The sequence below is a fragment of the Perna viridis genome, chromosome 8 (genome assembly GCF_037379345.1).
Source record: "Perna viridis isolate PV_CMFRI_1.1 ecotype Kerala chromosome 8, ASM3737934v1, whole genome shotgun sequence".
Classification (NCBI taxonomy): Eukaryota; Metazoa; Mollusca; class Bivalvia; order Mytilida; family Mytilidae; genus Perna; species Perna viridis.
Window position 1 is genome coordinate 26187930 of NC_142452.1, and position 281011 is coordinate 26468940.

A 281011-nucleotide genomic window follows, 5' to 3' on the forward strand; every position below is an offset into this window, starting at 1 on the left:
TCAAATTATAATATTCATTTCGATGACACCATCTTTAGTGAATTAAACTGTTTGAAGAACCTATGAGTATTTTTTGATAAAACTCTAAATATGGAACAACAAGTCAGAGCCGTTTTAGAAGATACGGAATATCGGGCGCATCAGACATCTACAATGTATATATTTCGTCCTTTTGATATTTTCCCGTATGTGTTGTATTGTTCATCAACACATCGAAATTGCAGTATATATGCTTGGTACTTTAGTATTTATTTTTAAATTTAAAATATATTGCATCATGATTTGTTGTTCACAGATAAAACAACCTGTCAATGCAACTGTTCCAAACTGCTTCTGTCTTGGGAAGATAATCCTTCTCTTTAATTTTTTATATATGCTTATTTTGTTTTTATATACCTACACCACCAAACGGATTTTTTTTTATATTTCAGTGTCAATACTTTTACAAGTGTCTCCTTTTCTTCGAAAAGTTTTCTACTTCCAAATGTTCCCTAATGTTTTTTTTTTTTCACCACGGTTGCATTTATTTTGATGTTCTTTATATATTTTATGTTCTTCTTTCAAGAAATTCCTTTCCTGTTACAATGTATTCAATGTCATAAATGCAGTTGATCTACAAAAGTATGATTAAATTAATTCAATTTACATATTTAATAGATATCAACACAGGCTTTACAATTATCTGAATGCTATTGTAATGAAGTTACTTTGGTTTTTTACACATATTCGTGAAGAACAAAGTGAATTATGTCTTTTGACATATTTTGATGTTCTTTATATATTTTATGTTCTTCTTTCAAGAAATTCCTTTCCTGTTACAATGTATTCAATGTCATAAATGCAGTTGATCTACAAAAGTATGATTAAATTAATTCAATTTACATATTTAATAGATATCAACACAGGCTTTACAATTATCTGAATGCTATTGTTATGAAGTTACTTTGGTTTTTTACACATATTCGTGAAGAACAAAGTGAATTATGTCTTTTGAAGTTTTGAGGTAAAACATAAACAAAACTAACAACCAAATAGGAAAAAAATAGGTTTGCGCACCACATTACATCGTTTTCAGAAACTATCGTAGTTGATAATATCATGATCTTTATCAACCTATTGAATCATTAACGAATAAATGATTTTCTCTACTAAATTAAATTTGAACACAAAATGTTGATGACAAGTTGAAGACGATTTATTTGCAAAACCTTTTCTTTTTTTGTGTACATGTTGTAACATGTATAGGCCAATGTTTTATAAAATTTGAATGCAACATTTTAAATCATACTCATGACATATAAGATGGGGACCATTTGGGATACATACAGTATCTGTATATTTGATGTAAAAGTAGTAATTAAAATCAAATTTAAAAAAAAATACTCATTATGTATAGATTTTGTGTAAATCCAGTGCAATTAGTCGGCACCAGTTTTAAAGAGATTCGCCGTTTTATTTTTATTACAACCGCCAAAGGACAAATTGATTCAGACGTTAAATTATATCTTCTTACCACTGAAGACGAAAGAACCACCACTACTTTTAATGCTTCCGTTCTCTGCATCGTCATGTGACAGTTTTTTTAAGTCATAAAATTACATTTCATTCACTTTGTTCTAAGCGACATGATTTGAACATTCTCCCTATGAAACGTCAGGTTAGATAAGGAATGTCGGGAAAATATGTGTTTAACTCTCATTTTCACAGAGTGTTGTATTGTACATGAAAACCAGGAAAACTGTCTCTATTTAATAATATCTAGACAGCGAACACGAAGTCTCTGAGGACGAACACGAAGTCTCTGAGGACACTCACGAGCTGACCAATATCCCCAAAATACCTCTTGAAGGTAAGTTTGTTTCATGTGGCAGTTACTATCATAATAAATGTTCTTAACTATTTTTCATTCTTAAAATTATGTTTTCAATGTTTGTCAATTGCAATAATTATTTATGTTACCTTTTTGTGAATTTAACAGATGTTTTATCGATCATTAAGAACATTTAATTTTCAACAAATAACTAAAATTTGCATTGGTATGAGTTTTTTTCTGTTGTAAGCCTCAAGTCTTTCAACGAACATTAATCCTATCGATTTTTTTTGGTCCAAACTGCCTGTTGTGATATCTATTTCGTATAATTTAGATGGTTTCTCCCCTTTCCACGTTTTAATTATTTAATTGTATTGTCACGTCATAAAACCGGCACCTGTACGTATTTCATCTTTAAATCACTTATTTGGCCAGGAGTATTTGATTTTTTTCGGATTTCACCTCAGCGCCAAATATTCTACAAAGACAAGGTTTCTTGGTGTTTCACGGGAAAATGTACTATATAAATGAATTAGTTATTCTGTTACATTACTAAAATATAAACTTTCAGGCAATCGCTTTTTAATCGGCAAGCTACATCTATCACCCCGCTAATTCGTACTCTGATCAAACAATTAATTTACGTTTAAAATTTGATGGGATTGACAGTTATTTTGAGAATATTGAAAATATTTTGAGATATTACAATATTTATTTCGACTAATTTGAGGAAAAAAATGTTAATTTGGCAAAGTAAATATGGGAGGTATTCTGAATTTTCTAACGACTAGTACTTTGGTTAAAGTCTTAAACGGCCATTTCGGTCTGAACAAGTCTGACCTGTCTGAAGTAATTTTTGTAAGACTAGTTCAGTCGTTCAGAAGCTGTTAATTAGTTTGCTCTAAAAAATACGGAGTTTCATCGCCTGGCTGATTACCAAACAAAATATTTGTTAAGGTTATTTTACTTAACTATGATACAGCAAATAGTTAAAGTCATACTAGAAGGCTGCACATATACAACAGTAACGTGTAGAACATTTGTCAGATTAAAAAAAATAGAAATTGTTAGAACAGTGCTAACAAATAGTATTCAATGGAGGCTTATATGAAGCTAAAATTTGCGAGAAAAGGAGAAGAAGACAAGTTTAGAAAATATGGAGAAAATATTTAAATGATATGGAGAACTTGGGTTATCACAATGACCAGTAACTGGACAGCAGAGTTAATTCAACTAAGTTGACTGAGAATCAAGCACTGAGAGGTAACTTATTTACTAAACTGAATCAAGATAATTTCATGAAACATATAGAACAAACCTAACGATACAAGTATTAAGATAAATGGATGATGAAAAGGAAGATTTATCTTTACGTGAACATGTATCATATCTTTTGTTTTGATATTTGTACATGGTCAGCTTTTATATTTAAGAACTGTAGTTAACCTATAGAAACCATTTTGAAACCAGACAGAAGTGGGATTTTGTGATATTACAAACATCTACTCATTTTAAAACTGATTGATACATAAAAAATAAGGAAACCAAAGACAAATCACAAAGTTTTACAAGTCGATCCATTTACATGTACATGTTCAAGAGTTGTATGATTAATAAAGGACATGCCATTCGCTTATAACACGTATTCATTGTTGCTTCAAATGACTTCTACATTGAACAAGTATGCAAATAAATTAATTAATACAAAATTTATGCATGACTTAGGTAAAATAAATACAATTTAAAGTTTACTATGTTAAATGTTGAATATCTATTTTAGAACATTTTGTTGCCCAAAACATTTCATCAAATGTGAAAATATCAAAATATGACAATCCCATCCATGTCGGTCTGCGCTGATGGAAGTATGCAATGCATAGATTATGCCAAACAGAAACTTTGCCCTGATTATTCCTCGCCAGTGAGGTTTTGTTGTTTTTTTTAAACATGCCCAACTGTTATGTTAATCAGGTAGGCATATGTAATTGAATATCAATTGCAGAAAAGTTGTAAAATGCTTAAATACAATCAATTTTGAAACATATTTTTAGACGTGGGATTTTTTTCTTTTATTGAAAGTTCATCACTACATGTACATGTATTTGTATTTTAAACTGTGTCCAGGAACACAGACGTTTAACATTATCTACAACAAATGAAAAAAACATGGAATGGAGCTAAAAGCTAAAAGCGTTATTGAAATGTTTTTACTGAAATGTTGAAATGTTTTTGCAATTATTATATGCGCAAGTCGCATAAATAGACAACGGAAAATTTGCATATTGTAACACACACACGCATATATACGTTTTCCAAAGAATTTCTAGAGTATTTGGGTGTATTGTCTTGTTTTCGTTTTTGATAATAATCGAGGATTTACTTGTATATCTATTACTTATCCTCCTTACTGTGTAAATAATTAAATACAATTTCTCACTTACTTTTGTACATTGTTAATTCGGTATAGGAGTTAAACTTATCAAGTAGAAAGGCATATTCATGTTTTGAGTGTAAGGTCCGATTCCGGTACAGCATATGCAGAATACTTATCAACTGCATATTTTTATTTCATTGACTACTGATATTTTTTAGAAAGTAGATATTATATGTTTTCAGGTTATGTGGCGTTTTCTTTGCCAGAAAACTTACCAAGATGCAGGATAATATGTGACTGTTACTTCAGGAATACCCAAAATAAACAATGGATAAATATCCTGTTAAATTCCAAAAATAATCGAAATAAAGCAGTTGTAAAACACTTCCTACATAACACCAAGTTCGAGGTTATACGAAATCTCCTGTGACTGTGTTTGTTAGACAGTAAGGTGATTCTGTGGAGAGTTTCAAAGTTTTTACCTAAGGCAGTTATAGACTCGTCCTTTCTATTCTAGCTGCCGAGGCAAAAGTAAAAAGCAATAATCGCTGAAACTATAAAAAAAAAAAGTGTAACCTCTTTTTTAAAATGTCAAGGGAACTCATGCATAACACAGACTTTTTTAGAAATTGCTATTGTTTTGCTCATTTGCTTTTGTTACTTTGTATGTATGATTTTAATTACTTTATGTTCTTTGTTGTATTTGTCTGTTTTCCATGTCTGATCTTTGTCCCTGGATTACATTCTTTTGATTACCGCTATAACCTTGGTTCCCTTGATTACTCTTTGCATTACGACAATCCAGGAAATGCAGTAACTACATTAGACAGGGCAAGAAAAAGAGCAATAGCAGAAAAATCCTTTGAATGAAAATGCTAACACAATATGAGATGAACAAATGACAATGATTCTGTGGAGTAAAAAGATATATTTCTTTCGTTGTTATTTTTGTAAATCTTAATTCTAATGTAAATCGATTGATGGAGGCAAAACATAATATTTTTTTTTTGTAATTTACTATTGGTTTCAAAGCAACTATAATCAAACCATCAAATAAAGGGACCTAGGAAGGCATCGATAATTACTTCTGTTCATAATAAAATTAAACAGTAAACAGAGTTGCTGTAAAATTTGTTACACAATTGAAGCTACAAAATACAGAAAGAATGAACTGGAAAAAGCATAAGTGTGATCTTGCCCCAATGTCATCTATAAGCATGAAAATCCCAGTGGTGATCACGTCCTAAAAGTTACCTTATCAAGGGTTTTTAAAAGGAAACATTGACACCAGTAGAAAATTGAATATGACTGCAGCAGAATGTTCGAATATTAACTTACTTATGTTCAATATTCACTTTTTTAAAGAAATGGAAGAGGTACCCGATCGAATTGAACGCAAATGCGACTTATGTCATGAAAGCATAACACCTCATGTATCGTTACTCTCTTCAGGAAAACCATAACCTTAATGATCAGTAGATGATATGGAAGGTGTGATTTCCACATGATAGGCGAATGGATATACTACCTTATGCTTGTATAAATAAAATCCACGTTTTGAAGTTTGAATTTAACGAAATTTCAAAATACATGTATAACATAAAATGGGCAAAAACATTTAACCTAAGTTTCATGAACATTACATTGAAGTGTTTGTGAATTATTGTGAACAATATGAAAGGTTAAAACAAAGCTTAAATGTTCGTGAAAATTGAGAGAAGCATTCTTCAGTTGTTGCAAAAAAAGCTAAACAACGGAGGAATGGAAAAACAATCCCTTAATGCGACCTGTCTTGCAAAACGTGCGTATACAACGGAAATTTAAGTAAATGAACATTGTTTTGTATGCTGTCATCTGCTTATTTCAGTGGTGTATAGGTGTGCAATTAAAAGACAAAACAAATTTATTTTGTATTAAAATTGAATATTGCGTTGAAGTTTTATTCAACAATTGAAGTGAGCTAAAATGCCAAAATTAAATCAAATTTGTCGTTTATGTTTTTTTATTTATATATACCTCAAAAACAAAGCTTAAGATTGTGTGATTTAATTGCATTTTTATATTATAAGTATTTATAATATTATATATATTTGTAATTTTTTTAGAAAGAGTCGTTCCTGAAAATGGTCAAAGTGCCGTAAATCATCTACGTAAGTTTTGTAATACTATGTATGGAATTATTATTTAACTTTGTAGCATTGCCTTTAATAAAATTAAATTGCATTTACAATATCAAAACGTAAAGCCTACCAATTAATACAAAACAAACATGTTAAAAAATTACTTTTCAATTCTTGTAAGATCGGACCCCGGTCCAGATAGAAAACATTTTCATTGGTTGGGTTGACGATTTTGTATTATGAAATAAAGCAATCTAAAAAATAAATAATGTATTGGTCGAATTGCAAACTGTCGTTCGTCAAAAGAACTGTGATCAAAGTCGTTAAGGTTTGATTTATAACAGTAATATGTATTAACAGGTGCAATCAACACACAGTTCTTCTATTTAAGAAAATAATGTACAGTTAGTCGGAATGAAACGTACGTCACAATTATTGCATATACATAAACAGCAATGGCATCTTGATATGACCCTTGTGTATGTTACCCTCATTGTTATTTGTATTTTGTGTATGATTTTAGCTTCTTTTTTTTCATTTAGTTTTATCCGATGACCAAAGAACAAATTGAAGGACCTTCTTAAATAACAAGGTATTCCTGAGCATGAAAAGTAATAGAAACGAACAAGTTGTTAGATAATATGTTTACCCCGTATATTTGTGTAATTTTTATAACCATTGCAAGAATTAATTGATTTGGTATGTATTGTTTGAATAAAGATTTTCATCAAGAATATATGAAACAAATAACGAACCAAAAAGCCAAAGTAAGTCATTCGTTTAATGGCAGTTTTGTTTCAATTTTGAACAGCTGTAGCAGGCGAAGTGTTTATGGGAGGAACGGATTTAACAGTTTCAGTCAGAATGTAGTTGTTATATGTACTTTTTGAAATATAGACATGTGTAAATGAACGGACAAAGCTACTAATAAAAGAGAAAATGCTTGATAATACTGTTTGCTAATATATAATTTTGAATGAAAGCAGAAGTAAATAAAAAGCATGAGCTCTTTGCTCATGTTGCTGGTTGGCTTTGTTGTACCTACATAAATTTGTATAAATGCAAAACCGTTGTACTATAGGAACATTGTACTTAATAAATGTAAGACATACATTCACAATTAAAAGTTCAAAGTGACAAGTGCCTTTTATGGCCCATATCTTCATGTAATAAAACCTGAGTCGCGTCAGACATATTTTACTATAAAAGTCATCTGAATTGTTATGATTAGTACGGACATTGTACGACGATTTATTGACTAAAGTTCGATGATTAACCGAAATATGATCAAATCTGCCAATGTCATACAAACATAAAAGTGTGCCAATACGGTCCTTAGCCGTCTAATATGGCTTTATTTTCGTCCAATACGTCATATTGACCTGGTTCAAATCTATAGTGGCATAGGCCAATATGACCCTTATCAGCTAGTTAGAAAAAGCTTCTACCGAGTTGTCACATCCGAAGTAGACGAATGATAAAACTATGACACGGGGAACAAAGAGATGTTTCTCCATAATGATTCAAAAAGTCATGATAACGCCCATAAAACTTTTAGAATGACAATAATCTTTAAACAACATTCACTCTTGTTCCAGAAGCCTATATGTAGTCTAGAGCGGTACAAAAATTCCGTTTGGTTTCGGGAAGTTCTGGCAAAACCTATGAGTTGTGATACAAAAATTAAAAAATTCGGGTGCTAAAGGCTTGATAAGTTTAATGAAAGACTGTCGATCGCGATACTATACGACAAGTCGTGAATTATCTTTGTCCGTTGTTCTCGAAAAGTAGATAAGAAGCTAACTTTGTAGTGTTTGTTGTATCCTTATCCCAGTATTACTTCATGTAATGTGAAAACCCACCGAATCTAGGAATATTAAAAGACAAAATGTCTTCTATATAAGAACGAAATGTAGCAATGTACGATACGACCGGATTTTCACATATTACAGAGATAACGAGGACGTGTAGGGCGCATGTCCCGGCTTAAAATCGATGCAAATGTTTCGTATTTAACTTAAAACTTATGTAAACAAATTATTAACAAATGAATTTCCCTCCTTTAATTAAAATCTTGGATCCGTTCTTTGATACGGACAACTCTGCAAGTATTCAATGTCGATTGAACTCCTTGGATTACCACTTTATAGTGGATTGTTTGACAATTTATCCCTGAAAGTGGATAACTGCTAAAATATATCATTATTTAGTAAGTTAATGTTCCAGAAAAATATTTCCGTTATACAGCATTTTTAAATTCTTATATAAGGTAGGTGAAATCTGTAAAGAACATCGAATGCTAGATTGGCTTGATCGATGGAAATGTCATTAAGTAGCAGTAAACATAAAAATCATGCAAAATGTGATTCATGGGTGGAAAGCCTACATATTTGTATTTTCGATATTTTGTTTAAAATGCCATAGTAAGCAGAAAGCAACGTGTGGTTTTTCTCAACCTATGTTTATAGGAGATCAACATTATATAGAATGTGCTGTAGAATTCACAATTTAGGGGGTAAATGAGATCTAAATACAAAAGAAACTATTTGATTGTCCATGTTGAATATCCGGTAAGAGCAAACAGATTGGAATGAATAATTATACATTTTATCAGGCACTCAGTGAAATACGTAAAGATTACCGTTGATATACTTCGTCCTCAATAAAAATAACTGGTGACGGTTGTGCAAATACCTTCCTTACGAAAGATACAATTTAGTCCTAGTATGAAGGTTCTGAACAAAACTTGCATCCTTTTTCCTCTTGGTTTTTTTTAATTGTATCCCATGATATCATACAAACCAAATCATCCCCTTCCATTTATTGAATATGCTATTAGTTCTCTAGAACACAAAAATGCGTTTTGCTAGTGTTTTAAATACAAGCCAAACTGAAGGAACAGATTAGTGGATCGGGTTAGGTTCCTCTCAAGGCTTATGTGATTAACTATTACAGATGTTTCAAGTAAAAAAAAAACTTCTGTGATAAATCTAATGTTTCATCGCGATCTACCGATCAATTACGAATTTCCAACGCCAGTTAAGATAAAGAAAAAAGGGTATCAGAGGCAAACATATAATTGCATTGTGATGCATTTAAGGTATTAACAAATAACCGAACACTAATCCGATCCATAATCAAGTAACGCCCAAATTAAATCTGACAAAATAGATATTACACCATTGGAGTAGCTGCCATAGGCATTGAAACGAAATGGTGGGTTAAATCAAGTTTTAAAGCGTGCCAAAACTCCCTCTTCAATTGCGGCATCAGTAGTCCAGTGGTAATTAACTAGCTTTTGCATGCTTGTGTCCAAATCGATAAATCAGTGGTCACATTATTTTGACAAAAAGCAACATTACTTGTTGATTTAGAAGAAACTGAATATTTTTCAACCGATAACTGATATCTGACGAAGAAACGTAAAAGGAGAGACCTTTTTCGCAGATTTTAATGGCGTTAAAGGAAATCGTAGTAGTTTGTACTTGCTCTGTCGTAGTGAATCAATTGTAAAATATAAACATTAAAGCATAATATGGAGAAAGGGTATATATTTGCACATGTTAGGACAAGTTATTATTCAAGAACTGAAGTGGTATCTTTATTATAAGTCTTAACACTTAGATGACCAATATTGTCAATTTTGGGATATAGACACATATATGTAAAATATTCTAGAGTCGCGTCTCTTTTGGGCACGTGAAAGAATTCCGCTCGCTTCGATTATAAATCATTCAATTAATCATTTGTCTCACCTTGATACGAGGATATTTACGTCTTGCATACGAAAAACATTGTCAACAATGTGTCAAAAGCCACGATGAAATCATAAAAAAATTTAAGCAATAAAAGGAAGAGTTGGTGTGAAAGTATACTTCTTCCAAAGCTTTCAGCTTTTGTGGTTTTCTTGTGTATTGTAAACCACAAAATTGGTTACCAACAAAAAGGAAATTTCCAATCAGTGTGTTAATCAGAAATTATATCAGAAACATTAATATTAAATGCGTCTAGTAACATGGAGCTGTCACATTCAAGAATTATAGAATCAACGAACTGATAATTTTTTACGTAAACTACAAAAACTGGTTCCAAGGAATAAAAGTACTTTCACAGTACAAAATATTACCCGTACAACATTCCAAATGTTTTGGATCACGAAGTTAAATATCTTTATATGTAAGAATCAAGACAAAATATAAAAAAAAAAAACGTAATGAAGAATATTATGACACAATAAGAGTATTTGTGTTGAATTCTAGCACGATATGTATCTAGAACACTAGTTCTGAAAGATGAAGTTTGGTCATTTGTCCAGTGTAGCGGTCAGCATTCCAATGGGGACATATTGTGGTCCTCTATTCGCTGACATATTCCTTCACGTTTTTGAGGTTGGTTTTATACCTGATCTGATCCAAAAGAGGGAACATCGTTTATTCAGATCCTTTTGACCTCAGTTTCTGCCATATCTATGATGTTAAAAAATATTAATTTCGCATCTACATTTTCACCGAACAATGTGAGGTAAAACATGCTACAGACACTCTGAAGTCAGCCTTATAGTTTGACCTACAGGAGATCAATGAAAAAGGAAGACTTTTTACCAAATTATACGACAATCGCGATGATTTGTATTTCGGATTGTCAACTTTCCTTTTATCTATTGAAGCATCCCTTCAGCACCTGCGTATGCAGTTTTGATATTGCATATCATACTTTAAGCTAGATCTTGCCGTAACTTCGCAGATGTTTTATATCGCGCAAAACTTCTTTCAGTTAGGCTTAAAGAACAAGGTTCTGTTGCTACAATATTGAAGTCATGACAACATAAGTTTTATGAACTCGTATATCATCACGGTATATACATCTGCACCACGGATTGTTTGTGTGTTTGTTTGTTTGTTTGTTTGTTGTTGTTGTTGTTGTATTTTGTTGTTGTTTGGGTTGTTTCATGTTTCTGTGTTTTATTTCTATTATACTTGGGTAGTCTTTGTCCCAGGGATGTATTCTTTAGGTTTACTATCGAATACTTGAGCACACTATTATAACAATAACGGAAACGGAATAAAGGCAAATTCGAAGTTCCATAATACAGAGACACTTGTTTCCCATGATTTTGAAAATTGTTTTCAAATATGATGACTTGATAAATGATTGGTATTTTTTCTTTTGTTCAAAAAAGAAATGTTTTTTCATGTCCTAAGAAAACATCCCTGCTCGAAGATAGCACACAAATAGACATGACAGAGAGGAGTCAAACAGTTATTTCTGTAAAAAGTAAACGTTTATGCACAAGCAATTAAGAAATCATCATTTTCCCTTTTAGCTTGATTTTTATTTAAATCTATTTCCTATGATTTGCTTATAGATATTTTGTTCTGGTTAACATTAACAAACACTTATAGGAAAACAATAAACTAAATCAAAATCAAAACAAAAGTAGACAAAGACTAAAAATAGGAGACTAATTAAATGAATGAATATAAAAAAGAAAAAAATGTGATATAATAATGTGAATGAACGAAAGGAATAATTGTCAGAATGTAATAGCATTAAAACCTATTTCTCAACACTGTATAATTCTATTTCCCGTACTTAGATAAAATCCCGACTCAAAATCATTATATATCGTTGTTTCTCAAAAAAAGATGGTACACCCAGAGACAGATGTATAGTTCTTGGTAGATTCCTCATACTTTTTAAAAACATAGTTCCAAATCACCTTCCAAATATACAAAAGAAGATGTTTTCAAAATGCTGGAACTTTTGATCGACCACATATTTGTCCAATGTGGTGGACGCGTTTTTCAACAAACGGTCTGCATTCCAATGGGAACAGTTGTGCTTCTCTACTTGCTGACCTATTTCGTTACTATTATGAGGCTGACTTTATGGCTGATCAAATCGGGAAGAAAAAAACATCCTTTAGCTAGATCTTAATCTCAGTTTCCGTAATATTGATAAACAATCCTAGTTTCGGGAATTTGATAAATTGCATCTTCCAAAAAGAACTTGAAATAAAGGATACTACAGACACTGTGAAGTCAGCCTCATATTTTTGCCTACACTTAGAGATCGATGCCAAACTTTACTACAAAACGTGATGACTTTTCATTCAGAATTTTCAACTTTCCTTTCATCTGTGGCAACATCCCTTCGGGAACTGCGTATGCAGTTTTCATATCACAACTCATATGTTATGGCAGAGCTTGCTGTAACTACACAGACTTTTTGTATTGCGGTGAAAACAATGATTTGAATTCAATTGAGGCTCAAAAGCAAAGTTCAGATCAATTCTACCTTTTTAACGTAAAACTTCACTAAAGAATTCAGGATGAATGTCATTTCCTTCTCAAGCTGAATCAAGACATTTTTTGTAAGAAACAGTGAAATATGTGTCCCAAATGAAAGCGTTTGATATAGCCAGGAACATCGAGTACTAACTTAATTTTCGAGCCACAAGCAAAGTATCCATACCTATCTCCTACGATTCACCCTAGAATTAAAGAAAAGAAGCAACCATTTTTTATTAGAAGAGGGTTTGAAATATTTTATCCTGCTTTCTTTCGAATTTGTTTTGAGGGAAAAAGATACTACATTATTGGTTGTTTTGATACATTATTAATAATATATTAGCACAAAACAAAACGATCCTGTATTTTTTCTTATAATCCTTGCAGCCTGCTTTCTTCTAACCAAATGTAGATTATATCTCTGAATTTCAACTGTTACCCTAGCATATGTATAAAACGACTTTCTATAAATTTATTCAGAATCCTAAATCAAGTTAACGTGGCAGCCTTTTTTCCATTTTTATCTAATATTTCAATTAATTTTCATGCAAATTATGGATAGTCTCCATTTCAGTTATTTATTTTACGGCTGATTCTTCATTTAGCAATTGGCTTTTGAGAATTCTTTTAATAGTTCAGTTCAAAATCCTTTTATGTCATATTAGAACATGAATTAATTCAATAGTAATGTATTATTTTGATCAAATCAGCGATAGAACACGAGCCGAAACAACGTCGACCATTTTTGGATATCCCAAATAGAGGTATAGTAATCACATTCACAATCAACCCCTTTATTATTGTCTTTAAAAGGACGACATGCACGCAAGGTACATACCTTGTAAACAAGCGATTTAGTCTAACGATTTAACTTTTAATACAAGACAAAACAAATATTTGTACAATATTAATAGTGGTTTAGGTTAAACCTAAAATTGTACAATAATTAAACCGTGAAATGTTGTTGTCAATATTTGAATTACTAAGTGTTTAATGGTGCAATTGAAATTTTGATATGGGAAAAGTATTCAAACTTCATTATTAGGCATTACAAGATATTTTTGATTGAAATCCTTTAAATAATGAGGTCCTTAGTACAGATTTAAGTCTGCCAAAAATACCTTTACTTCAATATTGAAATTGATATGAAAACATATACAACGAGGTCAACAAATTTTATAACATAAGATCTAGAAAATTTAAGATAACGAAACAAAAGTGAATTATTAAAAAAATGACACATTTGCGTGGTCGGAGAATGCATCCCGGATTTTTCAGGATATCAAATATGAACAGAATGTGTGTAAACGTGCGTAATTATAAAATAAATATTAAAACAATTACAACCTTTTTTTCTAAAACTGTAACTTCCACACCTTCCACTTCTCGATTAGGTCCATGCTGACATGTCCATTGTGCATATATATACGATCGTTATTTTTGCTTCTGATAGAATATTTTGTTTTCTTTGTACAGATGTTTTAGAAAAGTGATCCATTTTTGACAGAATGTCTGGTATTTGTCAATCCCAGTGTGATAGGAGAAAGACATATAGTTTGTACAGTTCTGTTTTAATCAGAAAACATAATATTTCAAAGCTACAGTTTGTTTTCCATATGTATGTTAATCTTGTAGGTGAAACCTCCAGTTCATACACAAAATGAAGCTGCAAATTTCGCTAACTGAAAATAATAACAAATACCGCAGTATTTGGAGCGTTCTTCTATTGACTTGCATTGAACAAACATGTTTTTTTTTTCTATTTTGGTATTCAGGCAGAAAAACACAAATGGCCTAGATAATTTAGTTACTCTATATTAAGCCAATATATAAAATTTTAAAACTAAAACAAACAACAGAACCATTCGCAAACAAAACAAAAATCATCGGATTCAGTAATCTGATTATTGAAAAATATCACTATTTCTTGATTTTGTTTACCACTAAGGTTATAGTAGAAATGATAATTAAAACAAGTGCTTTTGCATTCGTACTCTTTCCTTTTCACACTTTCGAGATTTCTCTGCATTTGGGATCAATATGTACGATAATGTTACGCTTACATAATATGAATTTAAGAAATTAAAACATTGACTTTGATTGTTTACACTATACTATTTACCGTTATGTAATTCGCTTATAAGCATATACATTAATTTAGTCTTGAAACGATGAAAATAAAGCATGCACTAACATAAAATTCTGTAGCCAAAAAAATGACAAAACAAATTTCTCCATTTTTATATATTACTAAAATAAGCCCCCAAGGCGTTCGCAGATTACCAAGAAATTACACATCTTGGTTCTCTTGATTATTCTTAAATTGTTGTAGAAGGGTAAATCAAAAGACAGAGGAAATAGACGCATACAACAAAAACATGAACATAACAAACCACAAGTACCTAGACATAAAAGCTAATGAGCATACCGAACTCCATTAAAACATGGAGCATGCCCCAAATGCCCCAGTAGGGTCAGCATTATCTGAATTATCTGCTATTCTAGAAACATCCACTGAGTTGCTCATATTATGTCACGTCCGGGACAGACATGAGAGAAAATGTAGCAATAAAACACTTTACGAATCTGCTCTCATGGAGCAGATGGTTACACCATAACCATCCTCGGGTTCATTATGAAGACCAACATTTTTTTTTCTGCCAAAAACCTAATCATTACAAAGTCTAGTGCGATACAATAAGTCCGGGTAGGTTCGGCAAGCTCTGGCATAACGTATGAGTTATGATATGACAACTTGCTAATCGAATGTTGAATGGATGTTGCCCAAGATAAAATGAAAGTTAAGGAAAAGCAAGGAGAAATGATTGCATCTGTAGTGTATTAAAGACCCTGTGCGGGTCCGGGTGTCAAACGAATAGGCCGCAGCATCGCTAAGCTTGTCGTAGAAGCAAACAAATAGTGGAACCCTAGAGAGGCTAGGACGCTCTTAAAACTGAGCAAGTGAGTTATGTGTCCCAGGTGGTTTGATGGGGGTAATCCTGGCATACTACATGATGGAGTCATCAGGCCATAATATAGATAACCTGACTACAAAAGATGCACGTTCCTCGCACGTTTAAGAACCCTGCTATGCATTTGCACTCAGCCACATGAGGCTACATTGCCAAACCTTACCTACCTCTCCATATTTCTAGTGACAATCAAAATATGTCGACCTAATTATGCTTGTTCCCATCCCGTTAACATTTCATTTAATGTTCATCTCATCTTCCACAACACATTCACCGCCTGAATATAGCTGAAATATAACTGCTTTGGCATTAAACACCAACAATCAATCAATGGTATATTTTGTCGATTGTTTTCCCTTTTTATTGACCTCTTAGAGTAGGTCAAGATATGATAAAAGATTCATTTCATAGTGTCCGTAGTGTCCTCTTTCTAAGTTCTTCTGGAAACATGGTATACGTATAATCCCCACATCTGTGATTACTTGGAGACCAAAAACTATATATATATATATATATATACAGAAAGGTCTGAAAAATTCCCAACGATGTTAAAACTGTCAAATTTGCGATGCAAATTTTTTGTCTTTCCCTCCGCGGGACTCGAACTCGAACTTGTACTGCTGTGACGTCTATGGCAACACCGCCTGCACAAAGTCCATCGCCCTAGACCACTCGGCCAGCTAGGCTATATTAAAATATAGCTTTCGCTGGCCGGGTCATTCCTCCTCGTAGGATTAATCTAGGGCTGTAACTTAGTACACGATGTATGGTGGTACGGGACAATTCATTTAGATGTTAATATGTAGGATAGAGGATCAAATTAATGATGCATGTCACAACAAATCAGTATTATACAACGTCTCAGAATGTGACGACTCTATTTGCTACACAGCTCCATCGGATCAAATTGATACAGGGAAGATATATAGAAAGGTCTGAAAAATTCCCAACGATGTAAGAACTGTCAAATTTGCGATGCAAATTTTTTGTCGTTCCCTCCGCGGGACTCGGAACTTGTACTGCTGTGACATCTATGGCAACACCGCCTGCACAAAGTCCAGCGCCCTAGACTACATTCTGAGACGTTATATACATATATATATAGCCAGCGAATCTGAGATCAATGAATCTGGCTAAACAATGTAATGTGTTTAGCATGAATCAGCTATACAATAAGCTTCATAAGAGTGACGGGATATATCAGCAAGTAGCGGAACACAGTTAGTTTCCATTTCTGTTGCGAAAAGGTTTTTTTTTCTAGTATCTTTTGCGATTTCTTAGATATGAGAAATGATAATCAAGCTAATACTAAACTGAAATCAGATCGCAAATGATTGAAGCAATGTCATTTAAAGTTATTCTATATATTACATTTATTTATTATTCATAACTATCATATTTCTGACGGTCTTGCGTTCACGGTTGAATCTTCTCGAAAATTGTAATCCGTAAATGAAATCAGTGTCATTTTACATGTTGATTCCTCATGAGAGGAGACCAATTTGAAAAATGGGTGATGCGGTTACTCATCATTTTGAGGGCAATCCATACTGCTCAAAGCACGCCGTATTAATATAACTGACGACTAAATTGTTTCGACAACATGTCGAATTTCAATTGATCTCTAAGAGCTTCCAGTTCTTGAGTGGTGTGTTGAGTCATTTTCAAATTGAGGTTGTATTACAAAAAAGAAAATAACGCAATAAACATAGTTCACGTAAGATTTAATGAAATAATAATGCAAAAGTGAAAATATCTAAGGCATTTTATTTAACTATTGGGTAATTCAAACTGCTTGATCAGACGGCTTTAAACGTTCTTCCACCGGCGGCTGAAGCTTCCATTAATACCAATCGGCCATTTCAAGACAAAACAATATTGTCTACATACATTGTGTGGAAAAAAATATTTGTATAACTATCGAACTATAATTTTTAAAGTCTTTGCTTCAAGTTCTTAAAACATTTTAAAAATGTATTTGAGGGTAAATGTCCGTAAAAATTGCGCATGCTTTTTAACATATTTAAATGCATGATTGAACTTAATCATTTACGCAGAAAATACATTTGGAAAAAGTAAGTACTGATTCGATATGATTATCAAATCAATAATGGCTTACGCGCTTTGGTATGTCATCATCACTGTTTTAGTACAAAACAAACTTACGATGATTATATTTATTATCTATAAAAAGACTACATGTACTACAGTAAATGTCGTTCAAATACCGGGAAAAAGCAGCACTACATAATTCTTTAAAAATTCGTTATATCAGATTAACTACTTTTCATATATAGAGGTATGATTTTTTTGTTTTTGTTTTTTTTTTTGTTTTATAGGTATTTATATATGTTGGATATATTATTATTATGATTATTATTTATTAAAAGAAGTTTGCAGTTGTCTACTATATCGAAACCCAATACACCTGACCATGGCATCGCGATACTATATTAAACTTTGTTAATATTATGTATTTTTGTAAAAATATTTCATTAGTTAAGTCAGCATAAATTCACACAGTTTTTACGACTCAAGCACCGGTTAAGGTATTAAGCTTTTCTTTCGAACTTTGCACTCTTCCATTTCCCAATTGATCAATATCGCACATCCAATTTTTTCGTTCCCAATCTCTCATGTTCTATTTTCAGGTCTGTCTATATTATGTGTGTTTTGTTTTATTATCAATTTCATCTTCAACAAAATATAGAAATCTTAGTTCATGGATAATTCCTTCTTAAATTTCGTGTCCACTTTACCAATGTCCATTCCTTATTGCCCTAAACCTCAATTGGAAGGGATGGCTACCTCACTGAAGTACTCTACAATGCCATAATGACTTGTACTAATCATTGATTTATTAGAGAGTCATTGTAACATATTTCATAGGCGTTGTATTATTGGTTAAATATTATTTTAACATTGTTTTCCTAATGTTTACTGAACACATTTGAAAAATGCAAATTGTAAGTTTTGAATGTAAATCAAAAACAGTCATCCTGATTTAAGTATGACTTGTAGGAATAGAAATAATGTTTATGTGAAAAATGCTCTCTGTCTTACTTAGGATTCTACATTATACAATATATCTATTTATTATTTACTTTATATGGACTATTGTTAATTGTTTATTTGCAGTTTCAGAAATGGCATTCTTTCTGTTATTCCTGGTGTATTTGTCGGCTCAAGTGCATGAAATTACTGGATTAAATGGTGATTATGGCTTTTTTAGTAAAATATAACAGCAAGCATTACACTTGATAGAGGGGGTAATAGTTTCACAATGTGGATAACTTTTTAAATTTGACTAAACTAGCCATGTGTAACTCAATGAACTGGCAAATATATCTATTGTACTAGTTTTTTGTTAATTATTGTCTAATTGTACCACCCTGTGAACACATTGAAAAGTGCAATGCAATATCTTTAAAGAAGTTTAGATATTTTGATTGAGAATGCGATAATGAATTGTAACAAACATGTGTATGTGTAAAACAAAATAAAAGTAGAAGCCGTAATAACGCATTTATTAAATATTTTGTAGATGTAAAGAATGACTTTAATAACTGCATGACATGGTGGGATGATTCTCGTCTTTTAACAATAGCATGCCGTGTACCAAATCTCTCCCTTCCTGTGATCTTTACTCACAACGATACAAAAACACATGTAACATGTTTGATGCAAAACAATACGTTTTACTGTACTATCAAAGAAGAAAGAGTTACTTTTACCAAGACACAACAAACAGTTACTATAACCTTAGTGGTAGACAAAAATGATACCAATTTTGGTGGACTTTGGTCCTGCATGCAAGGCCAAAGCATACGGTCAACAAATGTATCCATTACAGAAGGTATAATCTTTTTTTGTTTATAAGTTAATGTGGGTTGTACAGCGTTTTAGAATTATAATCAAGTATCAACAGCAAGTTTTTAATTCTAAAGTGACAATTAACAAGTAATGATAAGAACGTGTTGTCATAATTTGATTTTGTGCCCTATTACTACAACTATGTAGCGACTGACTTCTTAAAACTTCTATTTTATTTTCGGATTACGTCATCGGTAATTCATAAGTTCTAAATGACAATATGGACAAATTAAGGTACTATCGTGCATTGTTTTATTTAAGATTTCTTTCCTTTTCTTTCAAATCATATATTTTTATTTTGATTATTTTTATTTATAGAAACGAAATAAATTGTGCGATTACAAATATAACATGTAAAGTGTTGATCATATTTGATAAATTTATCAATGATCATCACAAAACTAACAGATTGTGAACAAATCAATTGTTTTTTTTTCTTTCTTAAGGAATTATTTAACCAACTGAGGACGCAATTTTACTATGTTTAATGAAGTCTAAAAGAAGTTACACTATTACTTCCCAGGAATACGTTTATAAATATAAATAAACAATCTAAGTTGATTTACATTATCATTAGAAAAAAATCGCACTTTTAAATATAATTGTGATTTTAATATTACATATCCATGCTTCATTAGAAAGAAATTAACTGAAATACATATTTTTAGAAGTTTTGATACAATTGCAATAATCTTTAACAAACATGTTGCTTTGGAGAACGGAAATGTCATTGAGAAATTCTAGTGTCTTTGAATTGATCTGTAGAAAAGAGATTTTAAGAAAAATGTTTACACGTTTTATTGTATATTTTGTCCGATTGAAATGATTTTGCACATTGAGTCTGTAGTATGAAGGACACCTATAACTACACTATCAAAGCAATATTATCAACTCGGTGTAGCTTAAAGTTTGACACAATTTCTTGTCCTTCGTCTTAACGAAAATTATATTGGCTTCTCAAACTGGACATGGTAAATTCGCTGCCGAAACCGGTTTTCAATGAAGATCTACTTTTTACATACTTTACGTAAAAGATAAAAGTTACTTTCAATTTTGATACTGACAATATCAAGGGGAATATCCTGACGAGCGCATGAGCACGAGTTCCAAATTGAAAGTGTCACTGTGTTAATCGGTTATCAAATTTTTGCATTTTTTATCATCTTATTGTACATTAAGCTATTGGACAACTCTTGTCTCGTGAAAAATGTGTTGCTGCCTGGCGTCGATTCGGTCCATTATACTTCGATATAAACAAATATTTCGCGTTGGATTATAAAATATGCGTAACGCCTTTTACGTTACAAAGGTTTGAATTGAATAAGAAAGCATTATATTTAAAGCAAACTTATAATTCTACATCTCCATGAATGATTACTTGTTGTTGTTGTTGGTTTTTTTTTTAATCATTTAGCGATATTACCAGCATTCAAATTTTGCATATTTCAGGAATTAGGGCAGACTCTGTATTAAAAATACAAGGCAAACTCGGTTCATACAACAACAGTTCAAGTTACATTGATGTTCAATGCAGTTCGTGTAGAGCATCATATCGATCATTTGCAGAATTTTTCATCAACCGGAAAAAAGTAGCCAGCGTTCGGCAAGACAATAGCGGCAATTGCCTTCATAATAGTATAATTTGTACGGATAAAATTTGCAACTGTACAGCAGAAAAGAATTCGTTTGCTTTGCGCCTACAAGTACACGATTTCAGTAAAGTGAATGAAATTGGTTGTGAAATGCAGTTTTTTGACAGTTTTAGAAAAAGAAAGCATGCTGTTTTCACATATATGGACTACAATAAAAGTGGTAAATATACATCTTAAAAGTGTACTGACAATTTAACAAAAAATATTTGTTATTTCATATGATCTGATTAGGCAATATGGTAAAAAAAGCAACAAAGAAACAAAGAGAAAAACAAACAAACAAAAACAAAGAAAACAATACAAAATTTAAAAAACTCGAAAAAAAATTGAGATTTAATTGGCTAGACATAAACTGTACTTAACATTACTTTAATATATATTGGTAAAAAGTAGCAAAGCAAGAAAAATAGAACGATTCATCTCCATATTTTTAATGTTAAAAATGTAGACGGAGACAATGGACATACACTATGTGGACAACAGAATAATATATATTTAATGACCAATTTGATAAGATTTGCACAAAGCAACATACAATAAAAAAATTCATTTACAATAAGATCTACAACGAATCCTTGAGTGACACCGGGGTTTTTCCTTATAATCAGAAACAGACATCACAATCGCTATTAGTCGAACATACTAGGCATTGAACATCCTCTACTGTCATACCTGATACCATCAGAGCTTGACCTATCGAAAATGTTATTCAGGTACAACAGGTCTTTATGTTCACTCTCTACATTTTATGAAAGGAACGTAGCAATAGGTTCGTAAAAAGCTATATTTTATATCCTTTTGGCCGCGGGGTCTAGAGTGTTAGACTTTTCTGAGATTTTACAGCAAAGAAGGCATTGGCATCGCAATTTTGCAGTTTGGCATCGATTGATACCACACTTAAGAGGTAGCTTAAAGCTGATAATTACGTATGTGCATTATTACATCAATATTCTATGTTGACCTTATTCGTGTGTTCTATATGTAAATAGATAAGCAAATTATTAGGGAGATGGTAGAATTCCCTCATCCCATTAGACTTTTTATGCGTATATATTTGCGACATTTGGTCCAAGCGAGCTAATGAATTTCTATTTAAGGAAAGACTTTTTGAATTGATATAAGTATTTTGTATGAGGAATATATGACATTACATGGTGATAAATAGTACGAAAATGATTCAACTTATTATGTCGGTATTGATCAACGACAATATCATTTGCAGGTTTTCAAGAAAAGCGAACCGTTATAAATGTCATTAAGGACAATGAACCAGTCTGATCTAGTTAGTATCAATTACATTTGATATTCGGTCAATTGAGACCAAACACGTATTTATTGTAAATGTTTCCCATAAGCACGAAACATGTAATTCAATACAGGCAGTTCATATCCGATTAAATACAATTAAATAATCACGCTAACACTGTGTACAATATGGATCGAAATATTGAGAAGTCACACGAAGGTTTAGAATGGCCAGACCTATACCCTACAAGCAACTTGCATGTGTGACCTTAAACCTTATTTTTGTCTATCCTTAGTCATACATAAATGTATTATTTTTCGCAGAACCTACGTATGGAGTTTTCATTTCACCACTCATACGTTTTTCCAAACGTTACAGAAACTAGGCGTACTTTGCATGTCGGAATTGACTTCTTAAAATTATACTTCTGGAGCAGAGTAATGCTGCGACTAGATAAAATTCATATCTGTAATTTGTTTACTTTCATCATACTGAATGTGTAGAACGTGATGATGTATCCATCTGCCCCACGATAACCGATTTGTTCACTCTATCATAGTTTATTATTTTTCTTTAGTCTTCCCCAGTCGTGATATTTTGTACGAGTGTTTCTTGAAGAGCGGAGGACTCTTATCCTACCGATGTATATAATCTATGCTCCCATGTTTTATGGAGTCCGGCTTGCTCCTTTACTTGTTTTTTTTATTCTGTGCATGTGAAAATTTGCTTTTTTGACGCTATTTGTTGTGTGTATAATATCCGTGGATCATATGCTTTTAATTACCGTTAGGATCCCGGTTTACATGATTTCCAAATCATATGCATAATTAATATATTGAGTAAGAATGAAACAAGTTTTTAATTCCCTCCACTATTTTTGGCAGATATTTCATGCATCTTGTAACTGTACAGAATGTCGATTGGAATGTTATATCTTAATTTTTATTCATATTAAATGATCGTGATTTTTATGAATGATGTAAAACATCATATTTAAATCGGATGTTATTTGCAGGAACATATACCTTTGATAACAAAGTAAACACAACAGATATACACACAACACAGCAAACCCCACTTGTGGAAAACGGTAAGAAAAGCCGTCTACAATTGTATTTGTTATATTTGTATACAATATTTGAATTTTTGTATGAGTTTACACAGTCCTCTCTTCTTCTTGTTGAAATGCTTCCATGGTGTTTTTTCATCATGACATACAGTGAGAAATTGTTATCATCGTTTATGCTCGTCGTGGTAAAGTTGTACAACTTTCATGAATCATCTTTACAAATTCTAAATAGAATTTGCAATTTTGAATTCATTCAATTCTAAAGTTTCTAGATAAGAAATGTTGTTCTTTTCATATCATTCAATTTACAAAAAGACAAATTCTGCTATTTTTAATACACTGGAATCATAAAGTTTTGTTTCATTTCACTAAAAGAACAGTCATAAAATTTCAACGAGATAAAGTAGGGCAATAGCTAAATTTTATTGCTAATTCAGATTATGATTGATTTCGTCGATTTACAAAGACACTGAATACTGAATAGCATTTTGTTTAAATAATTCTGAAAACGATTTTTTTAAATTCAAGATTATGAGGCACTCTTTAACGATGCTTATGCTTTTGCAGGGTTTCGTAAAGCTTTATACATGTACTAGTATCAGATTACAATACCCTTTAAGTGGTCCTTATGACAAAAGGTTCTAATGACACAGTTGATGTGTAAGTGATTTGTGACTTTTGTTACCTTGTATGTATTATTCTGGTTATTTTATATTCTTCTTATATGTGTCTGTTTTCCATGTCTGGTCTTTGTTCCTGGATTACATCATTTGGTTACTGCTAGAATATTGGTCCCTAGATAACTCTTTCAAAAGAGTTAATATTATTGTACTTTATACATGACTTTTTACATAAAGGATGAGTTACCACGTATGTCCAAGGTATGTTATAATGGCCAAAGAAAGACCGCAATAGTTCAATGCAATACCAAAAACTATTACAGTCTTTCAAGAATATATTTCATATAAAAACTGTACTAGCCAGCTTTTTTTAATTCCTACATTAATATGTGTTTGAATTCTATCAACAATTACATTTGCTGGATACTCAGTTCAAATTCAAATGAAAAATTTTCGTTCATTGCTTTACCATTTAACAGGAAATTGCAAATTGGTACTGACAACCACCGCTTGTACCTGTTTTTATTTACCTATAATGAGACTTTTTTTTCTGTTTTAAAAAGGCATTATTTACCTGTCCAAAATAATAACTGGTCCTTTTATAAGTCATAATGAACCGATAGACCCTATAATGGACAGGTAAAACAATAATTCTCTGTTTATTGTAATGTAAGTCAGGCAAATGTTTTCATGATATAAACAACTGGTTGGTTAAAAAAATGTAATCTAAAATTTAAGTTGGTTGAAGTGAAGGGTTAATGCTCACTGAAGGTGCCAAAATTCAGGCCAAATAGCTTTTTTGCAGTAGTTACATGTAACAATTATGTTTTGTTTTGAATCCTCAGTTTTTGCAATTCGACAATGTTCAGGAAAACAAAAAGGTATCGTTGAAGATGCCTAAATTTTATTGCATTGACAAACACCAGATTTTGAGATTTCAAAAGTATAATTTCCCAGTATACATTGAAAACTGCCATCATATTGAGATAAGCTGAAAAGGAAATATTTCGATTAGTACCAAAAATAATGTAATTTGAATAAAACATGATGCATGTTATGCAATCATAGGTTGTATCGTTATCTGTAAACACAATTTAAATCAGAGTAAAAGCCTTTAAATTACCAAGGTAGCTGAAGCTGCATTATTTACACAAAAGAGTAGAACATAGTTGTGTCATTCTAATTGGTTTATTCACACAATGTATTGTAGGCTACAGTGAACTCAAACTATTTTCAACGGTTGTAGCTGCATGTCTCACATTTACAATAGTCATCATTGTTATACTCTGCAAAACTCGGAAAAGAGAAACGGTAAAGTTCTCCTTTATTAAACTTAAATTACATTTTTAATACAAATGGCTAAAATGTGAATTCCTTTACTTCATTTCCATTAAAGAATTTATTAACAAAAGTAAGCAAATGATTTTAACTGTAAGAAAGGTTTGGACATTTCTTTTGAAACGTAATGTGTTAAACTTCTCATGTTTCTCTTTCTTTGTAATAGCGATATATAAACATTTTGCACTTGATCCGTGACCACTTAAAAATGTAAATAAATTGATTACCTCGAAAATGGTGAGCAAACGTACAAGGAGCCTGTCAAACCACCTTGAATTAAGTTGAACGAATAAACATGAATTATTTAATTAAAAACAAAAGCCGTTATTAAATTGCAAACTTAAACAATGAAACATCTGGACACAGTAATGGCAGTAGACCGGCGAACATAGCCAAAATAAACCTGTCAAAACTGATTACAGGCGGACTTACCAATATTTTTCTTTTTTGTAGGTTCAAATATAAACCTAGATAAACACCAACCGTTGGTAAGTGTTTATGAAAGCGAAACCATTTTAAGTAACAAATATATTTTATGACCAACGATTTGAAACTCCCTTTAAGGTAAGAAGAATATTGTATATTTTGTATTTGAAGTCAAACAGAGACCATAACTAAGAATGTACATAATTAAACTAAATTTTTTATGTAGCAATTGCATTATCAAGTTAAAAAGAAATTATGACTAATCATACACTTTTGTGAGTTTTCCACAACAGAGGAAACGTACCTTAACACCTCCCCCCCCCCCAAAAAAAAAACAAACAAACAAACAAACAAACAAACAAAAACAAAAATTTCCCACGACAGAAGTTTTAAGAAGAAATAAAAGGTCCTTGGGGATAGGTGAAAAAATGTAGAAATGAATTAAGAATTTTAAATATTCACACTAACATTGCATTAAAACAAAATCGTTTTTGCATAAATCAAATGATTTGGTGAACATTGCAGCTTGTTGTTTTGTGATAAATACACACGTATTCTCCAAGGGGCCTTAAAGATTTATAGAGCCATTTGAAACGGCTGCTCACAACTTGCCATGTGTTCAATACATTTTGATTTCTTATCATGATATTTACCCTCCCAATGCGCCTGGTCCGTGCTCCCTGTTTCTAGTAGAGTCCGAGTTGCTCATTTACTTTTGTTTTGTATCAATTTGATTATATATGTTCTGTGTTGTGTGTGTCTGTTTTCCATGTCTTTTTTTACCTAATTTTTCAATCTTTTGACTTCCGCTAGAATCTTGGTTGCCTTGATTGCTCTCTTACATCATAAATATCTTTACAAAACAAAGATTTAAAAAACCATCTGGAATGTTGGTGATTACAACTGTCGTATCAAAACAAACAGAGACGACAAAAGCCAAACCCTTCAAATCATAAACTAAACCTGGTATGTAAAAGAACAATAAAAAACTTTAACCTTACAACTTTTTGTGGAAAGTGTTGAAGTGGTCAGTTTATTGCCTTGCATGTTATTCTGTGTACCTCAAAAACTAGACCAGATGTATAGAATCTATTAAGTCATACATAGTAAACAATGTTAAGAGTTTCCAATTTGATATAACTAGACTTCATTTTGAAATACTGTATAATGATTGTTTTAAATGATTGTCTTATTACATGTCAATTGAAAATCATAAATAAACAACCTACAAAACACAAAGCAAAACAAACACAAACATAAACATAAACAAAAACAAAGCAGAGCAAAACAACAATAACAAAACACGGTCTTTCTGTATTTGATTTACAATAGAAAACTTTAACCTCACAACTTTCTATGGAAAGTATTGTAGTGGACGGTTTATCGCCTTGCATGCTACAATACTCCATTTGCAAATGTTGCATAGGCAAACAGAACATATTATCACACAATCATTACGAGCATAAGTTTCTTATTTTGTTTCTTTTTTTTTCTTGGAATTCAATATTTTAATTCTATTATGAATTGTTTTACAGGGTATAAGTTGCCTGCAGGTTAAAGATAACTCACAAGACATGTGTTTTTATTAGTCTCTTTGGTGAACAATGCAACATATTTATATCACAATCTAAACAAGGAAGAGAACGATCACATGACTAGGAATATATAATTATGTTTGAATGAATGTAATAACTATAAGATTGTTTATTCTGATCTGTTTGATCTTTATTGCTAAAAATAGAAATGACACATTTTAAACATGTTATTTCAATTATAGAAATTTTCTAGAATTTGTTAACAAACAAGTATTCATTATCTGACTCAATAATGATAAATTGAATACATTCATTCTTTAATAATGGAGTTCTGAGGACACCTTTGCAGCTTGAAATTACTGGGCTAATACTATTTAAATTACTTTAGGGATTTCTGCTATATAAAACAATTCAAAAGTGGACATCAAAAATCGTAACACAATTTATCTAGTTGAATTAAAATTATTGACATTGTAATTTATCTATTGTTTGCTGAATTTTTCTAAGAGGTTATTTCATACCTTGAGGTTTTTGTTGGTACAATTAGTACAATGTTTTCTGTGTCAGTTACCCAATTGTATGTTTAAAAGACGATCGAAGAACTGTTATGTCAAAATTCTAGGTCTAGCGTACATAATTTTTGTAACACAAAAATGAAAAGGACGGTTTTATCCTTCGACGTAGGTTTGGTGACAAATGAACATTATTTATATCTAAATATTTAATTTTTTTTTAATTCTGAATATTTTAGCGTTATTGAGCAATATTGTTCATTTCGAATATCCAAACTTGGTATTTAAGCTGCGCCCCTAACTACGGAAATATTTCAATGAGGGTATCTCAATACACTAAAAGCATACATGTAAACTACAAATGCCCAATCGATTGGCAGTCGATAGTATTAATCTGCATTAAATAAATGTTGATTTCATATTTAAAAATATATATATATATATATTGTGAATTTATTATTGTTTTCTGATCATTTTGAATTAAAATAAAAAAAATGTTTTCAATTGCTGGTTCGATTATGGGACATAAACGACTTTGAACTGGTTACGTTGTAACATAAACCGCTTTGCAGTTTATTAAGCATAAATCGACCCTAAGTCGTTTATATTTTAATCCAACCAGCAATTGAAAACATTACTTTAATGACATGGAGGAAAATGTAATATCGTTTAAAAATGAAGTTTGCCGGTCTTGTTTGTTTATAAAAACGCATTCTCGAAATATTCAAAATCTGATAAAATCGTTAGAACTGCGATTTCATGTGCATGTAAATGAAATCGAAAAAAAAACGAAGTACTTTCTAGAAGTAATAAAATTATATTAATGTTGAAAAGATCAAACTTTTTAAAAGCCCATAATTCAGTTTCAGCTTTCCTAATTAATTGCCAAACAGACTGAAAACTCAACAAAACAAATTCTGATTTCGTGTCAGCCTATGGTCATATCCATTATAAAGGCTTAAATTATAACAATTAAATCAATTGATAACAAAATACATGTAATGATAACAGTGGTCAATGATCAAACTCAATTAATCAATGGTTTCGACAATTTACTTTAGACAACAACACGAATATCGTTGTTATAAAAAATGGCTAACTGGAGGAAAAATCTTTGCAATCGTCTTCAAAGGTGTCAAATATATCAAGATATGCTTGAGTTCCATGGATAGACGATGTAACTCCGACAGCATTGAAAACATTTTATATGTCAACAACTTGTTCGCTCAAGAAATTTTTAAATGGGTGAAAATTCATGATCTCTAATATCCTTATTTTAGGGACAAATTTAAAAAAATGTCCGTACCTATTGATTTTGCTCATTATACGTTGAGTAGAATTCATACAGAAAATATGGTGTATCCATAGATTACACATTTCTTATTTGCACAAATATTTAGTCATTCATTTTTTAATTAGAACAAAAAATAATTCAGAAGTGTACATATTTCTGGATCTGAATGTTCTAGTTTACCTGATTTCAGTAGCTTTTTCATTGTTTTCCAATGTGTTTAAGGGTTTCCTGCATTTTCCAAATTAAAATTGTCAATATCACTTTCGAATTGCTCTGTACGTATTTTCTTCATATTATTAATTGTATGTCGCTCTCGCCTATAATTCATTACATCTTTCTCCACTTTTGATTTAATCGCATTTCTTTGTAAACGGTCGCGTACACGTGTTCTCTTCTTAAGTTATTTTTAAGACAAAGTTTGTCATTTTTCCGAACTGTTACAACTTTTGTTGGAATACACTCCTGTGAAATAATCAGTAAATATGCGACACATTTTATCAACATCTACTTCGTCTTGGATGAGTGCAGTCTAATCTAAAGCCTCCATTTTATATCAAAGGTTCTCTTCGTCCGCTTTGTTATATAACCATACAGTTCTCTCCTTTAATGGACATTCTCTAAAAACAACGCTGTGGTCACTAATATCGTGAGGTATATCTATAAACTATAAAAATCATTGTATCGCTCATTATAATCGGGTCAAGTAAAATGTGTGCTACTTGCTTCCGTTACACGCGTTGCTTTATTGATAATATTCTTAAAATTAAATGTATTGATTGTATCAATAAGCTTGTAATAATTAGACACTAGTAAGTCAGAATTCAAACCTCAAATCGCCCGTGATTACATTGTATTTCATTCAACCGATAATTCGTACCTAACGCATGATTTTACCGTGTCCAGAAATCAGACAACGTTCCAGGTGTAGAGCAGAAATGGTGTATCCATATGCACCATGAAAACCGATGTGTACGGTGTCATTGTTTTTTTTTCCTTTTTCGTCTACAGAGTAAACCACTTTGCCCAATTATTCACAAATAGTCCACCTAGATATTTCAAGACCAAAATGCTGCAGTCCATACAGCAAGAGTCGCAACTGAATTAATGACAGAAACGGGTATCAAACGTATGAGTCGGCCTGCACAGTGCAGTTCCCAGACATGAAAATATTGACAACGTACAGTTATTTAATCAAAGAAAACTTCGCATAAATACACTCGAACAATATTTTGTCCCGAGAAGTAGTGGCAATATGGGCGGAGATTACGCTGGCTTAATTACATTCAAAATCTGTTTAAATCAATTTAAAAGAAGAACCAAAGTATCCTACGATTGCTTTTGCATACTTTTTGCAAGTACTGTACAAATGTACATCCCAGAAATCACTTTTGTTTAATGAAAAATACACGTATGTTGCATGTAGATGGATTAGTTTCGTCATAAAAAAAAGTAATCCTCAATTGAAAAGCTATCCGTATTTAAGTGTATACAAACCCATGTCACTTTTATCCTTGCCAATATTCTAATAGATATAATTTAATAGATCAATCAATACTCAAATAGATGTGAATTTAATAGATCTAGATCACTAACTTTTGATGTTTGTTGTTTGTTGGGGTTTAACGTCCGAGCAGCAATATTTCAGCTATAATCAGACGATGAACATGAAATTGATGATAAAATGAAAATGAAATGATGATGAAATGAAAAAGGGATGGGACACAAGGACAATGGGGTCGACAAATTTTGATTGCCACTGGAAATAGGGAGAGGTGGGTAGGGTCGGGCAATTTAGCCTCCTGTGGCGGAGCCCTATGATTCCGGGAGAATATCACAGTAGGGTTCTTTAATGTGCGAGGAACGTGGAATCTTTCCCAATACGGTGCACCACTATGGTTTGCGGTCAGGTTTTCCGTATTATAGCCTGACAACCCCAGCATGTAACACACCAGGGGTACCCCATTCCACCACCTGGGGCACACATCCTAGTTGCTCTATGGGCAGAGCGCCCTAGCCCCGGCTAAGGTTCTGAGCACTATTAAGTCGCATTTTACGGCAAGCTTAGCGCTGTTGCAGGCCTATTCTTTCAACACCCGGACCTGCACGGGGCACTAACTTTTGAGAAGCAAATTCCAGATGTCTACAAAAAATACAAACAAATCAAACCAACGAACAAAAAGCAGTGGTAACATGCTTCGTTATGAATATTTGGATGCAGGTCTGAGTTAATGTAATGTACATTGTACTTCCTAACAAGTATAGCCAGTTTTGTTTCCATGGCTTTTATAGAAAAAAAATATCTACTTCGAAGAAACTTTTAAATTTTTAACTTAGTCATAGTTGTGATGATCAGCCGAATCACATGTTTTTATGATCGTGTTTTTAACGAAACAGTCAATGTTCAAGCTTAATATGACAACATTTAAAAGGAAATTATATATAATCGTATCTTTTTATTCAATTGTACTTATATATCAAAGACAATCATAACGAGAAATGTGGACGGACGAACCGACAGGAAGACATTTTGGGAAAATTGGGTGATATAGTACATATACACTATAAGAATTTTAAAATCCATTGCATTTAATAAAACAGAGTACGATGTACCTACCTTCATTCCAATTTATGGAGGCAAACATACTCAGGGACAATACATGTTTCAGAATTTGAAATCAGTACTTTAAATTGTTTAATGATTAAATTAATCTAAAGATAAGTCGGAAGCTGTTTCTGTATTGGATTGTACATGTACCAAAACAAAAATAAAATGTACAGAGCAGTGGCGGATCCAGAGAGGGAACAGGGGATTAGCATCCTCTTTTTTCTAGGAAAATGTGTCATTTTCATATGTAAAATTGACAAAAAATGGGAAATAATGTCCTTGCACCCCTCTTTTTAGATACATCGATATATTATTGCCCTGATGTTTACCAATCGTCATGTACATGTATATTGTCATAAAATAGAAATAATTTTAATATAAAAAAGTTTTGATTTGTGTCAATGTAATGGTGATGCAATTAAATGCATATTCTCCTGGCTTGTATCTGTATAATCAGACGGAAAATCCCGTAATAAATCATAAAAAAAACACCCTTCAATTACTTAGCCATTTAGATTGCATATAGATGTTTGGGTAACACCCCGGGCCCTGTCCTCGTTCAACAAAGCAGAGAAGCAAACCAGTTTTGCTACACATGCACTGGCTCCATTGGTCCCACTAACTACCAAATTAATTACTTACATTTGTAACACCTTCACAGACGAGTGGGTATATTTTTACATGTATGTTTACATCTTTTGAATTACTTAAATTTAGTACACAACTTGGAAAACCCACCCATAAATCAAAACCATCGTTTTATCAATTCCCCGTGAAAGTCACAGCCCAAGATGATCGTAATACATTATTATAATACACTATAAACACTTTGTACAGGGTAGTTTGACTTGTAACCAATGATGTTTACATTTTACTTGGTAGTTACTGTTTGTTTTGTTTATAGTGCTTATTCTGATGAAGGTAAGATTGAAAGTATAATAATACTTCTATTATTGTAGAGTTGTGCATTTTTTTTTAACTCAAATGAGAAACTTATTCATTTTGTCTATCTATTTCAATCTGACCTGAAGGGTACAAATGATGCATAATATCATACACATTTGTGTACATTTGAATTTGAAAAATGTTACTTAAGAAACTTACATAATCACCCCAATACTACTATATCTTTCAAGTACGTTCTATCGACTTAATGCAGATAATTATGAGCGTATTTGATTACTGATTAGCGTAGCAGGATATCTGTTTATTGCAATCACTGTAATTTGTACCTATTCTAACTAGTAACGAAGTACAAATAGCTTTTAGTAAATAGCAAAAATATCACTCAGATTATCTTATTTTACGATACGCATGTACATATACTTGTATACATGTACATGCACTATCTATAAGTCCGTTAACAATTTCTTTTCGAACTACATTCAGTTGTCATTTATCTTACATGCTTATAACGAAAATGGCAATGGTGAATATGTCATAGAGACAACAACACCACCGGGATGAAAAAAAGAAAATAAAATGTTAGCTCAGGGCCAACCATAGGTCTTAAATGAACGACTAGAAAACCTTCACATCATAGGTCATGCTGCAGCTTAGTTTGAATTCAAAATAAAATTACGAATGGAAAGTAATGTGAATATGTTTTTTTTTTTCTTTTTGACATTCGACTTTTTGCTTCTTGAAATGCCATGGATTTGTGTATGCCTCCTATGGTACCTCTTATTTGCACATCTGTTTATTTCCGTTTTAGGGTTTTTTGGCATATCACTGATTTTCATTGGGATTATACGTATATGGGACAAGAGTTCTCCTGTGTCGAGGCAATTGAACAATATGGAATGTTTGGAAGCCAATGGTGCGATTCCCCATGGAGTTTGGTCAACGATACTGTTCAAGCAATGGGGCGACTGAAGCCTGATGCCGATTTTATAATATGGACAGGGTAAGCCGGGGTGGTTTAAACTTAATTTCTTTCTGTTTCTAGATTTACTGTACTATCCCAATATATGAGCGTGTCTTGCATATACAGTGGTGTTAGCCTTCAACAATTCTACAGCGGAAGATCTCCCTCTCAAACTTTTCTCAAAGCGGGAGATTTTCCGAGGTTTTGTTTTTGCAACATGTTTAATGTGTTAGCAAAAGAACTTATTTGAACTTAAATCCAATTTCACTGCGACAATATTCCGTGACATTTTCCTCCCCTGAAACACATGTATGACATTCAATGCTTCCTTATTTTACAATAATAGCTTTTATCAGAGGTTCGAGATCAATTTGTTTCGTCACAAAATTGAGATAATTTATTAAAAATTCTTATAAAAGGGGGGAAATTTTCGAATGTGGTTAATATACATATATATATATATATCTGACACGACAGTAGCTATCGACCAGGTCACAACAAACAGCTTTATGCTTGAGAATAATTCATAATGCATGCAATGATGAACTAATTACCTAAACAGAGATAAAGTTTAATATCGTACAGAGCTAATGATAAATTATTATGTTACGTACTTTTTATCAACAAACTTTTTGACACTGCTTTGTGCTGAGCTTGTCGTAAAAGGCGACTAAACAGTACTCAGGAACCTAGCCGGGGGCTAGGTGCTCTGCCCACAGAACAACTGGGATGTGTGTTCCAGGTGGTGGAATGGGGTACCCCTGGCATGTTACATGCTGGGGTTGTCAGGCTATAATACGGAAAACCTGACCGCAAACCATAGTGAAGCATATATTTATAAAAGGGTCTGAAAAATTCCCAACGATGTTAGAACTGTCAAATTTGCGAAGCAAATTTTTTGGTCGTTCCCTCCGCGGGACTCGAACTCGTACCGCTGTGACATCTATGGCAACACCGCCTGCACTAAGTCCTAGTGGTCTAGGGCGCTGGACTTAATGCAGGCGGTGTTGCCATATCTTCTCTGTATCAATTTGATCCGATGGAGCAGTGTAGCGAATAGACTCGTCACATTCTGAGACGTTGTATAATATTGTTGCGACATGCATCATTAATTTGATCATCTATCCTACATAATAACACCTAGATGAACTGTCCCGTACTACCATACATCGTGTACTAAGTTACAGCCCTAGATTAATCCTACGAGGAGAAATGACCCGGCCAGCGAAAGCTATATTTTATATAGCGTAGCTGGCCGAGTGGTCTAGGGCGCTGGACTTAGTGCTGGCGGTGTTGCCATAGATGTCACAGCGGTACAAGTTCAAGTCCCGCGGAGGGAACGACCAAAACATTTGCTTCGCAAATTTGACAGTTCTAACATCGTTGGGAATTTTTCAGACCCTTCTATAAGTTAACGTTATCTTCCCTGTATCAATTTGATCTGATGGAGCAGTGTAGCGAATAGAGTCGTCACATTCTGAGACGTTGTATATATATATATATATACTCACGCTGTAACCCTTATTTATCAATATTACAGAGACAGCACTCCACACACCAGTGACAAAAATGTAAATCTCAAAAATGTAAATCTCGAAATTCATGATGCCTTAATCGGTAATTGTACAAACTTGATTAAGGATGTTTTTCCCAATACTCCTGTATACCCGACACTTGGAAACCATGACAACTATCCCCATAACCAATATCCACCTAACGGGAATCTCTTGTACAACAAGACATTTGAAAAGTGGCGAGAATGGATTGGTGACGAGACAGCCGAGTCATTTCTGAAAGGTAAATAAACAAATCGGAACTAATCGGTTATTTCCGCTACAGATTTCATACCACTATTTCTGGTCTCCATTACTTTATGTTAAATTCAGCTTTTTATAAGGCTCAGATTTTGTTTTACATCAGTACAGATTGTGCTAGAGGAGTATCATTATGATGGTCACCCTTCACCTTAACTCTCATAAAATATCAACATACCTTATCAGCCTTCTAGGAAAGAACGATAAAGTGAAAGAAGACAGGTGCAGATATCACTACTTTCGTTTTGAAATTTAGCCATATCAAGGGGCCAAGAGTTTTTTGTTCAGAATTGTTTTACCCTACACTGAATAAAGAAAATGAGAGTATTGCTGATTCATTCAGCTTCCAGATACCATCAAGTTTGTATACCTTTACTAAACAAGGAGAATGATACGGTGCAATATGTGACTTCTTCGTGTCATTACGAACTACTTTCTTGTATGTGCAGGCGACTGGTTTCCGAAATAGTGGTATTACACCTACAATAGGTACGAATACAAATAATCAATACTACTGAAATTCCAAATAAGGTAACAATCCAGGGTCATATCCATGAACTTAGGTCATATACTTAATTAAATATAAAAATATAAACACAAGGTAACTCGCTGATTTTATTTCTGAATGAGTTCTGTTTGTTCAATAATTAAAAAGATCAAGTCAAATTATGATTTTCAAATAATATTTTATTAATAAATCTCATCTTAAATCATGGAGATTCTGAAAATAAAATTATATGTATATTCAATATAAAATTCACTTTTCCACATATAGTTCCTATAATAATATGGGACTTTTTTAGAAACACTTTCTTTCAGAATTTCTCCTACTTTTTGTGCTCAAATGGAAGGGGAATAATGAAATTATTTTAATAAATATGTTGAAATGAGAAATTTTATATTGAGGTTGTGATTTGGTGAGGTCAAATAAGGTCAAGTTTTTAACATCCGGAGGCCATTTTGGGTCATTTTTAGGTATCTCTGTGTTTATGCATTTAAATTGAAAAAATAATTAACATCCCTGAAAATGTGAATTGAATTACGGTGGTGAAACTATTATTAAATTACAGAAAGGCTATAAAGAAGATAGTGGAAAAATAATTGTGGTTTCGTGCCTACACTAAAACATAACCTCTGATGCAGAAAGGAGAATTTCTTCTTGAAAATAAATGCCGGAATAGTAGTCAATTGCGAATCAAAGTAGTTCTATTCGTCAGGGATCGCTAAAAATCATTAGAAATAGAGCATAACTCTGTCAAGAATCCACCCCCGGTATAAAACAAGGGAAAATATCGTCATTGCTATTTGTACAAATGTAAAAGTATGACTATTTTACAAGAATAATATAAAAAATGCTATTGCTACATGTACATGTATAAATGAATAAAAATATGTTTATAATTAATTTGACCTATTCATAATCAGTCAGGTGTAATTTTGGAAAATCCACAAAACTAGCTAAGGTTGAACGCACGCTTTTTCATAAATTTAAGATGTTAACTATGATAAAGCAACTGCATTTAATAATTTAAACGATTTCTACTTACTGAATATGAGATTGGATGTTAATTTTCAGTAGAAACGAAATATAATATCGAATACAAAATAGAAATTCCACATATTGTTACTCTTCGGGTTTAAGAAAACGAGTTGATCAGTGTTACATGTATGATAACATTTTAATATCAAATGTGTGTGGGACAGTTGTAAGATTTAACATCATCGTATAGCTGCTGTTGAATATAAAAAAAGCGCCATGCATTCATGAATCTCAGCAACAGTTTTACATGTTTTAAATACATGTAGCAGACTTGCCATGGATATATTTGAACATGTACGCACATCTTTAGTGTAAAAGCTTGAATCTTGCAAAATTTGCCAAGATTCTTTATGAAAATTATATTTCACTCACAATACATTCAACCTATCATTTATCGGCTAGAATACCAAAGCGTCAGGAAGGGTATGGAAGCAATTAACGGTAGATACATCAACATCAGAGTACATAGCCTAAACGTGAAAACAGGAAACACAGATGATCAAAATAATCGTATTTACTTTACTTGTACATGTACCAGTCTCACTTAGAACTAGAACCACTAATAATACGAGTAGCAATTGAGGACTTTGTGTACTCAAAATCAAGACAAAGTATTTTACTCTACTGTCTAGGTGGATACTACTCTTTAAAGACTAAAACTGGAATGAGAGTCATTGGACTGAACACGAATTTGTATTATACAACTAACAAACAAGTGGGAAATCCCCCTTATCCAGATCCAGCTGACCAGTTTGTATGGCTAGAACAAACTTTACAGTCTGCCAGAACAAATAAGGAAAAGGTATACGAAGATAGACTCGTTGCTGTGTTGTTATTCGCTTGTAAATGTACGCTCACTTTATTAACTTAACTTGCTTGTCGCTTGATCTTACAACATAGATAAGGCGTCTGAATTATTGTTTTCATTAAGATAAAAGCAGATAAAGAAATAAAAGTATGCACTCAAAGTCTAGAATAGTTTGTTCTTGTATACAAACAAATTGTCTTCCCAGTTTCCAAAGTTCAATGGGTATAACTCTCACATGATTCAGGGGATCAGATCATGAATTTGTATTAATATGTACAATAACATATCATGTCCTAACTACCTTCAAAGTTTCATAAAAGTTGAGCAGCAGTTTTCGAGAAGCTGCACTTATAAAAGTATGACAAGCAGACAGACAGACGGACAGGACAAAACAATATGTTCCCCCACCAAAGTGAACATCCATTCCATGTACGGGAAGTATTATACATGTATATTTGTCGGTCTTATTAGATATCTTAGCAACTAATTGTCCTACTTGTTTTCTCTTGGCCTCATGGTTTTCTATACAGCACTTGTTTTTTTATTCAATCCAATTATAAATTATTTTAGCGCTTAAGAATAATATATATTTGTAGTATTATGATAACTTAGGATATGAACATGAGGAGAATTGTGATCATTTTTGTCAGGTATTAGTAACCGCTCATATCCCTCCAGGGGTTACGCCTACGAATGGTATAACTTGGTTCTACAATCAGTACAACAAGAGAATGAACTCAATCATCATGAACTTCGCTGACGTCATTGTTGGATTGCATTGCGCACACGAACATACAAACAACTTTAGAGTTCATCACACTGACTCAGGTAAATGGAAAGTTTGATAAAGCGAGAATGCAGATATTTTTTTTTTTTTTTTTTGGGGGGGGGGTGTCTAGGGAAATTTCCGCGATTCATAGAAGACTTGATTCAGATCTTACCCCTTAACCATATGTATACATACTTGATTCATTTAACAATAAATAAGGAATGTAGGAATGCGAGGTTAAAATTGTTCAATGACTATGTTTGGAATTCTAAGCGTTGGTAATTTCTACTAGCTCATAAGACTGTCAGTACAAAATCTGGTAGAATCTGATAAGATTGAAAAATAATTTATCATGCTAAGAAACAAACACAATGTTGATACATAGTTTAAGGTCTATTGATGGCTATTTGACAGTTCGTTAGTCCTAGAAGTGTCAAAGTGTTCAAAGGGTGCAGAGTTCAAAGTTACAGTAAAATGATTGGGGTACATTAGTTATTTCCTTTTTGCGATGAAATTGCAATGCACTTCATATAATTTATACTTCGACATGCTGATACTAAAGGAGGTAGACCTAGGGTAAGGGACATAACTCTTGAAATCAGTGATATGTTTCTATCATATTCAAGTGCACCAAAGCCTATCAAGCTTTCATTTCAAACTGAATGTAATCAGTCCAAGTTACTTTGATGCTGAAACGAAATTGATGTAAAATGTTGAGTACAAACGTTCCAGTGATTTGTAAGAGTTACCATAGGTTTACCTCCTTAAAACAATGAATGGCATTTCTGGAATGCAGATAACATATTAGAATATTTGATTGTCCATACTTTAAAATAAGATTTATGTGAAGTACACAACATGTATCACTTTTCATTTTAGGCCAGGGGGCTGTCCTTCAGCTATGCGCGCCATCCGTTACTCCTTGGAGGTACAAAGTTCCAACAATAGGAACAGGGCCAGCCCACAACCCAAGCGTTCCGTTATTGAAATACGACAGAACTAGTGGGGCACTCTTAGACTATACACAGTACTACATGGACTTCCATCAAGCTAACCGAAATAATGTCTCTGAGTGGAAGATAGAATATAACGCCACTGTAGCCTTTAATATTCCGGATCTCTTTCCATCTTCTGTTGCTGAACTTATCAAGCGGATGAAAAGACGTGAAAGCACTGAATTTAAATATTTCCATAGGTTTTGGACCACAAGTATAGGCGAGACTTTCCAAGAAGATTGTGACATCGCTTGCCATATAAGGTTTTATTGTAATTTTAAGCATGTTGACCATGCCGATTTCCATAGGTGTGTTAAGGAATTTTCTGTTTCTTCGGCATATACATGTGCGCAACAAACAGGGTTACATGCTGTGTATTTTATTCTTCTTTGTTTATATCTGATAAAGATCTTTGTCATTTAGGATGATACAATGTATAAGTTGGTACATGAGACATAATTTTTCAGTAGTTTCTACATAAATATATCGCTAGTACAGCCATGTTATTGTCTGTATCTTTTATCATTATAAATAACATAGATGTTTTAATCCTAAACTCGGCGTACAATGCAGTAATTATGTAAACTTGGCTGCAAAATTAAACCAAATATGTATTTTATTATTAAAATTGAGCACAAAAGTTCGTGCCAACAGGGGTTGGAGTAAGGGGGATGGGCACTTCTAATATTAATTTATTAACTACGGAGTGACTGTGTTACCTGTCAACGATCTACGATGGTCGAACTGAGTTGTTTGTTCTCAAATTTGGGCAGTTTTTAGTAATGCATTATTTAATAAGCTTATAGAGGGTGAAAACATGTGTTGAGAAAAAAAACACGAAAAACAAAAAAACACATAACTTTATTTACAATAAAACCGGAAGTTTGCCCCACTTTTGATACCATTAAGTCACTTGGGGGTATATAATTCTACCATTTTGGTTGTTGTTTTTTTTATTGACAGACAGGTGCACGCGACCGTGTCTGCCTATAGCCAATCGCGACACGCAAAGTAAAAGTAGTCCAGTAAAGTTCAGAGGGTCAATGAATAAATTAATCCAACTTTTGTGTGCAGGTCCTTATCTTTGTATGACTATGTAAGTTATTACACTCAAATTATACAAAAACTAAAGAATTAATTACTATATTACGAAATTTTCTGGCGTTTATTCTACATTGCGCGTGGTTAATCGGCGTCCTGCAATACGGTACGTATATTATGCAAATTATTCGATGACCTTTATTGTAATTCCACAGCTTTTAGCTGTAAAACGGAAGAAATAGTTTCATACACTCGCCATCTATTAAATATCTAGAATTTCTTCCACTCGTGTGAGGAATTCTTCGTCTTTAAACTTGTTGCACTGCGTTCCACTCGTGAAAAGACGGAAATTCTCACGCTCGTGTAAAAAATCCCAGTTCTTCAATTGAGACTCGTGTAAGAACCTATTAAGGTTTCATGGCGGTATTTTCGCCCTGTAATATTTCCGTTAGATTGAAGGAAGAAAACATAAAGCTTCGAAAAAATGTCACTCTACGTGAAGAATCAAAGACAGGCGGTGTGTTACTATAAGGATTGTTAGAGTTATCTTAAGAATTCATTGGTGGTTTTATTGCAAATACACCCACCTCCAGGATTCCACCCCTATGATTTAGGTTGCATATTCTTCCGATTAAGAGAGTAATATTATTTGTTGATTCTTTTATGAAATTAATATTTTGAAGTGAGAAAGCTCCCTTGGATGACATATACTGTAATGTTATATTGATAGCGACACTACCGTAAGGTATTGTTGAAGTCCGAAGTTAGGTTTTAAAGCAAGTCGCTGTTTATTAAGTTACCCAAAATGCTACAGTTGTATTTAAAGAATATTTCTAGAGAACTCCAGGTATGTTTCGACAATTATTCGCTATCTTAACTCAATTATAATAATTAATATTGTTTCTTTTTTCCAAACTGTAATAGTAATTTTTGATTCCTTCCAGTTAAAATGAGTGAGACTTTAGAACTGTGATACAGAAATTTGCATGTGCGACAGTGCAATATATGAAAATTACAGAGAAATAGTATTCATGACTTAGCAGCCTGTATATGTCTGGGTTCAGTCATACTTCTAACAAAAAAAACTGTGTCGTTGGTTACTAAACTTGTTTTCCCCGACTCAACCATTTCTGTCTTAAAAAGGAAGACATCTAGGCAACAAGTCATAATGCAAAATCAATATACCGAATAACCAATCATACCTTCTGATAAAAATTACCTTAACACTCACTTAGTCGACAAGTGAAAGGACGGTAGATCAGTGAGAAATCTAAAAACCGGGTGGGGACATTAGAATCATGCAAACAATATATGAAATATCTAAGCATTCCGTCTGACTGAAGCTGACATTTCTGCTAAAGAAAGGTGAAACGGACGGACGGACAACGAGATTAAAGAATACACGCGAACACTGGTCTCAAACAGAACCGTTAGCAATATAAAGGATGGTCGTCGTTTCGTCCGGTGCATGACGTGTGTAAACCGTTAGTCATGTCATTTGCAAACTTCTACCGCCTGTGTACGCTTTAAACGGTGCGATACTACATAGCGGTATGCAAGACAATCAAAATCAGTAAAACTGATTTTAGTGACTTGTATCAGTTATAAAATGTGATATTTTTAAGCAAGTTGATGCTGGCTGACAACTTGTTGCAAAACTGTACAACTCAAAAGGTTAAACATTAGACCGAACACACAGATCTGAACAAACAGAGAGTTAGATTGGCTATATCAAAATATGCCCGTCTAGCAAATCAACCTCCATGTGAAGCGGCATTAACATGTGTTGATATCTGTTCTACAAACTTATATACACACATACACCCCAGCCTCCATCTAACTTCTAAGTCACGAAATCTATTTTGATGGGAGGGACAGAAAAGCGTTGTCACTTATTGTGTTTGAGGGACATATCTAATCAGATTTTCTTCAAGACCTAGTTTGCACGTGTAAAGGAAAATCTGTTTATGCGAGGAACTGTGTTTGTTTGGAACAAAACCTGGTGTGCAATGATCTATGTCCACGTCAAACTACTAATATATGTCAGAACATAAACACAAACTTCAAGGAAACTGACACTCGGGCAAACAAAGATAATATAAGAGTTGTAACATTCAGCAAAGCGTTTTCATTTGGTTTCGTCTATTAAAGGTCAATCGCATTATGAAGATCTTTTCAATGCCTTACTAAATTATTAAAGCTTTTTTGCTATGAATATGGAATATTAAAATACTCTTACTCCTCTAAATCTTTGAGGGTATTCTACTTCGCCGGTAAAAAATTATATATAAGGTAATGTTGAGACTATGTCGGTAATCAAAGAAATCAATGATGTGTTTGAATAGTTTTTAGGGTAGGAAGTTATGCTTCATCTTATAAGGTTAGATACCCGAAAATAACGTCAAATCATGTATATTCAGATTCAAATTATAAATACTACAGAGTAGTACAATTTTGTGATTGATTGATTGATTGTTAGGGTTTAACGTCCGAGCAGCAATATTTCAGCTATATTCAGACGATGAACATGAAATGAAAAATGGAATGGAACACAAGGACAGTAGGGTCGACAAATTTTGATTGCCACTAGAAAAAGGAAGGGGTGGGTAAGGTCGGGCAATATAGCCTCCTGTGGCGGAGCAGTGGTTCCTACTCCTATCGAATACCACAGCAGGGTTCTTTAACGTGCGAGGAATGCGGCATCTTTCCCAACACGGTACCCCACTATGGTTTGCGTATTATAGCCGGACAACCCCAGCATGTAACATGCCAGGGGTACCCCATTCCACCACCTGGGGCACACATCCCAATTTTTCCATGCAAAAAGTAAATTGAACTTGTTGACAAATAATATCAGTTTACGACAAAATATATTTGCTGAACTAAAACATGTATGAATCACTTTATACATAGATGCATACCAATTAAGACAATGCCCAAAAATATATCTATCTTTAAAAGAGAAGGGGATAAGTAAAACAAAAAATATATAACTAATTTCAATGATTTTACGGATTGAACTTTGACCCCATTTATTTCGATTCATGACCACGATCGATGTGTACGACATCGATAAATCAATAGAAATTGAAATAAACTTTCCATCAATATAAAATTTAGCCGTATGATACTCCGGCGAAATCGATAGCCTGCTATCCTACTATTAAAATATATATGTTGAAGAAACTACCACTTTTGTACAATCGACCATTCAAGAGGCAGCTGGTATCCGTGGAATTAATCTGATGTTTCATAGCGTCTAATTTTGGAAAGTATAATTATAAAAAAATACTATGTTACTATATAATTGTAATTTGTTCATCGTAAATATATGATGTATTTAAAGGAGAAGACTTCACTAAGTTAAGAACTAATAGATCGAAAAGGGATGTACAGGAAGCGTCAGGAGAAAAACGATTTGAAACAGCTTGTCTAACGGGCAACATCAGAGATGAGATAAGGAAAACAAGACGAGCAGAAAGAAAATATAAGGAAAACTGACATAAAGGAGGCTTAGAATTTGTTTAAGATCCTTACAAATTTATGAAGTAGGTTTAAATCAGGACAACTGCATTGTACTAAACAGAAAGTATAACAACATCTTGAAGACACACATTCAGATGCAGACAGAGGTATCCCATAAGGCCCTTGTCCATGAATGGAGAAAGTTGGTCAGCGTACTATTAGTTTCAACTGTAGCGAAAAAGATCAATGATGTTGGAACTCAAACATGCACAACATCTTGGTTAACGAGGCTGAGGGTGTGTTACACCTTAGGGTTAGGTTACACTTGTGTCGGTAGACAAGTTTAGGAACAGCTATGGAGAGACAGACAATGTCACAGACGGGAGTGAGATAGTCAATAGAAAAACAAAATTTGTAGATCTAAGCAAACAAAGAGAGTTGAAATAGTAGAATCTATCAGAGAAACTTTTACTTTGAAAGAGCTATGGAGAACGAAACCAATCAGGATCTTCTTCGTGGTACAGTCAGTCTACGACAAATTTTCATCTTGCTGGTTATGGAATCACGAAGAAGATTAAATTGGACGCCAGGGACAGATGAGTCTACTGACGAACCAACTGGATGATATACGGTTGAAAGTTTGAATCACTTTATACATAGATGCATACCAATTAAGACAATGCCCAAAAATATATCTATCTTTAAAAGAGAAGGGGATAAGTAAAACAAAAAATATATAACTAATTTCAATGATTTTACGGATTGAACTTTGACCCCATTTATTTCGATTCATGACCACGATCGATGTGTACGACATCGATAAATCAATAGAAATTGAAATAAACTTTCCATCAATATAAAATTTAGCCGTATGATACTCCGGCGAAATCGATAGCCTGCTATCCTACTATTAAAATATATATGTTGAAGAAACTACTACTTTTATACAATCGACCATTCAAGAGGCAGCTGGTATCCGTGGAATTAATCTGGTGTTTCATAGCGTCTAATTTGGGAAATTATAATTATAAAAAAGTACTATGTTACTATATAATTGTAATTTGTTCATGGTATATATGATGTATTTAAAGGAGAAGACTTCACTAAGTTAAAAACTAATAGATCTAAAGGGAATGTACAGGGAGCGTCAGGAGAAAAACGATTTGAAACAGCTTGTCTAACGGGCAACATCAGAGATGAGATAAGGAAAACAAGACGAGCAGAAAGAAAATATAAGGAAAACTGACATAAAGGAGGCTTAGAATTTGTTTAAGATCCTTACAAATTTATGAAGTAGGTTTAAATCAGGACAACTGCATTGTACTAAACAGAAAGTATAACAACATCTTGAAGACACACATTCAGATGCAGACAGAGGTATCCCATAAGGCCCTTGTCCATGAATGGAGAAAGTTGGTCAGCGTACTATTAGTTTCAACTGTAGCGAAAAAGATCAATGATGTTGGAACTCAAACATGCACAACATCTTGGTTAACGAGGCTGAGGGTGTGTTACACCTTAGGGTTAGGTTACACTTGTGTCGGTAGACAAGTTTAGGAACAGCTATGGAGAGACAGACAATGTCACAGACGGGAGTGAGATAGTCAATAGAAAAACAAAATTTGTAGATCTAAGCAAACAAAGAGAGTTGAAATAGTAGAATCTATCAGAGAAACTTTTACTTTGAAAGAGCTATGGAGAACGAAACCAATCAGGATCTTCTTCGTGGTACAGTCAGTCTACGACAAATTTTCATCTTGCTGGTTATGGAATCACGAAGAAGATTAAATTGGACGCCAGGGACAGATGAGTCTACTGACGAACCAACTGGATGATATACGGTTGAAAGTTGAAACATCCAGAGAATGTTGGGAGCATCTAAAAGACATCTTGATATTGGTTGTGAGACAGATGAAATAGCAGTCAATGAGATGACAGATTAAGCAGAATGACGTCCTCTGTAAATGTCTTTAAATATGTTTAGGTTAAGTAGACTAAGTAATTATGTAAACCAATTGAATTTATAATACAGCTCTTGTATGATATGAACTTCCCAATAATACTATATACCACCACTCCATTCCCCAAAGTCCCCACCCCCATTCCCAATTGATAATTCCTTATTTCCCATAGAAAAATCCCCACTCCCCCATACAATCCCCATTGCATATTTTTTATCAGATATCTAAAATATCAAATGGAATTCTATATTTTTAAATTCTTCAACTTTTTGTCTGTTATTAATATTTTTACACATTTTTTTCATGTCAATAAATATTTGAAGACTAATTTCCCCATCCTCAACATTCAAAATCCATAATAACATACACCATCCCTAATCCCCATTCCAATTATAAGAACTATAATTAAAGCAGTCAAATGCATTTTAACGATGTTTTTGTTGCCTTTTATGAGTTTTTAATTTATCAATGCAAAAAGCGGAAAATAATAATAAAAAAATCAAATTTTTAAATTGAACTAACAAAAGCAGAGGACCTAGATTTAAGATTATTTTAAATATCTTGAGATTGTTTAGTTTTGTTTTGTTTTGTTTTGTTTTGAGAATTTACATGTGAATAATACGTAATAAAACGGATTTACCACCTTTTGAATTACCCCAACAGATCTAGAAAACTTATCGTTGAACAAGTACATGTAAATGATCCTGCCATGTAATTTTGTTTGTGTAGATTTTAATATCATTTGGAAACCTAATACAAAGTGGTCCTTAGACTTGAGACAGGCTATTCAACAAGACCATTCAAGACTTGCTGTTAGCTAATTTGATGATGTAATTATTGTTGGATTTGATTGGTGTGAATGTATGATTACCCGAATTTTTTTTCCTTTTTTTTAATATTCGTCGTAAGGCGCTTTTCATACAAACAACAATGTCTTTGTCAGCAGAGGGCAGCAACTTAATTCTTATGAGAGAGGTGAGATATTTTTGCCTCTTTGCACCAAGACCAAGTTGTTCTGGTTCTTGCACCTTTTCTTTCTTCCCATGCTTCATAATCTTCACCCGCGTCCATTGTTATTTTAAAACTATGGTTCACTATTTACTAGCTTACTTATTGGGGATTTGCAAACATAAGAATGCAGATATATTGGTACGAAATTTTATGTAATCCAAGTGATCATCAAAATTGTCTTACAATGATCATTGCGTCGTTGATGTCGTGTTTGGCAAAGACGATGCTTAATCCTGAGATGGGAGTTAAGAAGACCCATACCATTAAATTAATTGTATTTGACATTTGCGAAATTGCATGAACTTTGATATCATTGTGCGAATAAATATGATGGATGATGGATGTTGGAGGCCAAACAGCCTTCTATTTAACCCATTAGTCTTTTCTGACAGGACAATCTACATTTTACAAATGGCAACAATGACTTCGATGACAATAAAGAAACCGAAATCTTTATCTGAGGAAAGTATGGTTGCAAACCGTCAAGGGGTAAATATATAATTATTTCTTATGCATGAGTTGTAATTGTAATGGTCCAAATGACTCATTTATTGTTTCAGAAGTATTTAATTTACTAGTTTATAAGAAGTTCAATCGTTTTCTGTTTACACAGAGAATCAATTTGCTTATCACAAATTTCAATTTTCAAACACTAGTACTGTTTTCAGGACTCCTTTTGTACTCAGAAATCCTGCTTACTGTAAAACCTTTTTCTGTCGTATTTTTTTTTCAAATAAATGATGAATGTCACAACGAATCAACATGCATCATTAATTTGATCCTCTATCCTACATGATAACATCTAAATGAACTGTCCCATACTACCATACAACGTGTACTAAGTTACAGCCCTAGATTAATCCTACGAGGAGGAATGACCCGTCCAGCGAAAGCTATATTTATATTTAGCCTATCTGGCCGAGTGGTCTAGGGCGCTGGACTTTATGCAGGCGGTGTTGCCATAGATATCACAGCGGTACGAGTTCGGGTCCCGCAGAGGGAACGACCGAAAAGGGTTATAGAATGGCTATTTTAGTATTAGCCTTTATTATGGGTTTCAACTTGTCCAAGCCATTTCACCTACATTGCCATTGCTTAGAGTGGTGTTGCCTTAATATATATATATTGATTAAACAAGTTTGGAATGAGACTTGAAATTGAAGTAAGCCACCTGTTTTGGGTACTATCCTTCATATGGTTGTTTATTTCACCCATTATAATTTTATAAAGTTTTGAAAATGTCATACATGTCATATTTTATTAAGGAATATTTAATTGTTGTCTTTGAAGTATAGATCTTCTTAAGATACTTCACTTTTAAATTTATTATTGATTAAATATCCAAAACGTCACCGACCTTGAAATGTTGTATTTTACTTGTGTCTATGTCTTTAAAATAGCACAAACTATACTTCTTTTGCAAAAACATAATTGTTACAAATTAAAAAATAAGATTTATGGCAATTAAGGAGATTTGGTAGGCAAACAGCAGCAGCCAGCCAACTTGTTTTGAGAAGACAATCCAGATTCTATATTATGTTCGCAAACAGTTTATTGGGTTAGGGTCTTTGGGATGTTTAACTTAGGCTCTCAGTAATATTTTTATGATTCATTTCAGAAAGTAATTCTGCTAATGGACAAGGGAAAGGCAGAAAACGTTTAGATATTAACATACCAGAGGTTGACAGACTTCAGAAGTTAGAATTTCCGGTCAAGAACAATGCTAAAGATTGTCTTCTTGGAAGCGTTGCTCACCTAACACAATATACCTGAGACTGAAAGATAATGGCCTTCCTGCTTCTGCAATAACTGATGAAGAACTGACTACCATTATTAGAAATAACAATATTTATCACCCCAATCATGTATGTGTTTCATTTTATTACCACCCCTATTCAATCCCAAACAGTTAGACCAATAATAACCTTTTCACAGGTTCTCAATTGTGAGGAAAAATTGTAGAAGTTAAACATCATACATGTATGTAAGAGGCACTTACATTATGAGAAAGATTTCACTCACCAGAATAAAAAAAAAAGAAAGCTTTCATAGTACTGCGAACAAATTACATGCCTAAGTAAAAAAGGAATATTATCAAGTACACGTACAATGTAGATACCCAACACATACATGTACATGTTACTAGTATTAAACACAGATTATTCAAAAACTTCAAGCTGTTTGAAGTCAGATAAGATTTTTGAAAGCTATTTACAGTGACGTATTCTCCTTAAGATTTACAGATAGCATCCTTATGACCCCCGTATTTCAATATACATGTAGCATCTAGCATCTAAAGATTATATTAATTTCTTTTGGATCAGATCAGCTGTAAAATCAGACTCATAAAAATGCTTGAAGAACAAAAAATGCCTTATTTCCATTGGAAATATTTGTGACCCCAGGAACATGAAAGAAATGATTTATTTTCAAATTGTTTTTTATTTTGCAATGAAACGGTTTAGTTTCTTTGTTTTGCCGCCAAAAGTGAACATTTTGTATAACAACGATCATAAAATACAAAATGAACTACAACCATGTATGATATCACATTGTATATTCTATTAGTCATTTGTTTAATGAATAAATTATGTCTTTGACAAAACACGATTGATTATAACAAATTTAAACGTAGAAGTAATCAAACTCCTTTATTATTGTTTTTGCATATTTTAAAAATCAGTTAATTTATATTTACCAAAAAATCCTCAAACTAGAATTTCTTCGTTGGTTAACATACTTTAAAGCAAAACTTGAGCAAGCATACTTCACAATCAAAAGGTTCCAATCAAAGGGAACTGCAATAGATACTGAATATCTGTGAAAGTGTTAATCCAAACGACGCATATGAGAATGGGGAACTTATGACAAACACACTTAATTAGTGAAAATGTTGTTTTGTATCCAACTGTTAAAACTATATGAAGTATGTTAATCTTTAAAAAAAAATACCACATACCACTCAAACCTTTTTCTTTGGACACGAGTATTTCCTTTTATTCCTAATTTATTTTTCATGTGACATATCTAAAAGGTATCCAAGAAATGAATATTTTTTTCTTACTGAAACTCTTTGAATTACTGTTTAAATGTTCAAAACAAAACGAGAAGTACACAACTTTAGTTTTAATTTAGCTACACTGAGAAATGATTCATGAATCATTAGTGGCCAATCCGTGTGCATGAAACTCATCGTGGCTTTTTTTCCACGATGCCAATTTTTTATGATTATATAATCCTCTAACAGTAAGATATTCGAAAAACTACCATAAAACAGATTAAGATATTAGTTATTAAGCAAACAAAGTTCATGTTTTTGGGCCTCAGGAAAGATAACTGTATTTACTAACTGTGTTACCCTTTTGAAATTTATTATTATTATTACTATTTTTATTATTATAATAATCCGTTTTAGAAACAAAGCTTTGTAGCGGGTTTGTGTAGGGTTCTATATGTATCAAATGATCAAATAAAGCTCAGCTAATTGAAAATTTTAATTATGACCCAAGACTAGCAGACAACAAGGTTGAGCAATACTTATTAATGGAATATCTTGATCTGGCAGTTTATCGGGGCATCATTCAGTACAAACTAAAAATTGTGTAGGCATTGAATTGCATTTAACAATAACACAATGAAAACCAATAGATCAATTATATGTATTGAACTGAAAAATGTCAAAGAAATATTTCTTTGAACATACATGTGACATTTTATTTTAGTTGCTTAGTTTCAAATGATTAAGATAAAGTTACATCAAAGTGGATCTTTCTTCAAGTAAGGTCTAAAGTGTTAAAAAAAATACATTCACTTGTCTCGTTTTTACGATCAGAAATCGATTTGAAATGTCTCATTACAACCAAAACTTAGTATATTTTTGGAGATGAATGTCATAACTGCTTCACTTTTGTGCTGACAGAACTTGACTAAACTTAATAATGTTTAAAAGTACGAATCTGAAATGTCCCTTCAAATGAAATTTTATATTTCATTAACTTTACAATTGTAATTTCATAACAAGTATATCCTTTTTATTGTTGTTTCTTGGGAAATGCTATTACGTGAAAAATGGAAGGGGTCATGTCCGTATACATTTCTAGCATTACAGTCTTATCATGATATACATAGCAAATATTGTCAATTACTTTCATATATGCGGCCTGAATAAGCAGTGTCATCCATACAACCCTTTATTTAGGTATATTTTAATAAACACGTAGGATTTTGTAACATTAAAACCGGGCTTTAAAAATGAATATTTGCATAAAGTATTTTAATGGATTGCCAGTCTTTACTGTCGCGTGCTGATATCCAAAGTCGAGGATTTTTTTTAATGAAACATGTTTGTGGAAGAGGCGTAATTTATACTTTTTGGCTAAAACTGTATGATTAAATAAAATATGAACCATAAACTCACTCAAAAGTTTTAAAACTGAACTTTAAATGGTAATAACTATCTTTTTTAACATCAGATCTTTATTGGAATATTAAATTTTATCCAATTTCGTTATGTTCACGTCACGGCGTTTCCATGTTCCTTTATTCTCAACTAGAGCTTACTTATTTCTTTACAAACGGTTCAGAAATTTGTTTCAAATACATCAATAATGAATGCTGTATAGGTATATTTTGGGGAAAGCAGGGTTAAAAGAGACATGACACAAAAAATTATTTTTTCAAGTTTTGGTTTATTTGATTTATTTATCATAAAAACACCCCCTGTAGTCACTTAGTTTCGTTTAATTGAAAATAAATTGATTCAAAATCGACGATGACCCTAGCCGTACGAATTTTAATAAACCATGTGGTCACATGACCGTGCTACGTCATTGGTTCCAAATCCATAGATCGAGTGGTTGATATGCGTGGGGCTTCTGCACGTTTTACATGATTTCTACAAATGAGAGTGAAAATATTGAAAGTTTTGGTTTACCAGTGAATATGTATGTACAGTTGTATCGATTTAAACAACTTCAAGAAGATAATGATGAACAATGACGGAAATATTGAACTTTGACATGTGTGAAGACTAGATTCCACAGAGGGACGACACCACTTCTCTTCGAAGATTACATAGAAATATTTCATTATTTTTCTGTCAAGTTCGATTGAACTTTTTACATAACGTAAATTAAATTCACATTCTAAGATTTAAACTGTTCCGATCTCGATCTTAAATGGAATATTGATTTCAGCCCTTTTTACGGAACGTTACTCCTGACAAGTGTACATCAGTACCCCGCAAGTACAGCTATATGATAATACGAACATGTTTATTTTTTATTGGTTTTTGATAATTTTATTTTAGAACCCTGAAAAGGTTATGTGCTGAAGCTTCCTCCTGTTGAAAATCCTTTTTTCTAAAATGAAATATTTTAACTGACCTATAAATATAGTATTCGTACTAGAAAAGCTCCCTTAAACTCATCTAGGGTCGACTAATATAAATTGTGTATTGTATCAATTTCTACATAAATTGTTTTATTTCAAATTCGTAAGACAAAAGATTTGCAATTATATTTCAATTATCGAAATCATACACCTGCGTCGCCGGATCCAATACATTACAATTTCTTCACAATAACTTGTAGGTTTTATCTCGTCATGCAACCATTGAATTTCTGTGCTAACATCTGGTGGCTCTTCGACCTCTGCAGCTGATTAAATTCAAAAGAAAGACATAAAAACTATATACAATAGTAATTGGTACATATTAACACAGTTAGTAACAGTAGCATAAATTTATTTTTGACATATAAGAAAATAGACCTTAGTGTATATGTTGTGTAACTGGAGAGTATGATTTGACTCACAAAATTATACTCCGCCACCGAGCATCGAACCCTAGACCGCGCGGTGACAAGCCAGCAACAAACCGATTCGGCTAAAGAATTAATATTTTAGCTAAGTCAATTAACTGGCTATTTAAATCTCACTACTTACTACAACGCAGGTAGGCCGTCCTGCCACAGTTAGTTTTCTGTATTTAATCGTCTTTGTGGCATGACGGCTTACCTACGTTCGAATTTAGTAGATTTAAATGCCAGTCAATTCTTTAGCCGTATCGGCTTGCTTTTGGCTTGTCATCGAGTGGTCTAGGAGTCAATATTTGGTGGCGACGATGTAATTGTACAATTCAAAATCATGTTTTCCCGTTACATCTGTACGAGTTCAGTGTAAAGACCGCTCAAACATTCGTTTTGAAAATAAGTTGCTAATCAGATATAACAAAGTTTGGATGTATTAGTTGCAGGTATGTAAAGGCATATAATTACTCTTGCATCTTCAGCTTTTTGTGCATTTTTTGTCAGAATAAAGACAAATTATTCTAACAGTAGATTTATATTTATACCTAAAGTCAAGGATATTTCACTCGTGACTCTTGTTGATATATAATCTATTTTTAGTTCTGCATGAGACACACACATTTAATTAAGGATAACATCAATCGAACATTGACTCATTTTTTTCAAAATTTGACCGTGTGTTTGTGTTATATATGTATTTTTTTTTCAGATAATTTTTTTTTTTATTATTTAATATAATTTATACTTGTAATAAATCAACCTGGTTTCAAATAAAATTTCTATGATATAAAGAAAACTAAAAATTACTGTTAAGGACGACTGTTTTGCAAATGTAGATGATTTATGAGAGGTTGACGATATATTATGATATGATATAAGTATGATATCGTTCTGGTGTTTTTTTGTTTTTGTTTTGTTTTGTTTTGTTTTTTGATAGTTGTCCTTTATTACTGTGATGTAGCAAACATTAAATTGTATTTCAATAAACCAGTCGTTGCGTGTAGAAATTTTTATTGGCAACCATAAAAGTATACGTCACAATTTCTCACCGCTTTTACATCATTCAAGTTCAGAATAAGATCATGTACATTAAATTATTGTCAAGTATGCAAAGTGTTACTGGCATTTACATATATTATGCACACATGGTTCAGATTTTCAATTTTAGTTCAGTGCTAAGCTATTTCTTTATTTGAAATTAGGTTGATTCCATAAAGGAAGTACAGTGCAGTAACTAGTAGCTTTTATTATTAAATTTCCTTTACAAAGTAATTCTGTAACGTGATGGTTTTAAACAACAAAATACCGAATGCTATATAAGCCAAATTGTAAAATAGTGATGATGAATATTGAAACTACCTTTCTTTGATTTATTCTGTCTTTCTGCAACTCCTGAATCCCCAATTTTTCCATGTCGGCATTTCCAAACCCCAGCTATGTACTCTGGATTTATGCTAGACAACTGATAAATAAAATGAAGGGTGTCATCACTGCGGTGTATAATTCCATTGTCTATATGAGAGCTACATCTTGCTGGGTTGGAAGGAATACAGTCACCTAATGGCCGCCCTGTTGGATCACCGAAGAATACCCAATCATAAACGTTATTTATCTTGCAGGTAAGAGTTAATGTATTTCCGTAGAGGTTCAAAGTAAGACAAACTTTAGTGTTGCAGACTGCTGCAAAATACCCGTAAACATATTTTGTGAGGTACACGTTTTGATTGATATCAAAAAATGACACTGCCGAGCCAATTAACAAAGAATTGGTAATAAACTAATCACTCGGGGTCTCTAACAAATTTTGACAGCACTAGTACATGCTAATTTTGATATTAGACCATTATTTATGAATATTATTATATATAGATATTCACACATCTGGAGACTCCAGTGATTTTAAAGGAAGACTAATGGGCAACCATGGAAAGAATGATGACAACAACAAAAAAAAAGACCGTTACAAAGGCATACAATTTTTTTGCAGGCCTAAGTATAACTCCAGCAATGGAGAATCCATGACATTCCTGTGTACTGATCATATATGTGATGAGATACCCCCATGGTCGTGTGAGAGCGGGCCTGGAGGAGGATGAGTGACCATTATGTGGATCAATGGAATCAACATTGACCGAAAAACGGACTACGAGACAAAACTAAACACATCTATGGACTCAACATTCCCAAGAGTTAAAGACCATCAGCAGCGGGTAAGAAAGATTTAGCACAGTTTGATAAAGACGCGCCATAAGTGTTTCTTCCAAAAGTAGCAGGAGACATAGATACAACGATGAACGCAATAAGTACGATCATTTATGGAATAAGGAAGACAGGTTTGGAATAGAAGAAAACGTAACAGGTAAATCAAACAACAAAAGAGAACAGAATAATGACAGAAAAAATCCAATTAAGGAAAGAACAATACAAATTACCTAAGTGCTACAAGAAGGCAGAGGTGCAAGAACAGGAGGCATTAAAGAACTTTAAGATGTCTTCAGGGAAAGGATAAGAACACTGAGAAAAGCAGAAAATTTCAGAAAGAGTGTAGAAAGGGCGAGAAAAATATCTCAATTCACACTTAACTCATTCAACATTGTTAGAAAAAAATGCTTAAATGCTCAGGTCGCTTAGATTGCCCATAACCAGAAGTCGAGCAGAATTTGATGGAAATTAATATTGACCGCAAAAGAGATACGGATCACAGAATAATAAGCCCAGAAGAGCCAACAACAGTATTTCATATATCAGAATCAAAGCAGCTGCATGGAGTAATATCAACTTTAAAGAAAATGAGACCAGCTTCAGCCCCAGGCCCAAATAGCATTACACATAGAATACATAGGAACTGTTAAACCTTGAAAAACGTCTATGGAGACTCATTACAGTGGTTTGGAGTAGAACGCGGTTACCAGTAGACTGGCTAAAATCTGAAGGATGGAGATTCTAAAGAGCTGAATCAGTTCAGAACTTTTTAATTGCTAAATTTTTATGGACAGTTTTGTCAAGCAACCTTGTCAAAATATGTCATATCAAATTTACTCAAGAAAAAATATATTGACATCTAAGATCAAAAAAGAGTACCAGGAGCACCAGAACACCTAGAACACATAGGTGCTTTTACAAAGATCATTCAAGGAGAACAAAGGCGGTCTGGCTGTGATATGGCTATCTGGCCAAAGCTTGTGGAAGTATACAACACTAACTAGTAGACCTGACCTGAGACAAATATCATGTACATGTACCAGCAGAAAGAGTCAACGAAATGATGCAACACTATTTTAGAAACTTTGTAGTGTGGTTCACTGTTGCAGACTATAATCAACATGGCAAAGGCTAGAAGTAGACATTTTTATAGGATCCACTTTATCATTAGTAATTTTCTCAAAAGCAATGAACTTACTTGTAAAATAAACAGGGAATGTTAATAGAGGACCTGTACTGTCATCGGGGATCATTTAACCACCAACAAGAGCATTCATGGATATCATGACGATAAAAGTCGTCAGTTCTTGAAGGCAAGTGGGTGTTACAAGACATGGGGGAGTTTATAGACTGAGCCAGCATGATGTTCAAGCCGGCAAGTAAATGAGTCTGATATTGAAGAAAGGGATTGTGCAGGGCAGAACGTTCACAATCGGAGGCGAGACAATTCCAACAATCATGGAAAAAGCCGTTTAAAGCTTGAGTAAGTAGTTTAAAGATCTTTTGAACAACATAAAAAGTGTGAAAGAAATTTTATCATATGCTGGCAAGTGGTTTGTGATCATTTACAAGTCTGGCTTACCGGGAAAGTACAAGGCATGGTGCTATCATCATAGTATATAACGAAGAATTGTATGGGCACTATTGATGTGTTAAGTACCTTTGACCAGAGTTGAAAGTCTAGAAATGATGTTCAACAGATACTTACGCATGTGAGTTTTGCTCCAAAGTGTTTTAGCAGCGTTGGAGTGTGCATCACCAGTTCAAAACTACCTCTATCTTTTATTACAGAGGGAGTTAAAGTTACCCGAACCAAAAGTAATGATGTTAAGGGAGAGTAAAGATAACAAAATGAAAAAATGTCGAAGTTAGGACAGGACGAGAATGGGTAGCCAAGAATGCAGTAGATATGCATAGAGCCTATTTAGACATAGACATAGTTGGTTTTAGAAACATCTAGCAACCGTAATGGCAGTCAGTCAGAAGTTTGATTGGAAGAGTGAAGAAGCAAGCAGAAGAAGCTTCTGGTTAGATGATATGAAGGGAGAGAGAGGAACAATGCTAGAGGTAGCTGATTCCCAGCTGAGCCTGATCAACTCAGTCGGCGCACCCCCCCCCCCCCAGATTGTCGTGGACAACGCGAAAACTGTCGAGGAGGGGTTTGTCCACCTGATGATGGACCTATTTGAACACAAGAAGCACTGTTTTATGATATTTGTCTCACTATTTTCATTTGATAACATGCAAGCAATAGCACTACTGATGTGTCACTTATATATCTATTCTTTTCCTATTACACATTACAGAATCAAAGCACGTACATAATGGGCCTGTAAACAAATGATTTTCATTATCATATCCCTTATAAAAAAACTTAGTTCGTGGTACTATAACTGTGCTGTTTATGGGAAAACAGATGCCGGCAAGAGGATGAAATTTGACATTTTTGATGATATAGACAAGAGATTAGCAAACTCTTCATGAGCTTATCCAAACAGCCATCAGTTATTGCCACGATAAGTTTTTTTTTTGGTTTTTTTTGTAATATATGTTATTGATAAATTGTATGAAACATAATTATCAGTTAGTATATTTTTGAATTACCTCCCCTTAAATAGTATACAAGTTTTGAATCATTATTTTTAATCTTACCTAGCTTTTTAAAAAAAAATTATCCAGTACAAATGAATATATCTTCTCTATTTTTGTGGAATGTTATAAGCACGTATTCATTAACATGGACAAAAATTAAATTTTGTTTCATTTCATATGTTAAGTTCTATTGCAATCAAATGGTATTCAGCAATATATTGCATAAAGAGATACTGTTAGTTCATTTATGAAGTAACCTCTCTTTAAAAAAAATAGAAATCTATTGATTAATGGATTAATCAAATATGTGAATACTTTATCAAGCACTTCAATGTTCTTTGAAGTTCCCCTCCAAACTTTATTTGAATTAGTTTGAATTACCTCCCTTTACCCCAGAAATGCCCTCCCTAAAAGAAAATATTCAACCTAAAATAAGTTAATAAATTTCGGTGTCAAAACCTTAATTTCAATTTATATGATTGTGTCCTATCTTGAGAAGTGTGTGTGTAAATTTTGTATGTGTGTTACTTTAATTTTTTATGTACTGTACTTTTACTTAATCTTATTTTATTTAGACTTGTTCAGTATATATGAGTTTACAAATCATATAACATGATGGATAATGATGTATGTATTTTATCTTTAAATGTTAGGGGTCTTGCATCAAGCAATAAAAAACGATTAGATGTGTTTAATTGGGCTAGAACTAAAAAAACCATCCATTGTCTATATTCAAGAAACCCACGGTACCCCACAAGTAAAAAAAAGATGGCAAGATGACTAGGGTCATCAATGTTTCTTTAGTCATGGTGATAGTAGAAGTGCTGGAGTATGTGTCATGATTTCACCAAAATTACAACGTACTATTCATGATTCTATTTTCGACCCTAATGGGAGATATGTTATATTAGATATTACTCTATATGACCAGCGTGTAACATTTGTTTGTGTATATGGTCATAATTCTGATGAGCCACGCTTTGTTATAAGATTTTGCAGATTGTATGCAGGTTGAAAAGTTCAAGTTATGTGTTTTGTGGTGCAAGAAGGGTATCAAGATACCTGTAATGTGCTGCATGACAGGAACCCTAAAGCTCACGAGAAAATTGAGGACATAAAAAAATTATTTGCATTGTTGGACCCATGGCGAATATGTTATCCTGACGAGAAAAAAATTACATGGCGTCAGCCAATTCCTCTTAAACATGGCAGAATTGATTATTACCTTGTATCTGAGGATATTTTTTCATTGATGAAATCAGTAAAAATTCTCCCTGGATATAGATCTGATCATTCAGCAATTACATTTAAATTTACAGCATCTCTATCCAAACGTGGTAGGGGATACTGGAAGTTTAATGCTTTACTACTGAAAGATATCGAATATATTGAGATGTTGAAAACCATAATAAAAAACACTATATCTGAATATTGTGGTGATGGGGACATGAATGATTACTTCATGTTGAATTCTCTATTAATGATCAACTATTTTTTTTAATTACTCAAGATAAGAATCAGGAGTGAAACCACTAACTATGGTATTCAGAAGTCTAAACAAGACAAAGAAACTTTCAGTAAGTTAGAGGATGACATACAGTCATTAGAAAATATCATTTGTCATAGTCCGAATGACGATCTGATAATGTCCTTAAATGAAAAGAAGTCTGAGCTAGAAAACAAAAGATTGATGGCCTTATTTTCGGCTCTCGAGCCAACTGGCACGAGAATGAACAGAAGTGTAGTGAATATTTCTGTAAGTTAGAAAAGAAATCATACATTCATAAAACCATGGCTGAGGTAATTGATGACAATGGCAATCATACATCAGACCAATCCAGCATATTATTTCAACAATAGAGGTTCTTAGAAAGTCTGTATTCATCAAAAGGTGACAGTGGTCAAATGTTAACAGTTTTTTTTTAACATGATAGCAAGTTAAATGATGGAGAAAAATCTTCATGTGAAGGGGAACTTACTTTCAAAGAATGCGCTGAAGCTTTGAAACAGATGCAAAATGGAAAGAGCCCAGGCTCTGATGGTTTTACTGTTGATTTTTTTAAATTGTTTTGGAAAGATATAGGACCCTTCTTATTTAGATCTTTATCTTATAGGTACCCTTCTGGACGTTTTTCTGATTTTTCAATGCCAAAGCATTATCACCTATATAAGACAGGCGGTACATTAAAAACTGGAGGCCAATAAGTTTAATTCTATCTGCTATTGCATTTAGGCTCAAAAGGGTTCTTTCTTCTATTATTAGTGACTCTCAGAAAGGTTTTATGCCTAATCGTTTTATTGGTGAAAATACTCGCCTTCTCTATGACTTGATGCATTATCTGGAGGAAAATAATGAGGAGGGTTTATTATAACTTATTGATTTTGAGAAGGTTTTTGATTCTATTGAATGGGAGTTTCTAGAATCTGCTTAACAGTGTTTTAACTTTGGAGACTCTATTTGTCGATGGTTTGATACATTGTATAATAGATCTAAGAGCTGTGTCATAAACAATGGACACTTATCTTCTTTTTTTCAATTTAAGTAGAGGCTGTCGCCAAAGTGATCCACTGTCTACTTATTTTTTTTATATTGGGAGTAGAATTACTTGCTATTAAGCTTAAAAATAGCCCTCATATCAAATGGGTTAGCTTTAAAAGGGGGGGGGCCTATTGTAAGTCAATATGCAGATGTGGCAGAGTGAAATTTTGATAGTTTATTGTGTTTTATATATTCATAACTGTTTTATATCTTTATTAATTATTTAACTGTTTTCTCTAATAAAAATCCTTAAAACAATCAATGTTTACTTAGTCTCTATCTCTAGTATTTTCTATATATTACTATATGGTGTCTTCTAGCTATTCCAACATTTTGAAATTACATATTCTACCTATTCCAACATGCAGAGAACAATAGATGTTGTTATAGCCTAATATGTTGTTACAATAATTAGTAATTAATTAGTTTTACAGGTAAAATTTACCTGAGAATTAAATATGAAAAATTACTGTTTATAAATTTTCCTACAAAATAAATTTTGAGTGAAAATGAATTAAATTCTAATAATATAAGAAAATGAGGAATATGTTTTATTAAAATAAAAATAAAAATTATATTAAACTTTTTAAAACCATTTTACCTTTCTACCATTTAACATGCCAATAATTGACAATGCCAAGCTGGTTTTGGTTAAAAATAGTACAGTTTACTACCCGGTAAAGAACAACCAATGTATATTCGACTACTCAGTATACTCAAAGATCTATGTAACACCAACAACACTTCTCTTCACCCGACAACCATGTTTACAATATTTGATTGATTGATTGATTGGTGTGTAAAATGTGTGTGATCCTGTGAATGAATGATAAAACCTTATAAACAGATATAGATAAAATATGAATAACAAATAATCGATAACAGTAATATTTACGTAATAATAATATTATATTTTTGTAAATAAAATAATAAAATGGTTAAAATCCAAACTTGTGTACTTAAACTTATAAGTAAAATTGAGGTGTTACAGATTGACAACAGTATAACTATTTATAAACTTAAAAATATGTAAAAGATAAATTGTTTATTAAATATTCTAAATCAGGGGAAATAACTACGTTTTCATATTTTTAGCACATTAGTTATTATTTTAATATTGTTTCTTCAGGTAGAACAAACAGTTATGTAATAATGGTACTGTCCCTGGAAAACGAGGCCTCTTGCACCTCATGCGAGGTATGTTTATGTGTATTGTTCACATTTTGTATCAAATGTAATGTCATTGTATTGTCTTTGTATTGTCGTGTCTAAATAAGCTATATGTCTTAATTATTTCGACTTATTCTATGTTTCATATTTTTCAAGTAAATCGTACAGCAATTCCGCCGTTTTGCTGTTGTATGTATATATACAACGTCTCAGAATGTGACGACTCTATTCGTTACACTGCTCCATCGGATCAAATTGATACAGGGAAGATATATAAACGTATAGAAAGGTCTGAAAAATTCCCAACGATGTTAGAACTGTCAAATTTGCGATGCAAATTTTTGGTCGTTCTGAGTCAACATTCTGAGACGTTTGTATAATATTGATTTGTTGTGACATGCATCATTAATTCGATCCTCTATCCTACATATTAACATCTAAATGAACTGTCCCTAGATTAATCCTACGAGGAGGAATGACCCGGCCAGCGAAAGCTATATTTTTATGTAGCCTAGCTGAGCGAGTGGTCTAGGGCGCTGGACTTTGTGCAGGCGGTGTTGCCATAGATGTCACAGCAGTGCGAGTTCGAGTCCCGCGGAGGGAACGACCAAAAATTTGCAAATTTGACAGTTCTAACATCGTTGGGAATTTTTCAGACCTTTATATATATACAAAGATGTGCATACTAAAATATAGTATTGATGTGCTTACATTGATCAGAATGCATTAAACTCATTTTGATAACTAGATATAGTAATGATATTGAGTTTCGTAATTTTAATAGTGAAGATAGGAAATAATATGTCTTTCCTATGCATAATATGTATGTAACGCAATTTTACTAACTTGTTACTTAATTATTGTAATTGTTATTTCAGGGCCTTTTTCATTTGTAAAACATATCCACATATGATGAAATAAAGAACCCTGACACTCAGAATACTTGTTTATTTTATTGGGAATTTAGGACCAATTTTACACAGATGATACGTTTTTATTGATAGATGGAAAAGAATCATCTCTTAAAGAAACCTTATCATGTTTTAGAGACTTTCATGGTGCCTCTTGTTTGAAAATGAATAGTAGTAAAACCAAGGTACTGTGGGTTGGATCTAAGAAATATTCAAAGGATATTATATGCCCCGATGAGCAGCTTGATTGGTCAGTTTCAAAATTTAGATACTTAGGTATTGACTTTTCACTAGATTTGACCTCTATGGTCAATTTAAATTTTACGAAAAAAGTGTTGGAGATTTCTAGACTATCAAAAAGCTGGCAACATAGAAAGCTTACTCTTCAAGAAAAGATCACTGTGGTTAAAAGTTTGGCCTTGCCAAAACTGATTCATTTATTAACGACTTTACCCGATATTCATCAGAATTTTATTAATAAATTAGATAAACTGTTTTTTTTATTTTATTTGGGATGGAAAAACAGAAAAATATTAAGCGCAAATCATTTATAGCAGATATACCATATGGAGGATTGCGAATGATTCATTTGCCATCTTTAATTATTTATCTAAAAATGGGATGGGTGAGAAAAATTTTCCTTCATGAAAATGAGGATTGGCAGCAATTATTGAATTTATCACTGAAACATATTGGTGGTTTACGAGTATTTTCTCTTAATAAAGAGAAACTTCTCCTAGTAAAAGATTATATCAAAAACCCTTTTTGGAGGGATGTGATTTGTGCTTTAAGTTTTTCCAAACCAATTCTTAAATCTAATGATATTAAACAATGTTTATCAATTGATAATTTGAATTATGAATCAGTAGAAGATATAAGGTTTTTTACAGGCTTGGTTTTGAAAAAAAGATGTTTTCCTTTTGGGCGATCCCCAAGAAGGACTTTTATTGAATCTTCTAATGACTGTTACAAAGAACTATATATTTAAATGCAGACTTCATGAGAGACTTGCAAACTTATTAGAGTTAAAACATAAAATTAGAAGCTTATATGATATTGAATTATATATAGGCCAGAAAAAAAAGGAGGAAAAAGTCAAACAATTATGGGCCCCTATTGACATCATTTTCCCTGTTATAACCTAAGTTTATAGTATTTTTGTCCTTAATCTTTTACAATTATATTGATATATGAACAAGTCAAATGAACATATTGTGAGATATTATTCATTTAGTTGAATTTAAATGTGTACAGTGCATTAGATTATTAATAATAAAGTTCTTGAATTGAATGAAAGATGAGAGTGTGTGAAAGTGATGGTGAGTATATATGATATTTTGTATAGTCTTTTTTGTATTAAATTTGATCTCTTGTGAAGACTCTGTTACAACTTAGTCAGGTGGTGATGTATGAGTCTTTGTTAAAAGCCTGACTATACTTTACTATAAAGTAAATGGCGCAAAACACAATTGCACATTACTGATGCAATTATTTTTTTACGTGCAGTCTTTGATGAATGCGATATAATGTACCGTCGAACGTTACCCGGTTACATGCACAATCATATTTAATATAGTCGTAGTTCTAATTTGCATGTACTATTGTCCCCAACCTCACTATCAATCGAACCATATCTTCTCTCTTAGAATAACCATTTTGCAAATCTCTAACAACCAATTCGCTCATTACTTATTTCTTAAATACTTGTATTTTCCAAACCACTCACAATACAAACAATTCGCTTGTTTCTTATTCTAAAGAGCAGTGTTGCAACTTTCCCACCACTCAAGATAAATAATTTCTTCCTCATTATTGTCATTTGCATTTACAGTTTATTCGTTCCTTTGTTTTTGAGTGTTCACATTTTTCCTTTCATTTATAACTGTTGATTCATTTCTTCTTTAATGTTAGTATTTCCCTCAATCATTTTTTTTCTATTCCTCAATATTCCCCCCATCACCAGCAACCAATTCTTCCTTTCCGTCTTCCACATCATTGCCATTGTCAATTCCTGCGTTGTTAGAGCTCCGCAATCCGCCGGTCTTTTCTTTTTCTGTTGAACCTGTTACTGAGGATGTATAAACATATATATGTAAATGAAAACGCTGATTTGTATCAGATATCTAAAGTTCTTGGCAAAGTATGATAAATGTATCTACTCAGAAGGTTTAAGCAACGTTACGTCATCACTAGTCTAATGTATAGTGATCTAAACAAATTTTTCGTTGAGAAATTATATGATCTTGATCAATTTCAAGCAAGGTATTACTGCTCTCCATCTTGATATCTTTTGAACTTCTTTTTACAATTTGTGAGCGACCATGTTGATATCCATAAAAAAAAATAATATATAGAAGGAGTAATAAAGGGAACCAAGGTTATAGCAGTAATCAAAAGAATGTAATCCAGGGACAAAGACCAGACAAGGAAAACAAACACACACAACAAAGAATATAAAGTAAATAAAAGCATACATATAAAATAACAAAAGCAAATGAGCAACTCGGATTTCAGAAAAAGAACTGGGAGCATGGACCAGGTGCACCGCTAAGGTAAGCGTCCTCTGCTTTTCTAGAGACAGCCGCCGAGTTGCTCATAAAAAGTCAGGTCCGGGGTAGACAAACGAGGAAAGGAAAACTATGACCCGTTGAATAAATCAGTTTTTATGGGGCAAATTGGTACAGCATAACGATCCAAGAGTTCATGATGACGACCATAAAATTTCTGTAGTGATGACTTCAATCTTGTACACTTGTAACAGCATACCCTTGTTCCAGAAGCCTATTTGTTAGAATTCCAGTGCGATACAAAAAGTCTGCGTAGTTTTGGCAAGCTCCGGCATAATTCCATACGCAGGTGCTGAAGGGATGTTGCCACAGATGAAAGGAAAGTTGACAATTCTGAATGAAAAGTCATCACGTTTGTCGTAAAGTTTGGTCAATAGTTTTCCTTTACCATCGATTTCTAAGTGTAGGTCAAGATATGAGGCTGACTTCACAGTGTCTGCAGTATCATCCTTTCTCCAAAAAAAATCTTTCAAATGTGTATGATTCTATGGGATATACATACAACAACTTACCTTCTATTCTGATTAAGACTATTCCGACCAAGGTTCCCACACAGATTCCAAGAACTAGGAACACATATTGTACTATAAAAACAATAAAGGACGCAAGTAAGATAATCCAGAAAATTATGATACACGTATCGAAAAGTCTTTTCAGATAACAAACGTTGTTTTTCTTTAACTTTAGTGTTCATTGCTCTTTATCATTCCGATATAACTTGAGTGAATATTATTATTAAAGTTAATTGTGGTTTTCAATCATTCAAAATGTCTATTCAATTATTCAAAATGTCAATTAAATTATTTATATTTTACTATTCATCAACTGCATTTTGAAAATAAGATGCACTGGTTAAAGCGCTACATAAATGTATCTCTTTATGTACGAAGTTCATGTTTACAGTATGGACATAAATCTAATGTAAATATAAAGTAAAACTATTACATTTCGTATTTTATAATCTCTATTTAACCAATGTATTTCTGAGACACACACATGTTGTAATATTGCACGCTTGACGTTTTTATTATATTTGATGTTGCGTTGCATGGCTGACGTCAGCTGTTCAGATTCTTGATAAAATATTTAGTAATTAAATTGTTCGTTGTTTGGCTTTTAGTTGACGACAGTCTTACTGGCAATCATATCTCTCTCCCTTGGTCATTTCACGTTCATTATATCATATATTTTAACTATACTTCAAGTGAATTCCCTGAAGGGGAGTGATAAAGGGTATATGATACAAGTCTAGGCGTGTGATATAGGGTAAGCGATATAGGTTTTGAGGTGTGATATAGAGTATGATCTACAAGGTAAACAATATAGGGTTAAACAATTACGTATAATGCACATACCAAAAGTTATATTTAAACCAAAATATTAATATATACTTAAAGGAGATATCGACCGCGGTCATGGGCTTCATTCCATATCTCTATCAGTGTTCCATAAAACATTAGATCACATGCACTGAGCTGCCATAATTTAATACGATTCTTACTCTTGTAATATACATAGAAAATACAAATGTAGTTTGTGCTCATCGTGTTTTGCTATAACATACAAGTAACATTTCGCCCAATACACTGTTTTAACATCATATATATTTTTACATGTAGTATACCAGGTCCTTAATATATAGATTATTTATCAATAAAACATACCTGTACAGGTTTTATTTAAGCTGTCTAATATTCCAGCTACCAGGCAAACAATAGCGAAAACCATGGAAGAAATTAACACCAAGACAATCCGAAGTATAGCTTCAAAGGAAAATAAATTGCATTGCATTAGGCTTCGGCCTTTTTTTTGCAAGCAAATTTAGTTTTAAGGCACAGATAGGTTACAAACAAATATTGCAAAAACTACAATTGTTTTTGAAAGCTGCAAATGTTGTAATGAATCATATGCATTACTTTAGAAGGATAATTAGATGGAATTTGTATCGGTAATTTGAACAAAGTTCCTTTGATCTGTACTTACTGATGATGCTTGAATCGGCAAACGGACCTGGCAAAATCATAACTAACCATCGTAGAATCTATATATTTCTTAGAATAATCCTGACAAAAATGCACATCAGATGTTAGCGAATCAATTCTTGTGGTATGCCAACCTTCGCATGTAAGATCGCTTCATCAAATGACGCTCGTACTAAACTTTGACAGGATCGTATCATAAATCACGAAGATCAATGGTCATCCGAAATAGTCCCCTTTTAATGAATGGGTTTGTGCGATTCTTTCAACATATTTCATATAACGAGCATCATTTTCTTTTATAAATAGAAAATACCGATATAAGAAATAAATGAAATTTTGTTTTATATGGTGACTTCATCACAATTAATATATTGGCTCGCCCTAGCGGGCTCAGCTGATATGAACCGTAATAAAGTCACTTTCAAGAACAAAATGCCATTTATTTCTATAGTATTCAATAGAGAATGGAAATTTTCAATAGTCCATTAACATATTTATCTTTTATCAGATTCGACGTTTTACGATCAGTACGGCGTCTGTATTGCAAGACGCATTGCCTACCTATCTGGAGTTTAACCCCGGTATATACTCTGGTTCGTGCTGCTTAATTTCAGTTAAAATGTTCTATTTTTTCTATGTTACGTATTACATGTACTAGTGTGTTGCATATCCTTTGACTTTGTGGTATCCAGTTGTTTTTGCCCTTTGATCTATTCCATTGACACTTTAGTAGTCCTACATATTTTTTTTTACATTTTATTTCTTTTATTTTTCTTTTATTTCTTTTTTTTCATATGTATGAATTTCATGTGATATTCTTATCTCAAATTTTGCTTTAGTTTTCATTTAGCTTTTTTTTCTATTTAGTCGTTTCTTCTGCAAGTTCTATATTTTAGTTTAATTGTTTCGAATTACTTTGTGTGTACCATTTTGTATGATGATACACGACCATGCTGTTATATTCATATTTATAAGAAAACGTTGGTCATTTAACATTTCATTGTGCTTGAGTTGTAAAATAAAAAGAGGCATGGTTAGACATGTAAAGGCATGGAATGTAAAATAAAAGGGTTATTAAAAAGCCCAAATATACTAACCTGACATTCTTTTTTGAATGTTGTCTAATCTAGAAAGTCTGTTTTTCTGAACCATTAGAATACAAATGTAAAGTAATATAGACGCAAAATATGTGCACATCCCATACGATGCTGTATGTCTTATACAGTCTGAAAAAGTGATATCAATTTTTTTTTTACAAACCAATCAACTTCTATATAATGAGAAAAAAAAGTCAGCTCTAAACTTAAAGTATATATCACTATATGTTTTAAAAAAAAAACAAAATGCAAGTGAACAAAATGACGGCCGTCTGGCTGCCAAAATCTTTCTTAGCCTTTTTAAGGTATTTTTTTACTGTTCTAATGCTGGATAGGATTTGTTTGTGGTAATGGATGATTGAAGTTTTGTATGTAAACCACTTTTGCGTTAGCTTTTTTCAATAAACATGAATTCATTTTGTAGACAAAATACAGCATATTTCATTCCTACAGGAAATTATACATTCACCTGCCCTGAAGTAATGTTTATTCAAAATCCGATCACGTGCAGACATGCATATGTTGATACTTTCAGTAAAAATGTTATAGCCAAGTAAGGTAAACAGGAGATGGTTAACGTCAGTAATGAATTATCAAACCTTGAAACTTTAATGTCTCCTATCTTCTCATTTCTGACTTGCCATTTCAAAAATATGTACAAAAGTAATCTACTTAGATAAGCAAGTGATCTAATAGATATGTCATAATTTTTAAATTGTTTTCAAAATAACATTATCAATTTTCGAATTATATATGCCAGAACTAGACTGCATGAATGTAGCAAATACGAATTAAAATAGGTTTTAATCGAATATAAGAAGTGATTTATTTCCCATCAACAATTTAAACAAAATTGAAGTGTTTCAACGCATTAACATTTGTGAAAAAGGTAAAATTAAAGGTTTTTTAGACGATAATTAATAAAGTTAATGGAAAAGTTTTGTTTCCATTTTTCACAAACTTATTATGAACGTTCCAGATTCAATCAATAAGCATATCGAAATGGTTGCACCATATCAAGGGATGGCTCTTGAGTTGCGAATTTTCTTACCATTCGTTCCGTCTTTATTCTGTGATTTATTAGATGGTATCAAACCGCCAGTATTAATGTTTAAGTCCTGAATTTTTCCTAGAAAACGTTAATTAAAGCAGTTACTTGCCTTGTATAAAATTTATCGCATATTCTAAAATGTTAAACTTCTATACTCAAAACTGTCAAAGAGGGTCTGCAGTCCTACCACAACACTTGTTACTCCCGTAGTGGTATTAATTTAATGTGGATCCTGAAAAATTCGAAAGATCTTTTGAAAACAATCAGTTTAAGACTATTATCAGAATATAATAGCATTAAAACCTTTGACTTGTCAACACTGTATACTTCTATATTCCATACTCAGTTAAAATTCCGACATTATACATCGTTGTTTGTCCAAAAAGATGGTACACCTAAATACAAATATATAGTTCTTGATAGAGATTTCTCATACTTTGTAAGGAATAATTCCAAATAATCCCCCAAATATACAGAGGAAGATGTTTACAAAATGCTGGAATTTTGGATCGACAACATATTTGTCAAGAGTGGTGGACGCGTTTTTCAACAAACGGTCGGCATTCAATTTCGAACAAATTATGCTCCTCTACTTACTCACCTGTCCTTTACTCTTATGAGGCTGACTTAATAGCTGATCTGATCCGAAAGAACGAATATCGTTTGGCTAGATCCTTTAATCTCAGTTTTCGCTATATAGATGACGTATTGTCTTTAAACTATCTTAATTTTGAGGATTTGATACATTGCAACTATCCCAAAGAACTTCAGATACTACAGACACTGTGAAGTTACATCCATATATCTTGGCCTACACTTAGAAATCGATGGTAAAGAAAAACTACTGACCAAATTTTACGACAAACGTGGTGACTTTTCATTCAGAATTGTCAAATTTTCTTTCATCTGTGGCAACATCCCTTCAACACATGCGTATGCAGTGTTCATATCACAACTTATACGTTCTGCCAGAGCTTGCCGATACTACGCAGACTTTTTGGCATCGCGCTAGAATTCTAACAAATAGGCTTATGGAACATTGTTATGTTGCTACAAGATTGAAGTCATCACTACAGAAGTTTTATGGTCGTCATCATGAACTAGTGGATCGTTATGGAGTATCGATCTGCGCCATGAAAACTGATTTATTAAAGTGTCATAGTTTTCCTTTCCTCGTTTGTTTACCCCGAAAATGACTTTTTATGAGCAACTCGGTGGGTGTTTCTAGATAAACAGAGGACGCTTACCCTACCGGTGCACCAGGTCCATGATCACAGTTTTTTGTTGTGTCCGAGTTGCTCATTTGCTTTTTTACTTTGTATGTATGATTGAAGTTACTTTATGTTCTTTGTTATGTATGTATGTTTTTCATGTGTGTTCTTTATTCCTGGATTACATTCTTTTGATTACGGCTATAACCTTGGTTCCCTTGATTATTCTTTCCTACACACTAAAGAGTCAAACGATAGACTTAATCGGAGTCATTGGTCGTCAATATATTAAATCTCACTTGATTAAAAATGTCCAAAAAGATTAATTTGAAATTTGCGTATAGTTGTAATGATAGGATACAGGTGTTACGAATATATTGGCATTGTAAGAATAACCATGTCATTAACATATTTACATTAACTAGAAAAAACATTCTTCATTAGTTGATAAAGCCTTTAAGTGTGAGCATTAAGTTTTTGACAAAGATACGAAACTAGTAAAATTCTTACTCGTATTATTGGTTGTCCACCGCGATTTAAGGTTAAATTCGTATTGACTACCAGTTTTCTATCGAAATTTAAGAAATGAATAATATGTATGTTAGCTATTACTGAGTATTCTTCAAAGTTTAAAATAAATATTTACAAACCTTTTCTATCAAAGACTGTGACTTCAATTGATGTGTTGTGTATCTTGTTACCATGCTTACATGTCCAGTTTCCATTAACAAATTTGTCAATCGTTCCAGTTATTTTGAAAATTGTTTCTTTTGTTTTGGTATTTTGACTAATTGTGCTTTCATTGAATTTGTAGTTTGAATTACACAAAACCGATGGATAAGGTGGAATACAGTCGGCGACTATCTTATTAGAAGGATCATAGAAAAAGACCGAGTACTGGAGGTCGTTTACTCTACATATCAGTGTTAAAGTGTTTGGTGAAACTTTCCAGTTCAGGCATATATTAATACCACATTTGGCAAACACGCCTACAATTAATAAACTAAATATGAGTTTTTATACATTTTATGATTTTAGATATATAAGAATTTGATGTATTTGGTACTGTAGACCCTAGTTGATACCTGCAATACAATATTTTACGGTGTATCATACAATTTATAGTAAATGCATAAATTATTATTTTCTTGCAAAGTCTGAAATGCTTGTTTCGAATCAAGCATTGTAACGTGACACACCTGTACCACATGTCTAAACTTTTATCGCATCCCTATTTGGCTTTCTATCTCATTAAATAACGGGTTTTTCAAATAGTTTTACGGTATAACTCTCTTATTTATATGTATGAATATGTGTATATAACATTGCAAAATCTTTAACACAAAGTGTATCCCCCTCGATCAATACTCTCAGCCTATCGGCATCACATTTACCCCAATTCTAAGCCTCATACGTATTCCTTTTTTATTTCAATTCGATACAATGTTATTGTAACAAACGTTGTTATCAATAAGCATATTGCAACATAAATTGAGCTCTTAAATAAAATATGAATATTTTACCAGAAAAATGTCCAAGTGTAAATAGTCCTAATATGAACTTCATTCTTCCTGCAATAATCCACTTTCTAAAAATAGAATTAAGATTAAAGAGTTATAATAGATAAGTGCTTATCACAAAGTAAAGAATTTTGTGATTCGTTCACATTTGAATACTAGGCCCAGTTCCCAATAATCCTTAATAAATTTACATCTTCATAATTAGCTGCATACATTTTACATCCTTACTAATGGTGGTCTGCGCAAGAATTTGTTTAACGTTAGTTCTAGCCAATGGAAGTTTTGTATTTTTGTTGACTAATCTATGTTAAAAACGTCATTAATTACCTTCCTGAATGCCTATTTTAAAAAGAGGATCGGTAAGTAATTCGCTTTTTGAACTGATCATGATTTGATACTTTGAATCGATATTTGGATTTAAATATTCCTGTGTATATGATTCTTAGGCTTCTCCTTCGAATATATGTACAGCATACCCAACATTTGCAGTATTCATATGATTTGTACATATTTTTATAATTGGTTATTAACTTAAAATAAAGCTAATAAATTTATAATCTTATGCAAACAATTTTATGGGCCTTACATAAGTACCAGAAGTTTCCCTTTCATATGATATCTTATTCGGTCGGCATTTGGCCTAATCAAGTTAGAACTCATCAGAATGATCAATTCGATTGAAAGTTAACCCTATCTATTTCAACACCTACCTTGTACATGTATCTAAAAATAAGTAAACAGATATAATGTTATATTGTACTATACATACCAAATCAATGAAATCATTTAAATTTAAAATATGATATGATGTGATCCTAAATATGATTATACGATAAGTATATCTTAAATGTAACGGTAGATTTAAAATATTTAATATAATAAAAATGGATATGGAGAATATGTCAAATAGACGAAAATCAAATCGGTAAAAAAATTATTAGCTCAAGGCCACCCATACGTCTTCAATGAACAAGAAAAAGTACACCCAGGGCAGTGTCGCATCTAGCCCCAAAAACAGCATAATAAACAGGTACACGAAATACTTGCCCTTATATACATTTGTACTCTAGCAACATAAAAGTACAAAAGAACAAAAATACATACATTGACCAGAATTCCTGTGCCAAATAAAATGCGTCGGGTTAAAATAATTTGTCGTGATCTCAATCTTTCCCTTTCTTGAATCTGGCCATTGGGAAATAAATATTGCACAATAATACGGACAAAATTAATCCCGAGTCCCTTGTTGATAAAGAAATAAAGCAACTTATTACACATTACATAAATGCACAAACAAAGGACTACTAGCAGTTACTTGACATCCCGGCTCTAGACCAGGTTGGACCTGTAAAAGGTTATGACTTTATCGTATGTAAAATCAATCCGATTTATTCCCATGCGAAGTTTAGAACCACGGTATATCAAAAGTCAAACAAGGACACGACCCATGTTATACTGAAAACTGCAACTATAAATAGTGTGGTAGCTATTATATAAAAACCCTATGGGCGAATCAATGTTAATACCAAAATATACTATCATTAACGATTTGACAATAATATCATAACCATATCCTTTACGAATAGCCTAGTCAACGGTTTAGTATTGAATTTTCCGTGCTTGTGAGGAAAATTACCATAAATTATAGGATGACAGTAACCAACAAGTAATTATCGTTTACAAGTTCATTTGTATTCCTTGTATCGGTTGAAACATTTTGGGAATGTTTTGCGAGCTTGTGATATCGGAAACCTTAATATAGTCATTTCTCGGTAATATAAAGATTTCTTCCGTTAAAAACCGAAAAAGTATTACAGATACGATCTTATTGTGATATGTAACACAATATAATGGTTTCCATGAGTTGTTCATTTATATTTGTTACTTCTTACGTATTATTTTTTTTAGTTTATGTCTTTTGTAGTGTGTGTCTGTTTTCCCTGCCTGGTCTTATTCCCTGGATTACATTTTTGTGGTTTCCACTATAATATTGATTCCCGCGATTACTCTTATTATATTTGCAACGGGAGTCTTCTGTATGTGCAAGTTTCTCAGTGATAATGGCCAGTTAACACTTTGAAATCTGACTTAGAAAATAGCATTACCAATCTAACCATATAAGTAGTGTGCTATTCTTTTAATAAATGGTGGAAAATGTTCGAACATTCAATAATGTATTCCATTTTCCTAGATTTACGTGTCTTTATCAACAACTTATATTCAGACTAAATAACCTTATTAAGACACCCTGTTGTGTGATACCTTCGTGCACTGGGCTCTGTAACTATGACACTGTATAAATGAAAACTCTTCTTAGAAACACATAGTTTATGTGACCAAGTACAAAGCCTTTTAATGGTGCATATCGCCTATAAATGCATAACGCTTAAGAACTTCAAAATTAACCGGTATGACAATGCAACTGGAAGTGACTGGCTTTTATTAACCTAATCCCCCAAACGTTTGTTTACGTGCCATATTTGTAGCTCGACAGAAAACCAGAAATACAAATAATTTCGTAATGATTTAGCGTATAAAGGAGCCAGAAGGTCCGAATAAATCTAAACCAAAGCATTCTCTCGGAATGATACATTTCTATGAGAAAACGGCATAACTATAGATAGGTTAGTAACAAAGAGAGTACAGACTGTAACAGTCTAAAAGCGTAGAAACAGTGTGCTACACACCTGAATGGCTATCAATAGAAGAAGCAATAAACCGCGCTGATGAACTCGCTTAAATACTAAATGCCGAGTAAATTGACCAATCAAAGCGACGATTATTACTCATATGTTATTAACTCAATCTCGTTCTCAAACACATTAAGCAAAGGTAAAATACAGAGACTCAACAGTTAAATGTAAAACTCTTAACTCAGCTCACTACTGTTAATATCCATAACGAAATCATGTGATAATCGCGTGATAATAGCAAAACCACGTGTATATGTAAACAGATTAAAAGTCACTTCCATTACATAACTATTGAATTCGTCGTTGTCAATAGCCAAGTATTTCCAAGTACCTAAAGGTGTTAGTAAATTTGTCTTCCAAATCGTGTTTGGAGGGTCTTTATTTATTTTAGCCATAAAAAAGGCGTACGAGACGTTCCCATGTGAATTCCAATAACTTGAAGGAAAATGTTGTCTAACAGGAATTCGAGTGCCGTAAGCATATCAAAGGTAGTATGAAAATACATATGAAAGATTGCAATTCGGTATAACAAATAAATACAACCTCTTTGGTTTGTATTTTAAATTTCAGAAATTCAGAAATAAAGAAATGATAGATATAAATACATCTAATTCAAATAATTCAGTAACTGTCCTGTGTATTCTGTCGATAATGTCAGATTTCGCATGCTTTTAATGTTGTCGAGTTATTCCCCTTGAAAACATTATGGCGTTGTTACAATATAGTAACTACGATCTGTTCGTCTTATAATGAAAGTGAGTTGTCACAATTATAAGAAACAAATCTCTCTCATACAATGTTTTATCCAATTTCATACATTAAGCCTATTTACTAGAAGAAAACGATATTACAAAACGTCATACTACACATGATGCAGTAAGTTCATAATAAATAAACAACGGCAAATGAAGAACAAACATTTAGTCTTTAGTTTTCACATTCTAAGAGAAAAAATAATTATGTCAGTTGATATTTATCTTAAATAGAATATTTGTTTTATTTTCCATGAAGAAAAAGCCGAAATAAAGACGAAATATACTTCAATATCATAATAAAATGTGGTTTAATCATTGTATTAAACTCATCTGTATTATGAATTATAAAATGGCATTTTCATATCACATCCATTATCAGCCCTAGGTAATGAGATCAGCGCGAGTGTCCTAAGGTTCGAGGGATTACAATAATCATTGGCTGATAATGCTGTCATCTTTTGTGTTTTCTATAAAACAATCGTTCCGGTATTTTATCTGACTCCATCGTAGGGATATCCTCATGACTTCTATAACTATCATGGCCCTCATCAATTACATTGACCATATTGATGTCACTTACCATTTTTCAGCATGTTCGTTTATATTTTAGATTTGGACCAATTAAGGAAATGGCAGACATAGTGATTGCTGATAAGACGTGCGATATAAACAGGAAGTAGTTGATTTCAAAAATCATATCATACGGCTAAGGTAATTTTTAAGATTTTATTAATAAATTCACAGCTTATCAACGGGTATTTTTATATCTATATTTTCTATTTTCTTGTAATTGAAACATGATAAGTTCGTTTATATAATGCAAAAAACTCAAAACGATGTAAGGGATATTTCTCTACAATTTTCAATGATTGTATTTATTATCAATCTCATTATAGGACGAAGAATGTTGCTCATAAAAGTTATGTGGACATTGATACTGTTCTGTGGTAACATACAACGTAAGTAGACAAAATAACAAGATAAAACATTTTGTGAAATATTTCAAAGTCTACTACGATGATTGTGATATACTATGAACTGGATTTCTTAACTCCACAAGAATCCATACAAACAACGCTACATAGCTGAATCTGCAAAATGTACCACCAAACCTCTTTCTTAATTTTTAACTTTATACTCACAGCTGTCAAAGAGGGTCCCCAGTCCTACCACAACACTTGTTACTCCTGTATTGGTATTAATTTAATGTAGATCCTGAATAATTCGAAAGATAACCTAGAGACTCTCAATTCAAGTTCATTATCAGACTATAATAGCATTTAAATCTACGATTTGTTTCAACACTTTATATTTCTATTCTACTTTATTCTAGTAACACTCAAAAATCCCGATTCAAAACATACATCGTTGTTTCTCCAAATAAGATGGTACAACTAGATACAAATATATAGTTCTTGGTAGAGATTCCTCATACTTTGTATAAATAAGTCCAAATCATGTGCCAAATGTACAAAAGAAGATGTTTTCAAGATCGTGGAATATTTGTCCAGTGTGGTGGACGCTTTTTTCAAAACCGGTCGGCATTCCTATGTAACAAACTGTGCTCATCTACTTGAGGACCTATACCTTCATTCGTATGAGGCTGACTTTATAGCTGGTCTGATGCAAGAGAAATGACATCGTTTAGCTAGATCTTTTAAAACTCAGATTCCGCAGTAGACAGTAGACTCTTTATAATTAGGCTTCTGGAAAAGGTTTCTGTAGCTGCAAGAATGAAGTCATCACTACAGAAGTTTTATGGTCGTCATAACTCATGGATCGTTATGGTGTATCCATCTGCATCATGAAAACTAATTTGTACAACGTATTATAGTTTTCCTTTCCTCGTTTATCAACCCCGAACCTGACTTTTTTATGAGCAATTCAGAGAGTGTTTCTAGAAAAACAGAGGTCGCTTACCCTTTCGGTGCACCTGGTCCATGCTTCCATTTTTTAGTTGAGTCCGAGTTGCTCATTTACTTTTGTTACTTTGTATGTATGATTTTAGTTACTTATGTTCTTTCTTGTGTTTGTCTATTTTCCATGTCTGGTCTTTGTCCCTGGATTATATTCTTTTGATTTCGGCTAGAATCTTGGTTCCCTTTATTACCATCTACTACAGTTTGATTGTCGTAAATGAATACTGTTGGGAATATATGTTTATTTCATCAAATGTGTTTTTTTTTAAATATTCAATTGGATGTGAAGAGTGGATGCTTGGAAGTCAAAATACGAAGTTGTAGCTTTCAATTCTCTTTTTGTGAAACATTGTTTTATACCAAAACTGTTTTACCGTTCATTCAAGTTTTCTACAAGACTTTGTATGATTTTGTCATATTGTTACCTATTGTTTGCGTTTGGGAAAAGCACAAAATGTTCAAAATTGGTTTTATAGTTCTGATTTGGTAAAAATAATTGTTCTTGAACATTAAATTAATATAAATTACAGCACTAAGTTATACCCAAATACAACTTAACGAAATACGTTTTAACATATACCAAAGTTGATTAACCTTTGTTCATGGCAAATCGTAAATGATACTAATGACTATTCTAGTTTTTTTACTCATTTTTTGGCGATCCAATGCATTATTATTTCTTTTCATTGATGCATGTAATTGCTTCACAACAGATTCTTCGAGTAACTTAGTCCCTGGTTGCCTGACATGGGAAAAACAAGGCAGAAACTTGAACTTGATTTGCAAACTCAACAACGACAAAACATCTGTTTCAATAATAGATCCTCAAGGAAATCATCGCGGCTATTGCAATATTCATTCAAAAGGCCTGAACTGTCATGCGACTTTTACCGGGGAAAATGTAGAATTTGAGGTTAACATGATGCAGATTGTCTTGTCAGTTCCGTTGAATCAACACCCAGATGATGGAGAATGGGTCTGTCACCAGGAAAAATCGTCATACACAACTACAGTCAACATAGAAGAAGGTACATTTGTAAAAGCATATATAATTAAAAAACAATGATGGTGAATAGTGGTTTTAAATGAAATAAATGCATCAATAAGTATATTCATGTGCTTATGTATGTAAAGTTTGATTGATATCAATTTGTTTTATATATTTTAGGGATTATGGCATCTTCAGATGTCCAATTATATGGCAAAATGCACGATTATAACGGTCAGCCGTTTACTAGTATGATATGTGCATCATGCAGAGAGCCTTATGGGAATATAGCGGAATTTCAAATTAATGGACGTACAATTTCTCAAATAAGATATGACCAGAGTTCTCAAACCTGCTTCCAAAAGAATGAACATTGCAATGGAATACAATGCAAATGCACCCGTAATGGAACTGAGTTCTTTTCATTGATTGAAGCAATAAATGGTAAAAATTACTCGTGCGTAATGCAATTCGAAGACAGAGGGAAGGGCATAATGTTTAAACAAACAGCAACATTAGTAATGGACGGACAAGGTTTGTCATGACAGAATTAAAGTTCACTTACTTCATTTGAAAATAGTGACACTCTATTTCTTCTGAAAATAACTTTGATTGACGACAATATTGTTGATACTTTCAATGTCATTTCCTTTTCAATGATAACACTATTTGAATAATCAATAAATTCCCCGATTACAATTAATTTATAAGCAAAAAACAGAAGGACATACAAAAACGATTATCTGTAGTTGATCAAAATACACGCAAGATGTAAAACTTTAAAATTAGCCTGACATACCCTTATGTTCAATTTTGAAATTAAAAGTTGCTTCCATTTTGACTCTCACGTGATCTTGACGAGAAGAAAATACAAAACAAACACCACAATGTAGGGAAACCATGTTAAAAAAAATTCTAAAAAAAGAAACTTGCAATGTACAAAGAAACAAGCTAAAAAGCAAACAAACATGCGATGATGAAGCACAATCTAAAAATAATATAATTGTAATGCCGCACATAAGGCTTAAACATGCATGATTCAACACATTTTGATTTTAGAATGGAAAAGAAGCCACACAGAGACTGAGATATTGAACAAGGTCGCAACAACAACCAACCATCTTCTAACAGAAATGGGTATGGGAAGGCCTCAATAACACCTAGCTTTACTTCTTAAAGACTACTTTTTCTTTCTTCATAAACATGCATTTGAAAAATTCATATCATTGTGTCCTGTTGTATCTAGGTTTTTCTATTTTTATCATATTTTGGAGGTCCACACGTTTCATTTTTATTACTGATTTATCATGTAAAGGTTATCATTTAGTTTACAATATCTTTAATTCATCATTATCAACAACAAAAAATAGGTACAAAATAGGGACATTTAATAAGTCAGTTTAAGATACCTTAAGTTTTTATATGATTTTAAACTTCAAAACAAACAAAACAATTTACCATCAAAACATACATCTGTATGGTGTCACATTTTTTTGGCTGAATTATTCCATTATGACCTTTCTTACAAGTTAACATGTTTGTCCTTTTCCAGACTTTGTAAATAAGGAAACTAAGAGAGAAGATGTGAGGAACATTTATGTTGGTATGTACGATGTAAACTGATAATCACAAACGTCAATAATGACGTGTCCTTCTAATTAAACTAGACATACAAGTTGAAATCAGCTTGGTTTTATATCATGACATTATCAAAGAATATCATTCATTGAAAAATTAATTTGTAAGTCACTCATTTTATCTGTGGCAACATCCCTTCGGCACCTGCGTATGGAGTTTTCATATCACAACTCATGCGTTTTGCCAGAGCTTGCCGAAACTACGCAGACTTTTTGTATCGCGCTAGAACTCTAACAAATATGCTTCTGGATTAGGGTTATGTTGCTACAAGATTGAAGTCATCACTACAGAAGTTTTATGGTCGTCATCATGAACTCGTGGATCGTTATGGTGTATCCATCTGCACCATGAAAACTGATTTATTCAAAGGGTCATAGTTTTCCTTTCCTCGTTTGTCTACCCCGGACTTTCTATTAGCAAATCGGTGGGTATTTCTAGAAAAGCAGAGGACGCTTACCTTACCGGTGCACCTGGTCCATGCTTCCATTTTTCAGTGGTGAAGTTGGAGTTGCTCATTTGCTTTTGTTACTTTGTATGTATGAGTTTAGATACTTTATGTTCTTTGTTGTGTATGTCTGTTTTCCATGTCTGGTCGGTGGATAACATTCTTTTGATTACCGCTATAATCTAGGTTCCCTTGATTACTCTTCCATGAGGTTGATTTTATTTATTTGTTTATTCTCTTTTTGTAGCTCGTTTTATTGTAAAAAAGGGAACGATTTTTCAGATTCGAAAAAGCGACACAAAGAAATCAATGTTAAAATGAGCAATCTTGCGCAAAATAAAAAGCCATTAGTCTTTCGTAGTGATATACTGTTCTTCCTGGAAACAACCGTTCTTTTTTATTTGAACATATATTGTAACTGAAATAAGGGGCACATCTTACAAATAATTGTAATACGACTTGCTAATTATTGTGCTATTCAACGCAACGCAGGAACATGTTTAATCAAGATTGTTCAAGATGAAATTCGACAAAATTTGGAGTCCAGCTTCATTCATGGATGATACATATATACTTGCATTTGCTAGAAATAAAATAATTACAATTCTGAGTAAATCTTGTTCGACTAGTTTTGTCATCTCTGCTTTTTCATTCAATTGTCAGTATAATTCGATATTTTAACTATTTTGTAGACTTTTTGGATGTATGGATAGTTTGTGTTGTCTTACTCATACTGGTGGTTGTAGTTTTTGTAATCACCAAGATTGGACTTCACGTAAAAGGCAACAAAAAAATAATGTTATCGACACATTCAATATGTAAGTATTGAACACGATATTTTGTAACAGTAACTGTGTATGAACGAAGTAAAAGAGTAGTCAATGGAACCAAGGTTATAGCGGTAATCAAAAGAATGTAATCCAGGGACAAAGACCAGACATGGAAAGCAGACAAACACAACAAAGAACATAAAGTAACTAAAATCATACATACAAAGTAACAAAAGCAAATGAGCAACTCGGATTTATATTTACATAGGCATTCGTTACTTTCGCGATTTACCAAAGTTTGGATGTTAAGTAAACATTTTCCATTGCAAGTCAAAATTATTTTTTTTAATTTTAGAAGATTATGTTTTCATGAGGAAATGACTTATCAGTTTGTATAATATTTACTTGAATGCACGGTAATTTATCTGCTCCATGCTCCCAGTTTTTAATGGAGTCCGAGTTGAGTTGTTCATTTGTTTTTGTTACTTTGTATGTATGATTTTAGTTGCTTTATGTGCTAAAAAACGTAAATAAATTCTCATTCACGGAGAAAAAAAACGTGTGCTTTTTCTGTTTTATTTTAAAGCATTTTTATTGACATTTATATTACATATTAATGTAAGATAGCGCACACATGTTGATGCCTTTTTTGGTCTGGATGTTGAGGAGTTTCTACATTTTTGTTTTACGATGCAAACAAACTTGGATTTACTGACAGAAGTCACTGGAATTGTCGTTTGGGATGTAGGTCATCCACTCTTTCTCACAACACAAATGCGTGCATTCGAAACATTGCAAAGTATTCTAACTAAAGCGGTAGCTGTCATTCTTTTAAATACTTTGCCTGAATGTCACACTGTACACTCTCTGTATCTGGCTGTTACATATTTTATGGTTGTACTTAGCATTTCATTAATCAAGTGTATCGATTGCTTAACGGTAGGCTACTGGCTACTGAGTATAACATTAAGTATACACGATTTGTCATTCTCAGAATAGTATTACAATATCCTCAAAGATAGATTGTATCGATCTAAATTGCATGTCTTTACTTGTTTCTAATGTTTTCATCGAGGTTGTTGTGATTTTTGATTGATACCCTTATGTCTTTAGTCGGAGTTTGGAATCTTTGGTAGCGTGTAAGTAATGGTATTTCATTTCAATTGAATAATTCGTTGCTGTTTTATGTTGTAAAATGTGTACATGACAGACAAAGAAGACAACAAGACTCCGGTGTTACCTAGCAAATCACCTTTACACAGCCGCAAAGGTTTGTTGATCATCCCATTATTTACTACATCTTTAGAAACTTTGAATTTAACAATCTAGTATTAGTCATAAATATGTTTGAATGAATTGACCTTGAATTCAACTAGCAATGACACATGAACAAAGTGTTTTTTAATATCTATTCGCTTTAAGTACAAAATATCTGTATTTATTTAAATCATCAATTCATCTAAGTCTCTGTCAGACTACCTAACGCAACGCATTATTTTCTTTCACTAGCATTTACAAAATTTAATGTTCATGTACCAGCCATATTGCAGCCAATCTCTTATTGGCTTATAACATGCAAATAAGTAGTATGATAACTGATTGAAAATTAACAAGAAATCTTTTTGAAAGAAACAAAGTTTTTCTTTACAGAAGATATGAGTCCTATTAAAGGTTGCAATCTAGCATCAGTATCGGTCCATGACAGTAATTCGGACACACACGAATTAGTTCCCCTACTTGGTATGTAATATTCAAATAAATACTTTACATGTGAATTTCATTGAAAATTTCATCAGAGGTATTGTACAATCACTTGGGTAAATCTAGAAAAATAAATTTAACATGTTAAATCAGAGACGACAGCTTCTTAATCTGCTTACTAAGTTTTCACCAAAAATAGCCTCTCCTTAGAGAGTATAAAAAAGTGAAAGTTTGCAAGGAAACTGTAAATTTTATTTTGAAGATATTTCATTCAAAAACCAAAAACATACAAATTCAATAAATTTTGCAATACATCTTTAGAAACTTTGAATTTAACAATCTAGTATTAGTCATAAATATGTTTGAATGAATTGACCTTGAATTCAACTAGCAATGACACATGAACAAAGTGTTTTTTAATATCTATTCGCTTTAAGTACAAAATATCTGTATTTATTTAAATCACCAATTTATCTAAGTCTCTGTCAGACTACCTAACGCATTATTTTCTTTCACTTGCATTTACAAACTTTAATGTTCATGTACCAGCCATATTGCAGCCAATCTCTTATTGGCTTATAACATGCAAATAAGTAGTATGATAACTGATTGAAAATTAACAAGAAATCGTTTTGAAAGAAACAAAGTTTTTCTTTACAGAAGATATGAGTCCTATTAAAGATTGCAATCTAACATCAGTATCGGTCCATGACAGTAATTCGGACACACACGAATTAGTTCCCCTACTTGGTATGTAATATTCAGATAAATACTTTACATGTGAAGTTCATTGAAAATTTCATCAGAGGTATTGTACAATCACTTGGGTAAATCTAGAAAAATAAATTTAACATGTTAAATCAGAGACGACAGCTTCTTAATCTGCTTACTAAGTTTTCACCAAAAATAGCCTCTCCTTAGAGAGTATAAAAAAAGTGAAAGTTTGCAAGGAAACTGTAAATTTTATTGTGAAGATATTTTATTCAAAAACCAAAAACATACAAATTCAATAAATTTTGCAATATGTTCCATTTAAATATAAGGAGCACATGGGTTTTGGAACATTCCAAATGCACATCCAAATATATTTATGGAAAACTGTGAATCAAAGTAACTACGGAATGTCGATTTAGGTACAGGGCATATATTTTCTGTTTCATACTAACTGTTAACATTAAAGACAAAAATCTGAACAAAATAGTATATTATGAAGTTTTGTTTTACCAATAGCAAATGAATATCACAGAAACAAATATTTGATATGATTTATTTATCTGCCTGAACTAATGAATATATAAAACAAGCAGATGTTCCCCTCCTTTTAATCATTCATCGATTAAGTGTCAACCAAATTAGCCACAAATATCAAATTTCTTTCATACCAAATTACTTTGTTAAATTAATCAGCAAAAGTGGTTTCTAATTTGTTTGGTTAAATCCAGCTCAAGTAGGTTTTCCATGATTTTAGAAACTTGAACTAAAGAAAACAATGTGTCTGACTGAATTTCTAGAATGAGGTAGGTTGCAGAAATCATATCATGAAAAAACAAGCCCAAGTTCATCGTGCATACATACACAAACATATACACACATTTGTAGACAAAAAGAAACATACTATTTTCATTTTGTTAATATATCATATCAATTAATGACGATAATTCGAATGCAAAACACCATCCTAACAGTAGTGTGAAAATGACAATTCTGCCCCACATGCAGAAATCCTGCATAAAATCCCCAACCCCGACGGTCAAATGCAAACGGACGGCATCCCTATTGAGCATAGGGTAAATACAAGAATTATGTCTTTCGCACAGAGCATAAGTCAGGTCGCCCCAGAGGATAGTGCGGATGTGGATAAGGACACCTTAAAGAGAAGTGTGTCACAGATTGAAATAAAAAATAAAGGGATGGCATCCAATAGTGAAAATATGGATCGCTTACAGGATTTCTTTCTGAAGAATCAAGAAGATTTGGAGGATACCATTCCAACCCCAATCCCCCAAAAGCAGCAGCAGTGCTGCGATAACCCTAGCATAGCGCAGATGGATGAGCATACCCATATGTGTCAAAATTGTGGTGCGCAGTCCGCCAAGCCGCGATTTGAGCATCAACCAGATGGGGAGCAGAAGACCACCTGCGATTATCCACTGAAAAGGAAGAAGGGGCAGTTCTGCAAGAGCAAGCCCGGGATGGGTGGTCGCTGCTGGAGGCATAGCAAGCAACCACGCCAGCAGGAGGAAGAGGTCATCCCAGTCGAGGGGAAGATGGTGGTCAAAGAGACCATGAAGACCCTCCGTCAAATAGCTAAGGATGAGGGTCAGAGGGGATTCAGTAGGAAGAACAAGGAGGCCTTGGTGAAGCTCATCGAGGAGAAAACCGCCCGTAAATGTACCCGAAGGGAAGTCTTCAGCAAGAAGCAGCTGAAAGCACTCGCCAAGAATCGCGGGCTCACCAGGTACTCCCGGCTCAAGAGAGAGGATCTACTCCAGCAGGTGGAAGAGAGCATCAGAAGCGCCCCAGTCGAAGAGGAGATCAAGATCACCGATAGGCTTCAGCCACTGAATGGTGTATTTGGCACAGTCGTCATCGAACCCTTGAAATCGCATGACGTAGCTACGTTTCTCAAGGTAAGTCGAAGCACAATCTCCACCACCATCTCTGATGCTCTCACCGAAAAGAAGGGATTGAAGGTCCACTTAGTGCTTCTAGCAGAGCTGGTAAAGACCAACCCCGCGACCGGAGAAAATACCTACATCACCCCCTACTTCAGATCGGGCCTTACTACCCTCTTCGAATCCGCAGACCTCGATCTGGAGATTGCGTTCATGATGGAGAAGATCAAGGAAAATATGGCTAAATACATGCGGGAAGGGAGCGGATGGACTTTCGGACACGTTGAGAAACTTGAGATCCACCTCAACCAATTCAAGCCTCTCAAGGGGGCTTCCTTCATACCGACCCCATCAGCACTCGCGAAAAAGAAGGCGATCATCAACGTGCAGAACGAGGATCAGGAGTGCTTCAAGTGGGCTATCCTCTCCGCGCTTCATCATGAGGACGTGGATCAGAAACATGCCAATCGCCCCAGTCAGTACGTGAAGTGGGGGATGAGCTCAAATTTGAAGGCATCGACTTCCCGGTTTCGCTCAAGGCGATCGATAAATTTGAAAGGCAGAATCCTACCATCAACGTCAACGTCTTTGGCTTCAATGGCGTAAAGAAGGGTGAAGATGAAAAAGAGGATCTCCAGGTTTACCCCCTCAAGATATCGAAAAATACAGGCCCCACCCACGTAGATCTCCTCTTCCTGACCCGTGAAGGCAAGCAGCATTATTGCTGAATCAAGAGCCTATCACGCCTTCTGACAGCGCAGGTCACGAACCACGATGGACAAGCGTACTTTTGCCGAAGATGCCTCTCCCACTACACCAGGCAGGATCTATTGGACGATCATATGGAATATTGCAGCCAGAAGGATGCAATCAGGATCGAGATGCCGGAGGAAGGATCCGCCATAGCCTTTCACAACCACAAGAAGCAGATGAGAGTCCCATTCGCGATCTATGCGGACTTTGAATGCTTCACGGAGAAGATCGATACCTGCCAGCCCGATCCGACCAAGTCCTACACGAAGCAGTATCAGCAGCACCGACCATCATGTTTCTGCTATCGCGTGAAGTATGCCCACGGCGACTACAAGGAATCGGTCGTCTACTGCGGGGAAGATGCGGCTAAGAAATTCGTGCAGTGCATCGAAGAGGAAGTTCAGACGATCAGCAAGATATGCAAGAAGAAGTCGATGGTGATGAGCGACGAGGATAAGGAGGGCTTCGAATCAAGCACGAACTGCCACATTTGCGGGGGTGAATTGGAAGGGGATAAGGTGCGGGACCACGACCATCTCACCGGGAAGTATCGGGGCGCGGCACACAACCAGTGCAATCTAGATTTTCAGCTTCTGAAGCACATGCCCATCCTCTTGCACAACCTGAGTGGGTACGATGCCCATCTTTTCGTGAAGGAATTCAGTGGAGGGAAGATCACCTGCATCCCCAATACGGATGAAAAATATATCAGCTTCTCGAAGCAACTAGAAGATGGTCTGGAAATGAGATTCATCGACTCGTGCAGATTCATGCTCAGTTCCCTCGAAAATTTAGCAAAGAATCTCACACCCGATAAATTCAAGGCGGTTAGGGAATGCTTTGGCGACAGGTATGAGCTGATGATTAGGAAGGGGGTCTATCCCTACTATTACGCCGATGGGCCTGCCAAGCTTGAGGAGACCCAGCTCCCACCCAAGGAAGCTTTCTTCAGCACGCTCACCGGTGAGATATCAGCGATGAGGACTATGCGCACGCTCAGAGAGTATGGGAGGCCTTCGAGTGCAAAACCCTGCGAGATTATCACAATCTCTACCTAGAATCCGACGTGGCCATACTGGAGGATATCTTCGAGGATTTCAGGGATATCTGTCAGACTCACTATGGGCTTGATCCTGCCCACTACTTCACACCCCCAGGGCTAGCCTACGATGCCGCCCTCAAAACCACCGGCGTCAGATTGGAGCTGCTCTCCGATTCAGACATGCTCCTGATGTTCGAGAGGGCAACCAGAGGGGGCGTCGCCATGATCTCCCATCGCCACGGCAAGGCTAATAATCCCTACATGGCCGACTACGATAGCTCCCAACCCACCAAATATCTCACCTCGACGCCAACAATCTCTACGGTTGCGCGATGGCACAGCCCCTTCCCTATGGAGACTTCGAGTGGATGGAGCCGGAGGAAATCGAGAAGGTCTTGGAGTATCCTGACGATCACGAGTACGGAGCCATGGTGGAATGCGATCTGGAATATCCGCAAGATCTTCACGACGCCCACAATGACTACCCTCTCGCGCCGGAAAACGTGGAAATCGACAAGGTGCGCAAGCTCGTGCCTCATCTGGGCAAGCGTGAAAAATGTACCCTCCACTATCGAAATCTCAAGCTCTACTTATCGATGGGCATGAGCTCGTCAAAGTCCATCGCATCATAGGGTTCAGGCAATCTCCCTGGCTCAAGTCGTATATCGAGCTGAATACAAAGCTTCGAGCCGCAGCCAAGACCGACTCCGAGAAAGAATTTTTCATGCTGATGAATAATTCGGTCTTCGGCAAGACGATGGAGAATATCCGAAAGCGCGTCGACGTCAGGCTAGTCACCACCAAGAAGCAGGCCCTGAAGCTCGTGGCCAAGCCCAACTTCGATCGCCGAGTCGTCTTCACTGAGAATCTAGCAGCCGTCCATATGAAGAAGACCAAGCTCAAGTTCGATAAGCCCGTCTACCTAGGAGCGTGCATCTTGGATATCTCGAAGCTCCTGATGTACGACTTCCACTACGGATTCGTGAGGACGACGTACGGCGATAAGGCCCGGCTGCTCTTCACCGACACCGACAGCTTGGCCTACGAAATCCAGACCGCCGACTTCTACAAAGACATCGCGCCACACGTCCAGGAAAAATTCGATACGTCCAACTATCCGGCCGAGCATCCCTCCGGCATCCCTACTGGCGTGAATAAGAAGATCATCGGAAAATTCAAGGACGAGTGAGGCGGCAAGACCATGACCGAATTCGTGGGGCTCCGCGCAGAACTATACGCCTTCAAGATGGACGACGGTAAGGCTACGAAGAAGGCGAAGGGAGTCACCAAAAGCGCAGCATCGCCTTCGATGACTACAAGCGCTGCCTTGACACCCAGCAGGAGATCCATCGCCCGATGAATATCATCCGGAGCCATCTCCACCAGATCTACACGGAGCAGATCAACAAGATCGCTCTCTCCGCCAAGAACGATAAGCGCCACATCCTCCCCGACGGCATTAACACCCTTGCCCACGGACACTATCGGATCACTCACGGCAGCAATTGAGGTAAGACCCCTCCCCTCTGCACTTAGCAGGCTCTGACGGGTGCGGATGCCCATCCCGCACTTAGCCCGTACCTAGATAAATGAGCAGCATACGCGTGCACGGCCTCCTCCTCCCCCATAAGCCCCTCTCCAATGTAGAGCTCGAGGAAGCCACCAAAGCCCTAGGCATCCATCGATTCAGAGGAGTATTCATGCGCGATGCACTACCATCCAACCCCCATCCCGCCGAATGCGGCATCCTGAATCACGACGATCGCAATGGCCCTGGCACGCATTGGACGTGCTGGCATAAGTGTGGAGGATTCAAAGTCTACTTCGACCCCTATGGCCTACCCCCACCCGACGAGATGGTCAACTATCTGCGGTCGGAGATTCGATATAATACCGATGAGCTCCACCGGCGCGGCGACGTGGTATGTGGACACTTTTGCCTGCACGTCCTGAAGCTCTTATCGGAAGGTCGGACGCTCGAGGAGGTGATCTTCGGACTATAGATAAATGGATAAGTTTGGATCTCACTCGAGAAAGCGCATGCCCGTCTGGCGGATGCTCCAGGATCTCGATATGAATGATAATCGCATCACTAGTCTGGGATTGCCACGGGATAGCTCGGACGCGGTCACGAAGCGATGGCTCAATCAGCAGATGAAAGACGGTATGAAAGACCTCGAAGAGCTAGATTCGGAAATGAAGCAGATGCAGATGACCATCAAGCGGATGCAAAAGGAGTATGACGCATCCATCAAAGACCTTACCAAAAAGCTAATGACCGTGGAAGATGGTAAAGTCGATAAGTCGGAGTGCGTCTCGACCAATGGCGGCTTGATGACTAAGGACCTAAATATGCAAAAATATCACCTGCTAAATCTCCCTCTCTCCAGGACCGATAATGAGCCCATCACGAAAGCTCTTTACGATCGCCTGCAGGAGGATCTAAACGCATTAAGGGTCTTCGTCGAGCTGAAGCATGCATAAATCAAGACTTTCTGGTCTCCCTTGATCGAGACCGGAAAGCCTGGGGAGATCATTGCCAGTCGGACTCCTTCACCCAGGAATTGAAGGTTTTGGGATATCCTCTCCACTTGATGCGGATTTCTTTCTTCCTATTCCGGATGCGTCGGTTCAGGATTTTCTCGATGCGAAAGATATCCTGGTCGGTGCGCTGGAGCTCGGGCTCGTAAAAGGATCTCTCGATTTCCTCACCCTTATAGTCTTTGAGGCGATAGGTGGGCGGCTGCGTCGCTAGGGCCTGGGCGATGGTAAAGATCTCCGTTCAACCCGGAGTATATCCCTTCTCGAAGATGCCCTTCTACTTGGTGATCCGGACCTGATCGCCGACGTCGAATCGCTGAGGCTGCATAGGTGGGAGGTCTCCGTAGATATTCCAGAAGACCTTGGCCTCGTGCTCTTTCTCGCTGGCTGCGATGGGGGTCATCTTGATGGATCGATGCTTGGAGGTATTATACTGGCGGACGAGATCGTCCAGGACGGGAAAGTAGGAGCGCGTGGAATTGGCCGGAAAGTATTTGAACATCTTCTCCTTCATGGTACGATTCCAGCGCTCCACCACGCTCGATTTCTCTTCATTCTCGGTGGAGTAGAGATCGACGTCGTGCTTCCGGAGCAGATCCTTCACCTCGCGATTATAAAATTCCGTGCCCTTATCGGTCCAAAGCTTCTCGGGCGTGCGATCCTTGAAGACGGTCCGGAAGGCATCTCGCACCGTGGCGCCTTTCTTATCCTTGAGCGGCACCAACCAGCTGTACTTGGAGAAGACGTCGATGATGCTCAGAAGGTATTTGAAGCCTCGATTATCGCGGGAGAAGGCGCTCATATCTACGAGAACGGCAGACCAGGTATCATCCACCCCACCTACCACGACGCGGCGCTTCTGAAATTTGTGCCGGACTGGCTTGTGCAGCTCTTCGGCTAGCTCATCCGTCCATCGGACTTTTTTTTCCCCCACGCCCAGCCCAAATCGTGCTTTGGTGCCGATGATGGGTCTGACGATGCCACGCTCGAGGCGCTCGCGTGCGGTGGGATTGGGGATGGCATCGAGGGAGGCTAGCATCGTCTTATCGCAGATCGAATTGCGTGCGGCCGTATCCTTATGCTTGGCGTAGCAAAGATCGTGGCGGTAGGCGGCCTCATCGACTCGGTTGATGGGTCTAGACCAAGGTTTGGGGGTGCCGTCGGCATTGAGTCGCTGGCTGAGTCTGGTCCCCGGACCGGTGAAATTATGCCCCGGCAGATGCATCTCGACGGGCAGCCGATTGATCATCTTATTCATGAGTCCGGCGCCACTCTCCGTCTTGATGAATTCCGACTTCCGCGCATCGCACTTGGCGCAGGTCCCCACCTTCCGCCGCCGCCGTCCGTCGTCGCCCGTGATCACGGCGCGATTATTCGTATCCGTCTTCTTCTTACACTTCAAGCAGTACATTCCCATTTTATATAGATAAATGGACGTTGAAGATCTTACCTACGATGAGCCCGCCGCGAGTCGTCGGTATAACCATTATCTCCTCCCGCAGCGATCCATCCGAGGTCTGATCATCGGGAAGTCAGACTGCGGCAAGACGACTCTGCTGAATAATCTCCTCCTGCGCGATGGATGGCTCGATTACGATCGCCTCTACGTCTTCGGAAAATCGCTCCACCAGCCCATCTATCAGCTGCTGCGGCGGGCGCGGGGAAAGGATTTTCGAAAGACGATATCCGCGACCTTCTCTCCATCAAGCATCGCTATCCCCACTCTCTGGTCGACGTGGTGCAAATGATGAAGCCGCCGCCCAAGCCTAGCGGTATCGAACCCTTCTTCTTCGAGGAGGCGAGCGACATGACCGATCCTCGAGAGCTCGATCCCGCCCGCAAAAACCTCATGGTCTTCGACGATCTGATGCTGAGCAAGCAGACCAAGTGCGAGGATTACTACGTGCGCGGTCGCCATAATAACGTCGACTGCTTCTACCTCTGCCAAAATTACTTCACGCTCCCGCGGCAATCGATCCGGGAGAATGCCAACTTCATCTGCCTCTTCGAGCAGGATGCTAAGAATCGCGATCATATCCGCCGGGACCACTGCGACGATCTCACCCCAGCCCAATTCGATGCCTTATGCGACCACTGCTGGGCTAAGCATCACGGATTTATGACCATCGATCTCACGAGCCCCAAGACGGCTGGAAAGTATAGGTGCAATCTAAACGATTTCTATCGAGTCTAAGATAAAGAATGGATCACTTGAAGGAATTTTTCCTGGAGAATCAGTTCGAGCTAGAGAAAGGTCGATCTCCATCGATCGCTGAGTTAAGGGGATACCTCTTGGATATACTCTCCAAGCCTCCCTGATGGCTGGATAGGTGCGAGGGGTGCTCTGCGGATCACTATTTTGGTCGATACGGGGAAGAGTGTGAGTGCAAACTTCACGGCGATATTTGCCACCCCTGCATCCGCCAGCATCTGGGCCAATTTGGAAAGTGCGAATGCCGCTGCCGCCATAGCCTTGAGGATGACTTCTGCAATAAGTGCGGACTCACGCTCATTCGCCGCATCGATCATCAGGATTTCGAAGGAAGGACCTATAATTCTCACTCCAACCGCAAACCTAAGCCGCCGCCCGGACCCCCGTGCCCCGTCAAGACCGTCCGCGGCCATCAGTGCACGTATCCCTCCATACCGGGCAGTGATAAGTGCAAGAGGCATTCGAAGCTTTTCCCTGGGAAATGCTATCGGTGCGGGGTCTCAATCGCCCGCGGTAAGGCTTTGCTTCGTATCCACGACGAGATTATACCCAAATTTGCCACCTACTGGTCGGGCGTAAACGTGAGGATGATGGGGGAATGCGATCTCCTCAAAGGCGTGAAGAGGATCGACCGCGAGCCCTTCTGCTCCTCCAAATGCATGGAGAGTGCGTAGGATCTTCGGGAATCCACGGTTTTTGAATCCCGCTGAGGCAGGAGGCAAAACGCATGGGAGATGGCTTGAACGCTATGGGGCGTTCGATCCAACGCTTAGGGGCGATCGATCCAACGCTTAGGGGCGTTCGATCCAACGCTTAGGGGCGATCGATCCAACGCTTAGGGGCGTTGGCGGTGCTATAAATAAAATGACGTTCATCAAGATCACCGACCCTAAGCAGCGTGAGGCGCTTGCTAGGGACTTGCAGGAGACCAAGCGTAGCATCCAGGCTAGCGATATGCAGCGTCGTCTGGATAAGATCGGACTCAGCCGCGATCTCTCCAAGATATTCAAGCCCGTGGTCGAGACGCAAAAGGAGACCGCCTCCCAGATCACCAAAAAGATCAAAGATATCCCACTCGCTCTGCCCGCCCCGGTGCCTAACCTCCCTCTTCCTCTCCCTGCTGCTGGGGGCGACGACGATCCGCTTGCCATCGAGCAAGCATTGAGAACCAACCTCGGTCCGCGAGCCACCCATTATCTTCAGCTCGGTATGACTCCCAAGGCCGACCATAACTTTGGATTGCGAGTGGAAGACGGCGCCATCATGATCGGGAGTCTGCCCGTCACCTTCGATGGAGACGATATCCTCGTCGATGACGAGCGCTATAAGGGTACCCCCGGCCTATGGGAACTTATGGTCATGAAGCATCCCAAAGATTTCGAGGTGGATGACCTGCATACCTATGGTGATATCCTATGAGCATCCAATGCCATGTATCAAGGCAACTTTGCGCTCTCGCTGACCCCCAAGGCAAGCAAGAGTCGGAAATGGAAGGAGATCATCTCGTACATCTATAAGCAAGATAAGTATGGGAGCGGGGTATCGACCGTCTTCCTCCCCACGTGCTTCGACCAATTGCTGGATCGTCTCGATCTTTGCGCCGCCGCCTACCAGGCCGGAAATAATGGGGTGCGCAACAAAATCATGGCCATCCTCGACGCAATGAGGTAGTCCGGTCATATCAGCAGGGGTGAGTACGAGAAGCTGCATCGGAAGCTCCTCTAAATAAATTTACGATGCCTTTAGTAGTGAATCACGGATATCGTCGGAAGTATGCCGTCGGCGGAAGAGGCCTTTTCGATACCATCGCCAATCTTGCCGGACGGGTGCTTACCTCCTCCACCGCCAAGACGTTGGGTAGCAAGGCCGTGAGCGCCGCCTCCAATACAGCTTTGAAAGGCGTGGAAAAAGGTGCGAGCAAGGCGGTGGACCACGTCGTCAATCGAGTGACCCGCAAAAAGAAGCCTCAAGCACCACCCGCCAAGAGGACCCCACAGCAGCAGACCCGTCTCAATAATCTCATCTTGGGCGGGGGTATCGCCACCATCCACGACTTCGTCCAGCGCTATAGATAAATATATCATGGCCGATATGCTCTTTATCACCGAAGGACTAACTTTCGATGAAAGTCTCCAGGAATATCAGGTTCACGAATACGAACCTCAAGCCGGGGCGCAGCTGAATAATGCCGGCGCAGAGATACGCATCAATATCCAGACTCAGGATCTCTTCCTCCATCCCGCCGAAAGCTATCTCTTGATCGAAGGCCGACTTCAGAAGAATGATGGCGCTGCGTATTGTGACGCCGATCTCGTATCGCTCGTCCATAACGGTGTCATGTATCTCTTTCGCAGCATCAGTTACCGACTCTACGGCCAGCAGATCGAGCATCTCAACGACCCTGGCATCGCCACCACCATGCTAGGGATGCTGACGTATCCCGACGACTTCTCCAAATCGCAAGGCCTCAACCAGCTATGGTTCAAAGACTCCAGGCCGATGCTGAGGCAGATAACGTTGGATTCGCAGCACGTCGCGGGTATATCATCACCAAGCCAGCCAATAAGGGATCCTTTTCCTTCTCCATCCCCCTCAAGCACGTCTTTGGCTTTGCCGAGGACTACGATAAGATCGTCTACGGATTCAAGCACGAGCTCTCCCTGGTGCGCGATTCGGATGCCAATGCCATCCTCCGAGCCGCCGCCGTCAACGACGTGGCCAAAGTAGTCTTGAGCAAGGTCTCCTGGTTCGTCCCCCACGTCATCCCGTCCGACGAAAAGAAGCTGCGGCTCTATAAGACCATCCAGAGCAAGACCAAGATCGATTGCGGATTTCGCATGAGGCAGTGCGACTCCATAGCCGTGCCCCAGACCTCGCAATTTCATTGGCGTCTAGCCGCTAAAAGCGGGCGAGAAAAACCACGATGGATCATCGTCGCCTTTCAGACCGCAAGGGGTAACGATCAGCTGCATAATGCCGCCGTCTTCGACCACTGCCGATTGCGAAATATTCACGTGACCCTCAATGCGGAGCGCTATCCCGCCGTGGACTTCAATGCTGGCTTCACACAATGCAGGGTCGCCAGGTTCTATAAGGAGGCTGCCGAATTCCGCAAGAAATTCTATAGCATGGAAAGTCTGCTGAGCAATGGCGGCATCAATCCCTCCGACTTCATCGATCTCTATCCCCTATTCGTCATCGACGTGAGCCATCAGTCCGAGCGGCTGAAAGAGTCGACGATGGATATCTAGATCCGAGCCGACTTCGAGCGCAACGTCCCTGCCAATACCCAAGCCTTCGCCCTAGTCATCTCCGATCGAATCCTCCAATTCGAATCCGACGGCCAGATGAATGAGCGTCGTCTTCTGAGGAGGCTTAGATAAATGGAAGTTTCACTTTTGCGGAAAATCGTCACCAATACCGAGCCCAAGCACGGGTTCTCCTTCATCGTCTCTGGGAACGATAGTCAGATCTCGACTCGCTTCAACCCATCCCTCCAGCTGCGCGAGGAGAAATCTTACGAGATGGCCCTCGTGAATCTGGAGACCTACTACTCCATCCCCAATATTCATGCAGGTAATAATTCCTTCCGCTACTCTCCCGATGATGGGGCTAGCTGGTTTCCCGTCGAGCTGAGCACCGGCTCCTATGGAATCGACGATATCAACGATGAGATCCAGCGGCAACTGCAGCTCCATAAGCACAAGGCTAAGATCCTTCTCGACGCCAATCGCGCGACGCTGAGAGCGACCCTCACTCTCGCCAAAAATTACCAAGTGGATTTCAACGTGTCCAATAGCATCAGTACGGTGCTTGGATTCGAGCGCCGGACGTATGCCTACGATCGAAGCACTAATGGCTACGCGGAAGGCGAGAATATCGTCAATATCATCAGCATCAATAGCATCCTCGTGAATAGCGATATCATCCACGGAAGCTACGTCAACGGCACGCAGCAGTCCACCATCTATAGCTTCTTTCCCGCAGTCGATCCCGGCATGAAGATCATCCAGACTCCCAAGAATCTGGTCTACTTACCCGTGACCCTGAAAACCATCGACCGCATGCAGACGTATCTGACCGATCAAGACGCTCGCCCCATCGATCTGCGAGGGGAGAATCTCACCATCCGCTTCCATCTGCGTGAGGTATAGATAAATGGATTATCAAGAGTACGGTCTCAACTTGACGAAAGGTCAGGCAGAGAAGATCCAGCGTGCGGCAAAGAACGGTTGCACCGTGAGCGTCCGATTGTCCATGCCAACCTACCCGGTGAGCATAAGATGCTCCTCACTCACCGCCAGATCCAGCGCATCGCCAAGCTCTTGCAGAGCGGTAAGGGTGGTATGGTCTTGGAGATGAGTCCGAAGCAGGTGAAGCATAATATGCAGAAAGAAGGTGGATTCCTCCCCATGCTCGCAGGTCTCGCCTCTGCTGCGCTACCCATGCTAGCCAAAACCGTGCTGCCCGCTTTGGGCGTGGGCGCATTGAGCGGTTTGGGTAGTGCAGCCATCCAAAAGGCCGTGGGATCTGGATTATTTCTCAAGAAGGGTGGGAAAGTATGCTGCGTGAAACCTCATGGTCGTGGTCTGTATCTCAGCCCAGGTACTTTGCCCAATACTTACGGCGATGGCTTATACTTGAAGAGCGGACGTCGGTTCTACGATGGTAAGGGGTTGATCTTAGGTCCCAATAGCCCCTTCAAAAGCATCCCCATCTTAGGCATGCTCCTATAAATAAATGGACTCCGTAGACTTTGGGAAGAAAGCCTACAGGGAAGCAAGGATCGAATCTATCGAGCGATAGCTCAAATTCGAAATGCATAAATACGCCCGACTGTCGAGGATCTATAAACGAGTGGACAAAGTGGTGTCTTTTGCTCTGGGTTCATTTACCGTGCTCAATGTCATTTGCACAACCGGCACACTCAGCACCGCCGCAACGGGGATAGGTGCCGTAGCATGCATTCCGTTGAGCTCACTAGCCGTCGTGAATTCCATCACGATGGCGGGGTTGGCGGTGGTAGCCAAGCGCATCCGCCAAAAGCGTAAAAAGCATGAAGATACCGTGCGCATCGTCAGATCCTACCAATCCAAGATTGAAGATGCGGTGAGCAAAGGCTTGGAGGATGATGATATCGATAAATATGAATTTGCAGGGGTTGTGAAATGTCTTAGCTTCTACTACGACGAAAAGCAGCAGCTGCGAAAACCTTCCACGGTCACCACTTTTAGCATGCGCCGTAGGAAGGATTCTTCCAACGCGCGCCTCGCTCGGTTGCGCCTCGCTCCCCACGCTTATTCCAGAATCCTCCAGATCAAAGTTCCAAGTGACCAAAAAAAAATTTCCCAATCCAGTAATTTGGATTGGGAAATTTCGAACCCTATACCCATAGCCCTCGATTATTTTTTTATTACTTCCTCACCAGATCATAGGAGAGGTACTGCTGCTGAGATTTCTTGCTCACCTTGAATCCAGTGCTCCGAACGAAAGCTCATTGCAAGGGACCCTTCTCTTTGTTAAGAGTGGGGCAGGCCCATACCCTGGTGGTCTCTCCGTCTCGATTCTTCAGGGTGAGGATTTTGCTTTTACCGAATTTCCCATCCACTTCTACCACCTCCAAGATCTTATAGATCACCCCGGTGGGTAAGTCCTTCCCTTTGAGTGCTTCCTGATTCTGGTCCTGCACCTTCTCCTGGAAGGCGTCTTCGCTGATGAAGTCATCCCCATCTGTGGGAATGTCAACGAATCCATTGTGTACGAAAGTCATAATTCTTGTATTTACCCTATGCTCAATAGGGATGCCGTCCGTTTGCATTTGACCGTCGGGGTTGGGGATTTTATGCAGGATTTCTGCATGTGGGGCAGAATTGTCATTTTCACACTACTCCTAACAGACCAAATGCATATTTTGGTCAGTATTATTATGTCCCTGTTGCACTGAATAATCACTAGTTTCTTATTTCAGTACATGCAGATGAACAATGTTTATAAATATTACAAAATATTTATTAAAAATTGAACGTTTTTTTTATATAAATATTATTAGAAATATTGGATTACATATTATACGACGAATGCTGAGTTTTTATCTTATATACGTACCTGTAAAAGAGTAATCAAGGGAACCACGGTTATAGCGGTAATCAAAAGAATGTAATCCAGACATGGAAAATAGACATACACAATAAAGTACATAAAGTAACTAAAATCATACATACAAAGTAACAAAAACAAATGAGCAACTCGGACTCCACTAAAAACTGGGAGCATGGACCAGGTAAATTACGATGCATTCAAATAAATATTATACAAACTGATAAGTCATTTCCTCATGAAAACATAATCTTCTAAAATAAACATGAACGGATCATGATGTTTCAGATAAACTGTAAACATAATTTACAGTGACATAATTTTCACTTGTTATTTTTAACATGTTTTATGTTACTTCCAACAAATTAGAAGATGCATCAGAAATATCCATTGGGCATACTTGGTTTTTTTTTTCAAAGTAAAAATCACAATACGAAATCAAATTTGTGGAATAGGTACACTGTAACAGTTTTTGTTTTATTTTGTTTTTTGTTTTTTTTTGTTTTTGTTTTTTTTGTTTTTTGTTTTTTTGTTTTTTTTTTTGTTTGTTTGTTTGTTTGTTTTTTTGTTTTTTTTTAATTACAAAAAACAAGAAATTCAAAATGATATTGTCTTAAGAGAAGTAATGCAACAAGTATGTGCTTGTAATATTAGTTTTAATTATGATACAGCTAAAGAATGTGCCTTCATGGACTATGAACAGGTATAAAGGGTTTGTTTTGTAATTCTTTCCTTTTTATCCCTTCGTTGTAGATATTCCAGTGGCAGTACATTTATACCAGAGACGTTGGCTTCTGTTCGGAATTTCCTGTTTTAAGGTTTACCATAGTTTTCGAGCAGACATTATGCGGCTGTTTAGTACAAAATTTAGTGTGTTGAAAGAGAAGTACAATATACATAATCAAAAATATCCAGACTATTTAAAAAGTGTAGAAGTTCCTAATAATCAATGGCAGCTAAACTACAGAGTCATCAATGAAAATGAATCACGATTTGGTACACATGTAGAGAAATATGACTACAGAATTAGTTCATCAGTTGAATTATCTAAGATGATCATACCGGAAATATTTACAAATTATTCTTCATTTGATGATACAATGTCTTTCAGTACAATATTGCAGCATCTCAATATGTTTTCGCTATATAATAAACCAGAAGATAGATTTATTTCTGTAGCAAAAGAGGTGAGTTTTGACTGGGGACGAACCAAATTTGTATTATGATTCTTTTCACATGATTTTAATGAATAAGTGGAAAGTAGTAATAAATAATTTTTACAACGTGTTGACCTCCAAAGATTGCATTGGGAAATTTTGTTTTAGTTCTGTGAAACGATTACAATTTATGAGCCTAAAAATTCAAGTGAAAAAGAAAAAAGTTATTTATAATGAAATGTTTTTTGCCTGTAACAAGACTAAACCGGACAACAGTAAATTAAACAAACACAAATGTCCCTTTATTACCGTTTAAATTCACTTTACCCGTGTTAATCGAGCACCTGTCGTTATCGCCCAAAATCTTCATTCAGAGAGGAGTTCAGTTTATACTTAATATTTATAGCACCATAGTTTGTTGTTGTATAATGTATTTGGCTATGAAATATTTCCATTACTTGCAAAGATATTTGAATCAACATGGAGTCGCTGGTGTGCCCCATGCTTCACAGACTGGGACGAACAGAACGCAAACAAAAGTTTTTCCTTACTGAAAGAAATGTCAAAGCATTATCTCGAATCTAACAGACAACCAATGACAGAACACCAACTTGAATTGATAAAGGAAAAAGGTTTGATTATCTCGTCGAATGAAACAAATGTTAGATAAAGTAGTTGACAGATTCGAAATAACGGATATTTTGATATTTTCAATGTTTTCGATAACTATTTTTCTTGGTGTCAAAGATAAATTTAAAGGTCATATAGCATTTGAATAATTATCGTATGTTCTTTTTAGTTATATTTTCGACATTATATTAAAGAGTCTAGCATATAAAACGTTAAGGCATTTAAGAATTTCCTACACATATTTACTCACTAACTGCTCAATGAATGTAATCAAATTTTAACTGAATGTTTGGCATCAGATGTAGATATTTATGAGGTGAAATTATTACTGTGTCATGCTTCAAGGAAATTACCTAACCAAGTATTATGTTTAACATCTATATTTTAAAGGATTGACATTATCTGAGATCTCAACTAAGCCTGAAGAGAACGAGTTAACAGAACAAATCGTAGGATATAGTACAGAATTGATCCAGTTTTTGGAACTTCATAGCGATGAACCACCATTTTATGAGTTAAGAAAAATTAAGCGCACCATAAACGAATGGAAAACCACATTTAAAAAGGCTCTAGATGCATTTGATACAGATAATGTAAGTTGATAATATACTTCAGAAATGTGTAAAAAAGTAAAATTAAACCTTTTTAAAACAGGCTTACAATATAACTTGATGCAAAGTGGTGAATAATTTAGGCTATATCTACCCTCATGTCAGGTCTTCAATAAATTAATTGGTAGAAAGTTGGGAATAACGTGACAACGAATCAAGATATTTTCTTTTAATTTGTAACCACTTTTAATTATCTAACAATACAGTTCAAGCACGAACTAATTGAGTTCACATGTTCTGTCGGAGTGGTTAAAGGCCGTGAGGTCTTTAATTTTGAAACGAATGAAAGTTTTAAGTAGGCCAATGAGTGTCAAGGCTACATCAGTTTTCAAAGACCCCGATTTAGTTGTCTACTATACATGACAAATATGTAGTCGTACCCGCAGACAAAGCCCAAAACAACGTTGTTTTCGTCTGAAAAACATCCAATGTTTATTATCAGAGGTAGACGTAGAAAATAACAGCAGTGATGCTACCACACTCTCCAAAGAGGAAATTTACTCTCTATGTACTGAAGTCCTAAACTCCACAACAATCCATACAAACAACGTTACACAGCTGGATCTGCAAAATGCACCACAAAACCTCTTTCAAAATTTTTAACTTCTATACTCACAACTATCAAAAGGGTCTGCACTCCTACAACAACACTTATTACTCCCATAGTGGTATTAATTCAATGTGGATCATGAATTCGAAAGATCTTTTGGAGACAATCAGTTCGAGACTATTATCAGAATATAATAGCATTAAAACCTATGATTTTTCAACACTGCATACTTCTATCCCCCATACTCAGTTAAAATCCCGACTTAACAACAGTATACATCGTTGTTTTTCAAAACAAAATGGTACACCTAGATACAAATATATTGTTCTTGGTAGCGATTTCTCATTCTTCGTAAGAAATAATTCCAAATCATCTTCCAAATATACAGAGGAAAATGTTAACAAAATGCTGGAATTTATTATCGACAACATATTTGTCAAGTGTAGTGGACGCTTTTTTCAACAAACGGTCGGCATTTCAATGGGAACGAATTGTGCTCCTCTACTTGCTGACCTATTATTCCACTCTTATGAGGCTGACTTTATAACTGATCTGATCAGATAGAAAGAATATTGTTTAGCTAAATTATTTAATCTCAGTTTCCGCTATAAAGATGACGTATTATCTTTAAACAATCCTAATTTCGGGAATTCGATATATCTCATCTACCACAAAGAACTTGAGATAAAGGATACTACAGACACCGAGAAGTCAGCGTCGTATCTTGACCTACACTTGTAAATCGATGGTAAAGGATAACTATTAACCAAACTTTACGACAACCGTTATGACTTTTTTATTTAGAATTGTCAACTTTCCTTACTTCTGTGGCAATATCCCTTCAGCACCTGCGTATACAGTGTTCATATCACAACTCATGCGTTTTGCCATAGCTTGCCGAAACTACGCAGACTTTTTGTATCGCGCTAGAATTCTAACAAATAGGCTTATGGAACATGGTTATGTTGCTACAAGATTGAAGTCATCACTACAGAAGTTTTATGGTCGTCATCATGAACTCGGGGATCGTTTACGGTGTATCCATCTGCACCATGAAAACTGATTTATTCAACGTTTCATACTTTTCCTTTCCTCGTTTGTCTACCCCGGAATTGACTTTTTATAAGCAACTCGGCGGGTGTTTCTAGAAAAGCAGAGGACGCTTACCCTACCGATGCACCTGGTCCATGCCTTCACTTTTTAGTGGAGTTTGAGTTGCCCATTTGCTTTTGTTACTTTATATGTATGATTTTAGTCACTTCATGTTCTTTGTTCTGAATGTCTCTTTTCCATGTCTGGTCTTTGTCCCTAGACTACATTATTTTGATTACCGCTATAATCTAGGTTCCCCTGATTATTCTTGCTATAGTGTTTGGTCATTTATCAAACAAAACATAGGTAAAGTATTACTACTTCTGAATGTGACAGGTTATAACATGAATAGATATTTTCGTTTATTCACAGGAACCATCAATTACTAACTGCCAATCATGTCAGAATCAAAATAAAAATGAAAAGGCAGAATGTTGGTGTATTGAATGCGATGTACGTCTTTGTCAAAGGTGCAAAGAATTTCATTTATCGATGAGAACGCTTGCTGATCACAATCTAATTGATGTATCTATGTATTTGGAATTATTGCCTGTTGAAAGAAAATGTCAAGAACATATATCGAACAATGTTGAATACATTTGTTCAATGCACGACCAACTTTGCTGTATTAAATGTCTACTAAAGCATAGGAACTGCGATGATGTCCATCCTATTTCAAATATAAAAACCAAGAAAATAGAGCTATTTACCATCTACAAAAAAAAGTTGGATGATTTATGTTCTGTTTTACAAATTTTAAGCCAGTTAAGTTGCGAAGTTAAAACACCAAATAGTGGATTTTTCGAAGAGGTCTATGAATTAGTACGGAGTTTTTGTTGTGCAAAAGACGAAATTTCTGAAGGCTACTTGCAGCTTTTAGAGTCAGAAAAAACTGATATTATTCAAACATTGGATAAAGAGTTCAAGTCTAACAATCTAGAGGAAAATATTAAAGAAATGGCTAAAGAAGTGAACCAAGAGTCACAACAGTTTGCAATATTGAAAGAAACTTGCTCAAATGAAATACTTATCTGTTTATTCATTCGTCAGTATCGAGATTGGATAAAATAGAAACTAGAATAAGTAGTATCTCAATGAATTTCTCCAAAAACTCTAAATTGAAAAATGGAACGGATGTATATAAACTATGTATGCAATCAATGGAATGGTTGCTAGATAGCTACAAGAAAACATATGCACAGTCTCCAAAAGAAAAACAATTTTATGTGTGTGTTGACTCTCAGTTCGAGGAGAAATGGGTCGAGGTTTGTTCAAATGCAAACATGACAAAAAGTAAGATTTCAGCAATAACGACAGCAAACAATAACCTTATACTGGTCTGTTTCATCGACGACAACCGTGTATTTACAATTGACGAATTTGGCGTATTAAACAACATTATTGAATTGGAATACACACCATGCGATATTGCATTTGCCCTTGACGAAATTAAAAAAGAACCCATTTGCGTAACAACTTGTGACAAAGTTAACGCTTTGCAATTCCTTGACGTTTGTAGTCAAACAAAAAAAGAAACAATTCATGTTGCGGAAACGGCTTCATGTCTTATAACGATATCAGAAAACAATATAGTCGTTGGTTCCTCGAAAAAGATTAAAATTTTGACTTTTACAGGGAAAGAGATAAAAACAGTGAAACTAAATTTTCTTTTTGGAAATATCACAAATATGATTACTTCTAACCATAATTTTCTCGTTCTCTGTGACGATAATCCTAACTCTTCTACAGTTTATTGTGTAAGGACCGATGGTAGCATAGTGTTCTCCTTGGAGCCACATGACCTCAAGTTACCGTCTAAAATGGCAATTGGAAAGCATGGAAACATACTAGTTTTAGGTTTTGCCTCGAATAACTTTTCAATCATTTCACCAAAAGGAAATGAAATCGGATACATGCTACAGGGAGAACTTAATCGACCAGTCGCAATCTGTTTAAATAACGGATTATCAAAATTATATATAGCAGATAAAATTGGAAAAAAACTACGGTGCTTCGACATATTCTATGATACGAACTCGTAACTTGTTCCCCAACCAGATGTATTCGTTTTCTTCAGATAAAATCAACTCGAGTATCAATATCACTTCTAAATAATTTTATTTCAAGTGTAACACGCTCCTAGACCAAATTTTGCAACGTGACTTTGACGTCATCAAACTTTTTTGCTGATTTATGATTTATTTCTTTAAACTATGATACTAAAATTGAATTATAAGGAATGACTGTTATATTTTTTGGTCTATTTGAAATAACCACAAGTTCTGTAGACAAAATCTTATCAGTAGAGTCAGACAAGTTCTTCTGTTATTCTAATCTCTATATATCAGACAAAATATTCTTTAGTTCGAGGTCATTTACAGTGTCTATATCTTTTGCTACAAAATCTTGAAAAGGGGGATCTCCTGCCTTGAATATGATACAAACATATCACTGACTTCATGAGTTATGTCCTTAGGTCTACCCAACTTAAGTAAACAAGGTGTTTTCATGGTCCTAACAAAAAAATAACTGTTTGCTGACTTTGTTAAGTATGTTGTTGTTGGTTTATTATTGGTGTAGTGTGCTTGCTAGTTTGTTTGACGTTTGTTAGTATCTTTGATTATAACTGCTTTTGTTACTACAAAATATTTTGTACCTAATTGATAAAGTTAAAAAAGGATGAACAGGTATATATTTATTATTAACTTATAGTTACAAATTATGATTTAATTTACCAATTCAATACCAGCCACAAATACATATTCACTCAATATATGCAATACATGCAGTCATAGTTCAAGGTATTGACTAAACAAGTTTGAAACAATACAGTGATTTCTGTTGTATGAAAGGTGCCGGCATCTAACGTAAGTTTTAGAGAAAAAAAACCGTTAAATGAATGTTGTCATTTATTAACACATACATTGTGCACCGAAAGGTAATGACATATACCATATATTTAGGTTAAAGTGTACTTTTTTTGTACATGCATTATAAGTGTTTTGAAACCCTATTAATATCGTTTACCCTATATCGCATACCCTATATCACACCTCAAGACCTGTATCGCACCACTTCACGGACCATACTTGAAGTAAAGTTAAAATATATGACATAAAGAACATGACATGTCAAAATTTGTAACACATGTGGTATCAATCCTCGACCTATATCAACTCGCCGGCCGGTGGCCCTTTGTGTGATATAATGGGATTTACGCATGTGATGCAGATTTTGACATGTAAACTTCAGTATATATTTTATACTTCTCATTCGTTATTTTTACGATATTCTATATCTTTGAAACGCTATTGCTACAACATTGACAAATGTGTACGTATTTATAGAATACGCCTTATAGACTTCATATAACAGGGCTGAAAGAAACGCACCATTGGATGCTGTGGATGAATTTACATGGCTTATGTCATATGACAACACAATTATATAACAATGCATACACTTTAATAAACAGCTTGTTTACCTTACGAAAAGAAAAGCTGAATTAGATTTGAATGTTATCCATCTCGATCTAGATTTTTATTTTCGCATTTATCGTTGTAATTTTTAAAACATGTTGTAATATTTGCCTCTTGGTGTCAAACACCTAAATTTATATCGAAACTACAGATCACTGTGCTTGTTGTGCTACTTTTTTGTGTCTTTTAAAATTGTAATTATATACCCAAAAAAATCGTTTTAAATCAATGTAATCAATAGACGAAATTCTTGTTAATTGTTCAGATATAACTGGCGTCTTTGATTAACATAAATAAAGTATTTGTATTGCATTTTATAAGAGAAAATCCCCTGTCATTTCCTCCACAATCCCATACCAGATACTACTGAGCATCTATAAATTTGATAATGTGACGACCTTTTTTCTTCACCATGGACTAGTTTAATGCCACTATTACCCTGCAAAATAACTTTAATTCCTTTCTTCTTAAGCCCTAAATTCGGTCCTCTCTGTCGTGAATTGGCACATATGTGGACCTGTTTAATTATAAGTATTATTTTGGTCGAATGTACATTATAAAGAAAAGATTCCCATCGTACCAATTTTTTTTATCTCTTCACAACGGACAAGGCTGTAGCTCCACCTAAGTGGAATGAGTGACTTTTTAAATTTGTTGAGGCGAATCCGGCATATTTCGATGCTTTACTTCAAAACGTAAATGCTGGTACCTTGTCTGGGCGGCACCAATGAAATGGCAAAATAATGGACCATTCGTTTAGGCTCTAGCTGCTAAAATTGTTACATAGATTCAAATGGACAAATCGAATTCTTAACTTTGTTAAGCACAATTAAGACGTCTTTTCCACTTTGGTCAGTTTTAGAGTATCTCGGGTGAATAGTTGATCTTTAACTGTTGTAAATTTGCAATTACATCATTTTCCTTCTGGCTGCTCGTATCCGTTATCTCCCTTACTCTGAATAATATTCAAAATGCTAAAAAAATGATGCTTTTGTTTTGCGATTTTATGGTATATGCCGCTAGGCCTTTAAGGGACAGGTGCACAAAAAATGTACAACATTTTTCCGACACAGTCCGTATAGCTTCGCTTTTTACCCTTTGATCTTTAGGACGCTCTTCTGTGGAAACACAAGTCACCTGATCGCAGTTCTTTTTCCCGATTGGCCAAATACTGATAATTAGTGGCGTTCGAAAAATCTGCATCGAAAATTTGGAATTGCGTTCAAAAAAAACTTTATCGGAACTGTAATAAATCGCATGCCATGTGTTATTTTCTTGAAAGAAATGTTAAAACTTGGAAGTAAGAAAGAGTAAATTTCTTTCTTTTTTTAAAGATAGTACTTGTTAAGATTAGGTGGCCAATCTTTATTTATATTTTGCATAGATATGAATGTGTCGACAACGGACATGTCTGTTTTGTATGCTTTCAATGTCATATTTCCTCAATTAGTCTTTGAGCTTTTAGCTCGAACAGGAGAAGAAAATGTTCCGGTATTTTCTCCGGGTTTTGGCTTGTGTGTGGAGCTAACCTTCTGAAGCAGTACTATTCATGTCAATAAGTAGAACAACTTATTGAATTTGCTTTGCCCTCAATTTGTTCAGAACGAAATATGATGTTGTTTTGCAGAACGTAAAGAACAAATAGCCTCATAAGTTTCATTACCACTTTTGAGGGTGAACTTAGTAAATTCAGAATGTTAACCAAACTTGTTTTGTCTTTAAAGAGTTTGATTTTCTTGTTTTGAAGACAACAGTCCCATACTGGAAATAGGTATGAATTCAAAGAATAAAATATCCCGCGATATTTCAATTTGAACCCACGTTTTAGGCCAGGGAGAAATATGCCAAGGCCCTGAGGCCATTTGATCCTGAATTGGATATTATTTTCCTTCAAACCCTTTAATGCGGGTTGCCAAAAGACGAACTGACTGTAAGTACTTGAGCTATTCCTGAAATCTACGGGGTGTGCTGATAGGTAAATACTCATCTACTGTGTTAATAATGAAGGCGTCTGACTATTTTTCTATGTTGCTAATGCCAGTTTTAGGTTTTTTATATGATTTGTACATCTACAACTACAAGTGTTTTTCATCTTTGTTGAAGATTTTGTAATCAAGTTAAGTTTCAAGGTCGATGAATTGCCCGTTTTTTTATTTTTGTTTTGTTAGCTTGTGAGAAATTAATGCATATTTAAGTATAGACAATTGGAATTTGTTGAGTAATTTGGCTTTGAATGTAAGTTTAAGAATGCCGATGTGTATTTACCGGTACATTTGTACTCACAACCGTTACAGTAACTGTAACCATATACAAAAGAAATATGGGGCATGTACAATAATGTCACAAATCTCTTTAACATCTATCCTGAAATGGTATAATAAATCAATGTGGTATACTTTTGAAGCAACAGTTAATGTTTTCTGCATTCTTACATGTGCATGTAATGCGCTGGGGAAAATAATGTGGAAAAACTATGATGCTCATACGAGTTAAGTAGTTGATGTTAATATTTTCTTGTAAAATTAAATGATGTTTTAAAATAAAACATAGCACATAGATGGTAGCCAGATAACTGACAATGTTGATCGTCCTTAATTTGGATCTCAAGCAATTCTTAAATCATAGCTAACCATTGTAGAGTTTAAAGAATTCTTAAAATAATCCTAATAAAAATGCACAACAGATGTGAACGAATCAGTTCTTGCGCTATGCCAACCTTCCTCTGTTACATTGCTTGCCCTAGCGAGCTCACCTGATAAATGTACAATGTATGAACCTACGAATTTTATTAAAAACACATCGGAATTCACACTAACAGTGATATAGGATATTTATATATTAAAAAAATTTTAAAAAGAGACTCAATATTACAGGTAAATTAAAATTTAATACACACGTACAAAGTTTGTTGTCATGTACAATAAATACTCTTGACTAGTACGGGCCTTTGACGACTGTATGCCTACCTGTGCTACAAAATAACAAAAGTTTTGTTCCCCACGTTTAAAAGAGTTACTTTGATATTTGTGTGTTTGTTTTATTTATCTTCTTTTTGAAATGTATTATTATTTTGTTTTATTTTTATTTTTTTTGTCGATGCTTCTTTGTCTTTTTGTCAATTTGTATGTGTTATGTCTGTTATGTTTTCATTTCTATGATAATAAGCAGCAGTATCATTTTATTATAATTATTATAAGTGGATGTGTGTGCTTGTGTGCGCGAATTAACTCATTATGCAACCTTTATAACAACGATAAATTAAAATCCGAAATAAATGAATATGCATATGCGCACGGTGTGGTCATTGCATCCGAAATACAGCCTTTTAACGCTAAAATGTTAGGTTATAACAATTTGGACATATTGGGGTATGAAAGGAAAGCGGAAGGGGGAGATAAAAAGTAATGTTCTATCATGTCATGTTTTGCGGACACACCAAACGATTTACGAGTTCACGCGTCGTTTTGCAAGCTCTTGAATGACTGCTGACTTGTGATTTGTAAATACAGCTATTATATTCTTACATTTACACCTCATTTTACAGCAGTAGGCCTGGTATATCAATAGTATAAAAAAAACACTTGCAAACTTGTCGCAAAACTACAATGTTTCCTGATTCAATACAAATTTATTACAGAAAACATTTTCGTGTCATAGGTCAAGTGTAAATTTCCTGGCTTGTTTGTTTAATTCCTTTATCAGTGTAACACGACTGAAAATATCCACGGACTGTTATTACAATTATTGGTAGAAGTCTGCAGTTATATCCTCAATTTAATAAGAAACAAAATACACTTCTTATGCATAATGCATCTATTATTATTCCAGTTTAAGCTTGTTATACTCACAACACTCAGAGACAAGTTTGCGAACAGCAGTTTGTCACGATTACTTAATTTTCATTTTGTTAGATCCTTAAATTCTGTGAATGAATTTGATATTTCGGTTGAGCAGAGTATTTATTACAAAAGATAGGACGGAACCTCTCGATGAATTAGCCGGCAAAAGTAATGTCCAACCTAGAGGAAAACTTTTGACTCATGACACCCAGATCAACTAAAACCCCTCTTTATCGCTAAATTATTAATTTTAAACGGAAAAGAATCAACCCAAGTAAAAGTTGATTTTTGTCTATTGTGCGATGGGTATATTATTGATTGAAACATTTTTTCCGTTTTTTGAAGAACTTGCTGAATATAAAAAAGGAAATAATTGTGATCGACGGAAATGTATTAAGTTATTTATAATCGTATATTGTAATGGTTTTGTTTTTCAAAATGATTTTTATTTATCTCTTTCTGATGACAGTTGTTGCTCAAGGTAAGAACATATTTTATTATACTTCTTATTTTTCAAACCATGGGTACAGCTTAAAGTAATCTTATGGTTTACAAAGACAGTTTATCAACAAATATAGACTTCCTAACTGAAGCTCTGCATTGTGAACTTCAAACTTAAGCTGACTAATTTCGTTGAAGGTTTGGTTCTGGCTACGAAGGTGCACTTGACAGGACCAAGACATGTTGAAAGAGGAGAAATATTTTGGGTACATTGTATCTCAGGTGAAAAACCAGTAGGACAGCTTGCTGAGTTTCAAATTGATGGTAAAACAAAAGACAGTATACGGCTTTACCAACATGCTTGTTTCTCAACGAAAACGAGGTCTGAGTGTTTAACAAATGAGTGCCACTGCTCTAAAGATGGAACATCATACTCATTGCGATTTGCTGCATCGTCAAGTAAAAAGACTCTTGAACTAACTTGCGTCATGAAATTTTCTCAGACACAACCAGTTTTCATTCGAGAGACACTACAAGTAACGATCATGGGTGAGCACATACTTTCAATAATTATTATTTTTATAATTATCATAACACTTTTTCATGATATGAAAATCTGTATTTCATTTTTTTCATTTAACGGAACGAACTGCAACCACTGCATCATGAAAACAATAAGGACACCTTGATTTGCACACACAACAGCATAAATATAACAAGAGAATATTAAAAGAAAGGTAAGAAGCTTTGGTTCGTCTTTACTTAAACATATTCTGAGCATGCCGGGAAACGATCTTTGTCATATCGCGCTACAGCCTTATGCGTGCAACGTTCAGTACTAATAAATGACACTGTCTTCATTCAGACCGTATGAATAACAGGAAAACAAATACAAGTAATGTTACCACAGATAAAGATGGCATACTTTCTAACGAATATCATCGGAAAGGTAAATTATTTTATCTTTACTTGCTTATTATTTTCACTCCTTTCAGAATACACTGTATTTACTTTCGCTGAGTCCTGTTGCGGATTGAGAAATGATTACATGTAATTAGCTGTGTGCTGACAGCTCAAATTCATTCTTTCAGGAACATGAATTGATGGTATTTGGTACCCATGTATTTTTATAACTCTTACTTCATGTTGATACAACATTCTTCATTCAGGATCCAATATACATGTAGACTGAGTTTACCAAATTAAACTATTATTTTTGTATTTGATAGAGAAGGAATTGTCAACAAGTTGTTCGGAGAAACCGACACAAACTACAAAGCAACCAAACGAGGACACGATTGAGAGGTCCAAAGACACAACTGAAAGTACGAAACATCAAAGTATGAGCACAATACGCCCAATTGAGAGTACCAAAAAATCTAATATCGTTACAGTTTTTAGAAATAAAAATCAAGGTATATGATTTATGGTGGTGCATGATTATTCAGTATATATATTTATTTTCTTAATTTTCAACTTATATGCTGGGTTAAAAATCCTGGTTAATACCCGATAAATCGATACAAAAAACAGTTCACAAAAACGGACCTATAAGCAGCATTGTCATAAAAAAATTCTTGTAGATTTTACATACATGTACTAAACCAATTCAAGGATAATAAGCGAAGAATTAAATTTGAAATGATAAGTAAAACTAAAAAAATGACCCTAAACTTATAAATAGAGATCAAGATTACCTAAGAATAAAAATGTTCACGATTCGGCATTAATAGTCATTCCGGACTTTAATGAGTACTGATAATACATTCGATGCAGTATACCTTCTTAAAATAGTCATCTGTTCACCCTATTTCTAGCTATTTTCATTGCTTTTGTTCAGGTCAACAAGAAATGATCAACATGATAATTATAGGGAGTTTATTTCTTGTATTTGGAGTGCTTTTATTTCTAAGTGTACTTGGTATATGTAACTATCGTAAATTGATATCAAAAGGCAAAGTTCAAATTCAAAGCATTGAAAACGATAATGATGGGAATCATGAACAAAATAATGTGTTTGACGGACAATTTGATATCATATCTACATACGAATCGATTAGTGAAGGTCAAATGTTGGAGAATTTACAACGAAATGAAACAGTGTCATCTCCCGGAGTTATTGAAAGAAGAAATGTTCCTAGCATTGTGCAACGACCAGATTCACATTTGTCTTCAGAACGGTCATATCTAGAAGTCATAGGAGACGAAGAATACACAAATCGATATGAATCCCTTCCATCTAATGTGGACTTGGTAGAAATGACAGAGCATGTATACAATACTATTAATAGTAGCAATGAATATTTGCAACCGTGTGTTGAAAAAGACATCGACACAGATACCGATAGTGACAGCTTATATTCCATAAAACACAAAAATTCTACATTAGTTGATATTCTTAGCGAATACTCAGGTTCAATCGAAAGTGTCAATTGTGCAAATACTAATGCAGCAGATTTGTGACTTTAATTTAATGTATAGAATAAAGATCTTACTTTTTACCACTTTTCAATGAAAAAAAAGAATTCTTGAAATTATAATGATAAAAGCAGTGACATAAATACGAGTACTGGCTATTCAGGAAAATCTTCTGACTACAATAAAAATATACAAATGTATTATAATAGTTCCATGAATGCCTTAAATCTAATTGCCTATGTATGGGTTAAACCCGTATGATAGGCGTTTTCTATTTTTCGAGAAGCGCTCACCAAGTAAATGCTGTCTCTAAGATTTGGGAGAAAAAAATATACAGTTTGTATATAAATGTAACAACGAATACTGGTTCGCTTTTTTCTCTTCCTGTTATTTCGTTTTCGTTATAACCCTATCAGGTCATCAGTGATCCAAAAACCATAAGCCACCTACATGTATGAGAAAATCATGACCGGCACGTCTCTACAAAAGTGAACGCAAAATAAATCTATATAATTGAAATTTTCAATGTAACAAGTTATAGCAACATTCAACTAAACTCCAACACTCTAAAACCACATGGCCATTGCAGAATATCCGTTTGCGCAAATCATGCCATATTTTGTGCCACAGCTCTCTATACAAACGTGAACACATTTGCGTCATGAATTGTATTTCAAATGAGTCACTGCAAGTGGTAGAATCATGAACATTAATATATTGGGAAAAAAGTAAATTGATATGATTTCCGTCTCCCTCCATCCTGGCTTGATTGGGACCCGCAAATTGTCCTGGCGAAATTAAATTCAACTCAAATGTTTATAAAAATATAGATACATATAGTAATTCAATATTTTATGTCAAAGGCAATCCGTTAATAGAAATTGTTTCGGGGGTGAAGTGTTCGTTTATGCATATGTAAGTGAACAGCTATCTGCATATCGTAGGGGCGACTTGGAATTTGTTATTGGCGAGATGATATGGCTCCAATTCAATTTTCATAAGCATAAAATACTTTTCTGCGCTGTATACATACCACCTAATGCTGTAAATTCATTTGGGAAAATTTTATTACTTCAGTAGAAAAAGCACGATATATTAATCAAATCTGTAATTACTGGGGATTCAAATGTTTATTTATTAACAGAAATCTATCATATTCCACACGACATGATAGTGGATATATATATATATATATATATATAGATCAAGAAATATCATATTTTAGCCCACTAGATATTTTAGCCCATTAGATATTTTAGCCCACTAGATATTTTAGCCCATTAGATATTTTAGCCCATTAGATATTTTAGCCCACTAGATATTTTAGCCCATTAGATATTTTAGCCCATTAGATATTTTAGCCCATTAGATATTTTAGCCCACTAGATATTTTAGCCCATTAGATATGCTTCCCTCATAGACCATATATAACATACATAATATGCAATATAACATTCTCAGAAGTCATTAGCATCGACAGAGAATATAGTGACCAAAACGCTACGGATCTACACACTGATGTTGCATCCCCTATTCATGTCACTTTTAAATGATTAGTTTGGTGTTATAAAGATGCCCATTTTGTTGGATTAAATGCAGCCATCGACTCTTTTGATTGGGAAACTTTTTACAAAACGCTTTAACAGCTAACGAAATTTCAATCAAATTTGTACAAAAAATATATGGTTCTCGTTTCAAGTAAAGAAATGATTGTATCTTTTTTGCATTTCTCGTCTTATATCAGAATTAAATCATGGCTTGTCGTTATTACTGACTGATTTCCGAAATTTTTCAAAAGTCATCAAACCCAACTGAAATGAACGAATTAAAGTATAAACACCAAAGAAACAAAGTGAATAACATGATAAATAATACCAGAGAACAATTTTATGGAAATGCAAATGATCTCTTGGAGAATCCAAATCGCACTGGAAATTGGCTAAAGCCCATTTAGGCACATGTTCTCCCACTACAACCCCATGACACAGTTAATGATACATTGGTATTTGATGGAAAGGAAAAAGATGATAATTATACTCAATACTTATTTTTGTTCAATTTCGAATATTAATGATACAAATTTACAATGCCCTGCACTTGAGAAACAAATGATGTCTTGGATATTATGAATTTTACACTAGATGATATTAAAGACATACTGAATATCCCTAAGCTTGGAAAAGCTGTTGGAGATGACATGATAAGCCACCATATGCTTATAAAATACTGCAAATACCATTTGTAAATCATTTTTACTCGGAAGTCACATCAGTGGCTTCGAGTATTGTAAGTATAAGAATGACAACAGAGCTTCCGGCAGATAACTTCACGGACGGAAATGCTTTCTTCAAATTAATGCGTGATTCTCTTTTAAACTTTAAATATTTCACCGATATCCCTCATGAATGATAATTCAAACATTTCAAGTGTTAATTTTCAGCTAAATATTGTCGAACTGGCAAATCGAGATGCTAAACTATTTTTTGCGCTTGGCTGCGTAGTAATTTCAAAGCGGAAGACAGTTAAAGCCAATACAATTTAATTGGAGTTGTCTCTCTTTGGGTGGTGTTGGATTTTAACTGTGCCCCGTGAATGGCATTATAATCAAAATCATTTTATCACGAAACGTCACAATCAACATCATCAGCTGCCTTTTTCCATGTTTAAGGTCTCAAGAACGTAAACAAAGGCAATAATCTTATTTTCACGATATTTGTGTACATCTTTGTTTTGATTTCCTGCAGGTTGCAAGCAATATGGGTTCACCACCAAAACATTCTCAAACCTTAGTCCATGTCATGATCGGCACTCTAGCACATTGCTTAAAAATAAACCTCGGGAACCTATCTTGCAGGTTGCATGCCAAGCGACTTCCGAGTTTCAGCACCTTTGGTGCTTTGATTAATACTGTTTAACGGGCTGCTTTGCTGGTATATAGAAAACATTGATAATTATGTCACTACACAAAAAGAATGACAAAGCACTAGCAATTAACTATAAACCTATTGCATTGAAAAGCTGTTTAGGTAAGGGTTTTGAATGGGTTCTTTATAAATACATATTCAATTTTTTACATGAAAGATTTCTTTCATACAACTGTCAGGCCGGTTTTAGTCCAGGTCACTCGACTGTACACCAGTTAATAGAAATCTACCACAATGTGTGTCTTGCTTGGTAAAACGGAAAGTCGTATGCACTGTGTTCTGTGATATTTCAACCGTTTGACCGTGTCTGACACAAAGGGTTAATAATCAAATTGACAGGTTATGGCCATTCTGGAAACATTTTGCTTATATTAGCAACCGAAAAAAAAAATATTTGAGAAAGGCTTCTCTTCATAATCCGGTGTCCTGAATGCGGGTGTACCACAAACATCTGTTTTAGGACCTTTGTTATTTTTAATATTCATGAATGATAAAGGAAACCACAAACAGAGCTTATGACACTTTATTGCTGACGATACATCATTTATGTTTTCTGCAAGAAATTTACCAGACTTAGAACTTAATCTAAATAATGATCTTAACATAATCAATGAGTGGTAAAAAATGGTTCGTGGCATTTAACCCTCTTAAAACTGAGTCAATTTCATTTTCAACCATATCAAATATGTCAACTCCAAAGCTGGTGTTCGCTGGGAGAAATAGTAAAATATGTACGCTAGGTAAACAATCATAAAGATCTTGGTTTATATGACAAGCCAAAGTGGACAGAATGCCTTTTTATAAATATTCATGAATAATTAAAAATATTTGTAATTCAATTATAAATATTTATAATTGAATTTTAAATAATTATAATTCATTTATTAATATTTATATTAATTTATAAGTATTTATAATGGTGATGTTATTTATAAATATTTATAATTCAATTATAAATATTTATAAATGAATTATAAATATTAATAATTGTCTTATATTTATAAATATTTATAATGCATTTATAAATATTCATAATTCATTTATTGATATTTATAAATCATTTATAAATATTTATAATTCAATTATAAATATGTATAAATCCAAGACATTATAAATATTTATAATTCGTTAAATTCATTTATAAATTACAAAAACCGGTAGAACAGAGTAACTTTTCATCAATAAATAAGAGAAAGTAATCAATTATCAGGTTTTCTGGTGTTTCATAACAATTTCTCTCGAAGCAGTACGCTATTCTATCTAAGAGGCTTGTGTACAGTGAGTATTCACCATATTGCATATCGCTCGTTCCGGCGTTTTTTGAAATCGGCAGAATTATAGTAAAATATTTACTATTTAAAACGTTTTATACAGTTTCTTTACCATAACACGGGAGAATGTGACTTAACTGAAGAAAAACAAATGATCTATTTGATGAGAAAATCCAGCAATCCTGGAAATTATTTGTAAAAGCAGTTTAAATTAACTTCACATTTGGTTTTTAGCTTTTTGAATATGTAATTCCGGTTGAAAAAAATGCGGATTTTAAAATTTGCGAAACGAACATATTAAGTTAACCATCGAATTGTCTTTACAAACTTTTAGTTGTTGTGTCAAAAAATTATTGTATTCCGTAAAATAATTGACCTAATTCAAGATGGGGTGTCACTTTGATAATTGTCATCATTACAAATGTTTTCTAGGTATTTGACACAAATTTTGGATTATTATCATTTGATTTCCGGTAGTGTAAACTTTTTTATGTAAATAAAAGACTTTGAATTGAGACTTTGAATATTTTTTAAACACATGTTTAGCTACATGTAATTAACTTTTGCGGTGGCTTTCAACATGTCAGATGTCACCCTCTCTCCTCTGGTGTGTCTAATGGTCATGAATACTCGCTGTACATAAGATCCTGCACAATGATGCTATTGATAAATCGATCAGACGTATATAAGTGTCCCCGTCTATAGAACAAAGGATAGCTAAATTACAATGATTAATTAATCACTTTCAAAACTCCAAGTGGATTCAAAGATATGGTTTTGTCAAATTTATCCCCCTTTCCCAGATAGCGAAAGCTTTTTATTATTCACCCCCACCCAACCCCTCATTTATTCAAAAGACAGCGGAAATGTCCGAGTATTTCAGTAATGCAGTCGCTAATTAATAGCATAAAATATCGCGGCTGTTTCGGAATTTATGAAAAAAGAACGTGATTTTTTAATATAAAAAAATGAATTTTTAAAATTGAAAATCAAAATCTAATAGTAGAAATTATTTTTTAATATAAAAAATCGAGTTTAATATTAAAAAAAAATAATTTCCAATTAAAATTCAATTTTTAATATCAGAAATTCATTTTCTAATATTAGAAATTCAATATTCGAATGTTCTGGAAGTCAAACGTTTTCCGAAAAAAAGATCTAGTATTTACCCGGAAACTAAGGTTTCACTAACCACTTCTAACGTTTCCATTACTTTACATGTTAAACAAGTAATTTTCAATATTTCACTATAAATTCCCAGGACAAATGACACCTTAAAGTTGCGTACCACTGCAAAGCTTGGAAAATAAGGCTTTCAAAATCATTACTCTAATGGTACTATGTCCGTAGAAATTCTTCACAAAATTTACTTAAATAAAAACTACTGAAAATCAACATTTTTATCTTTTGTGCTCACTGCTCACTGACAGAATGGGGGCAAATTACTCACACTTGTAAACAATATTCGTACACTTTAGTAGTAAATTACATATACGATTTTAAAGAACACATTCTCAGCTTTTAATCAGAATACACACATATAATGCACTTACAATGCATAGGTCTAGGTTCAGTGTATTTTGGGTACTACATAGGGGGTGGCCATTTTTAACCGAAAGTGGTTAGTGAGACCTAAGATCTCGTATTCCCAAACCCCAACAGCAAGGATTTCAGCAATGTCTCGGCTGTATGACAGCTTGCTTTAATCTACATGAAACTATATACCATAATATTGAAATGTCTAAGAACAAAGTTTATATAGCATTCTTAGATAGTAAGCAGGCATTTTATTCAGTATGGAGGGTGGGGTTAATATACAAATTGTATAATATAGGAATAACAGATAAGTTGTGGTGTATAATTAATTATATGCATATACTGATACGTATAGCGCTGTTGTTTCTAATTAGTCCTGTTCATATTTCTTTCCTGTGCCACAAGGGGGGGTGTTATCAAGTTTGCTTTACTTAGCTTTTATTATTGAAATGCTAACTAACTTAGAAGCTTTTAATAATACCACAGGTGTTTATCATGTTGTTACTTGTTGCCCCGCACTGGCTGATGATATTTCCTGTATTAGCCTGTCTCCTTTGGGGTTACAGAAAATGCTTGATGTGTGCTCACAGTATGCTCATAAATGGAGATTTCATTTCAATGCTAAAAAATCAGTAACAATAAACTATTTTATCCGTGGAAGATAAGCCATGAGTTGGTTCCAATACAAGATGACTACATTCACCTAAGTGTGCAAATTAACTATGGATTTAAATCCGTTGCATGAACGCACTACGAATGTGAGCATTGTTTGTTTGTAGGGGTCTAACGCCCGAGCAGCAATATTTCAGAAAGTGCGTGCAGGAAAGGGCGTAATGCATTCTTTGCGTTGAATAAACTTCATTCCAATTAAGTTCATTTACACGAATGTTCTTGTACGTTTGTATAAAACTATAATAGTGTTACTATCTACCCTATACGCAGGCGCGTAGCTGCCGTTAGGCAAAAAAGCTTTTGCCAATTTTTTTTTTTTTTTTTTTTTTTTGAGATAAAATACATCCAGGAGAGGCATAAATGATGCTCTAAAACGCTATCTCCGCGGAGCTTCGGGGTGGGTGGGGGGGCTTTCCCCCCCCCTTGGACCTGCTGGGGGCCTTAAGCGGCCTCCAGACCCCCTGCCGTAATTTTGCCTACACTTCAATTTGGCCTCAGCTACGCGCCTGATACAGATGTGAAGTATGGACGAACCTAAAAACTGCAGTTTAAATAATGCATGCTTGAACGTTTACAACATTTTATTTATATTTTATTGCTCTCTTTTCATTCCTCGTTGATACCGAATGCACTCATTTTGGTTTTATTCCACACATTTTTGAAATTCTATTTTATTATGACCTCCAAGAAGAATTTTTATTGACTGGACATATTCCTTCTAAGCGTGTATGGAAATCAATTGTGAATAATTCCATTTGCCATGTGCAAGAGACTAACTGGAAATCCCGTACTAGTGTTGATGGAGACTTCCTTGGGTTTCGAAATGTCGAATTAGCACCGTTTCGGAAACAAGCAGAAACACAGTATGATATGAAAAATTATTATTCTGTTACAAAACTCTTAAATGATGCTCCAAATATAACCGCTGGTTTATGTACTCTGTGCAAGAGATTATTTACATGTTCACGCCTGCTGTAGCTGCCCTGCGACAAAACTATTACAATACTCTTTTTGGGACCTTATTATTAAACATTTTCCGTTGTGTTTGTTTATCAACCTGTAAGAGTCGTGATGAATCTGACTTATTTGAAATATTTCTGGGTGAATTGGTAAATACATCTAACGAAATAAGTTTCTTCAATTTTATGAGACTATGTACTATAAATATAATTATTAACATGTTAATAATTCGTTCTATTTATTGATATTAATAAATGATTTATTAACACGTTAAAAATATTTATCAACATGTTAATAATTCATATATTTATTGATATCAATAAATCATTTATGAACATATTGATAAATATTTATTAACATGTTATTAAATATTCATTAACATGCTATTAAATATTTATTGATATCAATAAATGGGGGATAAATTCCACAACGGCTTGCCATAGTTTAGGTTTTAGTGTACATTATGGCAAACCAAAGTGGACAAAAATAAGCATTTTCTAATATTAAAAAATGATTTTTTTTAATATTACAAATTCATTTTCTATTACAAATTAGATTTCTTATATCACAAAACACTTTTTCAATATTTAGAAAATCACTTTTTAATATCAAAAATTCAATTGACTTTCAAATATTAAAAAACTATTTTTGAATATTAGAAATTGATTTTCTAATATTAGAAAATGGATTGGTCGTATCATTGACGATTTTGTAATATTAGAAAATCATTTTGTAATATTAAAAAATGTGACTCATTTTCTAATATTATACATTCAATTTGTAATCTTACAAAATGTGTGATATTTTATAACATTACTAAATCAGGAATTTGTAGTATTAGAAAATGAATTTTTAATATTAGAAAATGAATTTATAATATTAGAAAATGAATTTGTAATATTAGAAAATAAGTGTTTTCAAATATTAAAAAATTATTACATATTCATTTTCTAGTATTAGAAATTAGATTTCTAATATCACAAAACACTTTTTAATATTAAAAAATCAATTGAATTTCTAATATTAAAAAAAACGATTTTCTAAAATAAGAAGTTGATTTTCTAATATTAGAAAATGGATTTGCCGTATTCGGTTGCGATTTTCTTAATATTAGAAAATCATTTTGCAATATTAAAAACTGTGACTGATTTTCCAATATTACAAATTCATTTTCTAATATTATAAATTCTATTTGTAATATTACAAAATGTGTGATATTTTATGATATTACATGTACTACATCAAGAATTTGTAATATTAGTAAATGAATTTTTAATATTACAAAATGAATTTCTAATATTAAATAATCTTTTCTAATATTAAAAAAATGATTTTGTAATATTAGAAATTCATTTTCTGATATTACAAAATATTGATTTTTGTCCACTTTGGCTTGCCTTGGTACATAGTGCTAATTTAGCTTTTATAACTCAGCTTTTAATTTATGGGGGAACTTTCGTTAGTTGCAGTCTTATATGCTATCAGTTCGTATTTTTTTTTTTCTAAAAATAGATATCTAACTACAATCGGAACTAAACGTTATTTTTGTGTATTGGTAATGTCCCGAGTAGTTCCGATAGGCAATTATATTGCGGGGAAGAATTTGCACTACCATTTGCTCCGGTTGTAATCATCGGTTGTACTATTTTGACATTGGCTGCTCTTTGGTCGAAATATTTAATTTACAACTGAAATAAATTCTTCAAGAATCGCTTTTTCTGGATTAAACAATAAGTTCCCTTGATTACTCTTCCAATCAGATGACAGAACGGTGACACACCTCCTACAATGGCGGTGAGCAGAAATAAAGACCAGAGAAGTCCATAAGTCAAAAGAAGCGGGAAAAAAAAACACATTTTAATGTATATTTTAATATAGAATGTGATTACATATAATTATCTGCAAACATATTTAAGATCAATTCTCCATATTAATTTCGATTTTCGGGTTCTGGTGATGATTTTACCGGGAAAAGATCAGAAATGGTAGATGAAATAAAAGACCATATGTTTGAACATATTTTTCAGTAAAATATATTTAAATTATCATATTCGGGTCGTACGTTTTTTTTATTATTTTATTTATAGTTTTACGAACCCCCTACCCTAAATTTTGCCTAATTGGGGGACAAAATGCTGATTGTTTAATTTTTTTTCCGACGCTGTAGTTTCATGCAGAAAAAATATAATTACCAACCTTGTCCAGATAAAAGTAATAGCTATTATTGTTACATTATACGATAATCTCCAATTGAAAAGAATACAAAAAAAAACATCTCGTTTTTCTTGACAATGTTGGTAATAAAAAAAAATCAACAGCAGTCATCCTATCAATGGGTTTTATATAAAAAAAAATCTTGAAACTATAAATTACTTTGGCTAAAACGACATGTACTTCGATTTTTTTCATGAACCAAACTTGGTATGAATATTTTGAAGGGTATTATATTTCATGGAATTGGTGTTTGCACTCCTGATCCGTCGAAAAACATGACTACCGTTACTAAAAATAGAACATGGGGGTCAGACAGAACTTTTTTGCATATATCTCCAAAACTTAAGGTTTAGCAAAATTCTGACAAGGAGTAAAAATGTTCAGCATGATGAGATATAGTCTATGTAAAAATGTTCGTATAAATTAATGTTGGAGTTACTGCCCTTCTACGACATCTATTTGCTATTTTTAATGTTACATGTATTTCTTTCAAAAATATTTTCCTCAGAAACTACTGTACAGTATTCAATGAAAACTGATATGAATGTTCCTGAAGTATGAGAGTCAGGAATTTTTATCAAAGGAAAAACATGACCGCTTTTACAAAAGATAATGTTGCTTATCAAGACAGGTGGACAATTCAGACTTATAATACACTTCACTTGAGCGTGTAATAGAACACCACGCGTGGGGCATCGTGTCAGTCAAGTACCATTCCAACCGACCAAAAGGAAATACCCCGATTCGAACGCTAATCAAATAGCACTCATCTCGTTTATATCGAATCAGTGTAATGATACCCGTGGTCATGCTACCATATAGGGTACACGATATAGGGTTTAAATGAACACTTCCAAGGCATATACAAGCAAGTTATATTTCAATATATATGATATAATAAATTATTTTATGGTGTCATTGTGCATCTCCCATTTTCTTTTTTCGAACTTGATGACTTTTGGTGTTCCCTGATATCCTGATTCAAAAAATGACATGAGCTTTGTCACTGATCGATCAAAAGGGGGCACCTATATCTTCTAATACGCAACTCCTCTAAAACCGCTATTTAAATGAAATTAATTAATTTCCCATTTACTTTATCATATAATGACATTGTACGCCTTGAATTTTTTTTTCAATCTGACAAAGGATTTCCTATATGGTTTCTGGGAAGGTGAGAGGAGGTTTTACTTAGTGAGCTTTGCTTGTACATGTAGTTTTTTTGTCTTTTTTTTAGTTTTTTGAATTTGTTTTTTGTTTCCTTTTTTTTTTTTTTTTTTGTTGTTGTTGTTAGTTTAATTGTGATCTTGAACTTTGCAAATTGATAAATATAGATATTACTTTTATACAAGGCTTAGATATTTTATTATATGATCAACTTCAATAATCATGTAATATTTCTTTTATGGTTTTAATCAGCATTTTTTTTCTTTTTTCTTGGGGGGGTGGGTGGGTGGGGGGGTAGTACTGTAAAATTAAAATAATACATATATGTACAATACCTAAACAGTCTTAATAAAGAATCATTGATTGAAATAAACTTAGTTATCAAAATATCTTACGTTATATAATCATGAGTTTATAAGTACTACTGTTCGATCTACATTCAAGTTTGTTTCCTAAACTAATATATTTCATAATCATAAACAGATAAAAAACATGCAGGCGTTCATATAAAAGAGTCGGGGGACATGGCACGTGTATGTATCAAACAGCTAGGAAGTGTGGGTCAGCGGAAAATTAAAGAATATGTGAGCATCATGGTTATGAAATAGATTAGTTTAGGGAAACAAACTTGAATGAATATGAAATAATACATGTAATACTTACAAACTCGTGAACATATAAGATAATTTGATAAATGCGCCAATCGGATAAAAAGTGTAGTTTAATTGTGCCATCATTATTTTTCCCAGTGGATTACATCAATATCCAAATAATAAGAAGGACGGTTGCAGGATCAGGGGAAATTCGGACTAGAAATAAAGTCAGAGTTTATACATACGATAGAAAAAAAGAACGGATTTTGTGAAACGTAAACCACCAGCGTATTATTACCTAAATTCATATAGTCTAGTACTTTGAGAGATCACCAAGTATATAACTAAACACATTTTAAAGTAAGGTGTGGAAGAAGAAAAATGATAAATTCCACAGTAATTCTTTAAAAATTAAACTGGAGAATGTCAACAAGTAATGCTAAAAATTTGTGTATTTTATCAAAGACCTGTAATTAATTATAGGTCTGATTTTCACTTATAATATATACAATGTACAATACTTATTATATACAGTATACAATAGACAATATTTATTAGCTGAAACACATTTACATTAAATGGTTATGACATGTAATATAAAGAATTACAAAGCAACAGATAAACACATTGGATAATCACACATATAACTATTTTAATGAGCATGATGTATTTAGCATTTTTACTTATTAATTGAACACTGGAATCTAATAATTTTATAACATATTTATTTATTTTGGTATTTAAAGTTTTAAGTTGATTTTAAAATAAAAAAAAATGATACTGAAATAATTTAGAATATACTTGGCTTCATGTATACAGGGATTTTATTAGTCCCAATTTCCTCTTGATTCCTGCAGCTCTCCTCTTTTTTATTATACACCGCTGATCAGACAGAGCTCTGCTGATCGGAGACTAACATAAACTCCCTGCCCTGGTATATAAAATAACATTAAAACTTTTTTTTAATTTTTTTTTTTTTTTTTGTTTTTCAAATATCATGAAAGCCATTAGTTTCTAAATTAGTTCGTATAATCTTCATGACACAGGGCACTAGTTACTTTTCTGGTCTTCCTTGGTCCTTATTTATTTTTACCCACTTGTAATCAATGACCTTCACCTTTACTTTTAGTGAAAACCGCACATGTTGAACTCACTGTTTGCAGTCGTAAAGCCAGTATAGGTATGAAAGGTTTAATACATAATTTTGACTATCACGCAAAGGAAATTTATCAGGGGTGTTACAACAAGCATCATGATGTGGGTAGAGGAAGGAAATCTGCTCTGCGGCCTGCCACTTGGATTCGGTGATGGTCAAAACGAAAAAATATCTCCTGCGCCGAATTCCAAAAGGGGTTACCACTTGGCTTAGAAAATTCACTTCAGTTAAACAAGCGCCTCAATTAGGAGTAGCAATTTCCAGGAGACAAATTCTAGTTAGAACAGGCACTTTAGGGAAGAGGTTAAAGCTTAAAGTTCCTTTAATAAACTCAACACTAGGGAAGGATTGGTGGCAGGGCCTCAAAGAAAGCCACCCAGACTTAGTGAATAGAAAGGCAAAAAATACTGGCTCCTAACACTGCAGGAAGATGAACAAACAGAAGGTTGACGAATATTTCCAGACATTAGAAGAAATCCTTACTTCAAAACAGAATGTCATTTGGAATGTGGATTAGACTGTCAAGTCTTTTGAACATAAACCAGTGAAAGTGTTAGCCGAGAAAGGCACCAGGAACGTCATTGGAAGAACAAGTGCAATGAGCACTCATGTCACAGTAGTAGCATCTGTTAATACTGAAGGGCATAAGATGAGTCCCTTGATTGTTGTTCAAAGAAAAACAGAATTTGAGAAAGATCGCTTTTTGGATTTAATATGACAGATGCTCCAGATAGAACAATGTGGGACTACCAAGAAAACGGTTGGATGGACAATAGAATTGGTGAAACGTTGTTCAAAGATATATTTTTCAAGAAATGCGGAGAGGATCAACCACAATTGTTGATCCTTCACGGACACTCGTCACATAAATCCCTCGCGTTAATTCAAGAGGGAATAAAAGAAAATATTGTTATATTTTCTTTACCGCCACACAGACCCATTACTTACAACTATTAGATCTATCAGTGTTTGGTCCTTTTAATAAACATTATGCCAAGGTATGTTCTGAGTTCCTACAGGAGAATATGCTCCATAAAGTTGACAAATGAACATTTCCAAGTTTATTTAAGGTTCAGCTAAAGTCAATATCTAGGACATTCCTTAATGAAATGTTTTCATTCATAGTTTTAATAATACATTAAATTTAGCACTGAAACATTGCTAGCAGAACCTTAAAGCTACATTGAACTCGGCCCTTAACATTGTTAACATGTGGGATATGCCCCTTTAATCCACTTGCCATACCGTCAGAGGCCTATTTATAGTCTCTACATCTGAATCTACTGCAACATTTTTTGTACTTGTACAGGACCATTTTATATCGCAACGGCAAATGGTGATAATACGGTGTCCATACAAAATGGAAGGCAATTAGCTGCAATAGTTTCTGAGCAGGGTGATTTTACACAACAGGAACTAAATATAAAGACCCAGAAGCTTTACTCCAATTTATTTTACAAGACAAGATACAGGTTATTTGTACTGCGGATGAGAATGGCTCTGTAGAGATAGATGAAAGTTGGAACGATGAAGCTCATACTTTGTTTCTACCTGTTCAGGTAAATAATGGTGCTGCTACTAAATCAAAGAAGTTGAATAATGGTTTTAAACAGTCACATTGGTTGTTAACCAGTGAAGAAGTGGTTAAGGAAAAACTATTGCTTCAACAGAAAAATGAGGAAAGAGAAAAGAAAAAGGCAGAAAACAAACTCAGAAAAGCTGAGAGGGAAGAGAAGAAGCTTGAACTTGAATTACAGAATGCATCTAAAAGTAAAATTAAAAAGGGCAGAAACGTTAAGACGGAGAACTGAAAAAATAGATTATTCAGGTTTCTTGGCATAATCTAATATGCAGAACAACAATTATTGTTTTTCATAAATGTTTGATTTCGTTTATTTACATTTGTAGATTTTTTGGTGTCTAAATGGTCCATGTGATATAGGCAATGATTGTCTTCATAAACATCGCAAAAATGATTGTAATCAGTAATTAAATTCAAACAATCCATATATTTGATCCAGATTTGTAACTGAAAGTAATCAATCTATATTATGTACGTTTTTATCATATGACATCATATGAGCAACTGGACGGTTGCTTCATGACAAGCAGAGGATGCTTACCCTACCAGTGCACATTGTCCATACTCCCAGTTTTTAGTAGAGTTCAGGTTGCTCATTTACTAGTATATTTTTTTTTGTGCTGAATAACATGGTCAGATAGTCAATAAATTGATCAATTAATCAGTTTTATTTAATCTAATGCATGATTTACAGACAGTTTTATAAGAAAAAGTTATACGAGGTCTTCAGGTAATTTAAAAAAAAAAAAATCATACATATTATTTCTAGTTAATCGAAGTACAAGATTATAGATAATATTTATAAATAACAAGTTATAATAAGTGACTAGTGCTACAGTTAAACGAAGCAAACAAATTTTAAAGTTGTTATCTAAAGGGTATAGCTCAGTTATCATGATTATTTGAACGTAGTGTCTGATTGCTGTTTGAAAAAAGTGTCTAAATTGGCGACAAGATGTCTGAAATTTTACACCCCTTGTCCGTATTTAGACCATGTTGCATTTTTGCAGGATTGAAGATTCTTCCATCTACCAATCAAGAGAAGCCATATACAACTGCAGGAAATAGTTCATTTGATACCCCTCTATACTCTTCTGTCATATACAATTACTGGCATGTCTGCATATAGCCTCCATGGACAATCAAACTTCCGATTTGAAAAACTGTCTGCAATTAGGCAAATTTCCCCTATTGTCGGTGTAAATTTCAACGCATTTGCTCATCTGCTTGGTGTAATCCCTTTTGGGATTCAGTGTCCGGAGCTTTTTTCTGATTTGCCAGAAAATAGCTCCAGACCCTGAATCCCAAAAGGGATTACCGGTACTGCTTGATAATAAGTACAATCTGGTCCATGTTCCCAGTTTTAGGTGGAGTCTGAGTTGCTCATTTACTTTTGTTACTTTGTATGTATTATTTTGGTTACTTTATGGTCTTTGTTGTGTTTTGAATTCGGAAGCCATTCAAAAACATCCAAAGTCTTTCCTGAGGCTGAGGCACCTGTTCTGGCATTCCGTAGACCTATGTCTTGGTAAGAACAGAGATTTCATCTCAGTTCAAACAAAATCAACGGGCGACTGTGAACCATGTAGATGCAAGACCTGTACCCAGATACTGCAAACCCAAATGTTTAAAAGATACAATGGACTGGAAAGGAATATGCCATTTTTTGAAACATGACTTGCATAACTGAAAACACCATAAACCTTATCTAGTGCCGTTACATGTACAGTGTGCAGTACATCAGCGAGACAGAACAACCATTCAACAGGCGAATGAATGGTCATTGCAGTGATTACAAATGGAAACCAGACCTCCCTCTAAGTCACCATTTGAGATCATAATAACAACTGATCAGAAAGTAATAGAGTGTCTTGGGAAAGCTTTTGGATGGAATTAACAAGAAAAAATAATTTATTGTTAGGTCCTGGTCTAAAGCTGGTACAGCACTTATAATGCTACACATCAATACACTGTACTGCTATAATTTGATTTGATTTTTCTGAATTGTTTTCTACATTTAATTTATTTCCAGTATTTGATAGCACACCCTCATTGTCATTCTCATCCAGATTCCTAATTATTTGGTTATGTGTGCCTTTGATGATGATACAATCATTCAGCATGATTCAGCTTCAGAATCTGCTATCTGTTAAATTTTACCATCATTTTGTGATGTGGAACATTCATACATGTATATAGACATTGATTTAAGTTATTGTTACGTTCCACATCATTTTAAACCATCCATCATTCCATAAGAGTGATTTTGGACTTCTGTTTAGACAATTATATTTGTATATTTATATTTGTTTAAAAATCTGTTGATACATTTATTTTAATTTCTGCTTATTTTAGCCCTTGATTAAAGAGGAATGGCTGACTAAACCATCATATTGATTTTTCACATTGTACCAGGGACTGAGTGAGATGCTGTTAAAGGCATGCATTTAATTTTTTATGTTCTGCATTATTTTAAACAATCCATCATCTCGTTAGAGTTATTGTCAACTTCTGTGTAGACAATTATATATGTTCATGTATATATATATATATTTGTATAAAAATTTGTTGATACATGTATTTTAATTTCTGCTTATTTTTAGTCCTTGATTAATGAAGAATGGCTGACTTAGACCTCCATATTAATTTCTCACATTGTACCAGAGACTCTGTGATACCATTAAAGGCATCCAAAGTCACTCCAATTCAGAGTGAAGATGTTGTTTCTGCTGGCAATGAAATTAGAGAGAAGTCATTCATTTCATGCAGCAGCCTTCCAGAGCCATCTATTGAACAAGAAATGTGTAAAGAGAAGAATAGGTATGCATGTAAATATAGATCTTACACTGCATATGTACAGTGTTAAACTAACATTTCTACAATTAAGATCTAGTGATATTAAAATTTTTAAACTAAGTGTGTATAAACCAAGTGTTTTAAAATTGAAATATTACCTTTGGAGAGTGTACATGGTTTATGTCATAGTTTGACCAAAACGCAGTATGAGATTTTCTCTTATAGTTTTATATTTAAGAATTGGCTGTGATGAAAATTTTGTCTATTGAAAAATAACTTAAATTTTCCATGTGCATATTGTTTATTAAGCAAAGTGCAATAAACAAAATATGTGCATGGAAAATTTACGTCATTTTTAAATAGACAAAATTTTTATCATAGCCAATTCTTCTAAATTAATTTGAAAACATGTTTTTATCTTTAAACATGAGAAAAGTAGCTCTGAATTCAACTGAATAGGGGTGTGTCAATATTTTTTTATCCATTGAGATATAACAAAATTATTTTAACCAATCAGATTACAGTGTTTATCTCAAATTAATTTATTTTGTTATGTAATTCATTCTAAGCAACTCCAAAATACTGCTTTTTAGATCATGATAATTATAGAACAACAGTTTTTAATATGACTGCATGGCCCATTGGGTAGCTAGGATATATACAATGTAGTTTTATCCTTGTCTGTCTGTTCTGATTCTATCATTGTACTGTCATTCCACAACAAATAGTTTTTATTTAATATGACTGCATGGTCCATTGGTTAGCTAGGATGTATAGTTTTATCCTTATCTGTCTTTTCTGATTCTATCATTGTACTGTCATTCCACAACAAACAGTTTTTTTTTATCTTGAGTATTTATTAATGAATGTTTTTATAAGGGCTCTATTATGTGTTTTAAAGTCTGAGGATCTAAAATGGCCCCAGGGAGGCATAACCAAGGACTTTACCATGTTTACAGTCTCCAAAAAGAATTAATGACAGGGCCATTGTGAAATCACTCACATCTTGATAAATTTAATTTTGTTGGGAAAGATGCCTCGTACCTCGCACGTTAAAGAACCCTGCTGTGGTATTCGGTAGGAGTGTGAAACTTTGCGCTCTGCCACAGGAGGCTAAATTGCCCAACCCTACCCACCCCCCCTTTTTCTAGTGGTAATCAAAATTTATTGACCCTATTATCCATGTGTCCCATCCCCTTTTTCATTTCATCATCATTTCATGTATGAATTGCCTGAATATAGCTGAAATATTGCTGCTTGGTTGTTAAACTCCAATACTAGTAATAATTAATTTTAATGGAAACTCCAAGAAAGTGGCAACTAACCCGAAATACAAATGTACATGCATTTGTGTATTGTGGACTTTAAATTAGAAACAATATGGTGCCCCAACAATATACATGTATAAATGTACAAATTTCTTTTGTTGATATATATTTTTTTAATGTTCCTTATAGTCTTTAATTCAACATATAGATTGCCAATAGGTTGTTCATGTAGATTTTGAAGGAAATAAACATTTTTGAAATCATGAATAATACGAAGTGTTTCAACCTAGTCAGACCTGGTTATAAAAAAATGTCAAATCAGACTTTGAAGGAAGTGTGTTTTTTCATTATTTTGTATGTTTGATTTTTTTTTTTTTATTTCTAGGACTAGTCCTCTGAACAAGACTAAGATTGAGAGTGCAACACCTTCACTCAAGGCTTCAGGTAAGGCTTTATTATAGGTCTAAGGATTAAAGTATATTTTTCCATTGCTCATTTATGTGTGAAAGCCAGGGTAGTTGTACTCACAAATACTTTTAGCATATCCAAAGCATAACAATTATTTGAACTTGAATTTCCATTTTGAGCCATACATACATGTACATACATTATACATGTTATATACAGATATTTGGCATATTGTACACTTTTTCATCTGTATAGTTCCTAAAAAAATGTATGCAAGATATGACTCTGGATGTGGAGTGTTTCATATGGTTGAATATAACATGGATACATTAGTTGGTTGATTCAATCATGTTATATTTGTAAATGCAATTTTTTATTCTATGACTATGAAAGAAAAGTTGGTATTTAGTTAAGGTATGAGATGAAAATATTGTGTAAACCATGTAGGGGCCAAAAGAAAGCACTTTATTATATTGAACTATAAGTAAATGGATCTCTATAAAATTGTATTGCAAGGTTCAATAATGGTACAAATAATATTTGAGGGTCCCCTTTCACAAGGATATGCAGGGCTATTCCTGTAAAATTTCCCTGAAGGGGTTTGAATTCTACAATTCATAAGGGGTACCTCCTAGAGAATAAACTTCATTTTTGCAATGTGTTAACCACCAAGAAAATAAATTTCATTTCTGCAATGTGTAAAAAAATATAAATAATAATTCCCAAATAAGGTTTAAATATTTAAGTGGTGTTCCACCCCTCTAGGGAAGTTTCCTGGGTTAGCCAAAATAAACTAAAAACCCTGACTTTTTATGAAGACAGTCACAATTTTGACATGATAGTAGGATTGTTTTTCTCTAACTTTTAATTAAATAGTGTGTATGGATGGACATAAATTTATTCATTGTACATGTACATAATAAAGTTAAATGCTCTTTTTAATAAATTTCAGTTTACTGGTTCACAATTCAGTTACTGCTTATAAGTTTATTTTTTACTGTGAGCTGTGATACTGACTGTATTGGTAAGTTGGAGTAATAATTTCTTATAAAGTGTCTTGTTGTTTTACTCCCTTTCATATACCTGTTCTGTGGGTTTTCAACAACAACAAAAAAACTCAGAAATTTGAACTTAGGTACTTATGTAGTATTTTATTTATAGTATATAAATACTGTATAGCTAAGAGGGTGACAGAACAGTTTGTTACTTTGAGAAAATCATTGTCACCCAGAGGCATAGCTGAGGGTGACAATGTATTTTCAAGGGATAACAAACTGCTCTGTCACCCTCATAGCTATATGTTTTTTGTAATTGCTAAATGTTCCATTTTAGAATTTTAAAAAATATATTCCTCTGAGACTTGTGATAGAGCAGAATAGTGTCCTTGTATTGAACCAATCAGAGTTCAGCAAATTGACATGAATTATAATAAAATTCTTTGATACCCCATTATTTTGTTAATCATGTCTTACCTTTCACAGAAGGGGAACATATTGTTTTTTTGTGATTTTTTTCTTCTTCTTCATATTCTTTTTCTCATGACAAGTTTGTCCAGGGCATAACTTTTTTTGTCTTTTGATATTTGTTATATAAGTAGATCATATGAGAGAGATGTGTCGACTACCAAATTTGGTGACCTCAGACTTTGACTCTAGATCTTAAGTTCAAATAATTGATTTCTTGTCCAGGTCATAACTCTTTTATTGACTTAGGTTTTTCATATGTGGTACGTAGATAGATCAAATGTAGTTGAACTGTCGCTTACCAAAAATGTCATATGAAGACTATGTCATGAATGTGTCATGAACCAAAATTGGTTGTCTTTAACCTTGATGTTTGACCTATAGCTCTACATAGGAAGATCATATGCAGATGATGTGTCAAGGTCAAATAATCTATTTTTTAAGCCAATTTCTTGTCCAGGTCTTAGTTTCTTTAGCTCACTTGACATCTGTTGTTAATTTTTCAAAACTCATATCATATGAAACAGCTGGTCCAGTTTGAATCAAACCTGTTATGATGTTCCTTATGGTATTCTGCATAGAACAGATGTAGGGATTTTTTATTCTAAAGTTGATCTGAGTCAAAATTGTCGGACAACTCCTTGTCAGAGTTTTGCCCTTAAAAGGCAATTATTTAAACTGGTGAGATTCAGGCTCCTGGGATCCTTTTGTTACAAAGACTGATATGTAGGAAGATGATATGAAGACAATGTGTTACCAAAGTTAGTTGTCTTTAAACTTGACATTTGACCTCTGACTGATTTTGTATTACCCTGGTTGGGTTGTTGTCTTGGTCATGCCTCCAATTTCCATTCTCATTTTATAAAAAATGGAAGGTGCTAAATTAGTTTTTCAGAGTTGTTAATCAATGTTTTTATCAAATCAGTAAGCATCAGGTAAGTGATCAGGTTTTTTCATCCTATTGTTAATACACTGTATTAAACTTTATTAATGTTACTTCCACAAATAACAGCATTGTTTTAAACCAATAAGATAACAGCATTCAGTTTAGTTAGTCTTAAGAAAATAACAGGACTGTTTTGGGTTTTTGTTGCATCGCAATTTAGTCAGTGGTATTGTTTGCCTTTTTCAAAACCACATGTACCTCATCCTTTTCTATTGGGAAAATATTGGTGTCATTCTTTGAAATTAAGAAATGTGGAATTATTCACATGTTATTAATAGATAAGCAGTACAAATCCTTGAGTTTGTAGTTAAAATGATCAATTTTATAGATGATGTCATAAGCAGTTAATCAGAGTAATTTTAAACAGAAACAGCATGTACTATACTTTATTCTGTAAAATCCAGTAAATACTTTTTGAGTTAACAGTACAAATGTATGTCATTTTTCACACTTTAGACCAAGTAAACGTAAATGGTAGATTATCATCCAACCTTCACAAAAAAGGGGTGGGTGGGAGGAATTTATTTTTTATTTCTTATCTTATCAGATATTTGCAAGCCTTATTTTAGATATTGGAAGTTTCGGATATATTTTAAATCCATAGCCACATCAGTTCAGAAGAGAAACATCATTTTAGTCACATAGAAATGAACTATTTGTGTGTTATAGTCCCTCAATAGAAACTAGACAATTTGACACAAACAAAATCCTGATTTTGAAATTCCCACCCAAATTTTTTAGGAGCTGAAGGAGGTAAGAATCTACTAATTTTATTTGACCTTGGGATGATTTTCACTGATATTTCATTCTGGTTGTGTTGTTTCTTTAACATATTCACCATTTCTACTCTTTTAAAATCCTACAATTATATATTTACACAACATAACAGGGTATCATTTAATATCCAATAAGGTGCCCTATTTTATGGTGTTGGCTTGACTACTTTGCCGATATAGATGTATATATTTTTTTCATTAATGTTTTAATGACTAAGGTTTAGTTCTTCAAAAAATAAGGTAAAGAAAGAGAAGAAAAGTACTTAATGCTCCAATCAACTCTTTCATTGTTGTGTTGAATAAAGAGTTATCTATGTTGTGTTGAATAAAGAGTTATCTACATTGACCAGTATGAATAATTTTACTTACTCAGACACCTTTGTGGACAACACATATTCCTGTGATTTATCTTTTAAAAATTGTTGGGAAAGTTAGTGGCACTGAAAAACCGTGAGTTAGCTAATCTTGAGCAATTTAAGTCTTGGTAGTTAACACATTTTTTTTTTTTTTTTTTTTTTTTTTTTTCAGAAATTATAGGATTTTCTGCCAAGCTGATAGGCCCAGACTTGATATTAGACCCTGTCATCAAAGATAAAGCTGAAGACCAGAACAACTGCACAAACAGTGCCACCTGGAAATCAGTGATTTGGGAAGGTGGCCCCAAATCAATGACCCTTACTAATGGAAATGTATCAAAGGACAAGAAATACAAATTCAAGGACCCATATGGCTTAGTGATTCAAGATTTCACTGAGAAAGATTACAAATCCAAATACAAAGTACATGTGGGATTCACTTACAAAGAATTATACATTTCAAACATAACAGGTATGTAAACAAATAAACTACACATACAAATATATCTATATTGAGTAGGTAAGCATTTGTCTACCTTGTACCTGTTAAATAATACCAAGGTCATGAATAATGGAACATTATTTTCATGAAGTTTAGTAAATTGTACTGAACAATAATGTTTATACTATTATCATATATCATCCAGAAGAAAGTGGAATAGGGGAATGTGAGGAACAATACAAAACTGTAAAAGGCACATTTAATATATGGGCTTAAATGGTCAGTGATAAAATTCTAGCACCTAAAGTCTGCCATGGGCTGGTCTTTGAAATTATGTTCTGGTTAAATAAAATGGGCATCACACTATGCCTTAAATATATTAAAAAACAAGATAAACACAAGCTAGATGTTCCTATTTTTGGACAGATGCAAGAGATGAGATGTGGTTGATTCCTCTCCATTCAATGTACTTACATTTTATAGGTCTTTGGCTAATGAAGACAACAAGATTTGTTTCTTATGTCAAAATACCACAATATATCAACCAAGCATAGAACAACTACTAGCACTTACTGACAGTGCCAGAATTCAATTGAACTGAAAGAAATATTTACATCTCGCAAAATGGCACAATCAATCATATACATGTATATATGTAGTGTTTAGAAAAATATATAGTATCATTAATGATATTAGAAGAGTATAACCAGTGCAATTGACTACACTTTTAAAAAACTGCATTCAGTTTTGATATAAATGGTGCCATTTGAATTGGTTATTAGTTTTTACTTTTATATTGATTTCATGAACTTTTCAATGAGATTGAATTTTATTAAGTTAAATCTAACAAGTTTTATGGGGGGAAAATAGCATGGGTGCAGGAAATGCTCCTGAAAAATTGGCCCAAGTAGTCCTCTCTTTAACTAGGTGTCCTACAATCCATGAAACAGATAACATCACCCTATGTTGCAGTGGTTTGTTTTTGGGGTCATTTAGAATAAGGAACCGAAAGCTGGGTCTGTGAAGCATTTTCTTTCATAATAGCCTACTCCAGTTCAAGTTGATTTCATGATGATGATGATGATGATGATGTGAGCTTTTCTTTTGATCTTTGCATGCATAATTACATGAATTAATTCCTTATAGAATTTTCTTTTTTTTTTGGGGGGGGGGGAATGCAGGTGTAGATATATCAACTTCATATATTTAAGGTATCCACCGCTACTGTTTAACTCTGTTTCTTCTTAATTTGAAAGTTTATCACAAAGATTCCTATAAGTAAGTAAACTTTTTAAGGATATTTATTTGTTTAAATTAATATTCTTCCATGTTTAAGTATAGTTTAATATTTAATAAGATTTCATTTTTCATACCAGATTTAACTGGAAACTAGGCAAATTTTGTCTGTAAAACAATGCATACTTCTACCATTACACGAAATATTGTAATACAAATGTAATAGGATAATCAGATGTTAAGTATGAATAACCGAAATATTGATTATGAGTGCCATAGAAAAACTAGATTTAAAAAGTATGCAGAACTTCTTACACAGCAAACAATTGTTAAATCACTACTATCACTGTAATAACATGTCTTATTCTTTACTTTTTTTAGTTCATCCGGACCCAAAAACATTCAAGGCCAGTTTTCAGCTTGTTGATATGGTGGAGCTTATAGTGATGATAACTTTTAAAAGTCTGGCAGAACCAAAATTTGACTTTAAGTTGAAAGTATGTGCAATAATATTTATAGAAAGAAAATTTCTGAAGGTCTTATTTTTTATAACAAGTTTTCATCTGTTCATCAGCCAATGGTTGGTCCTACATTAAAGCACTATAAACTCTTCTATGATTTTTTGTAAATTGATTATAGGCCCAAGTACCAGATAAGTTTGCAAATTACTCATATGTAGATTTATATCTACATGTAGCTAAATTCTTAAAAAATGACTTGTTATATTTTTTCTGTCTATGAAGAAATAACTTCAGTCACATGGAGCACACTTAATAACCTCAGGGTTTTACATTAACTGTTATCTGATTGCCCATGACAAGTTAATGTGTTTTTTTGGACAAGAACAAATGGCACCTTGCTTGTCTGTTTGGACATAAAAAAGTGTGATGTATTGAATTAAAGAATAACAAACTAGCACAAGTGTCTGTAAACATCTGTTCCTTTCTTTGCAAATAACAGTGTAAATATATTAATAACTACCAAATGCTGCTTGTGCAAACTTTTAATTTTTTGTCGACCAATGAAAAATATTATTTATTTTTGTTAATCAAGTCAGGAAGTATATCTGTCAAGATAAAAAATATTGAAACAGTAACAAAATACTGTTACCAAAGTTCATTTTGGTTTGTAGTAATTATCGGTGTATTTAAAGGCTCACTTACATTTATGAAATTTCAGAGTTATTTATTTCTCTAATCACTTTTCCACATAAAAGTCTTACTTTTTTAGAAATATTCCCACAACATATAGGTCTGTCATCAGGGTCTGACAGTTCAATCAGCATAGGCAAATTTGTAAGTGGTTGGTCAACTATGTACCAACAACACTATTATGGCACTAAAATTCGGGCTTTAATATTTGGCTTCCTGACAAGTGAAATAAAAATCTAAAAACTAAAGTTAACATTAAACCGGCAAGAATGATTGGGCTCTAGGCTATATCAATTTGTCAGGCCTCAGAATAAAGTACTTGAAGCTCAGTATTTCATTTTTGTCTCGCCAGCGACAAAAGTCACGAAAGGCAATACTTTGGTTTTGCTTTTCCAGGGACAGCGTCCCAAAACTTTATGTTAAGTTTTCCGACAAGTTCATTTAAACATGAACCACTTATTCTAGGTCAATCATATTTGGTGTACATATGCATTACATTGCAAATTCATGCCAATTTTATGCATATACCCCCGCAGTCATGGTCTATTGACTTAAAAAATTAATATTAAAGGTTAATGTTAAGTTTTTGATAAGTTCATTTCAACATGTTCCACTTATGCGAAGTCAATGATATTTGGTGTACAGATGCATTACCATCATTGCATCTCAAATCATGCAAATTTTATGCATATACCCCCGCAGCCTTGATTTGTTGACTTAGAAAATTAAAATTAAATTAATTAATTTAATTAAGCTTTTTTATAGTTCATGTAGACATCTTTACTTAAATCCCTACTATAGGGAATTATTTTAAAGAATTTTCCACTTGAAGTGTTTCACATCTTTGATTTGTCAGATATTCCTATTTCTCAGTCCTTTCCTTTTTTATAATATTATATACAGTTAGTCATCAAACAAATTGTTATTATGTGACCAATTTTTATACCCTGCCACACAAAGTGGCGAGGTATTTTGTGATGGCCTCCAGAAAAGTTTAGTTGAGTGTTCATTCATCTCTCGCCTAGTGCATTTTGTAGTGGTAACACAAAAATGATAATCTTGTAATTTCATATTATCCTGATTATTATACAAAATATGAAAAAAAACACAAAATAATATTTAACAAATACTCCATGATATTGAAAATATCAAACAGGCGAGACTTACCTCTGTGATGATAGTTTATTAAATCCAGTGACAGTGTTATAAGCCTATCATCATGTGGCAAACTTGATATTAAATACTAATGTTTATAGTTCATAATATAAACTATTTCATGTATGTACCTGTGCTATGTGCTACATATACATGTACTTTCCTTTTTTACAGAATGAAACTGTTTCATTTGAACTTTATAAGGTTTTAAGAAATAAGACTTCTGATTACAACAGTTACCAGTATATAGCCAAACGCAAGTTGTCCTCTCCACCATGTCAAGAAACCTTTGTGGTCAATTATCAACTTTTTGGATTTGTTGGACAATTACTCAATAAGAATCTGGATGGTGGTTGTGAAAGTAGGTATTTAACTGATTTTATCTAGTTTATCATGTAGTGCATAAATGTCTGAAGCTCAATTATAGAATATTGTAGAAAAAAACTTGAAAAGTGCAGATAGACTGACAAATTAAATGGTATGGCAGTTATGTTTCCAACCTTTATTTACAGGCTGAAGTTGGGCCCACTTTTCCTAAAAGTCCTTTAAAAAATCTTAAAAAGATGTTTATATGATTGAAATGGAGATAACGAGTTGCACAAAAATGTCTCTTCACTCTTCTTTATCAAATTTGTGATCTGTAGTTCACTTCATTGACTTCAGTACACTGTAAAGTGTAAGGGTGTGCATCAAGTATTTTAATTTTAAGTTATGTTCAAGATACTGTATAAAAATTATTGCCCTCATTTCCCAAAGCTGCAATTCCCACACTTTTGTTTTCTATTTCATGGGCCATTGGCCTCTTCCTCAAGTCATCATCATATCCTCTTAGTGTTGTGCAACACATAAGGCATTCATCAGGTTCTTCCACTTAGCTCTGTTATTTGCTATTGCTATTCTTTTCATTTCACCCCAACTGATTTCATTCTTTTTCACTTCCCCATCTTACATCCTTCTGCATTTACCCTTTGGTCATTCTGGCTTCCTTCTGCCACCTTAGTGCTTTCCTCACATGCCTGATCTTATCCATTCTAAGCACATGCCCTGTGCATTTCCATCTCCTTTTCGTTATTTCCAAGTTGACGTTACTTAATCCAGTTTGTTCTGCAAGTTCAATGTTGGATACTCTATCATTTACTTTTTTTCAGTTTTTTTTTTTGGAATTAATGATCTCATCCTCTCGCATTCTTTCACAAAACAGCAGGAAAATCACCTTCTCCTGGTGTACTGTTTGTTGGATTTTTATTATACTAAATTAACCATAGAAAAAATGGTTATTAGCTTTGGGATTCACTACATTCTTAATTCTTTATTAGACCACAAAGCAAATAACGAGTAATGACCATCAAGATTGCACAGGCTTCTATTTGAATGATGCTAGCATACAAGCAATTATGCTTACAATATTTCCATACAAGTAACTAATATTAAACTTGTTAAAAATAATAACCCGAACATGTAACATGTGTCAGTATATGTAGAAATAACATGAACATGTAACATGTGTCAGTATATGTAGAAATAACATGAACATGTAACATATGTCAGTATATGTAGAAATAACAAATTCTGTACAATACGAGTTATTGGGCAGTTCTGAAAATGTATCCCGCCACACAATGTGGTGAAGTATTATGTGATACAATTAATAAAAAGTTATGTGTCTGTCTGTCCATCCCCAGACAGTTTCCATGTGATACCTTGAACTAATAATCATTGAATTGTAAATAAAAATACTTTGCATAGCTGATCATTACCATTAAACCACAGGTTTAGTTCAATTTTCAGCAAAATCTAAATATAGTTTTTGAATAGTTTACCATCCCCTTATTTCACACTTATGTGGTGGTGTATCACATTAATAACTTTTTTTTTTCTAGAATCCAGAAATCATACCTTAGTATACATTGCAACAGTTTGTGTAGTATCTGCAATTGTAGTAATGGGAATTATTGTTGGCTGTATAATGAAAAGAAGTAAGTATCCCTGGTGTCAATGTGATAGTCATGATCCCAAAATCTTTGTAAAAGAAAAATGTAATAAAATTAAACTAATGTTTTTCTCCACTTTTGCAAAATTTACAATTTCTGGCTTCATTTTTTCAAAAAGATCTCCATGTTATGCACAAATGCAAAAAGAGTTGCTAGTAAAATATGCACACTTTAGACTAAATAAGAAAATTCAGGTTGATTTCATTAAGCTCAATTTCTGGGCTACATTTGATGTAAACTTAACATACCCTTTTTGTAAGGTCAATTATTTCTATGTTAACTGTGTCTTTTCAGATTTTTCAATTATAAAAAAATCCCCATTTTTACAAAAGTTAATTCATGTTATAAATAGAAATTATGGTAATTGTTTCTTTTTTTTTCAGGAAATGGTTCGAGGACTCAAACTGGTGTTGAAAATGGTACAAGCCCTGAAACTAATACTCTTTTACGATGAAATTTCATGGTAAAAGAGTATTAGTTTCTTCTATTCTTACATTTGTATAATTGCCATAGTTGTAGAATTCTATATTTTTTTAGCAAATTTTACGCTAGGAAAAAACAGCATCTAGGCATTTGACTGCAATTCAGGTATTGATTAAATGGGTTTAAACAATTAAAGAAAATACTTGTAGTTAATAATTGTCTTATTTATCAAACATGTTTATTGTTTATTTTTTAAAATGAAATTATTTAGAAAAAAACTTTCTTCCACCATTTAGCAGATATTCTCTTTTTAAGAACTAGATTTTATTATAGTGATTCTTCATTTCATTGAATATTTTCTGCCCATTTTGCCATTTTTATCAAGCCTGAACACTTTCTGTCTCCCTTCCCTTAATTGATAAGTATTTTTTTTAACTTGTGTAAACCGAAATTGATTTTAATTCATCTAAATCATCTGTTTTAAAGGAGTATATGCCTATCTGTCTTAATATTATATTAGAAATATAGAATCTACAACGATAACGAGTTGATTATGGAATTTCTCACATTGTGTGAAATAAATTTTATAGTTTTGATTGCTAGGCATTCAGAGCTATTCAAACTATAAAATTTATTTCAGGAGGTGTGAGAAATTCATAATCAACAAGCTTTAAGTGTAGATTCCGTTTCTTTAATGCCCTAAAAAAGTAAAAAATACCCAAAAATGAAAAGCGTGCAAAATGGAATGTTTCCAATTCGTAAGAAACATGTTGATGTCACTTAAACATTCAAAACAAATGAAATAGACGATTTCAAAGGTTTTTTCACTTCAAAACTTATCGAGTCCCTTCATAATTCTTATTTAAGGTAGGAAAACAACCAAAATTATATCATTTAACTGAAATATAACTACAATGGCAATCAAGGCGATTCAAGATGGAGTCCAAGACAATCAATTTCTAAGCCAATCGAACTCTGAGAACAAAAAAGTCACTAGTGATGAGAACATTTTTTTTCCACAGCGGTATGAAAATTGAAGCAAAATTAGAAAATCTTTATTAAATTTCTTGTTTAACCCACAAACCAATTTTCTTAACAGAATGTCAATATAATCTTCATAAAAACATCTTAAGGCGAACAGTTTGACTTTGTCATAACATTATAAACAAAACAGATGAATCTTCATTCTTGGTCTATTTGCAGTATAAAATTACTTCAGTTACCACTGTGAGACCTTAAAAATACTGAAATTGTCTGGTTGTTAGTGACCCTGAGAAAACTGAACACCTGTCTAAACCAAACAAAACCTTCAGTCCTCTTGCTGTTTGGTTTATACAGGTTTAACTGTAATTTCTTAATGCAATAAAAAAACATTGACATAGTCGAAATATTTCATATTTATAGAAATATTTTATTTAAGATTTCAGTTCTGAGAGTGTATCCCATAATGAAAGTGGTGGGCGCTTGCTGGAGATGACAGAAGATACGCCATGAAAGATCATCATATCATTTATATTATAAGAGATCTTGGTATTTTTCAATTTTGTAAATTGATTGAATCTCATCTAAATTACGAGTTCATCATAATGAAATTTACATTTTGTAATGTGCAATGTAAAATGAATGTTAACATAACAATGACAAGCTTAATGTAGGTTTTTAATTGCCACTGTTATCAAGCTCAGAAGAAATATAGAAATCATCCTGCCTGTCTCTCATTCTTGTTTAACACTGTAGATGCATCTCCTCTAAAACCACTCAGTAGATTTGAATGAAATTCTGTTGGAAGATTATCAGATATGCATGAAGAGAATAATTGTCTCTGCAAAGGAGAGATAAACTATGTTGATAGTTTTACATGTCAGAACATCATAATTGCGACTCTTTCTATACTGCTATGCAGAATTGCATTAGAATGTTATGCTCTGTATGCCATTGATCTCAAAAGGTTGTTGTCTGATGTATGCGAGGGGAAATAATCAAACCTTGGAGTGTTGCATCTTCAGTGGTGGATCCAGGGGGTGGTGGGCTGGGCCCTCTTTTGAAAATAACAATTTTTTAAAAATTGTTAAACAAAATTGTTCAAGATACACTCGGAATGCATGGTTTGAGGTTTAATATTTCAAAATATTCTTGGGGGCATGCCACCAAAAGCACATTCTGATGATTTCTTGATCCTCAGAGGTGATCCTGTAAAGAAGTATTTTTTGGGGCCCCTCTTACCTGAAACTATGGATCCGCCACTGATCGTAATTCCTCATAAGTGCACCACCTTCTAAACTGCTCAATGAATTTGATTAAATTTGTAAGAAAGTTTAAATATTGATTGTTGATCTGATTAAATGAAGGTTATTATTATCTGATGACAGGGAAGGGAAATAATCCAATAAAATGGTTTTACATGACAATCTTTTAAGTGCAATTCCTTCTTAACCAGTGAATGGATTTTTATGACATTTTATAGAGTGTTTACACATTTTACATTATTGTGCTTGGTAGAAATATCAATGTTGGGTCACTGCAATGGGGGAAATTCAAATTAAAAATAAAAAAATGGTGTAAGTGTGCTTGCGATGGGTGTATTTTTTAACCATACTTCTAACTATATTTATTTTGATTATATAATAGTATCAGAGTATATATGTTAATTGATATATAATTTATGTGCTTGCATTGTTTGGAAAAACAAATATTATATCTTTCCTTAGCTAATGTGTTTCCTTCAGATGCACACCAAACATACTGTATGTATGATTCATGAAATATTATTAACATTTTTTAATGCAGCTTTATCTGCAAGGGTAAAAATTCAATTCTAATTTTTGCAATACCATTTCTTGATATATCTCTTTTGTTATAATGTGATGAGGATACCACCATATGTGTTTTAAATGTTACAGTTTCATTTTGTAATAGTAAGCAATAAAAACTTTAAATTAATAGTGTTCAAAGGGATATGTGCAGGATAATTACTAGGCCAGTGGTCAGACTTGTCTGACTTGAATTATGCCAAGAATTGCCAAAATTCCCACATCACAAGTCCCTAAAACACTGACGATTCACTATATTGCTCATGGATGAACTTTGTGGTGCATTGTCATAAGTGTAAAAATAGTTGGAAGTTATGACGTCATAGCAGTTTAAAGTATTTTGACGTCATAACTTCGGACTAATTTTACATTTACCGCTTTTTATGAAAAGGAGTGCTGGATTCAGTTTCTGTTCCAATATTTTTGGTTTTGTGTTCTTCATTGTATATTATTCTAGGATTTTAATGCTGCCAATGATAGGTTATGCCTTGAAACACATATATTGTATACTTAAATTTGCAATGCCTGTATTTAATTTTTACTTTGTAAATTAAAAATCAAATGTTCACTTGTTTCAAAAATGCAAGCATTTAAAAAAAGACTTTGTAGTTTATATGTTTTTCTTTTATTCAAAAAGAGACTTTTTAGGTATTGGTAAATGATGATTTGTTTTCAATAATTGCACTTAATATTTTCATATTTTATACCAAATGTTCACCAAATGTATTTGTTGATGTTTTAAAAGTTTAAAGTGAAAAAACGGTGTCATCCCAGTTGTCCCACATTTTATAATTACAGGTAAAAATGTGTGGGACAAGTGGGAATTGTTTACATGTTAATTAGTTGTTTTCACACCCTTATTACAATAGGTAATTATGTATAGTCTTTTTCTGAATATTATCTAATTGTATTATGTAGTATCTATAGATAAATTGTTCCTGAAGTATATTTATTGCTATAAAATATGTAACTTATTATAAAATAAAATAGATCTTTTCCAATCCTTTGTACCGATGCCTGGTAATAGAGGGAGATATTCCATGTGGATAGTTTGAATGCATTTTGAACTGTGCTTTTTGATGATGCTTTTTCCATTTTAATATTTTTCTCCTTGGGTGATAATTGAAACAACAATAATTTTTTCTAATATTTATTAATTGCTTTATGATATATTTCAATATTTATGAAAATAACAAGATTCACAAAAATTAACAGAGAATGATAATAATGCACTATTACAGTATAAAACAAACAGTAAAATGTTCATACACTTCTACCCAAGGTGAATAAGCTGAGATGCTGCTTCAGCATAATTGATAACTGTGATTTCCCCGTTGCGTAGTCTTTGAGTAGTTGCAGTCTGTCGTCAATATTTCTGTATTTGCGGCGTTTGCTGTGCCTTCCTCCAAATACACTGCGTGAAATGAAAAAAACGCCCTCGAATTGCAATGTTAGGAAAGACAGTCTTTGCTGCATTGATTGTCGCAGTCTCGAAGTCCAGAACAAAAGTTGAAGGCTGAAGTTGAAGTTGCTGGTTTGTACAGTTGGTATGTACAATACTAAAAAACCTTCTGTAAACGTCTTCACTCTTGCCAGGGAGTAGACCATAAACAAGAGGATACATCTGACCATTTGCTTTGCTATGAATTGTGTAGAGTTAAGTAAATACAGAAGGGCAGGTGAAGAATGTACCATTTCCAAAGATGGTGTCGTTATTGGCTAGTAGTTGAAGATTCTGTTGCGTTGCTAAGACCAATATGCGTTGTCCATTGTCATCTGCAAGAAGGAACTGTTCACCAGCTGATGTTTGGGTCCATTGACCTTGTAAATCAATGTCGTTGGTTGATGTTGGCAACTTTGGTAGTAGACGGGAACGTTGTCTATAAAGTATGCTTCTAGAAGACTGGAAAGTTGGTAGTTTTTCAACCATATTTTGTACTTCTTCATTCCATTCAGGTGTTCTCAATTTTGCTACCTCTTCATCATATAGTTTTGGTACAGGTGTTGCTTCTTCTCTACATCTTTTTTTTTTATTGTGTTTAACACCTTTGCTGCCTCTAACTTATCTGGCTCTGCTCTGTGGTTGTGTTGAATGTTGTAACCTACTGGTATGTTGTTTAAGGTTCTTACAGTGGCTGGGCATGTTCTGACAGCACACCGCCAGTAAACCCTTTCTTCACGACGATTCTTTACCTGGAAACGGTAATTGTTGTGGACAAGACTGTCCACCTCTACTGTTCTCTATGAATTCTATGTTTAGCTGTGCATTAGCCATTTTGACTTTGATTCAAGTTGACATTTTTACTTTCTATATATACCTCTTTTGAGATGTGTTCACATTGATTTCAACAAGCTGAAGTGGCATGTTGCTCATAAGCAAGCCCACTTAGAAATTGATTAGCCAATTAATGTGGTCAGTTATTAAAAGTTATTATATGACTGCTGGTTCAATTAATTAAAATAATTAACTTCACTTATTATTTTTATTATTATTATTTTTTTTAATTCCAATCAAAAATATGTATCTACATGTATATGACTAGATGGTGATAGTGGAGTACTAGAAAAAGACTATAACTTTGTCAAAACACTAATTAATTATTTGTTGTTATAAGAATGTTGGACAACTGGGAATATAGTTTTTTTTCAAATGTGGGACAAATGGGAATAAACCGAAAAAACATATATTTTATATTATATTTAGGAGTTTATTAAAACAAATCTGTGGTTTTGTATCTTGTGATTAAAAAATGACTTTTTTAGCTCACTTGGCATCTGTCGTTGTCGTTAGCAATTATACAAAACTCTTCTCCTCTGAAACTACTTGACTGATTAGACTTGGTATAAATGTTTCTTTGGGTATCCTACATAGAACTGAGGTGGGGATTTTTGATTCGTCGAAAAACATGGACACCGTTACTAAAAAAGAACATAGGGGTCAGACAGTAGTTTTTCATATATATTCCAAAAACCGTTAGGGTTAGCTAAATTCTGACATGGGTAAAAGCGTACAGCATGATGAAATATATCTCTGGTCAAATTTTGGTTTTAACCCATTAAGCCATGTTGAAGTTTTTGCCCTTTTTCAACATTTTTTGCTATTTTTAATGTTATTTCTTTCAAAAATCTTCTCGTCTGACACTACTTAAGCGATTGAAACCAAACTTGGTATGAATGTTTCTTGGGGTAGCCTGCATAAAACTGATATGGGGATTTTTGATCCGTCAAAAAACATGGCTGCTGTTTAAATTGAACGTAGGGATCAGACAGTAGTTTTTCACGTATATCTCCAAAACTGTTAGGTTTAGTCAAATTCTTTCAATAGCTGAAAAAATCCTTATTATTAGGACTACAAAATTCTTCAGGGATGAAAGTTGTCAGATGACTTTTTGTAAGAGTTATTGCCCTTGAAAGGGGAAAAATGCCCTTTTTTAACAGTTTTCATTCAATATCTTGAAATTATGATAGATTAAAAGAAACTTTCAATTGTTGAAATGATCCTTATTATAAGCTCTACCAAAGACTTCTTGAATCAAAATTGTTTGACAACTTCTTGTTCAATTTATTGCCTTTGAAAGGCAGAATTCAACCAGATGAGCGATTCAGGCTCTTGGGAGCCTCTTATTTTGAGTTTGATAGGTGACGATTTGTTTACATAATTACACCTCAATCTTTTTGAATTTTCATATATTGTTACAGCTTTATGATGCATTTGTTTTTGTTTTTTTATTATTATTTTCAGCATTTCAAGTTTTTTTTCTATTTATGTTATTTATTTGAAGTTGATGTCACTAAATGTTTGAAGTAACAAGGAGTTAAGGGGCCAAAGATTTGATTTTTTGAAGACCATATTTTTTTTAAATTCTTTGTCCGATTTGAATGATTTTTTTTGTAAATTGTTCCTCTTTACAAGAGTGTTCAGTAGTATGCTAGCGAATTTACTTTTTCATTAATCATTATTGAGAGAATGTGGTACAAAGTGATCCATGAAAGCAGAAACAGATTTTTTTTATTGTTATGCAATATTGCATTGGAACCAGTTCATTATGTTTATAATGAATTATAAGTCATTACAATTATTTAGTATGTCTAAAAAACTAATGTGTCCGCATTTGCCTCCTATGAACAGAGTTCATCTTGCTGGAGTTGTATCATGCCATGCTTGGTGAGCAAGTTAGTAATTTTTATATATAGTAGTGTTTCATATTTACAATAGACATGAATACCACAATTACACTTTAGCCTTGCGTTACTTTATTCCTGTGTGTGTGTGGGTGAGGGGGGAGCTTGCAAGTAACAGTGTACCAATTCAATGAACTACTATGCTTCTATTCATAATTTTACAGATGTTTTTCATATTGTTTTTTTCTAGTATGTATTCTTGCATGATCTTCTATTTATTTGCTTTTGCTGCTTTTTATATGCTCTTTGTGATATTTGTTATGTTTTACATTCACATCTTCTTCCTAAGTATATGTATGTTTAATTCTTATTTGAAGATTTAAACTTTACTGTATGCTGTTTAACCTGGATGCAAACACGTTACTACAAGTGAATAAAAGCTTATTTCTATTTTTTCATTTATTTGTGATTTTTTCACTATCCTCGACTTTTTCAGTTGGACTGAAAGTCTATGTAAGCTTTTGTCATCAATCATATCATGTTGTGGTCGCACTGTCACTTGAGGTAATATCAGAGGATTTAAATGTTCCTTGCTTAAATAATAAAAGCATGAAGTCTCTATAGATTTTTGAAAACTTTTTAGGTGTTTAAAGCTACGAAAAGAGCTTTTGACGGTTTTCACTGTTATTGTCCCTTACGAAGCCTCGAAGTTCATATTAAATTGTGAAGCTTAGTATATATTGCTTATTTCTTGACAATTTTACAAGAAGTTTTTATAAACACATTCAATCTCTATCAGATACTAAATCTGTAACAATAACGTTTTGTGGCAATCAAAATTTAAAAATGTGCGAAGCTTCAATATAGACTCCATACTAGCCACAACTGATCAAGGTTTGACGTATGGGTTTTAAAAAATAAACTTATCTAGTATTAGGTAGAGAAAACGGTTATGTTGAGAGAAATAAATCTCAAACACGCACATAATAAAAAACAGTCAAATGTTTTAAAAATGTTTTCCAGCAGACAATTGAAATACCTTTAGGAACGATATTTGTATCCACTCTTGGCCGGTCTGTTTCTACACTTGCATGGACCCAGATATTTACAAGGGCTATTACAGAAAAAAGAGAAGCACGTAGTACTCGACTTGAATGTCAGTTGCTGTTATATAGATGGTGTAATATCTTTGAATTATCCTGGCTTAAAACTTTTCTACATCTAATGTACCCAAAGAAACTTAAAATTAAAGAGACAACTGAAATACCTTTGTTGAAACCGCAAGATGTTTAATTAAATTGAAATTTATGACAAACGTGATGATTTTGACTTTCGCAATAAGTGGCAATATACCAACATCTTCAGCCTATGTTGTATATGTGTCACAGTTGGTTTGTTACTTCGAGACTAACAAGTTTGATCTGTACACGGACTGCCTCTGTATGTCGGATGTCGTAAAAACAGTTTCAAGGGTCCAGCCTTTATTCATATCACCATTACCGAAGTTTCACGGTCGACACCACAATTTGATTAACCGAAATGAAATTTCTTTTATCTCGCAGATGCGACTACATTCAACATGTTAAAGACTAACTACCTACCAAAGTTTACGCGTACTAGCTGCAGTGAGGTAGCTCCTTTGACATAACTGTATCGGAGCAAGTAAAAGGAGCAAGGTCATATGATCACTACAGTTCCCAATTACCACTATAAATCACACTTCCATCGTGTGAGGGGGTTGAAATTACACTAAGATGCATTTCATTATTCTTTTGAAATCTTCTGGTAAATGTTTGACAGGAATTTATATTTCATCGCATTTGATTTATAATATGGCGAAGAAATATCAAATCCTATCAAATCTTTGTTCTATCGAGTCAAAGATCAAATCCCGGTGTTAATAAATGTACAGTTGGTATTGGCCCACTATAACCTTGGTTCCCTTGATTACTCTCTCCCAGTTGTTATGGATTTTTTTTTTTGGTTTTATTATCTTAATCTAATCTGTCTATTTCAAATAGTTTTCCACCATTTCCGCGTTATTTACTTTGTTTACATTATGATATTTATTGAATTGAAAGAATCGTCCTAATGTGAATTGTTCTGACAGGACCCCTTTTTTACTCGTGTAGGGGAGTCGCATTATAATTGCTGGACTAATACCGGATTATACTCACTTGCAATATGATGATTGCCCATGATGAAGCAGGTCATGTTTACCCTTCCAGAGCACCTGGTGTCACTTTCTTTTTTGTGGGAGTTCATATTGCTAATGCTTTATTTTTGTTTGTTTGACCTCTTGTTTTGCTTAATATATCTTCAATTGTTAAGTGAATCTGTTTTATTCTCTACATTGTGTATGTAGATTGTATTTTGTTTCCTGTGTTCAGGCCATCTTTTGTGATTTAGATGTTTTTTTTTTATATCCCACCACTGACGCTCCTATATTTGTTGCTGATATATTGCATTATAGAATATTGTCAGCGAAGTTGTGTGATAATGGAAATATCCTTGTAAATATGATTGTCATGCAATCCTTCTGTAACTAATAATTCATATACCGGAGGTGGCTGAAATGGTTCATGTATACCGCCTCCCGATTCTTGATAGGAAATGTTACTGGTCATTTCAATTGTACTATTTATTTGGCCTTGTCTTGATGCCATCTGATTTTGTCCGTTGCTTACAGAATTTATTTCCTCGTAGATAGGTATCGATGTGAAATTATGCATTTCTTGGCGACGTTCGTTGTTATAACTGTTGATCGACGGAAACCAGCTTTTTTTATGACACGTGCATATTAAAATAACAATAACTGTTATTACAAAGGCACATCCAGTTCCAGACAGTATGGATACGACGGGGATTTTAAGATCTGTAATAGAAAGAGGTAGAACGTAAGGGGTAGCGATATATGCAAGTCAATACATTTTTCACTGAGTAGTTAAATAGTGCTTGTCTAGAAGGCAAGACATGTCTAAATGGCTAAACAAGATTCAATGATAGTTTACTTTGAGCACTTGAGAGCCTTATGAAACAGAGCAACTGGGATGCGTGTCCCAGGTGATGGAATCGGGTAACCCTGGCGTGTTACATGCTGGGGTTGTCAGGCTATAATACGGAAAACCTGACCACAAACCATAGTGGTGCACCGTGTTGGGAAAGATGTCACGTACCTCGCACGTTAAAGAACCCTGCTGTGGTATTCGATAGGAGTAGGAATCTTTGCTCTCCGCCACAGGAGGCTAAATTGCCCGACCTTACCCATCCCTCCCCTTTTCTAATGGCAATAACAATTTACATTTGCATCATCAATATCTAGGAAAAGAGACAAGACTTAACCATATCATTTGGATGAACTCAGTTGTAACTATTTTATCTCTCATCATTGAATTTGCTCAGACATTTCACAATAGAAGGTTTTTGACAGAGTTATCCGCTCTTGACATGTTAATATTCAGCGCACTTCAATTGGAGAAACATCCTTGAGTGAAACTATATTGACAGATTGGTAGGTTTTTGACAAACATGCATATGTTTCTGCTTTTTCCCATTTGCCCGAGTCTTACAAACCTTACACATAAATTCTATATGATATCGACAAAAAAATGAAATCCATGATACTTTATATTTGATTGCATATTTAGATATTGTCATCTGGGATCCTGTTTTTGAATTAATGTTTCACAGTTCAAAATTTAGTTTTATTTTGATCAAATCTTACCACTTAAATACAAAACATACACAAGAAAACAACGAATCTATGAGCAAGGTAAATGCACAGGGTAGATAAAATAGTCTTATTTATATGACGAAAGTATGTGTCAAATGTTAATTATTTTTAAAAAAAATAGCTAATAACACCTTCCTTCTTACGAAAAAAATCAAGACCTGTAGCCTTTTTTACAAAAAATTGTAAGAGTAAAATTAGTCGTAAGCTGTGACGTCACAATACCTAACTGGATTGCATTCTTTTGATTACCGCTATAACCTTGGTTCCCTTGATTACTCTTTAACTCTATTATGACATCATAACTTACGACTAATTTTACACTTACGATTTTTTGTGAAAAAGACCTCTGTTTTATTGTGAATTTGTTTTGATTCCTAATGATATTAGTCTCCTGTGTTTTCTAAACTAGAAATATTCGTTTTACTATTAACGAATTTAAATACCAACTTGTATACCACCGCACCTTTTTTGGATGTTGACAGTGTGGAACCTTTTCCACTTCCATTGTTTTCACTGGCTGCTTCAGTTGATATTGCATCTATACTTGTGACATTAATGTATATTTTTGTACCTTTAACGAAACGGAACATTCTTCAAGCACTAGTCTTGAGATGTCAGGGTCAACTTATCGAAGTTTAAAGTATCGAAATAATGGTTGATTTCCGATTTTATAACCCATATTGTTATAGAAAGTATTTAGCTACACATCTAGAGATTTTAAATCTATTATATTTCAACTACAATGAACTTTTAAAATAAAATTGAGTGTGTTTTGGAATAAAAAGTACGAAAACAGTTAAAATCATCATTTCAACTACATAGGAATAATGTCCGATTGAAAATGTATAATGTTAGTGAAGTGTTGTTTTGTTTTAAAATAATGTGTTTTTATGTAGATGCAAGGGGTAATTTAATCTTATTATTAGGGATAATGTATCTCATTACGGATTTTAAAGCCAATAAAGGGATGTTGAGAAATTAACAATAATTATTGACTAATTACCTGGTCCATGCTCCGAGTTTTTAGAGGAGTCCGAGTTGCTCATTTGCTTTTGTTACTTCGCATGTATGATTTTAGTTACTTTATGTTCTTTGTTGTTGTGTATGTCTGTTTTCCATGTCTGATCTTTGTCCCTGGATTACATTCATATGATTACCGCTATAACCTTGGTTCCCTTGATTACCCTTATATAAAGTATTCCATACTGATTGGCGAGAAAAACGGTTAATAACTTGAAGTCCAATAGAACCCTTTTTCATGTTTTGATCACAAATATGACTTATAAAACTTATTGGGATGTTTCTTGATTTATCGGCATTTGTTTAACTTATTTCAATATTTCACAATTACATATATAGACATTTCTATATTTCCGTACCTTGTACTGGTAAGAATTTAACATCGAATTCAACGATGGTCTCCCCTCTCTCATTACATTGGTATGTTCCAATATCTGCTTCTTGTACTTTTGGTATTGTTAGAATATATGTTGTAGAATTTGAGACTACCGATAGTCTTTCTTGCCTATCTATCGATGGATTGACTGAAGAACCAATCGCAATTATTTCATCTATGGACCCGTCTGGTTCTAGTAGAATCCATTGATTAGCGTCGTTTACTGATGTCGGACAAATAAGGACAACTGTTTCGCCTTTGTTGACCTTTACAGTCGTCTTATGTACAGAATCAATGACTTGAAATAAACCTGATTTGGGTGTTAATTTATCGATTAAACGAAATATTCCCAGATAATCATATAAGAAAAATTATGATTTTGTTAAAAAAAAGAAATATTTCTTATCATTACTTCTCTAAAACTTTTAGACATATAACTAGTATTCAACTTAAATTTCAATTATTTTTAATATTTTGTTAAAAAAAAAAGTGGAGTGGTGAATGACATCCTTATAATGCTTATATAAATTATGCATCATCTTGCCATGAAAACGTAAGGCGTTTTTACTTGTTTTTAATTATTTATTGAAGTTTGAAAACAATTTGATAAGATAGATCAAAGAGTTTAATAATATTTACCAATAATAATAAGTTTCATTTCCATAAAAAAATTTTCCAACATTATCATTATGATGAGGAATTATTTCCTTGTTAAATATCTTCCGTGTATCTATTAATATTCAAAGTGTGATTTCCTGTTTTTAAAATTTTGGTTTTACCACATCATTCTTATTACAATCGGTATTTTGTTTAACAAATAGCAGCAACTAATAAATCATCTAAATTTAAACTTTTTCAACTTTTCATAAGATGATTAGGAATCATTTGTTTACAAAGTATGGAAAATGTTTACCAAGTAATGCGTAGGGGATATCTATAGGTGTTCTATGCTGTTTAGAGTAACAACAATGTTTAATGCTTTTAAATTAGATTTTTTAACTGCGTGTTGGGAATACGAGTATGTGTTCGGAAATTTCGTTATATCCTTTAATTAATGGAAGATAAAACTTTTTTCTTCAGACAAAGACAAATGGGAGACATTGGGTACACCAAAAGCAGAAGAAATACACTTAACATTTAAAGATTGTCTTTTTTTTTGTTTTGGTTACGCCAGCCAACAATATACGATTGTCTTGGCTCGTACATCTTTTATCTTACAGCTTCTACTATACTTCGTGCACTCTTCCATTAATACAAGTTAAGAGATTATTCACCGATTAGACATATGCAGAAACGTTTAGAGTAAATAGACTTCATTGATATCTAAACTCCGTGTTTTTTATGTAGATGCATGGGGTGATTTATTCTTATTCTTAGGGATAATGTATATCCCTCTACGGAGTTTAAAGCCGATAAAGGGATGTTGAGAAATTAACAATAATTATTGACTAATTACCTGGTCCATGCTCCCAGTTTTTAGTGGAGTCCGAGTTGCTCATTAGCTTTTGTTACTTTGTATGTATGATTTTAGTTACTTTTTGTTCTTTGTTGTGTATGTTTGTTTTCCATATCTGATCTTTGTCCCTGGATTACATTCATATGATTATCGCTATAACTTATGTGCCCTTGATTACTCTTATATAAAGTATTACATACTGATTAGCGGGAAAAACAGTTTCAGTAGATTATAACTTAATGTCCGATACAACCCTATTTCATGTTTTGATCACAAATGTGACTTATAAAACTTGCAAAAAAGTTTAGACAACATAGATTTTATTGATGTTGTCAGACATGATGCTATACATTTATTTTTTTTTTCTTTCCTATATTGATTTGTACTGTTATGAAATAGTCCATGTCTAATTTATATTTATTAATATCTTTTATCTTTATTATTCATTATTAATTTTTATTATTACTGTATTATTATTATCTATTTCATTTTTTTTTCTTTTCTGTGTTTTTCCTTTGTACCATTATTACTTTCTATTCGTAATTATTCTTACATAATTTTTTTTGGTACTTTTCTGAGTTATAAATGTATGTGTGTCTATTTGTAATCTCTATCTGTATGAAATAAAGAATTTAAGATGATAAAGCTATGTGTATCTATAAAGAATATGATATTTATCAGTTTCTTGCGATGGGATAATGATAGCAAAGACCACAGAGAAAAGTATTTTACGTTGTATTCAAATATTTGATATTTACAAAGAAATCGAAGGGTATTTATAAACATCTAAATGTTAACTATCCATGTATGTTAAATCACAACAAGTTCACATATTTCTTATTCGAACACATGTACAGACCACAAAACCAGTGTAAGGTTGTCATTCAGTGATCGCTCATTTGATATAAAAAAAAGTATCTACCTAGTGATAGTGACATTACATCATATAAAGACTGTGTCACTGTTTTAACTGACGTATATCAACACGTTGTTCAACTTATTCATGTGATAATAGCTGACGACCTTAATGCTAACTACGTATATGATTTGAACTGCTCATCAGTTACCAAGCGTAAATCAGATGAACTGCACAAATTTCTACAGGAAAATGACATTACAGTAATAAATCATACATTACCCAAGGATTAGAGCATATATATAATCCAATGCATTCGACACTAGACTATATTCTAATCTTACATTCTATAACACATTATTTTCATGACTGTCTTGAGTTTAATAATAATAATAATAATAATAATAATAATAATAATGAAGTCCTTCATTTGAACAGAATTACATAATTAGAATCAGGATTATTTTACATTATGGTCCTGCATTATATACATAGTTTACAACTTAAAGTATAAAATACACATTAAATGAAATTAAATTTTAGATAGATAATATTACATGTATATAATAGGAATTCATTAAATAATGTCTAGTTATTGGTCGACATGTTAAAATAGTTATCTAAGTATGCCCTTTTAAAACATTCAATTGTAGAACAGTTTCTTATACTCGACTGGTCAAAGTGTAATAATGGGAACCAAAGTTATAGCAGTAATCAAAAGAATGTAATCCAGGGACAAAGACCAGACAAGGAAAACAGACATGCAAAACAAAGAACATAAAGTAAATAAAATCATACATACATAATATCAAAAGCAAATGAGCAACTCAGACTCCACTAAAAACTGGGAGCATGGACCAGGTGCACCGGTAGGGTAAGCGCCCTCTGCTTCGCTTTTCTAGAAACACCCGTCGAGTTGCTCATAAAAAGTCTAGTCCGGGGTAGACAAAATCAATATGGTAAGACCAAGATAAATAACAATAAAAAATAATACCTACAAGTTTGGAATGCTCAACAGTTTCTAATACAATATTGTCTATATTGATATGAATTTTACGAAATTTTGCTAATTTCTGTTCAGTACCAATAAGCATACATTGAGTCTTTTTAAGGTTCATTGTTAGTTTGTCACATTGCATCTATTTTATTGCTTGATGGAGTATGGCATTCAGAAACGTGTGTAGCTTCTTATCATAACACAATAATATGTACTTCACACGTGCAGAACAAAATTTATCATTTGACTCAAAGGCAGATATAGAAAATGGTGCCACCCTACTGGAAGCCATACTCCGTCAGGCAGAAAATAGTTGTATACCTAAATATATTTACAAATCGTATTTGAAAACTTACTGGACTATTGTAAAAACTAAACGTAAAGGATCGAAAATGGAAGACCACGTGAAGAAAGAACATTTGTGTATTGTTGATTACAAAAAAAAGCGAAGGGAAATTTTGATATTGTCCAGATAAAAGCATATAATAGCTGATTGTGACATAAAATCATTTTGGAAACTTTATCGTGCTAGGCAGTCGAGAAGCCTTCAATTGTGTAACAATCTCTAAGTTAATGAAATTAAAATCCGAACCCCACAAGGTATCACAATGCTTCGATGAACTTTTACAGTGCAATGGTTTTCATTTAGTAAACTTAATTTTATCTAACACTTTTTAGTTTACGAAATGAAAACCATACTGAAGGACTTGCGTAAATAAAGTTTTTTTTTTAAGTACAGGTAGGTCATGCATTGAAACTTTTGATGAAATATGTAATTGCACACCTGAAATCAAAACGTAAAATTACGAGAAGCATGATTGACACAATAATGAGTGTGTTATGTGGGATTTAAATAGCCAGTCAATTGACTTCGCTAAAGGGTTGACTCTTTAGCCGATTCGGTTTGTCGCTGGCTTGTCACCGAGCGGTCTATGGTTCGATCCTCGGTGGCGGAGTATAATTTTGGGAGTAAAATCATGCTCTGCCATTACAACACACATAAAACATGATGATGTGAATAAGCAAATACTCTCAGAGTATCTTAACAGATATAAAACATACATTCTTGATCACTTTCGAATAATTTACTAAGACAAAATCTACAGCCTCAATCCATTTTTAGACTACTTGTAGACCAGTGTATACGCTGTCTAAATAAATGTCCAGTTTTATGTTTATTTTAAATCAATACGCATATGTGGACCTTGGAATAATCCTGATTTATTCTAATATAATGCGACATTGTATACTGTTTATTCATATCTTTTGGTAAATGTAGTGAGTCATCGTATATCATTACGTTTTCATTGATTTTCATAACACGTATGTTATAAATGTTCAATTTATCATTCTCAGTTATTTATTTGATATAGATGTTTATGAAAAAAAGCAAGTAGTTAACAGGCGAGTTTACAATACATGTTGTTTGAACCTATTGAAATGAACAAGTGTCGTCTTTGTTATATTTTGTACAGGATGCCCATGTTGCAGCAAGAATGATGTATTCAACCAAGAGTGTCATGTTGCTGTCTCTCGTGTTTAGTAGTGGTAATGTTTCATTTCAAGTGAACAGTAAACAAAAAGAAATAAAGCGAATACGAATATTGTTTTGTTATAACAAGTATATTAACAAGATGTTAAGATGCTATTAACAATTGATCTAGCTTTTTAATTTAGTAGAAACTAGTAAGCTGTGCGGGCTATATTATAAGATCTGAATACAGGAAATTGATACATTTGTGCGGGATTCTTCAGTAAAGAATTATTATCAGAAATGTTTTAGGCTTCAAATGTAAAATCATATATATAATAAAATCACTTATACAATAAGATTTATGATAGTACGTTTCGTGGAAATCATGTATTCTCTTTAAAATACGTGAAATGCCCTGGCGTAAATAATATCCAATATCAAGTCGGATAACATGAATAATTTTTTTGACCGTGATATTATCACTCTTTTCAGTGTAATAATACCTTTTGATCCTCTTCCATTGAACCAAGGCTTATGTGATACTATTTGATTTTTTTTTAAATCAAAATTTCAATGTTTTTATTTTTTTCTGTTGTAATGTTTCTTTTTTTAAGGTACTTTCCAATGAAGCACAAATCTATGTTTTATGCGGAAAGTGTCAACGAAGAAACTAACACTTACCTGTAGGGCAGCATACCTTTATCACAGGATTGCTATAATAGACCCCCTTGGCCGTACGCGGGCCGATTATCTACCTCCCTTTCAAAATGTACAGTGCGATCAGCATTAAAAAAATGGAACAATTAGTCAAAATCCTAGAACAAACGAGACAATATATGCAGTGACCAGAAATTTTGATAACCATCTTAGCGGTAATTGGATATGCCGTCATGGAAAAAAGAAGGATGTTGCTAATTCTTAAGCAAAAAGGTAAATCAGCTTGATTTTGTTTAATTGAGTTTGCTTGAAAGATGTTTAGATCATGACTGATAGTGTGGCAAATATCAATTGCCATTTTCCACAATTTTGTAATATCATTTAAATCAGAATTCAAATTTTTCCGAAGATGTTCAAATTGACAAGTCGATTTTCGCTGCATCTTTTGAAACGGCATGGAGATAGTGTCTGATGAATATCAATATAATGCTCATCTTGTTCAATGTAGTGAGTCTGCAATGCCGCAAAACGATTCAGTTTGTTTTTGGGATATAGTTGATCGCTGTAATTTGATGTATTATGGGGAAAATCAGACAATATATATATCCAGAAAATGGCAAGCGTTAAGGACACAAAAAAACCTTTTAAAACTAAACTTGATATCAGTTAAAAAAATAAACATCAATCGATCATGATGAATATTCATATGGATTTTGAATGCTCATATGAATTTGAAAAAAAATAATTAGACATTCACTGAAATGCCTCCAAAAGAGTATTTAAACTAGTTTTTGTAAACAATAAAGTCATGCCTTGTTCTATCCGATGCTATCACCAAAAACAAATCGAAATTTTCATCATCAGTTCAATGCATCATTTGATGTAAACTGTGTTAAGTAGTGTTTGATTTAGGTAAATGTTACTCTACTGCGATAGTTTATCTTACGCAATGCGAAAGTTTGCGTTTTATATGTACATAACATTATCTATTTTAATACCATCAAAGTGGCATAAATTCTCTGATTGTTTTCTTTAATTTGGTAACTTTTTTAGGTTTTGATATTAGAAATATATTCTATTTTAATGATATCAGCTCAATAACTGAATAGCACACCGGTAACAGAAGCCTGCTGATTAGTAATGTTGTTACAATAGCCTGGTGACTAGTTACAGTAGCCGGATGACTTGTTACAGTAAACCTGGTGAATTACAGCTACAGTAACCTAGATTTGTTACAGTAGTCTGGTGACTTGTTACAGTAGAATGGTGACGTACAGTAGCCTGGTGATTTGTAACAGAAGCCAGCTGACTAAAACTGTCTTGTTACAATAGCCTGGTGACTTGTTACAGTAGCCTGATGACTTGTAACATTAAACCTGGTAAACAGTTACAGTAACCTAGATTTGTTACAGTAGTCTGGTGACTTGTTACGGTAGCCTGATGACTTGTTACTGTAAATCTGGTGTTTACAGTAAACCTGGTGACTGTAACATGTAACAGTAGCCTCGTGACAGACTAACAGACAGACAATGTGGTCTTAGATTGGGAGTATTCTAAAATACTATTACACCCTAACTAGTAAGCAAATTTGGAAAATTTTCTTTTGATACAAGGACACATTTTTTAAACAAAAACAATGATATAAACAAAAACAATAACATATTATTCTGTAATGCCAAGCACAATTTAAATTTAAAAATCTTATTAATAATACCAACTTACCAAAATAACTTCAATTTAGAATACCTAAAACAACATTAGTACGACCAACTAATTATGAAATGTACAATTTCTATCATTAGACTCAACCAAATGTGTCATTGATATAAATCCATCCACATTGTAAATTGAGTCACACAATAACACATATACCATATATCCAGTGCAATAACACATATACCATATATCCAGTACAATAACACGTATACCATATATCCAGTCATAGTTTGTGAGATGCTAATTTTGGTGTATTTTTGTGGTCTGTCTAAAATGCCACAAAATATTCCTTGAAATTTTTACTCTGGGCTTGAATACTTAGTGCACCACTAAGCCACTGCAAAAATAATAAACACCATTTTTTTTCATCTTCTTGCCTGCAAATCACCAAATCATAACCTGACCAATATGAAATATCCATCATTTTTCATCAATTCTCATATTTTTCGTATTGTACATTCCAAAATGTAATTTTCAACCTTTTTAATGCATATTCAATAGAAACTACAACTATAACAGATATTTACATAGTAAATATATATAAGGAGCAATGAGTAAGAAACATAATACCACAATCAATGACACAATGTCCTGAGGGTAACTAAACTGTCACAGTGGTACAGAGTTAAAAGAATTTTAAGTTCGGAGCACTACAATAACTGTCAATCACCAAGGAACTGTTGATATCACAAACAATAGAGAATATTCTAAAACATTAAAATCCTGTTTAGTTTTAAAGGCCCTATGTCCAACTAATCTACACACTCTCTGATATGCAAGTACATAATAAACTTAAAAAAACACTTACATTATAAGTCAGGTATTGCACAAAATTCCTGATGTATTTCTTTAAGACATTGTACAATAAGTTTTTCTATTTCCATTCCATTCTTTAAGTCTGTATCAGACATAGTCACATGATCTTGTGTTTTCTTGGTAACCACAAATATTTCTTTCTTCCTTGTCTAATAAGTTTGCTATAACAATCTGAAACAAACAAAAATAGCCATATTGAATTCAACATGAGTTTTGTGTCAAAACAAAAGCCAGATTATTTTTTACATAAAGTGCATGATTAAGGTAAAGCTAGTCTAAAACTAGAATTACAATTAGAATCGTTCACAAATTTTCTACTTCCCCCTTGTTTAAACATGTATATAATGATATTTTAGATTTTCAAAATTTTACACGAAAAATAAACCTAAACAGTCGGAATTCTAGATAAAGGGTGTAAATGTGTAATTACCCAAATAAAAAGGGGAAAAAACTTTGTAGCGTCATAAACATGATAAAAAAGTCTTTAAAAAACAGCAAAAAATAGAAACCGAATTTAGAAAAAGTTGAAGGATGACGAAGCAATTTCTGATAATTGGTAAGAGCTCTGTTTTTGTTCCTTAAAGGTGATCACTTCAAAACATTTCAATGTGCCTCATATGTGTTAACACGAAAAACTTAGTTGTAAAAACTGCATACTGATCAATTACTCAATTCATATCATATTGAAGGAGTGATACTTTGCTAGAGAAAATCACAAAATATGTTTACACTCCATATGATAGAGAAATGGTGATTTCACTCATTTGACCAATTCTCTGAAGCTCTGTTAACAGCATTCAAAACATAGGTTTAGATATAAGATCTGAGAAATGATTCCCTTGATTCCATCTGGGTCAACTCTATGCTATACAAAGATATTATATCTATGTAATTTAACTTACTTGATGCTGATATTTGTCTAGTGCTTGAAGTGCTTTTGATATCAGTAAATCCCTGTCTGTCTCAAGTTTTAATAAACACAAAATGAGTTAAAATCAAAGTGCTGTTAGCACTGAGGATTTTTAATTCTAGAAAAAATGTAGCACGACCTAATCTTCAAAGATAGCATGACGTAAAATAAAACTGTAACTATACATTTGTGTTTTCCATATTTTTAGAACTTTTTTTTCTTTAAAATTTAGTAACTATATTTTTGTGTAGCGTTCAGAAATAGTAGGCAAGTTCCAGGCATAAATTGGTGACGTTGGGTATTTTAATCCTGAAGGAGAAAAAACAAAATTTATCTTCTCTGAATAGCAGGTGTCTTCCCAAGACGAACAATGGAAATATATAGATTTTCTGCCAGTTTTATCTTTGTATGTTCATAGTACTGGTTTTAATTTATTACACATCTTCTTCATATCTCTACTACATGGGTTTCCTATGTTATTCTTGAGTAACAAGGTAACGTGTTCTAATGAAATCATTTAAAGTCAAAGATCTACATTTTTGATAAAACTAAATAGATCTGTGATTAGATAAGATATACTTCAATGTCTATCAATATTTAGAAAAAACAGTGTATGGCCCAGAGTTGTCTCCCTTGGATAACAGTACATGTCAACACAGTGTAGTACCTTGAAACTAACAAATGCATTTGGAACCCATTCAGCTACCAGCAGTTCTGACATCTTACGCACCAGTTCTAATGACAACTTCACTGGTCCACTCGAGGATTGGATATTTTGTTCTGGCTAGAAAATAAGAAAAAAAAATTTTTCAGTCAAAAATAGAATACTAGAAAAAGAATGTAATGAAAAGACTTACCAAGCCAAGAGACTTAAAATTTTTAATTGGCTTTTCTTAAGTTGCAATAAATAAAAGGTTTCTTTTCTTAATAAAAGAGAAACATAATAAAAAATCCCAACATGTTTTAATTTATTTATAACATAGTCAAGATTTAACAAACCATTGTATATTGCAACAGGGGAAAGGAGAAGTAAAGTAAAATGAACATATGTCTACATGTATGACCAGTTGTCTACATGTATGATCAGTAGAACAAATTTCAAAAATAACAACTTGTATATATATATATATATAAAATGAAGATAAAACAGTCAAATTGAAAAAAAGATGACTATATATATATATATATATAATGAAGATAAAACAGTCAAATAATAAAGATGACTACATATAATGAAGATAAAACAGTCAAATAATAAAGATGACTACATATAATGAAGATAAAACAGTCAAATAATAAAGATGACTAGATATATCACGAAGATAAAACAGTAAAATAATAAAGATGACTACATATAATGAAAATGAAACAATAAAATACTAAAGATGGCAATATATAATGAAGATCAAACAGTAAAATAATAAAGATGAAATATATAATGAAAATGAAACAGTAATATAATAAAGATGACTATATATAATGAAGATAAAACAGTCAAATAATAAAGATGACTATATATATAATGAAGATAAAACAGTAAAATAATAAAGATAACTATATACCATGAAGATGAAACAGTAAAATAGAAAGATTTTATAGACCATGTTACTTGATAACCCCTTTTTTGCATTTATTATTGCTGAATGAATGTTTATAAATGAAGCTCAATGGATTTTTCTGTTCTTTCCTGGTGTTTAGAAACGACTTCTTTCAAACAGAAAAAAAATGTTATAATGGTTAAAATATTAGTCTTAATAATGCAATAATAACCTAGTCCCAAAATCTGCATTCATTTCGCAAGAATTTAACAGCAATTTTTTTTCAAAGGAATACGTTCAATAAATATCAAATGTTACCCAATAAAATTAAGCTTTTCAAATAAGTCTGAAAACTGCATTCTTTTTATTGTTTAATATGTGCCAACACTGAAAAGAAAGTTAAATTGTAGTTTTTGCAATGAAAAAGAAAACACAAACCAAACAAAATGCAAAATAAAAGGCAACATATGTTAGTAGAAAATAGTGAGTGCACTTATCAAACATGAATGATAAGTTGATTTATGCTGTTCAATAACCTCCTTACTTTGCATTCCAATGTGAAACTTACCATTTGTTCTTTATGTATATAAACATATACAGCTGCAGCTAAATATAACATTGCTTTGTTTGCTGGTTTTAGAGCATCTGAACACGCTTGTATTAAATTGAGGTAGTCACTAAGGGTCTGAAACTCTATTGTTAATAATAAATTATCTCCCTTGATCTTTTCATACTTTATCAGAGTTTCCAGTATTCTTTGTTCATATTCATCTTCAACCGAAAATACAGCAAACTAATTATACATAGGTATCAACATTAAACATTTCTTCCCAGCAAGTATGAGAAAAATGCATAAAACAAGAGGCTAATAAGAGCTATATCTACTTTTAATTAAAATATTAGTAAAACATAATTAAATTCAGAAATTTTGGCTATCGAAATAACAGGAAGAAACTGAAAAAATTGTCAAAAGTGCATTTTTTAACGATACCACTTCATGAAAATTAAACTGATTTTTCTGATATTTGCACCAAAAGTAGATTTTGTTATACAGAACATTTTTCAATTCACATTCATCATGAATCTGCTATATTTTTCTACAAAACAAGAAAAAATGAAAAAAAATCATCACTTTCAGGGGTCATAACTCCAGGGAGGGTCAACAGATTATTCTGCAATTGGCATCAATAACAGATCTAGCCGATCAATTGCATATACCTGTATATATATTGATTTTTGATGTCCATTTTGTATTTTATGTTTGTTCTTTTTATTGTACTTGCCTGACCCATATGGGTATAATTTGCAAATAAAGTACGTGTATTATAATACGGGCAATAATTTTAACAGAGTTGTCTAACAATTTTGACTGAATGGGACATTAGTAGGCCTTACAGTTTTCAACATGTTGGCCAAAAATTGCCAAAAATAACAGAATATTTCACCTTTCAACGGTAATAAATCTAACAAGGAGTCATTTGACAATTTTGACCCAATGGAGACTTATCAGAAGAATCATTACCGATTTTGACTAATGGCAATTTGATGCTACCCATTTGTGTTCAAATATACCGGAGATAATGAACCATAATTGAAGTAGGGGGTTAAGATGCTTTAAAACCTTTAGAACACTTATAATGCTAACTAACTTAGAAGCTTTTAATAATACCACAGGTGTTTATCATGTTGTTAGTTGTTGCACCGCACTAGCTGATGATATTTCCTGTATTAGCCTGTCTCCTTTGGGGTTACAGAAAATGCTTGATGTGTGCTCGCAGTATGCTCATAAATGGACATTTCATTTCAATGCTAAACAATCAGCAGTTCTACAGTGCACTACTTACTCTCGTAACAATAAACTATTTTATCCGTGAAAGATAAGCCATGAGTTGGTTCCAATACAAGATGACTATATTCACCTAAGTGTGCAAATGAACTACGGATTTAAATCCGTTGAACGCAGTACGAATGAGTGCAGGAAAAGGCGTGATGCATTCTTTGCATTGAATAAACTTCTTTCCAAGTTCATTAACCCGAATGTTCTTGTACGTATGTATAAAACTATAATAGTTTCACGATCTATCCTATACGGATGTGAAGTATGGACTAACCTAAAAACTGCAGAAAAAACAATGCTTGAACGTTTTCAAGATTTTATTTATATTTTATTCGTCTCTTTTCATTCCTGGTTGATACGGAACGAACTCATTTTGGTTTCATTCCACACATTTTTTTAATTCGATTTTATAATGAGCTCTAAGAAGAATTTTTATTGACTGGCCATTTTCCTACTAAACGTGTATGGAAATCAATCGTGAATAATTCCGTTTGGCATGTGCAAGAGGCTAACTTGCGATATAAGTCTAAGGATGTAATATAGGGCATGTGATATAGGTCTAGAGGTGTTATATAGGATACACGATATAGGGTTTAAATGAACACTTCTAAGACATGTATAAACAAGTTATATTTCAATGTAAATATATGATCTAATAAATTATTTTATGGTGTCATTGTGCATCTCCCATTTTCGTTTTTCCAGATTGATGACTTTTGGTATTCCCTGATATCCTGATTCAAAATATGACGTGACCTTTGTCACTGATCGACCAAAAGGGGGCACCTACATCTTCTAATAAGCAAGTCCTCTATACCACAATTTAAATGAAATTAATTTAATGAAACTTTAATTTCCCATTTATACTTTACCATATGATGACATTGTGGACCTTGAATTTTTTTTCTCAATCTGACATAGAATTTCCTATATGGTTTCTGGGAAGGTGAGAGGAGGTTTTTTTTTTTGATTGTGATCTTGAACTTTGCAAATTGATAAATACAGATATTACATACATAAAAGGCTTAGACATTTTCTTATATGATCAACTTCAATAATCATGTCATATTTCTTTTATGGTTTTAATCAGTATTGTTTCTTATAAGTATTAATATTCGATATACATTCAAGTTTTTTTTCCTAAACTTGTCTATTTCATAATCATAAATAGATAAGAAACATGCAGATATTCTAATATAAAAGGGTCGGGGGACATGGCACGTGTATGTATCAAAGAGCTAGGAAATTATTATATTAGTTTTTTTTTTTTATTATTTGTTTGGTCTCATTTACCTTTCACATACATGATAATAGTGTCATGGCTATTACCTCGTAATCTGCCTGGAAGTTATCCTAAGTTGTCAACAGACTGGTCAATAAATATCATATTCAAATTCGTTCCCTTAAATCGATTTATCATCTAAATGACCTGTAATGGAAATGTACAATGATGAATATGTTTAAATGTTATGCAATATGAATTTAGTAGTCGTTTGAGGTCACATAGCTCTTATACCTTGGTCATATAAATACTTTCGTGTTTTCAGAAGAGAACCACATCTGGAAAATATATACCAAGATAGTTCTTATTCATTCTTGTTCATAAAAAAGTCAAGTTTTGTGGAATTCATACACAAGAAAATTTTAGAACTTTTGTCTTCTCAGTATTTATTTTTAATTGCCAATTTTCACAATAAATAGCGAATTTATTCAACAAAACCTGTCACATTTATATGATGCCCTACATACATGAAATGTACCGTTATAGATTTTTTACGTGGCATTGACATTTTTTTTATTTAAGAAAAAAATATAACACAAATAAATGAATATGTTGCGTGCATGTGTGTGTGGTGGGGATATAATTGTTCTTAGATTAATTGCAACCTAACATATTTCGTTGGAAACTAACCGGGTCGTAAATTTTGAAGAAAAGAAAACAACAACAAAACCCAAGCCGTGTCGTGCCCTTAAAGTGAATTACTTTCTCTTTAACCGTAATTATAAGATTTATTCTAACACTTAAAATTATTATTATATATACTAATAATTAATCAAAAAATGGATGGTCACCCCTTTGAGTGTCTTGAAGTAAACTGTTTCAATTTCATACTGAATAATGTAGCAGAATACACACATAGACCCGTTTGGTAACAAAATATAGTGTATATAACGGGTATCTCGTTTACCATTGTCATGTGCCGAAATCGATAAGTACCAAAATGACAATAACATTGGATATTACCCGGCATGCAAGTCTTCCGGAACAAGATTTAATAACATGTTAATAATTCGTTTTATTTTTTGATATTAATAAATGATTTATCAACACGTTAATAAATAATTATCAACATGTTAATAATTCATCTATTCATTGATATTGATAAATCATTTATGCACATGTTGATAAATATTTATTAACGTTAATAATTTTTAGTAACATGTTATTAAATATTTATTGATATCAATAAATGGGGAATAAATTCCACAACGGCTTGCCATATTCCTGTTTCAAGTCTGAAAAAATAGGGTAGGTAGGTAGGCTTTACTTTTTTTTCCTTTTTTTTCTTTTTTTTTTAAATAAAGAAATTGCCACTGTATGTCTAAATACAAAAAAAAATACCAGTTTCATACATGTAAATTTCAATTTGCTGTACATGTGTTTAAAAGAATAACTGCTCATCAGCAGCATTTAAATCAAATATGTAGGAAGATCAAATCAAAATAATGACTGAATACAAGAAGTACTCAATATTTTCAAATTTGGAAAACTTCAAGATTTCATAAATAGGGTAGATGAAATATGATATAATTCGTGATGTATGTGATACATTATGTAAAAAAAGGGGGGAGGAAAAGCCTACCTACCTACCCTATTTTTCCATCTTGAAACAGGAAACACACATATTTTTTTTTTGTTTGGCCTAATTCACACTTTGAAATAAATTCGGTAATTTCACTCTTGCTGTAAACAAATGTCGTCCATTTTCTTTTATCAATTCTTGCGTTTCGAAGTGTGTTAGATACTTCCTGTTGGGATAATTGTTAATTGGATTTAATTCATTCTGTTATAAGGTAAATCAGATTCTGATTGCATCATATGGTTTAAAGGTATGTCGACACGCGCACATGGTCATGATTGTGTTTACCTTTGACCAGATTATGAATTTTGATTGGCTCAATAAAATATTTACATCTGATTGATATCGCCCATGATGATATCACCTGGTCTAATTACATTTGATTGGTTTCTGCGGTAAATTGGTTATGGTCATTCAACTCTGGCCAGGTGTCAACACAGAATATCCGTTGCTGTCAAACTTTGCGTCGGTTTTATTTTTAATATACAGGCGCAGAGAAAATCGCCAACAGGTTATTTTTGTCGCCAGATCTAATAAAATTTGCAAATTGCCACATTGGCGTAACCCTTCTTTGTATCAGTTTCAATGCCAACAGAGTAATAGTAGGGAACATAATATAATGACTTGGGTGGTACAATACAGTTAGATCATTTCTGAAAATTTGGTCACATTTTGTTGAAATAAAGCTGTTTTGAGGCAGTCCGCACAGAAATTTCTAGTGTTTTTGTAAAAAAAAAAAGGTGCATTTTTTTAATTCCTTGGTGTGTGGAGGTTCAAGTCATTTATAAGTTATTTAGTGATTATTGCTATAAAATCCAGTAGCCATGGTAACATACTGAAAAAATATTGCTGAGTTTTAGTACAAATCAGGGGTGCCTTTCCAAAACTAACAGCCAATTACTATGATTTTATAAAATATCAGGCACTTAGACACTACCACAGGATGAAAGCATGCATGGAGTAGGTGGGAAAATGGTAAAAATAATAAGACCCTTTTTGATTCATTATTTCACAATTTTTGTTCCCAAAGTTCGTGCGAAATAAGGTATTTTGAAAATCAGCCATCTGATGCTGAGGAGAGAACCTAATACGGCAGGGGACTGAAACGTTCCGGATACCATTGTTATAAATTATAGTCCGTGGGCTGAGAGGGCCCACCGTGCATCCCCATACTCATCAATCAAAATATGATTTTTAACTACCCTTGTACCTCTCATTTACGAATCCGTTTTTGGCGCCAAAAATAAATTGCAATATTTTTTTATACCTCATTTAGGCAAAAATCCCTTTTTACGCTTTTTTTATTCTCCGAACTTCTTCTGTCTACAAAACGAAGTTAATTGACATTTATAGGTATCAACATGTAGCCCAATGTCTCAGCTTTAAAATGGTGCCAAGAAAGTAGCTTGTAATATCGCTTAGGTTTTGAATAAATTAAAAAATGTACCCTTACCCCACCGAAAAATCGCATCAATTGACATATTTACCAATGTCAAAACCCCTATATATGCATCAGTAAAAATGGCTTATTTGGTATTATCTGTTTGCAGACCTTTATCCTTAAATTGAATTTGAAAATATTGTGCAATATTGTGTCCAAATGAGTTGCTGTGTCCATAATGAATTGTAATTTCCAATGTTCAGTGTCTCAATAACAATGTATCGTACCCGCACTTACCTCAGAGTACAACTGGCTCTGGCTGTTTCATGCTGCGCTTGGCGAATTTTATATTAACTGTAGCACAAATAACGTAGGGGTTTATGTCTTTTTTTAGCAAATTTCCGGGTAGATGGGGGTTAATATATGTCTTGTTTAACTCATAAACCGTAAGTGTTTCTGCAATTCATTTGGTAAATCTGTGACATTGGGCTACACAATAATTCTATTTATTTAGTTCCTCTATACATGAAGTCCCAGGAAGATTTAGGCGCTAGAACATTTGAGTCTTTGACCCAGTGTGGTACAAATATACATGCAGGCTCATTCTGAAAAAAAAGGAATCTAAGAATATTCTTTGATGACCATCGGTTCGGTAATTAAAGGTATAAAAGTGCCCAAAATTCATTATGAAGTTGACGAGGGTGATACACGGTGGACCCTTCCAGCCCATGGTCTAATAGCTATTCAACCCTGGACTAAAATGGTATGTTAGACCCCCATAAAAGCCCTGCAGCTCAGTTTAAGACCCGTTTCAAAAATGTCAAATTATTTATGTCAAGGCACAATGTCACATTTAAAAAGACATTTGATAACAGATGAAGATAACACCTAATAAACTAACACGTTACCCTTCTGCGATTTTTTAGAAAAAAATATATGGATTTGTAACCAAGAAGAGCATAATTTTTCGACTCAGCAAAAGATGTCGCTATAAGTCCTTTCAAACGAGATTTCAATTTATCTTGTGGCAACGTAGTGTAAAGAGTTTTTTTTTTTAGGTTTTGAAGTAAATCTTTTAAAGAATTTTTAAGTGTCCACATGTGATTAATGCTACTGCGACAGTATGTGGTATCGCAAATAGTTTGCTGTCCACCCTTCACTGCGGACAATATCTTTTTAATGTGAATTGACATCTTTGTGTAACGAGATGAAGATCAATCTATATATATATATACCTCTCGATGTATGGATTCTTATGAAGTTTTTGAATCCAATACAAGTAATGTAAGTCCTCATTTTGATGTTGAAAAGGCAATTGAGGTAATAGGCTTTACAAACAAATACAATGTTGTTTTGACGCGTCATCCATAAGGACGATAATATATTTTCCATTTATAGAAGATAGGCATCCAATTACCCCATGATCGTTGAATACGGAGTTGGGTCTTTTATTGGCATATTTCTTGAGATTATCAATACGATTTCATACCAAGATAGAATGGAACGTATCCAATGCAATCTGACAATGATTCGATTTCTGGTTCTTGGTCAATTTATCTCTTTATCCATGATCATGCATAATCTTCAACAGCATTCATTATGGTTTTGAAATTAAGTTTCCAATTGAGGTGCTGAGATTCTCTGAATTTTGGTCCAAGAGGAAATACCTTACGTAGGAGTGAATCCCCAATGAAATTAAAATCAACGATGACATGACCAGAAGTGCTGTAATTAAAAAGAGATGTAGCACAGTCGCGTGTCAGAGAGGACTTGAAGTATTTCTCAATTTATTTTCGTAGTGTAACTGTAAGATATTTTTGGAAACTACCTCTTTACCTCTTTACGATGAAGAATGTTGCTGATTTTAACAGCATTTGTTCTCTTGTTGAATACAAAAAAAATATACAATAATTTATATTTATTGTATATTTCGATATGCTGTACACGTGTTTAAAAGAGTAACCTCTCATTAGCAGCATTAAAATCAAGTATGTAGGAAAAACATAATCAAAATATTAGTTGTATACAAGAACTACTCAAAACCAAAAGTATCGAAAGAGGAAGTCAAATAAATACTTTTAACCCGGAAAATAACCTTTAACGTCAATATTATCTCCTTTCTTTTACCCATTTATTACGTACAAGTTAGATTTTGAATTGGTCATTAAAAAGACACCAGGAGCGGATCCAGAATTTTAAATTGGGGGGGGGGGGCGCTCATTTAAAATTTCGCCGAGCAGGGCGAACAGAATTTTTAGATTAAAGTTTTGAAATATTATTCTAGAGTGGGTGCAATGTAGATATCTTTTGTGGTAAAATTAGCGAGAAATTAAAGTTTCAACATAAAACCGCCTAAATCTATATCTGACAACCCATGCTTTGCTGGACACATATTACTACTCCAACCCAAAAATAATCATGAGGCACTTATACTTTTCTTAATTCCTAAAACTTAAAATTAATATGATTAGACTGGAGTAGGCCCATTACGGTGTTATGATTACTAGGATAATTCAACCACGATATGGTGTCGAAGAACGCTTAGATGCCGATTATGTAGAAATGGAACAGGCGATGAATTTCATTACCTGTTCATTTGTCAGAAAAAAGAAATTCTAGAACTTAGACAAAAATATATACCTATTATTTACAATATCCAACTGAACAAAAATTTAATTAAACTATGTCATACTGAAGTGTACAAGGACCTCGCTCATTTCATCATTTCATAAAAAGATTTCCAAGTTTTCTGTGATGAATTTTTTTGTATTTGTAACAATTGTGAATGTATTGAGTGTGGTTTATAAAATAGTTGTATGTTGTTTATTGTGTGTATATGTCCTCTTGTACACCTGTGTGTCTGAGGTTTATCAAATGAAGTATTGTCTTGTCAAGCATTGTCTTGTAATGAGCTTTATTATCTTTATTATTCTCATGAACCACATACAAACAATGGTATGGAGATACATTAATACAGGAAGTAATATAAATATAGTGTAAAAAGTAAGGCAGAGTTTGTACAAGTATTTAAACATTTATCCTGGAGATTGATTCTTTTTATTAATATATAATTTGCATGAATTTGCATGATTGAACAAGCACTGAAACGTTCTTTGTGTTCATCAATTCGTTAAATTTTAAACAGTTTGGTCTGTAGTTATACTTTTCTTTCAATAACTTTTTTCTATCGCGTTCCAAAATTTTACAAACAAATAAAAAGTGAATCTCGTCGCCGATATCACCTGAATTACAGAGAGTACATCTCCTTTGCTCTCTTTAAATGTTCTGTCATCTTCCCTTTTCTATGGGCGAATGATGGTTAAGTGTTCGAAATCTGCACAACGTAATGATATTTTTGTCATCAAGAATATTAATGTAATTCTCAAATTCCAATCTATCCTTAAAGAGACGGTACTTTAAGGCTTTTGGTGATATGTTTATATCTGAATATCAACTTTTTTTAAACTGATCAATTAAAATTTGTTTTACATTATTATACAACCAAGTTAGATTTGTAAACGATTGGCTATTCCATACAAATTACATTCCGCAACATTTAAAATAGACTAACATGTTTTATCCATTCTATATTAATATCATACTTTTGTAATGCAAGTCTATATAATATTGATGGAAGTTTTTCTGGCCGCTGTACAAGCTTTCCCCAATAATTGATCATTCGAAGTTTTACATTGATATCTAAAGAATATTTACCAAGTTCCCCGTAGACCATAAAATAGAGGGTTGACTTTTTCAAGTGCAATAAAATTTTACAAAATTTAAGATGTACTCCCCCTAATGCCTTATTATTTTCAAATCCTCAGGCTTCAATGCCTTATAACAAAATCGGCTTTACTGTTTTATCAAATAGATTAAGTTGACACGCGATTGATAAGCTGTGGGATCTGCCCTTACGAATTACATCGTATATAGCACGCGTGGCTTTGCTTGCTTGAGCTTTTTTAGCGGCTGAAAAACTTCCTGATCGTGTAAACAAGACCCCTAAATAATTAAATTCAGACACAATTTCTAATGATACGTTATTATATGTAAATTACAAATTATTTAGCATTCTTTCTCTCGAAAATACATGTATAACAATCTTACTTTTCTCTACATTAATTTTAAGCGTCCACATATTACAATATTCAAGTAACATATCTAATTGTTTCTGTAGGTCCGATTGCGATTCAGATAGTAAAACTGTATCGTCTGCATAGAATATCACAAAAAGTTTTAGATATTGATACTGTCAAAAAAGCTATGAAGATCATTAATATACAAGGAGAACAACGCAGGTGGTAAATTTTCTCCCTGTCGTACACCAATATTACATGGAAAATAATCTGACTGTTCAGAACCATTAAGAATACGAGATCTTATATCACTATACATATGTTTGATAGTTTTGTACATTTTCCCGTTAATTTCATATGTAAGAAGTTTTGACCACAGGCCTGAATGCCAGACAGTATCGAAGGCCTTAGCAAAATCTATGAAGGCACAGTACAACTTTTTTCTTCCTCTTTTTCTATAGTTTCAACAACAAGTAAAGAACAAATACACTATCTACAGTGGAATGACCTTTTCAAAATCAAATTGGTTCTCGTGCAATAATTTAAAAATTTCAAGGAAAGAACCCAATCTCAAATTTAATACTGATGTGCACAATTTTCCCATGCAGCTAAGAATGGCGATTGGTCTATAATTTTTGGGTCTGATTTTTCTCCTTTATTCTTATAAAAAGGTAGAATATTGCCTACCAGCCACGAGCTTATTATTAAAATTGTTAAGCCTAGAGGCATAAATAGTATGTACAATATCACTGAAATCATGTAAACCGTCTAAAATAGTATTGAAATCATTATCAATATTCTATTATTAAAGTCACCAGTGAGTAAAATGTACTTATAATTGACTGAAAATCTTAAAATTTCTTGTTCTATCTCTTCAAAAGAGTTTCTAACACTACATGTTGAGTTAACAGGTGGGATATATATATATTACATATAAGAACATTTTGATCTGTTTTGAGAAAATCTGAAGAAACTTTCACCCACATCATTAGTTTACTCTGTGTTTTAATGACTTGGATATGTTTACTGAGCTTCTCCCTGTAGCCAAAGGCAATGCCACCTGGTTTTACATGATACTGTTTGATTTCCTGTTTTTCAAATCTCAAACTCAAATCTGTACTCCTGAATTACAACTGAATCGAAATCATCTGTTTTAGTTTCTGTTTAACACACTATATCATACTCATTCATCAAATCTATAAACTCAGGAAATTGTGATTTATTCTTAATTCCACAACAATTCAAAGACAATATATTTAACCTGGTTTTCACAGTTCTTTGTAAGCGTTCTTTGTTCCTTCACGCTTAGATTTTCTCAATTGATTATTGCAATTACCAACAAAAATTGTAAGTTTGTTTTCGGTAGATTGATATTCGTACAGTGACGTTATGGGCGAATGGCGGTTGAAAATCCACGTGAAATTGTGGAATATATTTCACATGTGAATTATCAAAATTTATTACATGGGGAACTTAACAAAAATTACTATAATTTGTTTTCATTTCGAAGTTGACAGCGAAAGTGCAGTGAGTCAGGAGTATTTACTTATTAAGAGCGTATCTTCCTTAAAAGTGTAGAATTTCCAATTTAATCCATTCTGTGGCAAAGTGTAGATGAAACTTAATTATGGCCACAGCGATCGAGTAAACAGAAAGTTCTTGGCTGTTGTAAACGACGAAAAGAAGAAGAACATTTTCCAACTTCTCTTTCTTTTTTTCAATTATTGAATTATTTTGCATTCTTATGGCCATGCCAGTTCTGGTAAGTTTTTGTAGACATTGCTTTGGACAACATTTAACTATTAGGTTTGCTTAGGTATTAATGCATCTATCGAGTATAATGCATGATTTTGCTATTGTATTCCCACTGAAGGATGTTTGCTGGTCATTAATCATGGTATGAGTGAAGCTGACGATCAGCTGACTGTTCCTATACTTGGTGTAATTGTCATTTTCGTGTTAAAAATATATACTCAATACTTCGCACTCGTGGTAATCATGACCGACTAAGGAACATCCTTGGCTATAATTTGTTCATTAAAATCATTTATGTACTTTAGATCTAGTACGTGAAACATTTTTTTTTATAATTATCACAGTAGCAACCTTTTTTTAAATAAGGATGAAATGGATTTTCTATAATATATGTACAGAAATACCAAAAATTAGAGCAAAACACAAACAAAAAAGAACGAGTGATCAATGTTTTATTTGTGTACATCCACCCAGAGGACAAGAAACAATCACATATCTACATATCACAGTGATAACAAATCATTTAGCAATCAGCAACATTATAAAAATAGGATAAAATAGATGAAATACACTATAGTCACGGGGAATCTTGTCATTTCCATTACCTATGGTGGGATGGTGCATATGATGGGCCAAGATAGCTGAAGGTCCAATATACCTATCTAAGAGACCGAATGCTTGTTGAGTAATCAAATCAGACATCAGGTATATTCCAGTACCTGAAGATAAATGCATAAGATGAAAAGTTTGAATGCTAGGGATGAAATCACCATTAAATCTCAGAAAAAAACTTCAAATGTAAAATGGCAGAAAACCTTAGGAACCACTTGGTGGTTAAAAAGTCACCTACATATTTAATTACTGGTTTAGAATGGGAGAAATGACTTATTCATAAATCCCATTTAGTTTTTTCTTTCAAGGTTAACTCATCATGTACCTTCTGCCACCACTAAGAGTGGAAATATCAAAATCCACCATACCTATAGTGTAGAACAAAAAATGATACTTATTTCAGAACTACAAAAGACATTCAATAGCTGATATTTAAATAGTCTATGCATATGTAAAAATATGAATTCAGAGCACAACAGTATCATGAACATTCTTAGAACATGATAATATTGTTGTTTCTCTTCAAAACATATTTTGCCTCTCAGACAGTACACATGTAACAGCAGTCTAAAATCATTATTTAACACTAGTTGAAATTCATTTCAGACTTTTTCAGGCAAATATATTTTGCCATTAAAAGAAATGGTGTGAAAACAGTACCTAACATTTCTAGTTTAAACAAAGAATGAAAACATCTGTAAGACAAGGAGATTTAATCAATGTATGTCTAGATGTACATGTATTTCTGATGATACATGTACTTGATATACATGTATTTGGTATACATATGTCTGCTTCATATCTACCTCCTTAAATGATATGCATTTAGCCATTAAATAATTTATTTAGGTTTGATCATAAAAAAAAACCATCAGTGCAATTCAAGGAAATATTGATCTACCATGAAAAAAATATAGAAAAATAATGAAAACTTATCATTAAAAATGAAAAAGTTCCTGATACAGAAAAAAAGTGTTGGGTGAACTACACACAATGAATAATAAATAAAATGTATGACTATAAATTATAATGACAAAAACTTGTAAATAAAATGGGAAAAGTTATCAGTTATTGCTACATTAAATTATTCATCAGAATCATATTATTTCAGCATATTTGTCCATACTTCATTTTGAAAGTCTCGTCCAAAGGTCTCGCTATACTTATAACAAAAAGCAACTTGTTCTATCCTTCAGAATATTAAGTTTACTTTTATGTCAAGAACTTGAAGATTCTAATAAAAAACCGTTGCAAACTTACAAAGCTTAACAAATAATTCATGACTACTTCAGCATATGTGTGAATTTGTTCTACAATTTTTCCTAAAATTTGATTGTAACATGTGTAGCACAAGTAATTAAAAAAAATACACAAAATATTGAGAAGAAAATGTAGACTAAGTTTGCAAAAGGTTCATTCATTCTCTAACCATCAGAAACTATTTTCAATATCAACATATGTATAGGCAATCAATATGACATATGTATAGGCAATCAATATGACATATGAAATTAATTATGTTAAATTTAAACAATATTTGTACAACTGGGTCCAGATTAACATGTTATAAACTTTGTAGTGTACATTTATAGGCAATTTATTGTACAGTCATACAATTTACAAAAAAGAAAAGTAAATGGAATACAAAACTCAATAACATTACATTTTTTAAAAATATAATACAATTGGGACTTTTTCAGATACTACAAATGTGCAATGTAATGTATTTGTTAGCCAACCACATGTAAAATGGTACAATTATGATTAGGACAGTTCCATTAAAACATATGAGGTACTCGGGGAAGGCACTTTCAAATCTGGATAACTACCAATAGAAGCAAATTAAGAATCTTTATTCTTACACTGAACTGTTAAAAAATAACCTACCACACAGGCCAATTAACGCACCTTTCCTGTGTACGTCATATGTACTGATGGAACAGCCCTCAAGTATTGTGCAAAAAAAGCACGTTAAACCACAATTTAAAAATTTTAATTTACCATAAAGTGTAAAAAATGTTGATGTTTCAAAATGCAAATTGACACATTCATAACAAATAGCAACATGACAAGCATTCAAGTGAACAAGAGCATCTTCATCCTAAAAACGCTTTGCAAAAAGAACAACAGTCAACAATATGATTTTTATGGAATGTGAAACGAATCTAGTTGTGATACCCAAACAGATTGTATATTATCACCACATACACTGTAAAATATGTAAAAATGAATTTCATGTCAATTTCACCTGGTTTTGTTGCAATATTCAAATGAAATTAATGTTAAAAAAAAACTTTCATGTTAACTGACAATTACTTTTTCTCATCAAAACTGTGTGGGATGAATTTTACAAAAAATGATATTCATTTTTTAACTGTGTCTGCATAGTATCATGTTGATTTATCATGGGTGCTCAAGAATGAACAAGAAGTTGCATGTGTTGTCATGCTAGACATATTCCCCCCGTGGTTCAGGAAGTTGAAATCTGAGAGCAACCGAAATCACTTATATTCACCTCATTATCTATATAAGGCCACATAACAAATTTGAAATTAATCCATCCATATGGAGTAGAGATTTTAGTAATGAAAATTCATTTATCATTCCATAAAATGGAAATAAAATGGCCCACGAAACAGGAAATTGATATCGAACAGCACCATAAATCCTTTACAATGTATGCCCTTCCATATGAAGCAAAACATCAGATCAAATCAATCAATCTATTGGAAGCCAAGATACATGTAACTGCAATGAAATTTGAAGGGACAGACAAGTTTATCCCAATATACTACCCACTCATTGAATGAAGGTATAATAATGTCAAATTATTAATACTCCTTGTGGTATACCGGTTTATGAAAATGAAAATTATCATTGAAAAAAAAAAACCAATAAGATACCTATTTATGCACATTTGTGATGATAGTGCCTAAAAATATAGGACATAAAGATACAAAAATTTACAACTTTTCCAGGTTACTATGCTAATCAAAGACCAAGAACTGAACATAATTTGTCGAATAATAATAATGAACTAGTAACATGGCCATAAAACTAACTTCAGATTCAAAGTGATTCCCATTTAACAATCAGTCTATATAATTATATGTTACCTTTAAACATGATATGCTGCTATTTATTCAATGGAGTATCATATGATAGCATAGGTTGACATTTGACTTTTCCTCTTCCTACAGAGAACTGAAGGGCATATATTAAAGACCAGTTTTAGATCCAGGGGTAGGAGACCCCCCTTTAGTTGAAAAATTTGGTTAAACTGAGCTATATTTCAACAAAAATGAGGAAATCTTGGCCTGGAACCATCCGTTTTAATTTTTTTAAAATAAATTTCTGGTTATGCCTATAAAAACATTTTTTAATTAAGTCTTTGTTGTACAGCCATACTGAGTTGAAATATAGATTACACTACAGTCAATATCAAAAAATAATTTTCTACTGTATGTGTAATAAATGTAACTTATCATTTTTCCTAACTAGTCTTTGGCATAGTCAATTGTTACAGGTTCCGGCAGACATTACAAATTTTTAAAAGGTATAAAACTTAAAGCATCATTTAGACAATTAAAAGCCCATAGTAAGGCATTATTTTAGGGAGTAGGTTTGCCTAAATATTCAGGACTTTCAAAAACTTTAACCAATTTTAATCTAATTTTAACAGAATTTGATGCTTCTATGTATCCAAAGGAGGGGCTGTACAATATGTAGTAATGTTCAATTCCCCCTGACTACAGGCTTACACTGTGAAGAAGAAAAAAAAAATCATAAACCACCCATGGCTACATTATAGTTAAAATGGAAATGGATTTCTTGGTATAACTTATAACCTGATGATAATATGCAAGGTACCACATTACATTTTTTTTCAAGTTTTTTTTCTTTTTGTTAAAAAAAAGAAAATTTCCCTGAACAAAATAAGATAACAAATTTGGCAATAGCTCTATGCAAATTTCTTTGTACAGCAACATTTAGACGTTAAAAACATTTAAATGAACACCACACAACTACTGTAATTGTATCAGTTTCCATGGTGTATAATTTTCCTATCTTCCACTGTCAGCCAGACAATGTCAATAGTAATACTATTTGCTATTTTCAAGAATATGAAACCAGCATCATTGATACTCAAAATCTATGTTTAAACTGGTATAAACTTAATGTCTCTGTTGAAATCCAATTGTGAAAAGGAAATTAAAGTACACCACAAAATTAATTCATTTACAGTCAGTTAACCTCGAAACAAAATAATATCATTTAAAAACAAACAATATCCTGTCTCTGATTTTGTCAAGTACTATAAAGACAGTTTTAAATTTCTGAGGCCTTCCACGAAAAAAATGAATGGATCAATTCAAAGCAAACATTTTTTTACTGGATAATACTAATCCGAAATTCTTAAAAAAAAAACTTGATCCATAGCATAAACCATATTTCTAATACAAACCAAAACTTAAAATATGAAATCTTTCACCAAATAACTGCCACTTGTTGCTTGCTTCTTTCCTTTGTCCTGAGCGAACCTTATTCAAAGGCATGGCTGTAATGTCTCAATCCAACAGCAGTTATAAATAACAATGATGCAATGTCTTCACAAATGGAATCCATTGAGTAAAAACAGTCATAGCCCACTGTCCAATGAGGAAAATAAAATGGCACACACATCACAAATTTGCTGTATTTAAAAGGGCTATGTTTTTGGAAATGGTTGTTTGCCTCTTTGAGTTAAGCCTTCGAATCGTTTGTATGTGTAATTTATAAACACCCAGTCTTTGTACTTGCTGTCTTTGTCACCGTCTGCCATTGTCTGTGGTTGATTGTTCTGGTTTGTAGCTACAGAAATAATTAAATAAATTATGATGTGTATGATGAGGTATAATTCTATGTTACTAAACTTTGAATAATGTAATTTTTTTTATTGTGACAATTAAGTTTAATATGACAACTACAGGAAAATGTCTAAAGTAGCACTCCAGCTAAGAATCATGCAAAATGTGATTCATGGTTGGAAAGCCTACATATTTTTATTTTTGATATTTTGTTTGAAATGTCATAGTAAACAGAGATTAACATGTGGTTTTTCATATAACCTTTGCTCTTAGGAGATAAAAATTGTATAGAATGCACTGTAGGTTTCAAAATTAAGGGAGATAACTCTGTCAATGACTCTCAAATACAATAGAATCTACTGGATTTTCAATGTTGATTATCTCCTAAGAGCCCGCAGATTTGAATGAATAATTACATATTTCATAATATAGACCCATAAGACAACTAAATTACAAAAATAAAAATATGTAGCCTTTTTTTAGGGTGTATCACATTTTCCAGATTTTGCATGATTCTTACAAAGACAGCTACTTAATATCTTTATTTACAGAACCAAGTTTATAAAGGTCCAAAGGTCAAAGAAAACAATAACAAAGGTAACTAGTTCAACAGACAGGAAACATTAATTAAAATATGCAAAAAATCTAACTGCAAAAAAAAATATAAAAAAAAAATGGGGAAAATAATTTGAAGAATGTAGAAATTTTTTGAAGAAGGCATTTTCAATGGATCAACACTATCTAATGTTTAATCAGAAATAATTGTGATTTTATTATTTTTAGCTGAAAATGTGTTTTGAATTGTTTACAACTGATAATTATGTGTAAAGTGTGTTAATGCCTGTTTTTAGTACTGCAATATTACAACTGTTGCATTTAGAAAAAAAAATGAACATTGCAAATATTCTCAATTTACAGTATATATGTATAAAGGAACATTCAATCTAGGAATTATTATTTTCAACAATCTCTTGTGGTTCTAAATATCCATCATGGTTACAAAAATAGCTGCTCTTTGAATTATTCTGCTACCACAGATAAAATAAAAAAGTGACTTCCAAAGCTATGTATCTGAAGCTATACAAGGAAATGAGTTGTCAATTTCTGTTTTTTTTTTTTTTTTTAATTTCATTCCATCATTTCTGTACTTTATATTGTTCCTACAAAGCGAATACTGTAAACTACTTACGCCACTTGAGATCAATTTCGGGGAATTCATCAAAGTTAGATGTATCATCTATACTCTTAACATCTACTGGAATGGCGGCAGGTCTCTCCCTGTAAAAAAAAGAATTTATCAAAAGTTGCTAAAATGAATATCTTTTTACATCTTCAGTCACTATTGTGGGTCAAAAGGTTGATTTGCTATTTACTATAAATCAACTACCTGAAGTAAAACTTGCCTTGCCATCCAGGGAAGCCCTGAAATGAGTCAAGGAAGAAAAAAAACACCCAAGTCAAAACTTGCCTAAACTGTCCAACAGATTCATGATAGGAATCATTGGTACAAATTAAACCCCAATCGAGATATGTAGTGGTTAGGGCACTTAAAAGGCATAATGGACAGACAAATGAATCAATAACATTTCAAAGTCCCATGGCACATTGTGTAAGGAGACGAAAACAAATTATACTGTCACATCTTTCACTATTTCACTTCTCCCATTGCACATTTTCCTTTAGGATTGGGTCAATGCTCTTTTTTACAATGAAGTATTTAAGGATAATACATTTTTTATCAATTACACATCATCATTATCAGCTTACCTGATATGTTCCCAATCTACTCCTCGGAAAAAGACATGGGATTTTATTTCATCTATACTATTAGCACCTATTCTATGTTCTGGATCACAGCAAAATCTACAAAAATACATGTTTCATATCTTATTTACTATGCACTTTAAAGTATAAAATCAAAACCTAAATGGTAAATACCCTAATTATACTAATAATAACAGACTTAACTGTGTTAATCAATTATGAAATCTCTATGAAGGGGAGATAATCCTTATTTGAGCTGCTTTTAAGGAGCAAATTCAGATAACTATCACTTGAATAAACCAAACTGTACATGAACTATAAAAGAAATGAAATCATGCTTTAAACATGATGAATCATCTAAGTAACTTACAGAATTAAAACTTTAAAATATATTCCCTTTCACTGCATTTTATACTGTTAGATTTAATTAATATGTATATTCCCTTGCATTGCATTTTAGACTGTCAGATTTAAATACTATGTTCTAGTGAATGTCAAATCCTTACGATACTTCCAGATTTTTATTATATAGTCCATATCTTATATCAACGACAGTTTTCCTTTCTCATTTATGTAAATATAATTAGCTTATTATCAACACCTACTTTTGTATAAGGTCCCTGGCTTCATTAGATATAGGCATTTCAGGGGGAAATATTAAAGTCTCTCTCCAGTTCATAACTTTTCTGTATGTCTCTTGTGGATTTTCAGAACAAAATGGTGGATACCCTGTAAATAGATGTAAACAAATAATACTGTATAATAGGTAATATATGCTGCAATCAAATTTTTGCATTATTTCTAAGAGATGGTAAAAACTTAAGTCATAAAATATTGTTTCAAATGATTTGTAACTGTTAATGATGAGTTAAGCAAGTATTACTATAAATGGCAAAAATTAGATCTGGTAAAACTAAAACCCTACGCAGAAGTTTCTTTGCACAATAATGTAAGTTGTACAGTAAAAGATCAGTGTACTACCTTACTAAATGACTACTATAAATAAACATTTTGTAATGATCCTCTGAAGTAATGAATTATTTTTTTTAACAAAACAACCCTTCAATCATGTAAAAGAAACATTTTTGCAGTTATTGATGGTGTCAAGAATAGCAAATATTTTTAATATTAATTATGCATTTAAAAATATTCCTGTTGTGTATTGAGTCTTATGGGTCAAACAATACATTTCCGACTTATTCAGAAATTATTAGGCAAGATCTTGATTATATCATCTTTTTTTTTCATCCCTGAACAGATTAACCAACCAGTGCCTAAATATCATTTTTATTATCTCTTTACAAAACAAAATACTTCTCTCAGAATAAATTCAGTAAAAAAACTCCCATTGCTTCCAATGCAAACCCATATTTTAAGTGATGCCCCATGTGAATAAACCTTTACAAACCAAGCAGTTTTATGTATCACTCTTTAAGGTTCATGGGCCAAGTTATCTTTTGCAACTTTCAAATCATAGGGTCATGCAGCATCTTTTTGGCCATTTCCATGGCTTCTTGATATAATCTGAAAATGTGCTAAATTTTGACCCTAACCCCCACCACTGTTTAAAGTACTGTGAAAAAAAATGAACAGCAAAATGAAGGACTGGCATATTCTGGAGTGCAAAAATTAAATTTCTTTCAAAATATATTAAATTGAAAAAAATATTATTCAATCCCATGGCCACTGGCCTTCTCTTCATGACAGATTGTTCACCCCAAAAGGGGCAGTCCTTGTGATGTCATGAATATTTACTATATTTATATCTCTCTCACACCCTACATAGCTAGAATTACTTCCCTTTTCATGTAAACTTTAAAATGCTGTGTACTATTTATAATCCCATTGGGGTATTGATCATCAATAACAGCTTCCATTAGCTGTAGTGGTTCACTTACCAATCATCATTTCATACATGATGACACCAAGAGACCACCAATCACAGCTACTATTATAACCAGTTTGCATAAATACTTCAGGTGCAATATAATCTGGAGTTCCTACTGTTGAGTATGCCTACAATGGAATAAAAAAAATTAATAACATGCCTTGTACATGATATATACAGGATAATGCCAGTAAGAACTCAGAGAGCAGTTATTTAAATCCGACTTAAATTGAACTGGCACTTTATGTTACCGGAACCAGTTGAGTTTAACAAAGGGGTAATAGGTAAAAAAAACTATCACCCTCTGAGACATCTGATAGAGCAGAATATTACCCTTGTTTTGAACCAACCATATTAAAGGAAATTGAATGAAGTACAATAATACAATTTCTTGACAGAAGCAGACAAGGTCAAATGAATAGGAAATTTTTATGGCTTTCACTTGATAGTAAATTAACTTACCAATGCTCGCCTATTTCTTTTCCAACTTTCTGCCCTTCTTTTGGAATCCATAGGATTTGAAGAAGCTGAAATCACGAAGAAGAACATTTAATTTAACCTTTGTGCTGTAGATGGAAAATATATGAAAATATATGGACCAAGGAAAAAGTAGTTTTGTAGTAAAAGATATGAACCCTCAACTACAGGCACTATCGGAACTCCTCAGCCTTTCCAGTTACACAAAAAATATCCTGGAAGGCACTAGGCGAAAGAATCTATCCGGAATTCGACTGAACCAATTCTAATATTATAGTTTTATTGATGAAATTTTTACCATTAGTTTTTTTCCAAGCTCCTTGCTTAGCACACAAATTCTTGACAGAGTTACTGTTCTTTATTTCTAGTGATATCTAACAAAATTTTTCAGTACCACCTGATGGATAGAACTACTTTGAGTTATGAATAACTACAATTCCAGCAACTTTTTCAAGAAGAAATTCTCCTTTCTGCATCTGAGCTTATTTTTCAGTGTAGTGGAAATGGTGGAGTAATTCCAATTGCAACAGGCAATATGTGGAAAATGATACTGAATATCACCTTCAACATACCCCTATGTCAAAATGTATGTGCAAATAGAAATTACACTCTTTTATGAAGAACTATAAAAACAAAATTCTGCATCTACAGTCTTTTTGCAGATTTGGTCAAATGTACTTTTATGCAGGTAATAATTTTTTTTTAGTTTTGAAGAAAAGAAATTTAAGTTTCATTGTTTTAAAACCAAGTTTCATGCATCCTTTTTATAATTAGTTTACATCCATATGTGAAATAGCAAATATTAATTTCACACAAAAATGTGTAAAAAGAATATCCTATAGCGGGTATGTTTCGTGGGGTGCTTCTATTATGTAGTGCAATGGTTGGTCTAAAAATGCCAAAATAAATACTTAAACCGAAATGCACCTCCAAGGCCTATGCAAATAAGCGATTTTTTCTCTAATAGAATAATAGGAAATGGTTTTGTGCAGGAGAAAATTATGCTAATAACCGAAATATGCAATTAAGCGATATGCGATTAAGTGGAGTCGACTGTACTGCAAAATATTTATTCTGGGCATCAGTACCCAGTGTACCAGTTAACATCTGCAAAAATTAGATCTGTCCAAATTTTACACCTGCCATACAGTATTCATCTCTACCTTGAAGGTCATATTGAATGGTCAGTAGACTCAAATTTTTACATTTTTTACTTTCCACAATGTAGCCTTTTAACAGTAACTAGCCCTGCTAGTATCATATACTGTGGAAGAAAAATTATTATTTGTGGGGTACAAATTTTTAGGAATTAATTACATGGACAAACATCAAGAAAACAAGCAAATTTTGCTATTGATACCATTAAATTAAACATTGACAGTATATACTTACTGAAATCACTAGGTTTGGCATTAGAGAGATCTTTGTAGTATTCAGTTCTATGGGATTTTTTAAGGCCTGTACATAGACCAAAGTCAGAAAGTTTGATATGTCCCTGGAAAGAAAAAAACAATTCTATCAGCATGTTATCAGTTATTTGTAAGAGAATTTAACATTATTAACCAACTTTTTAACAACCCTTGATTCACTCATAAACAAAATCAACTTTATACAGGTATTTATTGTTAATCTGGGAGTGAATTGTATAATTAAAAAATAATCTGTTTCAATACTTTTCTAATCCACTATAAAGTTTTTCAAAAACCATAATGTTGTTGCTGAAGTCTATAAACACAGCCAATGTTCTGAACACCATATTTTTTGGGAAAAATTTTGCTATTTAGAACCACTTGAATATACAACAATTACTGAAGAATTAGCTTTAAAATGTTAATCTACAACAGTTCTATAATTAGACATGGATCTGTGCCTGTTGTTAATTTGTCAAAGTTTAATGTTTGTTTTGTCTACATCAGTTTTTTTTTTCACTTGTAGTACATGTAGCTTATGTAAATAAACACCTTATCTATTGCTGTTTTACTGTTGACCTGTGAGAACATTAGCTTTGACTAAAATATTGAATATAACTTCATTTTGGCACCCAGTATTTTGTTGGTGGCCAATTTAGCTTTCACAGTTCAGTCTGTTTCTATATGCTTGCTTTTTGTACTTGGAGGTGGTCCCTATATATTTTGGTTTCAAATACTATGATAACAGTGGTTTCTCTTGATCTTAACCTTTGACCTTGACATAACATTTACTTAAATATGCAGGGGAAAAACAGGTGTCTGAATTCTATGAAAAAAATACTATTTATGTCTACATTTGAAGACATTTTTGTGTACGTGGGTGTTATCAGATCTACGATATAGGCAATAAACATTGACATTGTGACCTTAACCTTTGACCCTAATACTTACTTTAGCATCCAATAATAAGTTATCAGGTTTAATATCTCGATGAATAAAGCCTAGTTTATGTATAGAGTCTATAGCCACTACAGTTTCTGCCACATAAAATTGTGTCTGTTCTTCTGTTAAAGTGTCTTTTTTCATTAATAATGTCATCATATCACCTCCAGGTAAAAACTCCATAATGAGGTATAAGTTTTGTTGATCTTGGAAAGAATAATACATTTTCACAACCCAAGTATGATCAGCTTCCACTAAAATATCACGTTCTGCTCGTACATGAGCAATCTGAAAAAAAAATGCAGTAAGAACTTGAAAAGAAATGAATAAAATAAAAAAAAGAGATTACATTAGGTTAATGTACGAAAAACAAATATTTGAGCTATCTTCTTAAAAATATCCATGTACCACAAGTGTATCTTGCCAGATATTTACCATAGGGCCATTTAAACTGAATTTCTTGCTTTTAAGGCAATGTATAGTGAGTAAACCAATTCAGATACTTAACTACTTTTTTTACAGTAAAGAAATAAAAAGTTTGTAAAATGTTATTAAACATAAGCTACCACTTCCCAAACTCTGACGATAAATACCTTCTGATTTTAATTTTTTTTAAATATGTTTTTCAAGGGTTCCTTAAATACAAGTACATGTCAACTTAACATCTACATTTTTTTTACAATCAATGTCTCACCTGGTCCTTTTCAAGCATATCAGCTTTTCGTAATATTTTCATAGCATACACATGACCAGTATCTTTTTTCTGTACAAGTCGAACCTGCGAATATAAATAAACACAACTTGAAAATTACTGATTTTTATAAAATATACTGCAGTTAATTGAAAACAAACAGTTGTTTGAAACTGAGACGCTCTTAAGGGGTCAAAAAAAACATCAACCCAACATGAACACTAAGGTCAAGTAAACCTAAATGGTAGATTCTCATCCAACCCTCACAAAAAATATGGGGTAAGTGGAAGATTTTTTTTTTTTTATTTCTTACCAGATATTTTTTAACCTTATTTCAGTTATTTGAAGTATAGATATGCCACATCAGTTGAAGAGAAGAATCATTATTATAGTCACCAAGAAATGAAAGATTTGTAAGTAATAGTATCTCAATCCTGATTTTGAAATTCCTGTCCCATTTCTTTTTCAATATTTGGCAATTATTTAGGGGCAGGATCGGAATTATTTTTGTTTTACTATTAATAGTAAGATGAAACTTCCTTTTTTAAAATTTACCTTGTAATTATGAAAACAAACAGATCTGATTTTACAATACTTAACACAGAATTAGAATAATAAAACCATAAGACAAAATATACAAAAATATCCAAGTTAATAAGATGCTTACATAAGATGTAAAATGCTGAATACAAACATTCCAATGATTTTTAAGAATTGTTTCCCTTACCCTAGGTCTACCTCCTTAAGAAATAAACAGAGTAGAGCTTGTTGTTTCCCTTACCCTAGGTCTACCTCCTTAAGAAATAAATAGAGTAGAGCCTGACAATTGCATAAGAAAAAGGATTGCTTCAAAAAAGAAGCTGAAGATATAATTATTCATGAGGAAACATTCAATGTAGTAAATTTACTCTTCTTTTTATTGAAGTCAATCATGCTAGGTGATCGAACTTCAGACTCATGGTACAAGAAATCAGACTCAAACTTTCTTTTAAAGTGAACCTACTTCCTTAGCAAATGAAATTTTATTTTAAGATTTGTGCTTCATCATCTTAAACTATTACATAAGAAAAAAAAAAACATTTAATATTAAAATTTACATGTTGCAGGTGGGACTAAAGCAAGCAAGATGTTTTTGAAATAGACACCAAAATCTTTAAAATTGTATAACATCCTTTGCTGGTTTTATTCTAGACAAACTTGTTTTATGATCTCTAATTCAAAAGTAAATAATAGAACATTAACTGCACATCTAAGACCTACATATAGACTATTAATACTACTGCTCACATAAAGAATGAGGTAGAATAAAGCATTGTGTACAATGCAGTGTATTCGTCCAAAAGAGGTTCAAATAAGCTTTTATTTTTGACCTAGGACTTTTGAAATTTCATTATCTTGGTCCTAGGTCTTTAAACTCTTTACAATTTACCTCAAATGTATCATTGAATTAGAGCTTGAAAAAAAAAAACAACTTTGAATCCATGTTCCTCTATGTCCTTAATACCACAGCTCTCAGCATTGAACATTGAAGCAGAGTACCAATGTTGCAGACTGAACAGCATTTTAATTCAAACCAATTTCTCATAGACTGAGCTTGGGAGAACACTAAATACTGTAACATAACAAAGCGGGTCGGAAATGTACTGTCAAAAATTCTTCCTTGTTTTATTGTGTATTTTGCATCTCACAATAACCTAGATAATTTCAGTTTTTCATTCCTAGATTACGGGCATTCTGTCAAAACCAACAAGGCTGCTGTTGACATTTTCTGGTTTGCAGAAGTTCATTTTAGATGTCTTCCACATAATCAGGTAATTATAGATTATTGGGTTCATAATGGTGCAAAGAAACATAACAGAGTTCTCTCCCTTTACTTATAAATCTTTAGTCCTTCCTAAGATTAAAACAATGTACATGTAGGATGTGCATTTCCTTTGCCATGCATTGGTTCTCAAAGTAATAACGGTTTCATGGCACAAGATATTTAAAAAGTAGCTGATGAAATAAAATAACATTGTAATAAGATTTTGGACTGATTATGATAACAATGATTCTCTTCAATTACAGCTGATTAAAAATCACAATTAAAATTCCCAATGCCAAAATGTTTCTTTTATTAGACACATGCAATTTTGATGCAGTTCTTTCAAAAACCTATAATCAAGTTTTTGAATAGCAATCTGACCACTGCATGACTCTTAGCCAGACTGGTATTTAATCACACATTAACCTGGTATATTTATCTTATCATGACTCATTCCTTCAAATAAACTGACTTTTTACTTCTTTAATCTATTGACCTACTGAGAACAAACTTCAAAGACTTTGAATAAACAAGCAGCAAAAACTGAAGATTCAAATGAGGACCAAAGAATAACAAATGACTTAATTCAAAACTTCATTTAATGATTTACCTCAAGTTTTTCTGTCAAGGGAACAACCATACAATTTGTGGATGGGAGGGCTTGAATATTATTTTTCTAAGTAATTTGAATTTGCACTGGCCATCCATTTCATGCAACCTGTATTTCTCTATATGTAAGCCAGTATTGCTTTTTATTCTGAATAAGCAGGCACAACCCCATAGTTCATGTGCTTTCTAAAACTACATGTCATGTGCTGTATGAATCATTGTAAATAATATATCCTTTCATGCTAATTTCCAGAGCAGACTCAGTTGATACTGATGTGAGGTGCTTTGTAAGTGCAACACTTTTGAAAAATACGTTTGAAAACTGTTTGAATATTAACAATATGTTGTACATTTATCTAAGGAAAGGACCAACTGAGTGTGCCCAGAAACACAAAAGTGTCTACATCAATTTAGCCAAAAATCATTGCAATTTTTTACTCTGCTAGTAAATATCCATTTCGAAAAACTTTGAAAATTGGTCTTAAACTCTGATATTATATAACCTACTGAACCCAAAACCAACTACTATAAAACAGGAGACTGAACTATGAATTGCAATTTATTCTGTTAATATCTCCCCTAACTTTGATATGACAATAACCTAAATCAGTTTTTAACTCTTCTGCTTGGAGGTGGAAAATTGAGAAAAACACTGTCATGAAAAACCTTAACATTTAAATTAGATTACCTAGTAATATTTTTATCAATTTGCATATTTTTGTAACAAAATATATAAATGGAAAATAAGCATAGCGATAACACAGCCCTTAAATCCACATCAAAATAGAGTTCAATATTAAGGTCAATATTATTTGTTTGTACTGAGACTGTAAAACGTTCAAATATTTAAATAGTAATTCCACTTCCTGTAAAACCTTCCAAGTAAGATTAACCTGTTGGGTAATACAATATTTGCCAAGCATATTCAGCTTGGTTTTCTGCTTAACCCTCCCCTAAAACCAATACAATAAATATGGATTTTCTACACATAACCTATAAAAGCCTGAACTATTTAATTTCTACTTAATCCTGTAGTAATGTGAGGTTGAAGAAATGATTACTATGAAAAAAATTCACTTTGGTATTTTTATCTTTAACCAGTAAAAATTCAAATAAGATTTTGAAGAATAAAAGATATACAGGACATGATGAAACTCCAAGTAAAATGTAGACAAAGTGTAGCCTGAATAAACAACCAAAAGATACTAGAAATGTACTCAAAATCATAGGGTCCCAAAATATACAAATATATAAATTGACATATTTATGATTTGCCCAAAATATACTACTTTTTACCATGAATCACTTCCTGTGAGAATTTTAGAGGGGCTTGTCCTCAGGTCGACAGGATGAGAAGATTTGTTTTTAATACAAGTACTTAATACTACTGTCTATTTGTTAAGAGGATGAAATCATACTATATATGTAACAATCATGTTTTTTTTTCAATATTTATGACCTGATTCATGGATTTGTAAACCATATTGTGAGAAACAAAAATTGAAGTGGCTATAAATTGAAAATGTTTTACATTATACTTGAACATTGTTTACTTAATTGTACTATATTTTAATTAGGAATTTTGTATTTCCAGTGTTGTCTCCCCTTATTTGCATATTACAGATTGCTGCTTCCACTGTCATAGAACATATCACATCCATACATAGCATCCATACTTTGTCAAGGCAAAAGGCAAAAGTTAACCTGAACTTCAGGCAGGTTTTTGCCATTTTTCAATTTCAATCGTCTTTAATTAAAAAAAAATAAGTAAAAGAACACCAATGGTCATTTTCGATTCAAAATATGGGCAAAACTTTAAAATAGTGTTTTTCAGTATAAAAGAATAGGATTAAAGTATTTTTTTACTTTTTATGATTTCATGACACCCTATTACCAAATAAAACAGTATACTTCTACCCTTTTTATTGCAGTTAATCTGTACTAATAAAAGTGTCATAACCCTTTCAATCATTCATCACTTAGACCTTATCCAGCGATGATAACATTATCCACATATAAACAAATCTATATATTTTTTATCATTGTCATTATAATTGGTATTTATTTACTTTACAACCAACAATGCTCGCAAGATATTGATGTCTGAAATAGAAACTTTGTAAATAAGTTCATCAACATTTTACACAGCTGTGGTACTATCATGAATCCTGTGTATTAGTTAAAATTGAGTAAATATCACATGTAAATGGTAACATCTTGAGACATCTCCAAACACAACTACAATCCTAGTCCAAGAAATGTTATAAAATCACATCAGAAGAACAAATTTTAAACTTAGCTGTACCTATCCAACTAACATACTAGTAAGTCAATACGAAAAAAAAAAACACAAAACAAGTTACTTATATATGTATAAAAACAATTTCATACTTAAAAGATATGGATCATTCCCAGTCTGGCAGTGAGTACTTTTAAGCTCTTTTGTATAGTCATAGAACTTCTTAACTATCAGAAAAGTTTAGTTTAAGTGGTTTTGTATAGTCATAGAACTTCTAACTATCAGGAAAGTTTAGTTTAAATGGTTTTCTACTGCGAACCACAGGAAAGTATCAGTATTGTGAGGGGTGAGAGTTAAAGGTAAATACACCAAGGGGGTTCCAAAATCTTCTACTTCTCATTCTTCTAAAGAAGAGATTCACTGTAACATCAATATTAATAAATGAAAAACATAAAAATCAATTCTATGATCACAAAGAAAGCTAGATGGTACAGAAGTCCAGAAACTGTAAACTGAAAAGGATCTGATATATTATGGGCCTCCAAAAAATCTGAAAGATGGTAAAAAAGGGGTTTAAAGCACATGGAAAATTTAAATCTTTGTTAATGTTGTGAGCAGCCACAATTGCAATGGCAGATTTTTTCATCAATAAACCCTGGCAGTCTTACTGTCTTTCGGGAGTATTCCAGGTAACGACCAACTCATATCACAGCCCAAATCAATTTTGACTTGTCTATGGCAAAGAGCTAATTGCTAAAATAAGACTCAAGTTGCATGAAGATATCTGGACCTTAGACCTTTCAATCCTTAGCAAATAAAATCCATGCTGTGTTTATAATACCCACATCCATTCCCTTATCTCAAAGATCCAAAGAAGGCCTTGAAAGCACTTCTACCTGGGATGCATGTCCTATTAAATGTTATTAAAGCGACCCTATGTAGTCATACTAATAGTGTTAAAATGGAATATACCCAATGGTGTATTTGTTGATGAATTAGACACTGCCATAATGAACACCTTTCCATTTCATATCCAGAGCTATGCAACCTAGCTACTGAAATGTACAAGGTCTAAGGCATTTACATCTTTATTACAAGGTTATTTTCAGATCAATGCTATCAGTGTTATTTTACCAACCATAGGTAGCCATAATTATAGTGTTAAAATATAATATATCCCCATGTTAAATTTGTCTATGAATTAGACATAGATGAAATTTACAATTATAGAATCCACTTCCTGGGTTTTGGAACCCAGCTATTGAAACTTGCCTGTTCTAAAGTGTTTTATTTCATTTTGCAAGTCATATGGAAATCTATATCTTATTACAGTATCTTTCACTGACCTCAGGTATTAAGTGTCTGTATCTGTGAGAATCAGGCAGTGAATGAAACATAGTATGAAAAAACCCATCATTTTGATAGTTTAATTTGACTATTTGCACCATCAGAATCAAGGTAAACAGACATGATTTTCCATATCATGCTTGACCATTGAAATGCACCGAAAATGAACATTTCAAGGACAGATAACTCTGTTAAAAACCTCATTTTTCTAAGATTCTATAGAAACATTTTTGAGTAAAGCCAGGGATGCAGAGATCATATAATGGTCTTTTCAAATAGAGAAGTACCCTTGAGTGATATTACATTATCAGATTGGTGGGGTTTTGACATGCATGTTTGTGATTTTTCCCATTTTGCCTGATTCTTACAAACACTTACACTTAATGGCTTATATAGGTTATCAAGGATCTGATCCTTGAATGAGTTTGTATTGATCTTATGGTAATGATCTGACCAGAAACTACCTGGCCTTTTCAGATGATAATTTGATAGGCCCTTTTAGTAAGAATAAATTTGGCCTCTCTTTTTAGAGTTTGTTTACCTACCTCACCAAAAGCACCTCGACCAATTACTTTTATAGGTTCGAAATCATCAACACCTAACCGTGATCTTTTCAGTCGAAGAAATTCTGTTTCCTTTATTGCATGCTGTTGTCGAAGGTCTTGTTTCTGAAGAGAAAAAAGATTCAGAACTACATGCCTACTGAATATAAGACTGGCTGAATTCTTCAATAAAAGTGATGGAGGATGGATTATTTTTCTCATGAGAAACATATTAACATTTATTGACGATGCTTATAAAACTTCAACAAACATTTTCAATTTGAACGTACAGTGCTCACAAGTAAAAAATTGGAAAACTTTTGTATAATATATGCATATAGTTTGATGCTCAGGACATGTAACAAAAGTCTTGCAAATCAGCATTAAACTTGAATTTCCCAAGACTCAAAATTTAATGAAATATTAAATTGGGGTTTCGCATGAGAAATTCAAATCATATCTGTGTCCACACCAATGAGCTTTAAAAATGTATGTTAATTAGAGAGAAAAAAAACAGTGATATAACAAGAATAGGTATGATGTACATGTCAAAAAGACAACAACCCCACGGAGATAAAAATGTCAGCCTGAGGCCACTTATTAGTCTTCAATGAACAATGAGGAAATCCTCATACCACAAAGGAGCTGCAACTAGCCCCAAAACATCATTATACTCAGGTACAGCGAAAGAGTTGCCACTGCATACTCAAGTAACATAAAAATAAGCTAAAGGTGAAAATGAAACAAGACATACAGAGGCCAGAAGTTCCTGACTTGGGACAGGCAGAGAAATGCAGCAGGGTTCAAATACTTAACTTCTTTTTTTGAAGTCCCTTCATATCAACTGCTGTACATTTTTCCCATTTAAACCAAACACTTGCCTTAACAAATCCTCCTGTCCAGGTTTTGAGTCAACTTACAATACATGTACCTAAAACTAACGAAGGTGGACTCAAAACCCTTGACTTGGGAAGATGATCTTAACCAAACAATCTTTTTTATGTTTGAAAAGGAGGTTTGGTTTAGACTAGTTTTACTGTACATATTCTATGTCAGTTATCAACTTGTAAACTGTTTATATATATATCTACAACATCTGTTGCACAAACAAGAATATGAATAAAATGGGTGTATCACTTATGAATACAAATGTTCTAAACATGTAACAAAGTGATGTCCACCATATACCTCCAACTGTATCAACTTCATGTCTGGTGCGTTTGTTTCATATGTTTTTTTTTTCTTGCGTATCAAAATTATGCAAATCAGCTCAATTCATATCTATAGTTTTGATTATACTTCCTCTTCTTATTCATGCTTTGTTTATAGTGTCATTTCTCCTGAATCATAAATAAGAAAGTCTTTTTCAGATATCAGTAACTGGTTGAAAAATGTTCAATTTCTTCTAAAACATTGAGTAATGACTGCTTTTTGTAAATTCTTCTTTGTATTGATATGACCACTAATTTACCAATTATGACACTATAGCATGCAAATGATATTTAAGTACAACCAGTTTATTCACGGCCCTATAGAAGAGGGAGGTTTGGCGCAGTGTAAATCCCAGATTTAACCCAAATTTGTTTGAAATGCCCGTACCAAGTCAGGACCATTGCAGCACTAGTTACTCCAGCGATGTAATACAATGTAACTTTTTTGACAGATTTATTTTGGACTTGACATGACCATGGATTGGATTAGTGTCTGGTAATTTTGTTGTTATTCTTTTTTGTTCAACTAATGTGCACTTCTCTTCCATTTTCCATTCAGTAAATTGGAAAGTCAATAAAATTAAAAAACAACTATGAAATACATTTCAGCAAAATTGTAGAATGCAGTCATTATTTGACTTAGATGTATGTGTAGAGATCCTTCTGGGACACAATCCAAATAGACTCGTTCAGTATCTTCATCGTAACCAAATGCTGCATGGTGATACCACAATTTCTTTCTTCAATAACCCTTCAGTTTTATCATCAAGGATAAAATGAAAAAATGATGAGAAAAGGAACTTAAATTGAATCGTTCACCACAAATCTAAATGAGTCATTTCTAATTTTAATAGGGGATTTGACCAATGGCTTCCCTCCAAAATGATCCCTGGACTTGACATTACCAGGCTAACAGCACAAGTGGAAATGATTAAATTTGGAAATATAAATCTCCAAAAAATGTCACAACTTGACAAGATGTTTGAATTATAACAGTAAAATTTATATAAACTCAGCCATGAACCTATCAAAAACCTGTCTATACTAAATTGCTATGGCAGTTCTTTTCTGTAGTGAAATTGTAAGAGTAAAATTAAAATATCAGTAAGATAACTTTGTTTTCAAACCTGCTATTAAATAACCTGATATCCATTTTTAATATACATTTTTATTATTAGAAGTATAGATAATATATGCTTATACCTCATTTTAATCATATACTTAACAATAAAATAGATTACATCAAGGCTTACTTTGTATCACACTTGTTTACAAAGCATTAATTTCAGGCCACAACTTAAAACACCTGTATAATTCAAACATCTTGTCAAATCGTGACATTTTTTGAGATCTTTATATTCTAGTTATGACTCTGTTAATTACCAAACACTAATTTTCTAATTGTTATTCAGTATATGAAATATGAATTAACCAAAGTACAATAAAAATAATTTAATTTGCTCTTCATTAATTCTAATTGCCACAGTATGTCGTGTTATGTATATATCTTACTGATAAGTTGTTTTTGTTTCATTACAGAGAAAGAGAATCGATTTTCATGTTTAGGATCACACCCAACTCTGAATATTAATTTGTTCAACAATTACAAATTTTTCTGCTACTTTATGAATCTATGATATCCAATAGGAGGAGATTCTAGTCATGTTTCAAAAGGAAATTGATTTCTGGTTCTTAAGTGTTGAAGAAGTGGAGCATTATATTGCAAAATAAAAACACAGAGGCTGAAGTACATGTGAACTGCACTCATGTATTAACACAAAGTTAAAGTACATGTGAACTGCACTCAGGTATTAACACAGAGGCTAAAGTACATGTGAACTGCACTCACATATTAACACAGGGGCTGAAGTTGCACTCATGTATTAACACAAAGTTAAAGTACATGTGAACTGCACTCAGGTATTAACACAGAGGCTAAAGTACATGTGAACTGCACTCACATTAACACAGAGGCTAAAGTACATGAGAACTGCACTCATGTATTAACACAGAGGCTAAATAAAATGTGAACTGCACTCATGTATTAACACAGAGGCTAAAGAACATGTGAACTGCACTCTTGTATTAAAAAAATTGATTGACATCATCACTGGTTTCTTCTACAGTTCAAATACTTTTTCTGTACCCACACATCATCCTTCTAAATAGTTCCCAATGGAAAATATACTAAATATATATGGAGAAATGCAACAAATGTACCAGAGTATAACCTAGATCCAAGACAGTAAATAATTTCAAAGGATAACAACAGAAAAATAAATATACAATGTGTATCTTGAGAAATCAAGTATTTCCTTATGACCTCTGTAGATGCAAGCCACTTCAACAACAGTGAGTAGGCCAACTCTCACCTAAAAAAATAAGTGACATTTCTAGACCCTTTTCTTCCTTAAGAGAGAGTGTCACTTTGTTCCTGGTATACAGTGAACCACTACTGCCAACTAGATTCTCATGTATTTCAATTATGACATGGAAGTATTTTTCTATCATATTTATGGCATGTTGTTGTTAGGAGCCTTTTAAGTTCCGTATGTAAGAAAATACCTGTTCTTCAGTAAGACCATCTTTTGCCATGGAATGTTCTAAAATTCTATACCTGAAAGAGAAAAAAAACACATTCAATAGAACTTGATTTCTGTGATATTTATCATATGAAAAAATTAATTTATCAACTATCCACTTTTTAATGAACTGATGCCCCCTTAATGCAATTTGGTCTCTGGTTTACACATTATGGGTATTAATTCCCTAAGTCCAGGGCTGTTCTATTTATATAATGCAAATAATACAGAAAAACTTTCAAAAGAGCCCAAATTAATGACTTAAGGGTGGATATACTCTACCAAGACTGGGTTATAATTCAATAAACAATTTCAACCCACAGAATGGCATATACCATATTACATCACCATACAGTACTAAATACAATCCATTTTCTCTGATTGTTTACAAACAAAATCACAGGAGTCAACCTGAACCTGGAATTCATCCAAATGTGCATAAAAGTCAATAGAAATGTATTTGCTTTTACATAGCCATTTCAATCTAAAAATAGATTTTTATCACATTCAATTTCACAAAAATGTCAAATTAATATGAATAGACTATATCCCAACCTACAATTAGTTAATGAAAAGAGAATTTTACACTGTATGCTGGTTTTATTGTTGTGAATATTTATGAATTTTGTGGTTGATGTCGATTTGATTTACTTGCTAATGGAATCAAAACAATATTGGTAAACCACAAAAACCTGACCCTATCTGATTGTATCAATTTTAAATAAACCCTGATGTCAACTACTTAGGTTAATAGAAGTATCAAATTTGAGCAATAAAAAATGGCAACTGAAAAATGGATTAAAATTAATTAAGGTCTCAAGGTCTATGATCCCTTATTAAAATATTATTATGCCTGCCATCATTTATACAGATGGTTTAAAATGAACTTTTACTTTCAATGAATGAAACTGTCCTAAAAAATCAAAACATTTTTAAATTTTCACTCTTCATGGTGAAGAGGGACCCTGTTAATGTACAACTAATCATTACAATTCATATTTCAAATTAGATCTCAGACATTAACAGTACAATCTCAGAAACTAACTTGCCAATGATAAGACAAAAGAATGAATAAAAACCTTATCTGTATAACTCTAACATTCACCCTGCTATACCAGCTGACCAATATTCCTGATTAAGATCAACATGCATCAAATTAACATAGGTATGGAGGAAATAGAACAAGGGTTAAATGTCTGATATTAATGTTGATGTATCATTATTTTCATCTAATTATTACTACTTTTAGCTAGAATACCACAACTGTCCAAAGCAAGAACAATGCATGTTTCAAGAAAAATAAGATGGACACGGTAAACCTTGTCTAAACCAAACCCTTTTTAGACTGTAGATAAATTAGTTTAGTTTAGACACACGTTTATTCAGGTTCAAATTAGTACATAAAAATGACAAGATGGAATTTTAAAAAGTGCCTGGTTAAGACATGTTGACTCTTTCACAATAATATCAGTACTAATATCTGTAATAGCCCTCGGTACTTGACAATACAAATACATATTCCAAAGTACTTTAGATATTCCTTGTATAATTCTACAAGGGCTTGAGTACCATGTTCTTTTATCCCCCTCAATTAGTTATTCATCATGCTGTACCATCAGACCAATACCAGTCTCCCCAACATACATCAAATTAGCATAGGTATCATGGCCACAGAGAATGAGACTTGCATGCACGAGTACATGTAAAATCCACCATCCCCTCTATTTATATTTACCATACTGCACTATCTGACCATAATCCCCAATATATACAATTTACAATGTAGCTAGAGTATCAAGGCCCGAGTCAGAATGAGACCTAAATGTAAATGTAAAATCCCCCCTATTTTTCATATTCACCATACTGCACGAGCTGAATAATACCAGAAACCCCAACATGCACCAAATTAGCACATGTATCAAGGCCAGTGAGAATGAGACTTCCATGTACATGTATAGGTAAAACAGACCCCCCCACCAAATTCTTTCCATATTCACCATACTGCACCAGCTGACCATTACCAGAAACCCTAACATGCAACAAATTAGCACAGGTATCAATCACACACCTGTCTTGATTTATCTTTATCTATAATCTAATTAAGGAACACAAATGTTTAGGGCATAAGGTTAATGTACAGAACCAGACGATTCATTTACACCATGCTGAAACTGATGACCATATTTCCTCCATGTACAGAACCAGACAGTTCATTTACACCATGCTGAAACTGATGACCAGATTTCCTCCATAAGATACAAATGTATACTGGTTAAGAGTGAATGACTTGATGGCAAAAATCTAGGTTATAGCTAGTTTATAATTACTAATGGTGTTATTCAGAAAACTAGTTGATGAAAAAATATAAAAGGCTGCCAAATTTGCAAAATTCATAGTTCAGCTTTGTTCTTCATATAGATGTACAATGTAAAGGAGTTCCGAACATCATTACACTTCAACTTTGACCTTACTTGTATTCAGTAGGAATGCAATTATTCTTTGTTTCCTAAGGCAAATACATGTATGGTACATCAATTCCTCAATCTAAGTCTCATCAGTAAGAATATACCAATCTACTGAAACAAATGCCTTATGAACATTTAAGATGATTATATATGTATTAAACAACTACAAGCCAGGGGAGAACTTTCAGCATTGACAATCTTGTAGTGGAGGCAAAAGAATAATTATTACAAAACCAACTTAGTAATGCTTTTACAAGGTCTACATATATATCACATGTAAAGACTGAAATGCAAGTACTGGATTCTTTTATAACAGAAGTCAAAACTGAACCTAATATTTTAATACTATTCCCAAAACACATTTAAGATAACATTACATAAGGAAAATCCATAACCGCTGGCCCAAATCTCCGTCTGACTACGCTATTATGCCATTCTTTCACATGAACAAGGACATAACTTTGTAAAACTATCGAAACCTATCTGTAAAGGAAGCGATAAAAATCTTTATTTTACAAATGGATGGCTTTTTCAAATGCAAATAACTAAAAAAGTTCATGATTACATAATAATTGATCGATACTGTCGGTTTATTTCAACGAAGTCAAGAGACAGATTCTGAAGGAAATAGAATTTTATACCACTGTCAATAAATAAGAATTTCATTGCAGTTTTCAAAGAGTTCCTACATATCTGAAATATCTACGGGTGACTGAACCTCTTTGGGTGGTTTTTGTACACGTGTCCTTATGAATTTTCCATAACCTTTACATCTGATAAACTGTAGTTATAGCACTACAAATTTGTCTATATTCAGAAGTTTGTTTTAAATGATCTTGAGGTTATATCAAAGGTTGAACAGTTTTCCTCTTCACAGATAAAGTCAATGTTTTTAAATCCTTGTAACTGACTGAATAAATTGCAAACTTAAATCCCCCATGACTTAACTTGATCAATGATTTGTCTTGCATTCTTTTAACCTACATGTATACTCTTTCAAGTTTCTTTTATACAGTACTGACATACAATAACAGCTAGGTTTTGTAAAAAAAAAAATGATTAGGGACAGATACTATCAACACTTATTGTGCACTGATGTGGACTTGACAGTGCCCTGTTGTTCTTTTAGCAATTTATATATTCATAGGCGGTTTACCTCTACTTACATGTAAAATGCCACCATGGTATCTTAGTAATAGTCTTTAAAGTCAAGTTTTTGCTGCAAAAATACTGTTTCATTGTCCAATTTAAATGTACTTGGTTTTATTGCCGCTTGGGCGTTAAACCCCAACAATCAATCAATAAGGTTATTTGTTGTAAGAAAATAACCTCTTAATACAGTTAAAACCTTGAGGTTGGTACAGAGCAGGATTTTAATAATGAGTCTGTTTCTTAACAGTAACCAATAATCAAATTAACACAAAATTCCCTTCATTTGTGATGGCATGTCAGACCATTTGTACTCCAGTAACTAAAATGCAACCAAATGTCAATGCCCAAAATGTACAAGAAGTGGACACAATTTGTACAAATGGACATGACAGCTGTATCAGTCAGATAACATTTATGACATGTACACTATCACAATTACAAATATTTACAGGTATGCATTTCAGGCTCAAGAAAATGCACACGTTAAAAATATAGTTTGCAAATAATGTCTGGTGTTCATCACATCTTAAAATGTTATACATGAACAATTAACAATACCTAAAGAATAGCCTAATGCATGTTGTCAACCATAACATGCACATATGGACATGGTTTTTGTATCCTGGTGCATGTTTATGTCAAAGTAATGTGTATTACATGTGGATTAACTTGAAAGAGATTGGAAAAGCCCAGTTTAATTATGACAGGTTAGCATTCTAAAAGTTTTAAAAGTGCATTTCTAAAATTCTAAAGCAGGAGACCTCCCTCTAAAATTAGTCTTGAAGTTGGAATTTATACTGGTATGCTTTCCCATCATGTTTTGACAAGAATTAAAATTTATTACAATTTTAAGCGGAAAATTCAAAATAAGATAGAAGAAATTTCTGAATGTGGCTAAATCTCCCGCTTTGACATCAGCATGTACATGTAAGTGGGGGACTGTTGAAATATCGGAAGGCGCCAGCCAAAAGCAATAGACTTTAACACCTATGCATAACTTAAGGCACAGTGCATTAACACATGTATGAAGGCAAAAATTGATGTAACTAATTTAGAGCATTAAGAACATAAAACTTTTATATTAATCCACTCAAGCATAAATGTATTTTTAAACCACATCCTTCCTTTCCCAAGGAAAAAACAAAACTTCTAAAGGATAATAATATTTACAAATCCAATGTCAACTACACACACACCTACACTCTGTTCCATTTTAACTACGATTTTCTGCCATGACTTGCAATTTGCTCTACCATACCCGTTTTTGACATGATAAAAGCCATTCTAGGTTAATGATGTGTTGAATTTGAATTTGTTATGATAAAAAATACCAAAACACACAGTATTGATATCTTATAGAATAAATGAAGGGCTTAAACTGAGTCTAAGTATACCAGGTGTCTCACCATGACCAATTCAATGCCCACTATAGCATTTCTTCAACATAAGTAGTGCTAAATCTGTTACCTATGTTTACTTCAAAAAGATATATCTAAGTTCAATAAAACATGATAAATAGATTCAATGCTCCAGATCAATTTATTGGTGTTTTTACTGTTAGTAAATGCTATTTCAGGATTAACAAAATGAGATATTATTAGATAATTTGTCATCTCAAATTTCCCTTTTACAATTTGTCACTGGTAGGTATATACATGTGTATTAGTTTTATATCCTTAATCATCTATTCTAATCCCATAAGTTCTTAAGTTTTATGCAACAATCAATGATTAAAAGTATCTAACTTTTCAAGCCCTAACATAAACATGTTGCAAAAAATTTCCATTATATTTTTTTTTTCAAATGTAAATTATGACCATGATGTCAGCAGTCACCTACACAGAATTTCATAAAGTAAACAACAAAAGACCTGACTTAAATTTCCTAACTCATGGCTTATTAGCAGGGGTTCAAATTAGCTACCAAGCTAAAGTCCATTCAATAAAAGTTATAAGTTTTTTGCAAAACATCTGCATAACGGTTGAAAGGTCTCTTAGTAATTTGAATCTCAATGGACTTTTCAGTACAAGACAAGTCATGACCTTTGACCTGTTTTTTGAATCCTTTATTCACTGCTTAATTTTAAATTTAAATTGTTGAAGATAACAAATTGGGCAAGTTCCAACTGAAACAATTTTTGGAACAGATTTTTAACTCTCTTAAAGAAATAGTTATAACTGAAATCAAAGAATGCGTGTACTAAATTGCTTGCAGGTCCACAAGCATTGTGTATTGCTAAACAATTATCCAATACACATACCAGTAACAAGGTAAATGATTGATAGAGGTACCTTTGATCTTTCCCTTTGTTTACCTGATCATCAATATACATCATTTCCTAATTGCCTGTGATATATACATTCATATAACAGATTTGTAGTTTAAGTGTGGGGGGGGGGGGTATATACAGAGTCATGACAGTGTTCTTATTACTAAAGTCAAAAGGGGGTGGAATCGTCTGAATATAGCTGAAATATTGCTACTCGGACATTAAACCCCAACAAACAAACAAAACAAACAGAAAAGGAGGTGGTTTATCTACACAGGCATCACAGTTTTCTTACGACTAAAGTCAAAAGCCAAGGTAAAACCTCAGGAAAAATAGCTAAGTTCAACATGTGAAGTGTAAGTATTGGTAAAATCAGGCAAAATGGAAAAAATCAGAAAAATGCATGTCAAAACCCCACCGATCTGACAGTATCCTTTCACTTAAGGATGCTTTCTCTGTTTGAAAAGGCTATTATCTTACCTCTGCATCACTGAATTTAATCAGAGTTTTTTTTAATAGAATGTTAGAAAAATGGTTTTTGACAGTTATCTGCCCTTGAAATGTTAATTTTTCAGTGCATTTCAATGAATTAATACCTCAATTTACCAACATGATATGGAAAATCTTGTTCTTTTTTCTTGGTTTTGATGGTGCAAATAGCCACATTAAACATTTCAAAATGGTGGGTTTTGTCATACCATGTTTCACCCACTGCCTGATTCTTATAGACTGACACTTAAAACTGTAAGAAAAAAATTATCAAAATTCTTCATAATTGGAGGCACACATCCTCAATAGGTATCTAAACACTGTCTTAAGTTTGAATAACATTTGTCTAATATTTTTTTTAAGTTACAGATACACAAAGTAGGAACTCCCTAATAGTGACAGACAGGCACTGACCACTAATAAGTCCCTCCATCACTTTGTGGCTGGGGCCATCATACAAATTAGTGTGAAAAGTCACTGCCTTGCTGTGAATATAGAAAGATGAACAAAGCAAAATATACAAAATGGAGAAAAAGTATCACATATAAAATAAATATCTGAATGTTGTCCTACAAATAATTATAGACTCAACTGATCCTTGAACAGCAAAACAGTTACTTCTTACGGATAAAAGAACAAGAAGAATAAGGAAATCCTATCAAAATTAATTGACACCTTTTTAACCATACTTTTGAAAAAAAAAAACAACACTTTTTTACAACACTGTAACATGTACTTCTGAAGGAGATATTAATTGTGTTACAAGTGTCTCTGAGCAATAAAATATTGTCTTAATAGCAAATTTACATTTTTATGTCACTATCTACAAAAGTGTGAATTAAGCTAAGCAACAAGGAAGTACTTTATACAAGATATTGAAATGAACATTTTATCATTTCAATCATCAAGATACAAATTTATGTGTTGTTTAACAAGATAATAAAAAGTATTCTCCTATTTTCAAGAAAAGACCCTTCAGAGAATAAACTTCATTATGTATAAGTAGGTTAAGGCTAGTTTTGTTTTAAATTATTAGTGATCTTCCTTTTCTGTACTTTATTTTGTAGTGGGCATTTGTCCATACCTTTTTCCTTTTAAACCTCATAACTCTGCATATTCTTTAATGGTGTTTTTTTTTCAAAATCACAAAAAAACCTAAATTTGTTGTTGTAAGAGGACACTTTCTTCTTATTCACAGTTGTCTGAATATAGCTGAAATATTGCTGCTCGGACGTTAAACCCCAACAAACAAACAAACAAAAAACATCTTATTCACAGTATAGGTACAGTTTTAGTATCTGTATATGCTCTGGCCTGCGATGTTATGACAATATAGATGTACATGTATTTAAAATTTTAAAAAATTACTCAAGGTGGTTTTGAAATATCGAATTATTATGGTCGACAGACAGATGGTCAGACAGACCATTATAAATCTGTCGAGGTGGGCACATACATACAAGCTATGCTGTCAACTTTTGAAACAGAAATTTTAAAATATTTATTATTAAAATACAAGCCTCAAAATTTATGCATGTAAAGCACCATGTACTAATTGGTTCCTATTTCTGTTGATAGTTTAGCATACTCCAAAATTTCAAGGATTAGGTATAATATTAAATATTTGCTTCATACATTTTTTAGTTCATGTACAGTACATGTACAAAAATGTCTTGAAAGGACAGTCAATGACAGTCCATAAATTAGTTAAAGTTTATTTTTGGTGACAAGGATATAAATTCAGGTTTTCCAACCCAATAAGTAATCTTAAAACATGCACTGAAATTTGATTGATTGAAAACAATCTTGTCTACAATCTGATCAGGCATTCAACATGTCTTTCTTTTAGGAATGAGGTTTAAATACATGTTAATGTTTTAGTTTTTTTTCAAAGGTCCACCTATATGTATTGTACATTTAAACATCAAATGTTTAGCTTACTGGTACCTTATAGTTTATTTACATACATATCATTTCATTTTTTCCATCACATTTTTCTAAAATGTTGAAGCAACAGGCAAAGTTTATCTTATGTGTGTGTTTATTTTGAGGGGTGGTGTTTCAATATGTGTACATCATACTTCCTTGATGTCAAAGTATTCTTAAATGTTTGAACTGAATTGTTGAGGAGAAAATAAAAGCATCTGAACTGATGACACTGAAGACAAAGGGGGGTGCAAAAGAGGAGGGCTGGGGTTCGAACCTCCTTTTAAATTGAAATCTTTGTTAATATCATGCCACATTCGACCTGAACCCCCCCTTTTTAAATCTATGGATCCACCTTTGTTAAAGAATAAACTTAACTGTAAATATTCACGGTTCTTAGCAATACTATGTATCTCCCATAAAAAATCATCATTGTCAGGAAGCTTTTCTCCAGTGTTGGAATAAGCACTTAAAATAACCCATGTGTGTTTATCTTTAGCTTTTAATGTTTGCTTTCATTAAATATTCAAATGGGGTGTTATCTTTTGCATGTCCTTTTGCAAGTTTTAATGTAAATTATGTCAACACAAAATAAACACAAAAACATGAATGACAGAGAAAAAAATTAAACTCATGAATCATATATACTTTCTGTCACAAACATTTACATGATTAATGATAAATTATATAAAAGCCACACTTCTGATGGATTTTGCTTTTTAAACTGTTGGCCACTTTTTAACATCACATGATTGAATGTGATCCACTTATTCAGTATGGAAAGAAAAGTTATTTCTGGAATTTCCACAGGTTTAAAAGCATTGAGATATGTACTGAACACTGTGTACAAATGAAAATGATATGACCCGACCCTGTTGACCTCATTATAGTGTCAATTACAAGTAAATGACTCTTTTTACTCCTGGTTTCATGAAGTATAAAACATAGCTTTTGATAGCAGGACACACTGCAAACTTTCTATTAACCACACAAAAAGTACCTAGGAATAGTATGCAACTTACAAAAATAAAATAATAAAAAAACATACATCTACTAACCACAAATCTTGACAAATAGGATGTCATGCCTTCAAACTTTCTGAAACCATGTACACAGAATAAACATACCCTGCAAACTTTTTTTTCAACCATACAAATTGTACTATGGTGGCTGTGTGCAGTTAAAGACAAAAACAAATGTATTCACCACAAATCTTGACAAACAGGATGTCTTGCCTGCAGACTTTCTGGAAGCCATGTACACAGAATAACAGTGCACAATAAAAAAAACATCTTATTTAAAAAAAAAAAACATGATGAATACCATTTTTACTAAACCTTATAGCATACAAATCATGCCTTTATACTACAAGTAGAGGCCCTGCAGTCTTTCTTGCAGATTTGTACCAGAACAACTACAAAATGCACTTTTATGTAATGAGCAATGCACCAAAACACAAACTACTGAAGTATGGCATGAATGATATCATATTGGGAAAAGGAAGTTTAAATGGTCAGAGTGGTTTTGAGTCTATTAATGTATTGAGATTAATCATCCACCAAATCTGCTGATTTGAAGTTTACAAAACCGAAACACTGATTTGGCACAACCTTAGTTTAATTCACTACATACTATATTAAAATCCTAATCAAGTTTTTTTACAAATAAATATGTACGCATAGGTGCTCAAACACAATAAGATTTCCTTACAATCACTTTACATGCACATGTAAACAATACATAGATTGATTTTTTGCCTTCGTAAAACACTGACAGGAAAACACCCCTAAAGGAGCTTTTGCAAAAGCCATTTATATGTACACGTAGACCCAAGAAACCACCACCCCAACCAATAACAATATTGGCCTATTAATATCTTTGTACAGCCAACCCCCCCCCCCCCAAAAAAAAACAAAAAAAAAAAAAAACAACAAACAACAAAAAACAAAACAACAAAAAAAAACCTTTAAATGCACTACATCTTTGAGTAGCCACAGTAATGCAATTGAGTGAGTACAATACAAGTTCCACATCTATTCTATTTTTTTGTGAATACAGTTTTAAATAATATAACTAGATACATGTTCATCTCAATCCACCTACAGGTGCACATGTATTGTACATTAAAGACTCTAATTTGTTCCCCATTAGAAATGAATAAAGTCAAGGTATTCTACATTAAAGAACAAAGAAGAATCTTATGTTAGTGGTTATTGATACTAAACCAATCAGTCTACAAAGTATAAAGTACAACACACCTGGCACACCTGTAATTAGTTCAGGTAAACAACACACAAAATCATGTTAATCTCTTCCTTTGGGAAGACTTATTTTAGACCAGACTGTAACCAATCATAAGCTATTTTGATTCATCCTTTTTAACCCAATTTCAATAAACAGTTGACTTTTTGTTTTATTTTATATGACATCTGAGTATTTGGTTCTTTAAAAGAAATATATTGTTATGTGTCCTATTAAGCTCCTGAATCATGTGATTATACACCTTCATGTATGATGTATGGCAGAATACTCAGTATACTATATGTTTTATTTCAACTTGTTAATTTATGGATGCTTTTTCTTGTTTAAAGATTTGAGAGTAGAACTCCAAAATGAAGTGGCAAGAGCTTTCTGGTGAAAAACCCTCTAGGTTGAAGATCATCCCAGTGTGATAAATCATTCACTAGTAAGGAGTGAGCTATGTGAAGAAAATTCATTATACCGGAAAAAGTTCCTTGTACCACGGTTAATGCATATGTACTTTCTGAAAAACAAGTATGCATTTTTGTATATGCATTATTATATAGCTCATTTGCATTAAGATATTCAAGTGACCTTTTAATCATTCAATCAGTACCTTGACTTGGTATTTATTTTCTTAATGCATTAAATCTTTATCTGATTTTATTAGAAATAAGATTTAAGACTTAGAACCATTCCATTTATTCCATCTCTGTACATATGTACCTAACCTATACCCCTTGTCCACTTTCTCGATTCCATTTAATTCAATGTACAGTGAGTATAATTATTCAATTCAAGTTCTGTACACATACATGTATGTTTCAGCCTTAATATCCACCCTTCATCAATTGGACAACAAATACATGTACATGTAGGCTTTGTGTTAAAATTTATCTTTGTTTCCCTCACAGAGATATACAGAGTCATACTGGTGCATTCACTGTCAAATGGTATTTCTACACTCAAGATTTGAATTTTCAAATTTATTGAGCAGGGCTAGTTGAGCAATTTAAATTGAAAAGTTTACTATCAACAGTGTAGAAATGTAATTGGACATGAACTGCATTGTAGAACTGTAATGACATTTTATCTTGGTGAGTACATGTTCAAAATGTACCTTGTCTTGGCAACATCCAAAAAGATTTGTAAAGAGAACACTTTTTCAACAAAAACAGTAAATGCCAAACACTTACTGTAAATATATTTATTTTTGCATTTTATAGTGTTAAAAATCAACTTTGCAGATACCTTTTTTCATGCTTTTCTGTCCACCACGAAAATAGCGAAAATTAGTGCAAAGCAAAAACTACTACTTTTATAGTATTTCAAAGATGCTGTACCTACCGTTTTTCTCGCTCTTGGTATGATTCTATAAGATTTGAGTAGTAATTTTCAAGAGTAACTTTGGCTTTTGTAGCTTTGTCTTTTGTATGGTTGCTTACAACCTGTGATTGTTCTCCTACAGTGGCCATCTTGGAGCGACGACTCTAAAAATAGAAACAGTTAAAGGTCAAAATTATATACAAATAAACATTCCATGTAAATGCAAAGCAGATTAGTGTGTACTGCTAGAAATGAGGCAATTCAAAATTGACAAATTTCAGTCGCTTCTGAATTTGACAAATATACCATGAAAATAGTTCATGTTATCACTGTCACATAACAAAATATAAATGAACATCTCATGTAAGATGCAAAGCAGATTAGTGTGCGTGCTAATACTGAGGTAGTTTAAAATACAATGCAGACAAAAAACAATTTCAATCATTTCTGAATTTGACAAAAATACCATAAAAAAAATGATATCACTGTCACAATATTTCTTACACAGCAAAACTATGTCTACTCAACATGCACTGCATGTATATGTTAAATATAAGCAAAATTCAATTCCAAATTCTAGATAAATTAAACTTAGATACTAAATACGGATCTGAAGTAACAATACTTGGTAGACTCTTGTTTCATTAAGTACAAAACAAATATGCTATAAAACAACAGCTATTTATAGTCCATAATTGCTACAGTTATTATATGTACAGTAATTCATATTTCCTTCTGCAAATATAAAACTTATTGCTTTCTTTTAATGTCAAGGTTATATCGCATCAATCTTCGTTATATTGTTGGTATAAACCTTTTTCAAATCATACAAATGCTAAAAAATACTAAAGCTTCTTTTCCAACAAAAGAACTCTCAATTTGCCTCACCTTGACATAATGGCTTATACAGTGTGTTCTATTTCAGACCTTTTAATACTGAATCATTTAAAAAACAGTTGTGGTCAAAGTTTAAGCCAAAGTTAACTTTTTACACAGTTAACACCTCTTTACAAAGACTTTAAATGTCTTTCAGTATAAATGCAGACCAGCACTTTAATACAAAACCAAAGTTTTAGGTAATTGTTTGGTAAAAACTGTAATTATACAATATAATATGAAATAATTAAGTCGCACTCCACATAAGAATCATGCAAAATGTGATTCATGGTTGGAAAACCTACATATTTTTATATTTGATATTTTGTTTTAAATGTCATAGTAAACAGAAAGTAACATATGGCTTTTCATAGAACCCTTGTTCATAGGAGATAAAAAAATATATAGGAAGTACAACAGAATTCAAAATTAAGGGAGACAACTCTGTAAATAACACTAAAATACAATAGAAACTATTGGATTTTCCACATGGATTATCTCCTAAGAGCAGACAGATTGAAATGAATAATTATACATTTCATCATATACACCTATAAAGCAACTTAATAACAAAAATAAAAATATGTAGCCTTTTTTTGAGGTGTATCACATATTACAGAATTTGCAGGATTCTTACAAAGACTACTACTTAAAACTTGGATGATTATTCTGACTAAATGAATTGACTCACCATTTATCAAGTTTCCACAAGGAAGAAAAAACTTTAAAGATCTAGAAAATAGCCAAAAAATTGAGTGCCTCTCAAACGCTTCTTCAAATGGGAAATGTTTAGTTCATTTGTACCAAGCAACCTTTATGACTGCTGACTACAGTGGTGCCCAAATAATAAAAAAAAAACATAAGTAGTAGTCTACCCAACTTGTCTCCAAAACATGATCTATGAATGACCTGCATCATGAAAAACTTGTAAGATTTCGCAAGCAATTATTCATATCTGTAATACAAACACAATGCTCACAGCTCTCACCTGACAAAACTTGTCCAAGTCAGAAGAAGTAACTTGTTCAAAATGTAAAATTGTCTCTTTTCATTTTCAAAAAGCGCTGAGAAAATAAAAAAAAGGTCAAATTGGACAAAAGTAACAAGGCTTTAAGTTGATTAAAATAGACTCTTTCCTCCATTTGTGAATTGACTGACAAATACAGTAGTATAAAATGTCAATCATTCTGTTATGATACAAGGAAAAACCTTTTTGTATAATTAATAACTAAGTCAAGCTTCCTGTGAACTGTCAAAGTACTTCAGAAAGGGACAGTCAAATCTATATTAAAGACTAGTACTGCACGAGAATCTATTTTTTCTCTATAATATTACTTTATAAATTAGGGGACAGTTCAGGCATTTGTTCATTGCTGTGAATGATCAAATCTCTTCCTTTCTGTCTTGTACTTTAGAAAAGGACAACTTAAGTATATCCAATTTTCTTTGTAATAGTTCTACAGAAAAGGAAGCTAACTAGGCATTTGTTCATTACTAAGACAAAATCTTTTTTTTCTCTCTCTCATATACATGTACTTAGGAAAAGAACAGTTTAAGCAAATACTAATACTGTGACCAAATCACTTTTTCTATGTCCTATAGTACTTTAGAAATAAAAATGCAGTTTAGGAAATCCGAATTCACAATAGCTGAGACTGAATTTCTTCTTTGAAAAAGGAGTCTTTAGGGTACATAACTACTGTCATACATATGATACAGCTGGAGTGTCAGCCTTGTTCTACAAGATATTAGTACATGTAGGACTTGAAGGTGGTCTGAAACATGAATGTCACAAAGTTATTCAGTCTGAAATGAGGTACATGTAATTCAAAAGTGACTGTTTGAACTTTAAATGGAGGTGCAGAGCATGCACTTACAAAAGATCAGCATAGACATTTTCAACAAAGTTGTTATCTGGGCAAAATAGTTCCAACCTTCAAAGCCAAAGACTCAAATCAAATCACTAATTTATTTAGAATTGGACTATTTAGGCATACACAACAATTGTCATGAAAGCTCTTTTTCAACATAACAAATTTATTGTATTTGTAATTTCATTAAAGAGTAAAAATGAATGCCATGATCAGATAACATATGTAAAAAACTTTAGCAACTTACATGTATAAGCCATAACATATTTGAGGAAACATAATACATACATGTAATTCCTTTATTTACATTGTACATGTACCCTTGGTTAACTTTTACTACTCTTATATACTTTATATGATATAGTTTAGATTACATAGAATATTTTTTTACCTAAGAATCTACATGAAATAACAGTTGCCATCTAAGCACGATCAAATTGCACAGATATCATATTAACTTTTGTTCAGAGAAAAGGCTTCTCTATACTGTCACACTGAGTAATAAGGTTTTGTAATGATATTTGGTTAGTACAATTATAAAACTACTCAAATTTAAGGGGTGTTTATACCCAACGCCTAGGTAAAAGAACACCATAAATTTTGACCTACATTGAAAAATAAACAAATTTAAGATATTTATTGGAAATTTGAAGAAACAAATAAAACAAGCAGCCCATACCTGTTCTCGTGTAAACAATTTTGTAATCACATCCAAAACAGATGATTTATCCATAATGCACAAACAGATGACAAAGTTCCATTTTTAATTGTACTTGTAATACCTAAGAACTAACATTACTCCTACATGTATTTAACCATATGATACATATACATGTACAAGCAAAATTTAAAAAAAAAAAACTCTACCACTTACAAAGCAAAACAAAACAAAACCAATGTTCAATTTTGATTTAAACTACCGGTAATGACAAACTTAATACTACCGACTAATTTACCTTAAATACACATTTCAATACACATGACGACAATCTTCTTAAAGACTCCAATCTTGGCACGTGGCCATGGCAATGCTTTAACTTTCTAATTATTTTGACGACATCCTGATGTTATGTCACATTTGCAGGTAACTACAGGATAATCTCTTAAGATTAGGAAACGATATGAGATCAGTGAGTGTTTGCATTGAACATGTAATACATGTACAATTGTACATATGTAATGGGATTAATATCAGTAAGTTTTGTCACCTTTGGATCTGTGTTGATTACGGAAGATAATTTGTTATTATTCACCTCTAGGATAATCTTGTAGATTAATTAAGAAAGGACCAACAAGAAATCAATACCCAATTGTTCATACAATGTTAATTACAAGTATGCACATACATGTACATGTATGTGGGGAACTTTAATTAACTTATGAATCTGAATCTGTATGGCAATATAATTATCATTAATGTCATAGAGCCACCTATGGCACTGTATTAATAAATATGAATTTAGAGTTAAGGGAATTTTGCACCACAAGTCAGAGATTAGTTAAGAAACAATATTTTTTTTACTCAAAGAAAAAAATTAGAGACTATAAATTCAAAGAGTGCAGACCAAAAAATAAATAACACATTAAATTTAGAAGTCATCATATATAAGTACTGTAAGTACTGGAAAACCTACAAAAATATTATCAGCAATCTAAGCCTCCATTTAAGAACAGTATGTAAATTAGGAAAAAGTAAGAAATATTATATTATGGTGTCTTGAATAAAATGGACTAAACATTTACAGGAAATAAATGTAGGAATAATTCCCCACCAGACTGCAAAAAAAGTAATTGCTTTTAGCACCATGATTAAAAAATCTATCAATATATTAAAGGTTTAAGTTGCATGCAAAAATATTGAAATATATTCACAGTAATGAAAACCTTTGTCAACATGAACTATTTTATTTTGTTCATATGTAAAACAATAAATCTAACCAATTCATGCTCAATGCAATTAGCATTAAAATACATGTAAACAAAAGATGAAATGTTCTAAATGTGAATACAGGATCAATTTCACATGATCAATTAATTGACTTGGCAAATCAATGCATACCTGAACAATCTATAGATGCATTAACAATCTTTTGAAAATTAAGCATTTACCTTCAGCTTAAACAAAATCCTTTTCATCAGAATAAAGAAACAATTACTAACATTGCAAAATCAGCACACTCAACAAGTTTCACTCACAATAGCTTTCAAAGAATTGCAGAATAAATTCCTGAAATATTGAAATACGATCAGTTAATGTCTACCGAAGAAGAAAAGATATGATATCGGTATAAAGCCTCCTCTCGATTAAATTTAAATCAACAAAATGACATTGTCATTCTGAGTCAACAGCTGGCTCATAAAAAGGTCCTCCTCTATCATAAACAGAATAGTCCTATATCCACTCAAGCGAAATTCTGCAGTGTCCACAAAAGGTGCTGATAAATTTGTCTATGTCACTGCAAATCAGCTGTTTAATGTTGACATCATGTAGTGTCCAATGTTGGACATTACTTCCTTGACATGTTACAAGCCCTCAGACACCTGTCTCCCATGTTATACAGGTAGATCATGGGTCCCAAGAAATTAATTAAACCTTCAGGTAGGTGTACAGGTGAGTGACATGGAAAAATGACCAGTACTTTATGTGCATTTACATGCAATACAACTGTAAATGTATGTATATGTAAACAAGACAATGTTCCAATTGGATAAGCATGGTTTTTTTAATTAACAATTTTGACAGTTATCCAAGTAGCCTAAATACTTAGAACACTTTTACAGAAGGAGTAATTTTGATCATTATTATACATGTATGTTTCATATAAATACATGTACATGTACTTGTATATTGAAATTGATAAAGTTCTGATGCTCACTGCCAAGTTTATAATAGAAATGGCAAGAAATATAAAGTGCATATACATGTACATGTAGATATAAAATGTGCATGTACATGTATACATCCATCTTATAAAACCATTTTGTTTTTAAGTGAAAATGTGTTATCAATGAATTAAATTCTAATTAAATTGCAAGTTCATAAACTTCAAGGAACATGATTCTTAAAAGCTTTGATGTATTTTTTTTTCAAAAGTAGTAAGTTTTGTACAGATGTTTTGTAAACTTTCTTTCTTGGACCCATGATCTACCTGTATAACATGGGAGACAGGTGTCTGAGGGCTTGTAACAGTATCTCTTTTCACCCTTTTTTACAATTAAGGTCCAACAATGAAAATAGACAATGGTACAATAAAAACTAACAGAATCATCATTTCATCAACACAAATAATTGGAATTAAGAATTTGCCAGAGTTTTTGAGTTATCCTACAACTCTGGACAGACTGACAAGTGCACCAGTCAAAAGATGGACATATAAATAATGTGCATACATGTACAGGAAATGATGGGATGCCTAAAGATAAGGTAAGATCTTAGATCTTGTTTTAGTCAAGGACTTCAGGAATAAAACATATGGACAATGAAGTACCAACTATATTATCAACTTTAGAAGTACAAATGCAGCATACAACATTTCAGCCATGTCAAAATATCATAATAAATCTGTTGATACAATTTCAAAGCAATATCACACAAATAAGAGCATAAAGTGTTTAAACCTGAGGAATACCTAGTTAGATTGGCCCATATATAAGTATACATTTGTATATATATCACTTATACAAAGCATAAGAAAATTGATTTTAGTAACACCTCGACAGGTACTAATAATATTTCCTCGAGGTCTCTATTGAATTGAAATTAAAGGTAAATATTATCCAACCCAACAAAAACACAGGCTATACTGTAACAAAAGACTATAAATAACAAATTATCGCAGGTAATTTTGCGCTCATGATTGACCTTTAATTACAGACTGAAAACCGCAACCACCAACTTTGTAAATAGTCTTTTAAGTGATACCCTCTTAATGGCGATCATCACATGCCCAAAAGCTGAAAGAGCAACTTTTATAACCTATTTAAAGGGTATTAAAAGGTTATCCGAGACCAGAAAATTTCTTCCATAATACAAACATCATTTCTTATCGAAACAGAATCTGAATATCATAGCTTGATAACAATTTGTTTTAACGCTTTAGATCACCCAAAAAGCTTGACTCAATACACTTTAGTTACAAAAACTTAGCCTTAGAGCCAAACAGAAATAGAACTTAACATGATTAAGCAAAAATGAATAAAAATGGATGTGAACTGGTTGAAGCAGAAAAGTTCATATCATTGTTTGAATTGCATGTACATTTTTAAATAGTTAATTAGAGCAAAAGTAAATTAAACACATGAAAGTATTTAGTATTTTGGATAAAGGTGGTGCATTTGCTGCATTTCACCATATTCATTTTTCCATACAAATAACATACTGTCTTACAAGTACATGTATGCAATGTACATGTATGAAAATGATCAAATACCTTTAAGTAACTTCTTTTCTAAGTGCATTCAATAAATAGAATATATACATTGTGTATGTTTTCAAGCATCTTTTTTTTTTTTCAGTTCACAAAAAAAGATAACTGAAAAAAAGTATCAAGCTTTTAAGTTTGTATATAATCATGAGTACATTGTAAACACATATCAAGGAAACCAAGATTGGAACAGTAATCAAAAGAATACAATTAAGAAATAAATCAGAGAAACTCCATGTTATAACTGTTTTACCATGGGCTGGACTTTCATGTTGTATTGTTTTATGACATAAATGGCCTGCCCATGGTAAAACAATGATGAAATGGAGTTTCTGAGATTCATTTCAGTTCTAATATGACAATTCTCTTCATATTATTGAGAAAGCATTGCATGAAATGTTGTTCATGTGTTTATCACTTTTTTACCATGGCTGTGGTCTTAAGTGCTTTGAAGCATGTCATATTAGAATTTTAGATATTGACTAGACAGGGAATCATTTTTAGATACATACACAATTAAGAACAAAAATTATTAACATATTCTGACCATAGAAATAAAAGTAAATGAGCAACCCGGACACCAATAAAAATTGGGAGCAAGGACCAGGTGCATCAGTAGGGTATCTGTTTTTCGAGTTACTTATTAAATGTCATACTTTGAGTAGACTAAAAGAGGAAAGAAAAACTATTGACACAGTGAAACCAGTTCTCATTGTGCCGATGGATATACTATAACAATTCGCTACATGTATGTAATTTGTTTGTGTTCATGTACATGTACAACCATATTAATAATTGAACAAATGGAATAAATTGTACCATACACTGCAGTATCAATAATCTTAATTGTTTCAGAAAAATAGTCATGTAACTAGTAACTGTAAACAACTCTTCATGCACTTTACAGAAAATCAATAAATGGTATTCCCTATGGTCACAATGCCATTGTCTTCCTGTATTTAGCTGTATACATGTACAGGTACAGGAAGGTACCCACACATAGGAACTTTTAAATGAGCAAATATTAAGAACCAAATCTAGAGCTACTGTCAGCTCACTAAACAATACATCTACATGCCTGTGGGACAGCTTATGATGATAAGTTAGTGCATTAGTCAACTACAAAACTGAGTAATTCATATCTACTGCTTTGGCCCCGAATAGCATATAGCCATAATGGTCAATCAATCAATCAATCAATCATGAGATCATTCAACCATAAAATATAGGTCACAGCAGGCATTTTAAAGACACCCAAAAAAATAAAACAGCACTTTGGTGATGACAAAAGAATTGCAATACTAAAACTCCCACAATAATTTTCTAGTTCAAGATGAGCAAAGAATTGTTACATATATGATGTACAAGAACTGAAAACATAAAACAGTAGATAATACCTACAAGTGTACATATGCATACACATTTTGTACATTGTACATGTTAACTGAAGAGAGAAAGTTTTACAGGTAAATATTTAATTTTATAAATTTTCAGGGTTCAAATTTCTACACAAACAATTAAATCGTTCAACTATTTGGTGAAACAAAATCATCGATCAATTGTTACACCCTAACGATTTAATACCATAGACCAATTTTTACTGATTGTAAAAGAACAATAGTAAAATGATGATTTTATTGAATAAAATTAGGCCCTTAAGCTTACACATCTGACCTCAGTGTCTAAAAACTAAGTACAGTATCTTTTTTCTATGATTGTACTCATTGCTTCAACTTCTAGCTGGTATACTGCAATGCATCCAAACCAGGACTTGTCATTTTGAATACACATGAAACAGTAGCATGAGTATGTCATGAAAAGAAGATAGAATGTACAAATATAAGTGTGTACAAACAATTTTACTGTTCAAACTCACTGTAATCACAGTGTTCGGCTCATTGAATTACTTGTAAAAATGTAGCTAGCACAATACTTACTGGAATGACCTCTTTTGACTTTTCTCAAAAATTAAAGCACATTGCTTATTGTCCATTCTGACTCTAATATTTCAGACAGCACAGAGCCAAAAATATTGTTCACTAAAAATCACAGTACTAGTCTAGTTGCAGAGAAAAATGAAGTATAAATGTTTGCTTGATTCTAAGGATGATTGCATTATATCTAAGATGGTCATTTCAAGAAGACAAGTTACAAATGTAACTTCTTGAAATCACTTTCTTAAGCATTTGTAAGTGGGAGATCCACTAGTATCATAATTCAAGGGAATTATGCACAAGATTTTTTACCTAAAACATGTTCTTTTCAGGAATGAGATTAAGAAAAAGGGGACAGATGAAAACAATTTAGAATCTAACACAAGCCGAACTTGAAAGACATCTCTGAATAAAGTCCTGTAATAAGGTACTGTAGTGTTTGAGAACACTGATAAATTCATTCAGTGTGGTTTTAAATTCTATGCACAGAAATTACATGCATTTCAGGACAAGAATACTTGATCCATCAAACCGACTTTAATTTGTACTAACCCCAAACACTGAGCCAGAGTTTCATTGTTCTAGCTAGCTTACAAAAGCCACTCACAGATAAATTATTCTTACTCTAAAGTAAACACATGTGCTCCTGTATACCCAGTGTCCTAGAGGGAAGCAATGACTACCAATTGCTGTGATTCCAATGGTGAACAAATCCACAACCTCCCGAATTTGAGATAAGCATGCTACTGTGAGACTATCAAGCTGTTAAACACATCAAAATCATTGAACGAGGGGTGTGAGATACATGTACATTTGTGTGTTTTCAAAGTTTTGTATTTTCAGGTGGCATGTGGTTACTCATTCTTATTAAAAAAAACAGAACTTGGTTATATTTTCTACCAGAAATTGAACTTCTTGCTAGCATACATGTTTTCTTTTGTACATTTAAGACATCACAATTAATTGTGGCATCACAAAACAAAGGAAACTCTGTAGTCTCTGATTAAAAGCAAAATTACCTAAACAATAAATAAAAATTTGGCACTCAAGTCCCTTAAAAAATCTTGATTCTACTATCTAAAGTTGAGCACTACTATATAATCAATATGTACACTGTACATTCTGAACACATCAATGTATATTTGTATACACATTTTAGTACAGTACATGCACAAGTCTTGATTTTTGTTGGTTTACACATGTTGTATACCAATTCAATATTCAGAACAATAGTTTAGTAAACTGTAATGCCAAATATTGAACTAGCATACCATAAATGCATGCATGTATACACTTTTATTGAATTTGGTATTTATTTTCAGTTAAGATTGCATTCCTTCTAATTTTTCCTTGTAGCAATAGTAAAAAACTATCACTTGTGCACAAAGCATAAATAATGAAAGTTTATAGTCATTGATACAAATTCACATAAGCTCTTACAAACTTATAGCCAAGTTATGTTTTAAGAGAAAACCTCTGGGTGATTTTTACAAATATACAAATCTACATATACAAAATGTATCATATTCCAACCACTAGTGAATGACTTTTCCCCAAGAGTTTACCAGTAATATAACACACAAGAAATTTTTTAGGCTTATGTATATTATTGACTTCAATAAACTAGATGCAGAACCATAGCTATTGAGGTCCTTTTTTTCTTAAAGAGTTACAGTTCCTACAAAGCAAAAAAACAAGAGGTACAATTACATGTATCTGTCCTCTATGATTTCAATTTAATTGGAAATACACAAGACTAAATGACTGTCAGACATATTACCATGATCTAGGTGGGTAAATATCTTTACAGGAGACCACTGATGCTGTTAAGTTCAAGTACTGAATATGAGAACGATATTGACCTTTTTTTTCAAAGAAAACTCCAGACTCATTATTAATCATTAATCAGAGGACTTGCTTTGGAAACCCAATCTCTTTTCAAGGAATTCAATGTCAAGTTTGGTATGGTCTTACCCTGGCCTTCAGGAGCTTATTCTTGAGTCTCCAAATTTCAGCGGTTATGTTAAAAATCACATTAGAACATCGAGCATTAAACTGTTTGCTTCTTTCTTCTTTTCGATGAAAATTTTAGCCAGGTGATATTATGCCTCTTCACTCTACCGGAAGTGATGTCATCCACAAATCATGCCATTAAATATTCCCTCACTTAAAGTAAAATTTGTCCTTTAAATATGTAAAATTTTCATTTGATCTTTTCAGTATAAAAAATCAATTAATAAATAGAAGAGCTTTCGTTAATATACTTTATCATGGTCATGAAATTTCTATTTGTTTACATATTTAGTTACTAATATATTCATACGCACATGAATTTTGGTCCATTGTAAAAGGACAAAAACCTCAACATTTTCAACGATGATTACCGGGTGTAGTAAATCAACAGTTAGATAAAACATTAATTTTCATGTCACCGTATTATATTCTTTGAAAATAATTTGGGTCATTTATTTTTCGAAGCCGGTTATTTATAATACGTAAATAACTTCCGGGTTGAAAAATGAGCACGGGGTCTGTGAAACTAGAGAAAGACCATGACCAACCAGTCCCTTCTGGCTCAGACAGTGATGTTACCCCAGAAAAACAAAGTAAAGAATCTAAAAATGAGGTGAAGGCGTCCAGCGTCAGTCCATCAAAATCAGAGACTCCTGAAAGGAAAAGAAGGCTGGAGAACCCAGAAGAGGAAAGAGCCAATAAGAGAAAGAAAGAAAAACAAGAAGAGGAGCGCTTAAAAATGCAGTATGTTTGAAAACAGAATAGTGAATTCATGTCTGTAAAATTAGGCCAAGAACACATGTATCAATTTTATACTTTTATTATATAAAACACTTTCCCGATTTGTTTCAAGTGTTAATGCATCAGATGTGCCAAATAAGACTAATGTAGGAGAGTTCTTCATGATGTCATCACTAACACTCCTTGAGACGTTCACATTTCCGATATAAGCATTCGTTCATCGTTTATCGTGCATTTACACATCGTTTTGCATTTGTTTAAATGCACGATAGAAGCGTTTGTTTAAATGCACGCTATGAGCATTTGTTTAAACACACGATAGAAGCATTTGTTAATTTTTTGTACTTTAATTATTTTCTTGATTCAACTGTTAATTTTGTATTTTTTTGCTATTATGAATTTACATGATTCCATTAATTTTATTTTCTATTTTTTATGGCTTCATTATATGTCAATATCATTATTTTTATTTTTGGTTGTTCATCTATTGTGCATTTAAACACACGATATGAGCGTTCGTCTATCGTGCGTTTAAACAAGCGTTCATTGATCATGCGTTTAAACACACAATAGGAATGTTCTTTAAACGCAAACTAGAAGCGATCGTTTATCGTGCGTTTGGTGAGCGTCTAGCGTGTGTTTGGGTATCATGCATGAGGGAAATCTTAATGTCTCAAGGAGTGTACCTGTGATTTGGTTTCGGTTGGCAAAAAATCCATTGAGTAGTATGGGGCATCAACTTTGAATCACCATAACCTTTTCATTTTTAAAGATAATTGACAAATTCTTTTGGTTCCCAAAATTGCTAATAAAATTCTTTTTGTCCATGGAATATTTAAATAAATATTCTGTAATTAGACTATATGTGCATAAGATTTTAATTGCAATTTTATACGAAAATAGAGGTTTACATATAAATATCACTACAAATTCATTTTTCAAGTAAAAGAGTTATAAATTCACATTCAAAATATAAATTATTTTATCTAAATTAAACATTTTACGGAACCAAAATTGGATATGAAATAAGAAAGTTATAAAGTTTTAGAAAATTGGGATTCTGATCATGAAATTGTCAATTGTTTATTTAGTTGTTTATTTGCCAACCAATCTGACACTTAATGATACGCTTATTAGTGAATATGACATCACTAATGAGATTGGCAAATTCTCCTCTACATATACATGTATGTATTTATCCTGCAACTAGGCTTTCTACTATACATATAAAGGACTGTATTATGCCACTGCATAATAATGTCTCCAGGTTACCTACTCAATTATGAGCAATAACAAATATATGAAACAGGCAATAAGTTTAAATGTGCACATACCGACTGCTGCGCTAAAAAAAAAGCTGAATTTTTGGAAAAATTTGCATGTTTTATTTGGAAAATTTAGTTGCTTGATGAAAGCAATATATGGACATTGTCAAAAATATCAAAAATTTTATTTGTACTTGCTCCAAAACAGTCATATTAGCTAGGGGAACCCTCATGATCGGACTGTTCCTAAAGCTGCAACATCAAATATGGCAATATACATGTATTATTTATTTCTGTGAGTGTAGTTTTTTTTTTTAATTATTGATGTACATGTACATTTGAACATTACATTTTATGAGATCAAATAGCATTTACATGCTTCTTAAATGTGTATACCTACTTGACATATACATTACCACAAACAACTCAGCTGCAGTTCATTTATGTTTGTCAACATAACAGAAAAAATAGCCAAGGCGTAATTTATGATTTAAATTATGCATATTTTCCTGTTACAATGGAATAAATTTACTTGCTTGTACATGTATATGTATTTCCAAAGGTAAGCATTTGAAAATTGAATGTTCAATTTTGTTATATTTCAGGGTATTGGTTTCCAATTTCACAGAAGACCAGCTTAACAGATATGAGATGTACAGACGTGCAGCATTTCCTAAAGCCTCTATTAAAAGGGTCTGTACAATATGTAATGTAATGTATTTAGTACATTTGTACTTGTTAATTGATATTTCTTTGAATATACATTTATACAATGTATGTACATGTATATGTAGAACAGTCTAGAATTAATAATACATGTACATGTACTTTATAGAAAAAAATGTTCATGCAGATTTTTTCTTGCACTGCAAGTCAGCTTATTTATATATACTTATACAATTATACTGCACTGACTACGACTAATACATCAATAAGGCTAAGTACCAAATTTGTATTCACTAGTTTTTCTCAGGTAAGTGCATTATTAAGACTTTACAGTTTACACAGAATTTGGATAGAAAGCATATTAAAGCAGGAACAACAACAATTTTGTCCTGGAACTGGCAAGGCCATGGTAGTTTTAACCTATGTGACATTTTAGACATTGCAAAAAAGGTTAAGTACAGTTCATGACATACAATGTTTATCACATGTAGCTATTAAGTAAATGCATTTTGACTGCATTTTCTACACAAAAAGATCACAGTACATGTTGAGATTTTTCTATAAATACATGTTTAGACAGTAATTAGCTGAAATATGAATCAATGACAAAACATAGAAGTATCTTCATCTGATATTTAAAGGACTACAATTGTAATTGATTTTTTTAAATGTTAGAAATAAAAATGACATTTAGATGTCTATACTATAGTCAAACTGTTATGTTGTCATATAATGTCAGTTGCTAAAAAGTTCTTAGAAGTAATTCAGAAAATTATTTCCTTCTAGTATTTAATTTTATGGATATTCAGTACGTTTTTTCTTTGATCTTGTTGACCAATTTCTCTTTGTCTCTCGTACATGACAAAATATCTGTCAAAATATTTTTTGAGTGATTGTGAAGTGTCTCAGGGTGCACTATGCATTTACATTTAGGTGCACTATTTCGCACACCAAGTTGACCCGGTCAAATTTTGTAAAACTTTAAGTTTAAAGTTGAAATTTGTTGCATATATTGTTCAAATGTAGTTAAGCATTTATACATGTACATTGACAGTTGTAATATATGTAATGGTAAACAGGTGTAATTTAAATGAAGAATTGTATCCATGACGTTTCAGTCCCCTGCCATATTAGGTTCTCTCTTCAGCATCAGATGGCTAATTTTCCAAATACCTTATTTTGCATGAACTTTTGGAACTAAAATTGCGAGAGAATGGATAAAAAAAAAGGTGTTATTATTATTATTACCCTTTTCCCAACTACCCAATGCATGTTTTCATTCTGTGTTAATGTCTAAGTGCCTGATATTTTATAAAACATTTGGCTGTTAATTGTGGAAAGGCATCCATGATTTGTACTAAAACTTAGCAAAATTTTTTCAGTATGTCACCTTGGCTATTGGATTTTATAACAATAATCACTAAATTACTTATAAATGACTTGAACCTCCACACACCAAGGATTACAAACATATGTACTTTTTTATGATAAAACAACTGATATTTCTGTGCAGACTGCCTCAAAAAAGCTTTATTTCAACAAAATGAGACCAAATTTTCAGAATTGACCTAACCATAGAGTACTACCTCAGTCATCTTCTGTTCAGAGTTTTTAAGTTTTGAAAGAAAATGATGTCAAGAGCTAATATTATGTAGTAACACTACTAGATTATTCATGTAACACCAAAAACAAATGCAATCTCAAAAATAAATGTACATTACCCTTTCCTTCATGGGATTTGGCTGATGTGTAATTTTTTTGCACATAATTCCTACCAAAAATTCAAAATGTTCTAGATGTTTCAAATTTAGTCCAACAAAGCTTAAACTTGGCAGAAGTATTAAATGGCAAAGTGTTTCAGAAAACAGGTTGCAGAGACTGCTTCATGTTTAATGGAGACAGTTGGGGCCTCAAAGGGGCAGAAAAATGCATTTTTGGACAATTTTTTTTACTAAAAATTGGCTCTAAAAACTTTTAAGAAATCAGTATTAAATGGAAGAGTCAGAAACTTGGTAAATCCATAAAACATAGCATTTGAAAGTATCTTTAGGCTATTTGACAAAGCCGAAAGGTATCCAGATTTTCCTGTCAGCAACCCCTGAACAGATGGGGCACATCTTCCCTCCAGGACCTCTTCTTGATTTCTTTTTGGTCCCCAACCACACTGAAAAAAAATGGTCATTTTTTTCTGTAAGCCTTTCAAGTCAAATTGTCCTAAGAAGTGCAGAGAAATCCATGATAAAAGCCTTCTGCAAGCCCAAGAAAAAATTATGAAGGAAATGGTTAAAATTAATAAAATGCCAAAATCAGTTTGATAAATGGAATAATTTATTTTCAATTTTGATCCTGACAATCTCATGTGGAATAACTCAACTCGCGCTCATTGAGATATTCCACATACATGTAAATATTGTTAGTATCAATATTGAATATAAATGTCAGTCTGTAGATTATCGTAATATATGAATCAACACCTGATTTGGTCGAGGTTTGTTACCTTTGTCTTGATGGATAACCTGGGTATCCAATGGTTGTCAGTTTAAAAGTTTATGAATGCCTCGGTAACTCATTATTAAACGTATTGTTATTTTGTAGAAAAGTACCATTATTATTCTGTATTAGCCTTACAATAGTAGAGATATTCAATACTGATTTTGTCAAAGTTGTGATACATTTTATTTAATATGTTTCCATAATTTTTATTCTTATAGCTGATGCAGTCAATTACAAAGTCCAGTGTATCACAGAATGTTGTAATAGCTATGTCTGGCATTGCCAAAGTTTTTGTTGGAGAAGTTGTTGAAGAAGGTAAAAAATAGTATTTCACACTTGCGTGTACATGTACATATTGAAAATACAAATGTACCTCAGTCTCGGCAAAGTTGTTTTAAAACTTGCTGGCATGAACTCCATTTCCACACAATGCCTTTCTTTATAACAAAAACATATGGGCTAATTCTCTCTGGACCAAATCAAGTTTTGCTGGCTTTGTCGTACAGTCCTGTATGATTCATCATCACTTAGGTTTGTTGGATTATATATACATGTGTATAGATATATTATAGATTAGATCTCATTTTAAAAAGGAAACAGGTTAGATTAAAAAAAAATCCTCAAAAAATTTTCCTCAACTGAAATTCTAGCAATCAAGTTACTTAATATTGAACATTTTTAATAGATTTTTTTTAAACCAGCTAAGCTCTGGTTTCATAAAAAATTATCTGAATGAAAAAAAAATCCTTCATTAATGAAAAATTCCTGGAATCAGATTGCTTTAAATAGAAAATTTGAGGGAATCACAATTTTGGAATTTTTATGAAATTAAGCCCAGTATCATTAGTTTGAATTCAGATCAATTTAGAATTAAAGTAAGTCCTCACAATGTCCATTGTCACTTTCAAAGGAGATAATTTACTATAATCTGTAATAGAACATTAATAATTTATATTCATATGAATCATATCATATTTTTTTCAAAAATCATGAAATTTAGCACACTGTGAAAATAGCCAGCTGTAGATTTTATTAGTAATCTGTACTTTTTTCCTTGGATCTTGTTGACAAATATTTTTCTATCGATTGTACTTGACAAGATATTTGTATACATCCATCAGAACATTGGGAGTGATTATAATGTCACACACCAACAGTTTGTAGTTCCATTACTCAATTTTGTTTCTAAATGTACATCAAAATAATCAAGCATGCAATAATTATATTAACGATGAACAGAATAATAGTTACTTTCTATTTTGAAACTGACAATATCATGTGGAACATCTCAACACCGAGTTATACCAAATTATATTGCTAGAATCAAAATTGAAAGTAACTGTTATTCTATATCCATCATTGCAAAAATAAAATCAAAAGAATAAATACTGTACTTTTCACGCTGAAAAAATTTTGTATTTGATTTTTTTTCAGCACTAGATATAATGGAACAATGGAAAGATACTGGACCGATCCATCCCAAACATTTACGTGAAGCTGTGAGGAGACTGAAAAGGAAGAACCATCCTCCCAATACAAAAACTAAAAAAGTCATGTTTAACACTTAAAACTTCAAAAAGAGTGGTATGATACATTGAAACATTATGACCAAGGGCTGAAAGGGTGTCCTATTATCTGAACCCCTGTATTTAAAGCCTTCTAAAGAAAAACTTGCATCAGAAGTTCCAGAAAATGTCTCTGACAAAGAATTATCTGGAAACAGTAGATCTGAATGTGTCAGTCACTAAAGAAATGCTGCAGCTGTGTGATTAATTGTTATGAGTCTATTATGTACATCTGTTGTTGTTAGTAATGAAAAAAAATATTAAATCTATTTAGTGACTCACATTAGTTATTATTAAAGAAGATACTGTGTTACTCTATGAAATAACCTTGCAATACTGTCTCTAGTTCATTTACATTAAATTTAGTATCAGGCTACATGTAAATGTGTATGTGTTTAAAGTCCTATAACTCTTAAACAAAAAATTAAAATTTGGGTGCCACCATAACAACATTGTACTAAAACGTTTAATATATAGAGAAGCATTTTTGAGTAATTCTGGGCAGAAAATTGTGTGCTTAGATACATCCATCATTAAAATAAAGTTCATCATTAGACAACAATACATTGGTTTACTTATAAGCAATATGCAACATAACATCAAATGAGTTGTCACCATCTTTGTTTACTCGACTAGCTGTCCTACCCTACACTGTTCTATTGAATGAGTCGTCACCATCTTTGTTTACTTGACTAGCTGTCATACCCTACACTTAGAATTGTTCTATTGAATGAGTCCTCACCATCTTTGTTTACTTGACTAGCTGTCATACCCTACACTGTTCTATTGAATGAGTCCTCACCATCTTTGTTTACTTGACTAGCTGTCATACCCTACACTGTTCTATTGAATGAGTCCTCACCATCTTTGTTTACTTGACTAGCTGTCATACCCTACACTGTTCTATTGAATGGCCAGATAATCTGATATCTGTTACTTACAAAAACTCATAAAGTAATGGAGTGGTACCAAAAACAATGGCATAGAATTATACTTGAACAATTCAACTGTGGGAATGAAAGTTTGATTTATGTTGATATTCTGAAAAAAAGGACACCCGAAAATGTCAGGTGCTTTGGTTAAGGCAAGTTTCACTGTACCTATAGGCAATAAAATATCATAGTTGGTAACAAATAATTATTCCCTTGCTCCTTAGGAGGGGTTGTATACTGTTTTACCCTTGTCTGTGTTTCTGTAACAATTTTTCTCAACAACTCATCACAGTAGCAAAAATTTTAACTCATACTTCCTGTAGGTGTGCCATATGGTGGGATTAATTTTTTGGGACAATTTTACAGTAACTTCCTGTTTACAGAGAACTTTGTTTTCCTTATGTTGTGATTAAAAGCAAGGGTATCATCACCAACTTAGTGTAATTGATAACTCAATGCATATTAAGAGGCAGTCAATGTAAAATTCAGGCAAATCCTATATGATATGGGTGGCACAACATAATTTTTTTCTAACTGAATTTTTTGTTCCATTGTAATGTTAATATCATATGTATGTCACATAGTTTAAAATATTCTTTATTCAACAGTGAATGGCTTTGAATATAATTTTAAGGTTCGTTAACAAAGCAACCAAATTATGCACAAATTATCTCCCTTTTTCAATGAATTTTAATGCCATTTAAGTAATTTAATTCTCTTTTAATCTTTGTAGATAATAAAAAAACCAACATTCAACTTTAAGAGAGGACGCATTTGTAAAATATAATAAAATATATGAATTTTTTTTTTTAAACAAAAGTTGTCATGTGCCATCCACTGCCTGTTTTTTTGCATAGACACCCTCTTAAAGATTCCTAAATCATTTTAGACAGTTATATGGACAGTAGGCATGGTACCCATTTTGTGTAATCTATAACTCAAAAAGTATTTAACAAATATTATTCATACATTGCACAGTTTTGATTTACATATTGAGGCTGTGCTACTCTATAAATTTTGAGAATTTGAAAAAATTCAAAAATCAGAAAATGAACAATAATTTTTCGGTAAAATCAGTAAAATAAACAGCTGAACTTGTCACATGTTATTTTGTGAATAAAACACAATAACTCAGAAAACAACCAAACACTGAAAAAGAAACCTTCTATGAAAAATATACTTAAATTACCTCATAGTTTTGAGTTATTGCTGGACATGAAATATGGACAATCAGACAGCAGTATAAAAACCAAGCAAAATCTGTCTCAAATAGCATTTTATGTAACAATGAACTTTACTGAACTTTTTATGATTGATCTAGTGATGACAGAATTTCATTCCAAATTACTATAATCAGCATATATCATGCATCTTGATAGGTTGTTCAAAGTCCACAGCCACAGTAATGATAGTTTCTACAGGTGTGTAAATTCCATGTACACATGATAAAAAAACATGGCAACCATTGCTTCAACAAAAGATATTAAAACTCTATTATCTGCTTTATACTTTTTATGAGCAACTCCGCAGATGTTTCTATAAAAGCAGAGGACACTTACCCTACTGATGCACCTGGTCCATGCTCCAAGTTTTTAGCTTTTGAGTTGCTCATTTACTTTTGTTACTTTGTACATATTATTTTGGTTATATTACACTAGAATATTGATTCCCTTGATTACTCTTCCATTCATTCTATATTCAAAACAACAACTTTAAAAGAATATGGTTATCATTATCCCCTATTTAATTGACGACCATTGTCATGTTGTTGGCTGTATGATACTGTCATTTGCAATGGGAAGAGGTTAAAATAAGTGATTATTACCAGAAATACATAACGAATGATAGATGTGATTGTGTTTAGACCTTATATGATATTTGAATAAAGATGATTGGTCAGGACTCTTGAAAGATAGTATCATTATCAGAAATAGACAACACTAAGCATATAATACAGTAAAAACATAGATTCTCATTTAAAATACTTTTAATATTGCACATATCGTCACTTATTAATCTCAAGGTACTTTGTGAAGAAAATACAAATGTATATATATATATATATATATATATATATATATATATATATATATATATTATAAATTCACAAAAATATGGACAATTTGATTATTATAGTAATACATAATGACTGCAGGATTCAAATATTTGTTCCTATACATTCAACCAGATTGGACTATGCAACAATTCTCAAGAATGTATTACATTCTAAAACTAGAATGTATCCTGTTTATAATGAAGTAGGGACTAGAAATTAGAAATCAACTTTCCTTCAATCCTTTCATCCAAAATAGGTTACAGCTAGTGTTGTTCAATAGGTAAAAAATATCAACCTATTATATTTTACTTTAAGTTTATGGTAAATGACCAATTATTGATTGTAATCGGTCGATCTAAATGCCATGCTAAAAAAGATCACAATTTTGCATAACAATGATAACTGTAATACAGTATTAAAACAGTACACAGCCTAATGTGCAACATATGATAATCATATGGTGCTCGATTCATATGATAATCTTATGGTAATCATATGACAATCATATGATATTTAACATATAATAGTCATATGATTATCATATGATTCTCATATGTTAATTTTGGCTTGAAAACATATGATAATCATGCGATTATCATATGTAAACTAAAAAATATGATTGTCATATGGTGTTCGATTTATATGATAATCATATGATGCAAACCATATGATTCTCATGTGCGGCAAAATTGCCTGTGTATAAAGTTTCTTTTTCATCTTCACATACTTTTGTACAACAGTTATATACTATAAATAGGATAATTAAATGGAGAGTGAATAACCAAAATATAATTACGAGTGTTGAAGTATGCCTAGATTTGAAGAGCTCAAGGGTTCTTGGTAAATGTGATCATATTTTGTATTCATGATAACCAATTGATTATCCTATTTATTATATAGATTTCCTCTATTATTTGTTGCTATTTTCAACTTAAGTTTCGAAATTTGTAAATGGCAGATTGATATTCGTGTTTTGACATTTTGGCGGGAGAAAGCCTGAGATTGAAATTACAAAATGTATTACACGGTGTGAATGATCAAAATGTTTTAAACAGGGAACATTCTGTAAATCACTGTTATCTATATAATAATTATTACTAACACTCTACTATATAATTATTGTTTTAATATCTCATTTGAAGTGAAACACTGACAATGGAGTAGAAATGATGAAAATTGTCCTCATTAATGATCTATGACTAAAGTTTTCATGTTTACAAAGGGAAAAAAATCCCCAAAACTAATATAAAAGTGACTAATAATTTTAACAGATAACCGAAAATTGAAAATCTCCTTTGATTAATCTTATCTAGAAATTTTGCCTTCAGGAATCTTATAATGGATGCTTAGAATTCATTTTTCATTCCATATAAAAAATTCAGGACAATGTAAATTTTTTTTCAGGCAAAAAGAATTTTTACCAACAAGCAGTTTCCCAACAGGACAAGTTAAAATGAATTCAGACTTACAATTGATATGTATCTGATGCAACTTTCAAATTTGAGGGAAAAAAACACACATATAATAAAAAAAATATCACAGTTACTTTTTAACTTCTTAATATCAGGAAATAAACACTACCAGCACATATTCAGCTTCAATAAAATCAAAATTAGAATATTTTTACTACTATACACATGCACTAAAATTTGGTTCGCATAAGTCAACATATGTCAGAAAGTGTCAATTTTAAAATCACAGAATAGGCAGACTTGGCACAGATGGAATGTATATTCTACCATCAGTCATTTTCCAGTGCTGTGTTGAACAATAAGGTCTCCAACCCTGTTCCTGATATAATACCTAAAAATAGAAAACAAAATAACTGAATAAAATAAAATTGTATAAGCGATCAAAGATTTAAAAATTCTGGCATGCAAAGTTCAGAAGAAATACATGTATTTCAAATATGCATTCTTTTAATGTGTTTAATATTGAAAGTACTGTTGTTCACAGAGTACCAAATTTCGTGGTTTTTGTGGGTTAGCCAGACAATGGAAATTTGTTCCCAGCAAAAAGGAGATTCACATTGATGTGTATACTGAAAACCTCAAAACAGCAAATTCAAGAAGCCACAAACTTGAGTATCTTCCCTAATCTACAGAAGTTGGTATCCATGAATTAAAGTACTTTCATCATAGTTCACTATGAATAAAAACTCCAATTCAAACTGCAATGTACATCCAATTCTTTTTCAAGTTATCAATTTTATACCTGATAATCTGCTGTTTGTTATATCTACATTAATATCTATTCAGTATTTGTCAACCCATCAAACCCCCAAAATGCAGTGTGAAATTCAACAATATATGCCAAATTGTTTTACAAGTAAACTTACTGATGCAGTATATATGTAATATCAGAATAATTTTGAATGTATATTTTTTTAAAGGACTTAACATATCACTCACATGCAAATACAAGAAGTCATCAATTAAATCAACAACAAAAATTATGATTTTAACATTTTTGGAATTCCATCAGTTAATCATGGGAGTGAGAAAACTCCATTTGGTGAGATTAATAACCCTTAACTTTTCAATGTAAAATGTTCAAAAATACACATGAATAATGTAATGCCAATTACTTTTTCTTTAAAAAAATGGCATATCCAAAGGGAGGTCCTTAGGCAACCCAGTCCTGCACCCCTTACCCTGAAAAGTTTGGTTAATAAGGAGGAAGTCACAGAAAATTACAGGTGTTGGCCCTCTATTAGGCCACTTAGCCCCTCCCCCCTCTTTTTCAGAAATTAAGGATCTGCCACTGAAAAATTGAATAAGAGACTTCAAAAGTATACACAGAAGATATCTGCATTTCATTTTGAATTAACCTTCAGGTTTTATGTAAGTGAACTACTGTAATCATATTAAATTTCGTTGTTGCTAATTTTCGCGGATTCTGTGAAAAGATAATATTTGTCGGTATCAATTTTTGCAGTTCCGCAAAATAATTATAATTATAAAGTATTAATAATTGATTTTGCAGGTACTGTTTTTCAAGCTTTTATGTCCCCTGCGAAAATTAGAACACAGCAAATATTAACACGTTTACAGGATAGGAATTTGCTAAGCTTCATTATGTTATATCTCCAAGGTTATTTTGTACCCAGATGTTCGGAAAAGAAATTACATAACAGACTCTATTTCTTACCAACAGTAATAAACAAAGCTGCTATGTTGATACACAATTCTCGGTCCTTTTCAGGATATTTATCATCATTGAGCAAAATGTAGAAAATGTTGACATAAGAGGCTCCACCTAGTAGCCCTACATATATCATCAAGGGAGGTAATAAATATACTGGAATGAATTTGATCTGAAAAAGATTGTAATAATTAAATAATTGAATAAATATCAGTTATTGTTAATATTGTATACATACAAAAAATAGTTAATCTTTGTTTTGAGTAGTGAGACTGAATTTTACAAATTATGGTCAGAATCATGATATCATTGCAAAACCTTTTACTTTTCATAATGTTAAATTTTAGAGCATAACACACATTACTTCATATTTCATTTATTTTTCCCTGGTAAGTTTTATCTGCTACGAAAGACCATTATTTATGGGATACCCATTTTGTATGTAGTTTTCATGATTAAGACAATTGCCAACAAAATGTAAAACTTTCATTGAAAACGAAATAAAAGTTTAGATATTTCAGCTAAGTCCAAAAATATTTGTGACTTAAGAAGATTTACAAGAGTAATATGCCTTCCAAGATAATGTTAACTTACATGTACATCAACAAGCCATAAAATCATGTTAATCAGTTGTAACACAGAAAGAATTTCTATTCTTTTAATGGTAAATAGCTGCACTGAAGATCTGGACACAAAAACTCCAGCCTAGAAAATAAAGTTCTCACATAATTATTTTTCACTAAATCATAAAATATTTATTTTGGGTAGAAATTTATTTTTACAAGAATGTTTCATTTTACTGAATGTTTCATTTTTGTTTCATCTGCATGTCAAATTGTTGACCTTGCACACTTTCAATGGAGCATGCTCTTGACAAAAATGTGAAACTGGTCAACATTTCAACACATCAATTAAACATAAAAAATAAAAAATTCAATTTTTATAATTACATTTGACGTTTCTCTTATTTTATTTCATCTGTATCAAAGATCTCTGCTGGTGAACATCATTTCTGTTACATTTACATGTAATTTAATTTTAGAAATGCAATACACAATGATCAATGAAAGTAGTCCCTTAATTTTGGGGGTGGCCTTAATAACCAGAAATGTATTTCATCTATTCTTGACACATCATGTCTAATCCCAATTATTCAAAGAGATTAGAATGTTTCATTGATATGCATTGTCATTATCTGGCTTGAAAAGGATTCCTTGGTTTATAAAATTTCGTAAAAGTTTGAAACCATTGACAACCTTCCCTATGATTAAAATGGAATCACAAGATTTATAAATTGTGACATTTTTTTTTGATGTATGGTGCATACACGAGAGAAAACTGAATGATTCTTTCATCTATGTATTTTCTACTAATCTCTATAACAATTAATTCTTCAACAAATTTAATACTTTGTCAAGTGTTGTTTATATTTATAGTTTTTTTGCTGGTTGGACAGTATAGAATCAATACCTCCTACAAAGAAAAATGTAATGAAATCAAGTATTTTCCCCAGTTCAGCAGAGTTTACACATTTTGGTTCCATTTTGCTACTAGATTTACATGTTAAGGAAGTTTACTGGTCTATACAAGAACAACAAGGATTTCATAGGGTAGTGAAATCTTTTAAAATCTTTTAGTGTAGGACAATATAAGTGGAGAACATAGCTGTGTCATTTCTCTAGATTTTCCATAGGTTTTATCTTAGCAGGTTTTACCTATTAAAATCACTGAAAAAATAACAAGGATATCACAAAAACTTCCCAAATAACATTTTAAGGCATGTTTAATGAAATTAAAAAAAGAAAAGTGGGCGTCAATAGGCAAAAAATATTAATGCTATGAAATGGATAACACCAGAGGAGACTGGAAATCTGACAAAAATGGTTGAACATGACCAGTGAACATCCTTAAGTGTGGATGAACTGTATTAAGTTTCTTTTTTTTTGGTCATGAAGACATATTTTTTGATATCCTGTAAAAAATTGGTTGAAAATTGTTTAAGTTTTTTTATGGATAAGTGTAGTATTTACCCCACTGAGAATTCTATAGTATACCTGATAACAAAGAGACAGAGCTGCATACAGTTCTGGACATCCTGTGTTGTACTCTGCTTTAGGTCTAACTTTAGCTGCACTTCCCTGAGCTACATATTCAAACATATAAACAAGGCATAGCTGGAAGAGAAAATCAAGTTTCTCTATAATAGCAATTTTTTTATGATAAATACACTGTGAAAGTATCATTCTTCATGGGGTACCAATATTCATGGTTTTCATGGGTTGGGTAAACAACAAAAATTGTTTCATAACGAAAAGGAAATTTCTCATACATTTATATGGTACAGTTGTCAAATCCATGAAATCAAGAATCCACAAACTCATAATTTTTCCTAAACCACAAATATTGGTACCCAGGAATAAAAGTACTTTCACAGAAGTCAATAACAGAAAAGTTGTTAGTGACTCAGTGAAAAATTCAAAGGAAACTTGGTTTGACACCAATATTTCAATTTGAGTCATGAAAATGGTTAAACATACAGCTGATATTCAGGATACCATATTGTTTTGGCCTTAGATAAGCAACAGGATTCAGCATGTTATAAACAATTTGAAAATGTTGCTGTTTACAGACTCAACAAATCAGAACATCTGAAACATGTATATACCTGAAAAGCAATTTTAAACTTACATTCACTGACACCCATAATATCAGTCTAAAACACCTCCATATTCTGCCTAGAGCTGTCTCTTTTGGCTGAGACTCCATAGCACTGGCTACAAAATAATAACTCTAATCTCAAGATGAGGTTGACAAAATACTATAGCTATATTTATTTTTCAGTATTCCTTAGTAATAATAATAATGACATTAATATAAGCATTTTATACAAGTTTGAAACACATTTATTCTTTTTTGAATGAAATGTTTTTGTCACTTGTTCTAAAATATTGCAGGGGTGTGGTGTGGTGGTCATTTAAAGGACAAGAATTTTTACTTAAAAGCCTTAAAATGTAAAATATCCTTATGACACCCTTTTGACACATTTCTATTTTGTCCAAAGATTGACATATCTGCTCTGAGCTAACAGTACCAACCACAAACCACGAACATGTACCTCCTGTATAAGGTGTTTCTCTTATTTTTATTTTACACAGTGAATGTTCATCAATAATAAAATAACCACTAACCCTATCAAGTACAATATTAGAGCATCCAAAAAACAGGAGGTTTCTTTTTCATTTATAATTTTTCATTTGTTCATTAACTTTTATTTCAATCACAAGCACTATATCACACTGTGATATTTAAGCTCTCTCTACAGTAAAGAAGTAATTTTCAGGGTATACTCATTTTCTTTATAATTGTGATGGTCAAACAAAACTGTTTTTTTATACAATATGCAATGATAGTTTCTCCTCAGAACTGCAAAATTTGATACTCACAAACAAGTTCTTTTACAATAATCATTAAAAATCAATACATTTACAGTACTGAGTGCAGTAATTTTTGTGAAGTGTAATTTTCTAGACTTGCTGGGTCCTGCATATTGTTCGGTTGTAAATTCCCTCAATAAAACATCTTAACATCTTAAACAAATTAAACAAAGAAATTATGGGATGGGGGTTATTCCTTGATATTTCATTACTGTATTGAAAGTTATCCCAATGTAAAAATGCTTATATCTGATGTTTATTGCAAATGAGTCAAAAGCTTACCAGACACTTCATCAAGTTCCCCCTCAGAGCTGCCATAGAGGAGGGGTTCTTTTTCTCCCAGTAAGTCACTGTCCTTTACATCTATCAATTCTTCTTCACTTGGTCGTTTTATGATCCAGAAAAATGCCAGCAGGTAAACCAGAACCACAGGTGATGTTAACAGGAATGCATATCTAAAAGTGATAAGATAAAGATTGATTGATTATTGTTTAACATCCTATGGCAGATATTTCATGTACTTCAGGATGAGAATGATTGACTATATGAAACAGACCCTGCTTTGTACTAAACCAACACCCTGAGCAGGATTTTAATTGTGCCAGCTCACAGAAGCAATAGCCAGCTCAGGTAGGCATGCCATCTGCCCTGGACACATCATTCTGATGCTGAGTCAGTTATCACTCTATCCCCTTAAATACCATGTGTCTGTGAGAGAAGCAATGACTACCAATTTTCAAGTCTTTGGTGTGACTAAACCAGGGATGAACACAAAACCTCCCACATTTGAGGTGATTACACTACCATGAAACCAAAGAGGCATGGAACAAGACAAAGAAAAGAACAGAAAATTTATTTACAAAAATTGCATGATTAGAAAACTTAATACAATCCATAACTTATGGCTTTGAAGGAGACTGGGTTGTTCAATTATATTAGATAAATTTTCTGTGTTTTTCATATTGTTTGTTAATCAATTTTTTAATCTAAGGATTGTTTTCAACTGTTGGTTTGAATATTGGATACAAATGACTTTGGGTAGTTTACCCTGAAGAAACCATACTTGCCAACTTATCTGCAATTCATCCATTATTTTGTCAAAATTGTAAATCATGACATTTTTGCCATTTGATACAATTTGGGTGATGCAAAGCAATGGATCTTCTTTTTTTTATTTAATACATGATGTACTAGTGGTGAAGCTGAAAGTACTTTTTGTGACTTCAGAATGAATAAAATACGGGAAATTTCATGTGACATCCTCCTCAGTGTATGGATCATGATGTCTTGTACATGTAAAGTTAAGAATAATTTTAATTAAAAATCACATATTTTATTACATGTCTGGGGCAATTTTTGTGCTTGTAAAATTTTAGAAACAGGTACAATTACTTGCATTCACCTACTTGTATTTCACTAATGTTGTGATTTGAGTGCACACAACTGCCTAATTATCATACAAGTATCTGTACATACATGTATGTTATTACTACCATTGTACTTATTTTCACAGTGTTTCTATTTTCACAATCAGTAAAAAAAATACATGTATGCCTATACAGTGTAAAGCATTTAGCAAGTGGTGACTTGAATATCTGCAAAAAAATTAAGAACCATCTATCTCAAAGAGTCAGAACAATTACAGTTATAGCCAGGGTACTTATACGTTTATACCATCTCTTGTTGGGAAACGAGACATACGACTTGTGAAAGTTTATATCCTTTAATTTTCAAAAACCAAAGTACATATATTTGAGACAGACAACACACACTAATTATCAAACAGAAGACGAAAAATGTTGTTTCTGGAAAATAATAAATCAAAAGAAATTGAACTCAACTCATGTATATAATACCACTGAAGTTTACAGACACCACATACTTTGTAAGGTTTTTCAGTTTAGCAGTATTTTGTCCACCTGCACCAACTGCACAACCTAAAAAATATAAACATTAAACATGATATACTAAATAGATACTGTAAATGTAATGATTTTTGTGGAATAATATTTTTCGCTATTTTCGCGGTGGACAGAAAACCACAAAAAAAAGTACTGATTTTTAACATTATGTAGCACATATCTTTTTTTTAACCGCAAAAATTAATATCTTTATGGTAATTAAATGGAAAGAGTGAATAACCAAAATATGTTCATGAGTGCCAAATAATGCACAGATGTAACGAGTGTGCAGAACAAGTTTAACACAAATTAAATCTTTTTTTGAAAAGATCGATTATTTTTTGGTTAATCATGATAACCTATCAATTATCCTTTTAATTATATTAATTTTCTACTTAATTTATTGCTTTTTCCAACCTAAATTTTAATTTTGCAATTGGCTGATTGATATTCATCTTTTGACATTTTGGCGGGAGAAAGTCCAAGACTGAAATTGCCTAATTTATTTCCCAGTGTGAATTACTGAAATTCTTTACACAGGGAACATTCTATATATCACTGCTATATACCTGGTATATAATAAATTGATATAATGTATCTTTACATAATGAGGTACAAATGTAATTCAGACAAATTCTTCTTAAATTTCTTTTTCTATGAATGCACAACTAATTAAACATGTCAAGAGCTGTTTATATAGAATATACCACATCTTTACTTTGGAGATTAATAAAAAAAAAATCTTTTCAACTGTAATTTTGTTGTTTCTTACCATAACTGAACATAAAAAATCAACAAATAGTCTTCAATACATGTATTGGAACTGTGAAAGGGTTTTAAAACTTAATTCTGAAGTACCGGTACATCAACTATAATGCCAATATTCAATAAACACATGGATCCCAGGTTACTGCAAAAGTATTAATTATCACAGTTGCTAATTCTCGCAGATTCTGTTGAGTCAATATTTACATAGGTACAAATTTTCATGATTTTAAAAAAAAAGAAATCATTATATAATGTTAAAAATCAATTTTGTGGGTACTATTTTTCACGCTTTTCTGTTTCGCAGGAATATAGTGAAAATTAGTGCACTGACAAAATTAACGCTAACCAACCAAATTTTGATGAAAACATGTACTAACTTCAATGTCAGGATATTGACTATGTTTTACTGCTAATTTGCTCAATAAAATAACAAAAATAACTGACTTGGAAAAATCAGTTGGTTTATACATTTAACGAGGTTTGAAATTAGTGGGGACCAACTTGCCAATGGCCCCTAAAATTTGGTGTTGGCTACTAAAATTCTGCATAGGTTAAAAGAAGTATACATATTGGCAGCTGTGGGCTACCAAGCCAAAATTTTAGGTTAAAACCGTGCAGTTTAATTTTAATGAATAATTAATTGGAAAGATTAAATAACAAAAATAAGATCACGAGTGCCATAGAAAGCCTAGACTAAACGAATGTGCAGAACATGTTCTGTGCACAAGTTAATTCATAATGTGTTCTTAACAAAACTGATCATATTTTGACTATTCATGATAACAAATTGATTATCATATTTATTAAATAGATTTCCTCCATTATTCGTTGCTACTTTCAACATAAATCTTGAATTTTGTGAATAGACAGATTGATATTCATGTTGTGATGCTTTGTATTGTTTTGGCAGGAGAAACTGCGAGAATAAAATTACTGAATTTATTTCAAAATGTGAATTATCAATAATTATTACACTGGGAACATTTGGTAAATCACTGCTATCTATATAATAATCTCCTTAATTGACCCTTCATTCTTTCTTACCAAATATGATATATATTGTTGATCCCAGGACACCTGCCATCCCAGTTCCACTGGACCAGGCATTTACAAATTTACTGGGAAATAAACGTAAATATCCTAAGGCAACACTGGAAAATAAACGTAAATATCCTAAGGCAACACTGGAAAATAAACATACAATTACCTACTGTAATAAAGGATTATTACATAAATATTTAAGAATAATATAAATTGCATCATAGTGCCAGTGCACACTATATGATGCCCCAATGACATATCCCCTGTGTCAATTCCTTCAATAAACCTTTCTTTTACATTTTGTATATCAAATGCATTATCCATGAATCCATGCTTTGAAGCTAGCAACTATTTACAATAATTTGATGCATCCTCACTGTATTAAATGTTGACATACAATCATTTTAATAATTATTGCAATGATCTTATTAGAGTAAATTGCAAAATGATTATTCCCAATGACAAACAAACTACTTGTACCTTTTATTATCATGTTTGAAAAAGAAAAAAAGTTACTAATGGCATCTTTGAATTAAATAAACGAGAAAGTTCAAATCATAACCCTTGCAGTCTTATGATAAATCAGCTTCTAATATCTCTACACACAGGTTAATAGTGTCTATAGATATGAAAAACTTTCCAAAATATGGATTAGGGCCCAAAAAGGCCTGTGTCCCTGTAATGTTACTTACTTTTCTCCAAATGCTGCACTTGCACCAACAAAAACCTACAAGTGTTGAATGACAATGTATTCACAAAATATAAAAATATATACACCTAACAAGACTAGGGTACAGGAGATAATCCCTGATTCAACTATTTACAGATATAAACTGCTGCACATATTTAACTATAAAGAAATGCAACATGTAAGCATGATTTTTTTTGATTTTTTACTGACTCAGAATAGCATGATGTATTGTTTTGTTCTTGCCTTATATTTTTCTACATACTGAGTGCTTTACATTTTTGTATTTTTTTATTATTATATTTTTTTTTGTTTTTTATAATTCATTCTGGTCACTGTATACAAATGGTAGCTGAACTCTCCTGATTATACTTACAATGCAAATGATGGCAAACCAAAAATCAAAGGCAAAGGCCACACCAAAAAGTCCTGTAAAATAAGTCACATTCTTAGATCAACATTAGACTGTAATTAAATTAGTGTTTAAGCCTTCTTTTTTTCTAAACTGAAAATTCAATGCTCATGTTAAATCCATCAGAAATTAACAATTTTCTTCTTTGTTCTTATTTATAATCTTATTCTTTAGAAAACATGTACAATACAAAAAAACTAAAATAGCATTTTTTTGGTATTACCATTTTCTTTATTATATTGAAGTGAGTTGTCATGTTTTTAGTCATAAGCTTCTCATATGTAATGGGAAATTAAAATGATGGAACTCACATTTGATTTACACAGGCCAAAGTATTTCACATGAAATTTAAGTGAAACAAGATTCACAAGAAATTAAAGTGAATTTTACATTAACTTCATGTGATATACAAGTGACATTCACTTCAAAGGATTTTCATGTGAAGATTTTACATTGAAATTTATGTGAGAGCTTAATTCACATAAATTTCATGTTAAGTCTATCACAATTTCTCAGTGCAGGAGAAAATCACATGAAATTCAATTAAAAATTATTTGAAAAGACTTTACTAGGTCTCACACTCCCTTTCTTTTTAAAAGAGCAACATACCTTTATATGTGAACAACACGGGCATACTTGTGAGATAAAGAAGACATGACATAAAAATTTCATTTTTTAAATGTTTATATTTATAAAAACTATACAAGTTTAGATACGAGTATAACAAAGGTTTTCTCATCGGGTTAGCACTAAATAAAGTTAGAATGATTTATCTGTGTTATCATGACGACCTAATTAATATGCATAAATGAAAACCAGAAGTAACACCCACTTACCATATATGGAAGTGCTACGTTATTGGTTCTCAATCTCCATTAGAGTGCATTGAAAATGTACACACATGCCGAAAAAAATTAATAAATCTCAAAAATAGCTTGTATATATAATGCAAAGTGGTCCAATGATCTGTGGATGTGTCCGATAATCGTATTTAGAAAGTAAGAAGACTAAAGTTCTTCTCGTTTTCTGTCAGCTTTTCACTTTCATTAGGCATACATCCCCATGTGGTGAAAACACAACTACTTTGCACACTATTTTTAGGACTTGAACAGGTGGATGCAAATACAATAGTGACAGTGTGCATTGTTCTTTTTTTGCCGCTGGCTTATATTAATTAACAAGCCCAGTAGACTTAATTATGGCCAAGAGAAACCGTGGGCGGCTTCTTTTATCTTTACATGGTTCGGCGCCTTGTGAAACAAGTGTGGATGCAGGCGTATGACTTTGATAATTGAAAAAATAATTGCATTTCTTTTGTCTCACTAATTTTGAAATAAAACACTTTACATGGAGAATTTGACACAATTTACAATAGGCGACTCAAAGTGAGTTTAATGGAGCTATTCTGGTACGAACAATACTTTTTTTTTACAGGTCAGTTAAAATATTCAATTTTAGCAAAAAAGATTTAGAACACGAGGAAGCTTCTGCACGAAACCTTTATGCATTCTCAAATAAAATTATCAAAAACCAATAAAAAATAAACATTTTCATATTATTCTATAGCTGTACTTGTGGGGTACTGGTATACTTATCAGGAGTAACATTGCCTAAAAAAGTATTTCCATTGAAGATCGAGATCGGAACAGTTTAAATCTTAGAATGTGAATTTAATTTACTTTATGTAAAAAGTTCAATCGAACATGACAGAACATAATGAATTATTTCTATTTAATCTTGAAACAGAAGTGGTGTCGTATCTCTGTGTATTCTAGTCTTCACACATGTAATAGTTAAATATTTCTGTTGTTGTTTATCATTTTCATCTTGAAGTTATTCAAATTGATACAACTGTAAGTATATATTCGTTGGCAAACCAAAACTTTCCATATTTTCACTCTCAGTTGTAGTAATCATGTAAAAAGTGCAGAAGCCCCATCCATTTCAACCACTCAATCTACGAATTGAGAACCAATGATGTAGCACGGTCACGTGACCACATGGCTAATTAAAATTTGTATGGCTTGGGTCATTGTTGACTTTCAACCAATTTATCTTCAATTAAATGACGTAATTGACTACAAGGGGCATTTTTATGATATAAATTAGGTGTAATAAATCACCTAATAAATAAACCAAAAATTGAAAAAAAACCCAATTTTTTGTGTCATGTCTCCTGTAACATAGTTTCTAAAATTCAAAATCAATTTTCTTCCATTATAATTATACAACTGCTGCATAGGTCTAATGGCTGCAGAAATGCTTTAATCACTTTAATTAATTACTTTAATCACTGGTGCATCTTGTGATGGACTATCAATACAACATCTACCAGTGGATATCTAAGTACCAGTCCATATAAAATTCACACACTGCATATAGTATTAGTAGAGGTGATTCATGGCATAGAAAAAAAACATCAAACAAATGATGCATTTTTTGTCTACATATGCCATATTTTTATATAACGATAGTCCTTTTTTGTATTTTGATCTGCTCTTTTGAGAAAACCATACATTCATCTCCCACTAAAATCAACTTTCTTTGGTTTAATTTGGTTTGGTAAACTAAATTAAACCAAATCAAGAACCAATAACTCCTGCAAAATGTCATACACAACCTATTGGATTTTTGACATGCATAAATCACCTTGTCTGATTTTTTTAAAGATTGCTTCTTAATGGGAACAACATTGAATTACTATTTTTAACTAGGCTGCTCAAAATAAAATTTAATTAAGTACTTACCAACAAGCATAATCATGGCATTGATGAATATTCTAATACCATAAGGTACTTTGAGCAATAAAAATCCATTTATACCTAAAACAACGTGTATCATTACTAAGTATATAAACATATAGAAATGTTCCTTTGCGAGGTTTTGGGGGAAACAGATATTTTAGAAACAAAATGTTCCGAGTATTATAGAAACAAAATTCTCAGAGTAAACTTAAGATTTGTCATTTTGTATAATTTATTTTGCTACCAGCAACAGTGTGTATTTGAAGGTATAACAACACTTTTAAAATAGCTATTTTATGTTTATGAAATTTAATTACTGTTTTAGTTGTTGTACCAGTTGACATTTTTCACATTTTTTAAAATGCAATTTATACATGGTATGAACAGACAACAAAACTGATAACATTTGTATTTGATAAGCTTCAGACTGATTTAGTGGAGTCTAAGTACTCATTTACTTTTGTTACTTTGTATTACTTTGGTCATTTTATGTTATTTGTTGTGTTTGTCTGTTTTCCCTGTCTGGTCTTTGTCCATGGATTACATTCTTTTGATTTCTGCAAAAATCTTGGTTTCCTTAATTACTCTCTTATACATGTGATACAGCACCAGTGCCACAAAATTTCAAAAAATACTTAGTAAGAGAAAATTCTTAAATGTCTGTGACATTATTAATGACAAAGACTTTTATTGGAGTTACCATGGAAGTTAAGAAAGTATTTTAAAACTTTTGTGGCGTCAGGCCTGGGATATCTGGAAGACTCGTGAATCAACACATGACCTCAAGTATGTTTTTCACATTTAAGGACTTGTATATATGAAGATTGAATCCCATAATTATGCTCTCTCCTGTCTGGAAAATTAGAAAAATCTGACCTAGAATTTAATCACAGGTATATGTATGTTTTCAACATTTGTGTACTTTAAGAAAGTTACAACCTATATTTTACCTGAAAATTGACATGTTTTCTATAAATATCTAAATAAAGAAAAAGCTGTGACATATGATTTCAATGAACTTCACATATTTACATCAATACTTACTTTTTACAATGACAGACAAAGCTACATTGGCAAAGAAGACCACTCCTACATTGTTCCTCTGGTTAAAACTGTTAATTAAGTGTATCAGCAATTAGTAAAGCAATATCTTTGAAAATACTATTTACATTCATTTCAGCAATACACTATACCTATAATTCTTGTTATATTTGAGAGAAAATTCATACAATTAATATGTACATTTGCCATAAAAGTGATGTCTAATTCATTTTAGTGCTGACGGTAAATCTGATGCTATGGCTTTTGAGAAGTATAGCATTAGATGGTGAAACATATGATATTTCAACATCAAGGTCAGAACATTGTATGAAGTATCTATCAAAATTATTGCTCCCCCTTACAGAAAGTATGGCTCTCTGATGAACATTTGCCGCAAATATATGGCAACTTTAGCACAAACTTGTGACAAACACTCCATAGCCTAATATGGAAAGCTTTCATGTTTTGGGGAACATCATGACTACAAAATGTATTGTTATGCCAATGGTATATGTACCAGTACTAGCTAGATTTCCTGTAATCAATACTTGTACAATCTAAAATTTACCATTGCAATTGTGCCAAATTTTGTTTTACATTGTTTTAAAAATGTTAATTTCTCCAAATTTCAAGACACAGATTAATGCAAATATATCTCTAGATAGTACTAAGCTACTTGTTTAATGTAGCCTTAATTGATACATTTGTGTACTCATTTATAGCAAAGCAGGTAATCCTGCTAACTAATACATGTAATACCTGTTTGATTGCATACTGTATCCAAATTAAGGTATACACAGAATAGTAAATGAAATGGGAAGATGTTTAATACCCTCAACGATTTAAATTTATAATAGAAATGAGCATGCTAAAAAGAATTTGAAAGTTCTGGTGATCTTTCAGTGAATGTTTACCGAAACGTTGCCAGAAGTTTAAGCAATTTGGCCAAAAGAACATCAACTAAATTTCTTGCAAAGTTACCGCAAACATGAATGGTGACTATAAATTATAGCAATCTCGCAGTTTATAAACAGCTAAAAGCTGCGATGTTTGCAAAATGTTTGCTGCAAGCCACAAACAAACAGCAACCATTGTGGCAAACAAATTGTTTGCTGCATATTTGCGGCTTGTGCGGCAAGCTTACAGCAAACATTTCTGTTTGGTCAGGGCCAATATAAACATTAAACCTTATTATAATTTAACACTCTGCCCCTTATGGGAGGTAGATTTATCTTGAGTGGGAACAAATCATCACTATGACATTCTATTCATAGGGTCAGTATCTCATGGTAGACAAAATATCATAAGACCAGTGGGTCTAATAGATGTACATTTGTACCTGTACATCTGTACATGATGGTTTTCCTTATTCGCCAATTGCCCAGTCCTTTAAACGTGTACATAAATGTATGAGTACTCGTTCATTTCTATGTACAGGAATGCCTTTTATTATGGGGCATCCTAACAAGAAGACTTTACACCAAATAAAATTAGAAGATCTTAATTATCAATAGAGTACACCTACCTATCTGCTATGGTTTTAGCTGCAGATGTCACAATAACATAAGGTAGATTGTTAATAGATCCTAGCAGAAAAAAGCCAATCTGAAAATAACATAGGCTAGCAAGATTGTTAATACATCATAGAAAAAAAATCTGAAAATAAAATAAAGTATATTTTTCATAGACCCTAGCAGAAAAAAGCCAATCTAGAAATATAAACATGAACTAGATTGTAAACAGATCACAATCTCAGAAATAAGCGCCGAAGAGGACCAAAGTAGTCCTTTTAGCCATCTAAAACTGGACTCTTAAACCTACTATACTTTTTTCACAAGAATCATTTAATCAATAGAAAGCATCTAAGTTATTCACCCAGTTTTCATATCAGAAAATAAATCTCATAAAGTAATTTTTTTTTACTCTTCAAAGACAAGAACTCCAACATCGATCAACAGATCTTTATGAAAATTTCGGCATTGGTCCATCTCACCATGCTGATCAATTTTAGCCCATAATAATTTAGCTAATCCCATTTGTTTTCAAGTTATTTCCATGAGTCCTTCATTTTTTGTAATGACCACCAAGTTTTTCCGACAGACTGAAAATCTCAACACACAGATTATTAAGGATATCCTAACAAGCATTCATGCCATGTTTGGTAACATTATTCATCCAGTAGATTTTCAAAGTTGGAAATATAAAATTCTGGCATAGGTCCATCCCATCTTTCTGAACAATTTGACTCCCTGCCAAGTTTTAGTTAATCCCAACTGTTTAGAGTTATTTGCAAAATTCTGCAATTTGACCCCTATGGTCTATTTTCAGTAACAGTGGCCATGTTTTGCACAAGACCAAAAATCCCCAAGCACAGATTGTCAAAGATGTTCTGAAGAAAATAATGCTATGTTTTGTTTCAATCTATTCAGTAGTTACAGAAAAGAAGATTTTCTAAGTTAGAAATGTCAATTCAAATGCAAAAATCATTTTCAGGACCCATAACTCAATCATCCATCAAGGAATCTATCTTCAAAATTTAAAAAAAATTGGCATAGGTCCTTCCTATCATGCTGAACAATTTTTCCTCTAAAGAGTTTAGCTTAATCCAACTGTTGTTCAGTTATTTGCAAAATTCTGCAATTTAATCCATATGGTCGCCTCAAATGGATTGTTAAAACCACCCTAAGGAACATTCATGCAAAGTTTGGTTACAATCCATTCAGTAGTTTCTAAGGAGAAGATGTTCTAAAAACTGACAAAGACTATGACCACAACAGGCAATGATGATGGACACAAAGTGATGGCAATAGCTCTTCTGGCCACATGAGCTAAATATGCAAGTCATTAACAAAAAACATGTGGGAGTCATTTGCTAATTTCAAAAATCAAAAATATGTTGTTCACCCCAATTTAAATTTCCTACAAGGAAGTTGATAGCTCTTCTTTTAAACGTTTGATCTTCAATTCTAGAAACTTTCTTGAGATTTGATCTACAATGTATCTGCGTAAATAGAAATTGAAAACATGAATTAGTTTTCCCATACTACACTGAATCAGATAAAAATTTTGAGAATTGGTTAATTTTAATGATTTTCTTAATTTTAATCAACCTGTACTGCGACCATTCCCTGAATCAACCCCAATCAATGAACATGCCGAACAGCCATTCAATTCAATAGTTGTGCATACTTTAATACTTGTATATATACATATATATTAAAATATAATTTCGATAGGTGAATCATCCTCTCTGTTCACACCTATAAAGAGCTAGCTTTACTTGTACATACCCAGTTTCTAAGGTCAGATCCCATTGCATAGCTGTAGTTCTGAAATAGAATAGTGTTAATCATGTATAGCTTATCCAAAACAGGTAACAAATTCACCTGTATATCACATACATGTACAGCCTTGAATCATATTTTATACAAATACAGAGAAAAGTACTATTGTAATATATCCATTCATCCTTCAAAATATTTTTATTTGTAATCTACAGCTACAATTATATAAAAAGGTTTGTCACTGAAACAACCTTTATTGCCCACATAAAATATGGTGCCAAAAATGAGTTGACTTTGTTTGTTTTTTATCACTGCTTTCTACATACTGTGAAAGTACTTTAATATGTGGATATCAATTTTTGTGGATTAGGGAAGTTACACCAGTTGATGGATTCTTGAATTCATGGTTTTGAGGTTTTCAGTATACACATCAATGGAAATATTTTTTTCTTTTGGAACCAAATTTCGTTCATGTAATCTTTAACCCTCTTTTTTTCATTTCAACATAAAAATATTTTTTATTTTGACATAACAATATTGGGTATGGGTCAGAACAAGGAGCCAAGTGATAATATGTTAAAATTTATGAGTATTCTTAGGTACAGAAGGCAGTGCATTCATGATCACATTATTTAAGGGTGAAGATACATTATAAAGTTAGAAAAGCATATTTCCTATCACCAATTGATCTTTGAGGAAATAAAAATTGTAAAACCTATCTGTAATCACCATAACAGACCAAATTAATATGAGCTGCAGAATTTCTCCATTCAGCACCACATATACCCAAGTTATTGATCCACCACTACTAACTCATTGTTAGATGAATGGATTTTCTGTACCAGATATACCAATTACAATCTATGAGGATCTCCTGTACATGGTGATCGCAATACTGGTATAAAAAAAATATTCCAGAATTGTATACCAGTATTGTACCAGTATTGAAAACTATGACAGTAATTTTTTCCCTGGTATGATAAAGCACTCACTTTCAAATATTCAGGTAATAATAAGACTGTTCCTTTTGAAAAATCATTTCATGTACAAGTAATGGCAACTGCTAGTTATGTCTCTAGATGATCATTAAACATAAGGACAGAACTCCTCATTTCCTTCACAACAAGCAACTAAGTCTGAACTTTGATCTGGAAGATCACACAAAATTTGTGTTTATGTGTCAATATTTCCTTGAACATGTACATATATCATTATTGAAAATGAAATTCGTAGAAATCACATGATATAGAAATGGGAGGTTCTACAAAAAGCAAAGCCAGTTTAAGAATACGGACGAAACGGCGATTGTGTAGTACTTAAGGAGTAGAAATTGATAAAGGTGATTTTTTTTCATGCGGTATGTATGTTGTGTTCCAAAGTAAATATACCAATTTTACCAAAGTTGTCCTTTTCATGTGCTAGATAACGACCCAAAAAATCAGGTTATTTCGTCTCCTTACTATGTCGTACCATATGGTACGACATAGTAAGGAGACGAAATAACCTGATTTTTTGGGTCGTTATCTAGCACAGATATGTTTGCTGTAAGCTTGCCGCACAAGCCGCAAATATGCAGCAAACAATTTGTTTGCCACAATGTTTGCTGTTTGTTTGCGGCTTGCAGCAAACATTCTGCAAACATCGCAGCTTTTAGCTGTTTATAAACTGCGATATTGCCATAATTTATAGTCACCATTCATGTTTGCGGTAACTTTGCAAGAAATTTAGTATATATATATAATCGTCTAAATAATAGTCAACTAGTCAACAATCACTCTTACGGGGTGATGGATCGTTAAAAACGATGCGAAACATAACAATAAATAAAATATCACCAGAAGATGGTAAAATTTAAATTGAATATTTCGGATAAGGAAGGATATCTGTTATCCGAAATATTCAATTTAAATTTTACCATCTTCTGGTGATGTTAAACATATTTAGACGTTTATATATATATATAGAGAGAGAGAGAGAGAGAGAGAGAGAAAGGTCTGAAAAATTCCCAACGATGTTAGAACTGTCAAATGTGCGATGCAGATTTTTGGTCGTTTTCTCCGCGGGACTCGAACTCGTACCGCTGTGACATCTATGGCAACACCGCCTTCACAAAGTCCAGCGCCCTAGACGACTCGGCTAGCTAGGCTATATAAAATATAGCTTTCGCTGGCCGAGTCATTCCTCCTCGTAGGATTAATCTAGGGCTGTAACTTAGTACACGATGTATGGTGGTACGGGACAGTTCATTTAGATGTTAATATGTAGGATAGAGGATCAAATTAACACAGCAGTACGAGTTCGAGTCCCGCGGAGGGAACGACCAAAAAATTGCATCGCAAATTTGACAGTTCTAACATCGTTGGGAATTTTTCAGACCTTTCTATACGTTTAAATATCTTCCCTGTATCAATTTGATCCGATGGAGCAGTGTAGCAAATAGAGTCGTCACATTCTGAGACATTGTGTATATATATATATATATATATATATCATATCACAACTCATATGTTATGCCAGAGCTTGCCGTAACTACACAGACTTTTTGAATCACGCTAGACTTCTTACAATTATATTTCTGGAACAGGGTTATGTTGCTGCAAGATTGAAGTCATCACTGGTACTACAGGAGTTTTATGGTCGTCCGCATCATGAACTCGTGGATCGTTCACTGAGTACGGTGTATCCATCAGGACCATGGCGGAAAACTGATTTGTTCAACGTGTCATAGTTTTCCTTTCCTCTTTCGTCTACCACGTACTTGACTTTTATGAGCAACTAGGTGGGTGTTTATAGAAAAACAGAGGACGGTAACCCTACTGGTGCACCTGGTCCACCGCATGCTCCCAGTTTTTAGTGGAGTCTGAGATGCTCATTTACTTTTGTTACTTTATATGAATTATTTTAGTTACTCAGTGTAATTAAAAATAGACATTGGCCTCCGGCGAAACAAATAAAAATCGGAGGGGCTAATTTTAATCAGACGGTTTAGTTACTTTATGCTCTTTGTTTTGTGTGTCTGTTTTCCATTTCTGGTCTTTGTCCCTGGATTACATTCTTTTGATTTCCGCTGGAATTTTAATTCGCTTGATTACTCTTTCTACAGTACTCAAATCAGTTAATTTATTAACAAAAAAGTGCCCCGAACAAGTTTACAAATGCAAACAAGTTTGGTTATATAGTGTATTTGAATATCACTTATTTTCTTTCGGTTTGAGCAGGGACTTAATATTACAATGCTGGTTGCTTCAAAAGTCTTTTATATTTTTTCCTGCATAGGTTGATGGATATCAGTGCATATGATTGTTTTTTTTTTGTTTTTTGTTTTTTGTTTATTCACATTACAGGGACCCCAACGAATGTGTGTCATTTGTCCCTTGTCTTTTAATTCGTTTATACTATAGCAATATTTTTTTCTGAATTTTCTGTATTTCTATATACATATATTTTTAATATGATGATTTGTTTTAGGGGGATTTGGATGAGAATAAAGGAAATACAAATATACAGTTAGGAGAGTTCCTTTTAAAACTCAGGGGAAGCTGAAAATTAACTTTGATTCAATAACAATAACTTTAGATCCTCGGTTGAAAAAAAAAGTAGTTTACTGGCCAAAATGATTTTATGACAGCATTACCCAAGTACGTTTGGAGACGAGAGGGGGAGGGGGGTTAAGAGCATTAAGACGTGCGTCTGAAGTAATTCAGCACGCGCTGTACATGCATATTTATTTTTTCGTGATCGATTTCACATGCCGATTGAAAACACATGCAAACACCATAAATGGTATTTAGATGTTCTTACCGTGGACCATTGAACTGTTTGATCCACCGTTTACATATGTAAGCGGTAATGAGTTCCGTAAAACTATGGATTGAAAAAAAACTGTATTTGTTATACATGTAGTTGGTTCTGGCTGTTATACGTTGGTATTGTAATGATCATCATATTTATTAATAGAACTGAATGTCGAGGTATCAACTGCCAGTGGTAAGTGGAGTACTACAAGGTTCTGTACTGGGTCCTTCGCTTTTCCTAATATTCATCAAAGATCTACCAGCAGCTTCTTCTATGAACCAGAAAATTTGCTGATGACTGATTCCTCTACAGACAAATATGTTGGAAAGAAGATGTGGCAACCTCTCTTCAGCACCTGCGTATGGAGTTTTCATATCACAGCTCATACATTATACCAGACCTTGCCGTAACGGTGCAGACTTGTTGTAACGCGCTAGACTTCCTACAGGTAGGCTTCTGGAACAAGTATGTTGCTATAAGATAAGAGTCATCACTACAGAAGTTTTATGATCGTGATCACGAACTCGTGGATCATTACGGTGTATCAGTCTGTACCATGAAGGCTGATTTTTCGACGTGTCATAGTTTTCCTTTCCTCTTTTGTCTTCCCCAGACTTGACTTTTTATGAGCAACTCGGCTATTGTTTCTAGAAAAGCAGGGGACGCTTACCATACTGGTGCACCTGGCCCACAGCCCCAGTTTTTTTATGGCGTCCGATTTGCTCATTAATTTTCGTTACTTTGTATTTTTTTTGGTTATTTTATGTTCTTTGTAGTGCATGTCTGTTTTCCATGTCTAGTCTTTGTCCCTGGATTACATTTATTTGATTTTTGCTAGAATCTTGCCCCCCCCCCCTTGATTATTCTTGTAAGAGTTAAAGTTCTTGATTTAGATGATTTATATAGGAGATGATTGTCTTGTTTTCTAAAACAAATTAGACATTTACGTAAAAACAAAATAGCGTACGAAGACGATAAAACAGCATTTCAACGATATGTTTTTCTGTACCATTAATCATTTCCTCATTTGCAGTCATAAAACGAATCGGTAATGAAAATGTTTCTACTTAAAAAAAAAAACCTTAGTTTTTAATTTGTAGGCAGCGCCACAATTACTAAGGAATATTTGTTGATGTGGTGTACATAGCTATACCAGTTTATGTCCTACTCCAGCAGTACTAGAAATTGTCTGACAAGCTATTTTCTGACTTGGTGCCATCTTAACTTTAAATGGAGGAACCTCCGTTGTATGAGTAGTTTATGTCCATAAGATCAAGCAGAAACCCACACTTTGACTAAGTTTATTTTTGAAAATAATAGCTTAGCTTTATGATCGTTGCTAATAACTTTCAGAGGTATGTTGCTGCTACTTTTCTTAGAAAACTTAATTTGTAATTATTTTCATTTACTTGTATATATATTATATTTTTTGCTGAATACATAAAATAGTTGTTAATGCAAATGCATTGCCCGATCGAGCTACAGTTAAAAAGTGCTAATCTTTATGTTTGTTTGAGTGTTCCGTTTCCAATCATATAAAAACAAAAAGATATACAAACATAAATCGAAATTAATTTGACCATTTCTCATCGTAAAATGTTTTACTCTGCGATCCAGAAAGGCTGTTTGGTAATGTGACTAAGTATGACAGTTATCCACCTGAACATGCTGTCAGCAGAAACTATGCAAAGTTACTCCAAATTATAAAGATGGAATGTTTATTGTATACATGTAAACACATTATCACAAATGGCACTGGTTATAACAATTATCAACTGAATTCATATATAAAAAAAATGAAGAAATCACGATTTTCTGTTGTCCTTAAAAGTAAATAGTGTAAAAATAAAAAAATATCTTTTTTTTCTAGAAATTAACTCCCCTCATTTGCCAAGATGCCATTTCCCCATAATGGCCGACTTTAGTATTTTTGTTGTATTTGATCGACACAAGAGGTGTATTTTCCGGTAGAAACACCGATGGTTCGAGTCCTTCATCGTCACCCCATAAACATGGCGGCAATGCAATGTACCCTTTCTCGTCGTATTTGTTTTCTTTCACATTTCCACGACCGTAAATCGGTACTTGTCTGCATAGCAACTCCATTTCGTGTCCGGTATCATTTCTGTATAGTTCCATTGAAATGCAAGCTGGCGCGTGACAATGACCTCCAGCGTAAATCAATCTCATGTTTGAAACGGTCCATTTATATACGATCGAATGCACGCAGTTGCAGTCATCTCCGTTTGGACAATTTCCGGTGCACTTGGTCCCTGGGGTAGGTTTGTTTAAAGGCCAGTTTGGATATCCAGGAATTGGTTTCCCCGGTAGAGCAAAGGCTGGTGGAATGTCATATTCTCCAGCCCATGCCTCTGTTTGATAGTAAATTCTTGGAAGGTCGTGATGAGATACTTTAGGACCATCAACTTTGTATTCCTGGAACCAGAAACGGAACTTCATGTGGTAGCGTAAAAGTTCCGGACGAATAAGCTGATTAGCATCCAACATGATTCGCTTGTGTTTACAACAACGAAGCCCACCACTGTATTGGATGGAATTGCATGTTGGATTATGTTGTGTCAAAAGTTCACCTGCAGGACCAGGGACACAGTTTTTAACAAAGTTATCACAGCCGGTACCATCAGTTTGGCACAGCATACCAGCTTTGCCAACATCACAAAGACAATTTGGTTCTTTTTCCGAAAGCAAAGCAATAACACCTTGATCATGAGCTTTGTGGTATGCAAAAACTTGCGATGAACCGACGGCTGCAATGAGTTTGAGCTGCGAATCCTTTGTTCCATCAAAAGTAAAATATTTCTTTGACATTCCTGTCAATGACCGTGTTAAAACAATGGTCCGATGACCATCAACCACAGAGTTTGAAACAAGAGTGACACTCTTTGCAAGCGCGTCGCCAGGGCAATGTTCAGCCTCACTTCCACATGTGCCAATCTGCCTCTCGAATACGCCTGTTGAATTCATGATAAGTGCATAGGGTGAGTCCGCCATATGAGTGGCGTTAAAACCAAGTCCAAACCAAGCGTCAGGTGGTCCGGTTGCCGTTATTTTAACCATGCTACCAATCTCGATCTTGATGGTAACTCCTATGCTGAATGTATGACTGCCCATTCGTGTATTGGAAGTAGAACATTGTTTTGTACTGTGGAATTTATTGAAAGTAGCAATCCACTTACCATCTAGGCTTTTTTGAACAGTGCAACCCATTGGCACATCATTTGAAGGTGAACTCAGTGTATCATTTTTCGCTACAGTAATTCCTGTTTGCGCCACGGCAGAAAAACACGTATTTGCATCAGTGGGAACTGTTTTACATGAAGGTTGTGTTATGAAACCATAGTAATGTTGTGTGTACTTTGTTTTTGTACCCTGTCCATAAATCATCGGATCACCACCATAGCGGCTATTGCATGGACATTCAAGCAAACCAGAATAAACTGCACCATCTTTTGGAATACCTAGACCATATCTGGCTTGCAGAGGTTCATCTCCAGGGACAAATTCTGTGCAGTTGTGTACGTCATCACGAGTGGCACCACAGTCTCGGTTTCGTGTGTCTATTTGCATAGGCGTAATATGCCATTTGTCTGGTGAGTCAATTAACTGAGCAAATCCGGAGGGGTATCCATGAAAACTTTTCCTCGATTCCCCGCCGTTACCTTCACTAAACATTTGACTCGTTGGAACATTTTTGTACTGACGATCCTTGGCAGATGGTAGATCAACAGCCACCCATTTCATCGGGGACCCATGTGCACTAACATCATTAGGGTCAGGGTTTGGTACTTTCACCAATTTTGAGTGATTTCCGGTCATCCATGCCATGTAATGGTGGTTGTAGGCCCAGTTGATCGGAACTGATACGTCCATCTCCGGATTAACTCCTGGTTTACCTGGTGGATACACCATCACTTGATCCTGTTCGTAACCAGTTATTGCCATGACCTTTCCTAAAACAGAATTGCATTCGGTTATACTTAATTATTCGATGTCAACACCACAAAATATAGTAATTTAGCTCTAAAATTTGTTCTTAGATTATTTACGTTGGCAAGACAAAAGGTTTAAGAGAATATAAATTTTTTTAGTAGTAAATAAGTATCGTATGTCCGTTTAACGTTACTCGAATTGTACATGTAACATAAAGTCCAAAGGTTTTGACAGTAAAATGTGTATAAAGTGATACACTTCAATATATCAAAGATCAACTGACATACCAGAAAATCTGTCAATGATTTCTTTTGGAAGTGGGTTGTTGCCCTGATCAGTCCAGAACACTTCACCATAATGAGTGGCAAGTTCTGGAGAGTAAACATCAAAGTACTCATGACCTTTGCTCTTGTAGTCGTCATTAAAAGGCACTGCTTGTTTCCCGCCACTGGCCACAAAGTAACGGCCATTCATGTTACCGCCTCCAGCTTGTCCTAATCGTGAGGAGGGCACTTCTGGCTTCCCGCCATTGGACACCAAGAATCGATCATTCAGACCCCCGTTTTGAACTTGATCTACAAATGATTTGAAAGATTAAGAAATATAAGAGTAATGGTTATCGCATCATTTTATTCTTGAATACAGGAAGCATAATTATGAACTAGCCTACTACCAGTGCGCGTATAGTTCATCTAAGTAATATATGTACGAGGTAGAGTGCAATCATAATATCCGGGATCAAGCAATTGGAAAACAGGTACAGTATATTTTTAGACTGTACGTTGTAGATAAATACCAATAAAGCAAGTAGAAGAACGTTAAGTCGATGCATGAACAACATATGCAGAGCTATGCATACCTTACCAGCTATTCTATATATGAATGGCACGGCAATGAAGCACGTGATATATTATCAATTTGAGACCTTGAAACTCGTATGTCTAGCTCGACGGTCGCACTATTTGTTTAGACAGCACTTCTTAATCTAGGGTAACAGCCAGGATAAGATATCATTTTTTTATGTTGAGCGGGGTTAAAGGTTGGATCATCTTGACGAGTAGGAAATTTCAAAATTAAACATTACATTCAAATGACAGGAAAACACGGTTCTAGTTAAACTAAGTACTAAATAAAGACTTATAACGTAGATGTAAGGCTCGGTGATTATACAGCCAATAGCAAGTGGGTTTTGACATCCTCTTTCTTAAGAGCGAAACAAGTCTAGTACTTTTCTATTTAAGAATCAGGTAAAATGTGTATAAGGTGAAGAACGAAAAGAAAATAAACGCAGGAATTGAATTGCATTATCCAAGTATGTATATGCCATAACTTCAGGGAATAAATATCTAAGAATTTGTAAAGTTTGCCCTTTTAAGGTATTGATAGGTCAAATCTAGTTGAAATGCAGTCTTTTGAAAAATAGCGGGAAAGGTTTTCTCACTTTTCCGTATATAAGCAGTAAAAATATTCATGTTACAGATGCTTGCGGATAAAATAATTAAGCTTTTCGGTTGTTTTCTAGATGTATTTAATATATTTTAGGCAATAAAGACCAAATTGAGAAAAATGATGTGCTATACATTACCTGATTTTTACAAACAATGGTACTTAAATGCATGAAATTGTTTAAATTAAAATTAGTTACTATAATTAGTTAGTATCTAACTCAAGGGAACATTTTTCCAAATAACCAGCTTCCCAACACCCTCTTTATAGTATAGTATACATACACGTATGTGTGTTTGCACTTAAATCCATGACAAGGTCTATATTCAAGCAAGACATAAAAACGAAATACGTGTACGTGCCAACAACTTACTGTAACCTCTAAATGTCATTTCAAGTTTCTAATACTCCATCCGGTATCTTTATCGTCGGCCCAACCTACCTACCTCTCCCTATTTCCAGTGGCAATCAAAAATTTTTATACCCCAGGGGCTGCTCTGGCTTCCAAAATTCTGTCGGCAGAAAAATCGCCAGCTGCCATTTTTTGTCGCCAGTTTTCAGAAATTAAAGCCAAAGGGTGCCAAAAAAATTATACTTTAAAAAAAAAAGACAGTATTAAGTTCACTGGTGAATTATCTTTGTCAATTCTCCATTCATGACATACATGTACCCAAGATTCACTCTTGATGCATGTATAAAGCAGGTTTTTAGCTCTAGTCTGTCACTTTCATATGTGTAAAATATTAAGTACTACTCCAGAAACAGGTATTTTACTTCCATCAAAGACTATATTACTATTCTCATACAGTCCCTGATTTTAAAACATGCATGTTCACCTAAGTTGTCCTTTATGGTCTAATTTACCTAATACAATATAATTTACTTTTTTATTATCCCATTATCTTTGTGTCCCATTCCAGTTTTCATTTCATCATCAATTCATGTTCATCTTATCATGCATTTCATGTTCATCGCCTATATACATATATATAGCTGAAATAGTGTTGCTCGGGCGTTAAACCCCAACTATCAATCAATCTTCATTGGCCAAGAAAATACTATATGAGATGCTTTACTCAACCTTCTCATCTTACCCAATTTCAATGTTGGAGTAAGACAATATATAATGTATGTTTATATTACATATAAACTTACTTTGTACGTGTACATTTGGAAGAGCATTGTTACTTCCACTCAGCACTGCCCACAGGAGCGTGAATACTCCTGAAAATAGATTAACATACAAATTATTTTAAATAATTCATTTTAAATTAATGTCTTTATTCATAGATAATAGATGAAATTTCGCGCTGTTTTTGATCGTATTCGATGTTTGTAATACCCATCTTCCTATCAATATGTAAACTACAGATTTCGCGAAAAATTGTTGGCTCAGTCAGTACTAACACAGTTTCAGCGATATTTGTTTCAGGGTCAGCGATAATTAGTCAGGACCAGAAATATTTGCTCAGAACCAGTGATTTTTGTTTCAGGGCCAGCAATATTTGTTCTGGGCCAGCTAGTAATATTTGTTCTGTTTTTAATAAAATGAAAAAAAGTTAGTCCAAATTTCATGCAGTTGTGTTAAAATAATATTATTGTACATGTTTATTTTTGGTTTCTTTTATTTTGGTTGTATTGTTTGTTCTACCGTTTCGAAAAAGATCTTTTTGTCCAGCTTTTATGGGTACCAATATACAAAATGTAAGTTACACGTGTTTTGTCCGATATACAGCCCAGGAAAACGATAATATAAATAATATATATCGTCGTCTTTTCAATCATATGATAAATTTGGGAGTCCCTACCACTTTTAGGACAGTTGACGGTCATCGCTATCTTTTAAAATTAAAATCAAAGCGTAAGCGGAAAACAATCAGCACAATGTATGTGTTTTTTTACATACATTGTAAATGTATATATATTTTAAACTGGGGAGTTTAAATATAAAAATGTTGTAAATACTTTGGGAAACTTTCCCTTACTGTGTCTGAAATAACTAAGAAGTTAATCTGTAGAAAGGAGAAAGGAATCAAAATAAGTGGTTATATGTAAATCGTGTATATTTTTATTTACAAATATGTAATCTTTGTACAATGTACTTAAATTTATATTCTGGACCAATAAAAGTAATCTTGTGCACGTAGGCATACTCAACGACACAGAGGAACTCACGAAGTGTTACGTGTATATACATCAGGATACATTATAATTATTCAACTGTACATTGATTTTTGTAAAATCAGCCATGCATGGCTATTTCTCGTATAATTGTTTCTCGTATCCTGATAAAACATGAGAATTTACCATATCTAAGTCGAAGAGAGATTAGTTTAGCCATGAACAAAACAAAATATTACCGATATAATATATATAAACATTAAAAATATAAACATTAGTGCAACATTTATTACGTAATAAATTACACGCTCTATCAAGGAAAAAATCACCAAGAAACTAAAGTTCCTACCTTTAAGGCCTACCATCATCGAAGTTATAGATAAAAACATCGCTACAGAGGTATTTTATAAACAAGATACGTCCTTGATCTTCTTTATCTTGTAGAGTTCACGTTACGTTAACATTTTGTTCTAAATTTCTTTGTTTTACAGGTCGAATACACTACATAAAAATGACACTTGTTTACAAACATCACGTGACCACAAACACATGACTTCTTTTAAAGAGCGGAAATGTCAGATGTGTTCCGATTGAGCTAAAAGAAGGAAAGAAAGAAAATGTAAAAAATCTTTTATTTAGGACACCAATAATGTCTGAAAAATGAAAGCAATATAGTATAATAGTTCACTATAGCATAGATGAACGTATCTTATTAACAAGTGTTGGCTTTTTAAAACTCTTATACAGTCCACCACATTATATATTCGTTGGATTAGAAATGAAGTTTTTGAAATAAATAAGTTATGTTGATTATTAAAGTTTGTTATCTGAGCTCTAGTTTGGTAAAGTTTTGCCTACCATTGTATGAATGAAATACCTAACATTTTATCCATATGGCAAGCCAAAATGGACGAAAATCAGTATTTTGTAATATTAGAAATTTTGTTATTATTATTATTACAAAATCATTCCTTCAATATTTGAAAAACACCTTTTAATATTACAAATCCATTCTGTAATATTAAAAAATAATTTTCTAATATCACAAATTCCTGATTTGGTTATATTATAAAATATCACACATTTTGTATTTTACAAATTGGATTTGCAATATTTGAAATGAATTTGTAATATTAGAAAATGAATTTGTAATATTAGAAAATGAATTTGTAATATTAGAAAATGAATTTATGATATTAACAAATCTCTTTGATATATTGCAAAATTTGTCACATATTTTAATATTACAAAACGGTTTTCTGATAAGAAAAATCGTAATTGAATACAAAAAAATCCATTTGTTAATATTAGAAAATCAATTTCTTATATAAAAACATGTTTTGTAATATTAAAAATAAAAAAAAACACATTTTGTAATATTAGAAAACATTTTTTATTTGATATTTGATACAAAATCATTTTTAATGTCAAGAAATAAAAAAAATCATTTTGTTATATTAAAAAAAATTAGTATTTGATTACGTTGACCCTTATGATTTTATGAAGCTTTGTCATTTACATATCGTCCAATGCTAAGTCACTACAATAAACTCTTGAGGGCCGGAATGTAAATACGCTAACGCAGGAATGAGACTAGTAGAATAACCGCTGATATCTTCTTTTGTGTATTGATCTTGCTTAAGTATTTATATGACTTTATTGTATTAATTACTTCTACTTATATTTTCTGTTTGTCTGCATGATATGTTTATATAATTGTTTGTATTGTCATTACATCTCTTGTAAGAGGAACTAAAGTTGAATATATATAAATATAAGAAAATCAATTTCTAATTTTTTTTTAAATACTAGAAATTCGATGTAATTTTTGATATTAAAAACAATCTTTCAATATTAAAAAAGGTTTTTATAGTATTAGAAATCAGATTTGTTATAATAAAAAATGAACATGTAATATTAAAAAAAAATAATTTTTAATATTTGAAAACGCCCATTTTTGTTCACATGGCTTGCCGCATTTTCTGATGGTTGCAGCGAGAATTTAACACCCTCCTTACGTAAGTGATAACCATCTTATATATGAATGATTACATCAGATGTTGATATTTATTGCTAATATCGCTAATATTGAACATTGCAAATAACAAAGACATTAGAATCCTAATTATTTTGTCTTTCACTAGTGAATTGATATTGTACGATTTTGTGTTGAGTTTTTGTTTTTAATATTTTTTTTTGGTTTTTTTTTTTTGTTGTTGACAACTCATGATTGGACTAATATTATCAATGAACTGCTTCGCCTCTTCGATCAATAAGATACTATGCAGTTTTCTTGTTACAAATATCTGTATAGAAGTAAAATAGGAAAAAAATAAGTTAAGTAGTTTATTGAATTCTTTCTTGTATAAACTAAAGTATAATGGAACTGAAAGCTTTATATGGATGAATCATATTGAATGTATGTTTAATGAAACTTGCATGAGATGTGTGTTTTTAAATCAAGATGGCCAGTTTGACTTCAATCATGTAACTAAAATTGTACAAGATCAATTTATACAAAAGTGGTTTAGTGACATAAGTAATTCTTCAAGAGGACACATTTATGGAAGATGGCTTAATGTACCAAGACAAAAAAGATTGTGTTCTTTATGTAAAGATGGAATTGGGGATGACTATCATATTTTATTTATATGCAATAATAGTCTAGAAACAGAATTAGGAGCAAACTTAATCCCAACTATTTTATAACTACTGTCATACTGACCTTAACAAAAAACTAGCTCTTTTTATAAGAAAAATCAGTCATACAATTATTTTGATATGTGCATTGTTTGTCTGTTCTTTCTGTCATGTATAATTTGTATATATGTTTGACCTCATGTTAGACACATTATTTGTTCTGAGCGTTATCAATAAAGTTTACAAGTTAACAAGAAACATATAGGCCCGAAAGCGGAATATCCCCCCACCGGATCAATATGAAATGCAAATGTTTAACCAAAGAGTGAATATATACTATGAAAGGACGGAATATATCACAGGGTACCAATGTTTACGTTTATATAAGAAAGGACATTTCTAATATATGAAATAAAAACTAAGAGCAGTTCAAGTAGTTGTATTTCAAGTAGAATTATATTCGGGAACCTTTTTTTCTTCACAGATCCTACTGTAGTTTTGCCACTTAATTTTCGACTTAACCATTTTCAACAATTAACTCAATTGGAGATTTCGTTTTCTTATTTATAAAGTTTCTAGTGATCTGTAGGCGTGTTATTTTTCCCTTCGCCTTTTGTTGTCGAGGGAATAAAGCAAATTTAAAGTTTTTATTTTAAATTTGAAAACATATGCATGCAAATTTATATAGTAAGTTAATTGAAGAACACAAATGGAACAGGTGTTAGACTCTATTGCCCCCTCCCCACCTTAACCAGAGAATGTCGCATAAGATGTATAATTCATTAACATGTTGCTATACACTTTACAGAAGACAGAGAACAATGCTAAAGGATATTGATTTAAAATCGACAATCGACAATTCAAACTTTTTGGACATCACTCATCATATTCTCCAAGGGTGAATCCAGGATTTCCCAATTTTAAAAGAGAAGGGAGGGGCGTACGCCCGACACGTCCGTCTTTGGATCCGCGCCTGTCTCCTTTTATGATGGTCAATTTTCCAGTTATGTTACTTTGATGTATCATAGGTAAGTTATGTATAACATATATGCAATTGTCCTTCCAATAAAAAAATCAATATAAATCATCTAATACCGGCTATACACTTAATGTAGAAAAATGAAAAAAAAAGATCGAATCTAACCAAGGCTTAATATTGATATTTCACTTCTGGTGACCTTTGCTTCAATCTGTTAAATTGGTTATTTTGTCAGTTTTTACTTTTACTTCCTATACCTAGAAAAAAGAATGGACATTCCTGCAGTTTTTATTTTGGTCTTATCTCATCTTCTTAATAATAAATGTACCTTTTTATTTCTTCACATATATTTGCTCCTTTTGATGCATGCCTCCGGACATTTAAGCATAATTGTTAAACATTGCAGTATGCAAGAACTTTCTTATCTGTTAAAAGGAACGTTCAGGATGAAAATAATTTGTTAATGTTTGTTCCGAGTTAAAAATGGTATTGTTCTTATCAGCTGAAATGACCTAAAATGCCGATAAAATCTATTTTTAAAGCTATTATTATTAGACAAATAAATTATCTAAATACATGTATGAATTTGATTGAAGTAAAAAAGATTAATATCTTTTAAATATGGGAATACAGCCTCGATCGAGCATTTCAGGCGAGTCCTACACGATCAAATATTACAAACGTTGGTAGTGTGATAGTTTACATAGTCGAGTTTACACATAGCTTTGTTAATTGGCAGAAATATGGTCACAATTAAAACATTCAAAAACACAAGCTGACAAGATTTTTTAAATTGTTAGGCCAGAACATCCCCAATAATAATACAATCAGAATAATTAAGTGTTCACTGTTTTTAATTTTAATTATGGACCGAGCAGTAACTCGGGGGTAATTCTGATTTGAATTTCAGTCCTTGCGTATATTCTAAAAAGTAAAAGAACAGAGATTACTATAAGGAACAGGTTATTTATGAACCGGAGACAAAGACTATTTAATAAAAAAATAGCTCAACCTAACTAAAAAAAATAAAAGAATAGACACAGAAGCTAAAGAATTAATGATTAACCGATACACTTAAAACTGGAAGTGTTGATCAGGTGAACCTGTGCGATAAGCGGTATTTGCTCTTAAAAGAAATGGCACCAAACAAGTTGCTCATATGTCAAATCTGGTTAACGACGAAAGAGGGAATTACGTAATTGATGCCTGTTCTCTTGGTGGAATAGATCATTTGTTATCTACCCACATGTTCATGATGACGATACTCTGCTCTGTTAGATTATTTGTAAGACGGTTAGCACAGTACAAAACAATTCACGTGGCTTCGACAAGCTTTTGGGAATATAATGTAAAAAAAAAAAAAAAAAAAAAAAACGCTAAAGGAAAGCTGCCACACGACAAATTTCCAACTGACCAATTAATGGGAACTCATTACGTTTGTCGTATAGTTTAGTAATAAGTAATTCTACGCAGCGTTTGTAATACACTCTTTCTGAAGTTTTTGGGCTATATGCAATGTAAAATAATCACCGAATCTAAGATTATTCTATGATAGAACGTCATCTATATGAAGATCTAAACGTATGACAGTTCTTTGAGAGTAACTGTCAAAGTTTTCCTCTAAAATGCCCCATCAATCCACTTAAAATTCAGCGCCATACATAATCCTTTTGTATACCTGAGCATCAAAATTAAAAGGATAATTCAGAGACACCAATTCAACTCATAGTATATACATAGCCAAATCGTTAAAACAGGAAAAATTAGACACATTACACCAGAGCTTGCCGTAACACTACACATACTTTTTGTACCGCGCTAGACTTCTTACAATTAGGCTTCTGGCACAGGGTGTTGTTGCTACAAGATTGAAGTCATCACTACAGAAGTTTAATGGTCGTCATCATGAACTCATCGATCATTACGGTACCGGTGGATCCATCTGCACAATTAAAACCGATTTGTTCAACGAGTCATAGTTGTCCCTTCCTCTTTCGTCTGCACTTGACTTAACTTTTATGGGAAACTCGGCGGATGTTTCTAGAAAAGCACAGGACTCTTACCTTGCCGGTGAACCCGATCCATGCTTCTAGTGGAGTCCGGGTTGCTCATTTACTTTTGCTTCTTTGTACGTGTTAGTTTTGGTGATTTCATGTTCTTTATTTTCCCTGTCTAGTCTTTATTCTTGGAATACATTCATTTAATTACGGCTTTAACTTTGATTCACTGGTTTACTTTAGCACTACGTGGCACTTCATTTGTTTCAATCGTTTTGTGTTTTTTTTTTTTCAATTTGATCACATTTCAAGAATTTGAACCAGACTCAACTATAGTCACGTTTATTTTGACACGAGATCGTATATTTAAATCAGACAGGTGGAGAGTATGCTTACCCTTCCGTTTCAGCTAGTCCATGCTCCCAGTTTTTAAGGGAGTCCTAGATGCTTGTTTACTTTTTGTTTGTACGTATTATCTTGGTTATTTTATGTTCTTTGTTGTGTGTGTCTATTTTGTCTGTCAGGTCTTTGTCATTGGTTACAGTTTAGTTTGTTTCATTTATTGCTATATAGAACTTGAGATAAAGGATACTACAGACACTGTGAAGTCAGCCTCATATCTTGACCTACACTTAGAAATCGATGGTAAAGAAAAACTATTGACCAAACTTTGCGACAAACATGATGACTTTTCATTCAGAATTGTCAACTTTCCTTTCAGCTGTGGCAACATCCCTTCGGCTCCTGCGTATGGAGTGTTCATATCACAACTCATACGTTATGCCAGAGCTTGCCGAAACGACGCAGACTTTTTGTATCGCAATAAAACTCTAACAAATAGGCTTCTGGAACAGGGTTATGTTGCTACAAGATTGAAGTAATCACTACAGAAGTTTTATGGTCGTCATCATGAACTCGTGGATCGTTATGGTGTATCCATCAGCACCATGAAAACTGATTTATTCAACGGGTCATAGTTTTCCTTTCCTCGTTTGTCTACCCCGGACTTGACTTTTTATGAGCAACTCGGCGGGTGTTTCTAGAAAAGCAGAGGACGCTTACCTTCCGGTGCACCTGGTCCATGCTCCCAGTTTTTAACGGAGTCCGAGTTGCTCATTTACTCTTGTTACTTTGTATGTATGATTTTAGTTACTTTATAATCTTTGTTGTGTATGTCTGTTTTCCATATCTGGTCTTTGTCCCTGGATTACATTCATTTGATTACCGCTATAACCTTGGTTCCTTTGATTACTCTTTCAATAGTTTATTTTTTGTATTTTTTGTTGTTTGTTCAATAACTTGTCTATTTTTCGTTGAATGAATTCCGTATAATGTTACATAATCTGAAGAAAGAAAGAAAGAAAGAAATAGAAAGCATCGATGAGTTCTACCTGTACCACCTTATTTATTATAAGAAACAGTCCTCATTGTTTTAGTTAATTCAGCTAATCCGAATTATTTGCTTTGCAATTTTTTGTGAATAATATTTGATACATAATTCATGTCAGCGGGTTGGTGAATATCCTCAGGGACTTATGCATGTGATCATCATGTACATTGACAAAGTCTTGAGGAGTCTTTGTCTTTAATGGAGCTCAATTTTATAATTTTAATATTTTTAAAGAAATTCAGGGATGATTTGAAACAAACACTATTAAACTATTTTCCACCTTAAAATATCAGGTTTATGCACTCTCAGTTCATATTCTGCAAACAAGGAATAATCAATCATCCAAGACCCTGTTTTTCCAAAAAGTTTATTAACCTCATCATCAAGCACCAGTCAATCTATTTGTGTTTTTGTAAATCATACAAGTGTTTCTCATCAATAACTTTCAAAAGTTTATCTTCCAAGAAAAATAATGGTATTTCAATAATCTTTCTAATTTTCTCTAATAATAGTGCCTTCAAATGCCGTTTCTTACTTAGCCATATTTTATCATTATGGGTTAGTTCTTTCTTGTAGTAGCCCAAACCACTCATTACGTTAATTTCTGGAATGAAGAAATGTGGACAAATCTGTTTTTCAATACATAATTTCAGAACTTCAAAAAACACTGTAAAACACATTCCAGGATTTTTGGAAAATTGTTCTGGGTCACGAGTTTCGCACAGCCACAAAAAGATAGTTTTTATATGGTATGATGTCAATCCGATACGTGATTCACCGCTCTCAAACAATCCATAACTAAGATATTTTGTCTTAATCAATTTAATGATGACGAACAAATATCGTTGATGAAAAGTAAACTTCTTCGCGAGCTCTTGCTCTGATAAGGAAAACGTTATCTTCCACTGTAATGTAAAAGCCATAAGTGACGCTCTATGCGTTAGTAAACAACCGCCTTTAACAATTTCTTCAACCACGGATCTATCTGGCCATTTCCGTTCTCGATTCCGGAAGTTAGATATGGAATGAGGCCATGGAGCTTTAAGAGCGAAGACTTTATCAACTAAAACTCTGAAAGTCAACTCTTTGTCATCGAGAATCTTTTTTTGTTCGTCAGTTCTAAATGTTCGATAAAGGGGTAACATTTCAACTTTACGTACGTCATCTATTTCTGTCTCACCTAAAATACTTGGCCCGTCCCTTTCCGGAATAAAGCAAGTAAATCCTAGAGTTTTCAAATATGTTTTATCGTTTTCTAACTGATTAAAGAATTTGTATCGTTCATTTTCATTTACTTTATCAACGTTATGTGTTACCTCAAGAAGACACGAACCGATTGGCATCGTACGTATTGGTTCTGGATCTATTTGTACTGTAACTATGGGTGAGTTCGTACTTGGCAGAACAACATGTGGTATTTCTCTATTGTAAAGTACATCTAACTCAAGCAAGAAAGAACCATCTTCATTTTTTTCTGGAACATACAAGCCGTTCCCAACGCTTCCTACCACAGTTACTGAGTCGTGTTGTCTTTGGTTTCTGTAAGTAGCTACTTTATCATTGACATATCTTAGAAGTGGTTGAATCTCTTTAACATTACCATCAGCTAGACTCATTAGTGAATATAACTTAGCATTAAGACTATCGAATGTCTTATTTTTTATTTCTAAGTCAAACTTGAACTCTTTAATTAAATCAGGCACGTTAACGATTGTATGACTCCTTTGATCTGAAAAAAAAAAAAATTTAAAAAATGTCATCGAGAGAAGAATCTGGTATGTAAGGTTAGAAAAATGAAGTGGCTAACAATTCTAAAGTCTCGTGATCAACTCATGATTATCTACATTTCAGTATTAACAGTTCTTTAAGTGTTAATCTACTCATACCCAAAAACCCCACTTCAATCGCCCATTCCGAATTAATATTTTCTATCGCTCCTAATGTATTTATATTTTATTACCTATTCCTTGAATTTCAGACGATATTTTACATTCATTCGTTTTGTAAGGTTTTTGGTATACACAAATGGTAATCAAGGAGGCCAAGATTCGAGCGGAAATCAAAAGAATATAATCCAAGAAAAAAACAGGGAAAACAGACAAAGACAAATAAAACAAAGAACATGGAATGGCCGAAATAACATACACAAAGAAACAAAAGTAAACTGAGTTAATTTATTGATAATGCATTGGTGCAGAACCAGTAGGTGGTATAGGTATCAGTCTTGTATTACATATTCCTGAGCGGGTGTACTTCAAAACATGGAGGCTAAAACAAATATACTGCGCTTTCGTTTTGAATTTTCATTTTGTTTTTCGCAAATGATCATTTTAAAAAGTACAGGGTACATTTCAAGCTATGACACAAAAAACTTGTTTCTGAGGAAAAACAGTATTTTCATGAAAAATAATGTTTCAAAAAAGGGGTCTATTTTATAAACTCATAATAAAAGTGAAAGTAGAAAAAGTCTATTTTTAGTTTGACCTGTTCTGATGTACTAAAGTTCGTCCCTTTCTTTCTAAAATGGACCTAAAAATCATTTTTGATATTTTCGTAATGGAACAATATGGTCAACAGTTCGATTGAAACTCCTTGTCTACTTAAAAAAAAATAATGAAAATTTAATGTATACTATAAGACTGAGACCTATACTCAATTCTAAGTTCCTGTTAGTGCCAGATTATAATTGCTCAAGTGCGTCTGGCATAAACAGAAATACCAATTGCCCATCCATTTGGATGTCTGTAATATGAAATTTAAAAAGTATTCCCAGAAAGAAGAATTTGGGGAGTCAGTTGCCTTAATTGGATAGAGGCGGGTTGTGTAAAACAAAACAGTCATTTTGTATCCTGAAATGTTTCAAGCGTTTCCTATAATGAATAGATATCAGAATAGTAAGTGAGCTACTTTGACCCCTATGCTTCTCCCTGCATTGCCTCTCCACACTCCATTGTCAACGCAAAATGCCATACCAACACATTTAATGATCACTTCACCTCATTTATGCATGGTCTTTTTCTTTTTAAAGGGATTCGATAGTACAATATTTAACAACGATAATGACTAACAGCATGTTAGACAATTTTACGCATTCCGTCTTTTTGCAAAGCATACCATGTACATCACCTAAAAGCCTCGCTGCATACGTTAAAGGACATGACTGTTGAGGTCAATTCATTGACAACAGACCACATAGTCTATTATCTGGGACTATTCTTTTCGATTCCATATAGCACACATTCAAAAGACATGGTTAATTGATATTTCTGCTTATGTAAGATGCACTTGAACAATAATCTGGCACTTAATGAAACTTAGAATTAAGTATACCTCCTGGTTCTGTACTGTTGCAGTAACAATGAGTGAAGAAAATGTTTAATGAGGGTTCTTTCTTACATTCAAGCACCATCAGCGCATCTATATATTTTCATTATTCTCTTCGTTTATCCATAATTGCATTGGAGTAAAGAATCGCCATTTACATTTTGAGAAAGCCTCTACTACTGGAATAGGTAGGCTATGCAGATTTTTCTTGCAAAACGAAATTGGCAATTTATCAAGGGTATCCTGTAATACATAGCTATCTGAATAATTAAAGAGGGACGTATCATTGCCTTTTATCTTAAACGATATTTGGCTGAATTTACTTGCCAACACTCTGGTATTTACATGGTTTTTGAATAACACGAAGTTGCTCTAAAAAGAATCCCTACATCACCAAACTAAACGTTACGTATACAATAGTAAGCAAAAAGAGAACGCCACAATAAATCAAAATTTGACTTTGCATTTTTTTTATAAGCCCGACTGTAAGGTTTGTGAATGAATATATTAACTTACCAAGTGAAGCACGTTCTGTCTGGAAATCATTAAGGTGATCGTTTATTCCTCCGTAAACTGTCTGTTCCCTAGCCATCACATTTAGTAAATACAATTGATACGTAAACGCAGATTGTTTACAGTTTGTTTTTGCACGATACTATTTACATAGATAGTAAAGTATAATATACTTCCTGATATAGACTTGTTACTAGTCCCTCTTTATTACATATATATGACATAGAAAATCTATGTAATCTACCTCTCTGATAACATCACTACTTATGTCCGTGAAATGATTTGTAGATTTGCTATTAAAGGGATAAATGCAATCAATAAACTTTTTCATATATTCTTTAATATAAAGCGAGGGACTTGTAGCAAGTCTATTCCTGATACATAAAACTAATCATAAAGACTAAAGTGGGTTCATAGATCAACTAAGGTGCTGGTATTAGTCCACAAAAAGAACTTCAAGTTAAGAGAGAGTGGTTTCATTTACGCCTGTCGTTCATCATATCACTTGTAAACTGTGTAATTCTTGTTGATGGCAAAGTTTTACAGAAACATGTAGCTGAAAAATACGTTAAATGATAACTGCTATGGCGATCGTGTTTCCGCACTAGTTAAGTAGCACTCCAGCTAAGAATCTTGCAAAATGTGATTCATGGTTGGAACGCCTACATATTTTTATTTTTGATATTTTGTTTAAAATGCTTTAGTAAACAAAAATTAACATTTGGTTTTTCATATAACCTGTGCTCATAGGAGATAAAAAATGTATAGAATGCACTGTATAATTAAAAATTTACTGAGATAACTCTGTGAATGACATTCAAATATAATAGAATCTATTGGATTTTCAATGTTGATTATCTCCTAAGAGCAGGAAGACTTGAATGAATAAATACCCATTTCATAATATAGACCCATAAAACAACTTGAGTACAAAAATAAAAATATGTAGCCTTTTTTTGGGGTGTATCACTTTCTTTCAGATTTTGCATGATTCTTACAAAGACAGCTACTTAAATAAAAACTAAATTTCAAAGCAAATGTGTCATAACTAGCAATGTATAACTATTTTCTTCGCAAAATGAACTTAAGTTTATAAAGACGCCAATCGTGTTCAACAATAAACAGAGATATCGTTTACAAAAATATAATCAATTAAAAGTGACAGTTTATAAGGGAGCGGTCAATATAATCATTATATTGCTGGGCTGGTGCAGTTGTATACTGGACACTTTTTCATAATTTTACAGATGGGGAGAAAGACTTTTTAAAATTGCACAGGTGCTTTAAAACTGAAATTATTAAAAAAGAACAATAAATCAACAACAAATATACATGAAAAGCTAATTATGTAAGTACGGTAGGAATGTTGCATGCATACACTAAAGTTTTTAGATATATTTTATGTAGATACATACATATGTCTCGTTGCAAAACAGTTTCAACAATAAAGAAAATGTTGATTGCAAATGAATCTATTCAATGAAAAATGTAAAATATCATGCTGGGCAACTCGTTTCCTGTTCTGTTTTGACGGTTAATTGGCCCTTAGGTCTTTATCTGATGGATCTGCTGGGTATCTCGATATTTTTGAAGAGAAGGAAAATAGTACCAGCCAAGTACCTCGGCGTAGAACGGCCCCTGAACATTCTTCACCATTTGATATCATTCTATGCGAATAGTGTAAGCATTTTCAGTAAATTGAACATGGATTTAAAGATTTATCACCCAGTGTTTAATCTGAAATAAATCTAATAATATAATGGTAAGTAATGTCAAAACTGTATTAAAACCCGAGTCTTTACCTTTTTCAAGAATGATTTGATGAATGAAAATATTTAGTGTGTTTCTTTTCAAAATTTGAACTTTGTTTTCTTGTAATGAACATGGCAGTGTAAATATTTGACATTAAGTTTTCTTGAGATTGACGGAATACAGTGTTCTTGCGTTTCTTTGTCGGTTCAACAACAGCAAACACTTGTTATTAGTCTATATACTTGAATGTCCATGAAACTATGCGTGCTTCAACGATTCTTGAATGCCAACCATTTTATCAGTACTGAAACAAGTCGGTGTTTGAGTATGGACAACACATCTAACTTTACGTTTTGATAAAATGTTAACCATGAATGAAACACACGGTACAAAAACTGTTGATAAAGTCACCCCACTTGCTCACCAGTCTTGAGAAGAATTTGACAGAAAACATGTTTCCTTTTTATACATATATACAAATGATGTTTTACTTGGAAACTAAATCGGTAGCAATTGATGAAAAGTTTGAAGAATGCCATCACATGTCAAGTGAGATTAGTTTACTTAAAATTAGATATTCTACGTTAAAATATATAATCGCCAGGAGGCAATAGAACAATAGACATATAGAACAAAGGCAACATTGACAGTATGCAAAAAGATTTTCCTAGTATCACAACTGATTCTGTTCAAAACTTGAACTTGAACCTCATTAATTGCAAGGCTATGTTCATCATAACGCCAACTTAGGTCAAAAATTCTTCGCTCTCTTTATCGAAATAACACACATAATTAAAACGATACACCCATACTTATTTTTATACCATATTTCATATGTAAACTTGGAGAGTTGAACCAAAAAAAAACTTCAGGAAACATTGTAACGAAAAATATAGGATATTGTTAAGCAGAACGGAAAAGTTGGGAAAACGAAGGAAAGGAAATGAATGAAGCTGACAAATATCAAAGTCTCACATTAATATCAATTACGAAGTAACTAGGAAGAAATGGTTCAAATCGAGGTACGAAATGGAGAGAAATTTGCATTATGCCTTTTACATACAGTAATAATGCATGTTTTGTATGCGTATTTTTCACATGACATTTCTTTGCATATTAGTTTTTGACTTTACCACAGGTACAATAATGCTTTCAACAACAATGTGTACGTTATTCCTAAATAAGGGGAACAACAAAACTACCGAACAGTAATCTGATTCATAATCCAGTCAATTCCAAAATAAATCTGGCAAAATAGATATTACAATATTACACCACCGGAGCAGCTGGTACCGCAATGGTCCTAAATTGGTAGGGGAACTTCAACTGAAGTGGTAGGTTAAATCCAGGTTTTACAGCGCGCTAAACCTCCCTCTTCCATTGCGGCGTAATTGTACCAGTGGTGATTCAAAAGCATTTGCATGTTATTGACATCATCGGTAAGTCAGTGGTCACATCAGCACAAAGAACAATTTACAAAAAACAATCATGACTCATTGTTTTAGAAGAAACGGAGTTTTTCAACCAAGGACTGGTATCTCAAAACGAATTTGGTAAGAGACCTTTTAAGACGCATTTTCTCACCCCCCCTTGATTTAGGAGCATGTTACGCAGATATTTATGGTGTTGAAAGAAATCAGAGTAGTTAGTCTTGGCTCTAATGTAGTGAATCAATTGTTAAATATAAACACCATATGCAGGAGATGAAGGTATATTGCCTCACAGATAAAGAAAATTTATGATATTAAAATGAAAGTCGTCTCTTTTATCATAAATGTTAGTGTGGAGATGACCACTGTTGTTAAAAAAAAAATCAGAACAGGCTGTTTCTGTGGTCTCCTTTATCTCGAGCTGTGGTGGATATATATTGACGATAACCATTTTCCAAAAGAAGGGTTGTTGACGGACAATACATCATCAATATATCTGTATGTAAAGTTAAAGGATTTAGCATCTTTTAAATTTGTATTCTTATGAAGAATTTCAGTCTCGTATGAATATATAAACAAATCGGCTAGGAGAGGAGCACAGTTAGTACCCACTGGAATGCCAACTTGTGGTTGAAAAATACTCCTTCAAATGAGACAAATATGTTATCAGAATCAGATTTTAAGAGTAAAATGAGTACGAGGTACGTTGAAGATTCACCTTTAATTTATCGCATTAACATATGAGTGTACCACCCCTAGAAGCTTTAATTAATTGTTTGAAATTTATTTTGGACTTGTTTTGGTTATGAAAAAGACCCTCATATTTCCTACAAAAAATTTTTTCCAGAGAAGTATCAGTTATTGACGTAACCTACGTATTAACAGTATTATTATTAACATATATTGATTGAGCAATCACATAAATTAGGTTTGTTACTCTTTTACCACAAACACTAAAATATTTAATTGAAGTCTCTTAATACGTGCATGTTCTTTTATTTTTTAACATATTTAAAAGGACATCGTTCTTAACATTTGTACACATTTTGTATTTAACCATTGAATTATTTATACTATAAACAGGTAAGTATAAAAAAGGGGGCGTTTTATGACAACAGTTATCTTTCCTCGATTATATTGCTTTTTTTATTTTTATATTTTCATCATCGTTTATTGTTTTTTTATAATTATTTTTGTAAATTAATCGTAATTTTATTGTCTTTGTGTAATAACGTCAAATTGAATGGGCATTTTGAATAGATTTTAAATTTTGATTTGATTTTCTCCTTGCGATGTTCGATTGAATGTGTAATTAGAATAGACGTCTCACGGATTAGACAGACGTTTGAAACTTTCAATTTTACTGGTGATTTCAATAGCACATGTATTGATTTTTAACCGTTTTTATTCTGCTTTATGAATACAGTACAGGTGTAAGGACGTGTTGTGCGTCTTGGTTACCACTAAGAAATTATTTTTTTTATCATTGTTTTAATTATTTTTGTTTTAATATTTTTTGTATTCAGTTTGAATAATTAATGTTTCTATTTTGACTAACGTCTAAAGATTATACTGACTATCGTAAGGTTTATACGTTGTACATTTGGAACGTTAAGAGCTTTTGAATGGTGTATTGCCTTTCATTTTTATTATAATTTGATTTTTATAGTCGACTAATTCATCACCTATAACAGATGAATTCTACCTTTTCATTTTTATGGGGCTCTATCGGGTAAACCGATTTTTTTACATACTTTCAAGTTTTACTCGCGTGTACTTGACATGATGTTATGAAAGATTTATTGTTGGTTAAGGTTAGAGCTAGGGTTAGAGTTAGACTTAGGGTTAGGGTTAAAATTAGGGTTACGGTTAGGGCTAGGGCTAGAGTTTGAGTTAGGGTAAGGGTTGGAATTAGGGTTAGGATTATAGTTAGGGTTAGAGTCGGGGTTAGGGTTAGGGTTAGGGTTAGGGCTAGGGTTAGGGCTAGAGTTAGGGTTAGGGCTAGAATTAGAGTAAGAGTTAGGGTTAGAATTAGGGTAGGAGTAAGAATCAATGTTAGGGTTAGTGTTAAAACAGAAAACTACCATAACAGAGTTTAAAGTTTGGGTAAGAGTCAAGGTTAGTGTTATTGTTTGGGTCAAGAAATAAGACTAGACTCCTACATAGAAGTAGTATCTTGGAATAGGTTGAGGCTTCAACTTAGTTAATTGGCTGCTTACGTTATGGTTTACGTTTGGAAAAGATCAATATCAACATAGTTGTAATAGGAGGAGAACGAGCTACAGTTTGATTCATATTATGGAACGAACAATAACTAGTGTTAGACGCAAGGAAAGGATGAAGGAGCGGACAACTACATGAATGATAATAAACAAATATTAAGTTTTATGGTAAGGGAAATTTCAATAGTACGTATTTTATCTGAAATTGAAGCTCAATGAAACACGTGATATAGTATCATAACAATTAAATATAGAGAAGATTGATCTAAGCCCTAAGATCTAACTTTATAAAAAAAAAATAACAATAACAAATATATATATATATATATATATATACAATATGAGACAGTTGGTAATTTAAGAAGGAAATCACATCATTGAAAGTAACGGGGCGGTAAAAACCAAGCTATAACAGACAGTAACCAAGTTCATGCCTTTGGAATCGATAATACCCCACTTAAAGTAACAGACGTCAAGTTACTTAGGAGAAGACAACGTGAAATAAAGTTGCGGAAAAAAACAAACTAAATCTTGACCTTCCGATTTAAACTTGAAAAGTAAACACGACAAAAATGAACCCAGCGAGCAACACTGACCAATTGCAGCAGAAAGAATGACCCCGAATACAGCCAGCAGCAACTAGAATACGCCCATACTCGAGCAGCAGCAGATTGAAGCAGCAGGAAGAATGACCCCGAATACGGCCAGCAGCAGCAGAAATATTCCCAAATGTGAAAAGCAGCAGCAGAAATACCCCTTACCCCAATTACGAGCAGCAGCAGCTGGAATACCCCCCTTATTCGAGTAGCAGTAGTAGCAGCTACATTACTGGGACAATCCAGCAGAAGCAAATACAAGTATATAGGACCCATGCAACCTGGTTTATCGGACAACGATACTTTGATGACAGTGCAACACCAAGATGCTTTGATGAACGGGCTACTCCAAGACCCGTATACCACCAATGCACTCATGTTTTCCCAAGCACGAAAGCCTGATCCCGAATGAAACTCGCAATTCAAAAACCCAGCAGATGGAAACATTTGTGGTAGACCAGCTGGAGGAAAGAAAAAAGTCGACCAGAAAACAGATGTGATACCTATAAATGGAACTGTATAGAGAGGATTTCGGAACAAAGATAGTGTGGATGTATTAAGAACGTAAAACGTACAACGTCAGAATATCAACTAGAAGTGGAAATCAGAGCGGACTATCGATGACCTTAATAAATCAAGAAAATTACAAAAGTTTAACTAGATGAATAATATTGATATACGATGACAGAAGATTATACAATGAGAGGATGTTTCATCAAAAATAGCAGGAGCTATATGGAATGTACATTAAAAACCTAGTTCAAAGACCAGAAGTTATGTAAACCGAAGAACAGAAGGAAGAGAAGAAGCCAACGATACTGGGACGGCAAGACTACCTATAGTAAAGCAGAATCATCAGAAGATCGGATCGTGAAGTGTTATTTAAAGGGGAAGAAGAACACTGTATGGAACAGACCATTGAGTAGGACCCGGTTTTTGAAAAACAGACGACACACCGACGAATAGAACAATGAATATGAATTGTAAATAAAATATACATGTAAAAGAAAAAAATCTTGTTGTGTAATAAAACTATTCTAAAGAAAGACCTCCTTACAAATCAGGGTAGCTCAAAACCGATAACACCTATTAAAACCGTTAGCGATAACAAACATATTTACTATCAGAGCCTCATAATACGGGTCAAAGTGTGAGTAACTTGAAAACATACTATAGCAGTACAAAGTTCGTTATAAAAACCACATCATAAAATACTTAAACCAAAAAAAAGGGGTGTAGGAAACAATTACGAATGCAAATATGGAGAGAAAAATAAAATTCCGTAGTTCAATTGTTTACCCCTACAACGGGTCAAATCTTGTACACGTGACATGTAAACATTGAAAGTATGAAAAAGAAATCGGTTTACCCGAAAGAGCCTCATAACACGTTCAAAGCAAATTTGGGTGTAAGTAACATACTGTAGCAGTAAAAAGTTTAAAATCCTTATAAAAAAAGAGGCAAACATTAAACGGTCGTACATTATTTCAGCTATATTCAGACAATGATCATGAAATGGATGATAAAATGAACATGAAATGATAATGAAATGAAAAAGGGATGGGACACAAGGATAATAGGGTCGACAAATTTTGATTGCCTCTAGAAAAAGGGAGGGATGGGTAGGGTTGGGCAATTTAGCCACCTGTGGCGGAGCGCAAAGGTTCCTACTCCTATCGAATACCACAGTAAGGTTCTTTAACATGCGAGGAAAGTGACATCTTTCCCAACACGGTGCACCACTATGGTTTGCAGTTAGGTTTTCCGTATTATAGCCTGACAACCCCAGCATGTAACACGCAAGGGGTACCCCATTCAACCACCTAGGGCACACATCCGAGTTGCTCAGTGGGCAGAGCGCCTAGCCCCCGGCTAGGTTTCTGAGCACTATGTAGTCGCCTTTTACGACAAGCTTAGCGCTGCTGCAGGCCTATTCTTTTGACACACGGACCTGCACGGGGCCCTCACAACTGTAATGTATTCATAAAACAAAATAAAAAGCGATTAAAAATCAATACACTGGCTATTGAAATCACCAGTAAAATGGAAAGTTTCAGACGTCTGTCTAATCCGTGAGACATTTATTCTAATTACATAATCAATTGAACATCGCAAGGAGAAAATCAAATCAAAATTTAAAATCTATTCAAGTTGCCCATTCAATTTGACATTATTACACAAAGACAATGAAATTACAATTGATTTACAAAAAAAATGATTATGAAAATGTAAAATTTAAAAAAGCGATATAGACAAAGAAAAATAATTCTTGTCAAAATACATCCCCTTTTTATACTTGCCTGTTTATAGCATACTATATAATGACACTAATTAGAACACTTAATGAGGATACCTATGGAGGTCGTTTCCCCCTCCTTCCTACATCAAAATGTCCCCATGTTTCCTTTATTGGTCATGGGTCTCCCATCTAAGTCCACTTCCTGTCCTTGACCACCGGATGTGACGTCACGCGTATGCGCATTTGGGTGCTCCATCCGGACCCGAAAAATAATAAGCGTTTCCCACATGTATACTTCTTATTTGAAAAGTCTTCTGTAATATTTCATGATGTTAATGTGTATTGTCGATAATGGATATTGAAATTACTGTAAATTCAAGAATTACCCACTAGGGGATCAAGAAATTCTAAAAACGGCGGCAATGGGCCCACTCAACTGATTTTCAATTTTATACACTTTAATCAACCAAACCTTTTGAGCATAAGGGAGCCCTTTGATCCACATATGATTCATTTAACATTTACCGTTTCCATTTTATCGTTTAAAGCATAATAGGGTATATAAGTCTCGTCATGTGACCCCGTGATTTCACGAGAATGGGTCCTAGTCTACCATTCAAAAGCATGGAGATAAGTTATTTAGAGAGCATTGAGTCCAGTGTTAAGAGCAAAACATCTTTTTGTAAAAAATATCGATAAAAATGACAAATATCTATTTCTACATGATAAAGGCATTAAGAAAAAACATAAAATAGAAGATTTTGCATTGTTATACAGCATTTCGTGTACCCGGAAGTAAACAATTAAATGCAGAGCGGTCTTCGGTTTTCAATACATTCTACGTGGGAAATTCCGGTACAGAAAAAGAAACCGGAACGAGACTTACATAGCCTATTGTAACTCTATAATATGCTAAAAAGTACTTTGATTGTATATAATCTTGGTCAACAATTATCAACAGTCCTACGTTTTCTAAGAAACTGCTATAATTAATTATGCAAAGTAATGATAAAAATACTGCTTTTTTGTTTTACTGCTAAGTAAAATAAGGTAGTTTCAAAATTCCCATTTATACCATAGGCCGTCCCCAATCGCGTTTTCTTGTTTATCATAGAAATATCCGATCTCCGCGAATACTATTCCATTTAAATTATAATTATCATAGAAATATACATAAGGTGAGATTCATTTTGTTATACTTGCAAATTTAGAATTATTGTTTTTACTTGAAATAAATCGAATTTTGGGGGGAAACACTTTTAAAACCGATTTACCCATGCTTCAGAAACGAAGTACCCACCACATGCGAAATCCTCATTCACAACTTCTATACATAGTTATGAATGGGAGGTTTACTAGTAAATACAAGTACTGTAACAAAACAAGTAATGAGCGTTTTGTATAATTATTCATAAATATCATATTTGAACTTGTCAGATTCAGATTTATGACGTTATATATGTCCTGTAAAAACAGTAGCACTTTCGTCTATGGACATAACATTTTGTGAGCAATTCTGCGAGTGTTTCTATAAAAGCAGAGGTCAACTAACTAGCTCTCCCTAAAATCAGAT

The 281011-nt window shown here is 33.1% G+C and overlaps 13 protein-coding genes, 2 long non-coding RNA genes and 2 pseudogenes across 34 annotated transcripts; 9 read left to right on the forward strand and 8 right to left on the reverse strand.

Annotated features, from left to right (window-relative positions):
- Positions 1–17606: 17606 nt before the first annotated feature.
- On the forward strand, positions 17607–21728 carry LOC148610004 (uncharacterized). Its single transcript, XM_088541816.1, has 4 exons — positions 17607–17641; positions 18705–18779; positions 19111–19422; positions 20889–21728. Exons 2-4 carry the CDS (start codon positions 18713–18715, stop codon positions 21266–21268), a joined length of 759 nt encoding a protein of 252 aa, XP_088397942.1. The 5' UTR covers positions 17607–17641; positions 18705–18712; the 3' UTR covers positions 21269–21728.
- Positions 21729–23351: 1623 nt separating this feature from the next.
- LOC148610005 (acid sphingomyelinase-like phosphodiesterase 3b) lies at positions 23352–40021 on the forward strand. The gene is made up of 8 exons (XM_088541818.1): positions 23352–23427; positions 25237–25337; positions 25818–25852; positions 27326–33642; positions 35144–35400; positions 37590–37759; positions 38416–38593; positions 39414–40021. Exons 4-8 carry the CDS (start codon positions 33389–33391, stop codon positions 39950–39952), a joined length of 1398 nt encoding a protein of 465 aa, XP_088397944.1. The 5' UTR covers positions 23352–23427; positions 25237–25337; positions 25818–25852; positions 27326–33388; the 3' UTR covers positions 39953–40021.
- Positions 40022–51728: 11707 nt separating this feature from the next.
- Positions 51729–54918, reverse strand: LOC148610006 (uncharacterized). Its single transcript, XM_088543168.1, has 4 exons — positions 54873–54918; positions 54174–54494; positions 52548–52664; positions 51729–51901 (listed from the first exon to the last, which is right to left on the reverse strand). Coding segments are annotated over exons 1-4 (486 nt in total). The 3' UTR covers positions 51729–51899.
- Positions 54919–61197: 6279 nt separating this feature from the next.
- On the reverse strand, positions 61198–71948 carry LOC148610007 (uncharacterized). Of its 4 annotated transcripts, none has more exons than XM_088541825.1 (9): positions 71848–71929; positions 71660–71724; positions 70787–71125; positions 68926–69003; positions 67875–68003; positions 66460–66558; positions 65308–65379; positions 64199–64296; positions 61198–63917 (listed from the first exon to the last, which is right to left on the reverse strand). In XM_088541825.1, the coding sequence occupies exons 1-9, from the start codon at positions 71865–71867 to the stop codon at positions 63813–63815; spliced, it is 1005 nt and encodes a 334-aa protein (XP_088397951.1). In that variant the 5' UTR covers positions 71868–71929; the 3' UTR covers positions 61198–63812. The 4 variants fall into 4 exon arrangements, with proteins under 4 accessions (XP_088397951.1, XP_088397954.1, XP_088397953.1 ...); XM_088541828.1 differs by having other exon boundaries at positions 71885–71903; XM_088541827.1 differs by having other exon boundaries at positions 61199–63917; positions 71870–71948.
- LOC148610008 (uncharacterized) lies at positions 71925–104544 on the forward strand. Of its 4 annotated transcripts, none has more exons than XM_088541819.1 (15): positions 71925–72015; positions 75715–75815; positions 76001–76063; positions 77737–78051; positions 78192–78545; positions 79071–79148; positions 79564–79614; positions 80787–80912; positions 82075–82134; positions 82515–82604; positions 83226–83315; positions 98578–99011; positions 99448–99613; positions 100002–100204; positions 102237–104544. In XM_088541819.1, the coding sequence occupies exons 3-15, from the start codon at positions 76009–76011 to the stop codon at positions 102933–102935; spliced, it is 2721 nt and encodes a 906-aa protein (XP_088397945.1). In that variant the 5' UTR covers positions 71925–72015; positions 75715–75815; positions 76001–76008; the 3' UTR covers positions 102936–104544. The 4 variants fall into 4 exon arrangements, with proteins under 4 accessions (XP_088397945.1, XP_088397947.1, XP_088397948.1 ...); XM_088541821.1 differs by having other exon boundaries at positions 83229–83315; XM_088541820.1 differs by lacking the exon at positions 71925–72015 and adding an exon at positions 74756–74837.
- A 4201-nt stretch (positions 104545–108745) lies between these two features.
- LOC148610009 (uncharacterized) lies at positions 108746–112241 on the forward strand. Of its 2 annotated transcripts, XM_088541823.1 has the most exons (5): positions 108746–109663; positions 109822–110172; positions 110489–110572; positions 110853–111038; positions 111464–112241. In XM_088541823.1, exons 1-5 carry the CDS (start codon positions 109603–109605, stop codon positions 112084–112086), a joined length of 1305 nt encoding a protein of 434 aa, XP_088397949.1. In that variant the 5' UTR covers positions 108746–109602; the 3' UTR covers positions 112087–112241. The 2 variants fall into 2 exon arrangements, with proteins under 2 accessions (XP_088397949.1, XP_088397950.1); XM_088541824.1 differs by lacking the exon at positions 110489–110572.
- A 12225-nt stretch (positions 112242–124466) lies between these two features.
- On the forward strand, positions 124467–147909 carry LOC148610010 (uncharacterized). Of its 2 annotated transcripts, none has more exons than XM_088541832.1 (10): positions 124467–124558; positions 128720–128936; positions 130566–130624; positions 131541–131612; positions 134302–134601; positions 136189–136304; positions 138288–138474; positions 139994–140089; positions 140488–140539; positions 141946–147909. In XM_088541832.1, the coding sequence occupies exons 2-10, from the start codon at positions 128737–128739 to the stop codon at positions 142019–142021; spliced, it is 1158 nt and encodes a 385-aa protein (XP_088397958.1). In that variant the 5' UTR covers positions 124467–124558; positions 128720–128736; the 3' UTR covers positions 142022–147909. The 2 variants fall into 2 exon arrangements, with proteins under 2 accessions (XP_088397958.1, XP_088397959.1); XM_088541833.1 differs by having other exon boundaries at positions 140488–140523; positions 141948–147909.
- On the forward strand, positions 124569–128457 carry LOC148610011 (uncharacterized; annotated as a pseudogene). Its single transcript, XR_015914831.1, has 3 exons — positions 124569–125532; positions 125844–125901; positions 125948–128457. The product of XR_015914831.1 is annotated as an uncharacterized LOC148610011 (transcript).
- A 1873-nt stretch (positions 147910–149782) lies between the features above and the next one.
- LOC148610012 (uncharacterized) lies at positions 149783–153345 on the reverse strand. 3 transcript variants are annotated; one of them, XM_088541834.1, is made up of 4 exons: positions 153228–153345; positions 152572–152898; positions 151656–151763; positions 149783–150334 (listed from the first exon to the last, which is right to left on the reverse strand). In XM_088541834.1, the coding sequence occupies exons 1-4, from the start codon at positions 153274–153276 to the stop codon at positions 149940–149942; spliced, it is 879 nt and encodes a 292-aa protein (XP_088397960.1). In that variant the 5' UTR covers positions 153277–153345; the 3' UTR covers positions 149783–149939. The 3 variants fall into 3 exon arrangements, with proteins under 3 accessions (XP_088397960.1, XP_088397963.1, XP_088397962.1); XM_088541837.1 differs by having other exon boundaries at positions 151640–151763; XM_088541836.1 differs by lacking the exon at positions 151656–151763.
- A 4407-nt stretch (positions 153346–157752) lies between these two features.
- On the reverse strand, positions 157753–164300 carry LOC148610013 (phosphopantothenate--cysteine ligase-like; annotated as a pseudogene). The gene is made up of 6 exons (XR_015914832.1): positions 164292–164300; positions 163577–163801; positions 162138–162254; positions 161463–161531; positions 160553–160731; positions 157753–160081 (listed from the first exon to the last, which is right to left on the reverse strand). The product of XR_015914832.1 is annotated as a phosphopantothenate--cysteine ligase-like (transcript).
- An 11054-nt stretch (positions 164301–175354) lies between these two features.
- LOC148610014 (serine/threonine-protein kinase tricornered-like) lies at positions 175355–220995 on the reverse strand. Of its 3 annotated transcripts, none has more exons than XM_088541849.1 (13): positions 220830–220995; positions 209772–209914; positions 197866–197917; positions 194093–194215; positions 187552–187635; positions 186867–187145; positions 185899–186001; positions 184492–184556; positions 184040–184157; positions 182747–182870; positions 182145–182240; positions 181567–181655; positions 175355–180381 (listed from the first exon to the last, which is right to left on the reverse strand). In XM_088541849.1, the coding sequence occupies exons 2-13, from the start codon at positions 209897–209899 to the stop codon at positions 180239–180241; spliced, it is 1404 nt and encodes a 467-aa protein (XP_088397975.1). In that variant the 5' UTR covers positions 209900–209914; positions 220830–220995; the 3' UTR covers positions 175355–180238. The 3 variants fall into 3 exon arrangements, with proteins under 3 accessions (XP_088397975.1, XP_088397973.1, XP_088397972.1); XM_088541847.1 differs by lacking the exon at positions 220830–220995 and adding an exon at positions 214607–215139; XM_088541846.1 differs by lacking the exon at positions 220830–220995 and adding an exon at positions 213177–213332.
- Positions 192270–197404, forward strand: LOC148610015 (uncharacterized). Its single transcript, XR_015914680.1, has 2 exons — positions 192270–192383; positions 196840–197404. It is a non-coding gene; the product is annotated as an uncharacterized LOC148610015 (long non-coding RNA).
- Positions 220996–221157: 162 nt separating the features above from the next.
- On the forward strand, positions 221158–227879 carry LOC148610016 (transcription initiation factor TFIID subunit 11-like). The gene is made up of 4 exons (XM_088541850.1): positions 221158–221612; positions 223480–223567; positions 226252–226348; positions 227468–227879. The coding sequence occupies exons 1-4, from the start codon at positions 221374–221376 to the stop codon at positions 227599–227601; spliced, it is 558 nt and encodes a 185-aa protein (XP_088397976.1). The 5' UTR covers positions 221158–221373; the 3' UTR covers positions 227602–227879.
- Positions 227880–231695: 3816 nt separating this feature from the next.
- On the reverse strand, positions 231696–250503 carry LOC148610017 (battenin-like). Of its 6 annotated transcripts, none has more exons than XM_088541855.1 (16): positions 250441–250501; positions 250036–250191; positions 249050–249088; positions 247285–247364; positions 245763–245830; positions 244722–244796; positions 241939–241991; positions 241567–241601; positions 240878–240984; positions 239047–239101; positions 237447–237619; positions 236419–236504; positions 235785–235904; positions 234325–234435; positions 233737–233902; positions 231696–232389 (listed from the first exon to the last, which is right to left on the reverse strand). In XM_088541855.1, exons 3-16 carry the CDS (start codon positions 249071–249073, stop codon positions 232328–232330), a joined length of 1215 nt encoding a protein of 404 aa, XP_088397981.1. In that variant the 5' UTR covers positions 249074–249088; positions 250036–250191; positions 250441–250501; the 3' UTR covers positions 231696–232327. The 6 variants fall into 6 exon arrangements, with proteins under 6 accessions (XP_088397981.1, XP_088397983.1, XP_088397979.1 ...); XM_088541857.1 differs by having other exon boundaries at positions 250432–250453; XM_088541853.1 differs by lacking the exon at positions 250036–250191 and having other exon boundaries at positions 250441–250503.
- On the forward strand, positions 250279–254692 carry LOC148610018 (uncharacterized). Its single transcript, XR_015914681.1, has 2 exons — positions 250279–250382; positions 253001–254692. It is a non-coding gene; the product is annotated as an uncharacterized LOC148610018 (long non-coding RNA).
- On the reverse strand, positions 254540–260899 carry LOC148610019 (uncharacterized). Its single transcript, XM_088541851.1, has 4 exons — positions 260706–260899; positions 259391–259459; positions 257077–257364; positions 254540–256809 (listed from the first exon to the last, which is right to left on the reverse strand). Exons 1-4 carry the CDS (start codon positions 260743–260745, stop codon positions 254705–254707), a joined length of 2502 nt encoding a protein of 833 aa, XP_088397977.1. The 5' UTR covers positions 260746–260899; the 3' UTR covers positions 254540–254704.
- Positions 260900–267567: 6668 nt separating this feature from the next.
- On the reverse strand, positions 267568–271405 carry LOC148610020 (uncharacterized). Its single transcript, XM_088541893.1, has 2 exons — positions 271203–271405; positions 267568–269091 (listed from the first exon to the last, which is right to left on the reverse strand). The coding sequence occupies exons 1-2, from the start codon at positions 271276–271278 to the stop codon at positions 267761–267763; spliced, it is 1407 nt and encodes a 468-aa protein (XP_088398019.1). The 5' UTR covers positions 271279–271405; the 3' UTR covers positions 267568–267760.
- Between the last annotated feature and the right edge of the window lie 9606 nt (positions 271406–281011).

Coding starts and splice junctions, on each gene's coding strand:
- LOC148610004 (XM_088541816.1), top strand. CDS start 18,713: ATGGCATTCTTTCTGTTATTCCTGGTGTATTTGTCGGCTCAAGTGCAT. Junction 18,780..19,110: donor TGAAATTACTGGATTAAATG/GTGATTATGGCT, acceptor AATATTTTGTAG/ATGTAAAGAATGACTTTAAT. Junction 19,423..20,888: donor AAATGTATCCATTACAGAAG/GTATAATCTTTT, acceptor TGCATATTTCAG/GAATTAGGGCAGACTCTGTA.
- LOC148610005 (XM_088541818.1), top strand. CDS start 33,389: ATGGATTTGTGTATGCCTCCTATGGTACCTCTTATTTGCACATCTGTT. Junction 37,760..38,415: donor CCAGAACAAATAAGGAAAAG/GTATACGAAGAT, acceptor CATTTTTGTCAG/GTATTAGTAACCGCTCATAT. Junction 38,594..39,413: donor AGTTCATCACACTGACTCAG/GTAAATGGAAAG, acceptor TTTTCATTTTAG/GCCAGGGGGCTGTCCTTCAG.
- LOC148610006 (XM_088543168.1), bottom strand. CDS start 54,918: ATGGTCACTCATCCTCCTCCAGGCCCGCTCTCACACGACCATGGGG. Junction 54,495..54,872: donor GCTCTCACACGACCATGGGG/GTATCTCATCAC, acceptor GGTATTTTGCAG/CAGTCTGCAACACTAAAGTT. Junction 52,665..54,173: donor ACAGAATAAATCAAAGAAAG/GTAGTTTCAATA, acceptor GAATTTAATCAG/CTGCAGAGGTCGAAGAGCCA.
- LOC148610007 (XM_088541825.1), bottom strand. CDS start 71,867: ATGCAGCTAATTATGAAGAT. Junction 66,559..67,874: donor CATTCAAAAAAGAATGTCAG/GTTAGTATATTT, acceptor TTTCCTTTGAAG/CTATACTTCGGATTGTCTTG. Junction 63,918..64,198: donor TGGAAGACGGAAAGGAAGAA/TTGGTTGCTGGT, acceptor TTTAAGAAATAA/GTAATGAGCGAATTGGTTGT.
- LOC148610008 (XM_088541819.1), top strand. CDS start 76,009: ATGTTGCTCATAAAAGTTATGTGGACATTGATACTGTTCTGTGGTAAC. Junction 76,064..77,736: donor GTTCTGTGGTAACATACAAC/GTAAGTAGACAA, acceptor GCTTCACAACAG/ATTCTTCGAGTAACTTAGTC. Junction 78,546..79,070: donor ATTAGTAATGGACGGACAAG/GTTTGTCATGAC, acceptor TTTTGATTTTAG/AATGGAAAAGAAGCCACACA.
- LOC148610009 (XM_088541823.1), top strand. CDS start 109,603: ATGGTTTTGTTTTTCAAAATGATTTTTATTTATCTCTTTCTGATGACA. Junction 109,664..109,821: donor GATGACAGTTGTTGCTCAAG/GTAAGAACATAT, acceptor ATTTCGTTGAAG/GTTTGGTTCTGGCTACGAAG. Junction 110,573..110,852: donor TAACGAATATCATCGGAAAG/GTAAATTATTTT, acceptor TGTATTTGATAG/AGAAGGAATTGTCAACAAGT.
- LOC148610010 (XM_088541832.1), top strand. CDS start 128,737: ATGGCTGACTTAGACCTCCATATTAATTTCTCACATTGTACCAGAGAC. Junction 131,613..134,301: donor CTGTGATACTGACTGTATTG/GTAAGTTGGAGT, acceptor TTTTTTTTTCAG/AAATTATAGGATTTTCTGCC. Junction 138,475..139,993: donor TCTGGATGGTGGTTGTGAAA/GTAGGTATTTAA, acceptor TTTTTTTTCTAG/AATCCAGAAATCATACCTTA.
- LOC148610012 (XM_088541834.1), bottom strand. CDS start 153,276: ATGATAATGTTGGAAAATTTTTTTATGGAAATGAAACTTATTATTATT. Junction 151,764..152,571: donor TAAATTCTTACCAGTACAAG/GTACGGAAATAT, acceptor GTTTCGTTAAAG/GTACAAAAATATACATTAAT. Junction 150,335..151,655: donor ACTGTCAACATCCAAAAAAG/GTGCGGTGGTAT, acceptor TTTCTATTACAG/ATCTTAAAATCCCCGTCGTA.
- LOC148610014 (XM_088541846.1), bottom strand. CDS start 213,230: ATGGATAAATCATCTGTTTTGGATGTGATTACAAAATTGTTTACACGA. Junction 187,146..187,551: donor ATATGCTTGAAAAGGACCAG/GTGAGACATTGA, acceptor TTTTTTTTTCAG/ATTGCTCATGTACGAGCAGA. Junction 184,557..185,898: donor TGCCAAACCTAGTGATTTCA/GTAAGTATATAC, acceptor TCGTGATTTCAG/CTTCTTCAAATCCTATGGAT.
- LOC148610016 (XM_088541850.1), top strand. CDS start 221,374: ATGAGCACGGGGTCTGTGAAACTAGAGAAAGACCATGACCAACCAGTC. Junction 221,613..223,479: donor GAGGAGCGCTTAAAAATGCA/GTATGTTTGAAA, acceptor GTTATATTTCAG/GGTATTGGTTTCCAATTTCA. Junction 226,349..227,467: donor TGGAGAAGTTGTTGAAGAAG/GTAAAAAATAGT, acceptor ATTTTTTTTCAG/CACTAGATATAATGGAACAA.
- LOC148610017 (XM_088541852.1), bottom strand. Junction 234,436..235,784: donor CTCTGTCTCTTTGTTATCAG/GTATACTATAGA, acceptor TTTATTTTCTAG/GCTGGAGTTTTTGTGTCCAG. Junction 233,903..234,324: donor TATGGCTTGTTGATGTACAT/GTAAGTTAACAT, acceptor AATCTTTTTCAG/ATCAAATTCATTCCAGTATA.
- LOC148610019 (XM_088541851.1), bottom strand. CDS start 260,745: ATGTTTTTATCTATAACTTCGATGATGGTAGGCCTTAAAG. Junction 259,460..260,705: donor GATGATGGTAGGCCTTAAAG/GTAGGAACTTTA, acceptor ATCTATTTTCAG/GAGTATTCACGCTCCTGTGG. Junction 257,365..259,390: donor TCCAAATGTACACGTACAAA/GTAAGTTTATAT, acceptor AATCATTTGTAG/ATCAAGTTCAAAACGGGGGT.
- LOC148610020 (XM_088541893.1), bottom strand. CDS start 271,278: ATGGCTAGGGAACAGACAGTTTACGGAGGAATAAACGATCACCTTAAT. Junction 269,092..271,202: donor GACAGAACGTGCTTCACTTG/GTAAGTTAATAT, acceptor TTTTTTTTTCAG/ATCAAAGGAGTCATACAATC.